General features: G+C 39.0%; 3 protein-coding genes and 1 non-coding gene across 11 annotated transcripts; 1 reads left to right on the top strand and 3 right to left on the bottom strand.

Moving 5' to 3' along the window:
- Positions 1 to 3,945: 3,945 nt before the first annotated feature.
- Positions 3,946 to 8,540, bottom strand: GPHB5 (glycoprotein hormone subunit beta 5). The gene is made up of 2 exons (XM_036841454.1): positions 8,337 to 8,540; positions 3,946 to 4,134 (listed from the first exon to the last, which is right to left on the bottom strand). The coding sequence occupies exons 1-2, from the start codon at positions 8,538 to 8,540 to the stop codon at positions 3,946 to 3,948; spliced, it is 393 nt and encodes a 130-aa protein (XP_036697349.1).
- Positions 8,541 to 66,045: 57,505 nt separating this feature from the next.
- Positions 66,046 to 218,422, bottom strand: PPP2R5E (protein phosphatase 2 regulatory subunit B'epsilon). Of its 3 annotated transcripts, none has more exons than XM_036842384.1 (14): positions 217,798 to 218,422; positions 215,443 to 215,603; positions 140,219 to 140,415; positions 107,404 to 107,505; positions 101,234 to 101,326; positions 86,680 to 86,810; positions 86,459 to 86,518; positions 85,360 to 85,468; positions 83,860 to 83,913; positions 83,706 to 83,756; positions 81,855 to 81,974; positions 77,435 to 77,562; positions 75,210 to 75,311; positions 66,046 to 70,165 (listed from the first exon to the last, which is right to left on the bottom strand). In XM_036842384.1, the coding sequence occupies exons 2-14, from the start codon at positions 215,597 to 215,599 to the stop codon at positions 70,066 to 70,068; spliced, it is 1,404 nt and encodes a 467-aa protein (XP_036698279.1). In that variant the 5' UTR covers positions 215,600 to 215,603; positions 217,798 to 218,422; the 3' UTR covers positions 66,046 to 70,065. The 3 variants fall into 3 exon arrangements, with proteins under 3 accessions (XP_036698279.1, XP_036698278.1, XP_036698280.1); XM_036842383.1 differs by having other exon boundaries at positions 215,443 to 215,606; XM_036842385.1 differs by lacking the exon at positions 101,234 to 101,326 and having other exon boundaries at positions 215,443 to 215,606.
- A 23,717-nt stretch (positions 218,423 to 242,139) lies between these two features.
- On the top strand, positions 242,140 to 242,284 carry LOC118891553. Its single transcript, XR_005019109.1, has one exon. It is a non-coding gene; the product is annotated as a U4 spliceosomal RNA (small nuclear RNA).
- A 2,440-nt stretch (positions 242,285 to 244,724) lies between these two features.
- WDR89 (WD repeat domain 89) lies at positions 244,725 to 279,795 on the bottom strand. 6 transcript variants are annotated; one of them, XM_036845165.1, is made up of 4 exons: positions 279,717 to 279,795; positions 267,987 to 268,115; positions 248,614 to 248,725; positions 244,725 to 246,046 (listed from the first exon to the last, which is right to left on the bottom strand). In XM_036845165.1, the coding sequence occupies exon 4, from the start codon at positions 246,014 to 246,016 to the stop codon at positions 244,856 to 244,858; it is 1,161 nt and encodes a 386-aa protein (XP_036701060.1). In that variant the 5' UTR covers positions 246,017 to 246,046; positions 248,614 to 248,725; positions 267,987 to 268,115; positions 279,717 to 279,795; the 3' UTR covers positions 244,725 to 244,855. The 6 variants fall into 6 exon arrangements, 4 of the variants coding, with proteins under 4 accessions (XP_036701060.1, XP_036701059.1, XP_036701061.1 ...); XM_036845164.1 differs by lacking the exon at positions 248,614 to 248,725; XR_005018941.1 differs by lacking the exons at positions 244,725 to 246,046; positions 248,614 to 248,725 and adding an exon at positions 260,253 to 260,914.
- Between the last annotated feature and the right edge of the window lie 8,563 nt (positions 279,796 to 288,358).

Below are 288,358 nucleotides of genomic sequence, written 5' to 3' on the forward strand. Positions count from 1 at the left end.
TTACCTGACCTCTCTGAGCTTTGGTTTCATCGTCTGTAAAATGGTGTTGGTAAGATGGCAATTACAATGCCTGTGAGCATGGTTGACACAGAATTACAAAGAATTAATATAAAGGGTCCTGCTTATAGTAAGAAATCCATAAATGGTAGCAATATTTATATCTTACTTCCCAAACACAGTGCCTTGCACAAAATTATAGTTCATAAATATTCGTGGAAGTGAGGGAGGGAGAAAAAGAGAATGGCTGAGAAGAAGACGGGAAGAGGGAAGACAGAGATTTGAAAAAGATTCAAGTTTATCAGTGACAGACATTTCCCCCTTTTCATTATGTTTCTGATTGTAATAAATACTTACTGTAGAAGTTGTTTGATACAATGGACTGGGAACACCATGGACTCTTAGCCAGAACCACAGATCCTGCGGATTAGAGCCCTCCAGTTGCTTTTGCAGCTTTTCTGCCTGTTACGGCAACTACGTTCACCTTGCCTCTGACAGCTACATGGTACCACCAGGTCTCTGCTATTCCAGACCCCTCTCACTTCTGCCGATACCAGGAAGCCCGGTCCATGGCAGTTCCTCCTGCCATCAACCCAGTCGACAAAGGACAGCCACTATTGAGCTTCTCTGTGATGCAGAAGTCCCTCGCTTGTGCATTCCTCATGGCTTTAGTGAGGGGAGTATCCAATGAATTCTCCAGGTGAAGATAGCAGGCCCCCTTCTCTGAGCCTTTAGTCCTCAAATACTCTGCCAGGACAGTCTGGCGTCTTCTCTTCGTTCATGTAAGCCACCATTTCCTCCAAGCTTTAGGGAGCCATCCCAACAGCAAACTGGAACGAGATCCAGCTTCCCTCATGAAGATGCTACATCCTGAGTCATGAGAGAATGCCCCAATAAACTCTTCTTCTCCGGGCTTATATTCTGCCACCCTCCCCCTCATCCCATCTGACACCCTTAAGATCCGTTCCCAAGCGCATTCCCCGGATCCATGTCTGCATTAGTCAAGTCCTGAGTTTCCTTCACTGGAAAAATCTCATTCCTCCCACCACAGGGAAAGTCATTCCCCGGCCGAGTCATCCTGAGACTTGACCCTAACTATCCATGTAGAATAAATGAGGGGTTGCAGATGGTATTTGAGGAGGGCAAGTTATCACCATGTAAAGCAGCCTCCTCAGATGGGGCCTCAGCCTGGTCTCCAGGCACCGGAGGCTGGTCTCCTCTAGGAGGAAGGAGCCGGCCCCTTCAGCAAGGGTACCTCAAGCTCATCTAGGGGTTGTCCCCATTGCAGGTCTCTGTGTCCCGCTCCCTCCCTATGAGGACCTTACGTATAGGAGACTGACTGCCAGGGTGATGGATTCAGCCTTTTTGATGATTCACCTGCTCTTGCAATCAGGTCTGAGGCCTGAATTTCAGCACAGTCTGCCCTCCAGCTTCAGGAGAAGAGACTCTTCAAACGAGGCTTTCATTTGAAGCCTCGTTGCCCTTTCACTCAGGGCAATCAAAGCCCTGAGTGCTTTGATTGCACTTAACAACCAATTAATCCACAGTCCTGATAATTACCATTGTTCCCACATCTCTCAAATGTTGTCAATATTGTATTCGCCAGCACATACCTTTCCACGTGTATCCCATCCCAATTCATCACAGAGGAGTCTTAGTGATTGTAATGCTGCAGGATTTACCGCGCTCGCGGCCAACACTACTGCCTATGGCATTCCGGCTAAGCTTCCCAAAAGATACCTATGGGTGATTTTATCCATTGGCCCCCTTAGATCCACTCTTCTCCTACCTGCTTCCCAGGCTGCCAACATTTTTGAGTTGAACCAATGGGCTCCCTTACTCTCTGCCTTCCCATTTGCTTTGGCAGAAGATCAGGGTGTGGGAGCAGAGTGAGGCTGAAGTATTTGCTCCTCACCTCCCTCCTTCCCAGGCCTCCGATTGGTAATGTCTGCACCCTCCTACGAAAAGCCACAGCCCCTGCCAGGCGTTCCTCTCCTACAGCTGTCTGTAGGGCCTGATCATCACTTCTTCCTGGTCCTTCAGCCTAGGTTACCCATTGCTTCAAACAAGTGTTTAGCAGTGTTTCACCACCCCCTTGTTGGTTTCCTTAACTCTGTCTTCACATGTGTAAATAGTCTCTTCATTGAATTCTCCTCAATATGCAACCGCAGTATATCATTTGTTTCCCACCAGGAACCTTAAGGATGCTACAGTCATCTTTTCTCAAATTCTGGAAAGCCCTTCCTGCTTCTGCTTTTTTCCCTAAGTTTCTTTAAGAAGCAGCTTTTTCTCCCAGAAACTCCTGAGGGAAGTTCTTAGGGGTGGGTTGAAAACACCTGAGTGGTGCCATCTGGTATTATCCTTAATCCCCATCCTCCACCCCAGCAGAGACCCCAAGGCACTCAAGTACTTTTCGTGTTAGAGTGACTCTCTTGCCTACCAACAGATCTGCACTGAAGGTTGGGGTGGATTTTGCTCTTGTCCTTTGTTCCTGGTCATCCACCTCAGCACCCCAGTCCTGGACCATCAATCCTAACATTTGCTTTACTGTTTTCATGGGGACTCATTGACTCCTCATTCAAGGAGGACCCCTGGTTCCTAGTGATGAAATGCCAGGGATGTGAATACAGATTGAGCCACCTTTGGGACTCATGGTACCCAGTCATCTGTCAGTGTCCCTTACTAAATATGACATCCTAGATTAATGTGCAAGTAAAAATAACCTCGCAGGTCATTTTAAGTGTGCTTGTTGTTGTTATTCCAAGGGTATTAAAGATGAAAAAGACTGTTTTGAAAGTTTTCATGAATTCAAAAGACAGAAGACATGCTTTATTGGCATTAATACAGATTTTCCTGGCATAATGTGAAAAAGGAACAAGGTTCATTTCAACCCTAAAAATGTCAGAATTAAAGACACCTGTGTAACATTAGAGTGTTTTTTGTAAAAGTCACAGAGAATCAGCTGCTGTAAGATTTTAGCGAGGGCAAGAGCTACACAATCACAGACTTTTTCCTCTGAGTCAGCAGTACAGTTTTACCCCTACAAACATGTAAAACTTTTGAGTTTAAAAAATTACAATTTAAATTTAAAATATTCCCAGTTGGAAAGAATAATTGTGATTGATCATTTGGGGCATGGCTTTGGGAGAGCATCACATGAGTCTAAAAACATGAGTTTAGTTTCATAAGTTTTTTTTTTTAAGTGTATATGATAGCTCTGATTACATATTTTTTCTGAGTTTTTTTATTACAAAAGGGTCTCTTTATAAGGATCTTAAAGGGACTTCGGGAATTTTGCTTGGGAAAAGAATCACTCAAATCCAGACACCTTTCAGTTTGAGCCTCTATCGTCCTCCCTTTTTTAATCTGAGCAGTCTCTATTTCTTGTGTCGGTAATTGCTCAGTTAAAAGGAAAAGAAAGTATTTTCTCTAAGGGAGCTTGCAATTGGATTTTCTTGGAGGCCATGAGGACTAAAGCATGGTTTTATTAATTTCTGGCGCTTTAATCATAAATCCAGTTGGAGACCCGTCATTACATAAGACATGAGAATTTAAAGTCTTTCTAGGCCCATTTCCTAATTACGCCCAATGCATTTAAAATATTGGCTTATTAAAAATCCAAATTGGAAGAGGGTTGTGATATATGAATTATGTTCTGAAATTCAAGGTAAAGAAAAATTAATTTGCAGCGTGTGGACCAGAGAATTTATTTTAGCGAAGGCACAAATGTTGTTTTGCGTTTTTAGCATAAGTATGCTGCCTCGGCCTTGCGCCTGAGGGCGGGTAAGGGAGACAGGTAACCTCCTCCACAAGTAGGGTCGAAATTAAACAGTCCTTGAGTGCGGGGGTGTGGGGGGGGTGGGGGGGGTGTATAGCTGCTTGTGCTGCCCATGCAGGTGGGTCCGTGAGGCTGCAGGCCGCCAGCTGTGTTCTGAGGGTCGCCCAGCTTCAGATGGTCTCACACTCCGTGGTGGCAGTGGAGCAGGCCCCACAGTCACAGCGGACAGCCACGGGGTAGGTGTAGAAGGGATCGACTCCCGGGGCACAGTTGGGCAGCTTGACCGTCACCTGTTTGGTCTCATTGTAGGTACAGACTCGATGATGGGCTTCAATGTAGGGGGGTTCCAGAATGGGCTTCTGTCCCCACAGGTAGAAAACAGAAAACTCATTAGAACACAGCATCGTGTTTCATTTTCTTGGTACCATTTATCACTATCAGAGACTAGCTTGTTATTCATTTCTTTACTCGTTAATATGTTTCCTCCCAGTAGAAAGCAAATTCCTGAAAGCAGGAAGGTGGTTTTGTTCACTCACGTATCCTGAACTGCCAGAAGAGCCCATGGCACAGAGTAGGTACTAAATAAATATTTAGCAAATGAATAGTCTTGATCATTGCAAAAGCCTTCTAACTGGTCCCCTCACTTCTTCTTTTACCCCCTATAGTCTATTTATGACAGGGCAACCCCAAGAGATCCTTTTAAAATGTAAGATCCTATCTCCCCTCTGCTCAAAGCCTCTATGATTTCCTATCTCATTCGGAGCAAAAGTCAAAGATCTTACACTCACCCTCAAGACCCTACATCATCTTCCCTGCACCTTCACCTCTGACATGTCCCCAGTGACCCCGTCTTGCTGGTTTCCTCACTCTGCTCCAGCCGCAATAGTCTCCTGCTTTTTCCCCAAACCCACCAGGAACAGTGCCACCCCAGGACCTTTGCCCGTGCTGGTCCCTCTGCCTGGAACGCTCGTCTCCCTTGTGATTCACTTCTTCTTCAACCTTAGGTTTTTGTTCAAACGTCACCCTCCCAGGAAAGCCTTTCCTGACCGTCCTATTTAAAGTTGCCACGTTTCCCCTTCCACGCTGCCACTTCCTCTCCCTCTTCCTGCTTTATTTTTCTCCGTAGCACTTGTCAACACCCTGTGACATATTATACATTTTATTTATTTGTGTTGTATTTTTCCCACTCTAGAAAGAAAACTGCATTAAGACAGGGATTTTTGCCCGTTTTACTCGCTGCTGTGCCTCTACTCCCTAGAGATACCTGGCACCCTGGAGGTTCTCAACAATTATTTGTTGAATCAGTGAAAGAAAACAGAGCAAGGCAGGTTCCTGAATGCCCTGTGCGCTGGTTCTGATAATCGAGGGATTCACGTTCTTCCTTCACCTTTTAGAAATCGTGCATCCAAAGTTCATTTTGATAAACAGAGCATATAGATCAGGAAACCAGCACGAAGTAGTAGTTAAAATCTCAAACCCTGCAGTCAGAGACACTGAGCTTGAATCCCTGTTCTGCCACTTGCTGGAGACCTTGGAAAATCCACTTAACTTCTTGAAGCCTCAGATTCCTCAACTGTAAAACAAAATACCTACCTCCCAGCCTTGTTGTGGAGATAAGGGAAGATGGTGTATGTAATACCTGCCGAGCACCAAGTAAGTGTTGAGTAAATGTAATCTATTGTTCTTATCAGAGCAATTATAAGAGCAAGGAAGTATTCAATAATAATAAAAATAACAACCAACAAGCTTTCAGAGGACAACAGCTTCACTTGTCCTGGGCAAATGAAATATGTTTAATGGAGGCCCAGGATGAAGTTCTTACATGCATGTCATGGAAATAATGGCTTTGCCTCTGTCAAGGACCATGTAGAAGAGTTGAACTCAATATGCACTTCTTCCTCCTATTTCTCAGGTAACATTTTACCCCTTCTCAGTTCACTTCATGTCCTCTTACCCTCAGTAGTCTGGAATCCCAGGCAACATTGCCAGATAAAATACAGGATGCCCAGTAAAATTTGAATATCAAATAAACAACTATTTTTTTTTTAGCATAAGTATGTCCCAAATATTGCATGGGACAGATTTATATCAAAAAGAAAAAAACAGTTGTTTATGTGACATTCAAATTTAAGTGGCCTCCTGGCTTGGTTTGGTAGGGTTTTTTGCTAACTCTGGTAACCCTAAACCCAGACCAGGAACAAAGGCTATTTTCAGCAATAGTTCCACCTTCAAAGTAAATCCAGCCACTTTGTCGTCATGAACACCCTTATTTTCAGACAGGCTTCCCAAATTACCAAAAATAAGTGCTTTGTATCTCGGAAACTTTCAGATGGTGGGGAAACTAAATCTCATTCTTTTATTTATTTTCTAGATGTAACCTCCCTTTTCAGAGCACAGTAAAGGCATAAATAAAAGCTGGCTGACATTAAGGAGAATCTGGCTCTTTCATAGTCTCAGTGCTTCCATTTCTCCAGTGAGAGCAGAGTCCCTAACCTCCTGAGGGTGACCATTACCCAATTAAAGCCGTTCACTGATTTATAAGGGCAAGAGAAGATGGGTTGAATTAAGGGGAAATGGTAACTTGAGATTCTGGCCCACAGAGAGCTCCAAATAGCCTGACACAGCTGTGAGCAGGGGAAGGCACTGCCAGACCACGCCCTGAATACAAGAAAGTTTCCCGCATAAGTTTGATGTCATGTGACAGCCACAGTATCTGCAACAACCGAATTTTCATCTCACTGTTAGGTCTCAAGCCCCCAGATGATGGGAAAAAAATGAAGCGAACTTGGTGGGGTCATTTCATTTAAGTTAGAGGTTTCATCACCATAATCCAATTCCAATCACGGGGCCATAATTTTATCCAAGTGACAGCAGGTTGCTCTCTGAGTCCCTGAATAGAAGGATACTTTTCCTAATGGCAGTGTCTTCTCATGGTGCTTGTGGACTTCTAAGTTGGCTCAGTTAGGCGAGAGGATGTATGACTCCAGGAGGGGATCCATCCCTTATAGTTCAACATTTATCGAATGCCTTGTTTGTACACGTCATTTGACAAGAGCTGTGAAAGGCACAAGAATGAACCTCTACCGGCAAAAAACTTAAAACCTACTGTGGGGAGTGGGGAGGAAGTAAGACAAAAAGTAGATGATGGCCATAGATTGAGCAGAGAGTCAGAAAAGGCTTAGAGGAGTGGGCACTGGAGACAGGCACTGAGGAATAAACACGAGCAGGAATATGAGAAAAGGACCAAAAGTATGATTTCATGAGGAGCATCGAATAAAACCTTTAAAATCCAGTCTCTTCGCAGACGTAGAGAATGGACTTGAGGACACGGGGAGGGGGAAGGGTAAGCTGGGACGAAGTGAGAGAGTAGCATGGACATATATACACTACCAAATGAAAAATAGATAGCTAGTGGGAAGCAGCCGCATAGCACAGGGAGGTGAGCTCAGCGCTTTGTGACCACCTAGAGGCGTGGGATAGGGAAGGTGGCAGGGAGACGCAAGAGGGAGGGGATATAGGGGTATACATTTGCATATAGCTGATTCACTTTGTTATACAGCAGAAACTAACACACCATTGTAAAGCTCCAATACTCCAATAAAGATGTTTAAAAAAAAAAGAATCCAATCTCTTAGGCAGAACTAAGAATATGTGTAGTCACTGGGGAAATAGGCAGATGCCATATTGCTGAGGACCTTAAAAGTTGGTTATTGAATTTGCAGTACTTGGTGGTCATTAACAGTTTTTGGAGTCAGGGTGACAAAATCAGATCTAGTGCTTCATTAGGAGCCGACTCCAGCCCTAGTGGGAAGAGGCAGCAGTCACTGTATGGTGTGATCTGATGGGATGCTGAAAGGCCCTGTTTCTCCTCACACCTCAAACATCTCCTCTCAGCCCAGCAGGGTTCTAATTTTGAGATTTTTATCCCATGTTAAATGTATTGTCTCTTTAAAAGCTGGATATAATAGTATATGAAGGGCCTTAACGGATCTGTCAGTGATAATCCCTGAGGGGCCCCAGGAACTACTCTAGGGGGTGGGAAGAGAGTAGGGCTGTGGATGAGGCGCTGAAGGAGGGGCTGAGGACCCGCCCTCGCCTGCTATTTAGCTTAGGGCCTCTCGGTAACTGGCTGGCTTTTTCACTGGTGGAGGAATACAGGGAAGAGTTTGGGTTACAAGCTTGCACCAAGAATTTACTCCGAACTTTCCACTGACTCCCTACATGACTCTGCAGTCAGCCACCAATTGAATTCTTCCATGTCATCTATAAAATGGGTAGAAAGATAGCACATCTTGACCTCCCAGAGATGATTCCCCAATAGACAACCCTGTGTCAATCAAATTATTAATTTTATCAATGCTTTGTTAGAAGGGCAGTATCTTGTTTCTTTCAGATTATTTTTGGAGGATACCATGTAGTTGTTTTTTGTTTCTTTGTTTGATCCACAGGAAAATGTAGATACCCCAGCTCTATCTCATTTGATTAAAAAGTGAATACTTAAGAATCAGGCCAAGGGGCTGGCCCTGAAGGCATTGCCACCTAGGCCTGTCTTGGGACTCACCTCCCAGGTTTCACAGCGGCCCCAGCAGGCATCCGTGGTGATCCGAAGTCCCCTGCAGCCTGGCTTCTTGGCCAGGAAAGTAAACTCTCTCACCGCACAGCCCACAAACGTGCGCAGGTTCCCGCCGGAGGTGCTGAGGACACAGCCACAGCCAGCCAGGAGGAGGAGGGCCGCGGGGCCAAGGAAGAAGTATGCCAGCCTCATACTGTTCCCCGAGAGGGAGAGGAAAGAGAGTTTATTAACAGATCCAGCTGCCTCCATGGGACTGCCATCAATGTGTTGGTCGCTATCAAAGGGACATCGCTCTTAGCATTTCAGGAGAAATGAGCCAAGAAATTGTAAATGCCCACAAACTCCAACACAAATGCCCAAAGTTTCCTCCAAGTGGCTCCAGTATGGATTCCATGGACCCACTGAGCTCACTAGACATCCAACCCTCCAAGGGCATCCTCAGGCTTTTCCTTATGGTATTCCACCTGCTGGACTTGACTTGTGGGTGAAAGAAGTTTGTCCCAATTGTCTCTTCAAAATGAACACAGAATATGAGTAACACCAAAAGTAATGCATATCCTAACATAATACAGGAATATACACAAATTCTTTTCATTCAGATCAGGGTATTTGGAATTATGTTACATGCCTTGCTCACAATTATATTTCCAATGTCATGGATGGGGAATGGAGGGGGGAGGTAAATAAACAATAATTGTTATGCCCCATACATATTGCTACTAACCCAGCCCACCACAAAACTTGGATATGCAGATGTGAACCCTCACACCTGACTTGGTGGCCATTCATAAGAATGTGTCCTACTTGCTACAAATTCCCTCTGGTCTAACCTCCACTCTAATAGGCACCTCGTAGTGAGTGAATTTAAATCCAAATGATGGAAAGCATCACGGGTATTTAAAACATAACCCCAGTCAACTACCAATCTACTGTCTATCCTCTCTGGGTCTTGGTCATTTCCTGTGCTTTTTCAGGAGCCAGAATCACTCCTTTCATGCTTGGCCCACCAGACGGAACATACCTGGATGTTGAAATGAGGGTGGCCACTACACTTATAGAACACCCCCAATTCATTATGACTTAAAACTGGCTGCAAAGTTATTTATTCCCAAACTGATCTCCCAGTTCTTACTTCTGATCTGTCACCTTAGCAAGGCTATCTGGACTTACCCTCAAGTAGAATGAAGTTACAAGTATGGAGAAGCACTTACCTGATTTTACTGGAGCTACCTCTTCTTTAAAGCTGAAACTTGCACCCAAGACTTTGGAAAGTCACAATGAGCGGTACAAGTTTGCTCTGGGTAAATGCCTCTACCCTCTGTTACTGGGCTGCTTGATTGCTCAAATATATAGGAAAGGTCTCGTCAATCAAAACAAAAGGGAGGCAGAGCCTCACAGGAACCACTAAACACATCAAAGCCTTGGGATATAAAGCCATTCTCTATTTTCCAAAAGTGATTAACTTAAAGGGTGTTGTTCTGTTTCTTAACATCGCCTACTGAAACAGAAAGTTACCTTGGTGGGTGACATAATCCTAGGGAAACAGTCAAAGGTAGTTCACCTGGCTCTGGGAGAGCAAGTGCACTGGGGCAAGTTGGATTAGATTTTCCTTCGCGGTAACCACAGCTTTCCTTCGAAACAGGAGGCAGTCACCAGCAGCTCATGGCAAACTCTTTCCTTTAACTCACAACACATTTCAATACATTGAAAGATAACAAAACAATAATTCTTCCTGGAGAGAACATGGGATCACTAACTGAAAGGATGGAAATCACAGTGAGAAGAAACATTTGAATGTCCTAAAATGAGTTAAGGATTAGATCATATTAATAACACTTTAAAATGAATCACACAGGAAAAAAATATTAAGGTGTTCAACATGATTATCTTCCAGCATGGTACTTAAAAATGACTTTTTTTCTAAGTAGTTTTCAGCATTTTTCACATTTTCTACTTGGGGCAGGCTTTTGTAATAGAAATTCAATTAATATTGATACTTTAAAAATTAAAAGAAACCAATAAGTATCCATTTGTGCTGCATGTAAGAATATTCAATGCTGTTGTAATGGAACTGTTTCATTTGATTCCAGGTTCTTAAAAGTCTAAACTAAGAATGAAATGGTATTCTTTATGAGTGTGAGATACAGTTTATATTCCAGTCTGCAACTGTAGCATGTAAATGGATGAAAAAAATTCATTGTTCATGGAATTATTCGAGGTGCTCTAAAAAATAAATGAAGCAAACATCATTCTTGCCTTTAGGAGTTTACATATCATAGCTAATAATGACAGAGCCCAAGACATTTAAGATGCACATTAAATAAATAAATGATACAAAATAAAGAAGTTAAAACATTTCTATTTTCTGCAAAGAAAAGTGTTCTTTAAATAAACATGCTACTCATTAAGGGTTTGATTTTTTTTCACAACATATAATAACCCTTAGTGAATCTATTACTATACCATCAATACACCCATCTCTAGGGTCAGATTATTATATGTATTTTATAGAAATTGAACTAGGCTTGGAATAAAAGACTTTCTTCAGCCCTTCAGCCTGTGAGTAGCATAACCAGACCTGGGGTACTATAGGGACAGACTGCTTACCTGGCGTGAGAGTCCTAACTTGCTGGACCAAGAGCTAGCCAATCAGCGGTGAGCTGCCATCCTGACCTGAGACTGTTCAACCCTTTTAGATGAGACCTGAAACTTTCATGCCTGTGTCTGTAATGTCACAAGATAAAGAAAGACAACAAAGGGAGGCCAAGAGTACCATTCTTTCACAATCCCCAACTTCCTTATAATGCAGAGCTGTGGCATCCTGACTACTCCCCATCAGCATGAACTTCATAAGAATGACAACTTATGGTCACTGAGCACCTACTATGTACCAGACTCCATGGTATCTGCTGTGCTCTTACATATGTTATCTCTAAATCTTATAACAATTCTGTAAATCAAAGATTAATATCTCCTTTTATCCACTGGGAGAAATGGAGGCTCAGTTATTTTGTAAGCTACCTGCCTTCAAAGCCTTTGACAACACTGAGGATGGCAAATACGTTTGTTTCATCCCCGTAATCAACTGCGGTCAATTGAAGGTGCCGCCTGGAACACTGTGTTAAGAAAGGCCCTTGAATCCATTCCCAGTGCAGAAGGCTGTGGCCCATCAACTTCATCATGAGTGTAGGAGAGGGGAATGGTATACGGATGCCACCTTTTTGCAATCCGTGCACTGTGCCATGCCACCTGCCTCTCTAGAGGCAGTGAGAGGTTGCTGTGCGATTTCTAAGGCTACTTAAGGCCCTGATACCTGCAGAATATCTCAGGATCTCTATCTGCCACCTTCCCTTCCATTTAGCCTGTATCTGCCACCTTCCCTTCCATTCCTGTTGATGTTCCCACCACTAAAGTCCCTCTCTTGTTGTAGCAAAGATGTGCGCAACGTCTCCAAGCACAGGCTCTAGGGAATCTTCTCTCATCTTGCTCCATTATCTTCACATGGATTCATTGTCACCTTGGAGGATGAGTGACAAGATACAAGTTCACTAGGGGTAAGGAGAGGGGAGAAGGGGCGTCGGAGAGCAATCATCTTGAGGTCTAGGGGAGTGTGAAAACAGAGGAATGAGCTGAGTGTCAGTGCCTTGAAAGGTTGAGGCCTGGTCCAGGGCGGGCAGCCCCAGACAGGGAGGACCAGGGAGTGTACAATCTGTGCAGGAGACGGAGATATTGCAAGAGCCTGGTAGCTCCCTTCCCTGGCCTAGCCATGCTGATTCTCAGTGGCACAGCTTCTTTTGTGACTGCCTTGGGCAAGTTACTTCTCTCAGCCTCAGTTTCCTCTTCTGCAACATGATGGGGTTGGATCCTATGACTCATAAGGTCCTTCCTAGCACCAGAATTTAAAGGTTTGCGAAACTATTTATGAAGATAACAAGCTGAGGGCAAGTCAGATGGAGAATCCAAAGGTTCATATCATCATAAAGTCATCTAGATTTGTGTTTGTCTGACTCTGGCACCCGCCAGCTTGTGATCTTGGAGTCTCATAACACACTGAGTTTGTTTTCTACAAAACTGAAAATGCCTCCTTCATAGGGTTCATGTGAGCCTCCTACAAATTAATGTCTATAAATTTCTTATCTCAGTGCTTGATATCCGATAAGCAGGCAATAAATGCTTTACTTTTTTCCCCATCATCATTGTGTGTACCTCTAAGAAATAAAAATCTGCCAATAAAAAATTATGTCCATTAATTATTAGGCATATCCTAATTTCAAAGGTATTAAATGTGAAAAAAAAAATACGAGCCAGAAAATAGAGGAAGCAAAGTCTTTGGAGGCTAGGAGAACTTCTCAGCATTCTGAAACCAGGAGACATGGGTAGGTACCAACCATGCTTCCCCACAGCCTGTGGTGCTTTGAGCTGACACTAAAATTGACACATTTTTAAGTAGGAAAAAAGGTCTGACATATTAGATTTAATTATTAAGGTCCAAATCTCACACTTCGTGGATGCAAGCTTTACCACAGTACCAAGTTTTAATATATTAATAATCGTCATGAATACTCCCAAACAATTTCAGTTCTGACCAAGGATGGAGTCAAACTAACTGAGCCAACCTCTGTCCCACAGGTACTAAGTGAGGGCCCACAAGAACTCTGCTGTCTGCTGCATCACTTACAATGATCTCTTAAGAGCTGAGAAAAGACATGCGGGCTCTGATACATTTCTCCACGTTGTCCTCTCAGAATTCACAATGTTCTGTCCAAGGGCCAAATTAATTAGCATGATGCCTCCTGTGGATGAATAAAAAAGCCACAAATGAAGCTATGTGTTTCAAGGAAGTAAGAGAATTAATGATTTTCTGCAAACAGATACAAGAAAGGTCAGCCTTGGATTCTACAAAGTTGAATTTTGCTTTTAATATCCCTTATTTAGATGGGAAAAAAAACTCTGGGATTACAAACGAAGATGAATGGTGAAGTCTTGAAAGAAATTAATTTTATTGAAAAGTCATTTCTTCCTTTGGAAGCACTGGGCATTTGTGGGATAGCTCTTCATTTTATTGATTTAAAGGGATAACATTTGCCCTAGATGATGGTGCAGTTGCCATGGTAACGTTTTTTCTAACGAGACTAAAAATAATGAAGCCTGTGTCTGATTTACTAGGGCAAGTCAAGCCTTTCTCCACAACTTTCTGAAAGAAGTATCTGTCAGTTGTCACAGATTTATTTCAGATTAAGGGGAACATGGTTTAGGAGCTGAAGTGGAATGTTTTTATTTCCGCCTGACTCTTCCACTTTTGAATGTCATAGATTTGCAGGGCATGGCAGACACATGCCCAATAGAGAGGAACAGAGAGGAGCTTAATGAGTCACAAAGAATCATTCTTTATTTCAAGTGCGTCCTGTATTCCCATTGGAATGAGTCCACAAAGCTGCTGGGTCCCCAAATCCTTCATTTGTAATTCCCTAGGCGGTCGCACAGACAAGGCCAAGGTTGTTGTTAGCTAAGCTTTGAAGCAACAGCACCTCATTTGTTAGTTATTGGCTTTGTTCCAGAAAAAGGTTCCTAGGATCATGGCCCCAGAGTGCGTGCGTGTGCCTGTGTGCGCCAATGCTTATGCTTGAGAGATGGAGCAGGGTGATGGGAGAGTGGAGACAGAGAAGAGGAGAGCTGTTCTACTCTCCAGTGTTCTCATTATATAACTTAACACATATTTATTAAGCTACTACTATGTGCCAGGCATTGTCTAGCACTGAAGTCACTGGGTTCATTAAAAATAAATAAATAAAAAGATGTTGTTGAGAAGCATGAAGGTGGAATAGCTAACAACTGAGGGTAATGATAGATTTCCTTCCTCCTTCCCTTTCTTTATCCCCTCTTCCTTCCTTCTTTCTGTCCTTCCATATTTTATTGAATGTTACCGTGTGTCAGACACATGCTAAGTACATGTGATGCAAATATGAACAGAGCTAAGAACCTGCCCCCAAAGAGTCAAAAGTCTAGCGAGGGTGATAAATAAACCAACATACATATGGCCCAGATATTGTACTCTTGGGCATTTATCCCAGAGATACGGAAATTTATGTTCACATAAAAACCTGTACACATGTTCATGGCAGCTTTATTCATAATAGCCCCAAACTGGAAACAACTCAAGTGTCCTTCAACAGGTGAATGGTTAAACAAACTGTGGTCCATCCATAATATGGAATCCTACACAGCAATAATAGGGAACGAACACACAACAACTCATGAATCTCTGGAGAATCGTGGGGAGTGAAAAAGCCAATCTTAAAAAGTTATATACTGTATGATTCCATTTATATAACATTCTTGAAATGACAAGATTCTAGAGATGGAGAACAGACTAGTGGTTGCCAGTGGTCAAGGAGACCCAGAGATAGGAAGGAAGTGGGTGTGGTTACAAGGGGCAAATGTAGGATTTTTGTGATGATAGAAATGTTCTGCTCTTGACCGTGGTGGCAAATAAATGAACAAAACATGTAATAAAATTGCATAGAATTAAATATACACACATACACAGATATAAGTAAACTGAGTAAATGTAAACAAGATGGGTGATTATATCAATGTCAATACCCTGATAATATAATATTGTACTACAGTTTTAAGTATAAAAAACACTGAGGGAAACTGGATGAATGGGACACAGGATGTCTCTGTATGAATAAATGAGTCCTGTGGATGTAATGTTCATAATGATGACTATAGTTAGCAACACTGTATTGTATATTTGAAAGTTGAAGAGAGAGTAGATCTTCAAAGTTCTCGTCACAAGAAAAAAAATTTTGTAACTATGTGTAGTGAGGGATGTTAACTAAACTTAATGTAGTAACCATTTTATATATCAGATCATCATGTTGTACCACTAAAACTAATACAATGTTAATGTCAAATATATCTCAATTTTTTAATGGGAAAAGTATTCTTCATAAAAAAAAATTTTAAGTATTACTGTTAAGAAATAAAAAGAATTAGAAGCTTAAAAAAATAAATCAATATAACATTAAGTGGGATAAGTGCAGTGGTAAAAATGGAGATAGGGTGCTAGGAGACCTTAGATTATTTCCTATCGAGGTGACTCTAGCAAGTTGGGAGAGAATTCATTTCAGGCAGAGGAAACCACATGACTCCACCATTAGAGTTAAGAGCAGACTCTTTTGACATGATACTATATAGAGAAAACCCTAAACACTCCACACAAAAACTACTAGAACTGATCAAACAAATTCAGCAAGGTAACAGGATACAAGATTAACATACAGAAATCAGTTGCACTTCTTTACACTAACAATGAAATATCAGAAAGGGAATGTAAAAACACAAATCGCATCAAAAAAAGTAAAATACTTAGGAATAAACCTGACCAAGGAGGTAAAAGACTTTTATGCTGAGAACTATAAAACATTTATAAAGGAAATTTAAGATGATTCAAAGAAATGGAAAGATATCCCATGCTCTTGGATTGGAAGACTTAATATTGCTAAAATGGCCATACTACCCAAAGCAATCTACAGATTTAATGTGATCCCTATCAAATTACCCATGACATTTTTCACAGAACTAGAACAAGTAAGTCTAAAATTTATATGGAACCATAAAAGACACAGAATTGCCAAAGCAATCCTGAGGAAAAGGAACAAAGCAGGAGGCATAACCCTTCCAGGCTTCAGACTATACTACAAAGCTACAGTAATCAAAACAGCATGATATTGGCACAAAAACTGACATATGAATCAATGGAACAGAATAGAGAGCCCAGAAATAAACCCACACATCTACAGTCAATTAACCTTCAACAAAGGAGGCAAGAATTTACAACGGGAAAAAGACAGTCTCTTCAGCAAGTGGTGTTGGGAAAGTTGGACAGCCGCATGTAAATCAATGAAGTTAGAACACTCCCCCATACCATACACAAAAATAAACTCAAAATGGCTTAAAGACTTAAATATAAGACATGACACCATAAAACTCCTAGAAGAGAACATAGGCAAACATTCTCTGACATAAATCTTACCAATGTTTTCTTAGGTCAGTCTCCCAAAGCAATCGAAATAAAAGCAAAAATAAACAAATGGGACCTAATTAAACTTATAAGCTTTTGCACAGCAAAGGAAACCATAAACAAAATGAAAAGACAACCTACAGAATGGGAGAAAATATTTGCAAACGATGAGACCAACAATTTCCAAAATATACAAACAGCTCATACAACTCAACAATAACAACAAAAAAAAAACAACCCAATAGAAAAATGGGCAGAAGACCTAAATAGACATTTCTCCAAATAAGACATACAGGTGGCCAAAGGGCACATGAAAAGATTCTCAACATCACTAGTTATTAGAGAATTGCAAATCAAAACTACACCTCACACCAATCTGAATGGCCATCATTAAAAAGTCTACAAATAACAAATGCTGGGGAGGGTGTGGAGAAAAGGGAACCCTCCTATACTGTTGGGAATGTAAGCTGGTACAGCCACTATGGAAAACAGCATAGAGGTTCCTCAAAAAACTAAAAATAGAGTTGCAATATGATCCAGCAATCCCACTCCGGGGCAGATATCTGGACAAAACTATAATTCAAAAAGACACATGCACCCCTATGTTCATAGCAGCACTATTCAGAATAGCCAAGACATGGAAACAACCTAAATGTCCATCAACAGGGGAATGGATAAAGGAGTTGTGGTACATACATACAATGGAATACTACTCAGCCATAAAAAAGAATGAAATATTGCCATTTGCAGCAACATGGATGCAACTAGAGATTACCATACTAAGTGAAGTCATTCAGAAAGAGAAAGACAAATACCATATTATATCACTTATATGTGGAATCTAAAATATGACACAAATGAACTTATCTATGAAACAGAAACAGACTCACAGACATAGAGAACAGACTTGTGGTTGCCAAGGGGAGGGGGAAGAGATGGAGTGGGAATTTGGGGTCAGCAGATACAAAGTAGTATACATAGAATGGATAAACAACAAGGTCCTACTCTACAGCACAGGGAACTGTATTTACTATTCTGTGACAAACCATAATGGAAAAAGAATATTAAAAAGAATGTATGTATAGGTATAACTGAATCACTTTGCTATACAGCAATTAACAAAACACAACATTACTGTGTATAGTAAATCAAATATATTCCAAAAAAATTATTTTAAAAGAGCAGACTCTTCATCTGTCTTGCTCACTGCTATTTCTCCAAGGCCTAAAACACTGCCTGGTTCACAGTTAATTATCAAAAACTGTTCACTGAATGAATAATAAAGATGTGGAAGAGGATGTGGTGAGTTTGGGAAGCTACAAGGAGTCATCATGGTTGAGCATAGAGTGTGTTTAGGGGGATAGACAGGGATGAGAATGGTAGCAGAAGATGGGCTACGGGTCAGGTACTCTGAAGTGTTCAACCTTTATTCCAACATAAAGTAGGAGCCAAGAAAGATCCTGTGAGCATAGTGAGGAGACAGACTGGAACAAAGACACCAGCTGGGGAGGTTGCTGTGGCGATCCAGGTGAGTCCTTTGCTTACAGTCTCGTATGTTAGAAGTCCTTCAGTATAAGTCCTATGTCCAAAACGGAGGTGTCCAATAGCAATAGAATTCAAGCCACATATGCAATTTTAAATTTCTAGTAGCCATATTAAGAAAATCAAAGGAAAAGGTGAAATTAATTGTAATAATTAATTCCAGTGTGTTAAACTCCAGAAATAAGATTGTACCCAATATTATCATATAATCAACATGTAATCAATATAAAACATTATTCATGAAATTCTGTATACTCTTTTTACATCCTTTTCTTATACTAAGTCTTTGGAGTCTAATCTGTATTGATATGTATCATTGACAACATATCTCAGTTCAAAGCAGCCACATTTCAAGTGCTTAAGAGCTACACGCCCTAGCTACCATATTGAACAGCATAGGTCTAATGCATAGATGGTGCTACCCAGTGGCAAGGAATAATTATTTGAACTTCTTCTAGACCTTTTCCATGTGGCATGACTATTAATTCTCACAACAACAGCAACGACAATCCTATGAAGTATTATTATCTACCTTTATGATGAGGAAACTGAGCCCCAAAGAAGTTAAACAAATCGACCATGGCCTTCCAACTAATCAGTGATGGAGCTAGTATTCAAATTCAGCTCTGACTGACTGCGTTTTCCTCTATGCGGCTGCTTTAGCCACTTTATTATGCTGTTCCAGTGAGAAACCTTGGCCTGCAGTGAGGGATCGTAAGATCAATCTTATGGAAGCATCTGAGCCCTCGCCAACTGAGCTCGTGCAGCTGATGCATGTGAAATTCAAAACTTGAAGCAGCAAGGAGTCCATAAAAGAGATGATTTTTTTTCAGAATTTATCAAAATGCTTATTTTTCTAGAACCTGATTTCTGATCTGCTGAGCCTAATTACTTGATTTGAGAGTCTCAGTCTTTAGAAATGTGCTGGTCTGCCTAACTGAATCACTGCTTCTTATCTTAACCTCACTGAGGAGCTCACACCAAAATAAATTATGGGGAGAAATTTCTCCTAAGTAGAGATGGCCCTGACATTTAGTGAATGATGAAGCCAGAATGGTATTCAGGTCCAGAGACGGGACACTAATATAATCAAGGGAATGGAAGAACTTCACAATAAAGGATAGGCTTTGAAAAAAATCACCAGCCTAAAGGATAAGCTGGACAGGCAAAGGCTGAGGGGAAGGAAAATACAGTATAAGATCTTGAAGCCATGATGGCTGTGGATATAGTGAACAGCAGTATTTCTAAGGCTGACCTAAGACCCATTTCTCTCTGTAGCTGTGGTCCCTGGGCCCTGGGTGTCTCTTGGAACAAGTGACCCACATTTGCAAAATGCTGGCCAAGGATTAGAGATGTAGTTTGAGATGTTTAAGGGCTGAATAAAGTAAAAGTCTCAAACCCATGAATCTGAGTTAACAAGCCATGGATAGAATGCCAGCTAAGGTCGAGAACATGAAGCTGAAACAGTCTGAATATTAAGTACACAAATGTCTAATACCATTTGTTGACTTCCTCACTATCTACATGACCTCTCTATTTGGATGTCACAGAAACATCCCAAACTCATTATGTCCCAAACAAAGTTCTTTATCTTTCTCTCCAGGGTCTTTCCCACCCCTTTCATCTGGCATTTTCCATCTCTGTAAATGAAACCCTTTGAGATTCATTCTAAGCACCTCCCTGCCTCCCTCCCCCCCCACATACAATTCTATCAGTTTTATCTCCTAAATACCTTGTGACTCAGTTTCCTAATTCAAAACCCTTGAAGACCCTTCTTACTTATGCCTCTGACTCCTTCCTCTCTCTTCATTGTACCTAGAAAGATCTTTTGTCAATGTCAGTCTAAACACGATTTGTACATTCTGGTTTAAACTCATCACTGCTCCCCATGCCACCCAAGACAAAAACAAACTCTTTAACAAAGCTCTCTCCTTAGCCCCTCCCCATTCTCACTCCAAGTTCAGGTCTCTCTGCCTGAGCCAAGGACCACCCTCTCTCCCATCTGGCCTTCACACTTGCCCTTTCCTCTCCCCAGTCCCTACCTCTGCTTCACCCCCTATTCATCCTTTAGGACTTGGCTTAGCTGCTTGCTTCCTTCAAGAAGCCTTCCCTGATCCTCAAAGTCTGAGATGGATGCCCAAGACATGAGCTCTCATCATGCCTCATGCCTCCCCTATTGCAGCTCCTTTCATATGGGACCATCATCAGCGGTTCACTTGTCTCCAAACCCTACTAGATTGTAAGCTCCAAGTAGCTGCCCTGTCACTCTCCTGTTCACCCTTCCATCCTCAGCGCTTGTACAGAATAGGCAATAAACAAGTAATTGAGGAAAACTGAATGCTTGTGGAGAACACCAAATATCACTTATTCCCATTTTCCCCCAACTCAAAACTTTGTGAACCTCCATTAAAGTTTGGCAAATATTTCTGGAAAAGCAAATAGTCAATCCAACAAGATCTGCCTTCCCATATCTGAATGAGAACTCAGTGGGACAGTGCAGGGTCATCGTGAAATGCCACGAGGTTTGAGTTAGTGCAATGTGGGGCCCACGTGTAGGGGTGTGGACTCACCCAGACAACAAGCAGTTCTGGAAGCATTAGGCCCAGGGAGCAGGGTCAGCACCCACTTCCCCGTTATCTTCTTTCCCATCACAGGACACTAAACCTGATGGCTTCCACCCCCTACCAATGTGAACAGGTTCCCCCATGTGAGTGGTCAGGCAGGGCACATATCTGCTTCTTGGAACTCCTCGGCGCCTTGGTCTGTTTGGCTGAGTTTTATGACTAACTTCAATTACTTGGAAAGGAAAAAACATTTTCCTTCTTTGCAGCTTGAAATATCTCATCAAAGAAATGTGGAGACTATGGAAATCAGATTTGACTGGCTGCCAGCTCTTCGCTTCGATCACTTCTGCTATTCTGTAGCTCTCTTTGGAAAAAGGAGTTTGGGCTTTTCTGACAGCCTGATGGGCAATGACATAATTTTAATAATCCTCTCCCCTCAGGGGCAAAAGTAAAGAAGGAAACTTCATAATGAAATTACTGTGCCTCAAATATGTGGTCGCTAGGTTCATCCTTTCTGCATTGTTCATGTCCAGGACTCTGGAAACGAGATGCGTATTTCAGGCATGCCTGACGCTGCTGTTGATGCTCTGTTTTCTACACTGCCTTGAAGACCGGTGAGGCCTGCAAAAGACTGAGCCTGTGAAGCTTTAGAAGTACTATCAGAACACACACACCACAATTCAACTCTGTTCATCACGTAAAGATCATGGATCTAACTCTTCAAAAAATTACAAGGCCCTTGTATTTTTAGACTCCAATTTCCAATGTTATGATTGGGGTTAGTTGGGAGGAAGGGATGCTTATCTCCCATTCTCACTTGTCTTTAGTGGGCAAGAGGAGAGAATGGATAGAACAATTCAGCCCTCTGTCTCTCTACTCCACACTTCCACCCTCTGTCTCTTTTCTGATCCAATGATGAGATTGGGAAATAAACAAGGTGACTCAGCATCCTGGAGGTTTAGAGTTCAGGTAGATTTATCACTTGGGATGGTTTTGGCTGCAAATAACAAGCCACTGAAGGTGCCATAAGCATACTTGAGCTTAAGTAACAAGAAACCCAGAGTCAGGACGATCCGGCGTTGGTGTGGTTGCTCAACAGTGTCATCAAGGACCCAGGTGCTGCTCATTTGTCTCGTCTGCGATCCCCAGCGTGTTGACATGCCTCCCTTCATGACCTGCCGCAGCTCCAAACTTAGTGTCCTTAAGCAACAGTGTCCGAAAGCAAAAAGGAAGGAAGGAGGGAAGGAAGGGAGGAAGGGAGGGAGAGGGAGAGGGGGAGTGAGGGAAACAGGAAGGAAGGAAAGAAAGGGACTAAAGAGAGGAAAGTACGACACCTTGTCACAGCACTTCTCTTTTAAGAGAGAAAACATCTTCCAGAAGTTTCCTCCGATTTCCTCTTTAATCACGTTGGCCAGAATCAGGACACACAATCACGCGCTAGCTGTAAGGAAGACTGGGAATGGGAGTACCTTGTCTGCAGCTGGAAGACCAGCTTTGGTCACAAGGGAGAAAGGCACCTACTGGTGTGTCAGGTAGACAACCACCAGTGCCTGTCACATGTGTTGGTTTGAGTCAGAGCAAAGGCCATGTCAAGTTGTGCTCTCTAATTTAACCTCATTCAGTAGGAAAGCCAATATTTGTACCTCCTCCTGTCAGATTCCTGTGTCCTATCTTTCTATTAGTTCCAAGCTCAGAGCAAGGAGAGAGTCATGATAACTTATTACCCTCAAACACTAACAGTTACTGCCAGGAGCACAGCTGACCATAGAAAAATAAAGCACCACCCTCAGTTTCTTTATCTGCAAAGCGAGAGGTTTGGATGAGAGCATCTCCGAAGCCCCTTCCAGCCCTGACAGTCTGTGGTTCTATGACTGTGCATTCAAATGTCTCCAAGCAGTGAATCAAATCACAATCAGCCTAAGAAATGCTATGAAAGGAAACAATTTTACTCACATTGACTTACATTGGCCTTAAGGAATCAAAACTAGTAAATAATGATGAAGTTTGAAGCCAGTGTCAGCTTAATACAAATAGGAACTTGTGAATTGCCCCAAGCCTGTTGTTCAGAGTAGCCATGTAATGGGCTTAAGAGAGTTTAGGAAAATTGTTATTCCCTTGAAACTGAGTTTTGTTAAGACAAGCAGAATGACAAGGCACTAAAAATGGATCTCTCCTTCATCTCTGCATTGAAACGATCTCTAATGTCTACAGGCTACAGCCCAAATGCCTTGACACAGCTTATAAAAGGTCCTAGCGTCAGCTTCCATTCACAGCTAATGTTTTTAGTCTTACTCTGTGCTCAATACATATGAAGCACTTTACGTGTCATTGTCTCTTTTAACCCTCACAACAAGAATATTGTTATAATGTTGTTATCTCCATTTTACATATGAAAAAAACTGGAGTTAAGTAACTTGCCCAAGGTCACACAAGCTAAAAGTAATAGAGTCAGGATTTGAATTTAGGCAGTCTGTATCCAAAGCCCATGCCCTTGACCACTATGTTATATTCCTCTACAGTATTTAAATATTTTTTTTAATTTTGTTTGCATTTCTATTTCTACCACTAATCCATAAGGGCCATTGTCTTCCCACCCCTTAGTATTGTATCTGACAGTAAACAGACAGTCAATGAAGATTTAAAGAATGAATGAATGACTTCCTGCGCAGACTTTTCACTGTTCTTCAAACGTTCTTACTCTATTATACAACCAAGCTGCTGTGCTCTACCTTACACAGCTCCTTCTTCCCAGCAGACTCCAACTCCTCCTTCAGGCATGTTCTCAGATGTCATATCCATGCTGTGCTCTTCCCATCCGTCTTCCAAAGAGAAAAATAGGTCACATGGAAAACAAGTCACATAAGAAGGCATTAGAATCAGAATGGCATAGGATTTACTTATTAATCAGGATCAGCTAAGAAAAGTGCCCAAACTCAATGGCTTACCAAATAAAATCACTTACAGTCAGCAGAAGCAGAGGGCAGGGCTCTGCCATCATTAAGGGACAGAGGGTCCATCTTACGATAACACCATCTTCAAGGTGTGGCCTGGAGGACCACCATGGAAGGGGAAGAGAGAGCCTGGAGGATAGTGCAGCCTGAAGTGGGCACATCACGTCCACCCACATCCCACTGGCCATAACTCAATCTTATGGCTCTGACCTAACTGCAAATAAGGCTGAGGAACAAGGCCGTCCTGCACGCCCAAGAAGAAAATGAAATAAATTGGGTGAACACATAATATTGTTTTCACCAGAGCTTCTTCACAGTAATATGGAAAAAATGCCTTCAAAATTCTAATGAAAAGTATTTTCATCTTAGGAAATTCTACACCTAGACAAATTTTCAATCAAGCATTAAAGTAGAATAAAGAAATATTCAGGTATGCAACATCTCAAAAAGTATACACCCCATGTACCCTTTCTCAGGAAGCTAGCAAAGAACGTAAACAAGGAAGTAAATAAAGGAAGAAGAAAACATAAAATCCAGGAATCAGGGATCCAAGGCAGGAGAGAGTTGAAGAGAAGTCCAGAAATAATAGCCATACAGAAGGCCCAGAGAACAACAAACTCAAACTGGAAAAGGGTGTATAGTGACCCCATTTGAAGGTGGGGAAAGGGAAAGGGGGCTGGTGATATAAGTGTGCTCTATTATACCACCCTGCTCCTTCATCTTCATTATATGAAGTCAACAAAATAACATCTAAAATTTATAAATCTAGAAATTACAGTATAGGCATATTATTTAGAAATGGAGAAGTAAGTTACAAAAGAAACAGTTAAAAAGGGTTGAAAAGTGTTGCTCTAGGGTAGCTGAACTTGGAAGTGGGGTGAGGTAGAGCAAGGGAATGCCATTTTTCATTCTAACTCTTGGTATAGTATTTGAGTTTTTAACCATATAATGTATTTCTTGGCTAAAACTTACATATTTTTTAAACAAAGAGGAAAGAGAGATAAAGAAGTTTTCATAATCTTTTCCTTCATCCTACCCAAAGGTCCCCCCAAGGACCTTATGATGGCCTCAAAATGTCAAGAAGGGAAGAATGGGACAGGGCAAATGTGCATTAATATGACAACTTCTTTGAACCCCCTAGCAGAGTATTTTCCCTTTCATCCAATTCTTTTTTAAAATACTGGTCAGTGGTCCCATCTGCCTGAGTAGGTTCAAGGGAAGAGGAGAAAACAGATGAGGCCATGAACAGAAGCCCTGTAATAGCACTAGTGACCACCACCCATATTGGACCTCTCCTCTATCTTGCCAAAAAAGGAAAAATAACACATTCTAGGCATTTTTCTGAAATCATTATGCTCTATATCCTCCTTATCTAGTTTGACATGACTGTTTGGTGAGCTCATGATGGTCACCCATAAGTATTGCCTTCAAAAGTGCTGGTACACCTGTCAGTCTTACCTGTCTAATTTCAATAATTCACCTTTTGATTTTTTTCAGGCAACATTTGTTCATTTCTTGGCTCTCTTGCTGGAAGGCAGCAAGAGAGCCAAGAAACTTCTAAACGTTCTCTAGCAATGGTTCTGCTGTTAGTTCTGTAAGATCTATTAGAATGTCATTTACTTGGTCCTAAATATTTGACCACGTTTTTTGGATGTGGGAGTTTCAGTTGTCTCTTCAACAACATTCATCCTGTTGTCATCTATTGGGCACCATTAGGTATGGGGGGCGGGGACAGACATGAAGAACGTATTAACAGTTCTTGCCATTGAGGAGCTCTTAGTCTAGAGGAATAGAATGAAAAATAAGTCAGTAATTTCAACAGTGATAAGGGCTATGATATGCATAGGGGGCTACAGGTTTGGAGGGACACTTAAGTCATCCTGGAGGAAGGAGGATAGGCTTCCTGGGAAGAGGCATCCTTTGATCATGTGAAGGACACAGGAGTGAACATGTTAAGGGAAAGGAAACGGCATTCTGGGTAGAAGAAAGAGCATGAAAAAGCTCAGAAGTGAAAGAGAACGCAGAAGGGTCAGGGAATCGAAAGTCATTTGGGCATAGGGAGGAGTGACAGGAGATGGGGACACAGTCAGAGGGGAGCAAGGGCCAGGTTCTGCTGGGCAGACACTGGAGGATTTTATTCAGAGGAGTGATATGATCAGATATGAGTTTCAAATAGATCCCTCTGACCCAGGGAATTAAAGTGTGTGTGGTAGGGGAGGGAGGGTGAGATTGGAGAAAGAAGACTCTGACCAGACATGAGACCATTGAGGTAATGAGGGGAGAATCCCGAGTGTGGACTAAGACAATGAAAGTATAGATAAAAAAGGAGAGCAACTGAAATCTATTTGAGAGGTTAATTCAACAGGATTTAGGTATAAAGGATGAAGGAGGGGAAGCATCTCAGATGGCCCAAGTGTCTGCCTTGTGACTCGGTAGATGGTGGTAGCATTGGCTAGCAGGGTACTGTGTTGGAATAGGTTTGGGGGCAGGTGAGTTCACTTTGGGTTGACTTTGAAATATCTGCCAGACACTTGTATGGAGACATCTACTCACAGGTAGACACATAGGTCTGCAATCTAGAGAAAGATCAGGGCAAGAGAGAAAACAATTGAATCATCTGCACACAAGTGGTGGTGGAAGCACTTGGGGGTGAACAAGATCTTCCAGAAAAGATATGTAGCAAAGATAAGGGACAAGATTGGGATTAACATACAAGCACTACTATATATGAAATAGCTAACCAATGAGGACCTACTGTATAACACAGAGAACCCTACTCAATATTCTGTAATAACTTATATGAGAAAAGAATCTGAAAAAGAATGAATATATGTATATGTATAACTGAATCACTAGGCTGTACACCTGAAACTAACACAACATTGTAAATCACCTATACTCCAATAAAATTAAAAAAAAAAAAAACATAAGGGGCAAGAAGTCAAATAAGGAGCCTCAGAGCTTAATACTTGGCTCATTTGAACCAAAGTATTTATCTCCTCATGGTTCCCACAGCACCTTGACCTAACATCCATCATTGCTATGACTGTGTACTTTTTTTTTTTTTTTTTTTAGGGAAGTCTTTTATTTATTTATTTAATATTTATTTTTGGCTGTGTTGGGTCTTCGCTTCTGTGCGAGGGCTTCCTCTAGTTGGGGCAAGCGGGGACCACTCTTCATCGCGGTGTGCAGGCCTCTTCACTATCGTGGCCTCTCTTGTTGCGGAACACAGGCTCCAGAGGCGCAGGCTCAGTAGTTGTGGCTCACAGGCCTAGTTGCTCCGCAGCATGTGGGATCTTCCCAGACCAGGGCTCGAACCCATGTCCCCTGCATTAGCAGGCAGATTCTCAACCACTGCGCCACCAGGGAAGCCCGACTGTGTACTTTTTTCCCCTGTGCTAGATACAATCAGCTTGAAGGTAAGGACAAAATCTTATTTGATTTCATATCCCTAGGATTAAATACATACATAATTAAGAATATTCTACATGTTCAATAAGTGTTTATTAAACAATGATTGTATACTCATAGTTTATGGAAGAGGCAAAAAATAGCCAGTGTGATGTGCTTCAAATTCAGGAAAGCACCAGGCTTTAGCATGTCACTCAAGAAGAATTTTAATCTAAGAGCACACCTCTTCTCTCTGCCCCCTCATTCTCTTTACTCACTTAAGAGCAGAAATCTGGTTTCTAGATTCTACCACTTGCTTTTCTCCAATCATCATGAAAACAGGAGTATTCTCTTTTTCTGAATTGCCTGGGCTCACTTTTAAAACTAAATTTAAATACAATAGAAATGGTCTTAATTGGTTTCTGCTCTTCAGTTAATCCTTCTCTAAGGCTCTGGCAGGTACGGTGAGATCAGACTCCTTCCTGGGGCCAGCACCCGTGTGACAATTCCAGCAGCATGGTTATTATATGTGAGGCTTTTGTAATCAGAACCTCTCTCTGGGGACAGTTTACTGACATCGGAAGTTCGTCATGGTTACAAAGTACTTTGATTTCACAAAAATAAGAGGTCTTCTCTGCTGAGGTGGCAAGTGGTGTTTTGTTTTATACAGAGTAACTGGGGAAGAACCTCAAGTTCAGTGTCAAAGAGCCAAGATTTTTCTCCCTTCCCTGAGCCAGCTACCAGCCTGCTCAGAAGACAGCGATTTGTGTTTATAGTCACTAAATTGAGTTTGAGGGAAAGTAAAGCTGGAAGGCATTTTGTCTTTGAAAAGAGGCCACCAGAGGCAGCTGCTGCTCCATCTGCCCGCAGAAGTCCTCATGTTTAACACATGGACACCAAGGCGGGAAAGTGGTGGGGGAGGGGTGGTGGTGGGGGGATGAATTGGGAGATTGGGATTGACATGTATACACTAATATGTAGAAAATGGATAACTAATAAGAACCTGCTGTATAAAAAATAAATAAAATAAAATTCAAAAAATAAATAATAATTTAAAATATGAAAAAAAAAAAAAGAAGTCCTCATGTTCTCCAGCCATGTGTCCTGGTTGGTAATAAGAAAACGCAGTTAAGACTTTGTGCTTGGCATAGTAAGAGCTCAATCAATGTTAACTAAAAAGCAAAACAAATAAAAACAAAAAGGTGACCAGGTCTGAATACTGGACCTTGGCTTCAGTCAGTACAATGCAGCCAAGAGCTGGGGTCCCGGTCTCAGACAAAGCTAAGGACTAACTCTTATCACACCCAAGAAACGACAGCAACTAAATCAACCCTGGAATCTCAGTGGGAAGGTCAGCATTTAATGGAAAGTACTCTCCTCATTCTCCTGCCCCTGAGACTGGAGACTAGATTTTTATGATGCTATTTCATACCTGACAACAGAAAAAGTATATATAAATAACATCCAAAGCTGACAAAAATGTTGTGCAAATAACGCATCAAAATTCTGGAGACCTTGTAAATTTGTACAATATTTTTGGAAAATAATTTGCCCAGAGGTCTTAAAAGTCATAGAAAGTTTTCTACCTTCTCATTCCTGGGAATTTATCCTAATGGGGAAAAAAATCTAAAATTAGAATACAACTTTGCAAAGTGCCTTTATTGCAGCATTATTTTACAAAAATAGCAATGTGAGATATCTTAATCATGCAAGAATAGGAAAGTGTTAAATTATGGTCCATCCACACAATGGAATAATATTTATCAATTAAAATTATTATAAAGACTGTAGCATGTGGAAAAGCATTTGAAACAAAGTTAAGGGGAAAAAATCAGAATGCAAAATTGTACAAAATAAATATTAGTATAACTGTATCTGTTTAACAATTATGCCAGCCTGTGGACAAAAACTGGAAAGTCATATTAAGAATAATTTTTAAGTTGAGTAGATTGTGTTCACCATAAAAGTCAAATTATTTCAAATCTTCAAGGAAAGAAAATTCTGAAACTATTTAAATAATCCAAGAGAGAGAAGAAAAACAAAGTGCCTTTACAAAGGCCCTAATACAAAAACCAGGATAAGAGAGCACCAGAAAAGAAAGCGATAATCTTATTTTTCTTATGAATACTGATATGAAAATGATAAACAAAATATCAACAAATTGAATCCAGCAACATATTAAACAAATAATATACCATGGCCAAGATGGCTTTATTCCAGAAATGCAAGGATGATTCAGTAACAGGAAATCTGTTCATATAATTCTCCATATTAATAGATCAAAAGAGGAAAAACACATGATGTCATCTCAACAGAGGCTGCCTGTAACAAAACAAATACAACAGTTATTCCTAATTTAAACTAATATTTAAATTCTAAGTAAAATAGGAAAGATAGGTATTTTCTCAATGTCATCTGTATATCTACACATATGTGCATAGTTATATTGAATTTTGGTTATTAGACCTATAAAAATGCAACAACAGTTAGTTGATCTGATGAATTCCTTGAAGACTAAATGGGTGCAATGACTATTCAAAGGTTCAAAGGCAATCCTGCTATCAGTGTGCCCTGATCTTTGCAGACTGTATATTCAGGTCCAAGTTACTTTACCTCTATACCCATTAGGATGCTTTGGGCTACAAATTACTCCCATTCTCAATATTTTCCAATAGCTTTGCTTCACGTAGACAGGCAGTTCCAAGTCTATCAACCACATGTTCTCACCACTGCTTCCTTCTTACCACCAATCTCCATCTCATTCAGCTGTACCAATGCTTTGGGTTTTTCCTAAAACATACCAAGCACATTCCTGCCTTGGGACCTTTGAACTTACTGTTCCCCCTGCCTAGAAAGTTCTTTCCTCAAATGTTTTAATGGCTCACTCCCTCACTTTATTCACTTCCCTGACCAAATATCATACCTCTCAGATATATGACCCCCAATCAACACTCCCTACCTCCTTACCCTGCTTGATTACCTGATATCATATTATGTATAAATGTGTGTATTGTTTTTTCTGTTAACAGAAGGCATGTTTCATGAAGGTAGCCACTTTGACCATACTTTTCACCAGTACCTGGGACAGCGCCTGGCTAGCAGTAGCTGCTAAGTAGGTAATATGTTAAATACATTGTTGAAAAAAATAGGAAAATCTGACTCACACAGATTTAAACAATTAAGGAATTTATTTTCTCACAAAGCTAAATCCCCAAGGTAGGACAAGCTCCAGGAAAAAGTAAGGCTTTTTTTCTCTTTCTCTGCAGTTCTCTATGGTCTTCCCTCTTTAGCAAGCCTGCTTTATCCTCAGAAGGAGCCTGCCCTCGTGGTCACAAGATGGCTGCAGCAGCACCTGGAGCAATGTGCTTTCTCTTTCATGTCCATTTGAAAAAGAGCAAGACTCTCCCCCTCTACTAGTCAGAGTTCTCTCAAGTTGACACATAAAATTAACTACGATCCCTCCCCCCCATCATGAAATAAGTCATTCCCTTCAGTCTGATTGAGCCCCCTTAGTTCACATGCCCACCCCTGAACCAGTCACTGAAAAGGAGGACTGAATTCCAATTTTGGCTCACATGAATTAGGACCCACCCCTGGAGAAGGGCTGGAGTCAGCCTCCACTGCCTCACATGGGTTGCAGGAGGAAGGAGTGGGTGGATCTTTGTCTTAGACAACCAGCCATGAGCACTACAATCTCTGACTTCAGAGAACTCCTCAAGCCCAGGGAACCCTTTCTGATAGAGTAACTAGCCTCTTGGGGTCTTAAAACACAATCATTTGGGGGGGGGGTGCTGCGTCTTGAATAAAGTACCACTCTTAGGGGAGCTGCCTCAAAAATTTTCCTCCTGGGAGAGACTGAGCACTGGGAGAAAGAGAGCCAAATACACCCCTTTCTTGGGAGGGAGAAGGAGATGGAAACTGCAGTGCAAAACACATTTCACCAGAGAGCATTTTTTGCAAATCAGTATCAAAACATGAAGCATCTACAAAATACAATATTCTCCCACAGAAATTAAAGGTCATTTAATTCATATTCAGGCAACGTGAAGAACGGCAGCAATTCAACACAGGAGAAAATATTTTGTCAGCAAAATGAGCCCGGCTGTAAGTCACGGAGAACACATCACCAGCCAGATACCCTAAACTGGTAAACCAATAGTTTGATTAAAAGTTGCTCCAGGTACAACTCTTGCATTAGGGTGATCTCCTAGGAAAGAGAGCCTCAAAGAGACATTGAAAACCATCTGAAGTATTGCCTACCATTTGAACAGTGTCACAATATCCTATTTAACCTGAGGCAAAAGCACAAACCAACTTCTAATGTATCCTTCCTGAAAAATATTTGATCATTTTTTTACATTGTGACTCCTTCACTGAGATACTTTAAATCCCATATAATTATTTTCTTTTTAATTAGCTGTTGAGCTGTCACTAACTATATTAAGACATTTTGGGGTGACTATTTCACATGTCTTGAAAATGCTGTTTTTCTCAACATCAGGTATGTCCAAACTATTGTAAGTTGGCCTCCTTCTTGACCCCCAGTGCTGGGGGCTGCAGACAACCATAGCAAAGGCAAGCCTTTTGTTTCTAACACAGAAAAGGTAAGACTTTGAGTAAAACTTTCTTGCTTCTTTCTAATTGTCTTGCAAGGGTGTCTTCTTCAAAAGGGCTATTGTTTACTCACATGACATGAGCCTGAAGATTATCCAGCATCTATAAGCTGTTTCATGAAAAACATCCAAAACTGATTTTGTAATGAATGAGAGGGAAGAGTAGAAGATTTGAAGATGCACAATATTGCATTACTAGCCAGGAAATTTGATACGAGTTGCCGCAGAACACAACCAGCAAGGGACAGAACTGGACCACCCTCTAGGGTGCCTACTCCCAGCCCAGGGCTCCTTCCGCTATAACGCTCCTGCCGTGGGAAGGTTCTCCCCTCAGCCAGGCAGCCGAGTCCCTTTCCAGTGTGTCTCTCTGTACACACGGTGAGCTCCTGCTCGTGTGCTACAGTAAAGCACAAATTCAGCTCTAAGTTTTCTTTCATCCAAAGCAAAGGTGTAAGGAAGATTTAAACATCCATAAGGACATACTTGTATATATCCCTAAGGATCTATATAGATATATCCGAACTAAAGTTGCTCCAAAGAATCACAGCTATTCCTAGTTCAGATAGGACTGAAAATACACATTAGTAGAGACACTAATCCCTAGGTCTGCATGATCTTATTCAGCAGAAATCAGTGACCAAGGTCAGCCAAACTGCAGAAAGCAGAGAGTCAAATTGAGGCAAGATTGGGAGGTTTCCAGGACTGCTAAAAGGCAGGGGCTTGAGAGGTTGTCAACAAATTGGATGAGGAAGTGAAGCAGGAGTCTGAACTGGGTGAGTGAGTAGGGACAAGGGAGAGCTGACAGGCCATGGAGTCCTTGCATCAAGGGCTGTTTCATATTTGTCTCTGAATCCCAGCAAACAGCATAGTCAATGCTCAGTACATATTGAATTTATGTATGAATGAAAGAAACGGATGAATGAATTCATACACACCCATGAGTGTACACACAAACAGATGCACACAGAGAATGAGAAAGAGAGAGAGTCTTATACACTAGAAGACCAGGGCCATCATTAGACAAAATTCACCATTATTATTCATCCTTGTTAATTCTTGTTGCCTCAGATGGGTACTTCTTTGCTTCCCTTGCTCTCCCCTTTAAGATCGAATACTTTGATGCTCAGACTCTGCATTCTGGGGAACACAAGCAAAGGCAAGTAAGTCTCCTGGGAGGCTTCTAGGGAAGAATTTCCCCTCTAAAGAAAAGAGACCTATACGGAGAAATTGTTCTTCCTTCTTCTGGGTGCAGTAACATGAGGACACAATGCCTGGAGCTGAGGCAGCCCTCTAGTAAACAGGAGGAGACAAGCTTGTGAACAAAAGCCAGTGTGATGAGGACAGCAGTGTGATGATGGAAGTCCCTGCCTCCCATTGTTCCACTAAAGTAACCAATCTTCAGACTTCTTATTATGTGAATTTATAAGTATTTTCATTATTTAAGCCACTGTTAATCCAATTTTCTGTTCTTTGCAGCCCCATCTCACCTGATACAATGAAACCAACAGAGTAGAATCACTCAACTGTAGGCTGTAACTCACATGACACTGCTGTAACAAGGAGGTAGCACTGAATTCACTTAAATTGAAATATTCATTTATTTAAGTCAGAAAGTTCAGAAGCACAATAACTTAGGTGAGTTCATAAGTATACTGTTGATAATATTTCTGACCAGCTAATTCACGAGAAACTGATGGAAACATAGATAAAATCTAAGCCTCATTTCAGCCAATAATTTGACCCCCTCTTCCCCTCAATCTATAAAACTAATTCACATGAAATGATTTGCAATTCATATGTGTTGATCTTCCTTGTACCAGCCGCTATGTTAGCACTCTACACATATTAACTCTTTAATCTTTAGAACAACACTATGAGGTAGGGAATATTATCATTCTCATTTTATAAATGAGGAAAGGCAAGCTGAAAGTAACCATCAGACTTCCATCTTGCTGTAAATTTCTTCTTTGTTATAATCTCATCCTTTGGTGTAAATGTTTATGAGTAATGAAATACACAAATATCAGAAAGTAAGAGAAAGACAGAAAAGCAAGAGACTTCAATAATCCAATGTTAGAATAAATTAGTCAGTGCTTAGGCAAACAAAGCCAACGTATTCAGAACTTATAATAAGCTAATATGGAAAAATATTAGCTTATTTTAAGCTAATATTTACTTAAACTTTACGTAAGTTTCTTCCAATTCTGTTATCCAGTTTCTCTCCAGCAGGCTCTGAGTGGGTTTCTATCTCACCTCTCCCATGACTAGATACTGAGAAGGTTTCCTTCAGAAAGGATGCCTACCTGTTAACAAAATACTCTCAAGTCATTTCCAAAATTTCCCCTAGAGAATTAATCTTCTTCCAACTCATGTTCGTAAGCTGCCAATCAGATGTCATCAATGGTAATGAAATCCATACCATTAAAATATAAAACTTTTTAAAATCCATCTGTAAAAAGACAACAAAAGACACATTTGTTTACTTTAGAATAACATAGTAACTCTGTGCTATTTAGTCAACTTTCCAACTAAACCAGGATTTCTATTATTCATGACTATGACATTTGATCAAAGGAAAATACTAGAAGGACTACATATGGCTTATTTCTCCATGCTCTTTTCCCTGGTAGTTAAGCCAAACATAAATTTCATTATCTGGTTTCCAGCCACAATAATGAGCCAGACTGTTCTGAAATCTCAGGCATCACAGCCAAGGATTTTTGAGAGGGGTTGTAGGTGAATCAGAAAATAGTAGTAATGGCAATGGTTTTTAGGAATAATTTGTCAAGTGGAAGGAAAAAGAAAAGGTTATGAGTAGGGATTTTTCAATGCAATAATAGAATTGCATAATCTCTCCTCTTAAGAACTCGTCACTCAAATTCACGAAGGTTCCAAGATGGCTTTAGAATAAGGTGGTGTCTTAGCAGGTTTTCCAGTTCTCCATAAGGAATATTCTGTAGCAGGCTTCATCACTTTTTCTGTTTAGAAAAGCAACAATTGTTGCTCAGAGGTTACCACTTGGACTCATTTTCCTTATAGGGCATGAAGAAAAATATCTAGAGTTTTCCTTATATGGAATTTTCATTTGATGATGAGGGGAGAGCTGCAGGACAACAGATACCACACAGGAATGTGCCAGCAAAGCCATCGAAGTGGAATATAATACCCAGATAAAGTCAACATACTTAAGCATATTTAGACATCTACTTGAAAAATGATAATCAAGAACACTGAGAGGCAAGTGGAATCATGCCAAGCATTTTACATACAACAACCTAACAACAACCCCATAAAATTGGTGATGTTAACCCCATTTTACAGGAAGAGAGAATAATAAACTACCAAGAGTGATATTTAAAATTTTAAATATCTCAATTATTGTCTATTCTATGTACATATTAGTTTGTGCTTCACTTCAACTGAGAATATTGAAATTAAAGACTTTCTCACTTGAAATCATTGAGCACAAGAGTAATATTGGATATGCACATGAAGGAACATAGGCTTTTTCTAGACCACAAATTCTCAAACTCTTTGATCTCGGGATCCCTTTATTCTCTTAAAAATATTGAAGACTCTCAAGAGCTTTTGTTTATTTAAGCTCTATCCATTAAATCCTTAGTTTCATTTCTACCATGGTAAATATCCATAGATTTTTTGTAATATCTAGCTACTAATTCATTTTAAAATAACAATTGTAAGCTCATTACAGGTTAACATAAATAACACATTTTGTGGAAAAAAAATATATTTTCCAAAAAAAAGTAGTAACAGAAACTGCTCTGTTTCACACATTTACAAATTGCTATAATAGCTGGAATATAGAAACATCTGGATTCTCATAAGTATTTTTACATTCAATCTGTTGTGATACGTTGTTTCTGTTGATGTATGTGAAGACAGTCTAGTCTCATAATGATACATAGTTGGGAATGAGAGGAATATTTTATTACTCTTTTCAAATAATGTGTATTTTTTAAACTTTTTTATTGAAGTATAGTTAATTTACAATATTGTGTTAATTTCAGGTGTACACCCAAATGATTCAGTTATACAGATGTGCATATAGCTATCTTTTTTCAGATTCTTTTCCATTATGTTATTACAAGATATTGACTATAGTTCCCTGTGCTATACAGTAGGTCCTTGATTATCTATTCCCTATATAGCAGTGTGTATATGTTAATCCCAAACTCCTAATTTATCCTTCCCCTCCCCCACGCCCCACCCCTGCTATCCCTTTTGATAACTATAAGTTTGTTTTCTATGTCTGTGAGTCTATTTCTGTTTTGTAAATAAGTTCATTTGTATTGTTTTTTAAGATTCCACATATAAGTGATATCATATGATATTTGTCTTTCTCTGTCTGACTTACTTCACTTAATATGATAATCCCTAGGTCCACCCATGTTGTTGCAAATGGCATTATTTCATTCTTTTTCATGGCTGAGTAATATTCCATTGTGTGTGTGCACGCATGTGTGTGTGTGTGTGTTTGTGTGTTAGCCATTCATCTGTCAATGGACATTTAGGTTGTTTCCATGTCTTGCCAGTCTTGGCTATTATAAATAGAACTGCTATGAACATTGGGGTGCACATATATTTTCAAGTTAGAGTTTTCTTCAGATATATGCCCAGGAGTGGGATTGCAGGATCATATGGTAGCTCTACCTTCAGTTTTTAAGAAACCTCCATACTGTTCTCCATAGTGGCTACACCAATTTACATTCCCACCAACAGTGTAGGAGGGTTCCTTTTTCTCCACACCCTGTTCAGCAGTTATTATTTGTAGACCTTTTAATGATGGCCATTCTGACTGGTGTGTGGTGATACCTCACTGTAGTTTTGATTTGCATTTCTCTAATAATTAGCAAAAGCTTTTATGTTTAATTAGGTCCCACTTGCTTATTTTTGTTTTTACTTCCATTACTCTAGAAGACGGATCCAAAAACATATTGCTGTGATGATAATGTGTATTCTTTGATACGAAACCAAAACTCAACAAGTGGTAGTTCCTTAAGGGCTGGTTATAATGTAGAATCTGAAATGACATCAATGAACTTTCCATAATGAGTTACATTAAAATCCACTTGTCTCTCTTGCACTTTAAATGGATCGTTTACCCAGGCATGATATTGTCACATACTGCACTGGTCATGTAGAAAACATTAGTTGACTAAATTGTGCAAATGTTTCAAGTGTTCATACATTTCATCATACAATATCGAAATATCACATTCATTAATTTCACCAGCACTCTCATCAGAAAAGTCTTTACATTTTTTTTTTGGAAACTGACAAGCTCACAGTGATAGATACAAGTTTTTCAAAATTCTAATTTTCCCTTAAAATCTCAAATTTCATTTTGCCAACAAATACTGTCAGTTATTTTCCTTGAAGTGACAGGTTCACTTGAAATTTTTGGCAGAAAATATCTGTCACGTACCCAATTCTAAATAAGCACAGACTGAACTGCCCAGGAGCCCGAGGGGAGGGCAGCCTCACTGAGGCTGCCGGCTCTGGAGCGGACCCACCAGCCGAAGCCGCGACAGTCCTTGGGACCGCGGGCCAGATTCTTACTAGAGAGGAGCTTCAAGATGGCGGAAGAGTAAGACATGGAGATCACCTTCTTCCCCACAAATACATCATAAATACATCTACATGTGGAACAACTCCTACAGAACACCTACTGAACGCTGGCAGAAGACCTCAGACCTCCCAAAAGGCAAGAAACTCCCCACGTACCTGGATAGGGTATGTTTTTGGGGTGGGGGGAGCTTCGGAGCCACGGAGGAGAGTGCAGCAACAGGGGTGCGGAGGGCAAAGCGGAGAGATTCCCTCACAGAGGAGCGGTGCCGAGCAGCACTCACCAGCCGGAGAGGCTTGTCTGCTCCCCCGCCGGGGCGGGCGGGGCTGGGAGCTGAGGCTCGGGCTTCAGTCGGATCGCAGGGAGAGGACTGGGGTTGGCGGCATGAACACAGCCTGAAGGGGTTAGCGCACCACAGCTAGCCGGGAGGGAGTCCGGGAAAAAGTCTGCAGCTGCCGAAGAGGCAAGAGACTTTTTCTTGCCTCTTTGTTTCCTGGTGCGCGAGGAGAGGGGATTCAGAGCGCCGCCTAAACGAGCTCCAGAGACAGGCGCGAGCCACGGCTATCAGCGTGGACCCCAGAGACGGGCATGAGACGCTAAGGTTGCTGCTGCCGCCACCAAGAAGCCTGTGTGCGAGCACAGGTCACTCTCCACACCGCCCCTCCCGGGAGCCTGTGCAGCCCGCCACGGCCAGGGTCCCGTGATCCAGGGACAACTTCCCCGGGAGAACGCACGGCGCGCCTCAGGCTGCTGCAACGTCACGCCGGCCTCTGACGCCGCAGGCTCGCCCCGCCTCCTCTGTACCCCTCCCTCCCCCCAGCCTGAGTGAGCCAGAGCCCCCGAAGCAGCTGCTCCTTTAACCCCGTCCTGTCTGAGCGGAGAACAGACGCCCTCGGGCGACCTACACGCAGAGGTGGGGCCAAATCCAAAGCAGAACCCCAGGAGCTGTGCGAACAGAGAAGAGAAAGGGAAATCTCCCAGCAGCCTCAGGCGCAGCGGAATAAATCTCCACAATCAACTTGATGTACCCTGCATCTGTGGAATACCTGATTAGGCAACGAATCATCCCAAATTGAGGAGGTGAACTTTGGGAGGAACAATATATTTTTTTCCCCTTTTTCTCTTTTTGTGAGTGTGTATGTGTATGCTTCAGTGTGTGATTTTGTCTCTATAGCTTTGCTTTTACCATTTGTCCTAGGGTTCTGTCTATCTGCTTTTTTTTTTTTTTTTTTTGCTTAAAAAAATTTTTTTCTTAATAATTATTTTTTATTTTAATAACTTTATTTTATTTTACTTTATTTTATTTTATCTTCTTTTTTCTTTCTTTCTTTTTCTCCCTTTTATTCTGAGCCGTGTGGAGGACAGACTCTTGGTGCTCCAGCCAGCATCAGGGCTGTGCCACTGAGGTGGGAGAGACAAGTTCAGGACACTGGTCCACAAGAGACGTCCCATCTCCATGTAATATCAAATGGTGAAAATCTCCCAGAGATCTCCATCTCAACACTATGACCCAGCTCCACTCAATGACCAGCAAGCTACAATGCTGGACACCCTATGCCAAACAACTAGCAAGACAGGAACACAACCCCATCCATTAGCACAGAGGCTGCCTAAAATCATAATAAGGCCACAGACACCACAAAACACACCACCAGATGTGGACCTGCCCACCAGAAACACAAGATCCAGACTCATCCACCAGAACACAGGCACTACTCCCCTCCACCAGGAAGCCTACACAACACACTGAACCAACCTTAGCCACTGGGGAGAGACACCAAAAACAACGGAAACTATGAACCTGCAGCCTGCAAAAAGGGGACCCCCAAACACAGTAAGTTAAGCAAAATGAAAAGACAGAGAAACACATAACAGATGAAGGAGCAAGGCAAAAACCCATCAGACCTAACAAATGAAGAGGAAATAGGCAGTCTACCTGAAAAAGAATTCAGAATAATGATAGTAAACATGATCCAAACTCTTGGAAACAGAATGGAGAAAATACAAGAAACGTTTAACAAGGACCTAGAAGAACTAAAGAGCAAACAAACACTAATGAACAACACAATAAATGAAATTAAAAATTCTCTTGAAGGGATCAATAGCAGAATAACTGAGGCAGAAAAACGGATAAGTGACCTGGAAGATAAAATAGTGGAAATAACTACTGCAGAGCAGACTAAAGAAAAAAGAATGAAAAAAATTGAGGACAGTCTCAGATACCTCTGGGACAACATTAAACGCACCAACATTCGAATGATAAGGGTCCCAGAAGACGAAGAGAAAAAGACAGGGACTGAGAAAATATTTGAAGAGATTATACTTGAAAACTTCCCTAATATGGGAAAGGAAATAGTTAATCAAGTCCAGGAAGCGCAGAGAGTCCCATACAGGATAAATCCAAGGAGAAACACACCAAGACACATATTAATCAAACTATCAAAAATTAAATACAAAGAAAAGATATTAAAAGCAACAAGGGAAAAACAACAAATAACACACAAAGGAATCCCCATGAGGTTAACAGCTGATTTCTCAGCAGAAACTCTGCAAGCCAGAAGGGAGTGGCAGGACATATTTAAAGTGATGAAAGAGAAAAACCTACAACCAAGAGTACTCTACCCAGCAAGGATCTCATTCAGATTTGATGGAGAAATTAAAAGCTTTAGAGACAAGCAAAAGCTAAGAGAATTCAGCACCACCAAAGCAGCTTTACAACAAATGCTAAAGGAACTTCTCTACGCAGGAAACACAAGAGAAGGAAAAGACCTACAATAATAAACCCAAAACAATTAAGAAAATGGTAATAGGAACATACATATCGATAATTACCTTAAATGTAAATGGATTAAATGGGCTAACCAAAAGACATAGACTGGCTGAATGGATGCAAAAACAAGACCCGTATATATGCTGTCTACAAGAGACCCACTTCAGACCTAGGGACACATACAGACTGAAAGTCAAGGGATGGAAAAAGATATTCCATGCGAATGGAAATCAAAAGAAAACTGGAGTAGCAATTCTCATATCAGAAAAAATAGACTTTAAAACAAAGACTATTACAAGAGACAAAGAAGGACACTACATAATGATCAAGGGATCAATCCAAGAAGAAGATATAACAATTGTAAATATGTATGCACCCAACATAGGAGCACCTCAGTACATAAGGCAAATACTAACAGCCATAAAAGGAGAAATCGACAGTAACACAATCATAGTAGGGGACTGTAACACCCCACTTTCACCAATGGACAGATCATCCAAAATGAAAATAAGTAAGGAAACACAAGCTTTAAATGATACATTAAACAAGATGGACTTAATTTATATTTATAGGACATTCCATCCAAAAACAAAAGAATACACATTCCTCTCAAGTGCTCATGGAACATTCTCCAGGATAGATCATATCTTGGGTCACAAATCAAGCCTTGGTAAAGTTAAGAAAATTGAAATCGTATCAAATATCTTTTCTGACCACAACGCTATGAGACTAGATATCAATTAGAGGAAAAAAATCTGTAAGAAGTACAAACACATGGAGGCTAAACAACACATTACTTAATAACCGAGAGATCACTGAAGAAATCAAAGAGGAAATCAAAAATACCTAGAAACAAATGACAGTGAAAAACACAGCAACCCAAAACCTATGGGAGGCAGTAAAAGCAGTTCTAAGAGGAAAGTTTATAGCAATACAATCCTACCTCAAACAACAAGAAACATCTCAAATAAACAACCTAAACTTACATCTAAGCAATTAGAGAAAGAAGAACAAAAAAAACCCCAAAGTTAGCAAGAAGGAAAGAAACCATAAAGATCAGATCAGAAATAAATGAAAAAGAAATGAAGGACACGATAGCAAGGTTCAATAAAACTAAAAGCTGGTTCTTTGAGAAGATAAACAAAATTGATAAACCATTAGCCAGACTTATCAAGAAAAAAAGGAAGAAGACTCAAATCAATACAATTAGAAATGAAAAAGGAGAAGTAACAACTGACACTGCAGAAATACAAAGGATCGTGAGAGATTACTACAAGCAACTATATGCCAATAAAATGGACAACCTGGAAGAAATGGACAAATTCTTAGAAAAGCACAACCTTCCGAGACTGAACCAGGAAGAAATAGAAAATATGAACAGACCAATCACAAGCACTGAAATTGAAACTGTGATTAAAAATCTTCCAACAAACAAAAGGCCAGGACCATAAGGCTTCACAGGCGAATTCTATCAAACATTTAGAGAACAGCTAACACCTATCCTTCTCAAACTCTTCCAAAATATAGCAGAGGGAGGAACACTCCCAAACTCATTCTACGAGGCCACCATCACTCTGATACCAAAACCAGACAAAGATGTCACAAAGAAAGAAAACTACAGACCAATATCACTGATGAACATAGATGCAAAAATCCTCAACAAAATACTAGCAAACAGAATCTGACAGCACATTAAAAGGATCATACACCATGATCAAGTGGGGTTTATCCCAGGAATGCAAGGATTCTTCAATATATGCAAATCAATCAACGTGATACACCATATTAACAAATTGAAGGAGAAAAACCATATGATCATCTCAATAGATGCAGAGAAAGCTTTCCACAAAATTCAACACCAATTTATGATAAAAACCCTCCAGAAAGTAGGCATAGAGTGAAGTTTCCTCAACATAATAAAGACCATATATGACAAACCCACAGCCAACATCATCCTCAATGGTGAAAAACCAAAACCATTTCCACTAAGATCAGGAATAAGACAAGTTTGCCCACTCTCACCACTATAATTCAACATAGTTTTGGAAGTTTTAGCCACAGCAATCAGAGAAGAAAAAGAAATAAAAGGAATCCAAATCAGAAAAGAAGAAGTAAAGCTGTCACTGTTTGCAGATGACATGATACTATACATAGAGAATCCTAAAGATGCTACCAGAAAACTACTAGAGCTAATCAATGAATTTGGTAAAGTAGCAGGATACAAAATTAATGCACAGAAATCTCTTGCATTCCTATAAACTAATGATGAAAAATCTGAAAGTGAAATTAAAAAAACACTCCCATTTACCACTGCAACAAAAAGAATAAAATATCTAGGAATAAACCTACCTAAGGAGACAGAAGACCTGTATGCAGAAAATTATAAGACACTGATGAAAGAAATTAAAGATGATACAAATATTTGGAGAGATATACCATGTTCTTGGATTGGAAGAATCAACATTGTGAAAATGATTCTACTACCCAAAGCAATCTACAGATTCAATGCAATCCCTATCAAACTACCACTAGCATTTTTCACAGAACTAGAACAAAAAATTTCACAATTTTTGTGGAAACACAAAAGACACTGAATAGCCAAAGCAATCTTCAGAAAGAAACAATGGAGCTGGAGGAATCAGGCTCCCTGACTTCCGACTATACTACAAAGCTACAGTAATCAAGACAGTATGGTACTGGCACAAAAACAGAAATATAGATCAACAGAACAGGATAGAAAGCCCAGAGATAAACCCACACACATATGGTCACCTTATCTTTGATAAAGGAGGCAAGAATATACAGTGGAGAAAAGACAGCCTCTTCAATAAGTGGTGCTGGGAAAACTGGACAGCTACATGTAAAAGAATGAAATTAGAACACTCCCTAACACCGTACACAAAACTAAACTCAAAATGGATTAAAGACCTAAATGTAAGGCCAGACACAGTCAAACTCTTAGAGGAAAACATAGGCAGAACACTCTATGACATAAATCACAGCAAGATCCTTTTTGATCCAGCTCCTAGAGAAATGGAAATAAAAACAAAAATAAACAAATGGGAACTAATGAAACTTAAAAGCTTTTGCACAGCAAAGGAACCATAAACAAGACGAAAAGACAACCCTCAGAATGGGAGAAAATATTTGCAAATGAAGCAACTGACAAAGGATTAATCTCCAAAACATACAGGCAACTCACGCAGCTCAATATCAAAAAAACAAACAACCCAATCCAAAAATGGGCAGAAGACCTAAATAGACATTTCTCCAAAGAAGATATACAGATTGCCAACAAACACATGAAAGAATGCTCAACATCACTAATCATTAGAGAAATGCAAATCAAAACTACAATGAGATATCACCTCACACCAGTCAGAATGGCCATCATCAAAAAATCTAGAAACAATAAATGCTGGAGAGGGTGTGGAGAAAAGGGAACCCTCTTGCACTGTAGGTGGGAATGTAAATTGATACAGCCACTATGGAGAACAGTATGGAGGTTCCTTAAAAAACTAGAAATAGAACTACTATTCGACCCAGCAATCCCACTGCTGTGCATATACCCTGAGAAAAACCATAATTCAAAAAGAGTCATGTACCAAAATGTTCATTGCAGCTCTATTTACAATAGCCAGGACATGGAAGCAACCTAAGTGTCCATCAACAGATGAATGAATAAAGAAGATGTGGCACATATATACAATGGAATATTACTCAGCCATAAAAGGGAACAGAACTGAGTTATTTGTAGTGAGGTGGATGGACCTAGAGACTGTCGTACAGAGTGAAGTAAGTCAGAAAGAGGAAAAAACAAATACAGTATGCTAACACATATATATGGAATCTAAAAAGAAAAAAAAAAAAGAAAAGAAAATGGTCAGAAAAACCAGGGGCAAGATGGCAATAAAGATGCAGACCTACTAGAGAATGAACCTGAGGATACAGGGAGGGGGAATGGTAAGCTGGGACAAAGTGAGAGAGTGGCATGGACATATATACACTACCAAACGTAAAATAGATAGCTAGTGGGAAGCAGCCGCATAGCAGCAGGATATCAGCTCAGTGTTTTGTGACCATCTAGAGGGGTGGGATAGGGAGGGTGGGAAGGCGGGAGATGCAAGAGGGAAGAGTTATGGGGACATATGTATATGTATAACTGATTCACTTTGTTATAAAGCAGAAACTAACACACCATTGTAAAGCAATTATACTCTAATAAAATGTTAAATAAATAAATAAATAAATAAATAACCACAGTTTGTCTGTCATTCTTTCAAGTACAAATGGTGCACCATGAAAAACAATCAGCTAATTCAGCTCCCATCCCAGTCACACAAGTGCTTTTCCTCAGAATAACCATCATATTTCAATATGCAGCAGAAGTGTTTTATGCACACTTTCCATATCATCATCACACAAACATTAAATTCATTCAAGGACTGAGATTTAGTAAAATTAATAATTTTTACAGCTTTATTAAGGACATTCTTAATTGAAACTAGCATCATTTTTTTAAGTGAGAATGTGTGGTAATGAAAATTTCAATTACTTTTATTATGGTTTGGTGTCCACTACCTTAATTCAGCACTCTTATCTGCCAGCACTTTTATCTTTCATTGATTTTACACTACCAGTGGAAATATCTACACAGTGAAAAGAGCAAATGACATCTTAATATTGTTCTGAAATAGTTTTAACCTTTCAGATTCCTAAAGGGTCTCAGTGTCCAAAGGCCACACTTTGAGAAGCACTGCCCTACCTAAAGATAGACTAAACTTAGACTAGAAAGCTGGGTTGAGGGAGAAAGAGAGAGAGAGAAATTTGATTTTGGTTAATTCTTTCTGGAAATCACTATCATTTTTTACCTAAACTTATTCATGGTAGAACTAAAATAAATCTCAATACATTTTCAATGAGGTGATCACCAACTTTCATTAATGTTTATGAAGTCAGTAACATATTGACTGGCACCAACTACCAAGATTTCTTCCTGAATCTCAAAATCAAATTCCTATAGTTTTTAGGCAAAGCTGTTTTAATTGAAAGAATTGTCTGTATATTCAATGATTAATCTGTTAATGGCACTGAATTTTATTTAAGTTTCAAAAGTGTTTTGCCCTGCAATATGGTCAATTCATAATGATTTGTGAGATGGTATTGGGAGTTGCCAAGAACTTCAATTTACTCTATCAGTGAAATGGCCAAAAAATTGAGCAGCCAAGGTGATACATAGAAATTGTATTCAGCACTACCAAATGTAAAATAGCTAGCTAGTGGGAAGCAGCCGCATAGCACAGGGAGATCAGCTCGGTGCTTTGTGTCCACCTAGAGGGGTGGGATAGGGAGGGTGGAGGGAGACGCAAGAGGGAGGAGATATGGGGATATATGTATACGTATAGCTGATTCACTTTGTGATGCAGCAGAAACTAACACACCATTGTAAAGCAATTATACTCCAATAAAGATGTTTTTAAAAAAAAGAAACTGTATTCAGTCCCTTCCCGGTCTTAAACCCCTTCAGTAGCTTTGGATAGCTTTGGGGATAAAATCCAAATGCTTTAATACAACTTGCAAAGCTGTGTGTGATCTAGCCCTCACCTCCCTCACCAGCCTTGCTCCTTGCTCTCTCTTCACTCTGGACACCCATCTTCTCAAGGCCTTTACTCTAAGTGAAAGACTAAATTGTCAGGATAAATTTTTAAATTCTGGATGGATAAATGATAGGCTATATATATATGTGTATATATACACATTTATATAGTTTTATATATAATATATTATCATATATTATTATTATATATCATAGATTTTATATGTTATATTTGAAGAAAGAGAACCTAAATCTTATTAATCCTTCCTTTTCTTGAGAAAAGTAACATATTTACATTATTTTAAAAGCAAATCAATGTTAGAAGTCTAACTCCCACACTGTCCCCATCCACCGAGTTCTGCCCTCACCCCCTGCAGGTGATCATTTATATTAATGTCTTACATAACCGTCCAGTATTTCATTAGGCAAATACAGAGAAATCCTCCCGAAATCTTATACCCCCCCCTTTTTTTAAGAATACAGGTTTTTTTTTTAAAATTAATTTATTTATTTATTTATTTTTGGCTGCGTTAGGTCTTCGTTGCTGCATGCAGGCTTTCTCTAGTTGCGGTGAGCAGGGACTACTCTTCGTTGCCGTGTGTGGATTTCTCATTGAGGTGGCTTCTCTTGTTGCCGAGCATGGGCTCTAGGCACGCAGGCTTCAGTAGTTGTGGCTCATGAGTTCTAGAGCACAGGTTCAGTAGTTGTGGCTCACGGGCTTAGTTGCTCCATGGCATGTGTGATCTTCCTGGACCAGGGCTTGAACTTGTGTCCCCTACATTAGCAGGCGGATTCTTAACCACTGTGCCACCAGGGAAGCCCTCCCCTCTTTTTTAAAAAGTGTAAGCATACTGTGTAAACTCTTCTCAATACTGCTTTTTTAACCCAATGGTATATCTTGGAGATCTCACCTTATCAGTTCATAGAGATCTCCCTCATCCTTTATTACTAGCTGCATGGTATGCCATAGTATAGTCCTTCAGTCCCCTATTGCTTCATTGTCTCCAATCTTCTGCTACCACAAACCATGCTCTAATGAATAACTGAGCACATATATGACTGCTTCTTTTTTTTTTTTTTAAGGTTTTCACACGTGGTTTATTTCACTTGTATTTCAACAGTGTGGTTAGCATTTAAATTTTGCTTTTAGTACTTATTTACATTCACGTACACTGAACCTAAGAATACCATCTTTTTGTGTTATGTGTGATTTCTTTTTTTTTTAACTAATTTTCATTAGAGTATAGTTGCTTTACAATGTTGTGTTAGTTTCTGCTGTACAGCAAAGTGAATCAGCCATATGTATACATATATTCCCTCTTTTTTGGATTTCCTTCCCATTTAGGTCACCACAGATCACTGAGTAGAGTTCCCCATGCTATACAGTAGGTTCTCATTAGTTATCTATTTTATACATAGTAGGGCATATATGTCAATCCCAATCTCCCAGTTCGCCCCCCACTTCCCCCCTTGGTAACCATAAATTTGTTCTCTACATCTGTGACTCTATTTCTGCTTTGCAAATAAGTTCATCTGTACCATTTTTTCTAGATTCCACATATAAGCAATATTATATGATATTTGTTTTTCTCCTTCTGACTTACTTCACTCTGTATGACAATCTCTAGGTCCATCCACGTCTCTGCAAATGGCACTATTTCTTTTCATTTTATGGCTGAGTAATATACCATTGTATATATGTACCACATCTTCTTTACCCATTCCTCTGTTGATGGACAATAGCTTCCATGTCCTGGCTGTTGTAAATAGTGCTGCAATAAACATCGTGGTGCATGCATCCTTTCGAATTATGGTTTTCTCCAGATATATGCCTAGGATTGGGATTGCTGGGTCATACGGTAGCTCTATTTTTAGTTTTTTAAGGAACCTCCATACTGTTCTCTATAGTGGCTGCTTCTTAAACCTAGCTTTTCACCTCCTGATCAGGAGGAAAGTATAAGCATACTTGTATTCTAACCCCATGGCTAACAACTTGATCCCTTTAGCTTCCAGTCTTTCACCCTAGAACTCCAAGGAGCTTAATTTGTGTCTCTATCTCCCTTTGCCTTTCTCTTCTAAGGGCATTGGTTTCAGAACCCACCCTAAATCCAGGATGATCTCACTGAAGATCCTTAACTTAATTACCTCTGCGAAGATCCATTCCATGTAGGGTCACATTCACAGGTTCTGGTTGGACATATCTTTGAGGGGGGGCATAATACAACTCACTACACGCTAGGAAAGAGAAGCGAGAAGGGCTAACTTCTCTTGAAGGGAGGCGGGCAGGGATGAAGAAATGGTACACTTGCCTCTGCTTAAAACAGCTTATCCTTTGCTTCTGGACAAGTGACACTCCAAGCTTGATGATCAAAAATAATGTGATATAACTTGACCTGAATAGGAACTTACGCCAACAGAGATAATAAAACAAAAAGTACCTTTGTCTTATTTTTTTTTTTTTAAGAATTGGCATTTTCTACTTAGCAAGAGACTCTAAGACTGCTTGTTTCCCACATCAGCTGAAATTATTGTAAACCATACAACCCTGTCCCTGGGAACCCTGCCTCCCATCCACCCAGAAAAGTAAAACAGACAATGAGTTTTAATTAAAGTTTATCAGAAAGTTGGACAAAGGCTCTTAGGAATAATTACAAGGCAGGACCACCCATGATTGAGGGCACTTTCCTAATAGAGAAGAAGTAAAAATGAATCTTTCAAAAGAGAAAGAATATATTTACACGACAGTGGAGAATAGGATCCTGGCTGGAACTGAGGAATATATTGACCTAGATGAAATGGAAACATGTGTACGGATGGATGCTGCACATGCAGTAGCAATTTCCCATGCAGAAGAATGAGTCACTCGGTCAACTGAAATGTTAAGACACTATGATATAAGGCATGCCCATGGCATTCATGAGATCATGCTGAATTAAGCTCATGTGATACGTAACAAGTTAGACAGGCATGATCCTTAAGGCACTCAAATGTCTATATATTTGTCATCCTGGTATTTGCTATAGAGAAACATTCCAGATTAGTAGGGACCAAGCATGAATGCCAAGCAGCACTCTTGAGCTGTGGGAGACCCCCAGCTGGGATCCCAAGGCTCATCTTCAAGGTGTATCCCCAGAAGTGGACAAAGTCATGGAGTCCCACTGCCAGCTTGGCTTGTTAGCAGCAGAACAGGGTTGCCAGTAGGGTCTTCTAGCCTGAAGCATCTTTATCATGTGTCAGGATGCTGGGGTACCCTGGCTGCCACCCCTGGGGACAGCCATCATAGGAAGTGTTCATCCTCGCAAAGGTCAGACTGCTGGAGGAAACATGCAGGCAGGGGCCCAATAGCCTGCTGGGGAATCCACGTTTTCAAATGGGTTGAAGATCACAAAGTACAAACCCACCACCAAACGGTCCATCCCTAATAACCCTCTAAGCCACTCTCACCTAGCTGTGTCCTCCTTGCTGCTAATATTTCCCAGAAACCCCAAGCCCATATCTACACCCAGTGGTTTGGCTTCAATTTGCTCTACTCACTCAGCAGAGGGAGACAGACTGAACCCCACAGGCATATAAAAGTGCAGAGAAATCTATCCACGATGATGGAATAACAGAGTCAGGACAACAGTATCAACCTTGCCCAAAAAGGTAACTGCCACCAAGTAGTTTTTCTTGCACCTCACATGCTGCTGGGAGTATGGTAGGTTTTCCTCAGCTCTTGGGAAATCAAAGTGAGTCAACTGTCATCTTCCATTAACTCAGGTTGGTGAGAGTCATACACAAAACTTATCAATATAGATTTTGGTCTTTGGAAGTGGGGTGCTGTTGTGACAAATACCTGACAATATGAGCATGCCTTTGGAGCTGTGTGGAGCCTGGAAGAATTTTGAGGCACATGAGAGAGAAAACCTAAACTGACTTGGCTTTTATTCCATGCCACATTTTCCTGACAGTGCAAGGAAAACATTTCTAATTTTAGCATCTTTTGACATATAAGAAGTCTAATAATTTTCAAAATCATTAAGTCTTATTTCTTGGTTTAACAGTTTCCACCCAATTCACCTGTCTCCTCATACATTTTACTACAGGAGTAAAAAAAAGAAGGATCATTCCGAGGATGAAAGCAAGAACCCAAAGGACAGAGCCAATGAGGATTATTCCCAGCACTCCTTTCTACCTCCCGTTTCCCTCTTTTTGAACAGGAATATCTGTAGCTATTATTCTATGCCTATATTCCACCGCTGTAGGGGGTAGGGGCAAGAGGTGGATAAAGTTATCTCTCTCATTTTTTTAATTAATTTTTATTGGGTATAGTTAATTTATAATGTTGTGTTAGTTTCTGCTGTACAGCAAAGTGAATCAGTTACATGTATACATGTATCCACTCTTTTTTAGATTCTATTCCCATATTGTCTCTTTAGTTTTAAAAATTGATAAATGTAGAGGAATTTTACCCAGAGTGCAGTTTCTGATTTGGATAATGAGATGCTGGACTTTGAACAGATGCTGTAATGGGTGAGACTCGTGGCTCTTCTTGGAAGGAGGTGAATGTATTTTTTGTGGGGGAGGGATGCGCGGGAGGGTGTGAACCCTTGGGAGCCAGAAGTTGGAGAGTGACAAGCAGATTCTAAGATGGCCCAGGGATCCCTGCTTCCTGGCATTCACATTCTGGGTCATCTCCTCCCCTAGCATGCAGCCTGGACCTGTGACTTGCTTTAGACTAGAATATGGCAACAGAAAAGAGCTGTCATTTCTGCGATTACATGACGTAAGATCGTAATGTCCATCTTGTAGCAGACTCTCTCTCCCTCACTGTCTTCGCCGTGGCGAGCAGCCAGGTTGGGGAGGCCCTCATAACAAGGAACCGAGGAGAGTCTCTGGCCAACAACCAACTAGAAACTGAGGACAGCACCAGCTGATGGCCAGCCAGAAACTGAGGTTCTCAGCCTTACAATTGCAAGGAACTGAATTCTGCCAACAACCGCGTGAGCCTGGAAGCAGTTCCTTTCCCAGTCAGTCCCTGAGAACAGACCACAACCCAGGCCCACACCCTGATCGCAGCCTGATGAGAAATCCCGAGCAGCAGACCCAGTTAAGCCATGCCCAGACTCCTAATCCAAAGGAACTATGAGCTAATAAATGTGATTCAAGTTTCTAAAGTTTCTAAGTTTGTGGTAAATTGTTACACAGCAATAGATAACTAATACAGAGTTTAGTAACCTAGCCTGGGTTTTCCAGAATTCTACATGTAGAGCACAGCACTCAGACCTCTATGCTCAGCACCCCGGGGGGCAGCTTCCAAAGATAAGAAGAGCATTGGCTCATTCCTTGCAAATACCTTAGCCTAATATGTTTATTACGCATATTGTTCACTATTCATTTACTCATTCATTCAATACAGGCTTAGCACCAGCTACGTGCCAGGCACTATTATTCTAGGGGCTAGTTTATAGCCATGGGTGAAGCAGGTAAAGCCTGCCCTTATGGAACTGACATTCTAGAAAGGGGCAATAAAAATAAGAAGCAAGTGAAAAAATAAACAAATAAATAAAAGGTAGTTTCAAGCTGTGGTAAGCTATTCAGTAAATAAAGAGGATGATGAGATGGGAGTGATTCGGAAGAAGGGACTCCTTCATTTACGTAGACCATCAGGGGAGTCCACTGATGAGGTAACATCTAAGCAAAGAACTAAAAAGTGAGAAGCAGCCAACAACACAAAGTTCCTAGGGCAGAGGAAACAGCAAGTACAAAGGCCCTGAGGCAGAACCAAGGAACAGGATGGCAACCAGTGGAGTTAGGATCAGTGAGTAAAGACGGGGAGTAGCAGGTGAGAAGGTCAGAGAGTTGGGTAGTGCCAGATAACTTGGCACCTTTTAGACCACTCTTGGGAGTCTAGATTTTATTCCTAATGTATCAAGCAGTCATGGAAAGGTTTTTTTGGAAGGGGATCGACATGATCTGATATTCAGAGCAATCCACTGCCTTTTCGTCAGCTTCCACTGCCTTTTCTTCCACTGCCTTTTCTTTCATTTATCTGAATCAGTGATGTGTCATGGGATGGAAACAAACCATGAGGCTCCTGGAAAAACCATAGCAGGGACTTTGTATTTATTCCCTTAATCACTCATAGTCCTATTTCTTTTATAGCCTATACATGAAGACTTACTGTCTTCCCAGGTGTTGCTGGGTGCAGCCACGAAGTTGGCAGGACTACCATTGCTGTGGGTATCCTCACAGGGGGTCATGCCTGAGGCAATCCTGATTGGTCCTTAGAGGAGTGGAGACAATTCCAGGGAGATGAAGCCACACCTGGCCATCAGGTATACATCAGAGCATCAAGCCACTTGTCCCTACACGGTGACAGCAGAATATAGTCTCTCCCAACCTGTCTTCTACTTCTCACTTTGGTTTCTTGTTTTTAATCTCTAAAAAGAAATCAGTAAAAATGCAGTGAGTTGTTCATGTGTGACAAGTACACTTTTCTGCAAGGATATTATACCTCAATAAATAGTAAAAATGAAAGGGTACATAAAATTTCATAATGAAAATAAAGCCTGCAAAATTGATATGCTTTTTATTTGTGAGTTTTTGAAATGATTCTTCCTAGCACTTCCCTTCCCTCTCCCACTGCTGTAATTTAGCTAAACTGTTCATGTGGTGTTTCATGGATCTTCAGATGTTTCTCCCTGTGATGATTCCACATCAAATTACCAATAAGAAGAGTACAGGACTCCACTCCCACAAGGATGCCTCATGACCTTTGCACCCTCAGATTTTCAGAGTCTGCAGAAGCAATAATGAAAGTTCTTCTCCCTCTCCTGACTGGCCCCTCTCAGGCCCCTCCAGGTGGCCCCCTCCTGGATTGCTGGAGCTTCTGGAACCAGAAGTAGGCTTTCTAAAGTGACAGTGCTATTCCAGAGTTCTAACAAGGAAATGAACCTGCCTTTGAGATTCCACAAGCCCAATTTTTCAATCATAATCATTTACCATTTCAGATTGCTCGTTATGTGAATTCACTATTGTCTGAGACAATCCAGGTGCTGAAGTGCAAGGGGGGAACAGCGATAATATCCTTTTTGTGTCAGTGAAATAGCCCGTAAACGCCTAACTAATTAACACCATCTGATGTTCACATTTCCTCATTCAAGCAAACTAGAAGTCTATCTGTGCCAGGTTTTTTTCTAATCTGGGATAGAGTAAACAGTGGCAGAGGTCAATTCCTGACCCCTGCATTCTCAAAAGCTCAAAAAAATAATTATGTGTCTTGGGGGATATCAGCTCGGCCTGTTACTTCCTAATGCTTGACCTGGACCTGCTTTATCTATACATATGTAATCATCCTGGCCTGAAGAAAGCCCCTTTTATACCAACAGGCATGTCTCAATCTGCTGGGGAGGTTTTCTAAGGTCTGCTCCACTGAGCTTTTGAAAAAAGAATGCACACTATTTATTTGGCCTATTTCTCAGGCATTGAGACTCTGGTAAAAGACAGTTATGCCTCTTCTTCATGATGTCTCTTCTCTCTCTCCCCTTGACTACTTTTAGCCAGTTTTACCTCTGTAAGCTATCAGTAAAATAGCTTCCACATTTCCAATTGCTTATGCTGCCTATTTCTTGATTTGGAAATTCTATAGACATTGTCAAGGATTTAGCTCAGTTTGCACAACCTGTGTCTCCCCTCTCCCATCCTCCCAATATATCACTATTTTAATCAATAATCAAAAATCAATCAATCAATAATCAGGGACTGCATTAATATGAGTAGGTAAATATTCTCTGTAGTCTAATAATAAACAGTGACATCATGTGCTCCCTGATCTCATGCACTGAGGGAGGAGCATCATCTCCGAATCATCCTATCAATATCCTGAAATCATACATATAACTTCAACCTTGCCATAAGAAAACATCAGAAACCCCAACTGAGGGACATTCTAAGAAACAACTGACCAGTGCTGTTCAAAACTGTCGGTAATGAGAGATCAGGAAAGACTGGGAAGTGTCACAGGGTTTGAAGAGACTAAGGAGACGTAACAACTAAATATAATATGGAGTCCTGGATGGATGCTAGAAGAGAAAAGGGACATTAATGGGAAAACTGGTGAAAAATCTGAATAATAATTCTGTATTTTAGTTGATAGTGTTATACCTAGGATACTTGTACCAAGGATAAATGTTTTATGGTTATAGAAGATGTTCACATAAGGGGAAGCTGCGAGAAGGGTATCCAGGAATTCACGGTAATATTTTGCAACTCTTGTATACAAGTCTACAGTTATGTCAAAAATAAAAAATTTAAAAAGCAAATAAATAAATAAAATTGAATGAAAATATGATTCATTTAAAAATAGCTGACAAATCACAAGGGTAGGGAGTTCCCTGGTTGCCTAGTGGTTAGGATGCCAGGCTTTCACTGCCATGGCCCAGGTTCAATCCCTGGTCAGGGAGCTGAGATCCCACAAGCCACACGGCATGGTAAAAAAAAAAAAAATTGCAAGTGTAATGTTACAAGTGGCAAAATTCATGGCAGTGATATATAAATCACTGATGTGTGGGAAATACTAATCTTGGCTTAGTACACTGCCTGATATGCAGAATATGTTGGGGTGGGGGAGGAAGGGAATCATGTGTCCCCATATGATCGACCTTGAGTGAAGATCTGCTTTAAGAATATCTGATATTAAAATTCTGCTAGACCTCCTCATGCAGATTAAATGGGAAAATGTAGCCAAAATACAGAGAGAGCGAGAGCAAGAGGAAAACAATTGGAAGCACTAAAAGGCATATTCTGGAGGAAAGTCAACACTTGGGAAAAAGGATGACACTGGGTAAATCTTCCTTTTAATGTGTTTTAGCCTGAGAGTCAATACTAGGTGAAGCAGGAGAAACAAATTAAAAAACTGTTTTTCTTCCCTGAAGAACAAGAGGACAGAGTTCAGGGCAACCACAGCCATTGGAAAGTGAGGGTAATATCACAGAAAGGAGAGCACTAGACAGTAGGAGCCCAAATCTTGTGTATAACACAACCCAAATCTATGACTAATGCCTGACCCTCACATGCATGGGACAAACTCCGGAGAAGGAAAAAAGAATTGAACTAAGATTTGAGCTACTGCCCAAGAGTTGGAGTTTGTAGTTTGAGTCCTTTCAAATTAGTCTTTGCTAAAATAAAATAATTAATACTCTTCAGAGAAATATTACATAATCCAGAGTTCCCATAACATAATATTCAAAATATCCAGGACAAAAATTCAAATTTACTCAACATATGAAGAATCAGAAAACTGTGACAGATTCTCCAGAAAAGACCATTAAAAGAGACAGGTACTGAGATGGCCCAGATATTAGAATTAGCAAACAAGAATTTTATGATGGCTCCTATAATTATGCTCAATGATATAATAAAAACATACTCATTGGGACTTCCCTGGTGGCTCAGTGGTTAAGAATCCATCTGCTAATGCAGGGGACATGGGTTTGATCCCTGGTCCAGGAAGATCCCACATGCCACTGAGCAACAAAGCCCATGAGCCACAAACTACTGAGCCCACATGCCACAACTACTGAGCCTGTGCACCTAGAGCCTGTGCTCCACAAGAGAAAGCACCACAATGAGAAGCCTGTGCACTGCAAAAGAAGAGTAGCCCCTGCTCACCGCAACTAGAGAAAGCCTGTGCACAACAATGAAGGACCCAACACAGCCATAAATAATAAATAAATAAATAAAATTTTTTAAAAAAGAAAAACATATTCACAATGAATGAAAAGATAGAAATCTCAACAGAGGAATAGAATCTAATAGAAAAATGAACTAAGAGAAAATTCTAAAACTAAAGAATACAGTATCTAAAAGGAAAATATTTGTTATAGGAGGCATAACAGTTAATAGAGATGACAGAGGAAAAAGCCAGTGAACCTGAAGTAGATCAATAAGTCATTCAATTTAAAGAACATTGAAAAAAGATATTTTTAAGAGATGAACAGACCATCCACTAGGGTCACTATAATAAAGAATAATAACAGAAAATAACTAGCATTAGCAAGGACGTGAAGAAATCAGAACCCCCATACACTGCTGGCAGGAATGTAAAACAGTGCAGCTGCTGTGGAAAACAGCTTGACAGTTCCTCAAAAAGTTAAACATAGTGTTACCATATGACCCCAGCAATTCCACTCCTACCTACTTACCAAAAGAATTGAAAACACATATTTAAACAAAACTCATAATGTTCATCACAGCAGTATACCCATTAGCCATAAGGTGGAAACAACCTAAATGTCCAATCAACTGACGATGGAATAAACAAAATGTGGTATATCATACAATGAAATATTATTCAGCAATAAAAAGGAATGAAGTACTGATACATGTAACAAACATGAACTTCAAAAAGAATATGCTAAGTGAAAGAAGCCAGACACCAAAGGTTACGTATTATATGATCTCATTTATATGAAATATCTAGAATAGGTAAATACATAAAGACAGAAAGCTAATTTGTGGTTGTGGGATTGGGAGGGAGGAATGGGAAAGTGGTTGCTTATGAGTACAGAGTTTCCTTTTTGGGGTGGTGAAAACAATTTGGAACGAAATAGAAATGAAGGTTGTACGTATTTTTAATGTAACAAATGTCAGTAAAACGTATACTTTAAAATGGTTAATTTTATGTGAATTCTATCTTAATAAAATATAATTTAAAAACTGAACAGTACCACTGTGACTTATAATATAATAACAAAGATTTAAGTACATATTAATTAGCGTCACAGAAGAAAAAAAATAGAGAGAATGGGACAGAAAAAATATCTGAAAAATAACGACCAAAATATTTACCAAATCTGATGACAGATATAAATGTAGAGATTTAAGCAACTCAGTGATCTCCAAGCATGATAATTATGAAGCAAACCATTAGGCACATCAGAAGCAAACAGAGAACAAAAGATAAAGGAAATCCTTGAAAATAGCCAGAAGAAATGACACATTATATTTAGAGAAATATCAAGTTGAATAAACACTGCATTGTCATCAGAAATTAACATGTATACATATAACTACAGTCATCCCTCAGTATCCACAGGGGGTTGGTTCCAGGACCCACCATGGATACCCAAATCCACTAGTCCTATAGTCAGCCCTCCATATCTGCAGATCATATAGTATTGTATTTTTTATTGAAAAAAAAAATCTGTTTATAAGTGGACCTGTGCAGTTCAAACCCAGGTTGTTCAAGGGTCACTATATAGATGTATAAACTATATATATATCTTTAATCCCAGAAATGCAACGCAATTCACCATGTTAATAGAATAAAGGAAAAAATTATAGGATCATTTCAATAGATGCAGGAAAACCATATGACAAATTTCAGCACTCATTCATGATTAAAACTCTCAGTAATGTAGAAATAGAAGAGAACTTTCTCAATCTGATAAAGGGCATCTACAAAAAACCTACAGTGAACACTATATTTAATGGAGAAATAATGAACACTTTCCCTCTAAGATCAGGTAAGGATGCCCAGTCTCAACACTTCTATTCAATATTATACTAGAAGTCTGAACCATTGCAACAAGGCAAGAAAAAGGAAATAAAACAAATAGAAATTTAGTGACCATTAATAAAGAAGTAAACTTGCTATTTGCAGATAACATGATTGTTTACATAGAGATTCTAAACAATCTATAAAAACTAATTGACTAATAACTGCTTTTTAGCAAAGTTAAATGATGGCAGTTAATCTACAAAAACCAACTGTGTTTTTATATACTAACAGCAAACATTGAAAAATGAATTTAAAAAACAATTCAATTCATAACAGCTTCAAAAAACATAAAATACTTAGTAGTAAATTTAACAAAAGATGTACAGGATATCTGTGCTGAAATAATTTAAAAAGTGCTGAGAGAAATTAAAGACTAAATAAATGAAGAATAATACCATGTTCCTGGATTATAATACTCATATTATGAAGATGTCAATTCTTCCCAAAATTATCTAGAGATACAATGCAACTTTAATCATAATCTCACAAGGTTTTTTTTTTTCTTTTGTAGAAATTGACGTGTTTCTTCTAAATTTTATATGAAAATACAAAGGATCTATAATAGGCAATCTTTGAAAATGAAATAAAAAATTGAAGTACTTAGACACTTGATTCAAGACTATTTTAAAGCTACAGTAATCATGACTGTGGTACTGGTATAAAAATCAATAAGTCAACCATTGAAATAGAATAGAGAACCTAAATTAGATCCACACTTTTATGGTAGCCTTTTTTTTTTTTTTTTTTTTTTTTTTTACAAAGGCACCAAAGCAATTATTTGGGGAGAATTTTCATAATTGATGCTGCAATAATATGCTATCCATACAGAAAAAAAGAATCTAGATTTTTTATATTAAAACCTATGCACAAAAAAATAATTCAAGGTGAATCATGAACCTACACATAAAAGTAAAAACTATAAAGTTCTTAAAGGGAATACGTAAGAGAGTATAATTTGGTCTGGCAGGTAGGGAGGAAAGGAAGGAGGGGAAGAGAAAGATTTCATACGTCACAAAAAACAATAATCATAAAAGAAAAAAATGTTAAGTTGGGTTCTCATCAAAATTTAAACCCTTTTGCTCATCAGGTAGGGAGTAAATTTCACAAAACATTGTGATATATTCACAAAACATTCTATCTGAAAAGAATTATTATCCAGGCTATATAAAGATCCCCTACAATTCAATAATAAAAGATCAACAACACAATAAAGCAAAATGGGCAAAAGATTTTGAGCAGACACTTCACAAAGGAGATACACAAATTGCCAAAAACACATGAAAAAATAGTGTTCATATAATTAGTCATCAGAATACAAATTAGAACCACAATAAGGCATCTCTATATGCATACACCAGAATGTCTAAAATAATAAAAAGTGACACCACCAAATGTTGGCAAGAATGTGAAGCAACTGGAATTCACATACATTGTTGGTGAGAGTGTGAAATGTCATGTCCACTGTAGAAAATGGTTTGGTAGTATTTTTTTTAATTATTGAGGTAAAACACACATAAAATTAAGTTACCATTTTGACCATTTTTAAGTGTACAGGTCATTTGTATTAAATACATTCACATTGTTGGGCAACCATCACCACCATCTATCCTCATAACTCTTTTCATCTTATAATACTGAAACTCTATACCTATTAAAATATGACTCCCCATTCTCTCTTACTCTCAGCCCCTGGCAACCACCATTACACTTTCTGTAATTTTTGACTTGTTTAAGTACCTCATGTAAGTGGAATCAAACAGTATTTGCCTTTTTAAGACTGGCTTATTTCATTTAGCATAAAGTCCTCAAGGTTCATCCATGTTGTAGCATATCTCAGAATTTCCTTCCTTTTTGAAGCTGAATACTATTCCATTTTATGTATATACCACATTTTGCTCATCCATTCATCTGTTGATGGACACTTGGGTTTCTTCCACATTTTAGCTATTGTGAATAATGATGCTATGAACATGAGTGTACAAATATCTCATTGAGACCTTGATTTCTCTTCTTTTGGGTATATATTCAGAAGTGCAATTGCCAGATCATATGGTATTTCTATTTTTAATCTTTTGAGGAACTGCCATACTGTTTTCCACAGCAGCTGCATCACTTTACATTCCCACCAACAGTGCACAGAAGTTCCAGTTTCTCCACATCCTCGCCAACTCTTGTTGTTTTCTGATTTTGATAGTAGCCATCCTAATGGGTGTGAGGAGTTTCTCACTGAAGTTTTGATTTGCATTTTCCTAATGATTAGTGATGTTGAGCATTTTTTCAGTGCTTATTGGTCATTCATTTATCTTCTTTGGAGGAATATCTATTTAAATCCTTCTCCATTTTTGAATTGGGTTGTTTGGTATTTATATCATTGAGTTTTTGAAAATTCTCTATATATTCTCGATATTAACACTTTATCAGATATATAATGTACAAATATTGTCTGCCTTTCTGTGGGGTTGCTTTTTTACTGTGGATAGTGTCCTAGGATGCACAAGTTTTTTAAAATTTCCATGAAGTCTAATTTGTCTATTTTTTTTTCTTTTGTTACCTGTGTTTTTGATGTTATATCCAAGAAGTCATTGCCAAATACAATGTTGTGAAGCTTTTGTCCTATGTTTCTAAGAGTTTTTATTGTTTTAGATCATACATTTAGGTCCTTTATTATTTGGTGTTAATTTTTGTATATGGTGTTAGATAAGGGTCCAACATCATTCTTTGGCATGTGGATATCCAGTTTTCACAGCACTATTTTTTGAATATGCTATCCTTTTTCAAAAGGTCTTGGAAAACCTTATAAAAGTATTTTGACCATATATATGAGTTTCTTTCTGGACTCTCTATTTTATTCCGTTGGTCTATATATCTATCTTTATGCCAAAACCATCACACTGTTTTGATTAATGTAGCTTTATAGTAATTTGAAATCAAGAAGTGTGTATCCTCCAGTTTTGTTCTTTTTCAAGATTGTTTTGGCTATTCAGGCTCCCTTGAGATTCCATATGAATTTTAGAATGGATTTTTTTAATTCCTGCAAAAAAAACTTCATGGGGATTTTGATAGTGATTGCATTCTATCTGTAGATCATGTTGGGTAGTACTGACATTTTAACAATAATAAGTATTCCAATCCATAAACATGGAATATGTTCCCATTTATTTATGTCTCAATTTCTTTCAGCAATGTTTTATAGTTTTCATTGTACAAGTCTTTCACCTCTTTGGTTAATTACTAAGGAGTTTATTCTTTTTGATGCTATTGGTATGTGAAATTGTTTTTGTAATTTCCTTTTCAAATTATTCATTGTGTATAGAGATGAAACTGATTTTTTTCTTTAAATATTGCTGAATTTTATTTGCAAATATTTTATTAAGCATTTTTGTATTAACATTTATGAGAGTTAACGGTTTGTAGTATTCTGTACTATTAGTGTTCTAATACATTTGACTAGTTTTAGTATCAGGGTAATGATACCTTCATCAAATAAGTTGGGAATAATTTTTTAAAAATCTATTTTCTGAAAAAAACTTGCTTAAGATTCCAAAACATTTTTTTGAGATGAAACTGATTCTTGTGTGTTGACTTAGTATTCTACTACTTTGCTGAATTCATTATTAGTTCTAACTACTTTTTGTGGAGTCCTTAGGATTTCTATACCATCATACCATCTGCAAACAAATAATTTTACTTCTTCCTTTCCAATCTGGATGCTTTTTATTTCTTTCCTTGCCTAATTGCTCAGGATAGAACTTCCACTATGTTGGAATACAAGTAGTTAAAGTGGGCATCCTCACCTTCTTCCTGATCTTAGAGGAAAAGCTTTCAGTCTTTCACCATTGAATATGATGTTTGTTGTGGATTTTCACACCATGGCTTTTATTGGGTGGGCCCAATAATTGCCTTCGGTTTTTTAAGTAAAAATAAAAGACACATTTTTCATTTTCACCAAGAATTTTATTGAACAACATATTCACCCTTTTGTTCCACTACCTTCTGCCATTTTTCAGGCAACTTCATAATTCCATCTTCCCAAAACTTTTATCTTTTTGAGCAAAGAACTGTTCCAGGTGCCTTTTACAGTCTTCCAGGAATTAAAATTTTTTCCATTAAGCAAAATTTTGTAAAGACCTAAATAACTGGAAATCCTAAGGTGCAATGTCTGGTGAATACAGCGGATAAATCAGAACTTCCCAGCCAAGCTGTAACAGTTTTGCCCTGGTCATCAAAGAAATATGCGGTCTTGTGTTATCCTGAAGGAAGATTATGTGTTTTCTGTTGACAAAGCCTGTATGCTTTTCATCGAGTGCCACTTTCAGTTGGTCTAACTGAGAGCAAGTTACTTGTTGGACTTAATCATTTGGTTTTCGGAAGGAGCTCATAATAGAGGACTCCCTTCCAATCCCACCATATACACAACATCACCTTTTTTGGATGAAAACCAGCCTTGGTGTGGTTGGTGGTGGTTCATTTCGCTTGCCCCACGATCTCTTCCATTCCACATTGTTGTACACTGTCCACTTTTCATCTCCCATCACAATTTGTTTTAAAAACGCAACGTTTTCCTTTCGTTTCAGTAGAGAACTGCAGGCGAAAAAATAGGTCCAAGAAGGTTTTTTTCGCTTAACGTGAAACACAAACATCAAAGTGATTCACATAACCAAGATGGTGCAAATGATTTTCAACACTTGATTTGGATATTTTGAGTATGTCAGCTATCTCCCACATGGTATAAAGCTGACTGTTCTCAATTAATGTCTCAATTTGATCGCTATCAACTTCAAGGGGTCTACCCAACCATGGAGCATCGTCCAGCGAGAAATCTCCAGCACGAAATTTCACAAACCACTTTTGACATGTTTGATCAGTCACAGCACCTTCTCCATATACTGCACAAATCTTTTTGTATGTTTCAGTTGCATTTTTACCTTTCTTTGAAATAATAAAGCATAATATGTCGAAAATGTTGCTTTTTCTTCCATCTTCAATGACTAAAATGGCTACACACAAATTCACCAATATTATGTCTTTTTTTAAATGCACACTGATATGATAGCTGTCACACACAATCTAACAAATTGTTTTGAATGAAGCTAAAGAGCACTAAGTGCTACTGGAGCCATCTTACGGGGGAAAAAAAAAGGAATGAAACTTTTGGCCCACCCAATATTCTGTTGAGGTAGTTTCCTTCTATTCCTGTTTTGTTGAGTGTTTTTATCATGAAAAGGTTGTTGAATTTTTCAAATGCTTTTGCTGCATAAATTGAGATGATTGTGTGGGTTGTTTTTCATTTTCCCCCTTCATTTTGTTGATGTGGTGTATTACATTGATTTTTGTAGGTTGTACCACCCTTGCATTCCAGGAATAAATCCCAGTTGCTCATGGTGCATAATCCTTTTAAATATGCTGCTGAATTCTGTTTGCTAGTAATTTGCTGAAGATTTTGCATCGATGTTTATAAGGTATATGGCCTTTAGTTTTCTTTTCTTGTAGTATCTTTTTCTATTTTTGGTGTCAGGGTTATGCTTATCTGACAGAATGAGTTAGGAAGTGTCCCCTCCTCTTCAATTTTTGGAAACATTTGAGAGGGATTGGTATAATTCTTTTTTAAATGTTTGTTTGGTAGAATTTACCAGTGAAGCTGTCAGGACCAGGACTTTTCTTTATTGGGAGATTTTTGATTACTGACTCAATCCCCTTACTACCTACATGTCTATCAGATTTTCTATTTCACTGTTGATTTAATCATTTCATCTAGGCTATCCAATTTTTTTTTGCGATACAATCATTCATAGTACTTTTTTTTGTTTAATTAATTAATTAATTTATTTATGGCTGCGTGGGTCTTCGTTTCTGTTGCAAGGTCTTTCTCTAGTTGGGGAAGCGAGGCCACGCTCATCGCGGTGCGCGGCCTCTCACTATCGCTGGCCCTCTCTTGTTGCGGAGCACAGGATCCCAGATGCGCAGGCTCAGTAATTGTGGCTCACGGGCCCAGTGCTCTACGGCATGTGGGATTCCCCAGACCAGGGCCCAACCCATGTCCCCTGCCTTGGCAGGCAGATTCTCAACCACTGCACCACCCAGGGAAGCCCCATAGTACTCTCTTATACTCTTTTTTCTTTCTGTCGAAACAGCAGGAGCAGTGATTACCTCCACTTTCCATTTCTGGATTTTTAGAACTGAGTCATCTTTTTTTTTTTAATTTTATTTGTTTATTTATGGCTGTGTTGGGTCTTCGTTTTCTGTGCGAGGGCTTTCTCCAGTTGCGGCAAGCGGGGGCCCACTCTTCATCGCGGTGCACGGCCTCTATCGCGGCCTCTCTTGTTGCGGAGCACAGGCTCCAGATGCGCAGGCTCAGTAAATTGTGGCTCACGGGCCCAGGTTGCTCTACGGCATGTGGATCTTCCCAGACCAGGGCCCGAACCCGTGTCCCCTTCATTGGCAGGCAGATTCTCAACCACTGCGCCACCAGGGAAGCCCCATAGTACTCTCTTATACTCTTTTTTATTTCTGTAGAACAGCAGTGATACCTCCACTTTCATTTATGATTTTAGTAACTTGAGTCATCTTTTACTTAGCCCATCTAGCTAAAGCCTTGTTCATTTTGCTGATCTTTTCAAAGAGTACCAACTTTTGGTATCATTGATTCTATTCTCTATTTTGTTTATCTCTGCTCTAATCTTTATTACTTCTATCCTTTTGTTAACTTTGGGTTTAACTTTTGGATTAATAAAATAAGCATTTATTAAAAGGTAATAATTAGTATTTTTTCAGGTTACCATGTGCCAAAGCATTCTGCTAACTACTTTACATATAATACTAATGGAATATAACAACACTATAAGTACCATTTTACCTGCATTTTACAAAGGAAACTGAGGCTTAGATCAAGTGATTTCCCCAAAGTCACACAGCTGATAAATGTCAGAAGCCAAATGATTCCAAGAATCTCTGATTCCCAAGTCCACGGCCGTCACCTTGGGTGACTCTAGACAGAGACATCTCGCCTGAAGAGCTTTGGGGAGGACAAAGGGGGCCGTGGCTGATATCCATCCTGGTTCTGAGGCCTCATATCATCTGGTAGCAGCAAAATGTGACTCACATTGTACGACTAATTCAGACTTTGATTGCAAGAGGTGAAATAAATTAAATGAGACATTAAAGAGGCAGGAAATCTGCACATCAGAGAATGGGCAAGACTATGGACAGAGGTAATCAATAAATACTGCTCCAATCAATCAATGAATGCACATGACTTGCAGTGGACTTTTAGGTATGGGGCACAGCCATGTAGCTATTAAACTTGGTTTTTAAAATCTTCCTTTTCAAGAATAAATTATACATTGAACATGTATCATAATCAGAAAAACATCTAATTTTAATTCCCCTTATCCTATAGTTAGTCTTGGTTAACTATCCCATAGTTAGTCTCTGTTAAAAAAAAAAAAATCTAATGTGAATTTGATCTAAGAGAAACCACCAGGACACACTATTATATAGAACTCCAGGAAATAGGAATTGGACTGTACATTAACTTTGCCTCCATTATAATATAGTGTTTACAGGCAGGAGGCAATGTTATAGAAAGGATTAGATATTCCATGAAAATCAACTCTTAAATTTCTTTGAACCCTAAATTTCTTTGAACCCTTCTTTGTACAAGTCTCTTCTTGGTAAATAACTTACAACCTTCAGATGTTAAAATGGTCATGCTTGAAATACAAAACTGCTAAATTTACCAAGATTTTTCCCTCCCCAAGTCAGAGTTTAACTGAACATGAAACAGTAATTGGTTAACTCTACATGGTTCCAAATCTGATATGATTTAATTAGGCCAAGAGAGGAAAGCACACCTAAATCAAATGCTTTACAAAGAAAGTATCCCATGGTTGGCTACAGATGACACTCCTCTCATCACATCATGATGAGGCCTACGTCCCTTCACTGTCTCTGAGCAGACCTTGTGTCATTGTTTGACCAAGAAAATATTACAGAAGTGATGCCATGACAGTTTCTGGCCCAGGCCTTAAAGTATTGGCAGTGTCCACTTCCTGTCTCTTAAAACACTCATTCCTAGTTGTCATGCTGTGAGGAAGCCCAAGAAGGCATCCCCATAAGGAGGCCCATGTCAAGAAGAACTGAGGCCTCTGGCTGAACACCAAGCCAACAGCCAGCACCAACTTGCTAACAGCCATATGAGTGAGCCATGTCGGAAATGAATTCTCCTATCCCACTTGATAAACCCAAGTTGATACTTGAATAGCAGAAACAAGACATTATTGCCAACTCCTGCCCACACCATACATTTGTGAACAAATGTTTTGTCACCAAGTTTTGGGGGTAGTTTGTTATCCAGCAATAGACATTGGACCACTCCCTAATCACAAACTGATTTTCTCAAGTTGAAAGCCTGAACATACCAACCCCACTGCCTCGCAGCTACATTGATCAAATCTACCATTAGTATGGTTCAAAAAGGCCATGGACGTCAGAAACAGACAAACAAACAAATACACACAGCCAGGCACCTGAAAACTCTTCACTGCTTCTTTATTAGGATGCACCCACAGTACAGAACCTCTCACACACCTGTGAAAGGGGAAGGTTACTTTCCCTTTGGGAGCACCTTCATTTTTGTTTCTGTTACCACTTTGAAGAAAGTAAATCATTTTCAAAGAAAGACATTTTAAAACTCCAAATGTTTTAAGACTCGGCTTGCATTTTGTTTGTGTTTGAAAAGGAAGTAGCACATTTTAGCCAGCACTGGAAGATTGCTTTGTGGCATTTTAACTTTAATGTGGATCAGAAGTCTCACTGTCTGGTTGACCCAGTCTATAATTTTCATATGCAACTTCTCATAGCAAAAATGTTTCATTTTTACCTCTACCCACAAACAGATGCTGTTTAAAAAACACACACACGACTAATTTAAAACCAATCATGAACCACAGCATTTCTAACAGGGAAAATGAACTTTTGCTGCCCTCTCCTGCTAAAACAATGAAATACTAAAATACCAAAAGATTTATGAAGCTAAAGCGAAATCCTCAAACCAAAAGCAATGGACATGTCATTCTCATTATACCTCAATCAAAAATCAGACAACAACCAGAAAATGTATTGGTAATATTTATATTTGAAAGTTCCCCATTGATACATGAGGTCTGGATTACAACTTATATACAATAAGTGATTTCCAAAAAAGTAAAGAAAGAGAAGGGAAGGAAGGAAGGAAGGAAAGGAGGGAGGGAGGGAAGGAAGGAGGGAGGGAGGGAGGGTAGAAAAGGAAACCTATATTCATAGACATCATAATATGGGATGTTCATTTCCAAGAGAGATACTACTGCTGCTATCGTGCACAAGAAGCAGCACAAATTAACACTAGATTAAAATTTGCTCAACTTTCTCTCAAGATGCACAATCCTTTTAGAGTTTCAAAATTAAATACTGAGAAATATAAAATGCGTTGCCAATATAGCTACTACAAAAATCCTTTGTGGCTCATTCCTTAACTCCACTCAGAGAAGCAGCTGAGCCAGAGTATAAAAATAAAAATACTGATGTGCAAATAAAATATCACTGATCATGTCTGGTGCCACCTTTTTGCTACAGGTGACTGTCACTTGTTATAACATTGGTAATAGCATCAAAAGAGAGAATCTCTTCATTTTTTGGGCCAGGTCAGTGCATCCAATTAAAGGGAAGAAAAAACAAAACAGAAGAAACAAAACAAACAAACAAACAAACAAAAACCTCTGAACATTTAAACAATGCCAATAACATCCATACATCTTCCCTTTCCCACCCCCCGATCCCCACAAAAAAATAAAAAAGCTTTAAAGCTCTAAATATACTTTTTTTTTTTCTTTCCATAGTGTGATTGAGCCTAGGGCTATACATTTAAGTATAGCAGGTGCAATTATAAGCAATTCCTAGCTCTGCACCCTGGACTGTCCCACGCATAGAAGGAGGTACAAAATAAATTAAACCCTTCCATCTAGGCAAGCAAGCCCAAGACGAGGAGCGTAACCCTGCTTGTGAGTATCAGAGGCATTGAGGGTATTATCTATGTCTTACTTTTTTATTTTTTATTTTATAAAAAACCGATGTCAGGGAGAGCAAAATATAATAAAATTTAAAAGGACGAAACACTGAAGGAAAACAACTGGAGACACCTGCACAATGAGAAAGGAATGCATGCTTGATTCAAAGTATGAGATGGGTCAATTCACTCACATGGTTGTTCTAGGCCCACAGCCTAAGGCCTCAGCATCCTTCTAAACCACAGGGTTCTGTTTTTGTTTTTTGTTTTTTCTTCCAAAGACACGCTTAATCCTACCCTGAAACCAATATGGCAGGGATAAGGTTGGAGCGATCATCACTCACTAACTACAATATTTGCTATTTAAAAAATATATTTATATATAGTTCTGGAAATTAGGAAGCAGACAAATATAACACAAAGATGCATTTGTCACATTAACTCAAGTTGCGGCAACAGCAGAAATGTGGGAAAGGACAAAGAGAGGCTGCTGCAAATGCAGCAAGTACGTCCTTAAATACGTCACATAGCGCAACAGTCAGATTACCTCAGTTACTGTGCATCAACTGGACACAACATGACAACTGCCACGTTGTCACTTTCAGTTAAAAAGAAAAGACAGTGTTTCTTCTCAGAAGTTGCTCTATGAATTTTAGACATATATCTATAATAACTTCTTTAAAATACGTCTAAAATTTGGCTTTATTCTTCTCAGTTTGGAATGATCAACATATGAAATTGACATCAAGGATATCGGTGTAGCTCTCACCTTAACTCTGAGGACAGGGTGAGGTGCAAAAAAGGATCCTGGTCTTTCTCATTTCAGATGACTGCATTTCATTCTAATGGGCAGAGATATTTCATAAACCTGTGATTGTAATGTCCTCAATCTAAAAAGATGAATTAACGGCAAACAAACGTTTATATTGTCAAAATTAAATGTAAAGCAGAGTTAAAACTAACAGGCTAAAATCAAAGGGCTAAAGGAGATGATTTGTTACAAATTTATTTTTATCTTTAGCATTTGAACTTGCACCTTTGCTCCAGTACTTTTAAAGTAAGTTGTTTTCATCTTTGGCAGCCTCTGCCAGCTTTACATTGAATTCCCATTAATGTTCTATAAAAAAAAAAAAAAAGTCTATTAATTCCATTAAACCATGTTGTGTTTGGTATTGCATATGACTCTTTTACTGCTGTTTCTTTTTCAGAATTAACAATGCCAAATTTGTTTTTGTTTTACAAAGTTATTGAGATGACAATATCCATAATCAGCTGACTTTACGCACAAACTGTGACCTGATAATCCTGAAACACTTAATAGGGGAGAAAGGTCAGTGGCTTCTTTTTTTTCCTTTTTTCTTGTAAAGAATAAAATTGCATATTCTACCTTATATTTTAAATGGAAGGAAGAAAATATACAAGCCCATATTGATACCATATTTCTATTAAGAGCAACAACAGTTCATATGTTCCTGTTTGCTACTATCACAATTCAACACAGGAACGCAGAATCAGCTCTATACCACGAATACTGCTGGAAGGGATTGTTTAGGATTATCAACTCACTGCTGCCAAGTCCATAACAAGCAAAAGCATCCTGGAAATAAATCCCAAAACACATATCTTTCAGTACACAATAATGCAACTGCTTTAGGTAAGTACATAATGTACACAAGTTTTATCAGCATTTTAACTCCCCAAGATGTAAGCTTCCTCTTTTAAATACAAAGCAGAGAGCCAATAAGATAGATCTATAATACAGCCTTAGATTTTGTTTTTTGTTTTTCTTAAACAATTTGGTCACAATGCACCTTTGATATAAAAGCATTTTTAAACTTTATTATTAATACTCAGGACATTAGGAATTTCCAGATTTTTTCAGTAGCATTTGTAGAACCACTTTTGGTAACAAATACAGTAGTTAGGAATACGCATTCAATTTAGAATGCATAATAATGTTTATCCTGAATCCTTTCTGGCTAAAAACAGGGCCGGCGCTGTGTGATGGGATATAGAATGAGAATCTACAAAAAACACTGTAATACGTTGTTTTTTTCCCAGAGGCTTCATCCTCTTTTGCTGGAATACTTTATAAATACATATTAAAAAGTAAGGCAACAACTCCAAACAGTCCAAGCTGTTTGCTCAACTCTATTCCCAATTAGGTTCACAATCCTGGTGATCAATTTCATGGTTGTACTGTTTAGTGTTTGTCTTTCTTATTTCAAAATGGTCCAAAAGGATGTCTTCTGACATTTCTAAAACATCTCTGGTTTGTGTGTTCAATGACGTACATAACTAATACTGGTCAGGTACTGAACCCTATGATGTCCCAGTGCCTGTTTTCAAAGGATTCAAGACATTGATTTGGAGTCACCATAAACTGATGCGTGAATCCAAAATTCCCTTCCCTACTATGTTTATCACCTGCTCTCTTTTACTCCTAATTTTAAAACTAAAGGAGTACCAGGACTACCTGCTTACTGGAAAGATGTTCGCTCCAGTGAACAAAACTTTTATCAGGGACCTTTATAATTCACGGCCCCATTCCACGTGGACATTCAACTCATGAAGATGTGCAAAAGGAAAAGATGTCAAATTACAGTCAAGTTACCCAGAGGAGGATGTTATACAAACTTATAAGGAAATGACAGTCTTTTTTTTCCCTTCCTTTACTATAAATACACTTAACAGCTTAGCAGAAAGACAAGCTAAATTTAAGATTGTTCACATTTGAAAATTGTTTCATACTCTCTGCTAATGATAAATAAGGAACTCCCAATAATGGAATTTTAATATACAAATTTCATTGACAGATCTTCGAAGACTGCTTTTTTTTTTTTTTTTTTAAAGAGGGTTAGAACAATGATTATGTTTGCCAAGTTCTGAGAAGTCCATCTACTGTCCAAACTTTGGACTGAAGTCCTTTTTTTTTTTTCCTTTACTTAGAGACAGGTATATACAGTGCTGTTGTAATAATGAAACAAATGTGAAATCTACTGTAAAGTTGCACAATACAGAAAACTGCTGCTCCATCTTCTACTACATAAATGTGTGACTCCACAGGTTAGTAAGGTTGTTGTCATTATTTTTGTTAAGTTGGAATTATCCCATCACGTCTAAGACCTCTCTTTAACTCCAGATCCTCCAGTTTTTTCCACAATTCTTCACGCTCCTTTTCTTTCTTTTTCTCACTGGGGAAAAAATAGAATACAAGGTAAACAACTGAGAAAGTGTAAAGAGATTATCCAACAATAACTGCCCCTTTGACATACTTTTCCCCAGACTTTTTAAAAGGTCTCTGAAAAGTTTGGCATTTTTGGTTTTTCTCTCTCTTGCTTTTTATTTTTTCTTGACACATATATAGACATAAAATAGAGTAGGAGATGACAAGAATATTTTACTATTTCACATTAATATCCCTTTATACTTAGCTTAATAAAGAAAATTAACTTCAAAATTACCAAGAAAGAAAAATGATGATCATTTTTATGTATCTGTTAGCCTAAAACCAATGGTACATTATTCATTTTTACTTTGGGTCTAGTTCAAATCTGATTTTCTTTTTGTCTCCAAATAGTTTCTCAAAAGGGTTGCTAGAGATGACACTGATACAAAGAATGTAGTAGGTCAAGAAAATATACTTCCTCTTTATTATTACTCATTTTTCTTACATTATGTATATGTAAACTCTTTAGCAGAATCTTGTTCTTACAAGTATTAAACCACAAAATCCACATTACTAACTTATTTTATACCTATATATATGGACAAATTAAACATTCTTCTGTGATTTCAGTTTTAATTCTGGACAGAACTTTGTTGATATTATTGGGTATTAAATTTTTAATGTTCCAAGCCTTCAAATTTGGCTCAATATCAATTTGACTAATGACTTCCAGACTTTTCAGATTTCACTGTTTGGAAAAATTTACCAAAAAACTAGATGTTCAAAATAGGGTAGGGACTCCCCTGGTGGCACAGTGGTTAAGAATCCACCTGCCAATGCAGGGGACACAGGTTCGAGCCCTGGTCCAGGAAGATCCCACATGCCGTGGAGCAACTAAGCCTGAGTGCCACAACTACTGAGCCTGCGCTCTAGAGCCACAGAAGCCCGTGTGCCCAGAGCCCGTGCTCTGCAACAAGAGAAATCACCGCAATGAGAAGCCTGGGTGCCTCAACGAAGAGTAGCCCCCACTCACCGCAACTAGAGAAAGCCTGTACACAGCAACGAAGACCCAACACAGCCAAAAATAGATAGATAGATAGATAGATAGATAGATAGATAGATAGATAGATAGATAGATAGATAGATAGATAGGGTAAACAAATTTTATTTTGCCAAGGACATTTTTAGATTACCATATTTTTATAAAATAAAGAATGTTAACTTTAACATCAATGAAGTAGTAAGTCCACAAACCAGGAATACATGGCTATACTATACATTAAATAATTTCATATTTATTAAAAATAATTCACTACACTGTCCCTAGTTTCTTCATGTTGTGATGAACCAGTAAACAGCAGACCCAGATAACATTTGTGAATCCATAAATTCAGATAAATCCTGAAAACAGGGGCTCTGCCACCCCAGGCATGGCAGATTATGGTCCTTGTGCAACTTCACTTGGTAAGAATTTAACTTCACTTAAGTAAGAATTTTGTACTTCACTACAGTACAATATGTACTCAGGGAAGGAAATCCACATAGGTTGAGTGAAATGTGTATATAATTCCATTGCCTCATATTTTTTATGTCACCAATTTTTTAAAGTTATATTGATATCTACAGCAACAGAAATTAATCTTCATCCCCCCCGCCAAAATGTCTCTAGAAATATCTAAGGAATTTTATAACCTCATTCCACTAGAGTATTGAGGGAACATTTAATTATATAATATGGTAATTAATATTATCATTTTATAATTATTATTTCGGTAATTTAAGCCTTGTTTACTACAACTAGTTCCAACCAGCTCAAATACAATCTGCACAATATGAATTTCAATGAGTGTAATAGTTTTTCAAACAATTACCTATTTGGTAATTTTGATCCTGAAAATTTTTATTTATAGGGTAACAAGGGCAAGATTAGATAATTCTCCAACCATTATGGATACTAGATTCTTAACTGTAAAGCAAGCTGTTTGGTAAATTACCACTTTTGGTTTCTCAGTACAGTCCGGGGATAATATTAGGTCTAAATAAATGTTATCACAGAACACTGATTTAAAAGTAAATTCTACAGATCCTGCTGAGTTTCAATGCATATTGATCTTCCTATTTGGAGGAGGAAGAAGATGGTAAGCAAGGGCTTAGAGACCTTATCCAACTAAAAAACAGCTTAAACATATGTTAGGTTCTCACTGCCCTAATCTGCAGTTGAAATTAAGTGCTGACATGATTAAAACACTCATCTTGTTACTGAAGCATTTCACGAGCCTTTGATCAAGAGTTGCATGGCAATCATCGCAGTCTATCCTGTGGGGCTTTTCTTCCAGATGAACTTCTTGCTGAGTTATCATACATCTTTTACACTGACAACTTTATCTTCAAAAATCCTAAATATTTCTGAGATAGCTTCTGTCACCCCCATTCTTTCCCACTTTTCTCTCTCCCTGTAGGTGGCAATTTAAAACTCCACCAAGTTGTCATACTAGGGATAATGTCAAACTCTCTTCCAATTTCAATTTCACAGAGCACTAATGTTGGCATATGTATCAATATCTATCAGTGTTACTTACTCCACCCACCTGTTTTCAGATTTGTAATACTTAAAAAATTTTGATCTGAACTGAAACAGTTAGTTACTTCTTGCCTTCCGGAAGTGAAATCCTCCTTTCATTTCTTGTCTAACAATACCAAATAAATCTCTTTAGTCTCTTTTTCTCTTCCCACATCCATGGAAAAACCAGTATTTCCAACTATTCAGTACAACCTTCTATTGCTCACTTGACAAAATATTACCCTGGCTTTAAAAAAACCCTTCTGGGCTTCCCTGGTGGCGCAGTGGTTGAGAGTCTGCCTGCTAATGCAGGGGACACGGGTTCGAGCCCTGGTCTGGGAGGATCCCACATGCCGCGGAGCACCTAGGCCCGTGAGCCACAACTACTGAGCCTGCGCGTCTGGAGCCTGTGCTCCGCAACAAGAGAGGCCGCGATAGTGAGAGGCCCGCGCACCGCGATGAAGAGTGGCCCCCGCTTGCCGCAACTAGAGAAAGCCCTCGCACAGAAACAAAGACCCAACACAGCCAAAAATAAATAAATAAAATAAAAAATTAAAAAAAAAAAACAAAAAACCCTTCTGTCATTAAGAAAGTCCACTCACTATAAGTCGCTTTAATATACCAGATTATCAGAATCAGCTTCATAGTGTCTATTCCTGGTCCCCTTGGTTCATTCCTATCCTTTTCAAGAGTTTGGCCTATTTAGTTTAAATGATAAATGATCAGAAAACAGTTCTGAAATTCAACAGAAATGAATGAATTTAATTCAATCGATTTGAATATTTTAGAAATAAGGTCTTTAATAGTCTTAATGGAATTCTACAGATTTAATCCTTATTCAACTAGGACAATAAAAATGGGTTTTTACTTACCATAAAAGAAAGGATATTATGTACAATGCACTCCTTAATTGTATGTCACAATATAAAAATGTGTCCTGTATCTCCTTTACTTAAATAACATTTTTTTAAAGATTTTAATTTAAGTTTGGAACATGGAGGGTTACTATAAATTTAATGATTTGCAGCAACTATAAATACTGTATAGTAAATTAAAAGTTCTTTAGGTATGGTACAACATATCCAATAACTGGTATTTATTTCAATGTGGCATAAAAAACCTCAGTCTCTTCTCTCTACCATTAAACACTTGCCATATTCCATAATTAAGTCGCTTTTCTATACTGCATCCTGGTAATTAAAAAAAAAATCACTGTGAAGGTCCTTTGTCCCTGCCACCAAACCTTTCCTTTCATTGCTCTTTTTATCTAAAATCCAAGTAACACATTAAAAATTGGACAAAGATGCAAGGGAACCACAGAAAGTTTTGCTCAGGAGGTTCAGCCAGGTCTTGAGTATGAAAACTCTGGGATCCTTGCAGGTCCGTGGTTTTATGATATACACAAAGCTGACATTTTCTTCTGGATGAGAAAAGCCAACCCAGAGGCTCAACTACTAACAAGCTCTCCAGACTTTCCTCAATCTCTCCAAGTATATCAAACCAGGGTCTGAATATCTGTGTGCCCCCAAAATTCATATGCTGAAATCCTAACCCACAGAGGTGACGGTATTAGTAGGTGGGGCTTTGGGGAAGTGATTAGGTCATGAGGGTGGAGCCCTCATGGATGGGATTAGTGCTCTTTTATAAAAGAGATCCCACAGAGATCCCTCGTCCCTTGCACCATGTGAAGACATAGTGAGACCAGCTATGAACCAGAAAGAGGTCCCTCATCCAACCATGCTGGTGCCATGCTCTTGGACTTCTAGACTCCAGAACTGTAAGCAATACATTTTTGTTCTTTATAAGCTACCCATAAAATACCCATAATGTGGTCTTTTGTCATAGCAGCCCAAACGGACTAAGACAACATCTTTTGGAAAGTGAACACATTGAACAAGAAATAACAAAATTGAAGAATCATGTAAACGAACTCAAGGAAGGCCTACTAAACCAGAGCATTTACTATAAAGAGTTCAACTGGTTTCTGCTCCCCTTTGATCTTAAACATTTCAAGATTTGTATAATACACTTTACCTCCTTGTTCTTTTCACTGCTCTCTAAATCGTAAGGAGTTTGTTGGCTTCTAGTATAGAAAGTAAGTTCTGGGCCAAAGAGCTAAACAAAAACGGTGCCTCATCTCTCCTGCTGCTGGAGTGAAGTACAAATCAGCCCCATTCTAGTTCAGAATGGGAGCGACTCCAGATGGCAAACTACCTGATGGTCCCCTTAAGTGGACCTGAAATACCAGTTATGTGCCAGGCTCTTAACCCTGAGGCAGAAGAGAAACATTATGGAAGGGAAGAAGGAAAGCAGCCTTTTTCAAAATGACACTTTGTTACCCAGTGGCAGACTAATAAAGTCGCAGCTAATGAGCATGCGAAAATGAATATGGAAATAAATAAAATTTGCTGCTTAGGATTTCAGGTACAATTAGGCAACTTCAGCAAAGAGCCAAAAAAAGAACTCAATAGTATTATGCACGGCTGACAAAAAAGCTTTAAAAAGTTACCGCTGACGATCTGACTTGTATGTGGCTGTCAGCTCATCAAACATGGTGCTGTTCATTTCCATAAACGCCTTCAACACATTGTACACTAACGCCACGATAGCCCTGGAAGCACAGAGAGGAGGGAATGTATTGGTTAGTCCCACATAATGGGATGCTGAATGAAGAAAGTGGGTGTACAGCCTTTACCTGAATGAGCGCCTCACACTGCATAGTCTCCATCCCTTTTTAGTTGGAACAACTAGAAATGACCTACAATTCACTTCCACATCAAGAGAGCTACATTCTTTAGGTAAGATATCTTTCTGAGGGGTTGGCAGGATTAGAAAAACAAAATCTAATTTTGCCCTCCTAATTATGGGTACCCAGAATAGACTTGCCTGTGGGCACTTGTTAATTTCATTTAATAAAAAGGCAAGCATAAAAATAAAGCAACTTCACCCTAAAAATGAGCACCTGTGGTAGGACCAACCTTTGAGACCTGAATTTGCATAGAATTTTATTTTTAAAGTGATAATATACATAATTCATCAAAATCAAAGGCTGTTCCCATGGTAACAAATTTTATATATCTATAATTCATATTCAAAGATGATACCAAGCCTCTGTAAGCTGGGCAGTTTACCACGAGTTATGTCTCTAGTTGGGATTTGCATCAGTCCATCCACTCCTTAGTCCCCTTGCTGACCCAATACACAGGCTGGTAAGGTAACTGGCAAGCTGGTGATGGCTGCTACTAGCTGTGCAATACTAAACAGCTAAAGAGCCAAACGGCTGCCTATGCTTATCCAGTGGAAGAATAAGCTCTTGGCAATGTGAGGACTCTGCCATGACGGGCTTGGTATCTTCAGACTAGAGTCTAAATAACATTGCCCTTTGCAAAACTACACGACATTACTTCCCTTTAATGTGTTTCGAATACCACTGAAAAAGGCATTGGTAAAAGTTAGGCCATATAATAAACCCTGGGTTTGATGTTTCTAAAACATTCATAAGAAAGTGGACTTGCTGTGTTGCTTCTGCCCTGTGTCCATTAAAAGGGAAACTTATGGGGAACGACCTTCTCAAATAGGATGGGCAGTGATGGAGAAGAGCCAAATACAATCTACTGAGCAGTTACAGACACTTGCTAGAAGCACTCTCTAGGTTCTCCAGAGGCTATCTACATAATGAGATTTGTCTGCTAGCTCTTTATTTTTATAAGTTTTAGTCATAAAATTTGACAAATGTGAAAAGTAAGAAATATGGTATTTTATAGCTGTATGTAAAACTTTTAGACAAACATACTACGAATATACTAAATTATCTCTAATTTTTAATGCCACATTAAATTTTCTTTCTATTCCACAGAGAAATATGTAAAGCTCTTCAAATACAGAATGCTTTAACTTCCATAAGACTAGATGATAAAATCCTCTTTGGACATTTTAAAATGTTTCTCCCCCTAGAGAACCCATATAGTGACTGAACTGGTTTTTAAGAAATGGATCTTGTTAAAATGCAAATCAGTTCAGAGCACTTCCCTTCTTACAACTCTTTAGTGTTTCCTTATCATCCACTTGGTGAAGACTCACATGGGCACCACTCCACTTTCTAACCCTATCTTCCAGCAACCTCCCCAAAATCCCTTGTGCTTCAGCCCTCCCAAATTCACAGGTCTCAGAACATGACAGGTGCTTCTTACCGTTTTGTGACTTTTTTCTGTGATGGGTAGACCCACTATCTGAATGGACTTCTCCATCCCATCCACCTGCCAAATTCTTTTAAGATTCAGTTTGAGCATCATCACCCTATCAATATCCACAAACTTCTCCTCTTGACCCAGAGCATCCCCAAAATACCTCTGCTACATTCACAGACAGGTCAAGAAGCCCTCAAGTAAACAGATATCTGAATATAACGGCACTTAAAACACTGTTTTATAAAATATCTGTTTATTTGTGGGTCTCCCCAACCAGTCAGTGAATGTCTAAAATGTAGGGATTTTATCTTTTCACATATCTATCTTCAGCATCAAGCACAACATCTGACACATAGCATACATACAAGACATTTTATTAATAAGCAAAAGAGAAGGAGGGAGGAAGAGAGGCCAAAGGAGGGGGAGAGAGAGAAAGAGGGAAGAAGGGATGGAGGGTGGGGGGAGGGAAGAAGGAAGGAAGCAAGGAAGGAAGGAAGGAAGGAAGGGGAGGAGGGAGGGACGGAGGGGGAAAACTGTGAAAACCTACGGATTCCAATGTTCTTTTGAAATCCTATAAAGACTGGAAAACATGATGGGAAGGATGACATTAGAGTTTTCTTCTATCAAACTCATGATGTATTCATTATTCCAATAATAGAGTGCCCTTTCCGCCACCTTTGAGAAAAGAAAAATAAAATGTTAAGAGAGAGAGAAAGACAAAGATAAAACAAAATTATAATCTCTTTAAACAAAAGTATTTTAAGACTATCTTAATATCATTCAATCAAGTATAAAATTAAATATTAATCACACTTTACATTTTTGGGGGTTTAAAATCTTTCAGAAAGTTCCAAAGTGGTTCATCAATTTGGGGAAGAAAAAGAAGTTTTTCCTACCTACTTATTTATATTCTCCTTTAACAATGCCCATTTCATCTGATTCCACATTTTCCCTACACAGCTCGCAAGCTCCAGACACCCTCACCCTACTTCTAAATGCTACACTGTTTTCCCCATCACTTTAATCCCCTTCCTGGCTCACCTCTTTCATCCCGCACACTGTAGATCAACCACAAGGCGCAGCGCGTGGCTGGCCTTCAGTCAGTAGCTGCTGAAGAAAACCCAGCTGCCCATCCCTGCAGAGCAGGCGCATTTGCTAAGCACCTCCTATGGCCAGGCACTGTGCCCACCCTGCAGGCAGAATGTGTCATCCTTACCACCATGCAAGGAGTGGGAACCACTGTACAGAAGAGGGCACTGAGGGTCAGAGAGATCGGGAACCTGGCCACAGTCACACTGCTAGTCAATGATAAACTGGGATGTGAGTCTAGTGCCCAGACTCTTTCCAGAGTTCATTTCTGGTCCCTTCCTTTGAACTGGGTAAGCCAGGAGGAAGTCACTCAGTTTAGGACTCAGGGATACTGGCTGTACGTACATTCGCTTGCTACCTCAGACCCCTCTTTTCTGACTGCCACATTTATCAACTGACTCTCTGAATTCAGAGGAAGGCCTCAAAAAAAAAATCTAAAAAGTAATCTAAAATAACAATAATAATTCCAATAAACCAAAGTCTCAAAAAAAAAAATCTAAAAGCCTCTAAAAAGAGTAGTTATATGGGGAAAGGGAAAAAAGAGTGGCTTCTTTTATTCATACAGATTAAGAAATTATGTTTTAATTAAATAAATTTAAATTTAACTTAAATGTAATCATTTAATTTAATAAAATGGTACAACCTGTGCCCACCAATAGACTCTGAGAAATTAGAACCTTTCCATTTACATTATTCAATTTGGTTCACAAAAAAATCCTGGGTCTCATAAGGCACTAGACACTGAGAGTACAAAGAAAATAATTCACAAATATTGAATGTTTACTATATGCCAGGCACTGTGGTAAGTGTTTCACTTACATATTTTCTCATTTAATCCTCACAACCAACACACAGAGTAGATACCATTATTTCTATTTTGCAAATGAGGAAACTGAGGCTCCGAGGAGATAAGCCATAGCCTCAAGGTCACACGGCTAGCAAGTGACAGACCCCTAAGTCCCTCCTTCACCTCTTCACTCCATTATCCCTATGGAGCTCGTGTGCTGGTAGGGAAAGGGGGTTCCACGATCCCCAATCCAACATGAACTGTGATAGATGCTGTATCAGATCTAGAAATAAAGTGCCAGAGGAAAGAGCAGAAAGAACAATCCAGATGACTAGGGGGAGAGGAAGAGTGGCAGAAGTGTACCGTAGGCCACAGCATCTAAGCTGGGCTTTGAAGGATGAAGGAAAGAAGCAAAGGGCATTCCAGGCCAAAGGAATTACAGGAAAGGGGGGCAGAGGCACCAACATGGACAACGTGTCTCGAAACACGAAGCATACGTGTGGCTGAGGCAGGCAGAGCACAAGGCAAGGGAAGGGCGGGGCGAAGAGGAGGAACGAGGATGAGGCTGCTCTGAAAACAGCCCACAGGAGAAGCTTCTAAAGAGGCCACAGGGGGGTGCTGGTAAAGGAAGAGAGACCTAGGCTTCTCCTGTATCCAACTAGGAGTCTAGTATTTACCTGCTACTTAATGCTAATAAGTATCCTAAGTTCTATGTATCTATTTATCAATATGTAAAATCACTTAAAGAAAGAAAGTCAGTATCCAGCAAAGCCCTTTAAAGAGGAAAGGTACTGTTTATGCAAAGTGAAAATTAGCATGTCTGACAGCAGGACAGAACCACTACTTTCCTGGGACCCACTGTCCTCCCGCGCACACACACAGTGCAGTGTCTCTAGCTCAGAGCCTTCTAACCCCAGTGCCACACCTGGGCAAGTAGTGAGCGGCATCTGACTACACAGAGTGACACTCGATAAATGTTTGCTGGATGAACCAATGAACACTCAATGAATGAACAAAGAACTTCTTTACTCTCCTTCTTTCTTTTGTTCTCAGTTTTACTTCTGTCAAGGAATTTAAAATTCTTTTTCCTTCTGCTATGGACTGAATTGTGTCCCCACCCCCCCTACCTCCATCCCCGTCTCCCCCTCCTGCAGGAAATCCAAATGCTGAAGCCCTAACCCCTAGTGTGAGTGCATTTGGAGACAGGAGTTAATTAAGGTTAAATGAGGTCATATGGGTGGGGCCCTAATACGATAGGCTTGGTGGCCTTATACGGAGAGGAAGAGAGAGATTTCCTTCTCTTTCCTGAAGCATGCAGGAGGGAAAGGCCATGTGAGGACACAGTGAGAAGATGTGCAAGCCAGAAAGAGCCCTCACAGAGGCATACCACGCTGGCACTCGGATCTCAGACTTCCAGCCTACAGAACTATGAGAAATCAATTCCTGTTGTTTAGGCCACACAGTGTGGGGTGTTTTGTTATGGAAGCCTGCTGCAGTCTAAATGTTTGTGTTCCCCCAAAACTCCTATGTTGAGACCCTAACCTCCAAAGATGATGAGATTGGTGCCTTTTAAAAGAGGCTCCCAAGAGCTCCCTAGCCCCTTCCACCATGTGAGGATACAGCGAGAAGTCTGTGACCCAGAAGAGAGCCCTCACCCAACTGTGTTGCCACCCTGATTTCAGACTGCCAGCCTCCAGGACTGTGAGAAAAAATTTCTGTTGTTTATAAGCCACCAGAGTCTGTGGTATTTCGTTAGAGTAGCCCTAAGACACAGCCCTAGCTAATTACGACACTCTGTCTCCTTTCTAAGCTTCTGAGCTTCATTTAAGGCTCCCTGGTGGTTCTCATCTGAAAAGAGAGTCCTGCTCTTTGCCCTCCATTACCACAAACACATGATACAAACTGAAAAATAAGGTAAACAATCCAGATATTTGAGCACCACAGGCCATGTGTAACATGTAAAACATCTACATAGTGTCCCGCATTTTTAAAAAAATCTAGACGTGTCATATCATCTGAAGGTAATGGTTCATGTAATGGTTTCTACTCTTTTTTTGTTTGTTTGTTTTGGCTTTGTGGTACAATTGCAAGGTTGTCATAAGATCACTGACTTGACATACTAAGATGTCTTTAGGTCAAAAATTAAAACAACAACTACAGCCAGTGTCTCTAACTATGCAGGATAATGACAGCTCAGAGAAAAGTCCACCATCAAGTCCCCCATGTTAGTAATGGGGTTCTGTGCTGCCAACTACAATCTGAACAGTGTCTTCAAATCAACAGGCAGTATATAAAGAGTCAATTCTCTAGGTCTGTGACTTGGACCTTTAGTGAGACAGCCAAAGTATAAAACCTAACGTGTTTCACCCAAGATCACCTTCTTCTCTCCAGTGTGGGTCCCACAGCACTGCTAAAATGTCCCCAGTCGAGAAAAGGGTTGCCCAGGCTCACCCTCCCTGTGTTCTCCCAGAGCGGCCACAAGGAGGCAGAGTGGTGCCACAGGAAGGGCACGGGGCTTTCACCAGAAGCTACGCCTATGGGACTCCCCACTCCCTGTTAACTGGGGAACTTGAGCAAATCATTCTCTGAGCCTCATTTTTCTCATCTAGAAAGTTGGGGGGGGGGGAAGCCTCAGAGGATAATCTGAAGTTTAGGAGTAACGTATGTAAAACATCTGGCACCGTATAGAATGTCAGCATTCTCTTTTTCTTTTAAGCTTTATTCAGCATTCTCTCCTACACACTATAGGAGCCCTAACAGTTCACCTCTTATTCAGCCCTTTTACTTGAGACATGTTATTTTACCACTTTGAGGGTCAGTGTTTACATCTGTAAAAATCATAATGCCCTCCTTGCAGAGTGGTCCTGAGAATTCAAGTTACTGGGCAGAAAGCACCATCACAGTGGCTGTCATGTAGCAAGTGTTAAGATGAAGGTGGTGATTACCAAAAGCATTGTCATCGTGTGAAAAAACAGCCAATAAAAACAACAGGTAGCTAGTGTCCATTACACTTCTTTCAACACCAATGAAACTTTACCAAAATAATAGGTGTTGTATAAGCCCCTCTGGTTCATGCCCTCTTATTACTAACCTGAAAATGGGGGCTAGAGACACACTTGGCAATTTGTTTAAACAAAGGTTCTTGGATTTTAACAAATTGTGAAGGTTCAATCACATCCAATATTTCTTCCAGCTCCCCAAGGAACATGACCTGGAAGTACATGCAAAACACAAAGTGTCAGGTGTTTGATTAAAAAATCCATATGGACAATGAGGATTAATGAGGGTTTTGCACAGTTTTAATATAATGAAAATTTATACATAAAACCAAACATGAACAAAACAAATCAGGGTTTAACTTATGTTAGATGTTCATTTCACAAGGAATTCACCAGAGAGTACTTGTTAAGAACAAATTCCCTATGGCACTGAAAATGTGATTCTATTTACTTTGGAAAAAATACTCTATGTGCTACATCTATTATACAGAATGAGGGGTACTTACACACTGCCACAGGGCCCTGGGAAATGGGACTATCCCTTTGGGGCTCTCCTCCTCTCCTCCATATTTTTAAAACAGTGGGCAAGTGGCCCTCCTGCACGATGGACAAAGCTCACGGCAGCAGCACATGCAGATATTTGCCAAACATTTACAGCCCCTGCTATGTGTTAGGCGCTCCTCTAAGAGACACCAGTTCGCAGAACACACAAAGTCGGAGAGACACAAATGAGGAGGTTCAGCCACACACACACGCCACTCTAAAGCCCTCAGCACACACGGACCCAATCTCCACACTTACACACATATACATACGAACGCACTCACTCGCTACAGAGCACAATGAATCTTGTGACCTCAGTACCATCTGCCTCCAAAACCAGAGCTTTTAGATCACAAAATGGAGTCAAATCAATAGTAGGGTCACTTGTTTTAAATAAAATGGAAAACTGACAGAAATAAAAACCACTTTCCTATTTAGGTATGAAGAAATAACTGCCTAGAAAAAAAATTAAGCCTGCAATTAAAGTACGAAAAATGACGTTTTCATATCTTGAGATGCATCTGGGTAGCAATGCATAGTTTAATCTTACCTAACAGGTATTAAGAAATTAGATGATTTTCTGAAAATGTGTAAAGTAGGGTTCTGGAGAATCGTAGCTGATTTGAGAAGGAGGGTGTTTCCGTTAAAAGCGAAATAGAGTCGAGCCTTGCCATTTGTTAAGAAACATTCTGAAGTTCTTCCAAAATACTCTCCAAATGAAAAACTAACAGCTGACTTTTGTTTCTGGGCCATTTTCCATATGGTTTCTAACCTTTCAGAAAAGTGGGTGCAGATCTGGGGCCCAGCTAGGCTCACCGCGAAGCTAAGAGCCTCACTTTCTCCACAGCAACCTCACACAGCACATGCCCACTTAGGTCTTGGCAAAAGTACAAATGATTGTAGATCAGAGATTTCCAGGGCCACCTGTGAACAGCTGAAACTAAAGGTCTGTAATATATTTTAAGATTGTACATAGTAAGATCCCACCTACATGATGCTTTAAAGTAGGTATTGGGGCAGCTTGCTGTAGCATCTATCAACAGTGACAGCAAAACCTTCATATTATGTAGGTGGTCACTAGGAAGGGGACATCACTAGAGCTAGACAGTTGGACACATGACTGGGGTCTGCCTTGGGCTTACCCAGGGCTGAGCAGCCCAGGGTGAAAGCCCAGGGTTCAGGAATCAGGGAGGCAGGTTGTGGCCTAATCACCTGTACTTAGCACACCCAGGCAGGCTACTTAACCTCTAAATAGCAATTTCATAACTAGTAAAATGAGAATATTTACAGTCCTGCCTTGCTGAGTTACAATGAGGATTAGAGGAGATAATGCATTTTTACACATGCTTATTATCTCAGTGCTCGAGTAAGCTATTAACACACTGACATTGAACACTTACCTCTTTTTGACTACATGTTTTGGGCCAAAATTTCATTAATCCCCTAATAACCTAAAATGAAAAGGAGAAAAAACAAATTGCAGTTAATTTTCTTATATACGCCATGAAAAGTGGTCTTTCTGAAGTTTTTTGAAATTATGGAAAAAATACTTACTGGTTCTGTGAGTGAAGGATCTTTCTCCAGAAACTGTACTATGCAATATGCCAGCTGGAGAAAGAAACAGACAAAAGACAAAATTGGAAATTCTATATACTCAGGGCTCAAAGATGTATTATTAAAAAGCCCTAAAAAGTTTCCAGAGTCTGGTTTTAATAACTTCACATTCAATTCATTTTTAAAATAAAGTATATATAAAGCAAAATATGAAGCTACTTTTTCAAGCCAAAGATTGACACTAACAAGGCTCCAGGGAAATTTTTTTAAAAAGAATATTGGGACATGAAATATTCAGCTAATGAAAAGCAGAGGTGAAACAGCACATCCAGTATATTCTGAAAGTATCTCATCTACATATAGTTTGAGCTACATCTCATGGGCTTCTTTTCTCTTTGCTGGAACATCAACAGTATTGGGTCTTACTGTGGTTCCAGAAGAGTCCTACATGAGAAGCAGGCACTTACTAAAAACATTGCTGGTGGCATGAAATGGCACGCGCAAACTGAAGCAGCTTCATGGAAAGATAAAAGGTTGTACCTGCCACAGGTAGAGCCCTGGACAAACACGAAGAGTTCTACATCTGATGCTAACTCATCGAGGTAAGAATTTGTAAATGATCGTAAAGTGTGATATCCTATTTCAAAAACTAGAGACAAGATCTGCAAAAGGGCTCGTAAAGATTCTTGGACAAGAAATCCACTCTTGCGAAACAACATTTTGATGGTGTTCTAAATTAGAAGCATATGGACTAATTTTTCCTCGAAACACAGCATTTCACATTTAAAGAGGAACACCACTCTGAAAAATGTGTTACATTTTTACGCAAACTCAAAACATTCCCATTGCAAGGAGGAGGGCGTCAGAGGTTTGAACTGGTAAAATTAAAATGCCACTAGATCATTTATCTACCTCCTAGTGACATGCTTACCATTCAAGGCAGTGTTAGCAGGGAAATTAGAGTGGGGACTAGACAGGGTATGCTTTTTAAAGTAATGGAGGCTAAAAATAAAAGTAAGTGAAAACACTGATTGATTTGTTTACTTGTGAGAGTGTTATTTGTATATAGAAAGTGAGAAAGGAATGGTGAATGAACTAGAAGAGGGGGCAAAGGGCAAGGAGACTAATGCAAAATGAGGATGAGCTAAAAGATTCAAGAACATCCCAAAATGATTACACATGTACAAAGGTCCAAATCTGAAAAGCCCATTACATTTTATTATATGCAACCTGTTCAGTATATAATTGTGTGAACTTGGGCAAGTATCTAAGTTCTCTCTGTAAAATGATATGATTAAACAAATGCTCCTCCCACTTGAAAAATATTCCCATGACACTCCTATACATAGGAAAATATATACACATTTTTATTTGCCTTGGGGAATATTTTAAACTTTAAGAAGCGTTTTGTTTGTGTAAATTAAGTAAATAACAATATCAACGAAACACTGGGTTTGCAAACTTTATTTTGCTTCCAAAAGTAGTTGTACAAAATTCTACCTGGGCATGGAAGAGTGATAAGCTCCTGACAGTGTGTAAAGGGATCAACACTTTCACCAGAAACTGTTTGTGTTCGGCCTTAAGAGGTAAAGCAAAGCCATTGATAATACTAGGAAAAAGAAAAGAGACATGAATTAGCAATGTTACCACAACAAGCTAAATTGAGACACTGTTCTTGTGAGATTAGGTTAAATCTTAATCAGTTTATGTTGAGTCCAGAACAACCCAAAACCCACCCCAGTGGCATTCAAGACTTCTTAGTTGCTTTAAAGAATATCTTTAAGTAGGAAGGAAATTTAAAAGAAGGAAATTTGCTTCTGATCTCCCAGCAAAGGCTCCTGAGCTCTTACACCTAGTTGGATAGTTCCCAAAAGCTTTTGTATCAACAACTCTTTATTTTTCCTTCCCTCTTTTCCTTCCCCAAATAATCGCCTGCCTTGCTCACTGATGACCCTTTCCATTTCCAGACATCATTCCTTCCCGTTCCTGAAATTGGCTCAGGCCAAGAATACCCCTGGGTAAAGAGCCCAACTATGGGAAGTCCCAGAGAGAACCGTGTGACTCCACCTTCCCTCTCTCCTCATATTAGGAGGAGAGACTAAGTAATCACATCATCCAGTTACATTAGCTCTCTTGTGTGTAGAAACCCACACAACAGCTGTCTCTTTCCAATTCATGCCACTACTCCAGGCAGCAGCTGTTCAAGAACTTCACCTGGGTACATGGACCCTTTGAAAATGGCAATCTTTCTAACTTATTATAAACTTAACTTTCAAAAATTATGGCAGCGGATAGGTAGCCTAGAAATGAAACTGACAAGAATAAGATGCTTTGGAGTAACTGGCCTGACTGCAATTAGATGAATAATGAATAAACTGTTAGCTCTTTCAGTCATTCCAAAAAAATAGCAATTCATAATTATGGAACAAGGGAAACACAAAACTGTGTCTTGTAGAGTCAGCTGGGAAACATGCTATAAGCACAGATGAGACCCGATGTACATACAAGCAAGGGATTTGGGGTAGCATTTCCCTGTGCCACCTGAACCTGTCACAACGACATTCACCTGAGATTAGCAATTAGATAAAAATGTGCTTACCTTCCTAATATTTCCAGCAGTTCAGCTACACCATTGAAGTGTTCTGTTTCATAAACAAACCTAAAAAGAGAGAGAAAAGAAGAGGGGATGGGGAGGGGAGGAGAGGAGAGAAAAGAAAAAGAGAAAAAGTCAGTACACTATGGTCAAATATTTGAGGTTTACTTAATACTTCTATAAAACCACCAACTTTGCTTCTCCTTCTCCCCCCACCCTCCACTTACCTTAGAAAAATATTGTTAATCTGTTTTCGGATAAATGCTCTAAGACCAAGAAACTTGCCATAAATTCTGTGTAAGACTGTTTTTAAGTAGTCCCGTTCCCGAGGGTCTTCGCTGTCAAACAGCTCCAAAAGCTGTTGTAAATAAAAGACAGTGTAGCTGTCAAAAGCAGTTTCAGAAAAGGATTTAGGAATTCTGCCACTCATTATTTAAAATCCCTTCCTTCCTTCCTTCCCTCCTCCCTCCCTCCCTCTCTTCCTTTCTCCCTCCCTCCCTTCCTTCCTTCCTCAAAAAATGACTGAAAATCTATTATGTGCCAGGCACAGTGCTAGTCTTTGGGAATACAGTGATAAATAAGTCAGACAAGCGTAGCTTATACTCTAGAGAAGATATACACAATAATAACAATCATAACAATAATCATAATAATGGGTAACACATATACAGCACTTAGTATGATCATCAGGCAACTTTCTAAGCAATCTACTTATATTAATACTCCCTATGAGGTAGTCTTATTCCCATTTTTCAGAAGAGGAAATTGGGGCACAGAGATGCTAAGTAACTTGCCCATGGTCTCAAGTGGTAGAGCTGGGATTTGAACCCAAGCAGTTGAGACCCTAGAGTCCATTACCTCAATCACTGCAATTCTATACAATAAGCCATCTACTGAGCTTATGTTCCAAATATATAGTTAAGCTTTCAGCTCTGCCAGAGCATTCAAGTAAATTTAGATAACCCACACCAAAGCAAACATCAAAGTTCCCAACAATACTGGCAATGTTCTCTTTCTAGATCCTGGCTCTTATCGCATGGGTGTGTTCACCACTGAGGTAAACACTTACGATTTCCGTATGTATGTTATACATGAATAACATTATTTTTAAGTTCCCAATCATTTGTAATCTAAAGGCAATAACTGAATCCTGATAAGATCACATCTTATCAGAATTGAAAACATATGTCAACACAAAAACTTGTACATGAATGTTCACTGCAGCACGATTCATAATAGCCAAAAAGTGGAAATAACCCAAATGCCCATTGACTGCTGCAAAGTGTGCTTACAGTGGAATATTATTCAGCCATAAAAAGGAATGAAGTACAAAAATATGTTACCACATGGATGAACCTGTCAAACATCATGCCAAGCGAAAGAAGCCAGACACAAAAAGGCCACATATTGTATGATGACATTTATATGAAATATCCAGAATAGGCAAATCCATAGAGACAGAAAGCAGAATGAGGAGTGGCTGCTAACGAGTATGGTGTGTCTTTGGGAAATGATAAGTGTTCTGCAATTATATACCAGTGATGGTTACACAACTCTGTGGAATATATTAAAAAACATCAAATTGTAAACTTTAAAAGGCTGAATTTTATGGTATATGAATTATATCTCAATAAGGCTGCTATTTTTTTTTTTTAAACAATAGTGGGCAGGTTCCTCTAGCTGAAGAACAAACTTGGAGACTGGTTTGAATTTTACTGAGTTCTTCATACCTTCATTATCATTGCAATAAAACAAAACTCATAGTTCTAATGTTGACTTTATAGCGAAACATTTCAAGAGCATATAGACAGCATACAAATGAATAGACTACCCTAATTACCAAAAAAAGCTATCATGACAGACTAAAGCATGATTTCAGGTGATTAAGACTGAGGCTGAGACCGACAGCAGAAGAACTCAGTGGGCAGTAATCAAATAAATCATCTACTTTGGTGCTTTTCTTTGAACAAAAGACAGAGTTACAGACAATGATGAGCAACACTGCTTTTACAGAGCCTAACACGATGAGGGATACAGGGAAGCAGCATGGTAAGTGGCTCAGGGTACTATATAAATACATGGCAGACACATCTACTCTATTTGGGAGAAGTGGAGTGATCAGGGAAGGCTCCTATGGGAAGTGACATCCACGAAGAAATTAGGAGTTAGAGGTGAAGGAAGTGTTCATGGCAGATTCAATAACACATACTTTCACCAGCAGCCTATCTAAACAGAAGATGTGGTTAAAATACCTGCCATCTCTCTGCCTACTTAGTCATGCAATCAATCAACCAGTCAATCAGTCAATCTCTGCACGCACCAGGGATTGTCCTCTTTGCTGCGCGCATGCACACGCGCACACACACACACGAACAAACTTGGAGTCCACAGGAAAGCAATGAGCAAGTCAACTACACATTTCCACAAGAAACGGTCTAAGAAAGAAAGATGTGAACCCTATGGGCAAAAAAGGCCCCACCGGCTCGGTATCTCTTACTTAATGCCTGCATAAAATGACAGAAAAGTTCTAACCTTCTCATTCCATTCCTTGTTAATAGAAATAATTAACCTTTGAGTTCTATTTTTTTAGTTGGTTTCTATTTTCAAGTGTTGTAAAAGGGCTTAATGAGTAATTTGCAACTAATGTAGGAGAAGGTTTGAGGGGGTGTACTTTAAGCAAAACTTGAATCAACCATGCTTATGTACTGTTAATCTTTAAGAGTTTAATGAACACATAATAATTATACAAAAATTATTTAACTAATGTTTCCATTAGGCCCTCAAAGAAAATGTATTATCAGGCACCTAACCTGAATGAGTTTTAAAGCCACAAATATTATATATTCTATGTTCTTTGAGAAAGATGAATTGCAGTACATAAACTACTTTTCTGCTGCTCTACAGAACACACTCTTGATGATTTCATGATGTATGAGACAAAAGAAAAGGTAGAACAGTGCACAGGCCCAAAAAGAGGAGAGAGTGGGATGAGCTCTAATTTCCGAAACAAAGTAATATTTGTGTGCTTAGTCATAGATACACTTCAAACACTCCCCATAAAAAAAAAGCAATGAAAAATATAATCCAGTATCTGTAAATGCCTAGGTAGACTATGCTCCCTACAATGTAACAGGCAACTTGTTGTCAAAGAAGTGAAGCTGGAGAGTTTCCAGGGTGATTACAGAGCAAAGACAGACCTGTCAACATGCTGTCTCCTAGTTTACAAAATCGGCCTTCCTGAAGCTAACAGACAGAGGTGAACTGCCTAGTGATTTAGCCAAAGAACCTCCCCTGAACCTCATAATAAATCTACAGTGAAATTAAAAGGGCAAAATGAAAAAGGTAGTTAGGGTCTTTCAGTAGACTTGGGGGATTGAACCTCTCTCCTCTTGAACACTCCCTGAAGTGAGAGTAAAAAGAATAAAAATGGAAGAAATCCATGGGGCAGAAAGGATTGGAGAGCAGATTAGACGCACATCTCTCAAAGATGGAAAGTAGATGGCAAGGGGTAACTATCTTAGGTTTCCTCTTTCTCCACTCTGCTAAATGTTTTTCAATTCTGCCAGCAGGGAGGGACGCCAAGAAGAAGCAAGCCAATTCACACCAGAGAACCCTTAACAGGCATAAGAACTGAAGGTACCAGATATATTTGATGTCAAGGGAGTGAAGAGCTAGAAACAGGAGAACTGGTTGAAAGCTTGGAGAAAGAGTAACAAGACCTCCCAGATCCTCTGTCCCAGGCAGTGTACTGAAGATCTAAAATCAAGGTCTGGAGGGAATAAATGAGTAAGTCTCTAGTCTTGGGGACATCAGATATAGCTAAAGTAAAACAGTTATTGAAAATAATGGGATTTAATAAAATTCTGCATGCTGAAGAACATGACCTTTGCCAGGCCCTTCCCTGACTAAGCTCTCAATTCTGACTGAGGCAGGAGATTAGACGGTCCCTTTTTGGGGAAATTGACAGCCTCAAGAGGAAAACACCTGCAGATACACTAATATTTGAAGGTTTCTCAATGAAATGGCAAGGCCTCTGCCTAATGTGCCACGTGTCTCCCACTTATGCGTACACACACACATACACACACACATATACTCATACTCACACACACACACACACATACTCATACTCACACACACACACACACACTCACACACACACACACTCACACTCACAGACACAGGTTCTAGGAGGCTTTTTTTGGACTAACGTATAACTACGAATATTGTCAAAGATCACCAAACACTCTAACATAAAAGATAGAGACCAAAACAAACAATCATAAAGAACTCAGAGGTAACAGCCATACTGCAAGGAGCAGAAAAAACTGCAAAAAAAGAACCTATAACATCCCCAGAAATAAACAAATCTACTAGATACTTGAAACAAAATCAGAATGCTATTACAGATGAATATTCAGAAAATAAAATAGAGCTTTTGGAAATTCAAGATGTAACAGAAATAAAAGTTTCAGAAAGACTGGAGCATTAAAATGAGCAACTCTACACTGAAAGTATAACCAAACGATGAAGATTGTAACAGAAGAAAGAAGATAAGAAAACTAAAGGATCAATTCAAAAGGTCCAACACATGACTAACATTTTAAATGGGTACAGAGACAGAAAATGGGTACAGAGACAGAAAAACAGAGAAAATAAAGAGAAGGAAATTATCTGAGAAATAATTCAATGTAATTTTCCAGGAAAAAAGGACATGAGTACACGAGTTTCAATATAGATGAGGGCCATTATGTCCTCTGCACAATAAATGAACAAAGACTCACAACAAAGCACAACACTTTGAAGTTTCCGGACATTGTGGACAAAGAGTAGATCACAAAAGCTTACAGAGAAAACAGGTCACTATAAAGGATAAGGAATTCAGCTGGCACAGGCCTTCTCAACACCAACACTGAAAGCTAGAAGACAATAGAGCAATTCCTTAAAACTGCTGAGGGAGGATGGGCTCCAACCTAGAAATCTAAACCTAGCCAAAACATCAATCAAGTATGTGGGTAGAATAAAGCCATTTTCAGAGAAGCAGGGCTCAAAAAATTTACATCCCATTCATGCTTTCTTAGGAAGCATTTAGAGTATATATCCCACCAAAACGAAAGAGAGGAAACCAAGGAAATAAAGACATAGTCCAGGAAAGGTAAGTCCTAGGATGGCCACTGCAGATACAGCCTAGAGAAAGCAACCAGTGCCAACTAGAGCAGGATGACTGGAGCTCCAGAAAAAAGGCCTCCAAGAGAAAAAAAGAAGACTAGTTATCAGCGTGGGCCAGACTGGGAAGAGTTGTATGGTGCTCTCAGAGAACTAAGGGATGAACTAATGACGACTACATAAGAAAGCAAGCAAGTGAAAAATAAGGCAACTACTAATTCTAGGGGTTAAAAAAAAAAAAAGCCCTACAAGAAAAGAAATGTAATTATAGCATAATGTGTGCCTTGGCTCTGAACAACATATACACAGTCATACTAATGCAAACACTACAATTTGATTGAATTAAATATTGTGACATAACTGCATTGGAAAGACATAAAGGAGGGAGATATAGAGGGAGACATGTAATGGCTTATAGTAGGAACAGATGAAAAAAATCAACAAACGGCAGTAAGAGTGCTATTTAGAAGTATGGAGATACATATGAGGAAACAGCTAGAAGATTTGAATGTGGTTACCTATAGGGAATGAGACTCTGGGTTGGGGAAGGATCAGGCAGGGCTTGCTATTTTTCTTTATAAACCGTATGAGCAAAAGACTTGAAACAAAAAGCCCATTGTCCTCCTCTACATAAAGAAGCAACTGCCCAGCGCTACTTCATGTAAAGAAAGAGTAAATAATCAATGAAATTAGTATTCTCAATGTTTTAAACCAAACTAAAATCAGATCTCTACATGTCTGGCTTTGTTTTTCACTTAAGCTACTCTGCTAGCTGAAAAAAAAAATATCTTCCTAATACCTTCACCTCGATCAAGTAATAAAGCACCTGGAGAAAATAGCCCAGAACCAAGAAAGAAGAGCCAGTGGCAGCCTGACTCCCGTGAATCATAACAACTCAAGAGGACCAACATATGAAATGAACTGACCTATGGGCAACCACTGAGCAAGCACAGCATGGACAAGGGATCAAAAGGTTGCACATTATAAGCTTCTAGCAATTCTGACTTCAGGACCCCTATAACTCAGTATAAAAATTTCAAAGGTGTCAGTCATACAAACGTGAACAACTCTGCCAAGTCACAAGCTTTTATTTCTCTCCTAATTTCAGCATTTTTCCTACAAAGTAGAGAAGTCCATTCTATTCTCCTTCAAGCATTTATTCCAACTGATTCAAGAAAACCCTGCGATTTAAAATTTTAAGACAACCAATTCGGTCAGCATTCCAAGAAAGAGTTGCTATGGTACATAATGATGCACTTAGTGGGATACAGGCAGGGACTAGCTACATAATTTGTGGGCCCAGCACAAAACGAAAACGTACTGCTCCTTGTTCAAAAAGTACTAAGAATTTCAAGACAGCAACAGCAAAGCATTAAACTATGAACAAGGTCCTTCTAAGCACAGGGCCCTCCGCCCCTGCACAAGTTGCTTGCCTACCAAGCTGGCTCTGGATGCAGAAGTCAGAGCAGTACAGACCTTTTTTAAGGTTTCTGAGTTATAGGTTGGACAGGATGGGATGGGGCGGTTTATTGTTAACTGGTAATGGCTATCTGATAAAATTCCTGGTAGAAATAAACTCTCTAAAGTTTTATTTGCTATAGACTCTGAGAGAGAAATGTAAGCATTTTGACATATTCAAGGAACTTGTTTGGAAAATAGTTCTTTGTATTAGAGCTGAGATTCAAGGCCTCGTGAATTTTATTTCAGTTAAGAACCTAACATTTTTTCACGGGTTGGTTTTGTGTCATGTCCAATTTGTCTTCAGTTTTTAAAACACAATAACAAAAGGTCACTTTTAAGGACAGGCTGGATGACTTGCATAATTTGCATGATAATTACAGTACCTTTCAGCTAAATATAACCGCAAATGTGAAGTACAAATTACTAACTAGCTATCTCCAGCAGTACATATGTTTATGGAGATACTTGAACAGTACATCTCTTAGCAACCACTGACTACTTTTCAGACTTGCAGAATGGTTGAAAGCAGTCTTTAGAGATATGCTACTAAACTCTTACTACGACAATTCACCCATTGACATAATTCAAGGTTTGGCAATTCATTTTTGGTCTTGGGGGAGGGAAGTGTCATAAAGAAACCGTTTTCCCAACCACCCTAATGCAGATGAAAATTATCTTTACTGGGAATAGACAAGGTTGTTTCCAAAGCCTAGGCAAGCCAACACACTTATAGCTAAGTTACCTAAGTCTAAAATCAACAACATTACCATGGACACAAGGGCACTATTTAATCAATCGACTATCTTTGATAAGTCTCTGACAGCTTCCTTATGTAAAGACTTAGATTAAGTACATAAGAAATGCTAAAGGTTATGTAAATCTAGATTTAACAAAAATTACTACGAAATTTAAACAAACTAGTCCATTCTGAAATAAAAAAGAGCAAACCCTTCAAAGGTACAAGTCACTGACGATTTTGACTGGCCCATACAAAAATCTAGATTTCCAGGTTCTCTTAAAAAATCAGAAGAATCTAGCAACACTTGGCCCACTTAGCAATCAGCCAACAGTTAACAGAAATAGATTGGCAGCAGGGTCCGAGCTCTCTAGGTCACCACTGTTTCCATCAACTCCTTTCTGTTACACCCAGACTACTTCATTATGTATCACTTGTCTGGCCTCTGTAAAGATTTGAATGTGCTTTCCCTGGTTCTTACACACTAAAAAGTACATGCTCCTGGCACTAAGTAAACATTTACTTCTAACACTGATTGGAAGAAATCAGTTGGTGAAGTGGAACTGATGAGAATTCAAGGACAAGAGACCACATTTAACATCTTTAAAAATCCCAACAGCCCACGAAGAACCATATAAGCAGAGTCCAAAGGGCTTTTTGATTTTTTAGAATGGTAAAAGTTAGATTTCAAAAAATTAATAACATGCTAGGTAAGACATGACAGACTAACATCATGTAACTTCCTGGATTGAGGCTGTTCTAGAAAATAATGGTAAAGAAAGTTTTAAAAACAAGAACTGATCCTAATAAAAATAGTAGTGACAGCAGCAGTGTAACATTTACTGAACAGTTACTATCATCAGGAATTGTTCTTAGTGTTTATATATGTATACACTTATTAAATCTGCACAAGAACCTTACAACATAATTACTATCATATAATGGATATTTTGCATCTACTTTCCATAAGAGGAAACTGAGGCATACAGCAGTTATATAACTTGCCCAAGGTCATGCACTAAAAAATGGTAGAGTCTGAATCCAAACCAGTCTATACACTTAACCACTAATCTATATTGCTTCCTGCTGAGGAATTAAAACGAGAGGTATTGAAAGAGGCCCTTGAGGCAACACAGGAAGCTTGCCACCGAGCTTCAGACTTTAAAAGGACATGCACAAATGATAAAAGGAAGGAAATACAAAGAAATGTTAAGTATAAAAGAATGGCATAGTCTTATAAAAAATAGTCTTAGGAAGATTAATGCACAGAATCAGCTGAGTTTTATAAAAAATGCAAGGCAACAAAATGATAATGTAGCTGTAATTGAAATATTTTGACTATTCTTATTGATTATAACATACATGTTCACTATTTTTTAAATGCAAAAAACAGAAATTAGAAAGTAAAGATCATCACACATAATCTTACACCCTACCAGACAATTAATAAAAACGTGGTGTATCTCCTTCCAAAATTTTTAGTGCAGAGACAAACATTCCTTTTCCCTAAAATAACAGACTCAGGTTCAAAATATCATACTGTTCCATAATGTGCATGTTTCACTTAAAAACACATCACGTGTAGCTCTATCTCATTCCTTTTATAGACTGATGAATATTTCATTAAATGAATGTCCACAGTTTATTCAACCAACCCCTACTGAAGAACTTTTAAATTGTTTCCAATTTTCTAATAATCATTAACAATGATACATTCAATATCCTTGTACATATTGCTTGGTGTACACATCTACTTCTCATGGAATTGCTCAGTCACAATCTGAGTCAATAGAATTCTATCAGATCTCCTCTTCAGAGCATTATACCAATTTAATATATATGTATGTAGGTAGGTATCTATCTTATCTATTTATTCATATATTTTTTATGAGTTTTATAGCATACTAAAAAGGGTCTTTTCCACCCAAGCCTCTACTATGTTCCAGTCTCCTGTACCCATACCATGCTGTTTTAATTAATGTACCTTTACAGTATGTTTTAATGTCTAAGTATCACTAGTTTTCTTTTTCAAAAACTTTTTATTTCATGAACTCTGAAATTTTCAAATAGAGAAACTACTGAAATTTTAATTAGAATTGCACTAAATGTACAGATTAATTTGGAGAGTCTATGGGCATTTTTATGATGGCAAGTCTTCCCACCTAGGATTATGTTACATTTCTGTATTTATTCAAGCCTTCTTTGCAAAATTTTTATTGTAAGTTTCACATAAATTTTAAAATTTTGTTTCAAAAGGTAGAAGTTTTAAAACTAATATTGGAATCAAGAAAAATAAGACATCCTACCAATGTGGACAGGTAATATAATATGAGGATGTGAAAAGAGGAATTGATATTTAATGAGCAACTATTAGGCCCCATATATGCTACCAGCAGACATTTATACAAGTCATATTATTTTATCATAACAGCCTATTTTTTTGTAACTTATAAGAAAGATGACTGTTATTGTCATTTTACAGAAGAAAACACTGAGCCTCAAAATAGTCAATTATCTGCCCAAGTTTTCAGTACCTGTTTAAGACTGAAGGTAGGGAGCCTGTGTTTGTATCCATAGTGCCAATTCAATTAAGAAGATTTAACAGTTGTCAGTTTGGGGGTATATCTTATTTTACTGAACAGTATCTCACTTATTCTGTTATCTACATGTCATGAATGAGGAAACTCGTGCTTGGTAGCACGTGTATTAACTTGCTGAAAGTCACATTGCAAGTAAGCAGAAAAGCCAGGGTTTGAATGCAGTTTCTTCTTATCCCACAGCTCATATTCTTAGCTCCTAAAATATACTTACAGTACATAGGGGAGTAAGGATTCCAATCCAGAGCCTTCTAAGTTTCTCTCCACTACATCCTGTTAAAATAGCCCAATTCTTATTTTGCTTTTGGGGATGCAGGAATCAGAGTCAGAACAGACTGTAAAGAATACAGCTAGCTGCTACAGAAAGTAAGTGTAAATCTTGTGGCTAGAATAAATTATGTCTTACTAAATAAAAGAGTTCTGAGTTGAAAACTCTTTTTGAGATCTTTGAGAATCCACAGAGAATAAGAAATCTGCTCAAAGAAAAGGAATAAGGTGAATGTCATCCTGATTTGCAAAAGGGAAAAGTATGAGGGTTCCCATGGCACAAGAAAACCAGGCTAGGACCAGGTAGCACCCTGGGAGTCCATGGGGTAGAGAAAAAAGAGGGAAAACTGAGGGTGTGCAAAATGAATGAGCTGACTAGGCGGTACAGACATACGAAGGACCTGCCAGCTCAAGGACAGTTAAGGCATGGTGGTCAGAGGAAGAGGACGGTAGGGTGGGATGGGGGATAACAGAATAGAATCTCAGCAATAACGCTCAAGCTCCAAAAGGCTCACCCATTGCCATCAGGTCTCAAGTTGGGACCAAAGCTCTTGAGGAAGGAAGCTTAGGAGAAGCAGGCAGGGGATTGAGTCTCCACTCCTAGAAGGTGTTGGGGCAAACTTAGGGAAGGAAAAGGAATAGGAGGCCAACTTTACAGGTTACGAACATGAATGAACAGGGTAATTTGGAAGATGGCAGCTGATAGGCAACCAGAGCTTATCCCCAACATGAAAATTGGTGCACTGGTTAGTCACATGATTACATTCAAGTACCACTCAGTGGTGACATTAATTCCACCAATACCCTGACTGACCCCTTCATAACTGATGCAGGCGCTGAGGTGAGCCCTGGTCTAAAGGCTGAGTTCATCAACAGATCCAGCAGAGGGAAGATAAAGAAGGCAAAAAAGTTGAAAAAATGAGGCAGGGACTGAAAACATAAAGCATAAGTAGATGAGCTTCACTATTTACACTTTATTACTTGTCTCTCACAAAACTTGGAGACAGATGATCAATGCCATGATTTGCAAGTACTTAGGGCAACATTACCAGCAAAACCAACAGTAGCCGCCAGAAGTTCACTAATGCCCCGTGGCAGACGAATGGCGTTCCTTTTTATTTCTTTTTCTTTTTATTTATTATTATTATTCTTTTTGGCCGTGCCCACAGCTTGAGGGATCTTAGTTCCCTGACCAGGGATCAAACTCGGGCCCTTGGCAGTGAGAGTGCAGAGTCCTAACCACTGGAAAGCCAGGGAATTCTGGCATTCCTTTTATGATAAAGTTCCAAGGTCCACAGAGGAGGGGAATGCTGTAAACATGAAGTCCTGGCTTCTACCATCACATCTGACGAAGTATCTACACTCTCCTTATAAACAAAATTTTTAAATGTGAGGATGAGGACATCCTAGGGTAAATTTCTTTTTCTTTTTTTTTTAAGATACTTCTTTTAAAAAGTAAATTTATTTATTTAATTTTTGGCTGTGTTGGGTCTTCGTTGCTGCACACAGGCTTTCTCTAGTTGCTGTGAGTGGGGGGCTACTCTTCACTGTGCTGCACGGGCTTCTCACTGCGGTGGCTTCTCTTGTTGCGGAGCAAGGGCTCTAGGTGCGCGGGCTTCAGTAGTTGTGGCACGTGGGCTCAGCAGTTGTGGCTAGTGGGCTCCAGAGTGCAGGCTCAGTAGTTGTGGTGCATGGGCTTAGTTGCTCCGCAGCATGTGAGATCCTCCTGGACCAGGGCTCGAACCCGTGTCCCCTGCATTGGCAGGTGGATTCTTAACCACTGTGCCACCAGGGAAGCCCCCATCCTAGGGTAAATTTCTAACCGGCTTAAGGAGGGAATCCAAACACTGTTATTAGTGAATCTGTGCTAAAATAAAGGGAAGTTGCTAAAGGCATGCCACAGGCCTCTATCCTGAGTCCTGGCTAGTTTAACAATTTTAATCAATGAGACCAATCGCTAGTAATCACAGATGTGATTGGAAGGCACAGTGAGTAAGGTGGATGACAGAATCAAGATCCAGAAAGATTTCAGAAGGCTGGGGAGATAAGATATTCCATAGGAATACATGTCAGATCCTACACCTAGATAAAAAAGCAAACTGTAAAATGAACAAGGAAAAACGAAAACGGGTTTATGACAACATGCATAAAACTAAATTAGAAGTCAGTTAAGACCACAAGCTTATTAACCTAAGTTAGCAGTGTCATGGAACAGCAAGAAGAGCTAATGAGACTTCCCCTTTAAGAACCCTAGCATCCAGACAAGGGAATGGAGACCCTCAACTCTAAGCTGCATTGGATTGACCAGGCTCAGGGCACCATGTTCAGACATGTCATAGATGTCATCCTTGAAGACAAACTGGACACATGTCGAAGACCAAAAACTGACAAATGAGACAGGGTTGACAGAACTAAGGACTCAGTCGAGAGCAGAGAACACACACTGACAGCTGGTAGGCTAGATCCAGAAGACAGATGGCTTTAATTCATTCTGAACAGGATTTTAAAACTATCAGAAAATTTCACAAAAAAACTGAATTTGGGAGAAAAAAATTTCTCTTGGAAAAAAAAAAAATGTCTGGCAATAACTGAAGAAAGAGGTATAGTCAAAGCTCCCTTCAGTAGGAGCTGGTCTGCCTCCTATTGGCTGACATCTGGCCACCAGACTATTATAAATGAGCCTATAGGCATCTGAGTTGTAACTGCTGTTTTAGAGAAAAAGAGGCAAGAGGTAAATACAAAAGCTGTGTTCTAAGACCTGAAAGGTTATGCCTGGGCTAGTGATATACTAAGGGACTCTTCTCAAGAAATAAGGCCAAAAGGTATCAGGTATAGGGAGATTCAACATAAAAAATAACTTTCTAACAAAAACGGAACAATCTACCTGAGTATGTGGCCCTTCCTCACTGAAAAAGGGCAAGGAGAGGTCACGCCTCATCAGGGTCTCAAAGAAAACTGATTCACGGCGTAAAGAACTAGAAGAGACAACCCAGAATGTCCCTTCCAAGTCTGGGTTTCTCTGTTGTTTTAATTTTAGGAGCTTTATCGGTACCCATCGACCACGGAGAGCACACTGACTGGGCCCTTTGCAGGATTTCCTGTTTCCATGTCAACTAAACACAGTGTCTACTGTTGAATCATTATCTGATCCTCTCGGGCACTTTAATTTACCATAAATGTAAGAGAACCTTGTTTTTCATCAGTGTTGAGAGACGGGGGCTACTCCTGTGTTGAAGTCATTCCAAGTTATGGTAAAGGGAATCACAAGGAGGCATCATGGTTTAATGGACAGAAAACCAGAATAGGAAATGTGCTGGGGAAACCTGGATAACTTTTCTAGACCTCAGATTTATTCATCTATAAAATGGGCACAAAACTTAGCCATGTCTCCTCTAGATCGCTGTATAAATCAAATTAAATAATGCATGTAAAGGTGCTCTGACAACTATACAGTGCTACAGAAATGCAAGGACTTTCCAATACAAACACAGACCTGTTATGTCTTGCTTTTGTTTTGCCTGAAATGCATTTTACCTACTTGGGATAAGGGTCTGGATCAATCTATTTCCAAGTGATCCATGAATCTACCTATTTATCTACTACCTCTCTAGCTATATATCAAATCTCACTTTTCCAAGGCTTCTCAACCTAGTATGTCCAGAATTCTGAATGTATCAATTTAAGGAGGGGGAATGAGGTCATCACTGAGGTTATCAACCTTTATCCAAGTAAGGCATAGGAGATCAATTCTCTCCAAAGTAATGCTTTAAATTTGAAGTTCTGCATATTGGCTCACTAGGAGATATTTATTCTTTTCCACATAAGGCGTCTCATTAATCACTTAGAAAGGAGTTACAACAATCCATACGTCAGTTGGCTCAAGTACGCATTTTTATAGATGAATGTTAACAAGAGCAAGGAGATACTACCTAAATATTCAGGGCCATGAAAATACCCAATTCCAGGGTAAAAATATATGATTTACAGTTATAAAATGTAAAATGACAAATCAAGAAAAGTACGTAGGTACCCTGAAAAGTTCCAAACAGATAGGTGAGAGTTAATCTCTTCAAGGGAATCTTAAGGTGTTAAGCTGTGCTACTTCCTAGTTGTGAAAGCTCACCAGTGCCCTGACTTTGATTATTTATTAAAGCTTACCTATGCTCTAGACCATGCCTACTCACTTTTAACAGATGTATGAAATAGTTTAAAATCCTTATGCAAATAGAAGTTTTCAAGCTTACATAAAGATTCACACAAACTAGGGTTATACAAATGAAATTCCTTTATAATTAAACTTTAAGAAAGGAAACTGCAGGGATTTAGGCATTAGCATTCCTTGTTGTTTAAAATGTAATTAATTTCCAACACAATAAATTAAAGAGGTACCTATTACTTTTAATGGGCAATAATGAAAACTAACTTATGTGTATATATTTGTTTACAGGGTGATATAACTGTCACTGTAAGATTTTGTAACAAACATCAAGAGAAAATGAGATAAATTGTTATCAACTGAAAAACAAATACATGCAACCACAATAATGTGCTTACCTGTAATACAAATTTCTGATCTATGTATTTTTTGGCAATGCTGGGTTGGAATTCTTGGCTTTCCAAAAATCGTATGAAAAACTCATATACAAGCTGCAACAAATAGGTTATTGTTAATTTCAAAATATAATTCACTGAGAATAGTATCAAAAACCTTAAAAAGCTCTAATACTAAAACTGACAAGGGGTTTAGTAGGTTTTAATATCATTCAACTAGCAGTGCTAGCCTTTCTTGTAGCCCACAGCTGCTGTTACGATTTTTAACTTGTTAAATTTAAAATCTGGAAACACAGCCAAAGAGAGCAAATAAAAATCTCCCATAATCTCACCATTAAGAGTTAACCACTGTTAACACTTTAATGTATAAAACTCCCAATTTTTCTCTATACTTCTACAATATACCAATGTACTATAAATATATATATATATATATAAATAATATAGTTTTAAAACTACTTTTACAATCTAAACAATATATTGTGGACAATCTATGCCAACAATATCTAAGCCATCATTCTTAAACTACAAGCAGTCCATTATACATATTTATAATGAATAATTCCAATACTCATAATTAATTTAACCAATATCCTATGCTTAGACACTTAAGTAGTTTTTAAATTACTTCTCTATTAAATTATGCCAGAATGTACATTATATAACATGCATCAGTGTGCACGTGTTCAATTATTTCATGAGGAAATATTTCTAAAAGTAGAATTGTTAGATCAAAAGATATCCAAACATGTCAGGATTTTCAACATTCATTACCAATTTCCTTTTAGAGAGTTTATGGCAATTTTCACTCCTCTAAGCAATATATGATGGTGTATCAGGATATTCTCATCTGCAAAGAGTAAGAATAGTCTCATCTGCAGAGTCAACCTCAAATAACCGTTTTGATAAACCGTGGGGGATCACTGTTTACGCTCTTTGCAAAATAAATCTATGTTAAAGTATACATTAAATCCTGGTGTAGTATACAACAGTATATCAAAACCAGGACTTTCAGGAGACAGGTAGACACTGCGTTGAAAGCCTAGCTCTACCCCTTACTAACTGTGTGACCCTAGGCAAGTTAATTTCTCTAAAAGTCTGTTGTTTCAACTGTATAATGGGGATGATAATCCCTGAGATTAAATGTGATTTTATATATATATATATTGCCCTCTGCACAGTGATTAACACATATCACCACTGTCATTACTGTCATTATTGCCTAAAACAGCATTCTCAAACTTTTTAGTCTCACTCCTTTACACTGAAAAATTATTGAAGACTCAAAAAAGCTTTCTGTTTACGTGAGATATATATATGAAAGTAGAAATAAAAATTGAGAAAATTTAATATATTTATTATTTTAGAACAATAAAATATATCACATGTTAACATAACTAACATATTTTTGTGAAAAACAAATTTATTTTCCAAAAAAGTTACTAGGGAGAGAAGCACTGTTTTTTATTTTTGTAAATCTCTTTAACAGCATATGAAAAGACAGAATCTTATCTGCCTCCATATTCAAGCTGTTGTAATATACTGTTTTGGTTAAAGTATATAAAGAAAATCGAGCTTCACACAAATCTACTAGCATGAAAAAGGGAAAGTATGTTCATAGTTTTTTCACGTAATTGTGGATACTTTTCTTTGATACTACACCAGAACTCGACAGTCATTTCTTGAAGAAAAGTTGCAGTTGTAGAATCTGAAACTGTATCAATGAATTTTTCATACCATTAAACTAAATTCCAATCATCTATCTTGCACTTTGGATGATCTTTACCCATGCATGACTGCCTGACATCATTCATTGGCCAACTGGAAAATATTGGTTCACTGAGTTATGGAGATTTTTCAAATGTTGACACATTTCATTACATAGTATCAATAAAAGTCACATTCCTTAATATCTCCAACTTTATCAAAAAAAAAAGTCTTTAAGCTTTGGGGAGCTGTAAAGCTCAAGGTAACAGATAAAGGAAAGATACAGTTTTTCCAAAATTCTAATTCTATATTTTTCTTCAATGCTTTAATTTTATCAGTAGTAAAACAATTGTTCATTTGTTTTAGAGAAAACATCCACCAAATACCCAAGTCAGAACAACCATAGTTTGTCAGGTATTCTTTCAAGTAAAAATGACACTTCATGAAAAAACAGCTAGTTTAGCTTGCAGCTCAAACAATCACAGAAATGGTTTAGCACAAGATAACTATTCAGTATGCAGCAGATGTGCTTTATGCATACTTCCCATTTCATCATGAAGAATATTATCTTTAATGTGTACTCAAAGGTCAAGATTTAATAAAATTAATAATTTTTGCTGCTTCTTCAAGGACATTCTTGATTGAAATTGGCTTTTTTTTTTAATTGTAAGTGCATGGCAGTGAAGAATATGACTACTGGACCAGTTGGGCGCAACTGCCTTATTTGTGTTAGTACAACACCATTGCTTTTACAAATATTAGTGCAAATGTCAACACAGTGAAAGGAGCAAATAATACAGTATTATTATAAAACTACTTTTGACCTTGCAGGCCACTGACAATTAGATCTCAGGCCCCCCTTAAGGGTTTACAGATACCACTAACCTAAATGTGTCACATGGTGACCTTGTGACTTCAGACTCTAACATTTATATTAGGTATTCACGTTAGGATTTTACTTCTTTATAAAACTATGTTTTTCTCTCTGGAACTCTGAATTCAGAAGAAACTTCTTTCCCAGTGATCTGAACATTGCCAAATTGTACTTCTAGTCATAATAATGCCTGAGTTCAAACACCCCCTAGAAGAATTGTTCTTTTTTCAATACACTAATCTTTCAACTCTTGGTTTTACAAACAGAACATCAGCCTTGTTCAAATAACCCATAAAAAGGGGTTTCATCTCTCTTTTGATTCCCACAAAGTGGAGAGATTCTCATCTTCCAGGCCTGACTTGTGGGCAAGCAGGGCTTTCCGGTGGGATTGGCAAAATGTCCTCTCCCCTCTGGTCCCTTGAAAGCAGTTATGGTTTAAAAAAGTTTGATGGAAACACTTCAGACATATTAATTAATAAGCATAAATGTTCTCTACTTTAACAGACAGATTTTACCTCAGAATCAAAAATCTCCCTTGAGTTTCTAAAGGGAAAGACTAGGGACTGGGGAGGATAAATTACTTTTCAAGGTCACATAAGTGAATTCTTCAAGGAACATGAGTAAAAAGACTTTAGCATTCTGGTTTTTCAGTCCCCAGTGTAAAGCATTAAAAACAATCCCTTAAGTGTAAATGGAAGTCCGACAAAATCGTATTCTACTAGAAAAACAGACCCAATTTCAAAAAATACGCAAAAAATAACCATGGTAACCATGGGATACCAGTTTAAAAGATACCAATGCAGATAATAGAAAAGATCAAATGACACACATACAGTAGACCTTTTGACATGTCAACTAAAAATTTGTAGATTTAATACTTTTTCTTATTTTTAAATATCCTCAAAGACCCGATTTGTCGTAATGAGTAATTCTATATGAGCCACAATTAAAATCAGAGTGTGCAGGAGCAGACAACTAGTGAGGCAATGAGCCTAGCCAACCACCCAACAACCATAATGTGATTCTGTTGTTCTCTACTATTGTCAGAGATTTGGTAATAAACACTGTGCTTCCTTGCAAAATGTGGGCCAGAATCAGCAGCACACTGCTAATTCTGGAGTTAAGAAAAAGTGAAAAGGCTGAAGAAAGTGCTGTTTGGGTCTGGAAAAATCGATTGTTGGATCAATCATAAAGTAAAATGTTGAATTTAGTGATGGGTCACCACGACATGAATGACCTATCACGAACAGAAAAGAAGTTTTCTTAAACATTCAACAAGGGCTCTTGTCAGTACTAAAACCACTTATTAGTGAAAATGGAAAGGTGACTGATTTGTGGAGTCAGAATATACAAAGAAAACACAGAATTCGTGAGATAAGTCAGGAGCCAGTACAAACACTTCCATAAAGCAAAAGATAGTGCCTTCTGACTTGGCCTTTGCTATGAATGAAGGTTGATTCGTGAATTTTAAGAGTAGATTTCTTTTTTTTTTAATTTATTTTGATTTTATTGGAGTATAGTTGATTTATAATGTTATGTTAGTTTCAGGTGTACAGCAAAGTGATTGTTATACATATACATATATTCATTCTTTTCTCATACAGGCTTCTTTACCTGATCCAGCCTATGTCATGTTTCCCCCTGAGCTAAAGAAGGGGAGAGAGGACTACAGGCTGAAACAAGATGTCAACACAGATGAAACCAGCCTGTTTTGGAATACAGTTTGTGACTTTAGATCCATTAAGGGTACAGGTCTCAGCATCACTCCTCACTGTTGTTTTGGTTTGAAGCGTTGCAGATGACTAATGGTTAATGTTCCTGTAGTAAAGACAGTGTAAGCTCAAGATTTTTGGTGGCAGAATTCTGCTTAATAGCTTTAGAAATTAATTTAGACCCATATTTTATAGAGTCATTAAGCTTAGGAAGGATTAACTGAAATATTGAGTTAAATATTGAGTATGATAAAGTTTATCATACTTTAGGAGAAATTTATATCTATGGCAATCATGATTTAGAGTATTCAAAAAGCTCCTGCAAATGGCAAGAATGGTCTACTCTCTCTTCTTTGGGATGTAGACAAGACAACAAGTTGAAGCTTTGAAGACATCTCCTTCCCTGTCTTTTCAACCACAAGATGCAGGACTTTTCTGAGAAAAGTATCTTTTTTGTTTGCTTTGTTTTTTAAATTTCTTCCAGACTATACTGCACTTCTGTGAACTGGTGCCAAGCATCAAGAATAAGACATGACAAAAAGTCCATCCATTCAAAACAGTAATTCCATTTTTTGGGTTTTTTTTTTTGGATTTTTTGTCACAATCTGGGATACACCATGAAAAGCACAAGTAGTTTTGCAAATTTCTTAGATTACAGATAGTATGTCTGGCACCTTATTAAAAAAATCAAGCATCTAAGATAGTAAATCAACTACAATGTTTTAACTAATTTACTCTGTATTTTGGCATTGGTAGCAGGAATACATATGTATAACATGCCTAGGTAAGAGTTGAGAAAACACAGCCCCTGAAAGCTCTCCACATAACTAGGGGAAAGAGCATTACATGTACATCTGCAGCAACCCTGAGCTGCCAAAGCAGGACAGGGAAAGCTGCAAATTTATGTCAAAAATTCTGAAGTAGGGAAAAAAATAAACCCTTAGAATATCTCTAGGCCTTATCTCCCTGCTGCATAGTTTTCTGCCCTTCAGAAAGTCAACTAATAACCATGAGCACACTTCTACCAAGATGCAGTGACTTCTGCCTTAGGGTGAAAATGGACAAGGTCATATTCCTTCTCTACCACCCCTTCCCTCCTCACTAGTTGTCACCCAGCCTCTGAGGACATTCTAACTGAATGGAAAAATGGCTTTGAGGTTCATTACACTCACATTTCCTTGTTCTACTCATTTGAGAAATGCTGGCCTTGAAAGAAGGCAGCCAGGAAAGGAGGATGGAAAAGGGCTGGTATGGATAAGTAAATACAATACAAATGGGCCTGGTGCTGGAAAAGGAGATGCAGGGGCGGTCCTAATCTGTCCTGGCACATGAGGATGATTGGAAAACATGGCCTTCTCAGTGCAAGAGTGCAAAATTGGCCTTTGCACAAGATTTTTCTCAGCTATTGCTCTTCCTTACAACACTGTGAAATAGCTATTGCAATTTGATTTTGCCCTTCCAGGATAAAGAAACACATTCGTGGTTATCATGAAGACAGGCATTCAAAGTCCCCCGGGTACCTAACTGCTGAAAATGAGGTAGGTACTCTGTGACCTAATCACATCTAACTAATATTAATGTGAAAATAGTTCTGTTCTTGTTTGAGCCTCCAGCAGGAAGGGTCACATAGAAGCTCTAATAAAACTGCTGGCTGAGCATGCAACCCAGGAGGGCCCACCCTAAAGCCTTATAATGCTTATCATTTTATTCTTTTGGCATCCTAATTATCAACAGTAAGAAACATAAAAAGCATTCTCTAGCTTTCCAGTAATGTACTCTAACCTGATTTCTTGGTGAATAAGGCCTTCAAGGGATTCCCATGCTAATCAGCTAATGAGTTAATGGATCTTTCTTTTATAACAAATGGTAGTTCAAAGTACCTGTAAGTGTGGCCACGATGCCTCAAGGGTAGGTTCATCTTCTTCTGGATCAAATTCATTGCTGTCACTAGGAGGGAGAGTTCTGAATATATTGCAAGACACCTAAAAATAAACAAGCAGCAGAGTTAGCTGGAATGGAATCACCTCCTCAGCAGCCTTACACAAGGTCTTTGCGGCCAGCAGAAGGGAACCCAGACGACAGATGACAGGAACACCACCAGACTGGAAGGAGAACTCTTTCTATAGGCTTTGAGGCCAGAACCACCTCCAGGAAAAGACGGAAGATAGCAGAGCAGCACCCTCTTGAACAGTACTTGTAGCCCTTATAATGCCTTCCCCACCCCAGGTCCCTGTGATCTTATGCCTTCTATCAAAGCTTGTGCTTCGTTACGTACCAGTCAAGCGTGCTCCTAATTAATCAGCTTACACTAAAACATAAATAACTGCTAATGGGCTTCATGTATTTCCCTTCTCAGGCTTATTCACGATTTGCAAATTTACAGTTATACTAATAGAAAAATTTCAGGCATCTACAAAAAGCAAATCAGAAAAGATATTTCAGAACCTGAAGTTCTTTTTTAATTTTATTTATTTATTTATCTAGTTGCGGCAAGTGGGGGCCACTCTTCATCAAGGTGCACGGGCCTCTCACTATCGCGGCCTCTCTTGTTGCGGAGCACAGGCTCCAGACGCGCAGGCTCAGCAATTGTGGCTCACGGGCCTAGTCGCTCTGCGGCATGTGGGATCGTCCCAGACCAGGGCTCGAACCCGTGTCCCCTGCATTGGCAGGCAGATTCTCAACCACTGCGCCACCAGGGAAGCCAGAACCTGAAGTTCTTAAAATCGTATCTAATCTGTTCTCAGTTGGTTTACAAAATAGTAACAATGTCCAGGGTAAGATACATCTGTAATACAAATGTCTATAGACCAGGTATTCCTTTACCATGGGAAATTTCCAGATTAAATCCTGGATGCTCAAAGAATGGCCATGAGTTGATAACTGTTGAAACTGGGCTATGAAGAGATGAGGATTCATTTTACTATTCTACTATTTCTGCATATATTCCAAGATTTCTATGGTAAAATGCTTATTTTTAAAATGCTGTTGCTACTATTTTGCAGTAACCTACCCAGGGTTCCTTCCAATTTCTATTCTGTTTCTTGTTCTATTACTTATCTATCCTCTCCTAATGACCTAAATGTATTCTCAGATCTAAAAAATAAAACAGGGGGCTTCCCTGGTGGCGCAGTGGTTGAGAATCCGCCTGCCAATGCAGGGGACACGGGTTCGAGCCCTGGTCTGGGAAGATCCCACATGCCGCGGAGCGGCTGGGCCCGTGAGCCACAATTACTGAGCCTGTGCGTCTGGAGCCTGTGCTCCGCAACAAGAGAAGCCGCGACAGTGAGAGGCCCGCGCACCGCGATGAAGAGTGGCCCCCGCTTGCCACAACTAGAGAAAGCCCTCGCGCAGAAACGAAGACCCAACACAGCCATAAAAATTAATTAATTAATAAATTTAAAAAAAAATAAAATAAAATAAAACAGGGGTGGGGAGGGAATTCCCTGGTGGTCCAGTGGTTAGGACTCCGAGCTTTCACTGCGGAGGGCCCGGGTTCAATCCCTGGTTGGGGAACTAAGATCCTGCAAGCCTCCGCTGCGGCCCAGAAAAAAAAAGGAGGGGGCGGGGGGGGAGAGATTGCACCAGAAGCCTTTGCTAGACTTTCTGTATAAAGTAGAAAATACGAAGCTATAATATGTTGCTCTGGAAGAGGGAAAAAGAAAGGCTTCTGGAGGCCCATATAATCTGAATGTGTTTACTCATTCAACAAATAATTATTAAGTGCCCATTATGTGCACACACTGTTCTGGGCACTGGGACAATAGCAATGAACAAAGCAGATAAAAATCTGTGCCTTCCAGGAGTTCATATTCTAGTTAAAGTCATGATTATCCCTATTTTCTAGATATGGAAACTGAACCCAGATGTGTAAGCTATGGAAAGAAGATTTGATTTTATTCTAAGCGCAATGGGAAGCCACCAGTGGATCTAAACAGAGAAGTGACGTGGTTTGATTTTTACTTAAAAAAAAAATCACTCTGGCAGCTATGTATAGAACAGACAGGAAGGGGACAAGTTAGAAGTCTGTGGAAGTGGCAAGACATGATGATGGCTAGCAGAGAAGACAGAAATAGACTGATTCAAAATATATTCTGGAGGTAGTATTTGCTGCTGGCTTGGATGTATGGGGTGAACGAAAGGAAAGATTCAAGGATGAGTCACAGATATAAGGTCGTTTACCAAAGATGGAGATGACTGGGAAAGGGAAGTTTTCTTTGTTTCCTTGCCTTGGTGGGGAGATCCAGAGATCCAGTTAGAAATATGTTAAAGGAGCAATATCCAGGAGCCAATCAGGCACATGAATCTGTACCTCAGAGCTGGATAGGTCAGGACTGGAGACATACAGGGATTCATCAGCATGTAGGTGATATTTAAAGCCATGGGACTAAGGGATCTCCTTGGAAAGGAATGAATAGAAAGAAGGGAAAGGACCCTGAGGTATCCAACATTTAGAAACCAGACAGGAAAAAAAAAAAAAAAAAAAGGCCAAGAAAGGCAAATGAAAAGGAGTAGGAGGTAGGAGAAAAAAACAGTAGAGTTTGGGGGTCTTAGGAGCTAGGAGAGAAGAGTGTCTTAAGAAGGAAAAAGAGGACATCAGCAGCAAATGTTGCTCTGAGGTGGGCAAAGATGAGCATAGAGCAGCAATGAAGTGGGTACTATCACTCCCCAATTTACCACTGCGGAACTAGCAGCATGGATGCTGAGATCTGAGGTTGCCATTAGGAACCAGCAGTTATGACTGAACCCAAGCTGTCAGGCTCCACTATAGTGTTCTAGAAAAGTGGGCAGACTACCTCTTTTGCTCTCCTTTAGCTTAGATGACTGAAAAAAAAAAAATTATCATATTAGAATATTTTTGCTATGGCTAATTACAGCATGCACAGTTATATTATTTTACTTTTGTCCCTTCCAATGATTATTAAAAATTATGTTTACAAAGAAACTGGTGACTTTTCAAATAACCATCAACCAATGACTTCTCTTCAACCAGCCAGTCATACTGTAATCAAAAGAGCGAAAATCTTTTAATTACTTGTTTTTGAATATTCATTAAACTATACGTGTATTTCAGAAACTGAGTTGAGTTTTCATCCCAAGCGCGTCATTTATATTTACTGTACTCTGTAACAAGTTTTATTTTCCTCTCCCAAGATGTGAAAGTAAATCAAGGAAGGAAGGGAGGCAGGGAGGGAGGGAGGAAGGACAACTATACTCCAATAAAAATTAATAAAAAAAAAAGAGAGAGAGAGAGAGAGAGAAAAGAGGAGAGGAGAGGGAGAGGGTGAGGGGAAGAGAGGAGAGGAGGGGAAGGGAGGGGAGGGGAGGGGAGGAGAGGAGAAGAGAGGGGAGGAGAGGAGAAGAGAGGGGAGGAGAGGAGAAGAATGTTTTCTGTAATAAAAAATCTGGGTAAAAGGACACAAACTTCTGTTCCTCTGAACTCTCTGACACATAAACACTCTTATGGTGCCCACCATGGGCTGCAGCAAGTATTTGTTTACATATTTGTCTCTTCCCACTAATTACTAATATGCAATGTCATATTCACATTTGTTTTCTTGGCACATATGGGGCATCCAATAAATGTTCACAAAATAAAGGTTTGGATATATAATAAAACTGTATGTTTTGGTTTTGTTTTAACCAAATTTAAATTTAAATTTTTGAGTGATTTAAATAAACCTAGGTTATTTAACCTAAGATGTTTAACTCTGCACAGTGTTCTAAAACCTCTCTTTTGGTCAAAGCTTCATCTCTCAATTATCATCCCATCAAAAGAATGTTGAATTGTGTAAATAATCCAAACAGCAAATAGTTCTAAAGGCATGTACATCTCACTTAGCCACACACTGCCATTTCTTCAGATCTGCCTTCCTTACAACGCTTTAGTATACTTCTAAACATTTAGTGTACTTCTAAACATTCACCATGAGTAATGAGGAAGCAAGGATCTATTAGGCTGGACAATTAATAGTCAACTCAACTGGTTAAGTAGTTCTCTAGCACGAATGGAAAGAATGTCAAAGCAAATCAAGTGTCATGGAAAAGGCCAAGCCTTTGACCCTGCCTAGCACATAACAGGTGCTTAATAAAAATGTCATGAATGAATGAACCATTGCTCTCATCCTTGAGAATCTATCCTAAGAAACTAACCTAAGACAAGACTGAAAAAACTACTTAAAGCAGTCATTTGCAACATTCTCCAAAGAGTGTAAAATTGGAAATAAACTTTATGTCCAACATTAGAGACATACATCTATTTAGTAGAACACTGTGTAGCACTGAAGATGATTGCTATATTGAAGCACAAAGAAATGTTAGAAATAAAGATTTAGGGGGAAAGATGATGTGACTATAATGGTGTGACTATAATTATAAAGATAAGAATGAAAACGGATAACTAAAGGGAAATTAAGAAAAGCTGTATTAAAGCAAGAGAAATATGGATGAAACTCAGTAGTTGCTGTTTATCCCCTTGGGACACACCAAATTAGTCCTAAATCCATAAAAACATAAGTTATCGACATGCAGTATGTGAGTTATGCTTTTAATTTCAAGATGAAAATGCACTCTTGAATTTGAACAAGATTATTACCATCAGGAGAGTTAAAAATCAGTGCCTCTCACAATGCCTAGAGTCTAGCTCATGAATGAATGGTTGAAGGACTGAATGACTGGACCACTTTAACTATACATTTGAGCTCCAGAATCATGAGTTTAAATTTGGGTCATCCTTGAATGGGCTGGGGGAAAGGGGCAGGGGAGAGGGGAGTCCTCTAAATCCCCTGAATTTTCTGCAACACTTTGTATGTGTGAGCCCAATTGGGGAAAAGAGCCAGTTGACTTAACAAGATTTTCAAAAGACTTCCAAGATCTAAAATTGGTTAAAAACCACTGTGCAAAATAATAAATTTGCTTCCATTAAATCTTCCTTTATCATGGCAGCCACTTCTGATTTATAGCCCAGGTTTTAAATGGATTATTAAGTAGATAACATTATTAAATAGGTAATGGCAGTTGCATGCTATGCAAATGTGTCATGACCACAAGTAACCACCAGCATCACTCCTCACCACAGAGCAGTATTGTAAAGAGTCTATGTAGCTAGAAGAAAATGCATCCAGGTACTTATAAAGTCACAAACTACCTCTATTAATATATTTAAATATATGAGGCTCTAGCCCTAAGCCTTCTACTTTATTCCTTCAAAAACAAACTATCGAAAATGAACAATAGAAACAACCCAATTGAAAAAGGGCAGAAGACCTAAATAGACATTTCTCCAAAGAAGATATAAAGATTGCCAACAAACACATGAAAAGATGCTCAACATCACTAATCATTAGAGAAATGCAAATCAAAACTACAGTGAGGTATCATCTCACACCAGTCAGAATGGCCACCATCAAAAAATCTATTAACGATAAATGCTGGAGAGGGTGTGGAGAAAAGGGAACCCTCCTACACTGTTGGTGGGAATGTAAATTGCTATAGCCACTATGGAGAACAGTATGGAGGTTCCTTAAAAAACTAAAAATAGAACTACCATATGACCCAGCAATCCCACTACTGGGCATATACCCAGAGAAAACCATAATTCAAAAAGAAACATGTGAGGGAGACCTTCAAGATGGCATTAGAGTAAGACGTGGAGATCACCTTCCTCCCCACAAATACATCAGAAATACATCTACATGTGGAACAGCTCCTACAGAATACCTACTGAACGCTACCAGAAGACCTCAGACTTCCCAAAAGGCAAGAAACTCCTCACGTACCTGGGTAGGGCAAGAGAAAAAAGAAAAAACAGAGACAAGAGAATAGGGACAGGACCTGCACCTCTGGGAGGGAGCTGTGAAGGAGGAAAGGTTTCCACACACTAGGAAGCCCCTTCACTGGCAGAGACGGAGGGGGAAGCTTCGGAGCCATGGAGGAGAGCGCAGCAACCGGGGTGCGGAGGGCAAAGCGGAGAGATTCCCACACAGAGGACCGGTGCCGGCCAGCACGCACCAGCCCAAGAAGCTTGTCTGCTCACCTGCCGGGGCAGGCGGGGGTTGGCAGCGTGAACACAGCCTGAAGGGGGCTAATGCGCCACAGCTAGACGGGAGGGAGTCTGGGAAAAAGTCTGGAGCTGCCGAAGAGGCAAGAGACTTTTTCTTGCCTCTTTGTTTCCTGGTGCGTGAGGAGAGGGGATTCAGGGGCTGCTTAAAGGAGCTACAGAGACGGGCACGAGCCGCGGCTACCAGCGCGGACCCCAGAGACGGGCATGAGACGCTAAGGCTGCTGCTGCCGCCACCAAGAAGCCTGTGTGCGAGCACAGGTCACTCTCCTCCCCTCCCCTCCCGGGAGTCTGTGCAGCCCGCCACTGCCAGGGTCCCATGATCCAGGGACAACTTCCCCAGGAGAACACATGGCACGCCTCAGGCTGTTGCAACATCATGTCAGCCTCTGCCGCCGCAGGCTCGCCCCGCATTCCGTACCCCTCCCTCCCCCCGGCCTGAGTGAGCCAGAGCCCCCGAATCAGCTGCTCCTTTAACCCCGTCCTGTCTGGGTGAAGAATAGATGCCCTCAGGCGACCTACATGCAGAGGCGGAGCCAAATCCAAAGCTGAACGCCGGGAGCTGTGCAAACAAAGAAGAGAAAGGGAAATCTCTCCCAGCAGCATCAGGAGCAGCGGATTGAATCTCCACAATCAATTTGATGTACCCTGAATCTGTGGAATACCTGAATAGACAACGAATCATCCCAAAATTGAAGCGGTGGACTTCAGGAGCAACAATATTTTTTTTTTTCCTTTTTCTCTTTTTGTGCGTGTGTATGTGTATGCTTCTTTGTGTGATTTTCTCTGTACAGCTTTGCTTTTTCCATTTGTCCTAGGGTTCTGTCTGTCCGTTTGTTTTTTTGTTTGTTTTTTTTAGTACAGTTTTTAGCACTTGCTATCATTGGTGGATTTGTTTTTTGGTTTGGTTGCTCTCTCCTTTCTTATTTTTTTCTTTTTTTTAATTACTTTTAAACTTTTTAATAATTTTTTTTATTTTTTATTTTAATTATTTTATTTATTTTTTCTTTCTTTCTTTCTTTCTTTTTTTTCTCCCTTTTCTTCCAAGCCGTGTGGCTGACAGGGTCTTGGTGCTCCAGCTGGGTGTCAGGCCTGTCCCTCTGAGGTGGCAGAGCCGAGTCCAGGACATTGGTCTGCCAGAGAACTCCCAGCTCCACATAATATCAAACGGCGAAAGTTCCCCCAGAGATCTCCATCTCAACGCTATGACCCAGCTCCACTCAATGACCAGCAAGCTACAGTGCTGGACACCCCATGCCAAACAACTAGCAGGACAGGAACACAACCCCAACCATTAGCAGAAAGGCTGTCTAAAATCATAATAAGGTCACAGACACCCCCAAAACACACCACCGGATGCAGTGCTGCCCAGCAGAAAGAAAAGATCCAGCCTCATCCACCAGAACACAGGCACTAGTCCCCTCCACCAGGGAGCCTACACAACCCACTGAACCAACACTGGGGGCAGACACCAAAAACAATGGGAACTATGAACCTGCAGTCTGCAGAAAGGAGACCCAAAACATAGTAAGTTAAGCAAAATGAGAAGACAGAGAAACACACAGCAGATGAAGGAGCAAGGTAAAAACCCACCAGACCAAACAAATGAAGAGGAAACAGGCAGTCTACCTGAGAAACAATTCAGAGTAACGATAGTACAGATGATGCAAAATCTTGGAAATAGAATGGAGAAAATACAGGAAACGTTTAACAAGGACCTAGAAGAACTAAAGAGCAAACAAACAATGATGAAGAACACAATAAATGAAATTAAAAATTCTCTAGAAGCAATCAATAGCAGAATAACTGAGGCATAAGAACGGATAAGTGACCTGGAAGATAAAGTAGTGGAATAAACTGCTGCAGAGCAGAATAAAGAAAAAAGAACGAAAAGAATTGAGGACAGTCTCAGAGACCTGTGGGATGACATTAAACACACCAACATTCGAAATATAGGGGTCCCAGAAGATGAGAAAAAGAAAGGGATGGAGAAAATATTTGAAGAGATTATAGTTGAAAACTTCCCTAATATGGGAAAGGAAATAGTTAATCAAGTCCAGGAAGCACAGAGAGTCCCATACAGGATAAATCCAAGGAGAAACACACCAAGACACATATTAATCAAACTATCAAAAATTAAATACAAAGAAAACATATTAAAAGCAGCAAGGGAAAAACAACAAATAACATACAAGGGAATCTCCATAAGGTTAACAGCTGATCTTTCAGCAGAAACTCTGCAAGACAGAAGGGAGTGGCAGGAATATTTAGTGATGAAAGGGAAAAACCTACAACCAAGATTACTCTACCTAGAAAAGATCTCATTCAGATTCGACAGAGACATTAAAACCCTTACAGACAAGCAAAAGCTAAGAGAATTCATCATCACCACACCAGCGTTACAACAAATGCTAAAGGAACTTCTCTAGGCAGGAAACGCAAGAGAAGGAAAAGACCTACAATAACAAACCCAAAACAATTAAGAAAATGGTAATAGGAACATATATATCAATAATTACCTTAAATGTAAATGGATTAAATGCTTCCACCAAAAGACACAGACTGGCTGAATGGATACAAAAACAAGACCCATATATATGCTGTCTACAAGAGACCCACTTAAGACCTAGGGACACCTACAGACAGAAAGTGAGGGGATGGAAAAAGATATTCCATGAAAACAGAAATCAAAAGAAAGCTGGAGTAGCAATTCTCATATCAGACAAAATAGACTTTAAAATAAAGACTATAACAAGAGACAAAGAAGGACACTAAATAATGATCAAGGGATCAATCCAAGAAGAAGATATAACAATTGTAAATATTTATGCACCCAACATAGGAGCACCTCAATACATAAGGCAAATGCTAACAGCCATAAAAGGGGAAATAAACACTAACACAATCATAGTAGGGGACCTTAGCACCCCACTTTCACCAATGGGCAGATCATCCAAAATGAAAATAAATAAGGAAGCACAAGCTTTAAATGATACATTAAACAAGATGGATTTAATTGATATTTATATGACTTTCCATCCAAAAACAACAGAATACACTTTCTTATCAAGTGCTCATGGAACATTCTCCAGGATAGATCATATCTTGGCTCACAAATCAAGCCTTGGTAAATTTACGAAAATTGAAATCGTACCAAGTATCTTTTCTGACCAAAACACTATGAGACTAGGTTTCAATTACAGGAAAAAATCTGTAAATAATACAAACACATGGAGGCTAAACAACACACTACTTAATAACCAAGAGATCACTGAAGAAATCAAAGAGGAAATCAAAAAATACCTAGAAACAAATGACAATGAAAACACGACGACCCAAAACCTATGGGATGCAGTAAAAGCAGTTCTAAGAGGGAAGTTTATAGCAATACAATCCTACCTCAAGAAACAAGAAACATCTCAAACAACCTAACCTTACACCTAAAGCAATTAGAGAAAGAAGAACAAAAAAACCCCAAAGTTAGCAGAAGGAAAGAAATCATAAAGATCAGATCAGAAATAAAAGAAATGAAGGAAACGATAGCAAAGATCAATAAAACTAAAAGCTGGTTCTTTGAGAAGATAAACAAAATTGATAAACCATTAGCCAGACTCATCAAGAAAAAAAGGGAGAAGACTCAAATCAATAGAATTAGAAATGAAAAAGTAACAACTGACACTGCAGAAATACAAAGGATCATGAGAGATTACTACAAGCAACTATATGCCAATAAAATGGACAACCTGGAAAAAATGGACAAATTCTTAGAAATGCACAACCTTCCGAGACTGAACCAGGAAGAAATAGAAAATATGAACAGACCAATCACAAGTAATGAAATTGAAACTGTGATTAAAAATCTTCCAACAAACAAAAGTCCAGGACCAGATGGCTTCACAGGCAAATTCTATGAAACATTTAGAGAAGAGCTAACACCTATCCTTCTCAAACTCTTCCAAAATATAGCAGAGGGAGGAACACCCCCAAACTCATTCTATGAGGCCACTATCACCCTGACACCAAAACCAGACAAAGATGTCACAGAAAAAGAAAACTACAGGCCAATATCACTGATGAACATAGATGCAAAAATCCTCAACAAGATACTAGCAAACAGAATCCAACAGCAAATTAAAAGGATCACACACCATGATCAAGTGGGGTTTATCCCAGGAATGCAAGGATTCTTCAATATACGCAAATCAATCAATGTGATAAACCATATTAACAAATTGAAGGAGAAAAACCATATGATCATCTCAGTAGATGCAGAAGAAGCTTTCGACAAAATTCAACACCCATTTATGATAAAAACCCTCCAGAAAGTAGGCATAGAGGGAACTTACCTCAACATAATAAAGGCCATATATGACAAACCCACAGCCAACATCATTCTCAATGGTGAAAAACTGAAACCATTTCCTCTAAGATCAGAAACAAGACAAGGTTGCCCACTCTCACCACTATTATTCAACATAGTTTTGAAAGTTTTAGCCACAGCAATCAGAGAAGAAAAAGAAATAAAAGGAATCCAAATCAGAAAAGAAGAAGTAAAGCTGTCACTGTTTGCAGATGACACAATACTATACATAGAGCATCCTAAAGACTCTACCAGAAAACTCCTAGAGCTAATCAATGAATGTGGTAAAGTAGCAGGATACAAAATTAATGCACAGAAATCTCTTGCATTCCTATGCACTAATGATGAAAAACCTGGAAGAGAAATTAAGAAAACACTCCCATTTACCATTGCAACCAAAAGAATAAAATACTTAGGAATAAACCTACCTAAGGAGACAAAAGACCTGTATGCAGAAAACTATAAGACACTGATGAAAGAAATTAAAGAGGATACAAACAAATGCAGAGATATACCATATTCTTGGATTGGAAGAATCAACATTGTGAAAATGACTATACTACCTAAAGCAATCTACAGATTCAATGCAACCCTTATCAAACCACCACTGGCATTTTTCACAGAACTAGAACAAAAAATTTCACAATTTCTATGGAAACACAAAAGACCCCGAATAACCAAAGCAATCTTGAGAAAGAAAAACGGAGCTGGAGGAATCAGGCTTCCGGACTTCAGACAATACTACAAGGCTACAGTAATCAAGACAGTATGGTACTGGCACAAGAACAGAAATATAGGTCAATGGAACAGGATAGAAAGCCCAGAGATAAACCTACACACATATGGTCACCTTATTTTTGATAAAGGAGGCAAGAGTATACAATGGAGAAAAGACAGCCTCTTCAATAAGTGGTGCTGGGAAAACTAGATAGCTACATGTAAAAGAATGAAATTAGAACACTCCCTAACACCATACACAAAACTAAACTCAAAATGGGTTACAGACCTAAATGTAAGGCCAGAAACTATAAAACTCTTAGAGGAAAACATAGGCAGAACACTCTGTGTCATAAATCACAGCAAGATCATTTTTGACCCACCTCCTAGAGAAATGGAAATAAAAACAAAAATAAACAAATGGGACCTAATGAAACTTAAAAGCTTTTGCACAGCAAAGGAAACCATAAACAAGACAAAAGACAACCCTCAGAATGGGAGAAAATATTTGCAAATGAAGCAACTGACAAAGGATTAATCTCCAAAATTTACAAGCAGCTCATGTAGCTCAATATCAAAAAAACAAACAACCCAATCCAAAAATGGGCAGAAGACCTAAATAGACATTTCTCCAAAGAAGATATACAGATTGCCAAGAGACACATGAAAGAATGCTCAACATCATTAATCATTAGAGAAATGCAAATCAAAACTACAATGAGGTATCACCTCACACCAGTCAGAATGGCCATCATCAAAAAATCTACAAACAATAAATGCTGGAGAGGGTGTGGAGAAAAGGGAACCCTCTTGCACTGTTGGTGGGAATGTAAACTGATACAGCCACTATGGAAAACAGTATGGAGGTTCCCTAAAAAACTACAAATAGAACTACCATTCGACCCAGTAATCCCACTACTGGGCATATACCCTGGGAAAACCATAATTCAAAAGGAGTCATGTACCACAATGTTCACTGCAGCACTATTTACAATAGCCAGGACATGGAAGCAACCTAAGTGTCCATCAACAGATGAATGGATAAAGAAGATGTGGCACATATATACAATGGAATATTACTCAGCCATAAAAAGAAACGAAATTGAGTTATTTGTAGTGAGGTGGGTGGACCTAGAGTCTGTCATACTGAGTGAAGTAAGTCAGAAAGAGAAAAACAAATACCGTATCCAAACACATATATATGGAATCAAAAAAAAAAAAAGGGGTTATGAAGAACGTAGGGGCAGGACAGGAATAAAGACACAGACGTAGAGAATGGACTTGAGGACATGGGGAGGGGGAAGGATAAGCTGAGACGAAGTGAGAGAGTGTCATGGACTTACATATATTACCAAATGTAAAATAGATAGCTAGTGGGAACAGCCGCATAGCACAGGGAGATCAGCTCAGTGCTTTGTGACTACCTAGAGGGGTAGGATAGGGAGGGTGGGAGGGAGACGCAAGAGGGATGAGATATGGGGATATATGTATATGTATAGCTGATTCACTTTGTTATAAAGCAGAAACTAACAGCCCATTGGAAAGCAATTATACTCCAATAAAGATGTTTAAAAAAAAAAGACACATGCACCCCAATGTTCACCGCAGCACTATTTACAATAGCCAGGACATGGAAGCAACCTAAATGTCCATCAACAGAGGAATGGATAAAGATGTGGTACATATATACAATGGAATATTACTCAGCCATTAAAAGGAATGAAATTGGGTCATTTGCAGAGATGTGGATGCACCCAGAGACTATCATACAGAGTGAAGCAAGTCAGAAAGAGAAAAACAAGTATCATATACTAACACGTGTATGTGGAATCTAAAAAAATGGTATAGATGATCTTATTTGCAAAGCAGACACAGACGAAGAGAACAAATGTATGGATACAAAGGGGGAAGGGGGGGTGGGATGAATTGGGAGATGGGGATTGACATATAAAGACTACTGATATACTATGTATAAAATAGATAACTAATGAGAACCTACTGTATAGCACAGGGAACTCTACTCAATGCTCTGCAGTGACCTAAATGGGAAGGAAATCCAAAAAAGAGGGGATATATGTATACTATAGCTGATTCACTTGGCTGTACAGTAGAAAGTAAAAACACAACACTGTAAAGAAACTATATTCCAATTTTTAAAAAAATGAACAAAATAAGTTGTTAAAGTATGTTAGAAGAATTTATTTTTCAACTATTTTATTTTAATCTACACTGGGGTCAACGCAAAGAAAAAAAAAATTAAGAAATAAGTGTCCCTTCCCCGTGGTTCCCAGTTCACACATATGGGCACATAGTTCACAGTGTAAAATGATATATTGGTCTTCCAAATGATTATTTAAGAACCATCCATTTAAACTTGAACCGTTTAAATTTTTTTCCTTCACATTCAACAACAATAAAAAGTAATAAAAATCTTTCTGTGATGCCAGAAAAAACAAACAAAAAAAAGAATGAAAGAAGTGTCCTTGAGGTAGTCTAATTCATTTTCATTTCAACGATATTCCAATAAACACTGAATGCTGGAATCAAACTAAAGGCTTGAAGGCACTGGCCTGGCCTCCAGAAAGTGACGATGAGGACAGAAAGCAAAGCTGGGGGAATGGGAGGAATGGGTATTAAAATCTGGAATGTTAAAAGCCCTCCTCAAAGACAGCAAACCTAGGATTAAGGATTCCACTGAGTTGCTTTTAGAATCAGATCATGTTAGAGACTATCTAATCCAGCTCCATTTGTATGAAATAAGAAAAGTGACGTCCAAAGAGCTTGTGAGTTTTTCAAGGTAACACAGCGCCGTGATCTGCACAGAGAGTTCTTGGGGTTCTTTCCTTGACACATCACCTCCACCCCAACCCCTGAAGACCATGTATGGACCCGACTTCTTTATATCTCTCTCTCTTTTTCCTCTGATTCCCCCCACCATTTCTTTTTATCATTTTTATTACTCTCTCATTTTCCCATCCCTCCTTTCCCATCACCCCCTTCTTAGGTTTTTGGCCTGCCAGTGGCCCTCAGTGGCATCCATGGGCACTGTTTACCTGAGAGCATTCAGGCCTAAGCTGATGACCTTGCCCGGCACTAACAGAGAAGCAAAACAAGCTCTGCACCCCTGTTGTCTGGTTCAGCTCCCCATCATCAAACACTGTGATGACCGCAATGGTTTCCTCTCTGGTGTTCTGCTCCTCCCATCTCTTCTTCTCACCTTGCGCAATTAGATTTTGAGCCCCTCAAGGGCTCTTTACTAATTTCTGAATGCCTAGAGCCTGATATACAATGAATGGAAATAAATAGGGTTTCCAGATAAAATACAGTGTACCAGTTGAGTCTAAGTTTCACATAAACAAATAGTTTTTCGCTCAAGTATGTCCCACATACTGCAAGGGGACTGAAAAAAAAATTATTCATTGTTTATCTGAAATTCAAATTTAACTAGGCGCCCTATATTTTTATTTCCTAAATCCGACAACCCTAAAATAACACCAATATTAATTAAGAACCTCTACTTGTTACAACTCAGTTGTGACTCAGAACTGGCGCTGTAACACACGAGGGAAGAGGAGGAGAGGGGGACATTGCTGCGGGCAAGGCCTAGGACCTAACAGCTGCTTGCTTTGAAGGACTGGCTGCTCTCTTATTTTTCAGTTCTTTAGTTTCCTGCTGATTACTGTTAACTATGGCGTAAAAAAATAAATTACGAAGTCTTGGCCAAACGTGAAAGAGAAGATTAAAAGGTTCCTAAGTGCATGGCCCGAGAAGCAAAAGAAGAAGGCATACGTTTAGGCATACTTTCATCAGTTTTTGATTAAACAACTTATTACTTTTTAACTTGCAATATTAAAATACAACTACTAGGGCTTCCCTGGTGGCGCAGTGGTTGAGAGTCTGCCTGCCAATGCAGGGGACACGGGTTCGAGCCCTGGTCTGGGAAGATCCCACATGCCGCGGAGCAACTAGGCCCGTGAGCCACAGTTGCTGAGCCTGCGCGTCTGGAGCCTGTGCTCCACAACAAGAGAGGCCGCCATAGTGAGAGGCCCGCGCACCACGATGAAGAGTGGCCCCCGCTCGCCACAACTAGAGAAAGCCCTCGCACAGAAACAGAGACCCAACACAGCCATAAATAAATAAATAAACAAATACTTAAAAAAAAAAAAAACTAATATTTTAGTTATTTAACACACTGCAGAAAAATAAATAAATAAATAAAAACTCACTGTCCTCAGTCCCTTCCTCTCCATAGAAACTACTAACTTTACACCATGATTTTGGTCAACATCTTGCTGTTGTTATTGCTTAAGGAAAATAACTAGCACATTATAAAAGAACAGAATGTGTTAGCACCTAGTAGCTACTCACTAAGTATCTGCCAGGATTAATAAAGAACAAAACAGAAGGTAAGGACAATAGAATGAGTATTACTTTAAAAAAAAAACACAACAACTATTTAACTTAAAGGACTATTAAAAAGTATTTTTAAAAGGTATTAAAGGAATACTTTTTATTTCCTTTAGTTATATATTTGTTAGCACTATTAATACTTAAGGCTTGGGAAAACCAGGCATGTAATGTAATCAGGGACCACTTTCACCACAGCATAACAAGGCAACTTAAATCATCTTCCTTGTGCTTTAAAAAATTTTCTAGATGATTAAGTATCGTCTTTCTTTGATAAAAGCAGGTGAACTTGTTGATATCAAAAAGATTTCTCCCTCTTTCATCTGTGAAACTATAATTTCATACACTTATGCAATACTGCAAGTATACCAACTGTAAATATAAAAATGACATCATAGCTATAAAATACATTTTCTTGGGATTACATCTAAGACGCAAATTTTCTAACAAAAAAGAACTATATGAAGAATGTTAAATAGAGAACCTTCAAGCAAAATTCAAAGTGCCATTATTCCTCTAGCACTATTTGTATTAAGACCTCATGCAAGTAACTATTTCAATGATATCCTTGAGTTTTTCACCCAGTTCTTCATTCATTCATTCCATAATCCATCATCTATTGAAAAGAAACAAATGACTTAATCCAGCATTTATAATCAGAGGGAGGACCCAGTAAATGCAATGTTGAAGCTAGGTCATCGTGCATTATTTTCATAGTATTTTGTGTTAGCCCAATAGATGCATCTAAATAGATATAGTAAAACTAAATCTTGAAAGAAAATAGGAAAATCTCATAAGTAGTTCATCAACATTTACCATGGATGCAATTTTCAAAAACAATTACATCTAAAACAAAAGTGTGAACATAAACAAAACTTACTTTAAATCTCTAACTCAGACGTTTGAACAGAGAAGACTATTTCCAAACATACTAGGATTTGTATTAAATATTCAAACTCTAAGAATAAGAACTAAAATTCCAATAAAATTTGCCTAGATACCCTGCTATGTTATGTATGTTTTATAACATCAAAGTAATAAATAGCATATACACATAATGTCAAGTTACTTTTGGTAGCACCAAATTTAAGAATTCTTAATGGTCCCAATGATAAAGAACCTTTCAAACCTGACTCTCAACCTCTTTAAAGTAATTATAGGTAAATAATTATTCATAAATAAAAACAAGGGGAAAAATCCCAAAGCACTTGTAATTACGCTCAAGGAGTTTAGAGCAGATAAATATCTTTTAAGCTGATGCTCTGATTAGGAAACAAATGGGAACATTTTCAAACTTTCAATTAGCACTTAATTTAATTCACTGGCAATTTGTTCAATCAATAATTTGTTTCTGAAGCCAAACTATGTCTTTTAACTACCGCAATAAATCTACCGTAGTCTTCACTTCAGACTAGGTATAAATTCTCTTTTTAAACCTCACTGTCTACGTGAATGGCTGAAGCTGTTTAAAAGTTGTGGAACCATTAAAATCCCGTATTCTAGCATAAAGACAAGTCCTTAGCACTAACTCTAAAAAGCAGAAATTTAATTAAATCAGTATGACAACTTCCTAGACTATAAGCCATCCACTGCAGGTGTCACTTTATTCTCTAATATATTAAATATGTAACTGTCATCGCCATGTAATATTATCAATACAATTAAAATGTTCAGACAGGCGTTTCCACAAGTTATTATTCAAACATGCTCACTTGAGTTAAATATGATTCCTTGAACCAAAACCACCTCGGCAATGCTGGTGTGTGCCACAAGCACAGGTCCTCGCGACACAATAAGCACTAAAATATTGTGATACATAGGTGTGTCAAGCTACTGCAGCAAGGTTGTTCACGTTTTTATCATAAAACCACTTTTGTGGACAAAGCTCTATACCTTTCAGAAAACATTCACCGAACCAGAACCAAAGACAGAGAGCACTGTTTCCACGTGACTAAGAAACATGTACTTGTGACAGTTGTGAGGTTTGTTTTACAACTCGGAAATTTAGACGAGGATTTAAAAGATTTCTAAAGTCAGTGATTACAACCTAATTATTGTTACCCCATTCATTGTCATACCTTAAATCTGTATTAACAGGGCTTTCTAGGACATAGCAGCCATTCTATTAAACCTGATTTCTGAAATGAGGCAGAAAAAACATCTTAAAATGATGAAAAGCTTAGCAGTCAGTTGAAGAAAGAGAGGAACAAACAACAAAAAAGGAAGTTTAAAAATTTATGTTGCCCAATTAGAATTTTTAAATACATAGCCAAATTCAAAAGACAAGATTAAAGTAATAGAAATTTTGGTCATGTACTATTTTCCTAACTCACAAGGATACCATCATTTTTACTTATATTTCCTTCATTAAGTATTTCTTTCAAAAAAAAAAACCAAAAACCTGTTTTCATTGATGTTATTACTGTTGCTGTTGGTGGTAGCAGTATTTAGTTGATAATTGTTATGATCAATTGGTGTAACTGGATTTTTCTGAAAATAATTTGATCCCTTTAGACAATCAGTTTCTAGAAGGATCAGAGCACTGACCACTGCGTGGGAAGAAAGGGATCTGTCCATGAGAGATTAAGACCAGAGAATCAATAGAATTTGAACACAGATCAAATGTAAATACTAGGTACACTTTTGAGGAATAACATCAACATTTAGTTACAAGGAGACAAAAGGGAGAAAGTGCGTGAAGGAAAGGTCTCTGTCTTTTGTTCCATTCTGTCTGACCTACCACATGCCCATCAGAAGACAGCAACGCGCCAATAGCAGGAAAAGAGATCGGGAGGGTAGGGGGATGCAAGGGAAAGAGGAGAATGTCTGAGCAGAGCCCCCTCCATGTGCACTTACATAAAATTCAAAATCTCACAAAGCTAACTAATAGCATTAATGCCAGTACAGAGCAAGGAGAGAGGACTCAAACCCACAAAATCAGTGCTCTTACTCACAGTGCCACATCCGGGCAGATTAAAATGGGAGCCCTGTATGAGAGGGTGGCATTGAGACCGGCTGGGCCATTTCCTTACCACAACCCCCCTTTCGTCCTCCCAGGAACTCTCCTCTTATTGGTGCCGTTGGGTCTTTTCTCTTGGGCTTGTCTGATTCTCCAGAAAAGAATCATCCATCTCCAGAGTAGCGGCAAAAGGGATCTGGGAGCTGGGATGGGGAAGAGCGTTAAGGATCTTTCCACTCAACATGATTCCCTGCTTTCAGAAAGGTACCATTGTTCTGAACTGTGCCTAATATCCCTGAGTCTAGATTCCCTCCAGTTTAGCCTCTCCAGAGAGCAGCCCTTCAGTCTTCTGCTGGGAGTTGGGAGGCACAGTCATCTGGCTGCCTGGTTTGGGGGGAGTGGGTAGGATCAGGAGTTCCAGCTACTTCTTACACAGACCTTCCACCAAGTCTCCTATTTTTGCCCCCATGCACCCTTACTTTGAAAAGCATCTTTCTGCACCTTCCAGGGGTTAATATGGTATGAGTTGGCTATTTCTGAACTGTCCTTGCTGTTGCTTAGGGTTCAACTGTCTCTTTTCAGCCAGGGTGAAATGACCACCAGTTCATTTGCTTTCTGGTTTCCAAAATGTTGAGTCTGAGATGTCCTCTCCATTTTGCTTTGTTCCTGTGGGCTTTATTTCCTTTCAGTAATTTTTGTGTGGGTTCGGAGATAAAGGAAGTAAACATACGCATGTATGTGTTCAATTCCCACTATTTACTCAAAAGTTAGCAATTGTTTCCTATTAAATTATTTCTTCCATTCTCCAGTAACTTCTGCTAATTCAGGCAATTTAATTTTCTTATGCAAAAATGTCAATCCCCCATAAGTGGGAAAGAATCCAGTAGAACGACAAGAAAACTAAATGGCAGCTGCTCTAACCTCAGCCAAGGTAAAGTGAGAGATGCCCACATCAAGTTTTCTTTCTCAGAATTAGCACCAACCACAGTAAAAGCAAAATAGAAAGCAAAGCACGTTCTGGATCTTGGAATACTGAATAAAGAAGTCAAATGAACGCCTCAAAGTCATCAATTTCACCCAATGAACAAGTACACAAATCTCAAAAGAAAAATCAGCACTACAACTCAAGGTCGAGCAAAGCTGAATCCTTGGCATGATGCTCTTGTCTCAATACTCAGTTCTCTGTCATCTCTTCTACTATAACTTCTGTTTCCAGGGCACTAGGATGTCCTTAACTCCATTATTTCAAGTTATGTACAGAGCAATCCTGACATCTCACTAGATCTCAAATTCATTCTAGTCAAAACCAATCACATCCTCTACTTCCCCCTGAAAGAGAATTCTCTTCTCACCTTTCTCATCTGTCTAACCCTTTGGAATTTTCTTTAACTCTTCCTCTCCGCTACCTGCTTTATGCAACTTATCAACAAGTCATTTTATTTATTCCTTCACAATGTCTCTTGGGGCTAATGGTGGTGTTACTTTTATTTTTTTTTTAATTTTTTTTGACGTGGACCATTTTTAAAGTCTTTACTGAATTTCTTACAATATTGCTTCTGTTTTTTGTTTTGGTTTTTCGGCCACGAGGCATGTGGGATCTTAGCTCCCAGACCAGGGATGGAACCCGCACCCCTTGCAATGGAAGGCGAAGTCTTAACCACTGGACCACCAGGGAAGTCCCGGTGTTACTTTTAATAGTGGAACTTGAGAACAGTTTAAATGTCCCCAAATGGGAAAACCGTTAAGTAAACAATGGTATATCCACATGATGGAGTATAAGGCAGACACTAGAACGATGTTTTTAAAATATATTTAATTACATGAAAGCATGTCTACGTCATAATTCTAAAGAAATTTTTAATGCAAAATTAAATATATAGTAAGATTAGAAAAAAAAATTTAACAAGGGAAAACAGGAAAGGGAACAAGGAAATTTTCTTAAGTGACGGCAATGTTCTAGATCTGGCGTTATGGTTACATGAGTGTATAGAATTGCTAAATTCATTGAACATTCACTGCCTAAGCCCTGTTCTTAAAATTGTATTCCATGTAAGCATATCTAAAAATTTTTTATTTAAGGGAAAAATCTCATTTTAAAACAGTGACTAGGAGGAAACTGGCCAAAATGTGGACAATGATTGAATTTAAATAATGAAACTATGGATCATTTTTTTCTCTGGCTTCCAAACTTTCTTTGATGAGCACATGAAAAAAGAGAGAAGATGGGGAAGTTCCTTTACATATTCTTTTCCAATTCCTCTTCCTTTGCTACCATCTGACAAGATTAGGACAACAGCCTTCTGCCATCGGCCATCCTGGGTTAAATCTGCCAGCCAAAAATCTCTGTAAAGGAGCTGGCAGGAAGCTTTTTTTTGTGGGGCAGGAGAAAGAAAAATAAGAATATCGTTTACATTTCACCTCCTATTCAAAACCTTAGCAACTCCCTGCTTGCTGTCCACAAGATTAAGTCTAACCTCTTCTACTTAGCTTGCCAAGACCTCTGTAATCTAGACCCATCCCTGCCACTCCATCTTATTACCCACAAATTCCAACCACGAACCCTCCACTCCCGTTCATCTTCTATTTCAAGACTAAACTTTGCTCAAAGTAAGAGGCAACTTTTTACCTGCTGAAATGCTGACAGTAACGTTAAATTAATTCTCTCTAGAGTCTATTATCCCCACACGAACCATCACCGGGAAATGTTTCCCACAGAGAGACAACTATATTGCACTGTCTCCAAAATTGGAAATGTAGCAGTGAATCCAAAAGTGAAGATTGTTGATATTAAATCTTGGAATCCAAAAATAGAGGTGTAAACACTGCAATAGTCATAGTGCTTAACTGTGTATAAATACGGAGCAGGCCTTCTTGCTGCTGGCAGTCAAGCACTCACGTCCCACACACAGGCTAGCCCTGTGATACCAGGTTTTTCCTACATATCATAATGCATGGACTGCGGATCCTACATCCCAGAAAGGTACAAAACTAGTAAATTAAGTCATTTTGGTAAGAGCCAAAGCGCACAAGTTGATAAAACAATAACAACACGGGGCTTTTTTGAGAACACGTATAGTCCTTTAACATCTGCTTTGAACACTTTATGGTTCAAAATCAGCTAATGCTAAAACAAAATTTAAACCTCTTGAATTTTGAATTTAAAAAACGCACACAACACTTGAGGCTCCTGAGGCAGAGTTTCCGGCTATTGAGTATGTGTTCTTATATGAAATCACTGAAAATAAACAGGAAACTGTCAAAACTGTCACTGCCCCTTACTCTGTGTCTGTGTGTAAGTCTCTGTCTCTGTGACCCTTCATTAGTAAAATAAAGCCCTGAGCTAAAGGGTGAGCAGTGAAAACAAAACACACCTGACCTACATTTGACCAGAGATTAACATCACCCTTTACCAGATACTACTGCTTCATAATAAATTGAGTAAGATACGCCCCTCCAGACAGACAGCTCTCCCTCGCCAGCCTCACTGAGGCACACTGGCCTCATCTTGGAGGGGGAGACAGGAGAGTGGGTGTAAGTTCCTGGGAAAGAAACCAAGACAGGGTTCTAGGGGCAAGTACTGCCCACCAACCCTTTTAGCTTCCTTTTTCTGGGGGGGCCACACCGCGAGGCATGCGGGATCTTAGTTCCCCATGCCCTCTGCAGTGGAAGCATAGTCTTAACCACTGCACCGCCGGGGAAGTCCCTAGTTTCCATTTTCAATGTGCTTTTAAAGACCATTGCCTTCCAATTATTTCACCCTTCAAATAACTACACTTACTTTCCAGAATAGGGCATGACAAACTCCCCACTTTATACCTGATGGCAGCACAAATACAAAACTCAATTTTCTAGCACCTTATCTACTAAGCTTAACAAATTTTTCCAACTTCTAAGAGAAAAAGCCAAATGTCCCGCAAAAGGAAGAGGCCTGCATTATTCCAGAATGTTCTACCCTATTCTCATAAACGCCTTAACTTCTTCAGGAAGGGAAATTCCATGGTATTTCAAGGTAGCCCATGGAGCACCTGCCCAGCCCCCGCTCTCTGTTTGTAACTCACCTTTCTGTAGGGCCAGGAAACATTATACTCTCCAGAATACCTTGCTTATCAATTTTATTAAAAAATAAACTCACTCTCCAACCTACCAAATAGTTATAACAGGTCTTATTTTTATTCAGAAACATCCTCTCTTCTGTATGTCACCCTCTGCCCTCCTGGCACTGCTCCTCCTGCCCGGGACCTGCACGCTGCCTTAGGCTCTGGTCTTTCCCGTTCTCCCTCTTCCACTGCCACGTTAACCCGCACCTTTGTCTATTCATCATTGTAACTGCATTTTTACTCTAAAGTCCCTCATCTTACCCTCACTCTCCAGAGGCAACTTCCTCTGCAGAAGTCACCAGAGAGCATATTTCTTCTTGTTTTCATCTACAGATCAAGTTTGGCTTTTAATATTGGTCAGAAGCCACCTACCTCCTGGAAATGACCTGCATTGTTTTCTTGCCAAATTCTTGCCTCAAGCATTACTGTCTCTGAGAATGCCACATGGAGGACACTCATTTTCTCTGTTTCTTCCTGCTAATAATGCACCACTGTGGTGTAACCGGCTTTCCCCTTAGAGAATCAACCAATAAATACCTCTCTCTCATTTCTGTCTCTCCTCAGTAAAGAGAAGACTAAGCCATATAAACTAACATCAATTCCTATGCTAGAGGTTAAGACCCACTTATATATACCACAGGCAGTATTTCCCAATCATTATATCATCCATTTTCTTGGCAGATTTTTCCAGAAGTATTGCTTACAGCGCTAACCATATTTTCAGTTTCAAGGTTAAATTAAAAGGTGGGATAAAAGAGGAATCAAAACTTGAATGCAATACTCTAACTTATCCTGCAAAACTCTGCTGCCAGCTTGGGGGCGTGGGGGGAGGAGAAAGAGGGGGAATATTCTCATCTCAGTGAAATGATAGTATTGGATAGATCAGTGCTAGACAAGTCACAGCTGTCAAACCATTTTAAGTATATTGAAAACTCTGAACAATCTGTAAAGCAGTTAAGCCAGAGGGACTACAGCTTGTAAATGAAGCAAACAGCAATCATGAGTAGCTCATTGCTTCCTGAGTAAAAATCTGCTCCTTAAAATGTTTAAATTAAAACTAAACCCGTTAAAATCCCTATCTGATATTTTAAGAGAGAATGTTTGCAGGAGAGAAGTGGTAAATTATTAATACAGTGTAGACATTACTATGCAAGTAATATCAGGAGAAATTTTATGTAGGTGAACTAAGGGCAGCATATATACACATGTATATATAGTTATACACACACGGGCACCTGCAGATTTACAGGGCTCTTCCCACACCCTCAAAAAAAGACTTGAAAATAAAATTTCTCAGAGAGAATTAAAGTTTAAAATCAACAGTCAAAGATATGGAAAGTCATCTTAAAGAGACAAAAAAGCTTCCAGGCTAGCAAGACTTCTAGAAAAACTAGAAGTTTTTCCAGAAAAACTGATTAATCCATCCAAACAAAAAAGGTTAAGTCTATCAGAGGTGGCAAAGGTGGTACTACGAATAATGATAACAGTAACAACATCACAACAACCTTTATAAAGTTACAGTGGGTAACAACTTTAAGAGGATTAAGACTCATCTAAGATCACACAGCTAGGTAAGTGGCCCAGGTCATTCCGTCTATATCACAGACCCAGAGAGGACCACAAAAAGGAAAAGCAGGCTGTACAAATGTTAAGTGCTTCCAAGGATTAGGGGCCATCATAGAGGTGGAGGGACATTTAAATCATCTAACTCCCTTGCTCCAAATCCAAGCTAACCAAGCAATTTAGGGATCCCTTGGCTGCTGACATAGCTTGCCTGCTTCTAACGGTGGGGCAGAGAGAGAAGTAGCATGGCGGGAGCACATGAACTTAAGGGATACAACCATCTCGAGGATGGAACAGAGGAGAGTTCTGAACTACACAGCTTTCCTCCTGGGCTGCTCCTTACCCCCAATCACCATGTACTCCTGCCTACTGGGAAGGAGTGGTAGGGCAGAGAAAAAATGTTAGTTTGAGAATAACGCAAAGGCAATGTAGTTATTATATATAGGGTAGTGAGGTGGTGGGGGGAGAGGGAGTGAAAGGGAAGCTGTTTCTTAAGCAAAAACAAACATTTAACCCCAGAGCCTATTATTTGATAAAATAGACAAGCAAGGAAAAGGTAGAGGGAAAGCATCAAGGCCTTATGACCTATTTAGAGGGACTCAAGGAAGAGAACATAGCACTGAGGCAAGAGTCCAAATTTAGAGATTTTAGTCTTCATTCCTATTAGAAAGACTGATCCCAGGAGAGGATTATGGCACAGCAGTTAAGAGGATGGGCCCTGTAGCCAGACAGACTGGGTTCAAACCTCAGTTCTGCCAGTTACCCAGGTGAGTAGCTTTGGGCAAGTTTCTTAACCTCTCTCTACTTCCTTTACATCATCTATAAAATAATATATAATAATACTATAACAAAATATAATATAAAATAAAATAATATAATTATATAATATATAATACAAAACAAGGTTGTTGTTAAGACTGAATTCATCCACACAGTAGGTGCTGCAGATTATTATGCTGCTAACAATGGAAGGTCTACAGGTGCTGGTGACCGTCTTTTGTTAGTGCACACCTTTATGAAGAACCTCGAAGGATTAAGTATTCAACCACAATTCTAAACTGTATAACCATTATAAAAACCTACAAAAACTGACACAAGGTAAAACAAAAAATCTGAATAGTCAGACATGTATTTTAGAAATTGAGGGGGTCTGGGAGGGATGGATTGGGAGCTTGGGATTGGCAGATGCAAACTATTATATATAGAATGGATAAACAACAAGGTCCTACTGTATAGCACAGGGAACTATATTCAATATCCTGTGATAAACCGTAATGGAGAAGAATATAGAAAAGAATGTATATATATATAGATGTATAACTGAATCACTTTGCTGTACAGCAGAAATTAACAGAACATTGTAAATCAACTATACTGCAATAAAATAAATTTAAAAAATAAAAAAAAAAAGAATTCACTGCCAGAAACCTTCCCATAAAGAAAACTCCAGGCCCGGATGGTTTCATTGGTGAAATCGTTCTTACAACTTCATTTTTCATCTTCAGTTACTGCCATAAATGGGAAGACCCTGCTCCTTTCCAATCTCATCCTATATTTTCCAACAGAGCAGCATCAAGCAGAGCACTGCATATGTAAAAATCGAGCTTAAACCATTTTGGAGTCAGATTATATCTTTGAAAATTTAATAATCAAAAGCTACAGATCTTCTCCCACAAAAATAGGCAAAACACACAAAATTTTGCACTCAACATCAGGAGGTCCACTGACCCCCATGAAACCAACTGATGGACACCCAAAGATGCTAAATGAATACTGTTAAATGAGCATTAACTGAAGTAGCACAGAGTGATAGTTTAAGGAAAGGACAGAGCACCTGACAGTTTCTCTACCCTCTGATAAATTACAAATGGTAACAATCTGTTCCTAACCTTGAGCAGCAATTCTTCCTGACCTCATTCTAAAAATATCTTTTGGTAATCTTCATCATCATAACCTTAAAGTCTTTTCAAAGCACCAAGGAATTCTTTTTCTAATTTAATTCTTAGGTCCTATCTTTTAGATTTATCCTATCCTTAAAAACTCCCCAATAAGTTCATCACTTCCTAAATGACTTTCCCAGATGTCACTCAACTCTTTCCCATTACTTATATTTCCAATCTTGTAAGCAGCCCACCTTCCCCCATCCCACATCCAATGGCTCACACCAAAAGATCTTATCTCCTTTGGGCCTAAAGAATTGCCTCCAAGGCAAATTCTGGCCAGGATGTATAGCTATATTCCTTATCAGATGCAGGAGGATGAAAAATGGAAACTTCATATTCCCCCCTGGTAGTTATCATTCCCAAGGCTACCTTTAGATAGATGTTATTTTATGAAAAGAAATCCTCCATCCTTTAGCCAAGAGAGGATGCAATGAAATTAACAAAGCATTCCTAAGAGTCTGTGTAGGTAGACTCTGAGACCTTTAATTGCGACTTCATATTTTTCTACAAAACCATATTGTCCTATTAAGAGGCTAACCAGAGCTGTGATTTTCAGTTAAGTCACAGAATGTATAAAAGATAAAGCACTTAGATAACCAAGTGACAGGATATAATTTGAGAGTGGGAAAAAAACGAAGCTAATGTGTGGCCAAGAAACAATATAAAGGACTCAAGGAAAGATTTCAATAGAAAAAAGAAGAAAAAGTTGTACAACATATTTTATCTTAAAACTACATTCGCTTTGGAAAATCATATATTCTACAGTTTGAGATATACAGAGATTTAACCACAGATGAGGTAGGAGTAGGGCAAACTCTGAAATCAAGAAAAGCCAAGATATAAAGAGAAAATATGAAAATAATAACAGCAAATGACCAATGCAACAAGATATACTTTGTGCAGGAAAGAAGTGATAGGGTTTTACTCTAATGAGGACAGTACACCCAAGATTCCACCACTGTACATGCAATCATTATCTACAGCCGTCATTTCAACTTCCTCATATTTACATACAACCCACTACCTCCCCCGAAACACTGCACTGAAGCACAACGATTCTCTGCATCACCTGGGGTCCCAGTATTGTTCTCTTTCTCCCCTGCTCTACTCTCATGCTGATAATTACCAATCTCAGTCTCCAACTTTCCCATCTAGGACTCCTGTAACCTCAAAGTTAACACATCAAAAATCAACTCAGCTTCCACCCAAAAAACCTGCCCCCCCTCCTGCTGTACCTTTCTCAAATAGGAGCACCATGACTACCTAATCCCCAAAGCTATCCTAGACTCCTTCCTCTCTCTCTCACTCCAAACATCAATGCAAATGCTAAGTGCCTTCAATTTTACCTCCTAGTGAGTCTTAAATGCCATCCTTTCCTCATCTTCTCTACTTTCACCCCGTGCTTGGTTTAGGCCCTCTACAACTTCTCTAATACAACAGGCCCCTAATCAATTCCTCTCTGCCTTCAAGTTCAGCCCCCTCCAATCTACCTGGCTCACTGCCATTACAGTACAAATCTGACTGTGTCACTCCCCTGCTTACAACTTTTCAATGATTATCCACTGTCTGTGAGGTTCTTTCAGGATCTTCTGGTCCACATCTGAATCTTCAACTGCCATCATTCACCTCCTCTCACTCCCCAACACACACACGTGCACTTAATGCTGTAACAACACAGCACTGCTTGTGTTCCTCTGAATACATCATGCGGTTTGGGAATTCCTTTGCATCATGTAATTCTCTTTTTCATTTCAACACTATTTCAGCCCCTGGAAAACATGTTTTCACCTTTTAATACTTGGGCTTTCCTCACTTTGTAAAGCCTTCCTTGACCACCCCTACCTTCCTCGGATTAACCCCCCTTTTGCTCTACTCCTTCCCTGCCTTCTACATACTTCTATTAATGCACATATGACATATTTTATTATTTGTTCACATGAGTGCCCTCTCTACCAGACTGTGAGTTTGTTGACAGAGCAGGGCCCTGTCTTTTTTTAATTATCAAAATGTAAAAACATGGCTCTAAATCACTCAATAAAAATTACTTATTAATTAAAATGATGTCTTCACCCGTTAAGATTTCCTCTCACGTTTGAACTGTCCCCCAAAGAGATGGCTTTGAAAAGGAAGATGTGTGAATATAAAGAGTATAAAATACAGTTTAAGTCTGAGTAAAAAAAAAAAAAAAAAAAATTAACCCAAGATTACTTGGAGAGCTAGAAATTCTAAGAAATCTTTTAAATGGATGCATGGCAACAGAACCAGAAGCAAAACATGAGCATAATGTGGTAAAAATACTGCCGCAAGGAAAGAAGCCTGACACTTGAGATGATACACGGCAACATGTGCCAAAGCCTAAGGAACTAACAGTCCTGGTTCTCATTTTTCCATCAGATGTGACCCCATGAGAAAGAAACACATGGAAGAAACCACTTACGGAGTAGAAGCAACTACTTTGGACAGTGTTCTGTAAACTTTAAGAATGGCAGAATCCAGGGACTTCCCTGGCGGTCCAGTGGTTAAGACACCATGCTTCCACCGCAGGGGGCATGGGTTCGATCCCTGGTCGGAGAACTAAGATCCCGCATGCCATGCAGCACGGCCAAAAGTAATAATAATAATAGAAAAGAAAAGAAAAAAAAAAAAGAATGGCAGAATTCATTCTAAATTTCTTACACTGTGTTGACGAAGGAGCTGGTATTTTTCAGAGCTGGAAGGATGTGAGAGACCACCACCAACTCCCTCCATTTACAAGAGGAGACTTGGGGCTTAGAGAGGAACCCAAGTCTCACCACTAGTTAAGTGGAAGATGAGAAATGAGGACAGTGGCTTCTACTTTCTCTATCTGGGGCTCTTTCCACTACCCCACACTACCCTTCTGCAGGTGAGTTAGGTGCTATATTGTTTTTTTTACTTTGTTTACACTAAAGAGTTATTTGTCTTTCTTAATTCTAAGAGTCTGTAGGTGGTATCCAGACTTTATTTAAATGCTAAAAATGGTTTCCACACTCATAGATTACTTTCATCTTCTACTCTTTTCTTACCCTAACAGGCATAGCAACTCTCAAAGTACAGTCCCATCAGGGTTTGGTAATAATACTGACATCAGAACATGCCATCTTAAGTCATCACTCATCCTGGTTTGCAAAACCTAGCTATCGCTTCATTGATATTTCATTAAAAGCACTACCATTTCCCTCACTAATCCTAGTGAAGCAGTTTCATTTTACAGTAATAAGAAAGAGGAATAGGTGGGGACGGTGACTGTTCAACAGGCAGGATTGGAATTACAGAATTTGAGGACCACTGAGGCAATGGGATATAGCATATCGAGCCAACAGAGCATTTCAAGTCCACAAACAGGAACTCTGGGTTCCCCCAATGATTATAAAGTCAAGTATCTAATAATGAAATCACAAAATATAGTACCAGTATCATTGATTAAATGCTTGCCATGTGTTAGGGACTGTTCTAAGAGCTTTACACGCATCATCGCCAATCCTCATAAAATACCCGAAAGGTAGGTGCGTTACAGATGAGGAAAGTGAGCAGTAATAGCACGAGGGTTTCTACACGCAGGGGGCTCACAGGTGGCAAAACAGAAGGGAGTAGAGGGCAAGTAGGGACTTGGCGCCATCCCTTCTTAAAGAGACATAAACCCCCGTTTCCTAGGTTGTATGTGTATCTGAGGTGGTGAGAACCTTGATGTACAAGCAAAGCACGAGTTTCCTCAGGTGGACTATTCATGGAGCAGGGCAGGAGGGACAGTGGCTGCCCTTCCCCCAATGCCACATGCCTCTTAGCACCTCAAGGAAACTGAGGACTCCAAAGATGGAGGGCTCTGTCCGGAGTGATGAAGCAGGTAAGTATGGCCGGAGTTGGCATCTGAACCCAGGTTTGTGTGGTTTCAAAGCCCTTTCTCTTCCTACTCTGCCAGGCTACTTCCTTCTCTATAAATGCCAGATTGTCTAAGAACCATGCAAAATTAGTAGGTAGCAAATTCACAAACCACAAAATATGAAAAATAAATTACACCTCTGAGAACCCTAAACTATCATCCAGAAAGTCAATTATCTAATGCCCTAGAGTAGCATGCATGCCACAGATTCAATACTTCCTAAAGTAGGGCTTAAGTACATTTTAAAGTACACATTCACACACGAATGACAGGAGTCTTTTTTTAAAAGTTTTTTTGTTGGGGTAGAGGGGCATGGGGGGAGGTGGTAAGAAGAGAAAATGGTCTCCTTTGAGAGACTCAAGCTGGTTTAGGACCAAGTTGGTTCACAGGAATGAATGGGTTTTTGGATTATGCCAACTACTGGGTTTAAAGCTGAATATAATCCAATGACATCCAATATCTTCATCCTAATTTGAGAGCCTAAAATGCCCCTATTTTAAGAGGGAATTCATCTATTCATTCAACAATCTCCAGGTAGGCCCGGGCTAGGAGGTATTACAGAGGCCACAGAGATGTGCAGGACAACTCCGAAACAGTTCCTGCTTAGGAGTACTTACAGCCTAATTAGAAAAATCAGATAAACGTGTGCAAGGATTAAATACCAGCAAATGAACAAATTCTAAAAGGGTGAGTTGCCAAGAAGTGGTAGAAGTGAAGGAAGGAGAAAACTCTGGGCTTTTCAGGAACCAGTGGTATCACTGTAAGCCAGATCTTGAAAGGAAGGGCGGAATCAGAATTAAAGGCAGGAGGGCAGGGAGTTCACAAAGGTCCAGGAACAGGGAAAAGGGCTATTACAAAACAAATCCACAAATACCCAGAAGTTCTCGCACAAGGGCAAACTGAGGTGTGTACAAGGATATCCATGGGGTCGTGGTTAAATAAATTATGGCACATCCACACAACGAAATGCAGCTATAAAAATGAATGAGGCAGCTTTATATGTACTGATGTACATTATATACTGCTAAGTAAAAAAAGCAAGGTACAGAGAGTGAGTATACTCTGCTACCATTTGTGTTTACAAAAAACAATATTTATACATATATGCTTGTATATGCTTCAATATTCATGGACTATCCATGGAAAGATATAGAAGAAATTTATAAACGGTGGATACCTCTGTCAGCTGAGGACATGGGTAGGTTAAAACCAAGGAACTGTGCTCTGCAGAAGGCAGGTGGGCTAGAGAAGATCCTAAGTGTCAGGGTAAGAGGTTTAGAGAACACGCAAACTCTAGAGCATGGTTTCTCAACAGTGGCATCATTGACATTTGGGGCCAGATAATTCTTTGTTGTAGAATTATCTACAATTCTTTGCTGTAGAACAATCTACAAAATTGTTGTACAGTGCTGTCCTGTGCATTGTAAGATGCTTAACAGCATTCCTGGCCTCTACCCACTAGATGCTGGTAGCACCCCACCTCCCACCCCTGGTTGTGACTCCCAAAAATGTCTCCAGACAATGCCAAGGAGCCCTGGCAGGGAAAATCGCCCCTGGTTGAGAACCACTGCTCAAGAACCACAATATAAACAGTTAACATACAAAACCCTGTTTTACGTTCCTATAAATTAACAAATGCAACATACACTCCCATATGGATCTGAGGAATATATTGGACATTGTTTTGAAATGACCTTCATATATCTGTCATAGTTTCTCAAGTTGTGATAATTCAGGTCCCTTCCCAAATCTGAACTATTCATTTTTAACCATAACTACCCCATCACAGATGTCTCTTTTCTGCATTTGTTGAATACAAGTGATAAAAGTGAAAAAGAAAGGCTAAGTACATTTTCAGCAGTACACAGAGGGTGGGCGAGATTCCCCAGTGGGCTTCCCATGATGCACTGACCCCCTTGGATCTCTTCAGCATAACTTCTCGAGTTAGTAGACCAGCCCCACCCCCTCCAGATATCATGTGCTCTCTAGATCCAAGATCCTCTAGGATGTCAAGGAAGGCAACCCTCCCACAGAAATCTAACAGAAAACTACATTTTGGCTCAGCTTCTGAAAAACTAATATAATTATTGACACAATAAGAACATAATTACTCGTATTATGCTAATAATGTTTCTTCTCATAACTCTTAATGACCACACAAATTACAAGACGCTGTTCAAAAATAATGAAAGACATCACTCCTGTTTTTAAGATTATAAAGAGAATGATTAGTTTATAAAGCCAAGAGAGGCTTTACCTAGATTCTACATATCATGATTTCATTAAGCTTAAAGCCATTTCTAACATACCACAATGAATAGGGAGAAAAAAAAAAAATCAAGACATCCAACAGGCTTGAATATTTTTCAAACACAGATCTAAAACTTTTGTTGATTCTCCTGTGTCTTTTCTTTTCCCAATGCCAGAAATCCAGTAACACCCTGGCAATCTTTGCTTTGTACTTTGAAGTCACTGATTCCTCCAATACTGTTGCAGGTGAAAAGTTCTGGATTTCATTCTCATGAAATCATGCTCTTCAAATTTTAGTATTGTGCCGACTACTTGTGCTTAGCTCTCAGAAGGTTGGCTCTCATTTGTGGAGGTGACCTCCAGTGACCTGACCCTGCAGTAAATACACCTGTGAGTCCCTATGGAAGGTGCTTAAATGTGTCCGCGGCGAAAAAAAGAAACTCACCATTCTAACTACTTCAGGGTAAGTCTGCTCTGTCAAACAGCCTCTGCTTATTGTAATGTAGTCCACCAGTTCATTAAGAGTGGAGCGCTTGTATTCTTTCATTTTAAGATCAGATAGCGTGTCCATGAAGTCAAAAATGACACAGCACTGCTGAAGTTTCTTTAGGAACAGTTCAGGCTGCTCTGAGGATGGAACGTCTAAGAAAAAAAAAGGAAATGGTGTAAGTCTGTCATCAATTTCTAGGTAACAGGAATTCTCTGTGAAAGTTAACTTCAAAAGCAAGCTCAAAAAAATAAGAATTCACATGACAACAGTGTTCTTTTAAACAGTTACACATGGGCAGGAGGGGATACCATATCCACTACTTCAGAGACCTTGTCTTTGGAAACTACATGGTACCAACACAATTGACAGCATTTGCTATTCAGCCACCAAAGATTGACCAAAATCCCAAGAGCTGTTAGAGTTGAAGCAAATTTTAACCAAAAACACCCCAATGTCAACACCCTTAAGCCAAAAACACTGAAAAAGGTCAAACTTTCCATTATAAGGTAGACACAGAAGTTTTCACTGTTGGTTTAAATTAATTTCACTAAAAAAATTTCAAAGCAGAAATGTCAGTTGATTCATTTTAATTTCATGCTGACATCCTTGGTATTTAAAGCAACTGTTGGGTGTGTGAGTTTATATTTCTTGTTTTGTTTTGGCTTGATATCTATGAAGCTTCTTTGTCAAAGAAACTCGAAAAATCAACAAAATCGAGCAATACCAACTGTCTCAAAAAGGGCACATCAGTAATGGGACAATGCGAGCAAACTCTATTAAAATCTAGGCTCTCCCTTTTGACCCATCTTCTTCCTTTATGGTGGGAGAAAACCACTAACATTTTTATTAATATGTTCTCAGAATAAACATCTGTTCTTTTCCTACAGGCAGCAGGTCAGACATTTGGTTTGGTGTCGTTTCTAAAAAATATGTAGAAATTTTACACTAAAATTCCCCAGCGAGAATGGAAACCTGACCTACAGTTAGACTTGAAAGACACCAACTAAGTTGTCGATACCTCTTTCCACTCCTATCTTCTTTCCACTACTTTATTCCACCAAACTGGAGCTTCTCTGGAAAGGCGATGAAATTATAACAAGAGAACCTCTGCTGCCTTCATCCAAGGCGATTAACTCATTAATCCTCAGAACACTCTTTGAGGTAAGCAGGTGGCATCACATTATTATTCTCTATTTTTCACAAAGAAAATTAGAGACAATCATGGAGGTCCCACAATGAATGAGTTATGAAGCTGGGCTCAGCACCTGGGTCTCTAACCACACTCCCCCATTCCTTCTGTACGACTCAAGAAGGACTTGAACAATGTTTGGCCTGTCACTTGCTACCATCCTCAGTTGCCAGCCTCCCAGTAAATGCTTTACAGTGGCCTCACAGCGTGGGCCACCTGCTCCCTGGAGGTAAGTGCAACGGCTAACAGCACCCGTCTTACAGCCACCAGCAGCAGGGAGAGAAGGCTAGATTCCTAGTCACAGGATCCACATGACTCCTCTCCACAACCCCCTTGCCTCCTCACAGCCCACAACCCAAGTGCCAGCCCATGTACCCAGGACCTCATGGATAATTCCCCCCAAACACCACCTACTGACATCAACTTTGGGGTAAGCCTAGATGAGGTGCATTGGGCATCTGAAAGTATAGGATTTCCCTACCAGATATAAGGAAACAAGAAGTAGTCAATGTTTTTAAAGGTATATAGCACCACTGCTACTCTCAGCAAAAACAAGTTACATATTTAGAAATTATTCTCAACCAATGAGTTGCCCCTTCCATCACCACCCCATAAATCCCCAAAGGCCTAATGTATCTTATAGTCAAAGAATTGGGGATTTGAGTTCAGCCATGACATATGTCTTATTCTGTGACCCTAGACTTAATCACTTCCGAAATATTTAAGCTTTATAAGAAATAAATTTAGACAAACCAAGCTTTCCCTTTAATTGCTATTTGCTTCAGGTATTTATATAAACAAACAAAAACTAAACCAGGCTGCTTATCAACATGACTGTATATCGTTAACCAATGGCTAATTATATGTACACGACCATCATGGTTAATTACTGAAGTCTTCTAAGTTCTAAATCAGATTCCATACCTCAAATCTGAAGGGGAGTTTTGACACTGCACAGGGAACAAGAAAAGGCTTATAAATGTAACATTAAAGTCTTCAGGACAAATTTTAATTAATCCTATTTTTGATACAGTAACTTTAATAATGCTTAAAAAATCAGACCATGTACATGGAGAACTCCTTAACTCAGCATACATAAAAGCATCTATAAATGATAGCTTTTCCTCCAAAAAGCAAACCGTCATTTAAGCAGTGACAACAATGATTACTCTTTGTGGTCACTGCAATGATACTCAAGAGATTCACATTTGGCTACTTAAAAAAATTCAGGCAGTTAACATTTAGTTCTTTTTCTTAATGCTAGACAGTTGAAATTTATTCTTTATTTATCCAAATTGATATAATGTCATAGACAAATGTGAGGCAGGCTATCTACCTAACCAATGGAATAATGATAATAGCTTACATTTACTGAGCACTATTACTGGGTACTATTCTAAGCACTTTACATATATTATATCTTATTTAGTCCCGACAACAACCCTGTGCAATAGGTACTATTTTCAATTTAACAGATGAGAAAACCAAGACACAGAGAGAGTCAGTGACCTGCGCAGAGTCTTAGAACTAATAAGCAGTGGAGGCAGGATTCCAACTCAGGCAAACTGGCTCCAGAGCCTGAACTCTTCACCACTGTGCAACAATCAAACTCAGTGAAACACAGGAGTAATACCATATTCCATAAAAACAGGGTATGTACAAAGAGAAAAGAGGAAGAACACAGAAAGAAATCAGCCAATTAATTTCCAACATGCCCTCATTATAAAGTATCATGCTGAACCCCTCTAGCCCATTCCCCAGAAATTAACACATACAGCAACAAGCTATGCTTTATCCTTTATCACAGACTAAATTCCTCTAAAAAACTTCCTTCACCTAAATTAAAGAATTTAAGTAATCAAGACTGACCAAAAAAAAAAGGGGAATGGTGTCCTCAAAGAGCCAATTCCATTATAACAACTTTTTTAAATTGTGTTTTCATTCGTACTGAAAGATGACCTAATTCACAACAGTCCAAGCATAGGGCTCTTCCTATAATGTTTGGCCCTCAGACTGCCCCACATAGCTGTGCTGCTCCCACCCTCCTTGCCCTCATTTCCCTAGACCCAGTGGGATACAAAAAAAGTAGAATGTGAAAAGGTAGGACCAGCCAGGATCAGAGAAGGAACACTCTGAGTAGTGCAGAAGGTTCCAGTGATACAAGTTTAATGTCTATGGAACCAGTCCCAGTAGCAATACAAATATTCTTTTTAAAGAAACATTTGTGTATAGCTGATTCACTCTGTTATAAAGCGGAAACTAACACATCATTGTAAAGCAATTATACTCCAATAAAGATGTTAAAAAAAAAAAAAGAAACATTTGTAAAACGTATCAGGTACTAGGCCATAAAGAAAATCTCATAAATGACAAAAAGAAATCAGACAAGCAGTACATTTTGACCACATGCAGTAACACTAGATTTTAACAACTCAAAGCTACCCACCTCCCAAATCCAAGCCACCTGAAAATCTAAATGTTTAGTAACTTAGATGAAGGAAAAAAATATATAGACATTCAAAATAAATGTAAACTAGAAAAATTAAGGGTCATCGCAGAATCCCAAAGCAAACCAGGCAATGGATGCTTGTGTCATCTCTCTTCCAATGGAAACCTCTGTCCTGCACAGGCCCTCCCTAACAGCAGGAGAGGGATCCCACAGAATCATAACCATAAATAATGAGGAATCAGTAAGTGGTTATATAATACCATGCAGGTCATTAGCACAACAACCCATCCATCCAATGTTAGTATTCATTTAAAGGGGAGAGTAACTGATCTAATGATCACAGCTTGATAAGATTCCATAAGGTCAGATTCCACTGCTCTGGAAAAACTCTGAGAATTAATTTAATTTCCAGAATATGTTTCTCACCCGAGGAAATAAGGTACTGACCAGCTAAATGGTCAATGCTCTTGGCAGTTGCAGCTCTCACTGTATTGTCCTTCTCTTTCCTTTTCAGCATTAGTCATTTTCTCACACGTGCTTTTCTATCACCATCTCTCAACAGCCTCCTATCAATTTTCATTAGTAAGTTGGGGAAATGATTACTCTCACCTCCAAGGTGTTCATACCCAAATAATTTTAAAATTTACAAGTGCAAAAGGTAATGGAAAAATGGGCACAGAATTCAACAGTAGAGGGAGGATTAAGGGACAAAGATTCTCCTGTGTCTAAAGAACAGTCAACAGGCGTTATACACATTTAGTTACACAAGCACGCATGTGTGCACACGTGCACACGCACACACACACACACACACCCCCGTCCCCTCACCCTCATTATGATTTTAAGGGCTGGTTGTTTATTTATTATTTATTTGTTTATAACTGGCAGAAGCTCCTTCCTCCCTAATCAAGAGCTTTCATTGTTCCATCCCATCTAAAGTTTGGGGCATATAGTCATGGATCCAATATCAGCCCATCTTCCCTTGGGGACTGACTCAGTCAAGACTTTGCAAAGCAGAAAGTAGCAAAGGTACAAGAAATAAAACATGAGCCCAATGTCCTTTGGGTTTCGTGCTCTGGGACTCCAGTCAAATGAAATTGTTGAAAATCATTGCAACCTGCAAATGTGCCAACCGAGGAAATAAAGAAGGCCCACAACATTAAATTGATTAGCCACAATATCACAGGAAGCAAGCAGATTGGTTTAAAAAAAAAAAAAATGTGGGCTGATAACTTATTTACACATAAGCTGTTTAAATGTATATAGATAAATATTTCCATAAAATGGTCATGTTTGCATTGGAAGCTAAGCAGTAACCTTGAGCTCCTGATGAACAATATTTGTAGCTGGTTATTCCCATTCAAAAGAAATGGAAAAAATATTCTTCTAAATTAACAATGCTTTTCACCTGAAAATGTCCTAAGATATTACACACTTAGCCCTTCTACATCCATTTCCCCTACTCTCACAAAAAATAAAGGTACCTGCAGAGATTGAGCATGTAAATGTAGTCTTTGATCCCTTCCACCTCATCCTTTAGAACTTCCCTTAAGGTGAACACATCCCCATCCAAGTATGCGATCAGTCCCTCACAAACGACCCTCCAAAACTTCAACAAAGTCAATGAAAATTGTACCTGCATATGCATATGAGAATATATTTACAGAAAATTAGTCTCACAGCACTGAGAAGAGCTTAGCACTAAAATATTAAGTTGACTTAGCCTTGAAGGACTAAAGTGTGGTATGTTAGCACATGTGGTAAAATGCCTAATAGCCTGTCCATGTGGTCTGTCTAAACCCTTGCCACCAACTTTACTTCTAAACATAGATACAACAAGTAGCATTCCCTTTTTGTCATACCTATTTCAAAAAACCTAAAAAGAATCCTATTTTATTCACGGAACTATGCTTCCATTAGGAATTGCTTTTGACACTTGAGAAAAAAAATCACAGACATAGCCAACAATATTTGATTAAAACAAGAAGACCACTATAAATCCTTACAATGAATCAGATAAGAAAATTAGGCTTCATGTACTATGAACTGAACCCAAGTATACCATGTTGGTTACACAAGATAGTTCCATGTTAATAAGCAAATAAGAAACTGACATGTGAGCTAAAATAAGTATTTTAGCTGACCATTCCAATTACTTTATTACTGTATTCAAAATAGGGGTTCCAAAAAAGTTTGTTGTTGATGATAGTGGTGGTAGTGGTGGTGTGTTTCCACTACAAGGTATTTGTATTTTATAGAAGCGGCTCATGTGATTTCAATGTGTGACCACAGCTGAAAACCACTGTTTTTAAAGTAATAACTTTTAAAATCCTTCTTTCATCTCCTTCACCTTTGAAATTCTCTTTCTCAGTTTATTTAAAGCTAACAGTGAAAATTTTTGGTTTTCAAGCAAAGGCAGGTCCCTGGCAACACCTACAACAGTGAAAGCATTCCTTCTTTGCCTTGGCTATAAATATGTGAATGTAGAATTGGCTGCTTTTAGAACTCTTCACAGTCTATTAGGAAGATCGAAAAACACTTTGCTGATTATTAGCATACACCTTCTTTTTTTCGGGCCAAAACATGTCTCATAGAACTACTACACCAATAAAAATAGTATCAAAAGAAGGAAACCAAGGTGTATTAATTAAACAACAAACCGTAAAGCAGATAAGGCCAGTACTGATATTTCAAGGTAAAAAGAATGATAACAATGTTAACGAACATTTACTATTGCAAAGCACTGTGCTAAGCTCCTGACACACATTATCCCTTTTAATCCTCAGAAGACCTTATGAGTGGCCACTATTAATATCCCAGTTTTTCAGATGAAAAACAAGGGGCCCAGACGGCTAAGTCACTTACCCAACATCACCCACTACTAAGGACCGCAGCTAGAATCTGAACCCAGGTAGTCTAACTCCAGTGCCCTCACCAATAACAATAATGATGATGATGATGATAATGACTGTGATAAATAGTAGCAGCTAACAACCACCACCACCACTGGAGCAGTGGGTAAACTGTCATGGCTGGTTATTTGTTTAAGAAAAGATGTAATCTGAAACTACAGGAAAATTTGATTGACTTTTCTGCCAAGTATTTACACATTTTAAAACTTAAACAGAACAAAATTAGCCTTAAATGAGTGAACAATAGTAGGTGGGTAAATTAAAGTTTTAAATAATAATAATATATTAATGATTCCTCCCAGCTTGGACAATCAACATGTATTATTATTCTTTCATGGATCTCTCCAGTTATCCTTTCCCAAAAGCTGACAAATATGTACACTCCAGTTTATAAGCAAAACCCAAAGGTGACCACTAACGCAGAATAGTGGCCTCAGCGTCAAAATCACAGGATTCAGAGCTTTCACATTGTTTTGACACTATGTTCTAATCAGAATAAATAGGAAACACACACATGCACACACACATACACATTTCTAATAAATATTTCTGTTTCCAACCTTTCATAATTATCCCTCGTGCTTTACCTTCTAATGCCAAGGTGGTCATTGAAACTTGTCAGGACAAGAAAAACAAAACATTTAAAAATTGATCAATGCCTAGGGGCTTCCCTGGTGGCGCAGTGATTAAGAATCTGCCTGCCGGGCTTCCCTGGTGGCGCAGTGGTTGAGAATCTGCCTGCTAATGCAGGGGACACGGGTTCGAGCCCTGGTCTGGGAAGATCCCACATGCCGCGGAGCGGCTGGGCCCGTGAGCCACAACTGCTGAGCATGCGCGTCTGGAGCCTGTGCCCCGCGACGGGGGGGTCCGCGATGGTGAGAGGCCCGCGCACCGCGATGAAGAGCGGTCCCCGCACCGCGATGAACAGTGGTCCCCACTTGCCGCAACTAGAGAAAGCCCTCGCGCGAACCGAAGACCCAACACAGCCATAAATAAATAAATAAATAAATAAAATAAAAAAAAGAATCTGCCTGCCAATGCAGCGGACACGGGTTCGAGCCCTGGCCCAGGAAGATCTCACATGCCGCGGAGCAACTAAGCCCATGCGCCACAACTACTGAGTCTGAGCTCTAGAGCCCGCGAGCAACAACTACTGAGCCCACGTGCCACAACTACTGAAGACTGTGCGCCTAGAGCCCGTGCTCCGCAACAAGAGAAGCCACCACAATGAGAAGCCCGTGCACCGCAACAAAGAGTAGCTCCCGCTCACCATGGCTAGAGAAAGCCCGTGCACAGCAACGAAGACCCAACACAGCCAAAAATTCTTTTTAAAATAAATAAATAAATTTATTTTTAAAAATTGATCAATTCCTAATTATAGGTATGGATTACTTTCCTGCCACCAAACTTATCAACAGGATAGAAGCCACCACAGCTTCTGACTACCACGGTCAATCTCTCTACTATCAATTCATTACCTACGGGCTTCTTTGCAGAGGTGAGACACCAGGAGGATAGGGACCAGGGCCTTTTGAATATAAGGAATTCCTGAAGCACGCTGGGCTATACCAAAATAAATAAATAAATAAGGGCTGCAAGAATTAATTATACAGTGCTCTAAAGTATCCCTGACAGTGGCGCCCTCTGAGGATTTTACCAGTAAAATTATTAAAAAGAGCAGGTTGACTTTTTTTTATTTCAGGAAAAGGAATTAAAATAATAACTAGCCACCACCTATTTCCACTATAATTTCATAAAACAAAAGGACCTTTAGGATAGTAAAAGAAGAGAAAGGAGAAACCTAGAAATCCTTCCTTAAAAAGGAGGGTGGCAATCCTCCACACATAGGTACACACGCGTGCGCGCCTGCACACATGCGAGCACATACACACACAGAGATGTGTTTTCTCTCGATCTTGCTTCCCTTCTACTTCTTTTTCACTTTGCCCAGTACCAGTAACAACTTTTCCACTAGTCTGTATTTGGGAATCTCTGAGCCACATCACTCCTTTGTTCCAACATTTCTAGCATGGATAACAGACGTCCAGCTGTAATGACAGTACTAATTTCCATTGTATTTAGACGACCGTAAAAGCTGAGAAGATAATCATATACCCTGCATTAGTATAGGAGTACCTCACTCTATGGCAGCCATGGAGCCTTTAGAAATCCTGTAACATAAAAATCCTCATAAAACTTTATACATAACTCCATTCAAGGACTTGCCACATTACATTGGGACCTTTTTTTTTTTTTAACCGATGAATCATGTGTCTTGTTCTTCTTTTAATACCCAGCCCCTAAAAGAAGTTTCTAGAATATGGTAGGCACATAATAAATGCAGGTTGAGTCAATAAATTCTACATATTGAATCTTATTTCCCCATATTTTTAACTGTAAATTAGAACTTTATACCTCTAGAAATAAAATTATACTGAAGAATAGAGAAAAAGGTTTAATATAGCATATTTAATAGAATAAATTATTTCCTAATATTTTAATAATACCAAGTCATGAAATGCAAATTTTAAAACTAAGATGGACTAAGTGTAAGTCAGACAGAGAAAGATGGATATTGTAGGATACCGCTTATATGTGAAATCTAAAAAAGTCAAACTCAGAGAAAGAGAGACTAGAATGGTGGTTACCAGGGGTGGAAGGGTAGAGGAAATGGAGAGATGTTGGTCAAAGAGTATTAACTTCTAGTTATAAGATGAATAGGTTTTGAGGATCTGATGTACAGCATGATGATTATAGTTAAGAGGGCTATATTATATACTTGAAAGTTGCTAAAAGAGTAGATCTCAGATGTTCTCACCACAAACAAGAAATCATAATTATGTGACCAGATGGAGGTGTTACCTAACACCATGCTGGTAATCATTTTGCAATATATGAGTGTATCAAATCAACATACTGTACACCTTAAACTTACACAATGTTATATGTCAATTATATCTCAAAGAAACTAGAAATAAATAAATAAAATTTTAAAATAGGATGGTTTTTAATGATACATTTATGAAAGTAAAAAGAAAAAAAAAAGTCCAGCTGACTTGACAAAAATCTAACTTAAAAATGCACGATTCCTTAGTTCTTTGAACTATCTGCCCCTATTAATATCCAAAAAGATAATGTCTTACTTTCTAACACTTTCTAAAAAAAAAATCTGGCTGACTTTTAAAAACAAACAGAGTGGTTTATATTCACAGATGAGAGGAAAATGCAACAGAAAAAAAATTCAAAATGAAGGTGAATGCACAAAACTAATGAAATAGTATTACTTGGAATGCCCTTCATAGCAAAAATATCCTAATAATTTTGTCAAGTGTATCATTAATAAATGAAAAGTGGGAGATCTGGTGCAAACAGCACAGGCTTTGCATTCATTCACCAAATATTCACTGAACACTCACTGAGGTCTAAGCACTGCAGGGATATCACAACGAAGAAAAGAGACAAAAACCCCCTCTCTCACAGAGCTTTACATTCCAACAGCAGGAGACAAATAACTGCAACTAAAAATAATAAATACATTGTATGGTATATGCTCTGGGCAAAAATATACAGGGCAAGGGGGATGAGGCATATTGCGTTGGAGGGTATGATTTTAAGTGGAATATTAACCTGAAATATGGCATTTGAGCAAACACTTGAAGGAGGTGAGGTAGTCAGCCAAGGGGGTATCTGGGGGGAAAGTGCCTGAGCAGAGGGATAGTAAATGCAAAGGTACCCTGGCAGCAGGGAGTGTGCAGGTGAATCTGAGGATCAGCAAAGAAGCGAACATGGCTGGAGCCTGAGTGGAAAGCAGGGAGATGGGTCAGAAGAGTAAGGGACGAGGAGTGCAGGAGATCATGTTGGGCCTTGGGAAACACTGTAAGGACTTTGGCCTTGACTCCAGTTCTGAAATGGAATCACACCTTTATGCTTTACTAGGAGATACTGGACAAACCACTTACTTCTCTGAGCATTAGTTTCCTTATCTGTAAAATTGAGAAAATGTACTGCACAGGGTTGAATGAGAAGTAAATGAATAAGTGTTTTGTAGGCTGTAGAGTGCTTTCCAAAAGTACTTCCAAAAAGTTATCCTTTATTTGACAAACATCTATCAAGTACCTACAACATACAGTATGGAATCAATTCCCTATTTTATAACTCCTGTTAAAACTATTTTCTGTATAGAAAGACTTACATTTACTTTTTTGGCACATCTTCAAAATTACTTTAAAAGCATTTACAAAATAAATTCTAAAATAAAGTTTTAGAAATATTAATTTTTGAAATTTTATCGAATAATACCAAAGTTCAATTAAACAAAGCCCATCTATTTAAAACCCTCAGATAGGGACTTCCCTGGTGGCGCAGTGCTTAAGAATCAGCCTGCCAGTGCAGGGGACATGGGTTCGATCCCTGATCCAGGAAGATCCCACACGCTGAAGAGCAACTCAGCCCCTGCGCCACGACTACTGAGCCTGCGCTCTAGAGCCCGCAAGCCACAACTACTGAGCCCGTGTACCACAACTACTGAAGCCTGCGAGCCACAGCTACTGTAGCCCGGACGCCTAGAGCCCGTGCTCCGCAACAAGAGAAGCCACCGCAATGAGAAGGCTGAGCACCGCAACGAAGAGCAGCCCCCGCTCGCCGCAACTAGAGAAAGCCTGTGCAGAGCAACAAAGATACAACACAGCCAAAAATAAATAAAATAAAAAATAAATAAATTTTTAAAAAATTCTGTGAATTCAGAACACAATGATAAAAATAATTTATTAAAAAAAAACCCTCAGATAACCACAATTTGTCTTCTCTCCCACATTTGGCTTTTAAGATAAGGAGTAAATCATAAAATCATAATCTGATTAAAAAGTAATTAATAGAACAAACTTCTGGGATGTGCCCAAGAGTCAGCACTATTAAAGCCCAATTTTCAGCCAGGTTCAAAAGTATGAGCAACAAAAATCTTCAAAAAGACTACTTTCACTTGTGCCATGATTATAAGGTAAGAAATAAATTAATGGGATTACAGATTTTTCAGCAAGCACTTACCCTTCAGTTGACCCTCCCCCACCAAAAAAAAAAAAAACTGCAATAAAAGAACACATTATTTTCGAGTATTCAGCTAGTTGACCCGCCTCCACCCAAACCCCTTCCCAAGGGATTACTTCTACAAGGGATAAAAATGGCCTATCTACTTTCCATTTGTTTTGAGGATTAACATCAGGAGGAATCAGTTCAGAAAGAGATGAACCTCAGCTATTTTAACAGTATGATATGAGGTTTAAAAACAAATTAAATAGATATATATCACATTAACATCAATTAAGCCCATGTCTGGTATTTCACAACTTATAGCTGACACCAAAGATATTAAACTTTTTTTAAAAAAAGATTTAAAGTACAAAAAAGAGTCAATCCAATGTTGCAATGCCAGCTTAGAGATGCTATTTCTGAACCTCAGCTGGGAGTTTTAAACATGAGACCTTAAGCTCCTGAGAGTGACACAGGACTGAGTGAGTACATTGGAATGGCCTCTAATCCCAAGAGTAAGAAAGAGTGTATATGTACAATTAAAGTCATAATCTGGGCAATAAAATCCAGTGATGGCATGTAGTACACCATACTAATTGTGGAATATGCCTATGCTTCATACAAATTAACAGAAATTAAATATAAATGTAAAGCCCATATATAAGATTTGAGGAAATCCAAAATTCAGATTTGAAATACCATACTAAGAAAAATGAAATCTATTTTGAAACCTTATTTCTTATTATGTATAAAAACAGTACTGTCAAGTATAAAACAACAGAGAGACAGGAACTTACATGTATGTACTCATGTATTATTTACATATGTATGCAAAATTGTGGGTGCCTGACTCCAAAATGGAAACTTAGAGAAAAGTAGTACAGAAATTTTGTGAAAGACAAAGAATGTACCTGGAAAGCTTAACACCTTCAGAGCAGAGAAGCATTTTAAAACACTAAATAGTAAGATATGATACCAGTTAGAACCAGAATATTTATGACAGAAGTCCCTTCTTTGCTACTGACTTCCTGGCTACAAATATCTGTCACCAAAGGTAGGAAGAGTCATTGAAACCTGAAGATAAGCATGCAAATGAGGCAATTCTAAGCACAAGCCTCTTTACTGAATCTAGATATAGTTCAGCATTCTATACCCAATGTGGTATCCCACGGCTTAGCTAAACATGCCACTGGGTAGTACAAACATTTTTTCTTCAGTTATACTAAAAATGACTTTTAGGAAACATATTCTACAACTGTATCTTCCACTTAAGGAGCCAGACCAAATATGAAAAATAAGATCTGGCGTTAATAATTAGAGTAATAAAATTAACACTAAGCAGGGCACCTAAGTCTACTATCTCGAAAGTTTGTCAGTTGTAATTCTGGAGGAACATCACAGAAATGTTTACAATGCCAAATTAAGTTGATTTCTTTCAGCACAATTTCTTTCACAATTAAAAATCGGAAACTTGAAAAAAATATAAACTCATTCTGAATTCTTCCAAATGGCTGAGATTATTCTTCAGGTCCCACACTTTGAAGTCGGGGGCCTGGGTTCTAATCAGGCTCCACCGTGTACCACCTTGGCAATTTGGGAAGTAGGATGGCAGTTAAGACAATGGGCTACAAAATCAGACTGCCAGAATGCTGGATTCCAAGCCTGGCTTTGCCACTTCCTAGGTGGAAAACCAGAGGTGAGACTGAGCACATTCGTTTCCTCATGTAAATGAAGGCATAAGAGTAGTACCTACCTCATATGATTGACTTAAGGATTAAGTGAGTGAATAAAAATAGGACAATGTCTGGAACACTTTAGGTGCTTAATAAACTTTAGCTGCTACATTGTTGTTAAAAAGCACTGCTGAGCCTATCCTTTGCAAAATGAATCTAAGAAGAGTAGCTCTGTCACAGTGACAGCTCAAGCATTTCATAAGATAATACATAAAATGCTTCACACAATGCCTGGCACATGGAAAATGTTCCATAAATGTCAGCTTTCTAAAAAATACCTAACAAATGAACAACATAAATTGATGACACATGTAGGGTTTCCTTCCTCCCCTTTTGTGTGTGTGTGTCCAATTGTGTAAGCCATAGTTGAAGAAAATAATATTGAGCTTTTGACCTACTAATATCCAGTGAGATTACTTTGAAATAAAATTGTAATTTGATTAGAGGAAAGGTGAAGATGCTGACTCAATTCAATACGTGAAATGATTCCGCCGTCAGGACATGCATCAGCAATGTGTCAAAATCCTGAAGGGTGAAGAGAGTCAGCATTTGGATGAACGAATGATGGCCTAACAGAGCATGGGGAACAGAAAAGCAAGAATTTATGAGAAGTACAACAAACTGGAGGAGCACTGCCAAGACCGGGACACACCAGGTTCTCACACATTCTCAAAGATCCCTTCAGATACAATCAGGTTTATGCAAAGTTCGCAAAGGAAAGAAAAATAAACAGTGTTTCACAGCTTTGCCCTTCAAGCCTAAATTTTAAAATAATATTAGTATTCACAGATGTTAATACTTACAAATTTTAGCTAAAAGTAATAACAGTAATTTACACTTAAAGCATTCTTTACAATAACATATTTATAACAAACATTACTGACCTCCCACTAAAATAACATCAAGTACTGAACCACTTCAAAGTATTTTGTAAACGTTTTTTCTTTTCCACACACTCTGTTATTTAAAGATCTAAAGTATTAGTTAAAATTCTGCAAACTTTTTATAGCCTCCTACAAGGCTTCAGGCTAAGTCTGGAAGGAATATGATAGGTAGTTTCAGCCTTCCCAGAACAAGTATTCACTTAGAATCTACTATGTTTAACTTAATAATCAATCATTCATTCATTCATTCCACAAATATTTACAGAACACTTTTTACATGCCAGGCACTAGTTTAGGCCTTAAGTACACATTTCTGAGCAAGATCAAACAAGATTCTAGCCTTCATGAAGCTTACAGACTGAAAAGGAAGAAAACCTAATTAAATGGTCATATACATAAATATAAAACAGGCTGCACTATGAAGAAAAGGTACAAGGTACTATAAGAGCATATACTGCAGAGAATAAAAAAAGAAATGATGCTTATCCTCAAAAAAATTCAGTCTGGTGGGAAGCAAGATTAACATATGTAAATAAGAGCAAAAAATAAAGAAAAATACAATTAAGTACCTAAATTTCATGGACTAAAAGACAGGAAAGTAAAAGTATTTAGCGAGGACCTAAAATATTCCAGTCAGGGTCCTTCCATGTGTTCTCTCATTGAGGTCTTGCAAAAATCCTGAAAGGTAGGCATTAATATTCCCATTTTACAGATAAGAAAACTGAGGCTGCAAGATATTCAGTTTTATTAGTATGGGCCAATAACCATGGTGTAGAAGCAGTTTCATTATACAGAACCAGAAGGTATGATAACTTTACATCAAAATGGAATCTTTCTTTGACATTAATTTGGACAGATATATGTGGCAACAGGAATGTGGAGACCAGAGCAATGAATCTGTCCTCCTCATCCTCTACTTCCCTTATTACAGCCCACCTCCACCTCTCCAAGGCACACGGTATTTTCACAATCATACCCTGTGCTCATGACCTTTCCACACTTACAAATATCTGCCTTGTCCTCTGAAAATATGGTTGATTACCCTGAATGCTAAAGGGCTAATGGGTTTAACCCCACAAAGAAACATATTTATACTATTGCAAAGACTTCATAAACAATAACAAAATGGCTTCATCCAATGGTCTAATTTGGACAATGGAAATTTCAAACAAAATGGGCAAGTTACTTGGAGCCCCTCCAGCGACATCTGTATTACTTTCACGTCATCATAAGGCAAGCCTTATCAACAGATCTTGGGCAGGAATAAAAGAGCACATCTTGATAAAAAGAGAAAATATCTTTCTTTTCTTCCAGTTTTATTGAGATATAATTGACATACAGCACTGTACGTGTGTAAGGTGTACAGCATAATGATTTGATTTACACACATCATGAAGTGATCATCATAATAAGTTTAGTGAACATCCATCATCTAATATAGATACAAAGTTAAAGAAATAGAAAAAAAATTTCTTTTCTTGTGATGAGAACTCTTAGGATTTACTCTCTTAACAACTTTCACATATAACACACAGCAGGGCTAATTATATTTATCATGTTGTACATGACATCCCTAGTACTTATTTATCTTATAACTGGAAGTTTGCACCTTTTGGCTGCCTTCACCCAATTCCCCCTTCCCTCACCCTCACTCACCTCAGCCTTAAAAAGATGAAATATCTATTCTGAAGTTTAAAAAATTTACATTGTTCGTTCATACCATTAGTGCACACTGAGTTCACAAAGTTAACTAAGCAATAGCTTCTGAGCCATTGCCCCTCCCTGAAGTCCAAAGTCTTGAGAGTTACCAAGCACTGCATGCAAACGACAACGTCTCTTTGAAAGGGTAAAGTGCAGCAAGCTCAGCAGAGTTTTGAATGACATTCATCCAGAGCTCGGAAATTCTTATACTACCTAAACTGGAAAAAAAAAAAAAAATATGCACCAGATTCTCTGTGGGAATAGAAAGCACATGCTAAAATGTGTATGTTTCCAACTTCCAATAAAACCAGATGCTTTATCTATATAGATTGTTCATAGATCCAGATGGGCCAGGAGAACCTCATTCACACAACTCTCATTAGAGTATTTTTCAAAATCCATCCTCTATTGAAAATACCATGATCTCCTACAGACAATCTGCTCTTTTAGGATCTGCAACACTATAAACAATGTCAAAATATATTAGTTCATGAATGAATAAATCAAAATAAACAAGAGTCACCAAGGACAGATCAGGTATGAAAAAAAAGAAACACATTTTCAAGAGCCATTTCCTGTTTCACAATAAATAGTTCTTTCTGAAAATCTTGAATGAGTCACCCTTTCCCAGCCATATCATGTATACATAATAATAGTAATAACTTAGTAAGCACTTACTCTGAGACAGTCACTATTCTAAGCAGTTTACATGTATTAACTCATGTAATTCTTTCTACAGTATTGTGCAGGAGGCATTATTATCCTTATTTTACATACAGGAAATTGAGTCCCAGAGAGATTTAGTAACTTGCTCTCGGTCACACAGCTGGAAAGGAGCCCTGCTGAGCCTCAGACTCAGGCCATCTGGCACCTATACACTGTATCACTTCTGCTAGATAGTAACATGAGTTGGCTTATCAATAACTACTTTTGTTTTTTCATCTCATACCTACAACATACACTAGAGGGACTATCTGAAAAGGTTAATCCTCTTAATAGATTCTTTAATATAGACTGAGGCAGGCATGAGCTCAGTGATCTATCTCCACTTTGACCAAACAAAATGCAAGTACCAGGGGTTATACAGATTCTCTAGCTGGCCTGTTATTTCTGTTAATATTTAAAGGACCTCTTTATGTTGGTGTTAAGTCTCTCAAATGATGATTACAAGTCTTCTCTGGCCTTCCAACATTCTCCTTTGCGCCTAAGCTGCCTTACCTTAAAGACTTCAGCATTCTTTCTGTTTGGCTTTAATTTACTTTTCAGGGAAATGTAATGACACAGAGGTTTAGCTGTTGCATTTTGTTCTGGAACACCTGACATTTGTTGATCCTTCATATGTTTTCATAAGATGAGTCAAACTGAGTGTTCAACCCTTTGTTATCACTGGCAGGGCCTAAGGTCAAGAAGACATCCAGCAGGTAGATGGCAATGCGACTTAAGGGAAGCACGAATAGGACAAGGAATAAACAAAGGAAAGGTAAGAAGACATTTTAGGCAGGAAGAAAATGGAGGTTAAGAGTGAGCACACTGGGGCTTCCCTGGTGGCACAGTGGTTAAGAGTCTGCCTGCCAATGCAGGGGACACGGGTTCGAGCCCTGGTCCAGGAAGATCCCACATGCCGCAGAGCAACTAAGCCCGTGAGCCACAGCTACTGAGCCCACATGCCACAACTACTGAAGCCCGCGCACCTAGAGCCCGTGCTCCGCAACAAGAGAAGCCACTGCAATAAGAAGCCTACACACCGCAAGGAAGAGTAGCCTCCACTCGCTGCAACTAGAGAAAGCCAGCGTGCAGCAGCAAAGACCCAACGGAGCCAAAATAAATAAATTTTCTTTTAAAAAAAGAAAAGAGTGAGCACATTATATGGGAAATATGAGAAGATATGCAAGACTGACTGGATAGAGGAGATAGTTGATTGAGAAGAGTAGGAAACCAGAATGAAGAATTAGAACAGATCTGGCCTCGAAGGATAGTAATCTACATGGTAATCTGGGTTTCATGCAGCTGACAACAGAGATCTGTTGGGCAGGAGCAAACACGATAAGTGTTTTAGAGAGGTTTGGACAGAGGCAATTAAATTAGCCAAAACTCTGTCACCAAAACCAAGCATGAAGAGTTATGATGGCCTACACTACACTGATGGCAATGGAGGAATGGAAGAAAAGGAAGTCTGAGATACATTTAAAAGATGGGAACAAAGGGATTTTTTTTTTTTTTTGGTCATACTAGATATAATGAAAAGGAAAGCCAGTCAAAGCTTACTAATGTTTCCAGGTTGAGAGAATGATGATACTGTTGATAAAAATGGAATCACCAGAGAGGGTTTATAAAGGAAGCTCATGTATTTCAGTGTTGGGGACAATGGAGTGTGAGGTTAACTCCAGGGCATGCAAGGGAGGAGAAATTCATGACAGTATTGGAAACATGGGGCTAAACTAGAGAATAGAGATTCCAGAATTTTCGCATAAAGGTGAAAGTTAGAGAAACAGATAAGCTCAATGACAAAGCAAATGAAGAACTAAGAACAGAAGGTTAAAAATAGAACCATAATGGAGAGATATACCATGTTCTTGGATTGGAAGAATCAACATTGTGAAAATGACTATACTACCCAAAGCAATCTACAGATTCAATGTAATCCCTATCAAACTACCACTGGCATTTTTCACAGAACTAGAACAAAAAATTTCACAATTTGTATGGAAACACAAAAGACCCCGAATAGCCAAAGCAATCTTGAGAACGAAAAATGGAGCTGGAGGAATCAGGCTCCCTGACTTCAGACTATATTACAAAGCTACAGTAATCAAGACAGTTTGGTACTGGCACAAAAACAGAAATATAGATCAATGGAACAGGATAGAAAGCCCAGAGATAAACCCACGCACATATGGTCACTTTATCTTTGATAAAGGAGGCAAGCATATACAGTGGAGAAAAGACAGCCTCTTCAATAAGTGGTGCTGGGAAAATTGGACAGGTACATGTAAAAGTATGAAATTAGAACACTCCCTGACACCATACACAAAAATAAACTCAAAATGGATTAAAGACCTAAGTGTAAGGCCAGACACTATCAAACTCTTAGAGGAAAACATAGGCAGAACACTCTATGACATAAATCACAGCAAGATCATTTTTGACCCACCTCATAGAGAAATGGAAATAAAAACAAAAATAAACAAATGGGACCTAATGAAACTTAAAAGCTTTTGCACAGCAAAGGAAACCATAAACAAGACGAAAAGACAACCCTCAGAATGGGAGAAAATATTTGCAAATGAAGCAACTGACAAAGGATTAATCTCCAAGATTTACAAGAAGCTCATGCAGCTCAATAACAAAAAAACAAACAACCCAATCCAAAAATGGGCAGAAGACCTAAATAGACATTTCTCCAAAGAAGATATACAGATTGCCAACAGACACATGAAAGAATGCTCAACATCATTAATCATTAGAGAAATGCAAATCAAAACTACAATGAGGTATCATCTCATACCGGTCAGAATGGCCATCATCAAAAAATCTACAAACAGGGCTTCCCTGGTGGCGCAGTGGTTGAGAATCCGCCTGCCAATGCAGGAGACACGGGTTCGAGCCCTGGTCCGGGAAGATCCCACATGCCGCGGAGCAACTAAGCCCATGCGCCACAACTACGGAGCCTGCGCTCTAGAGCCCGTGAGCCACAACTACTGAGCCTGTGTGCCACAACTACTGAAGCCCGCGCGCCTAGAGCCCGTGCTGCGCAACAAGAGAAGCCACCGCAATAAGAAGCCTGCGCACCGCAACGAAGAGTAGCCCCCGCTCGCCACAACTAGAGGAAGCCCACGTGCAGCAACGAGGACCCAACGCAGCCAAAAATAAATAAATAAATAAATTTATAAAAAAAAAAAAAAAAAAATCTACAAACAATAAATGCTGGAGAGGGTGTGGAGAAAAGGGAACCCTCTTGCACTGTTGGTGGGACTGTAAACTGATACAGCCACTATGGAAAACAGTATGGAGGTTCCTTAAAAAACTACAAATAGAACTACCATACGACCCAGCAATCCCACTACTGGGCATATACCCTGAGAAAACCATAATTCAAAAAGAGTCATGTACCAAAATGTTCATTGCAGCTCTATTTACAATAGCCAGGACATGGAAGCAACCTAAGTGTCCATCATCGGATGAATGGATAAAGAAGATGTGGCACATATATACAATGGAATATTACTCAGCCATAAAAAGAAATGAAATGGAGGTATTTGTAATGAGGTGGATGGAGTTAGAGTCTGTCATAAGAGTGAAGTAAGTCAGAAAGAGAAAAACAAATACAGTATGCTAACACATATATATGGAATCTAAGGAAAAAAAAAAAAAAGGTCATGAAGAACCTAGTGGCAAGACGGGAATAAAGACACAGACCTACTAGAGAATGGACTTGAGCATATGGGGAGGGGGAGGGGTGAGATGTGACAGGGTGAGAGAGTGTCATGGACATATATACACTACCAAATGTAAAATAGATAGCTAGTGAGAAGCAGCCGCATAGCACAGGGAGATCAGCTCAGTGCTTTGTGACCACCTAGAGGGGTGGGATAGGGAGGGTGGGAGGGAGGGAGATGCAAGAGGGAAGAGATATGGGAACATAGGTATATGTATAACTGATTCACTTTGTTATAAAGCAGAAACTAACACACCATTGTAAAGCAATTATACTTCAATAAAGATGTTTAAAAAAAAAAATAGAACCATAAAGTGGCTAGAAACAAGATAAAGAAAACTTAACAACGAGGCAGAAAGCTCAGTGTGGGATGGGACAGAGAACCAAGAAGATGAAGTGTCAACCAAAAACAGTAAGTAGAGCTTCTAATCCACATCCAATGCTAACAGTGTATGACAGACATACAAGTGGAAAAAACGTCCTCTGTAGTCTTAAAGAAATTCTCCTGATGCTAATGAAACAAACAAAACAAGTTCCCAAAGAGGTCTGAGAGATACCCAATGAAATCAAAGACTTGGGAGACTGGGACAGGGCTAGTTGTAATTTGGCTTTGATGTGGTTTTTATCAAATTAAGAGAAGAAACAAGAGGGAAATGAGAAGATGAAAGAGGAAAAAAATCAAGTCCATTCAAGCTCTTAGACACTCAGGAGTTTTAACCTACATGCTTTTGATTTCAATATTAAATTTTAATTCGTAATGTCAAAAAAAATTGCATGAAAAAAGCCAAGGTGAAGAGAGAAGAGCAAAAGGTGAAGGTAAGGAATTTGGATTTAATTCCAGATGCAGTGAAAACCCATGGCAATGTTAAAGCCTGAGGGAGAGACATAGCATACGATTTCTACTTTTAAAAAGATTACTCTGGTCACTATGAGCTGAATGAATGGAAAAGGGGCAAGAGAAGAAGTAGGAAAACCAATTAGACCACTGGTATATAAGAGGCTACTGCTATGAGTCGCTATAATGACTGGAGACAAAGTGGACAAATTAGAGATATATATTGGACGTGGCATCAAAAGTACTTGCTGATAGTAACCGTTCTGGGGGGAGGGTATGAAGGTGACTTGAAAGTTAGAAACAGAGAGGAATCAAAGATGACTAGTGGTTGTCTGCTTGGAATAGCTAGGTGAACAGAGGAGTCGTTAAGTAAAAAAGAAATAGTTTGGTGGGGGAAATCAAGTGTTCCACTGAGACTGCGTTAAGTTAGAGATGTTTAGGAGACACATAGCTGAAGATGTCCAGTCAGTAACTGTATATACAAGACCAAAGTTTGAAGTAAAGTCAGAGCTGGAGATAGAAATGTGGAAGCCAACAGTACATAAATGGTCTTAAAGCCAATGGCATAGATGATATCACCTATGGTAAGAGTGCAGAAAGTGAAGTACAAGGAGCCCTGAGAAATATAACACATACAAGTGGAGTAGAGAAGGAAGAACCAGCAAAGAAAATGAGAAAAAACAGAGAGAGGTAGGAAGAAAATGTGAGGAGTGTCACAGAAGCCAAAGAAGAGTATGTTTCCCCAAGGAGGATGTGGACAAGTGTCAGGTGTTGCGGATAGACATATGTTCATCAGGATTTGGAGGTGGCCTTGACAAGAAATTTCAATAAAGCAACAATAAAGGCAGAACCACACAACAGCAAGAATTTATGGAATCCTACCCTATGGCCCCACTGTAAACATAACTGTTTTTTCTTGTGTTTTCAGCTTCTATTCCTGCCTTCAACTGCTCTGTGCCAAGTTCAAACTTAGGGGTTCTGATTGGTACAACATGTCACTCTCATCTGTTGGGTAGAGACTTTGGGTAGGATTACTGCCTGGGTCAAAGGCCTGCCTATCCATTGGATGGTCTTGGGTCAGGTGGCCACTGATCCAATCATCTGAGACCAGACCACAAGGTTCTACATGACATCCTTTAGAAGAGGGTCTGTGGACATAATGGGTATTCTAAGTCTTGGCCTGTCTCTAATATACTTTACTCAAATTTAAAACAAAGATCAATGAATATTTTTACTGATGAAGGTCTAAGAAAGTTTATATATTATAAGCAGTTTACTTTTTCTTAACTTGAGATAAGTATCCAGGTGTTCAAGATATCATTGTTTTTAGATCTTATCATAAGTTTATAAAAACGATTTACATTCCTTTACCTTGGATAATACATTGAAGACAGTGATCATTTTAAGTGGAAAAACTACGACAGCAAAGAAAAACTATTTATGAATATGGAGTGAAATTATCTAATACATTTTTTAATCATTAAAGAAAAAATATGTACATGTGTTTTTAAAACTTTTACGATAAAATGTTATAAAGTGCAAGAAAAAGTTTTTTAATAGCATGCATTCATTCCCTATTTTAAAAAGGAAAAAAAAAAAGTTTCCAACCAAAAACATTCGGGCCCTATAATTTCATCCCACAGGAAAGCTAAGCTAAAATGAAGGAAAAAAAGGAAAAAAAAACATCTAAAGGGAAGTTTACAGTGGAAACTCTGACAAATGCTTAACTATAGTGTCATGAAGAGCACTGCTGTCATGTACTTATGTCTGTCTATATAGCCAGACACAAATGCGTACATCCTTCATTTCAATTAGTGGTCAAAAAAATAGAGGATCATGATACTTGAAGCTTACACTTCCCACTGATGAACCTAAACAAAAAATTAAAACCATAAACACAAGCTGGAGCCAGAACACTCCTCAAACAATGCCTTTGCATTTGAAAGTAGAGCTGATATTAATTTACATTTGTATAGTACTCAAAAGATTTTCAAGGCATCCTTAGAATATATTACTTCATTTAGTGATCCTAACAAATCTATGAGTTAGACTGGCTAGGTTTGATACTAATTTTGCAATTTAGGAACCTGAGTTGCACCAAAGATGCACAATTTGCTCAGAATTATACACATAGGAGGTAACAGGGACCACATTCAAATCTATGTCTTGTAGGCTTCAAGAGGTCCACTTCTCCCTATACCAAAATTTACATTAATATAGCCTTTAATTAAAGGGTTTCAAATCCCTGCTGGAATTGGTTCAAATATCACATAAAATACTGTGACTTCTAAAACAGACTCAACTATTCACCCAAGTAATAATATTAACCAGGCTTTGATTATCAGTTCTGAGGTATTAGATGCCCTCCTATACCGGTATATTACCAGAAAGCCAATTTTGACAGTTCATTCATTATGCTATTATTTTTCCTAATGAACTCATTATAAGACTGCTGGTGGTCACTGTGTTTCCATCCTTTCTTAGAAGTTCCACTGATTCAAACCCATTAACAATCAGTAGTCATAAAGTAATCTATAAATTACTCATTCATGACATTCATGCATAAGATCACATCAATATATTTAACACAAACTTAACTAAGAGTCCAATAATAGCTGAAAATTAAAGAATGAGGTGAATCATTTAGATTGTAAAGTATTAGAGGGTCTGTTTTGTGACTTATACATACACCAAAAAGAAAAAAAATCAAATAGATCTCTACTTTTTAAAATGCTTATTTACAAGTATCAAATCTTTTTCTTAAATTTTAATAGGACATTTTATTTAACCCAATATATCTAAATATTATCATTCACCATGTAATCAATATAAAAATATTAATGAGATATTTTGCATTCTTTTTTCATATTAAGTCTGCAAAATCCAGTGTGCATTTTATACTTCCCAGCACATCTCAATCTGTATTAGCCTCATTTCAAGTGCTCAATAGTACCATGCATGCAGTGGCTACCATAATAGACAGAGCATATCTAAAGGAATCAAGGAAGGCTCCAGGCAAAATGAGCAGGTGCCAGAACTTTGTCCTTAATGCTCCTCTTCTCCCTTTCTCCACTGAGACACCTTCCTGCTTCCCCTTTCAGGACCCCAGTGTTTTGCTATTCACACTCTTGCTCTAGGAAAATAAGACAGCACAGGGCATGGAAATACATTATGATTCAAATTGCCCTAGATTTGCAACCTAAAGTGCCATTTTACCAGTATCAAATCTTCTCCCTATTTCTCATTTAGTTTAATGGCTGTTCTCAGGAGTATCCTTTATGAAGTCCACAATATCTACTAAACATGTTTGGATCATAGCCATGATCCGGCATCTGCATCACTTCCTAAGAAAAAAAAAAAATCTCATTTAGAAATTAAGACAGCATATAAAACTACTACTACTTCATATCTGCCTCAGCCAAACTCGATGCACCATCTAAAAGCAAATATGCAATGCAATAATATTAAATAATATGAATAACTACTATTTACTGAGCACTTGATACACTCCAGGAACTGTCAATCTGCTTTAACAATAACAAAAAAATAATAGCAGCTAACATTTACTGAGCCTTTAAAGAGAGCCAAGCAATGTTCTCTGTGGTTTACAGAAATGACCTCCTTACACCACACTTTACAAGCGGAGAAACTAAGATCCCCAGAGACTAAGCATTTTGCCCAAGGTCACACTGGCAGTCAGGGAGAAACCCATCACCAGAGCCTCTGTTCCTTCTTCATCATGTGCAGGTGAAATGGGCTAATTTAAGTAAAGTGCTCAGAACAATGTCTGGCACATGATAAACACTCCATAAATGCTAATAATTGTTACCAATATTACTCAATCTTCATAACAATCAAGTAAAATAAAAATAGTAGAAGAAAAGAATAAGGAAAGCAAAAGGAAACTGGGAAGAGAGAAGGAAATAGATCCATAGGTAACACCTCCAGAAGAAACAAGTCAAAGCTTTCAGAAAGAATGGCCAAGTTCAATGATGACTGTCCAAAGGTTTATCTCTTTGTAATAAAATGTGTTTTTCTTTCATTTTACTGATTTGTTTATGTAAAAAAAAAAAATTCAGTAATAGAAAAAGGAAATGGAAAGGGGAGAAGAAGGAATAAGGAAAATGAGGGAAAGAGAAGTTAGGTACATTATCTGTAAAAATTAACTGCCAAATAAATACAAATCCTCATTTTAAGGCAGGCACTTTCAAAGAAAGTGTAAGTGTAGAATAGCCGTAAGGTTAAGTATCTAATCTATCCACTACTGGATCCTACAGAAAAAGCACTTAATTAACGTGTATAATAGAGTTAAAAGCCCAAAAATCTACATGAGAGAAACAATGAATTCCAACTGGTACTGCTCTTAAGCAAAACATGGGCAAATGAATCAATCTGATTTAGCTTTGAGATTCTTCCAATACTCACTTGAGGCTGCTTTCCCGCCTCAAATGTGGAAATTATAACAACAAAAAAAGACATAGCTCAATTTCATTTGATACGTGGTTCATTTAATACTTGGTCATCTGTTGAAACAATAATAAGGAAACCAAAGAAGGGAAAATCAAATAAAGATTTTTATGATGTGGACACCGACCCTGTATAATTGAACACTGAGACTACTGTTTTCAACTGCTAAACATCAAATGACAACTTCTGGTCTTCAGCAACCTAATATCCAACATCCAACCCTTTTAAAAAAAAAAAAAAAAAAAAAGAATAAGGAAATTGAAACCCAGAGCAGTTAAGTCTCACAAAAAAGCCAAACAGTCCAGTGGAAAGCAAGTACATACTGGAATAAGACATACTTGGGGTAGAATCCTGGTTCCCTCACTGACTAAATGTTGCCTCACTTTCCTCATCCAACGGGAGAATTATACCACTCTCCCAGCAAGCTGTGATGAGAAATAAAGAAAACAGAATGTACAACATTTAGCAAGTAATAGGCACTCAGTAAGTGGTAGCTATTGGTTTTAATGTTACTCCAATCTCCTTGCAGGTGGCTCAGAAGATGGCAGTTATCCTTGTTATCATTATGAATACAATCTTCTAGGGGGAGAGGACTGTATCTGCCTTAGACAGTTGGTATTGTACAGGGCCTGGAATAGAGTAGCCATTAACTACTGGAGGCAGGGAGGAAAGAAAGAAAGATTACACAAATAATGAACAGAAGAATTGATATTCAATACAGTTCTTCAAAACTCCTTCTAGAAGGCACTTATACCATATGTACAGTAACAATATGTACCATTTCATTGTTTTTTTCAAAATCAACTTAGGGAATTGCAACACCATGTATTTTTAAATGAAGTGGAACAGAAACAACATAATATAAACAAATGCATCTAACATAGTAAGTATAAGTTCTATTTCATTTAACTTTTATATTGGTTACATGTACACTGTTGCATTAATTGGGGGGGGGAATGTGCATATATTGCGGTCAAACTGTAAAACGAATTCTTTACTGCAGGTAGCAAAAAATCAGAAAAACACCATCTTAGATTTTCTAGGATAGTTCCACTTTTATGTGATCTTGTATTTTTCAGTAAAGGTGAAATGAAGTATATTAACTAAATAGAATCTGAGTTTTATACATATGTGTATCAAAAATCATGAAGAAAAATTAAATCTTTGCCAGACCCTAAGCTCCAACTATTGGTTTTGAAAATACAAACATGGTACCTACATGAAACCTAGAACTTGAAACATACATCCAAAACTGCACCAAGGAAGTCACCCTACAAAACTCAGGTGACACTAAAATCATACGGCTTAGCAGTTCTAAACCATAGTAACTTTTTTTTCCCGTCCAAAACACAAAAGTACTTTACTATAAACTCAAGATAATTTCTGAGCATTATTATTTTTTTGTGAGATAACACAAAATCATCATATGATATGCCTGAGATTCTCTACAGTGAGGCTAAAGTATCGAAGCAAATTGTACTGTGGGCAAAGCTCTCTGCTGAGCTTTCTAAAAAGAAAACTCAGGGAACTTCCCTGGTGGTCCAGTGGTTAAGACTCCGTGCTTCCAATGCAGGGTGTTTGGGTTCGATCCCTGGTTGGGGAAATAGGATCCCACATGCCGTGCAGTGTGGCCAAAAAGAAAAAAAATAAATAAAAGAAAATAAAAAGAAAATTCAGAGTCTAAATCTATATATCACAAAAGCCAGAGTTTTGTTGTAATTTATGCCATATGATACCTAACTAGGCAAAAAAAAAAAAAAAATGCATTAAATGCTTAATATTTATCCTCTATTAAGTTAAAAAGTATAAAAGTAACACATTTAACTAGAGAGCCAGGAAACTCTTGGGTGACAACGACCAAGCTGGCTAACGCAGCATACTCTGAGTACAACTAGTCTAGGGTATGGAGCATACAACCCTGCGAGTCCATGCGAAGCTGACTCTATCCCTGATTTACCATGACAGCACACTAAATCACTTACCTTCTCCAGATACCAATCTCCTTCTGGCTAAAGAAAACATTAAGAATGGTATCTATCTCCAGTCTGTTATTCCCATACTTCACAACAAAGACAAAAACACAGAGACACACACTCTGAGCTCTTTAGGAGATTAATTTCTCTCTAAAGTCAACTTGTCAGGTACTATTCAGGTGACAGCTCCATCTGTCTGGCCCCAAACATTCTCTTCTGTTTACTTAACACCTCACTAAATGAACTGATCCATTTGTTTGCCCACACTTAGGAATAAAGACCTGAACAAAACGTAACTTAAGTATTTGGTACATAGAGGTAAGACAAGGCTACATGTTTAACTCAAGCTATATAGTACCTAGCACCATACTGACAGCAAATTAAGAATCTTTTTGACAAATTTTAACTAAAAAAATTGTCTATAAGGATTAAAGACACTGAAAAAAAATTCTCCCTGAGCCATCAAGCTCTGTTCCAATTAGTGAAATGAAAGTGGTATGGAGAGAAAACCAATACATACGATCAAATATTGTTATGTCGAAATATATAAAACTATCATTTTTATAAGTCAAAAGTGGTCCTAGGCCTGTATGAAATATAGGCAATTTCATTTGGTTCAACCTAAGAGAACGCCTTACTTTGTTAACAGCACTAAGACTAATGGTGTTAGTAGCATCAAAGGACAGTGGTCTCACACCAGAATACACATGCTTTGTCTTGTTTTACTTTTTGTTCTGTATTAAAATATACTCAAAAGGAAAAACAATATAATAAACCCCCACGTACCCATCATCCAGCTTCTCTTTCTGACATTCTCTAAATGTCAATATTTACAATATCCTGGAAATTACACACTATGTAATTATCTAAACATACAAGATAAACTTGTCAGAATCAATTCAAAAATTCAACGTTCTACAAAATTCTATCAGGTTTATATGACTAAAAATGTTTGAAAACTGTCTCCATGGGGTATGTGTGATTTTGGACTCTATATAGATGGTATTCTGAAAGTATGAGTTTTGGTGAAATATTTTCTTAGTTGTTGAGTTCTGGCTTATATAAGAAAGGGGGGTAAATATAAGTTGGCATGAAACACATCTCAACAACTAGGACATCTGAAACTAACAGAGAGTAAGCCAGCTTTTTACAAAAGAGCAAATTTATTTGAACGCATAAAAATCCTAAAAAGTATTTAATTATAGTTACTTCTACGTACCAGACAAGGGCACAGGCATACACCTCTTGACAAGCATAACAGAATAAACTATTCATCAACAGTTTAACGTATCCAATGCCTGTTGTGAGCTGGGCCGCGACATATTTCCTTCAACACATATTTCTTGAGTATTTTCTGTGTATCAGACACTGCTCTATGCACTGATGATACAGCAGTGAACAAAAGAGATGAAGAGCCCCGCCCTGGTGGGGTTTATGTTCTAGCATCGGGCACAGATACTATTATAAATAAGAACGTTAGCTAGTATGTTAAAACGGGATAAGTGCAATAAGAAAAAGAAAAAGAAAGCAAGGAAAGAGCAATGGGGAGGGCGGCGTGGTTACAATTTTAAGTAGGGTGAGCTCACAGACTTGTGGCCAAGACAGACATTTACCTAATTATGACATCAATGTGATAGATAACACATGAGATTTGATCAAGGCTCAGAGGGAAGGAGGAGGAGGAGGCACTTAATTCTGCCTCCCAGAGGAAGGAACATCCGAGCCAATTTTTGAGAGAGCAAGAGAAGTTGGCCAGAAGCACAAAAGGACAACAGGCTCCCCTTGCCCAGAGAACAGCATGTGCCACGGCCCAGAGAGAAGCAACAGCCCAGGGCGCTGGGAGCAGGCAGCCTCCCGGGGACGAAGCCTAGTGTACATGATGGGGAAGAGGCAGCCCAGAGAGGCAGGCAGGGGTCAGAGCAGGGGGGGTTCCATCTTCTGGGGCAGGGGGGCTTTCTACCACCAAGCTGTGCTACAGAAAGCTCATACAGGCAGCTCTGAAAGGTAGCTTCACATGGGACCAGGCAAGAAATGAAAGAGCAGAGGCAGTGATGGGGAAAGGAGAGGACAGGACAGACTCAAACATCTACTGAGCAGCTAGAAGTAGAAGAGTCGGAGCCCAAATAGATGCAGCGAGGCCCACAATGGAGATGAAGGTGCCACTTCCTAAAATGGGGAAACTCAGAAGAGACCCTAGAGAGATTTGGGGCACGCTCAATGTGAGGTACCTGTGAAAGGGACCACAGAGTAGCTAGAAATGAAGATCTGGATTAGGGAAAATTCTAGCCTGGGAGGGGCAGCTGAAGGTATCAGAATGGACCTCTCTCTCTCTTTCTCCGCCTCCCTCCTTCTTCCCCTCCCTCCCTTCCTTTCTCTCCCTCCCTCCCTCCCTCTCCCTCTCTCTCTCTCTCTCTCTCTCACACACACACACACACACACACACACACACGATTATATCAATTATAAAGACAGCACCAACGACTTCTAATCGTTTCCTTTTTCAGAAGGAAGTAGCCTGCAACAACACTACTCTTAATATTTTTTTCATTTGTCCTAAGCATGCACTGTCTCAAACACCCACAATTACCCCAAAGCAAAAAGCAACTTCTTAAGAATGAGGCAATAACAAGAATGAGGCTATTACAGACAGTTTTCAGAACCACAAGAAACAATGTTATAATTCAAACCAAAGAAAAGTATTCAGAACCCACTCAAAAGATCAGGAAAGCCAGACACAACAAGATTCTAAATCTAGGCCAAGTATATTTGCTGAGTCCTTCACAGTATTCTCAGGCTAGTCAAAGACACAAGAAGTTTAAAAACACTACCAGGGCACCGTGAAGTTCAACTTCTATGGCCTAATATCTCAATAATTCACAATGAAAACAGATAAGCCAACAAATTATTTTACATTTGCAGGCGACCAAGGAAGCAAAGAAGAGCTGCCTGCAGCAAACTGGGCAAGTTTGCTCATCTCTCCTCAGAGGGTGCACTCCTGACAACACTCCTGTAGGAAGGGACAATGGAACCCCACCTCTTATTTTAAAAACTACTTATCAGCACTTCAAGAGAAGGGGGGAAAAAATCTTTCTCTTAAAGCCATTATTATATCCAAACTCAACCATTCATGTCTTTAAATAGCCTTTTCACATGCTTTGTTTTCACAAAAGTAAATGTTCTATCCAAAAGAAGCATCAATTCCTTTTGTAGGGTTTTGGCCTGCTATCTCTCTGACTCACAGAAGAGCTGGTGCTGCTACGGTATTCAAGTAAAAACATACTTTTTACATACATAGTTCAACAACAGGAACTATGAAATATGAATGCTCTCTTCCATGTTTCTCTTACCTTTTTTTTAAGGTAGTTAAAAAAAGGCTACAGTTGTTTCCATTTTTAGTAACATATAACTTGTAATTAATTTGCAATCTGTGTGTATACTGACAAACTTTTGTGGTAGAGAAGCCTCCCAAAGGCATTTCCTCTAAAAAAATGTGTCCTCGTTACATTTAGTACTAGCTACACTCCCCAACCGCTCTTTTCACTTCTCTCCTCTCCTCCTCACCTTTCTCCCCCTCACCCTCTCCTAACTTCCGACTCCTCCAATCTCTTTCTCACACACACACACACACACACACACACACACACACACATTCTTTAACATTTTCACCATGAAGCAATATTTTTTCCATGATGCTTATAAGTGGAAACATTTGCACAAATGAGAGGTTCTCTAACAAATCCAAAGGACACACTTTTCCGCAAGTTTCCCTCTCTCTCTCTCCTCTCTCTCTCTCAAACAGAAAGATCTATTATATATATATGCCAGTATTTTACATTTTGCCAATATTATTTTGAGATGTACATACTAAGTTACACACTGTAAATTCTCATCACAAACTGTTTACCAACACCATCATTTGGGATATAACAGAATATAAAACTGGAAAAATCATGAGATCCACCATGCTCCACCATTTCCTTCCCCTCCCATTTTCTTTCCTATCCCTCCTCTGCTTTCCCGCCTCCTCCTTCCCCATCATCCCATATAAACTCCAAGCCCCATTCAAATTGTTATCTGTGTTTCAGTTAAAAGACCCCCAGCAAGTCTTCACTCTCCCTGTTCTGGCCCCTTCCCCCTCCAGGCTCTATCTCCATGCATCTGCAAATGTCACTTGCACAATGTTCTGTCATGAAGCCATTCCTGGTGATTCCCTCAACCTGATGTGATCTTTCCCCTCCTTTGAACTGCAGGGACCCCTTGCTTGTACCTCTCTTATTGCACTCAACTAGATTACAGGACGAAATAATATCTGCCCTCTTGGAATTATATTTAATTATATTTGTACCCTGTAGCCCCTATGAGACTAACACATAACATGAATAGAGCTGACCTGTCTGAAACCCATGTGTTTCTGTAGCAAATAATTTATTTTAAATACAGCTACCCATAAAGCTGCACGGGTACCCCGGCTCTTTGAGAAGCAAGTTATTCGTTCAGAAAAGTAATACAAAACCAGTATCCTAAGTACTTTAACATATTGCCTCAGTTTCCATAATGCCACCAACTAAATATATGACTTGAAAGTGAAAATAAATATTAGCTCAAGTCGTTAAGACATTTTAAAATAAAAGTTATATATTCCACTAGGAAATCAGTCTTGGAATTAAAATAATTAAACAATTAAAACCATTTATCCTGCCTCTCTCAAATGTTTGGTCTTTCTCCAGAGCAACAGATGATTTTCTTCTTCAGTTTAGCCATTTGGAGAAGAAAAGGGGCTTGAAAATGGTTAAAAAGCAGAAGGGGGACTTCCCTGGTGGCACAGTGGTAAAGAATCCACCTGCCAATGCAGGGGACGCGGGTTCGAGCCCTGGTCCGGGAAGATCCCACAGACCGCAGAGCAACTAAGCCCATGCGCCACAACTACTGAGCCTGTGCTCTAGAGCCTGTGAGCCACAACTACTGAGCCCGTGTGCCACAACTACTGAAGCCCGCGCACCTAGAGCCCGTGTTCCACAACGAGAAACCACCATAATGAGAAGCCCACGCACCGCAATGAAGAGTAGCCCCTGCTCGCCACAACTAGAGAAAGCCCGCTCACAGCAACGAAGACCCAACACAGCCATAAATAAATAAATAAATAAATAAACAAACTTTAAAAAATTAATTAATTTGAAAAAAAAAAGCAGAAGGGAAGCACAGTGGTTAAACGTGTATAAGTGGACAGGGTCGGTGCCAAGGATATGGGCATTTAGAAATCAATCCAGTGGTTTCTGAAAAGCATTTCAGAGACTACTATATGAACCTGGGAGGAATATGTTTTGAGGTTCTTAACAAACTTGTAATTTTAATCCTTTCTACTTCACCAGTTGGTCATTCAGCTTTCAAAACTCTTTAAACTCAGTAATAGACTCAACTGTGTACTCTCTCTATATTTACTATCCCGAAGAACCCTTCCTGTTATTTCTAAAACTCAACAACACTTAATTTCAGGGTTCCATCCTCACACTTGTCAGCTCAACACAATCATTTTTTCTTAATTTTTCTCTCATATTCATTCAAAATACTCTTTTCTCAGATTATTCCAAATACTGCTTTATTATAGTACTCAAGGTTTTCTTAATAATTTCCTCTTATTTATTTACCTTTTACACGGTCCCAACTACTTCCGTATATTCTCCCACATCTCCAAAACATTAAATGGTGTTAAATGAGATACTAAACAAAAAAGTACTTTTTAATTTATACAATACTATGTACATACTCACTTTTTTTCTATTATTTGTTCTCATTTTTGTGCTTCATTCCTCCTTTCTACCCCCATCTCAACCATCACCACTACTACTTAGGACAATGTTTTCCAAATTCTTTAGAGCTAAAGGACACTGCATGGCACTTAGGAGGCACTTAATAAATATTCATTCAGTGTATGACTTCAGAAGGAGTTCTCAAGACTCTCTTCAGGCTACATATTCCTTCTAAAAATGTTCTCAAAAGTCTTACGTGAAAACTGCCATGGAATTATATTACTCTATGACCAAAGACCTAAAGAACCTAATCAACTCAATTTCTGGTTTTACAGGTGAAGAAATAGAGACTCAAAGACGTTAACCGACTTGCCCCAAATGATACAGATGATTAACAACAAAACCAGGATTAGAACCAGGTCTTCAAACCTCCTCACTTTTGTGTACAACTGGTGGTTTTGGTTTTTTGTTTTTGTGCTGCTTTTCCCTTCTAGGTTTTTTTCCCCTTTTTTGGCAGGGAGGGTGTTTCTGATTATAAAAATAGTAAAAGCTCACTGTAGAATATTCGGAAAGTAAAAGATGAGCATAAAATATTGTTGATTCACTTTTAAAGTGTCACTGCCTTTCACATACCCTTATCCAGGACAAATTATATGTCTCAAAACTCAGAGTTTCATTTACAGAAGTGTAAGTTTAAATCCAACTGAGTCCTATCTTCAATTTGTAAAGTCTTAATGAAGGCAGAATCCATTATCTTTTTATGGATTTGTACTACAGTACCACACTCAATGCTGGTTACCAAATACCAAAATTCTTAATTTTAATTATCAACAAGTTCCTGAGGACACTGAGGTTTAGAATGTTTCTATCACAGTACATTAAAATTTAATTCAGGCTTCCCTGGTGGCGCAGTGGTTGAGAATCTGCCTGCTAATGCAGGGGACACGGGTTCGAGCCCTGGTCTGGGAAGATCCCACATGCCGCGGAGCAACTAGGCCCGTGAGCCACAACTACTGAGCCTGCGCGTCTGGAGCCCGTCCTCCGCAACAAGAGAGGCCGCGATAGTGAGAGGCCCGCACACCGCGATGAAGAGTGGCCCAGGCTTGCCGCAACTAGAGAAAGCCCTTGCACAGAAATGAAGACCCAACACAGCCAAAAATAAATAAATAAATAAATTTAAAATTTAATTCAAGGGCTTCCCCGGTGGCGCAGTGGTTGAGAATCCGCCTGCCAATGCAGGGGACACGGGTTCGATCCCTGGTCCGGGAAGATCCCACATGCCGTGGAGCAACTAAGCTCGTGTGCCACAACTACTGAGCCTGTGCTCTAGAGCCCGTGAGCCACAACTACTGAGCCTGCGTGCCGCAACTACTGAAGCCCACGCGCCTAGAGCCCGTGCTCCACAATGAGAGAAGCCACTGCAATGAGAAGCCCGCGCACCGCAATGAAAAGTAGCCCCCGCTCGCCGCAGCTAGAGAAAGCCCGCGCGCAGCAACGAAGACCCAACACAGCCAAAAATAAATAAATAAATAAATAAATAAAATTTAAAAAAAAAAAAAAAAAATTTAATTCAAGTAGAAGTCATTTTTTCCTTAGATGACGCTTTTCTCAGCTTTACAACTGGTTTTAAAGACTACCCGTCACAGGAAAACTGCACAGCCACAAACACAGTGAAATCCAGGCCAATTCATGCCATCAACTACAATGCTGAAACGTGACAGACACATTTGGAGTATCCTAAACAAGAACGGTTAAGTTTTTTTTTCCTTAAATTATATGTGTTAGTATATGACTGCCTTTGTCTGAATGCCCTGTAACTAATAAATAATAAAAATTCTTACAGAGTTGAAACAGATAAACTAAAACTGCGCTGTCCAGGGGGTGGAAGAAATGGCGAGATGTTGGTCAAAGAGAACAAACTTCCAGCTATAAGATGAATAAGTTCTTGAAAGCCTAATATATGTAATATAGTGACTACAGTTAATAACAATGTATGCCTGAAATTTTCTAAAAGAATAGATCTCAAGTGTTCTCATCTCTCTCTCTCTCTCACACACACACACACACACACACACTCACACATACACACAAAACCAGTAACTATGTGAGGTGATGAATATGTTAATTAGCCTGACTGGTAATTCCACAATGCATACATGTATCAAAATAGCACACTGTACACTTTAATGATGCATATAACTTTTATTTGTCAATCATACTTCAGTTAAAAAAAAAAAAAACTGTTCAGTCCAATCCAGTAGCCCACATGTAGCTATTGAGCATTTGAAATATGACTAGTCCTAAGTGAGGTGTGCTATAAATATAAAATACACGTGAGATTTCAAAGACTGAGTATGAAGAAAGAAATAACTCATTTTTATATCAGCTACATATTAAAATGATAATATTTTAGATAACTTGAGTTAAAAACATTATTAAAATTGATTTCACCTGTCTCTTTTTCCTTTTTTTAAAATCTGGCTACTAGAAAATTTTAAATTATGTATGTGGCTCACTTTGAGGTTTGTCCTATTTTGGGGGGGAAGCACTAAACTAAAGCAACAGAAGAAAAAAAGGAGACAAATTGATACAACAAAAAACAAAGGGGAAAACATCCCCCATTCCCTTGGACCTGGAATAGCCCAGAACCTTTCTACTCTGTGGTCACAAAAGAAACCCAACCATTCTGTTCTTCAATAACCTGACTTACAGCTTACTACCTCTGGACAAGAATTGCAGGCAAACCTTAAATAAACAGCACACTGAATTTTTACACCTTGATAGACACTTCATACACTTAGCCTAAACCTAAACTGTCAGGGAAAAGGAATAAAGAAGAATATACCTTATTTTCCAATGGGAGAGCTTCCTTCTTATTCAAAAGGAAATGTACTTCATGAGAATCTCTACCCTAAGCAACTGTTCTTTCCTGTTAAGGACCCCAAAATTCCTATCTGTTTTTCTCTTACGTGATGGTTAATAATGTAAGAAATGTGGCCAAATATAAAGGTGCCCTTTAGAAAGACTTCCACTAAACAAGCAGTATTCCATGTTGTTACAACTCTGAGGCCTCTTGTGAAGATTTTTAAAGGGTCACAACAGGTTTAAATTAACCCCACAGAAAGAATCTGGCATTTTAAAAGGATCTGATGACTCAAAACATTCTTTTGGACTCTCCCAGCCTCTTCACCGGAAATGTACTCAGGACAGTCATACCAGTTAGTTTTCTTTTATGCTAGCCCAGGTCAAGTACAAACTTGAAACGTGAGATAAAGATAATTACTTTAGGCTCTCCTTGTTCACCAGGTGTTTTGTTTTTGTTTGCTGGGAGTTTTTTGTTTGGTTGGGTTTTTGGGTTTTGTTCTTCTGTTCTTCTGTTGGGGGAGGGGGAGTATTTGTTTTACTTCTCCATTTGAGTGGAAAATAATAGCAAAATAATAATAGCCAATTCCAAGGCAGAAATTACCAGAGTCCTCACTGGAACTCAGAAGTCGACTCTTTATACCAGGCTTTACTTTGTCAAGCTCTACTTGACTCTGCCTGTCTCTACGTCTGAGCAAAACATGAAGAAGCTAGAAATTCTAACAAAGTCCCCAAAGGTAGCTAAGGGTAGCCCTAGAGTCACCCGCCAGCCAGTCACTCTAAGTAAGGAATCCTGACATATTAAAGACAGACCTGGCATGAAGCTGCAAGAAACAGGGGTACAGTTTAAGAAAAGGAATCCAATGGTTGTTAAGGCTAAACATCCTAACTTCTTTGTGTAGAGCTGGGTTTCTCAATCTCACACTATTGGTATTTGGGGCCAGAAAATTCTTTATTGAGGGCGAAGTTCTGTGAATTGTAGGATACGTAGCAGCATCCATGGCCTCTCCCCCCACTAGATACCAGTAGTAATCTCCTTCCCACACACCCCCACCACGAGTTGTGACAACCAAAAAGGTCTCCAGACATTGTCAAACATCCCCTGGGAGACAAAAATGCCCCTGGCCAAGAATCATTGGTAGAGAGCAAAAGCACCTGGAAAAAGCTGCAGTAGCCGCCAAATCAAAGGCAGCTTTCTCTGTACGTAGGGTTTTAAGTTGTACTCAAACAGCTGGTCTTGCGTACCTGGTAAGAAATACTTCTGACGAAGTTTCTGATATGACCAAACATGAAGGATAACAATTTAATGAAGTACTCTAGGGATCGGAACCAGCCGAGCTTCACATGACACAAGGTTCTTCAGCTACAGTGGAAGTGAAGCTTCCTGCCTCAGTAACTAATTCAGTTTGTAAACATTGTTCTTTATTAGATTAACCAACAATAATTATTCAGAAGACATGATGTTCCAACCCCTAAAGACAGATTGTTATTTTTTTTAATACAGTTTTAATAAAAATAAGGTACCATGGACTTCCCTGGTGGTGCAGTGGTTAAGAATCTGCCTGCGGGTTCCAGCCCTGGTCTGGGAAGATCCCACATGCCACGGAGCAACTAAGCCCGTGAGCCACAACTACTGAGCCCGCACTCTAGAGTCTGCGAGCCACAACTACTGAGCCCGCGTGCCACAACTACTGAAGCCTGTGCACCTAGAGCCCATGCTCCACAACAAGAGAAGCCACTGCAATGAGAAGCCCACACACTGCAACAAAGAGTAGCCCCCGCTCACCACAACTAGAGAAAGCCCGTGCACAGCAATGAAGACCCAACGCAGCCAAAAATAAATAAATAAATAGATAGATAAATAGATAAATAAATAAATAGATAAATAAAAGAAATAAGAGGGAAAAAAAGTCTCCAAGTATTTTTAAAAATAAATAAATAAATAAGGTACCACTTTGTGACCCATATAATTAGCAAAACATTAACAGGACTGAGAACATCCAGGAACTGTAGGAAAACAGGTATTCTCAGATACCCTTCTAGGAATGTAAATTGCTACTTACAAAGCAATTTGGCAGCATCTACCAAACTTTATTTTTTACTCAAAATTCCACTTCTAGGAATCTATCCTACAGATGTGCTCACCTCTGCACGAGGAGAGGTATGCATTAAGCAGTTCCCACAGCACTGTTTACAATAGCAACAAATTGGAAATACTTCAAATGTCAATAAGAAAATAGTTTTAAATAAATTACTGTATATTCACACCTTGGAAGACTGTACAGCTATTTTTCTTTAAAAAAGCAACAATAAGACAAACTGTTAAGTGGAAAATAAATGTACAAAGAAATACATATATAGAGAGAGAGAAAGAGTATGGTCTCATGTTTGTAAAAATAAACATGTATATATCTGTGTAGATACAGACAAAGAAAAAAGTCTGAAAGAATATACACCAACTTGTTTTCAGTTTTTCAACAAGTATGTGCTTTTTTAAGCCATTAACAGTAATTTTCAAGACACAAACTTAAAATTAGACTTGGGCTATCTTCATTTTTCAAATTTAAGGCCTAAAAACTTTTTTTCTGTGTGTCACTTCTTCGATAAATCAAGCTTTGTGGATAATTCTATATCACACACTGGGATGTATTGGTGTCCACTGTTTGTTCACCAACATTATGCTGACATTGTTATGCCTTCAAAGCAAGTCACATAAGGCTTAATTCAATTTGCCAAACCAGCTTCAAAGAGGTAAGAAACCTCACCAAGCTGCCCTCCTGAACCATAACCAGCTGACAGCTAAGAACATATCCGGAAAGAAGTAGTTTAATTTAGAAGATCTTTTTTTAGTTTTTATGAAATGTTTAATAAATGTTTCAGTGTTTAATTTAGCAGACTCTGATCTCAGGCAGTGAAATTTAAATTTGATTCTAATTTTCTTTTCAAGTTATTGATCTAAATGATCAATACCTAATGATGCGGCTTTTCCTTTCCTACTTAAATCTCCAATGAATAACCAAAGTCAAACGTGTGAAGGACTGACAGACCTGATGATTAATAAAAATTAAAACCTCAATTCTAGACTTAGAATAACAAACTATTTTATCTGGGTGCACAGTAGAAAAGGTAGTTTTCCAAAACAAAAATTTCTGGTTCTACAATAAACGAGAAGACACAGTTCAAAACAAAATGTCAGGCACTCACCGTAATAGCTATGGCCTTTAAACCATCCTAGCACCCCTCCCTCTACCCTCAGCTCTAACCAGTTTAACTGCTTTTAAATGGAACATTCTAAATTATAAAAATAAACTGTATTTCCTCCTGCTTAAGCTTTCCCATTTTTCCAAGACATTTTAACCTTTATTCGGGCATTTATCACAAATATACTACATCCATACAATACCATTTCTAAATATTTTATACAGAGATGCATTAATATGAGTGTGATACTATTTCCCTTCCATTTAAAGAACAATATGACAAAAGAACCTTGAAGGTCTTTATTCAATTAGAACCCTGGATCTGAAGACTGGCTCCATGGGATTTCATAAAACTTGAGTTCACATCGAAAGGTCACAATCCTTTTCTTTCTTGACAAGCACCATCTCTAGATAAACCATAGCCCTTCACTCTCCAAAGGCAACTAACAGAGTACAGGGTAAGTAACTGGGTAGAAACACATGAGGCTGCTCAAAGTCTACCCAGAAACTGGAAAGTAACTCAGTGCTTGCTGCAAACTGTCATAGAACACTGCTCCTTTCATGGCCAGAAACACACTCATTTTAGTGGCAACACCTGGTATCACATCTCTATTGTTCATATTTCTTTTGTCACAAATATCAATAAATCTCATTTCCTTATTCACCTAGGAGAAGATAATACATTTAGTGAAACTTTGGCAATAATAATATTGCCAAATATTACTGGCAATTATTACTGATATTGCCAATATCAGTTTCTATAGCTTATGTCTTATTTTAAGCATGATACCAATTCAGTCAACAAAATAATCATCTTAGAAATGAAGTTAATATCTTTCCCTTATAAGTTAGATAGCTTTTTTTAGTTAGGATCAACCAAGTCTTGAGGGCCTATTTGAATGTCTGTCTTTTTGTCTTGAGACCAAATGCCCTAAATCCATTAAAGAGACAAATAATGTGGGTTTTATTAAGTGAAAAGGCAAAGCTTGCTTAAATTAAGTTTTACTTAAAACAGAAACTACTTAATATATACATGTTTCTAAACAAATCTATATCAGGTGGGTTCAGCTGACCATTTCACTACCGTCTTGACATGGTTTTAGAGAAGAATGTTTTTCAAGCTTCACGTACATGAACCTTTGGAAGGCTTTTAAGTGTCTGTGGATCTTTACATGCTAGTAATTGTATCATTAATATCACTAAAGAAAATACAAGGACAAAAGATTTTTCTGAATTCAGTACATGTTTTTTAAAACATTTGTGCTTTATTAATCACAAGCACCTATATATATCTGAAAAACACTAGTACATTTATGCCCAAGGCCTATTTATTTAGTTGGCAGCTTAGGGGTTTGCATAGATGACTGAACCCCTTACAATAACTACATATCGCTCATCTTTTAAAGCCCACAGTTGGGAACCACTGGCAGAGAATATGAAATACAAAACTGCCTAGTTACAAACAGTATAGCTCTCTACAGTAAGTATGTGGAATCTGAAGTGACAACTTATTGTGTGTTAGGTATGAATATGCTTTTCCCCTCTAAAACTACAATTCCAAATTTAAAATCAAAATTAGTCACAAAAATCATTTACATACAAGCATTTACTTCACAGGCAATTTTTAAGAAATGCAATTACTCATAAAAAGGCTTCAGGACACCCTGGAACACAGGACAAGGCAGCTTCTATTTCTACCACCACCGAGGGAAGGTTGATTTTAGTCCTGAGCTACACTGCCCGGCCAGACCATCTGTAACTACAATCTTAATAAGATTTTGAAGGTATCACAAGGCAGAGCTGCTTGTGAAAGAGACAAACACACATGGCAGAAATGCATAAATACAAATCAGAAAACAGCCACCTCACCATGAAACTCGAACAGCTGTGGGAGTAATGATAAGAATGGGGAAAAGAGCAATAAAAACACAGATATAGTGACTTCTCTGCCCTATCCTTCCCTTACTAATGCACAGAGAATTGATCGATGTTTGGTAGTATCTTGTTTATTGCAAATGAGAAATAAACCAAAGCATTTTTGCTCTGGATGAGTCCCAAGAGACCATCCTGGACCCACTGTCTCATTTTACAGATGAGAAAACTCAAGTGCATAAGTGGCATGCTCCAGGTTGCTCAGCTGACGACTGATAGCAAGTCATAGTCCCAGAACTTCTGGTTCCTAGCCCAGCATTTCTAGTGTCTTATCTGGTATTTCACAATCCCTCTCACATGTCCTAATCTAGATCTGATTCGCATTTATGTTGAAAACTATTTTGACAACGATAACTATTTTAAACAGACTTTCTCACACTTCACTTTACTATCCTGCAGATCATTTAAATTGAGCCTCAGAGTTTACCCATCTATGGAAGTGGTGGTGGTGGATATGTTTTTTGGGCACTGTGAGTTTTTCTTATAAGAACATATGAAAAACAAATGTGTCCAAAAAACCAGTTTCAAATGCAACTTTTCAAGAAACAAACTTACTTTAATGAAGTCCAATTTGGTTTTCAGAAACCAATGACCTAGATTTACTTTACTTTAACTAAATCAGATGGGTGCATCATCTCTCATTCAAATAAACACATCAAGGTGCCAAATGAAGATGCATAATTATACTGCCAAATGCTGCAGGCTTTTTTTCTTTTTTTTTTAAACCAACTAAGTCTCTGTGACAGGAAACAGTTTACAATGACTAAATTCTAAACCCTGGAGTTAGGACACAATACTAAAACTGACCTGAAAAATTTGTATACACTTTAAGGTTAGCTGTTAACAACACAGAAACAATAAATACTAATAAAGAAAACTTCAAAACGAATTAATCAGAAATATGACAGGTCATAGCACAATAACAATGGCTAAAATTTACAGAGTACTTATTGGGGACAGATACAATTTTAAGTGCCTTCCACATGTTAACTCATTTTATTTTTAAAACCCCACATGTACGGGGGACTTCCCTGGTGGCACAGTGGTTAAGACTCCACGCTCCCAATGCAGGCAGCCCGGGTTCGATCCCTGATCAGGGAACTAGATCCCACATGCATGCCACAACTAAGAGTTCACATGCCACAACTAAGGAGCCCACCTGCCACAACTAAGGAGCCCACGTGCTGCAACTAATGAGCCCACATGCCACAACTAAGGAGCCCACCTGCCACAACTAAGAGCCCGCCTGCCACAACTAAGACCCGGCAGAACCAAATAAATAAATAAATATCAAAAACCCCATACGTAGGTACTATCATTATCTTCTACTTTACAAACTAAAAAAACAAGGCACAGACAAATTAAATGATGAGTTCACGGTCAGATTCTAGTAAGGGATTTAAACTCAGAAAGTGTAGCTCTAGAGTCTGTATAGGAAATGCTAACAAGACACAAAGATGGTGGAAAATGTACATGAAATGCCCAGAATATCTAGACAAATCTAGAGAGACAAGAAGTAGATTAGTGGTTGCCTGGGGCTGGGGGAAGGGGTAGAGGAAGGAATGGACAGTGACTGCTAATGGGTATAGGGTTATTTTTTGAGGTGATAAAAATGTTCTAGGGACTTCCCTGGTGGCACAGTGGTTAAGAATCTGCCTGCCAATGCAGGGACACAGGTTCGAGCCCTGGTCCGGGAAGATCCCACATGCCGCGGAGCAACTAAGCCCATGCACCACAGCTACTGAGCCTGCGCTCTAGAGCCCGTGTGTCACAACTACTGAAGCCCGCCCGCCTAGAGCCCGTGCTCTGCCACAAGAGAAGCCACCACAATGAGAAGCCTGTGCATCGCAACAAAGAGTAGCCCCTGCTCTCAGCAACTAGAGAAAGCCCGCGCTCAGCAACAAAGATCCAACACAGCCCAAAATAAATAAATAAATTAATTTTTTAAAAAAATGTTCTAAAATTATTCTGTGGTGATAGTTATACAAATCTGTGAATATACTAAATAACTAGTGAACTGTATACTTTAAATGGGTAAACTGTATGGTATGCATATAATAGTCATCCCACGGTATCCTCATGGAATTGGTTTTAGGACACATACCCCACCCACATACCAAAATCCTAAGGTGCTTAAGTCCCTTATGTAAAATGGCATAGTATTTGCATATATGGCACAGTATTTGCATATAACCTATGCACATTGTCCCTTATAACTTCAAATCATTTCTAGATTACTTATAATATGTAATGTAAATGGCTATGTAAATAGTTGTAAATACAATGTAAATGCTATGTAAATAGTTGCTAGCATGAAGTAAATTCAAATTGTGCATTTTGGAGCATTCTGAAATTTTTGTTTCCTGAATATTTTCAATCCATGGTTGGTTGAATCCGCAGATTTGGAACCTGAGGGTAGGGAGGGCCAACTGTTTATCTCAATAAAGCTGTTTAAAAAAGAAAAGATGGTGGTGAAATATATTCAAAACTGAACCATATTCAGTAGAAAAAAATGGAGATGACAGTTATGTAAATTGCTACTATTAGGGAAGCAATTTGAATTCTCTGTTTTTGCAACTTCAAATCTAAAATTATTTTAAGTTCTGTTTTGTTGTTGTTGTTGTTGTTGTTGTTGTCTTTAATGGAAGCATCAACACAGCATAAAGTAGAAGGTACCAGAGCTAGAGGCATGAGGTGCTGGGCCTGCCTCCTACCACCTGTAACTTCCCTTATCTAAATAATCACGATGATAATACCCATCCTCCTCACTCCCTCACCTGCCATGAGAACCAAATGAAACGTAAACGTGACGAAAGACAGTCAGGATAACAGCAGAGATGACCACTGGATGAGTTAACTATGACTCAAAAGGGTTAAGTTCTTGCCAAGGGTCATACACAGGTAGAAAGCAGCAAATCACCAAGGCCCGTTCTCTTCCACTCCCCCATACTCCCTCTATGAATACAAGAAATCTTTGTATTGGCATTAGTCAGCAGTTATCTGGATTCCTTCTGCCAGGAAGATGGAAGGGTGAGAAGGGAACTGGAGAAATGTACACATTATGTCATGAATCATCATTCTCCAAAATGCAGAGAAGCTGAGCGTGAGTACTCTCCTTCCTCAAACTACAAGCAAAAATGTTTTGGCTCAGTTTCCAATATTAAAAAAAAGTCAGTGGTTCCCAAAATGGGTAGTCGAATGAAGCAGAGGACACATGACCTAATATTCTAGTGGCACTGCTTTATGTTCTTTATATTTCAGTTTTGTTGCTCAACAAGCACTGATCTAACCAATAGATATACTACTATTTGGCTAAGTCAATTACTTGATGTAACTTGATAAAAAAGGCAAATTAATATAAATTACTCACAGTCGTGGATAAGATAGAATTAGCCCTTCCCAAAAAAATGTGGGGTTAATTTAAAAATAAATTCAGGGGCTTCCCTGGTGGCGCAGTGGTTAAGAATCCGCCTGCCAATGCAGGGGACACGGGTTCGAGCCCTGGTCCAGGAAGATCCCACATGCCGTGGAGCAACAAAGCCCATTCGCCACAACTACTGAGCCTGCGCTCTAGAGCCCGTGAGCCACAACTACTGAGCCCACGTGCCACAACTACTCAAGCCCATGCACCTAGAGCCCGTGCTCCGCAACAGGAGAAGCCACCGCAATGAGAAGCCCACGCACTGCAACGAAGAGTAGCCCCCACTCATCACAACTAGAGAAAGCTTGTGCACAGTAACGAAGACCCAACACAGCCAAAAATAAATAAGTAAAAATAAATAAATTTTAAAATAAGTAAATAAATAAATTCAGAATTATTTTCAAGACCATGAGCCCATACACAGAGTCACCCCCTCCCCTCCAAAAAGCCTGAAGAACATACAACAAAATGTTTGAAATGGTAATCATCTCTGGAGCTGAGAATAGGTGATTATTTTTATGTCCTTCTATAATGTTCATCTGTATTTTCTATAATGATATATGCATGACTTTTATAACTTTGAAAAAGTTTCCTTTTTTCTTTTTCAGAAGAAGACCAAAAAACACATTCAACTATTCACAGAGGAACAATTTGTACATTTGGAGGGTGGTGGGGGGAGGTTCAGAAAAACTTAGCTCAAGGCTTCTAACTGGAATTGTTATGTCAAAATTTCCTTTAGCAACTGTATATTCCATAAGACAATATTCAATCAACAGTACTTTAATTTTAATGGTTATTAAAACATTACTCATCACATACTAAGTTATAATGGAAATGAAGCACTGGTGGCAAAAGAACTCTAAAAATTAAAAAAGAACTTTCATCAAATTTAAGACTCTGTGACTAATCTTAAATCATTTCTGTTAGTACAGTTCTTTCCTAAATAAAAGATAAAATAGTACCACCATATTTTTGTTATATGAAATTGATAAAAATATTAGAAGAAATAAGCTGAATATAAACAATTAACTGGGTGCTATGGAGAACATAAAAATCTAAGATTATTCCTAGTTTCAAGGAACTGAAAATCTTAATGAGAGAATGGACAATTTTTTATATTAAAAGGTTGTACATTATGCAGTGAGTGTAAAATCTGCGAAGCTGTACGTGGGAGCCCTGAAAGGTATGCTAGTAAGGCAGTCCAATATATGGGAATGGTCCAATAAGCAGTACACCCCATACATCAAGAATTACATAGTCAAGGAGCTTGGGCAAGATGGCAGAGCAGGAAGATCCTGAGCCCACCTCCTCCCACCGGTACACCAAAATGACAACTACTTACAGAGCAACTATTGATAAGAAAGACCAGAATCTAGCAGAAAAGATCTTCTACAACTGAAGATACAAAGAAAGAACCACAATGAGATGGGTAGGAGGGGCAGGGTTGCGGTATAGTCAGAACCCATATAGTCAGAACCCATACCCTTGAGTGGGCAATTCACAAGCAGGAGGATAATTACAATTGCAGAGGTTCTCCACAAGGAGCAACAGGTCTGAGCCCCACATTGGGCTCCCCAGCTCCGGGGATCCTGCACCAGACATGCCCCCAGAACATCCGGCTTTGAATACCAGTGGGACTGACTTTCACAAGACCCAGAGGGCTGTGGGAAATAAGAGACTTCACTCTTAAAAGGCACATACAAAATCTCACATGCTCTGGGACCCAGGGCAGAGGCAGTCATTTGAAAGGAGCCTGGGTCAAACCCACCTGCTGATCTTGGAGAGTCTCCCAGAGAGGCAGGAGGCAACGGGAGCTCCCCCTGGGGACATCAAACACTGGCAGCAACCATTATTGGGAGCTTGTTCAACCATGTGGACACTGGTGTGGGCAAGCGACATTTTGGAATCCTCCCTCTAGCTTATTAGCACTGGGGACCTGGACCCGCCGATCAGACTGTCAGCACCAGTACTGGGAAGTCTCAGGCCAAGCAACTAATTGGGCAAGGACACAGCCCCACCCACCAGCAGGCAGGCTGTCTTAAAACCCCCTGAAACCACAGCTATGCCAGGACAGGGCCCTGTTCACCAGAGGGCTCAGGATGCAGCCCCACCCACCAGTGAGCAGGCATCAGCCCCAGGAACCCCTGGGCTTGGCCCCACCCACCAGTGGGCAGGCACCAACCCCAAGACTCACTGGGTCTCAGCCCCGCCCACCAGCAACACACCAATTCCGGGACCCCCAGGCTTATAGTCAGAGACTCTGGGACCTGGCTCCACCTACTAGAAGGTCAGCACTAGACTGGGACCAACCTCACGTACCAGTGGGCAGGCACCAGCCCCAGGACCACCGCAGCCCCACAGACTGACATATCAGGACCCATGCAACATGCCAGCAGGCTGGCAAAAGTCCTAGGATCCCCAGGGCCCTGGTCCTGTCCACCAGCAGACCAACACCAGCTCTGGGACACCTTGGGCCCATCAGCCAGCAGCCACACCCACTAGTGGGCTGATACCAGCTTCAGAACCCCCAAAGCCCTGCAGCCAGAGACCCCAGAACCCGGCCCCACCCAGCAGCAGGTAAACACCAGCTCTGAAATACCTTAAACTCCTCAGCCAGTCACCCCAGGATCCAGCCCCACTCACCAGCAGGCCAGCACCAGCTTTGGAACACCCTGAAACCCACAAGCAGCCATGACAAGAACTGGCCCCACCCACCAGCAGGCCAACACTAGATCCAGGAACACTGGTCCTGTAACCACTCACTCCAGAACCCTGTTCTGCCTACCAGTGAGCCAGCATTAGCTGTAGGACCCACCCTGGGGTTCCGCAGACAGCTATCTCATGACCTGGCCTTGCCAACCAGTGGCCAGCAGCCTCCACACAAGGCAAGGTCTGGCAACCAACTGGGCTGGGGGCCAGCCACACCTACCAGATTGCCCATAGCAGTCAGCCCACCACAACAGAAGGACCCATGCAGCCTACACAGGGGGCACTCCCAGAGCATACAGCCCTGGTGACCAGAGGGAAGTGGGGTGCTGGCACGCATAGGACGTCTCCTACAAAAGACCACTTCTCTAAGGTCAAGAAACATAATCAGGGGCTTCCCTGGTGGCGCAGTGGTTGAGAATCTGCCTGCCAATGCAGGGGACACGGGTTCGAGCCCTGGTCTGGGAAGATTCCACATGCCGCGGAGCAACTAGGCCCGTGAGCCACAACTACTGAGCCTGCGCGTCTGGAGCCTGTGCTCCGCAACAAGAGAGGTCACGATAGTGAGAGGCCCGCGCACCACGATGAAGAGTGGCCCCCGCTTGCCACAACTAGAGAAAGCCCTCGCACAGAAACGAAGACCCAACACAGCCAAAAATAAATAAATTAATTAATTAATTAATTAAAAAAAAAAAAAGAAACATAATCAACCTACCAGACACACAGAAATAAAAACAGCAAATTGGGCAAAATGAGGTGACAGAGGAATATGCTGCAAATGAAGGAACAAGATAAAACCCCAAAAGAAGAGCTAATTGAAGTGGAGATAGGCAATCTACCCAGTAAAGAGTTCAAGGTAATGATGGTAAAGATAATCAAAGAACTTGGGAGAAGAATGGATGAGCAGAGTGAAAAGTTAGAAGTTTTTAACAAAGAGTTAGAAAATATAAAGAAGAACCAGAGGTGAAGCATACAGTAACAGAAAATTTTTTTAAAAAACTAGAAGGAATCAACAGTAGATTAAATGATACAGAGGAATGAATCAGCAAGCTGGAAGACAGAGCAGTGGAAATCACTGAAGCTGAACAGAAAAAAGAATAAAAAGAAACGAGGACAGTTTAAGAGACCTCTGAGATAACATCAAGTGTACTAACACTCGCATTACGGGGTCCCAGAAGGAGAAGAGAGAGAGAAAGGGGCAGAGAACATATTTGAAGACACAATAACTGAAAACTTCCCTAACCTGGGAAAGGAAACAGACATTCAGGCTCCGGAAGCACAGAGAGTCACAAAAAATGGATCAATCCAAAGAGGACCACACCAAGACACACTGTAATTAAAATGGCAAAAATTAAAGATAAAGAGAATATTAAAAGCAGCAAGGGAAAAGCAACAGGTTACGTACAAGGGAACTCCCAGAAGGCTATCAGCTGACTTTTCAGCAGAAACTCTGCAGGCCAGAAGGGAGTGGCATGATATATGTAAAATGATGAAAGGTAAAAATTTACAACCAAAAAATTTCATTCAGATTTGATGGAGAGATCAAAAGTTTTACATACAAGCAAAAGCTGAAAGAGTTCAGCACCACCAAACCAGCTTTACAAGAAATGTTAAAGGGACTTCTCTAAGCAAAAAAGAAAAGGCCACAACTAGAACATGAAGATTACAAAAGGAAAAAGCTCACTGGTAAAGGCAAAAACACAGTAAAGGTAGTAAATCAATCACATACAAAGCTAGTAGTAAGGTGAAAATACGAAAGTAGTATGGAAACACAAAAGACCCCAACTAGCCAAAGCAATCTTGAGAAAGAACAGAGCTGAAGGTATCACACTCCTTGACTTCAGACTATACTACAAAGCTACAGTAATCAAAACATTATGGTACTGGCACAAAAACAGACACATAGATCAAGGGAACAGAACAGAGGGCCCAGAGATAAACCCACACATTTTATGGTCAATCTATGACAAAGGAGGCAAGAATATACAATGGGGAAAAGACAGTCTCTTCAATAACCAGTGCTGGGAAAACTGAACAGCTACATGTAAAAAAATTAAATTAGAATATTTTCTCATACCATATACAAAAATAAACTCAAAATAGATTAAACACCTAAATGTAAGACTGGAATTCATAAAACTCCTAGAAGAAAACATAGGCAGAACACTCTTTAACATAAAACATAGCAATATTTTTTTGGATCTGTCTCCTAAGGCAAAGGAAACAAAAGCCAAAATAAACAAATGGGACCTAATTAAACTTAAGAGATTTTGCAAAGCAAAGGAAACCATCAACAAATCAAAAAGACAACCTACGGAATAGGAGAAAATGTTTGAAAATGATATGACAATCATAAATAGTCTATCTCCTCTTAGGTATAATGAAACTGTGAGAATTGTATGAGGGCCTTGAAAGCCCTTATTAATAGCAGATTGCAACGGAAAACATTTGGAAAAACCCCAATCAACACAAACAAACAAATTCTGCTTTACTAGGAAGGGCATGGCCCTGTTTTTAAAAACAAAACAAAACAGAAAAACTCTTTGAAGTTCTGATTTAGCATGCAGCACCAAAATCACATGCCAGGGTCCTGAGTCCCAAATTTGAAAACATAAGTTCATTACTCAGAAGTGAAATCTGGGTAAACAGCCAGGGAGTATGAGCTACTTCCAAATTTTTTTTTTTTCTTCCAAATGAAAAATCAGCTACAGGTATGGATTATTCCTATCACACTAACTGGGTAGCCACTTGGGAGACCCAGACACATTGTATACATTATAAACTTCAAAGTTCTGATTTCACCAAACAGCCCTCATGTTTTCTTGGCAAGCAGAATTTTTCCTGGCAATCAAAAGAACCCCATCCAAGAAGTCAATCAGGTAATTCTTGAGAACTACTTATTCAGGGTATTAAGATAACTGCAGGAATGAAATACAAAACACACAACTTACAGTCTAATTAGGGAGAGCAAACCAACACCCATGAAAAGTAACAGCCTGTACCGTGTAAGAGCCTTGCCTGTATTATTCACACTTTGTGAATATGTTCAACAAATGCTGTTAAATAGATGCTGCTTTAGTCATCTCGGTCACTCCAACATCTAGCACATTTCCAGTACAATGTCTCCTGAATGAATGAATGATACGCTGCAGTACACATAAATATGTCTTGCATGACTTAGGATAAGAAGACAGAGATCATTGAGGACTAAACAAGAAATATTTCATGGGTAAGACAAAGTCTTGAACCATGAAATCTTAGAGCTGGAAAAGATCTTATTATAGCATTAGCAGGATCACGTAATCTGGTTACTCCCAAGGAAGTTTCCAAAGATGCCAAAAACAGCTTTACATCCCTAAGGTTAAAAAGATAATTAAACTCAGTAGTAACTACTTTAAAATTGAGGAAATCCACATAAACAGTGGGGACTATGGAACCGTAATAATAACCACCTCCTCACACACTCTTTCCATTCACTCTCCCCCCAACTCCTTCCCCACTCTCAAAAGACCAGGCAAGGGAGGCTGTGTCCGTGGAGCCAGCCTGTCTCCAAACAGTCTCTGTCAAAGTTTGAAGGAATATCTTTTGCTGAGGATTTAACTCCTCACATCCTTTTACATCCGCTTTATAATCTTTCTCTAACCTGGTTTCTGAAAGCTGAGAATCAACAATCTATATCCCCTCTTTAATTTACAGAGTTCCCCAGAGAAACTCATCCATTCACAGGCAACATTTACTGACCACCTTATACTATCCTGCTGCACATGCCAGAAACTTAGCTGGGAACATAATGGACATATCACCTGCTTCCCAAAGTATCACTGGGTGGAAGAGAAAAATATTACAAACAAATTACAAAACTGTGTGGGAGTATTATCACAGACGTAAAAAAGCATATACTCTAGAAATCCAAAATAGGAACTAACAATTTTGTATAAAAAGCCTGGCAAGGCTTTCAAGAAAATATAGTGGTTCATTCATTCATTCAACAATTACTTATTAAGCATGTACTATGTACTAGGCACTGCATGGGCACAACAATGAATATTTGCCCTAGATCTTGAAAGACTAAGTAGGGAGTTTACTAAATAAAGAGGAACAGGAGATGGGGAAAGATCTCTTAGTCAAGAAAAAAAGCACAAGCAGAGTCATGAAGTAGGAAAAGAGTATGACATAGGTGAGATATTCAGCATAGGTTTAAACATTGGTGAGATACTCAGCATGTCTAGAAAGGATGTGCTAAAGAAATAGAGGGCCAGCTTTAAATGTCAAACTTAAGTATTTAGATTTTATCCTTTATGGACAATAAGAAACATAGACATTTCTGAAGAGCGAAGTGACATGATCAGCATGGAGTTTTTAGAAAAAGATCTCTTTTGTGGAGGACAGACTGGTGTAAGCAGGGCAAACAGACAGTGACTTGCCCACTGTCAATCAGTTCATTAGTGGTAAAATTGACTAAAACCCAGGTTCTCTTGTTCTTATCCCAACATTCCACAGAATAGCTTGGGATTACAAAGCAGGAAGAGGGACTTCCCTGGTGGCACAGTGGTTAAGACTCCGTGCTCTCAATGCAGGCGGCCCGGGTTCCATCCCCGGTCAGGGAACTAGATCCCACATGCATGCCACAACTAAGAGTTCACATGTCACAACTAAGAGTTTGCATGCCACAACTAAGGAGCCCGCCTGCCACAACTAAGACCTAGTACAACCAAATAAATAAATATTTTTTAAAAAGAAGAGGAAATTAAAAAAAAAAAAAAAAGCAGGAAGAAAAGCACAAACAATAAAAGAAAAAAATAGATAAATGGGACTTCATCAAGATGAAAAACTGTTCTGCTTCAAAAGACACTATCAAAAAAGTGAAAGACAACCCACAGTATGGGAGAAAATATTTACAAAGCATGTATCTGATAAGAAACTTGCGCTCAGAATATTAAAGGAACTCTCGCAACTCGATAACAAAAAGACAAACCAAAAATGGGCAAATGATTTGAACAAAAATTTCTCCAAAGAAGATACACAAATGACCAATAAGCACATGAAAAGGTGCTAAACATCATGAGCCATCAGGAAAGTACAAATCACACCCAATAGGATGGCGCTAATCAAAAAGACAAAAGAATAACAAGTGTTGCCAAGGATGTAGAAAAATCAGATCCCTTATACATTGTTAATGGAAATGCAAAATGGCACACCACTGTGAAAAACAGTTTGGCAACTCCTCAAAAAGTTAAACACAGAATTACAATATGACCCAGTAATTCTATGCCTAAAGTATCTACCCAAGAAAACTGAGAACATGTCCACACAAAAACATAGCATTACTCGTAATAGCCAAAAAATGGAAACAATCCAAATGTTCATCAACTGACAAATGGATAAGTAAAATGTGTTACGATGGAATATGATCAACCATAGAAAGGAATGAAGCAGATACATGTCACAACATTAGGAACCTTGGAAACACGCTAAATGAAAGAAGTCAGTCACAAAGGACCACATAACGTACGATTCCATTTATGTGAATAGAATAGGCAAACCTACACACAGAAAGTAGATTATGGTTGCCAAGGACTAGGGGTGGCAGGGGTGGGGGCAGGAGAATGAGGAGTAACTGATAATGGGTACAGTTTCTTTTAGGAGGAACAAAAATGTTCCAAAATTAGACAGCGGTAATGGTTGCACAACTCTGTGAACACACTAAACGCTGAACTGAACACTTTAAATGGGAGAACTGTACAGTATGTAAGTTATATCTCAATAAAATTTCTTGAAAAAAGCAGTAAGAAAGAGGCTGGGTATTTTAGGCCATGGGAAGAGAAGAAAAAAAAAAAAGGTGGGGAAGCAGTAAGCACTAAAGCACTGTTAGTGGGCTTTCAAAAACTCTCTAGATGCCTTACAGAAAGGATTTGGGGCCTACAAGGCCTGGAAGAAGAATAATGAGGGACCCCGCCTGCCTGCCTGCAGGCTGTTGAGCGTGAAGCCCTCCTAAAGGCCCTTGGCCCTCGCATTCCAAATACCGTACTTACTAATTACCTTGCTCCTGGACTGATCCAAGGAGGGCAGTGCGAGTGTCTTCCAGAAGCCATAGGATGAACGTGGCACATCTCCCTGGAGCCATAAACTTTACCAAAAACACCAATTTTTAGAATGAAAAGAAGCTAATATACTATGGAATGCAAAAATCTCTGAATTTGTAAAGTAAAAAACAAGACTTCAAAGAAATTGCAGGATTGTGGCAAGGGCAATTCTCTGCTGCCTAGAGGCACCTGAGTGGATAAATTTGAGCATTACCCTACTGATCTGTCTTATACCAACAGGAGAGCCTTAGTTTGTCTCATCCTTCCTTGTAGAGGCCTCGCTTGAATGGCTCCTAAATGCCTCCGCCATCAAATATAATTGCCAGATTGAAGCCTGCAAGTCCTCACTCCACCCCCTGCCCTCCCACCCGGTGCCCAACACACTCCTATCCACACCAGTGCTCTCCTCCTGCCCCTGTAGCTCTGCCCCCGCTACCACACACATGCTTTTCTCTCCTCACTCAACCGCGCGCTCCTCTCTATGGAGCCACTTTGCACACGTCAAAGGCCCTGCCCATTCCTTGCTAAATCACGGGCTACCCACCCCAGCTGCAGGCCTTGTGAATGCTATGACAGCCCCTTCCCTCTCCCTGTCACCGCTCGCCCTGTCCCTCTCACAAACTAATGCACATATTCAATATTTTCATAGGGGCCAAAACGTCACAAAAGACTGTGTCCTCGTGCCCATTTTTTAAGCCCTTCTGGTACCATCATTTTCCTGAATTCTTGAAAAAGTATGCCTTCTCTATATATTAGCTAACATTTCCTGAGTATATATTATGTGCCTTTTCTAGTACTAAGCCTTTTGCATACATTAACTTCACTTATTCCTTACAAAAAATCCAAAATATAGGTTCTATCAGCACCCCCGCTACGACAAAGGAAACTGAGATGTAGAGAGGTTCAGTAATTTAAGATCACTCGAACAGTAAATGGCAAAATCTGGACTAAAACCTCAGCCTGCCTCCAAAGTGCACGTTCTTAACCCTGTCCACGCCATCGTGAGAAGCCAGAGACCAGAACAGTCCCCCAGTCCCTGCTGCCATTTATGACCACTCTTTTCCACTAAATTATTTTAAAATTCCTCTTGTTTTGCTTTCCAACTTCCTAACTCAACCAGCTTTGGGGCAACAGAAATTAATACGTATCCACCCACTTTCTAGGATGGGAGAAGATGTTTCCACAGAGGATTAGCTGAACGTCCAGAAGGAAGGAAGGTGAGGCAGTGACACCTCCTGTCACAGCTCCTCCTCTTCCATATTTCCACTTTAAACATGAAGAATGTGATTATGATCAAGTACAAGTCCATCTGTACCTGCATACTTTCAGGTCTTCACTAATGGGGAACGCTCTATACAAAAATCAGTAACTTTTTCAAATCAAAGCTTTCAGGAAATTTATGATTCTTCAGGTTTTTTGGATTAGCCTTCAAATTCTGAGTCAAATAACCCTCACAAAGACTTTGCTGCTTACCATTCTTAGTTTATTCTGTAGGCTTGTTGTGAATTGTGAATATTTCCATACTGCTGCTCGCACGGCTCATTATGTCTCAGTTAACATATTAGTCTATAATATGCACTATAATTTAAAAGTCATATAATTGTCTTTACTTTTAAGTATTCTGTGATTTGGAGGCTTCACTAAGCCAGACTGCCCTTCCTCCTACTCATTCCCGTCCCATCTCGTTATTCCAAATTAGAGGTTTGACTCTATGTTACGAACACATACCTGCAGATGGTAAACTCCTGTGGACTAACAATTCAGATTCAAGGCCTGAGAGGCAGCTACAGGAAAGCCATTTGAGAGACAAATTGCACTTGAAGGACAGCAACCCTATGCCTGGGTTAGCTAAAGCTCAGGGGAAGCCTAGCCCAGTAGGACCTGAATTTGGTACACAGGCCTAAGAAAAAGGGGCTTGGGGACTGAAGGAATTTCAAGAGTACAAGAAGAAGGTATTAACACCACAACAACTGAGCCTCCACGTCTAGCCCAGAGAGTTTGCTGTGTGCCACCCTCTGCAAAAAAAAACATAAGTATTTATCTATTTACCTAAGCCATCAGGATAAAATAGAATAATTATATTTCTGAGTCCATGAAGATAGACATTTATAAAGAAAAATGATCCGAAAACCATTAAATCTAAATTGTTTAAAATTTTCTAAGGGAAATAGAATAAAAACTTCATTAAATATCATTACACCAGTCCAGCTGAGCACTGGGCAAGGGGAGGAGAGACGCTGCCTCTAGCCCAGCAACGATAGGACACAGGTATCACCAGCTCTAGGGAAGAGCCACCACTGAGACCAGGTGATGAATTTCACTTAACAGTCATTCCACTGAGGCTCAGGGAGCATATACCCTGCACCAGGCACTGTTCTAGTCACTGTGGATAAACACTCAGTTGCGGCCCTCAAGGAGCTTACGTTCTAACTGGAGGAGAGAGAAAACAAACACGTCAGGTGGTGATAAGTGCTAGGGAGTAAAATAAAGCCAGCCAGAGATTGGTAGGAAAGACTGTTATTTTACGTAGGGATATCAGTGAAGGCCTCTCTGAGAAGGTGACACATACATGGAAACCTAAAAGAAGTGAAGGAGGGAGCCATGCAGAATATCTGGCAGAGAAAACGGCAAACGCAAAGCCTTGAGACAAGTGCACATTTAGTGTATCTGAGAAACAGCCAGAAGGGAAGTGTAGCTGCATAGGATGAGTGAGGAGAAGAGTGATGTGAGATGAGGTCAGAGAAAGAGCTGTATCATGTAGTATTGCAGCCTTAGTAAGGAATTTAAATTTTATTCTGAAAGAGATAGGAAGCGAATGGAAGGTTTTGAACATGATCTGACTTTTATTCGAAAAGTTTGCTCTGGCTGCTGTGTAGAGCACAGGGGGCAAGGGTGGAAGCAAGGGACCTGTAAGGAGGCAAAAGGTGATCATGGTCTGGACTCGGAGGTAGCACCAGCAATGGTGAGGAGTGGCGGTAGATTCTACGTGTATTTCAAAAGGGAGACAATATCCACTGAACCAAGATCTGAAGTCCTCGGAATATCTGTGGCAGACTGCAAAAATGGCCACCAATTCTTTTCCTCCTTGTATTCATGACATCGCAGTATAATTTTACAGCTCCTCCCACAAAGGGGTGGAGTCTTTCTCCAGCCTTGGGATTTCAGCTCGCTTGTAACCTGCTGTGGCCAGTGGGATAACAGCAAACCTAATGCAAGAGATCTGAAAAGTACTTAAGCCTTAAAGCTTGTCCTCCCTCACTGCTTCACAGAACCCCGCAACTTACCACGTAAAGAAAACCAGGCTAACCTGCCAAATGTTGAGACTCACACAGCCCAGACACCCCTGTAGCCACAGCCAATCAACGGTCAGTCAACCATCAGATATGTGAATGAGACCATTATGCACCAGCTGACTGCAGGTGCAAGAGTGAGCCCAGCAGAGGCCAGGACCATCACGTCGCTGAACCCAGCCCCAGCGGCCAAACCACAGAATGGTGAGCTAAATAACGGGCTGTGTTTTGAGCCACCAAGTTTTGGAATGGTTTATTAAACAGCAAAAGCTGATTCAATATCTTTTTACCCCCCCGCAAATCGAAAACAAACCACTAAGCTCTCTTGGTTTCTCTAATGGCATTACACAAAAAGAAAATTTCAATTCTAAGGTAAATTGATACAGAATGGGTATGATGTTGATCAGCTGATAAGCTGATTAGAAAAGGAGAGAGCACAAGTCACAAATTACTGTGTAGCTCATTAAAGTGTGGTGTATGACAGCCAGGGAGCTGAGTTCTTTGTGAAATAAAATCACCAAGATAAGAATCTCAGAAAACTGTGAGAATAAAAGATTTCACACCTATAGAATTTATCTTTTGAATGTCCTACACACCATTTCTGAAAATTACCAAGTACTTTACCCTCCTTCTAAACGTTAAAAATAATGCTTTTTCAAGGTTATCCAGATAGATGAGCAATTAAAGCTCTTTCCTTATAGAAAAGAAACCAATTATATTAAAGAGATCACAAGTTGAGGTCACAGTTCCTTGACTGATACAGACAGATGGGTAGATGGATGATGGGTGGATGGAGGATGGAAGGATGGAAGGACAGACATACATACATCGATAATACTTCGATTATTAATTACCTTCAGTATAAACATTTACACTGTATGGAAAGACTCCTGTATATATTTTCTCACGTTACAACTGAGGCTTAATCTAATGATCACCAATGTTAAATGGATCACTTTATTCCCACTAGTTTGCTTACTTTCACTAGTTTGGAAAACAGACACAGGACTACCGTTCTGTTTTTTAATTAATTTTTTTAAAAGTCAAGGTAGAAAGTGAAACCCTCCATTCCTATTTCCCCAAAGATAATCACTCTTAGTGCACTCTCCCTCACAAAATATTTTTTTAAAAATTTGAAACCGAAGTATTTAATGGGTGAGGGTAAATCACCTTTTTTGGAACTGAAACAGAAACTGTTTAGATGGTTAAATGAAAGAGCTTGCCAGAGTTTAGGGGCTTAGTTTATGTTTGACGTTTGGAATGGGTCTTCGGGAAGAAAGGAAATCTGTCTGGTGACAGATCTTGATTACCTCCGTTTCTGAAGCTATGCTCACCAAAGAAAGGCCTCCCAGGGTCACAGACTGGTCTATTCAGAATATACACTGCATCTCCTTTCAAGTACAAAGGACAAGGACAGATAGATTGAGTCTTATCAAAGTATGCATGGCAAAATGAAGAGCCCAGAAAATGAGGTTTCTAGTAAAAGAAAATCTTCCCAAATACTGTACGGATTTTCAAAAATATGAACCATGAAGTGTGCTTCTCATGTTACTTAAAACTTTAGCAAGCCACATCAAATCCTTGCACCTCTTAATTATACTCACTAATGAAGGGACAGAAACATGAATAACCTAACATTCAGTTCTTCCTGAGTATTAAAAAAATATATAGGGGGTAGGAGGCAGGGGGTAGAAGCAGGGAGGGCTTCCTGCAACAGCCAACAGAAACTTTTCCTTTTTAATTATGTTTGCTTAAGGCTAGAATTAAAATAAGCTTTTTAGATTTCCTGAACACACACCAAACAACAGTAAAGACAGACTGGGTGAAGAAAAAAGTCCACCTAAGAGGAAAGAGAAACTACACAGAGGACCAGGGTAGTAACTTTTACAGCACTTCTCTCTCATTAATCATGGTGAGCCAGAACCGGTGTGTCTGAGCTGACATAAATCCCTACAAGGCAAGAGGGGCCAAAGTGAGAGAAAAGACTAGAACATCCACATTCTCTCCCGCAGTTCACTCTTTCACTCAAACATCCCCCATCCAGAGGAGACTATACAAACGTGATGCTTTTCAGGTCCTAGGTTCTAGCCCAGGGGAAACTTCTCTATGGTGTATTTTAAGGAGAGCAGCAAAGTGCCAGGTTAGTGTCAGCAGCAATTACTGTGAACCGGCAAATCTCTGTTTGGTCCAAACCCAAGATGTGACAGGAAACTGAGTTGGTTTTACTGTCAAGAAGGTACTAAAATTCATTTAATCTTTGCATACTATTTCTGCTTTTCAAAGCTGATCAAATAAAAATCACCCAGTGAAGACCCCACTAAATTTTGATATCTTAACGACCACCATATTCATTCATTCTATAAACACTCACTCCATGTCACAGCCAGCTCTCAATCACAGCTGCAGAGACTAAAGATAAAACCAGAAGAGGAAGCCTTTCAAAGCACTTGGCAACATTTTTTTTTTAATATAAATTTATTTATTTATTTATTTACGGCTGTGTTGGGTCTTCATTGCTGCGCGCGGGCTTTCTCTAGTTGCGGCCAGAGGGGGCTACTCTTCGTTGCGGTGCGCGGGCTTCTCATTGCGGTGGCTTCTCCTGTTGCGGAGCACGGGATCTAGGCACACGGGCTTCAGTAGTTGTGGCACGCGGGCTCTAGAGCGCAGGCTCAGTAGCTGTGGCGCACAGGCTTAGTTGCTCCACGGCATGTGGGATCTTCCCAGACCAGGGCTCAAACCTGTGTCCCCTGCATTGGCAGGCGGATTCTTAACCACTGCGCCACCAGGGAAGTCCAGCACTTAGCAACTTTTGATAATCCTTTCAGAGACTGTGCTCTGTCCAAAGCAGCACCATTTCAGCTAACCAGAGTGGGCCATAACCATAAACATTTGTCTTTTTTGTTTGTTTGGTTTTTTTATTGTGGTAAAAGTCACATAATACAAAACATACGATTTTAAACCATATTTAACTCTACAGTTCAGTGGCACTAAGTACATTTACATTGTTGTGCAACTCTCACCATCATCCATCTCCCAAATTTTTTACCTTCCTAAACTGAAACTCTGTCCCCATTAAACACTAACTCCCCATTCCCTCTTCCTACCCCCTCACCCCCACCTCTGCCCCTGGCATCTACCAATGTACTTTCTGACTCTGTGAATTTGACTATTCTAGGTACCTCGTATACGTGGAATCAAACAGGATTTGTTTGCACCTAATGTATACTGGAATGCATTTTTAAGGTTAACTTACATAAACATTTGTCTTTAAAGTTATGCTCAGTTTATTAGACAACTACATTACACATTAAAATATATACTGATATAAACATTTGTTAAAAGAATATTGAAGATACAAATCAGAAAACAAAAAGGAATGAGTCAGCACTACTTTACATACATAAAGAATTCGTTTTCTACCTGAAGGATGGCTTCACTCAACAGGTACTCAATGAGCAGGGAAGATGTGGGGGGGGGGTGGGGCACTATCCTAGACAATGGGAATACAATCATAAATCGACATGGTCCTGACCCCAAGGATGGGAAATATCATGACGAGTGTCAATTACCAAGTGTCTACCATGTATGAGGTACTGGTCTAGACACATCACAGACATGGCCTCTCAAACTAATCCTGCAAGGCAGATATTATCACTTTACAGATGAGTAAACTGAGGCTCTGAGAAGGTCGTCTGTCCAAAGTCACCCAGTTTGCAAGGAAAACTGACTGGAATTCCAAGACCTTTGGCTGCTGGCTCACAAATCTATCCTCTTTCCATTAACTCTACCTTGCTAGACATGCAACATCTTTGTGTCTTAATCATCAGTCTCCCTAGCTTCCCATGCTACCTCTGTACTGCTGACCTGGTCACAGCTCAATACGGCCTGAAGTAAACCCACCTGAAAAAAAAAAAACTAAGCAAGAGAAACAGAGAACGAAAAACAAATGTTGAAATTTCGTTTTAAAAAATTTTCTAAACAGACGGGAAAAAAAAGTCTGGGAACTGTCTCAAGCTTCAATAAAGCTGAAGTCAAGCAGTATGGTATACACATAAAGTGCCTTGCCTTGACTGAAGCTTTCTTTTTTTCAGTCTTTGAGTCTTTATTTTAAATCTTTAAGATAAAAAGTAAAAATTCAAAGTAGAACAGAAACATCAGCATCTACCAGCTCAAGGAGACAGGTAACTTGGAAGAGAGAGTTCTTTTCTGATTAACATTCCAATTCAACTTTGAACTGCCAGTGATTTCTTGGAGCCTTGGTTTCCCTCATTATATACCTACTTCAAATGTATGTACACTTTGCTTTTATGAATATTTTCAATTCACGGTCACTTATTTTATTTGAATTCATTATTTCTCAACAGAAACTGAAGACATATCAATGAGAATACTCATTATCTTGAGTTAAGTTTGAGAAAAGAGTGCTTTGGACATTGTAATAACCATAACTTCCCATGGGGGAAAAAGAAAACTTTCTAGGTCTAGGCCTGAATAAAGACTAAACACAGGTTTCACTGCTAATCAAAATTACACATGCACAACAAATCCATAATCTCAGTTCATAAAAATAGCTTTAGGTAAAAACTCACAGGTGAAGAAAAACTTCTAATACACATGAAACTCATATTTTAAGCCACTTGTTCCAAAGATACTTTTGCAAAACTCCTAGTAAACTCTTTAGATTGGGAAGGGGTTGGGGGGGGGATTGGTGTTTTGTCTTGTTTTGTTTTACAATTTTTCAGTGTTCCCACTAAATGAAAGATGTTAGGTTGATAGCTATTTCCTATCCGTCCAGGTAGCATCCAACAACATCTTAACTCCATTTAGCAACCACCTACGGTCCCTCCTAATGTTTCACAGTGACAATGTTCATTCAGTGTCATCACACACATGCAACTCCCCAACCCACCCTCCCCACAAAGCACCAAATGCACCAGCTGGGGAAGACAGGTGAACACAATGCTCTAGGTGAACATAATGCAATGCAGCTCACTCTTGGCTAGACTAGCCCTTGGGTTCAGTAATTTTTTTTTGACAGCTTCCAAATGTTACTTCACTCAAAAATTCATTTTAAATGTTCTCTAAAGTCCATTAGCAAATGTAATACATAGTGCTATACTGTTTTACTTAAACAATTTTGTCTATGTATAGACTAAATAGATTTTAAAAAACAAAACACCCACTTCCCAAACATAGTATACAAAAATAGATCATCTTTACAGGATCCACTTGAAACCCAAGCCTTAAGATAACAGACAATTAAGTAGTATTTATAAATAAATGATAATAACAGTAACGACAATGACAAAGATAGCTAACATTTATATAATACTTGCCATATCTGGGCCCTGCTCTGAGCATTAGCTATATTAACTCATTCAATCCTCAAAACCACCCTGTGGAGAAGTTCTTGATCTCTCATCATTTCCAAATGAGTCAAGCAAAACATCACAACTTTCTCATCAAGAAAGAGGCAAATAACTACTTAATTATCCTTGCATTTATGGAGAAATGAGTATAAATCATTAACTATGATGCTATGATGTAAAATTATTCTCTTAAAAGACAGTACAAAATAAAAAAAGGACATCTTTCTAGCCAGGAAATGTATGTGGGTGAAGTGTCCTACCTACTTTAACACATAAAAGAAAATATTCCATTAAGTAAAACTGTAAAAAAATATAATAATTTTACCAAGAGTATATTAATATTAAATATAGATTTGCACTTAGAGGTGTGCACATGGACTCTAAAATCATTTTGAAATTCATTAACCACTAAGGTACAAGAGTGGTTCTTTAAGCCCTGACTGTCAAAAACTCCAGACTCTACAGTTTTTACTTATTTTGTTAGATTTCCCCACAAGTCACAGTCTGAGATAATCACAGATGATGCTTTTTCCTTATGTAAACCATCACAAATTCAGTTCTGCTTCAAGCACTGGTACTGAAAAGCACTCACTCCACTCAATTTTCACCACCTACAGAATGCAGCACAGATAACACTCAATAATTTAAATCATAATAGCTCAGGAAAATTTAAAATTAGCAAATGACAAGGGGGTGGATTCGATTTTTAACTTCATTCAATTTGTCAAATTTAAAATACTTTCAATTATTTATTTTTCTCAATCTTTACAGTAACCATAACACTTACTAATGTTAATTGCTTTGCCTAACTGGTTTTACTGTTGCCTGCATTCTCATTTAATGAACTTTAAGTGGTGCTGACAATAATTCTAGCTCTGATCTTTCTACACCTTTCTTCTGTTAATGAATTAAATCTAATGTATTATGTTCCCCACTACTCCAAGCAGCAGTTCATAAAACAGTGAATTAAACACAGGAAAACTTAAGATCATGCAATTTAATAACACAGTGCCATCTACAGAGTATGTAGCTGGACCTACAGATGGATTTTATTTAGTTTTTAAAGGACTTGATATCTTTTTTTTTTTACAGTTTGTACATTTCATGTTTATAGTGTGAAAGTACATTGGTAATAATTTTCAAAAAGCAAGCAATGATTAAGCAATTTGTTTTCAAAGAAACCTCAGTATCATAAGATGACAAGCATGATGCTACCACAACAAGAGAAAAGAACTTTTTAAAATTCCAACTCCAATAATAAGACTATCTCAAAGTAATTAAAATGGTATTAATCATCACATATAACAAAAATTTTTTGAAGCATAACACAAGAATATATAAACATGAGGGAAAAATACTCATGACTAGGTAGGAGGTTTGTGGGTGATTTATATACTCTGTCGTTGTATATTTACGGCTATGTACAAATGCCCTCAGGGTCAAGGACAAACTTTAACCCAGCCTGGATGATTTGGCCCAACGACCTAAATAGCTCCATCAGTCTCTGACCCCCAGCTACAATGGCCTTTTCAGAAGAAGTACCTCATCAATCTTCTTGTTTTGCTCATCACTGTGTTCCCAGGACAGTGCCTAGTACATCACACCACACAGCAGAAATCTGATGAATGAATGAATGAACTGAATTACAGAGCCCACAGAAAAATTTCAAAAATGAGAATTTGAGGTCTTTGGATGTGACTGATTTAGCCAGGTCATATGCAGACTCCTTTCATAGCTATTTGCTTCATATATACTTTGAAAAATACCTGCACACCATTTATTTCATTCGAGTCTCACCATAATTTCAAGAGTAGTACAGGGCCTACCACTCCTAAGCCAAGGGTATTTAAAGTATATACCATTTCTAGAACATACCACTAAACCAGAAATGCCTAAACAAATTCCACCATTAGTTGAAATGTCTTTTACATGTCAAAATATAAATCTAAACACAATAAAATATAGCTCTATCCCAAATCTTAGGAAATAACTAACTCTAGATAGTAAAGCACAAGGTTTTCTCAGCAGCCAAAGGTTACATCAAGGTTCCTCAATAGCTAAAAACTTATATAAACCTCCAAGACCAGCCACACCCCAAACTGAAGCAACTAAGTTTTAGAACTTCATTCTTAACTGTTATTGATTAAAATATCTTTAAGCTTTCTTAAAGTGAAATGAACTTTATTTATTTCTAAATGACTAGGTATCGTTAAAAACACCAGTTAGTTATACCACTTGCAGATGTAGTTGAAGAGGCAAGCACAGATAAATGCATGGAAGACAAGGCAGAACAGAGAGCACTGAAACATCCTTTTACTTTTTAGAAAGTCCCTTGTATCAAACTGCTTTCAAGTCATTTTGACTTTTGCTCACAAATTAGGGAAAAACACCAATCCTTCTGATTCATCACTATATCTTTCCAAAAAATTAACTTGATGAGTCAAAGGTTGAAATAGCCTTCTGACCCACAAAAGAAGCTTCATTTTTGCTACAAATGTCCTTGAATTCAAAATACTCATTCAAAAAGAAAAGTGGTACATGCCTATAATGTGGAAGGTACAATCTAGCTGTGATTTCCAAACTGCTAATGTAAGAATGTATGAGCGGTCCTCGGGAGCCTGAAACCGCTCTGCACTCTCACTGTGTATCCTTATTAGGTATGGCGAAGGCGCAACCCCTCCATTCCCAGATATTGTCTTCTGGGCTTGCTTTGGTGAAAGGCTAATTCCAAAGCCTGTATCTTCCTTGTTAGAAGACAGTACTTTCCCTGAAATGGTGGCAAGTCCCCATTTTCTCCACGTTCTTTTAATGTTTAACGTTTTACTTTGAACAGTGTTCCAGGCACTAGCAACGGCGAGTTAATTACATAAAATGTAACCTCACCTTAAGATGAAAGTCCTTCATGGTGCCTACATAAATGGATGAACTTTTGCCAGACCCCTTCCCTCACAACACTGTGAATTCTGAAACACGATGCAGGCCCACAGGAGTGACTCAAAGAAAGATCAATGGCAAACAGACAGACAAGGGAAGGAATATTTATTAGGCCACCGACCACACATTAGCAGTTTACCCACATCATCTCATTCCTCACAACCACCTTGGGATGTATGAGTCCCATTTTACAAAAGTGGAAACTGAGGCTCCAAAGAGGTTAAATACCTGATCTCAAATCACAGAGGTAGAATTATCACCCAGGCTTGAACCCATACCCTTTCCTACAATATGCTAGTTCCCAAAGATGGGAAGATGATGGTAAAAAAATACCACTGCCAGAACGCTACCTGTTTACCAAACTCTAACTCTCCCGCCTTTATGGTGACAGCATTTGTGTCCCACAGGGGTCCAGAGGGGCATCTCCCCCTCCCTGCCAACGTGCGGTGCCGGCGACCCTTCCTGTCTGCCTCTTGGTGGCACTGCCTTGGCCTCTCCACGGAGCTGAGTCTGTGCGGCCCGCCGCTCTTCCTCACCTCTTCCCTGTCACCATCCACCACCCAGTGCTACAGCCAGCCCCGCCGCTCCCCCCTCTGCTATTCTCCACTTCTCTTTCTCATCACCTCAGTCTCCTCACAGTTTTCAGGGTTCTTACAAGAGGTCGGAAGATGATTCACTTAATAAATCATCCCAGCACGGCATGAGCAAGAAGGCTGTTAGCTCCAGTGCTCACCTGTGTTCATCCACCACTAACGCACATAATGGAAAAGGCCCTGGCTTTGGAACCAGAGGGAACTGGGGTCCCAACTCAGGCTCTCTCCACCCGCAGTCAACAGCAAACATCCCTTGTTCTTGGTGTTGTTGGGAAGCTTCAATGAGACACCATGTGGTACCTCACCTGGCACATAGCAGGACCAAGAGATACTGCTTCTCTTCTCCTTCACTGGTTACTAAATTATTTCTTCACCAGCAAAGATAACCTGAGTTTCTCCTCCAGACTTCTTCCAGGTCCACAGCTGTTCCAGAGAGAAAGCTATTTTACAGGCACTCTCAATTTTACCAATGGTAGTTCTATTCACCCAGCTTAATTTTTCAAATGACACTGATCAAAAATTTCCAAACAACCACACTGGAGTCATGTAGTAACTTCTACCCTCAAATACCTTTTAAAATTCTGTTTGGTATCAAAAAGAATTAAAAATCAAAAAAAAAAAAGAATTAAAAATCAGAAAACACATGCAGGAGAAACCTCTTGACATGAGATCTCCCTTCTGCAGAAAGGAATTATATGACAAATTCTCTCTCTCGGCTCTGAGTGAGGAAACTGACACCTACCACCCAAGGCAATGGTTGCTAGCCTTTAGGGAAACTCCTTTGAGAATCTGATGAAAGCTCTAAACCCTCTGCCCCAAAAAAATGTCAATCTGCACAGAGACACAAAAACTGCCTGGAATTTCAAGAAGGTTAAGGACACTCTGAAACCCACTCATCAACAGCAAAATAAGAGCCCTCGACAAAGAACCTTCTATGATACTCCTTAAACTGGCAAAATCCTCAACTCAGATTTTAAGGTGCAATAAATTCAAAAGCCTAGACAAAAACCTCAAGAAGATAAAGAAAGAAGTTTTCTCATTCACTCTCCACATCTGGCTCCAATGTCAACTCTTTCTGGCTCAAAACAGAATGCTACAAAATTAATGGGGCTCAAAACCTGAAGAGAAGGTTCTCTCTATGAAGCAAAATGTCAAAACAAAGATGTGTTCAGGGTTAGTGAATGTGCTGGGAGGGTGGGCAAAGGAAAAGGAGGTAAAAAAAATTAAGTATTAAGAACATCTACGCATTTTATTTTCCAGTATCATCCTTTTTAACTTTCTATGTCTGTGTATATTCTTAAAGTGCATTATATATTCATATAATAGCACATGTGTACAACATATAAACAGAAATATACATTATTTTTACTGATAGGAGTAAGCAATCACAAAAAAAGTTTGCAGATCCTGTCCTACTAGACAACTGCCAAAATGAGTTTACCTAACAATAATTTCTCCTGGTTAACTCTCCACAAATGGAATTTCCCTTGAAAATAATCACATTAGCCACCTTAAGTTCTTATTCCTGAAATGAGAAGTCAGTTTCAAACTGATGTTGACTAAACAGTAATGCTGAGATTGTTCCACAAGAACCAGTTCTCCTTTTTGCTTTAAAAGTCTAATTCTCACAGCTCCACATACTCCATATTTTTCTTCCTTAAGTGTAAATAATTCATGTAATGTATTAAAGAAATAATCAACTGAAAAACACTGGTATACATTTTCCACTACACAGTTCTTCCTATAATTATAATAGTTAATATTCTTCAACTCCTACAACATCGCCAGCACTGAGCTAAATGTTTTACCTGCTTAATGGCACTTAATCTGACTTTATGAAGTGGGTTCCTCTCCCAATTTTGGAGATAAAAAAACCAATGCTTGGAAGTCACATGGCTGTGAGTGGACCTAGAATTCGAACCTACGTGTGTGTGACCCCAGAGCCTCCATTCTTACCTCAGAGAGGCCACCTGCCTCCCTCAGGTAATATGTTACATATATTAGGTATATACTGTTATATATTAGGTAATAATATAATAATATTATACTGTTTAATTAATAAGTTCCTTTATGCATAATTCTACTATAATATAAAAATAAGATCCCTGTCTTGTTTTTATAAAATCTTACAAAAGGTAGAAAAATATTTTTAAGTGGTAAAAGAGAATGTCATTGCTGGCAAACAAACCAAAGAACTACTTTAGTTAGCCTTTTTGTAATATCTAGAAACTTTACTGTTTTTTTTCAAGCACTACAAAATCTAGTTAATATTAAGAGCTTACATTATTATAAAAGTTTTAAAGACAAGAGAAAATTTGACCATAAAACACTGCTCTGAAAGTCCATTATAACATCAGATGTGCTATTCTCTCTTAAACTATATAAAGAAAGAAAGCCTGGTGATCTGATCAGCCCATAATTCAGTCCCCAAACACCAGCAGAAAAAAGAAATTTCACTGTACTTAACATCTTAACTTCTACAAAATGAAAGTGATGAATCCCCTAAGTAAAAGGAATGACTCTTAGTCTGTCATACATAAAATCCACTCCATCCTCTCCTCCACAAGATATCACTTCTGTTTTTAACCTGAAACATGCAGAATTACCAGAGAAGAAAACCACTCTCAGCTTTTTAAGTGAACACTCAGCAATTTGATCCTTTAAAAATAAAGTCTTCATTAAACAAGTTTATAATTTTGTGTAAATTACTAGTTAAAATAAAATCTGCATGGCCTGGGTTTGGGGGGCAAAATTTAATATTTAGAAAGGAAAAATAAATGTCTATAGTGCTATTACTAATAACCTAGATGTTTTCAACTAACAGTGTTCATTCATTTACTAACAAATACTTATTGAATACCAACTATGTATAAGGCACTGATCTAGCCCCTAGAGATTAGAGAAACAAGGTTTCTACACCAAAGATTATATTCTCATGGGGGAGGAAAAACAGATAACATACAAGTGAACAAAGATAAAGTAATTTCAGATTATAAATATGATGTAAAAGACAACAGAGTGATAGAAATGTCAAAGAAGACTATTTTTAAAAGTGATAAAGGATGGTCCCTAAGAAGGTCCCATTTGTGCTGAAACTTGAAGAATGATACAAAGTCAAGAGAAGAAAGTTCTAAGTAGAAAAGGACCACCTCACCTTAGGAGAGGTTTCATTTGGCACCTTAATATTTTTATGCCCTGGATGGGTTATATCCTGGAGAGACCCATTTTATGATGAATTCTGTTTAAAGCTTACAATATTTATTGGTAAGTATCCAATGCATCTGCGCACACATAAAGCTAACATGATACTCAGGAAAAACAATAATAATAATAATTCCCAATCTTTTGGTCTAAGCCAAAAGCTCTTAACTCTGGGGAAAGAGCAGGAATGGTAGAGCTAAATCTTTGAAAAGTTGATGAAAGCAATGGACTCTATCCTCCAAAAAAAAAAAAAAAAAAAATGCACCTACATAGAAACTTTACATATAATTTTAGGAGGTTCTTAGAAACTTGAAGCCCATCCACGATGCACACACCCTATCCCCAACGAGAAATCCATGAACCCTAGGTTAAGAACTAAGCAGTAATTATCACACTCAGATGGGACGGATATGAATGCAAGCTGCTTACCCTACTTTTAAATGATTCACAAATCAGGAACGCTTACTCTCAATTTATTTTGGCCCACATAAGACATTGTATGGGAATTTTCTCTATGCTACAGAAACAAACTATTAGGAGGTATAGATATAGATACAGATATATAAAATTCTCACCTAAAAGTGAATGAAATGCCTCTTCACTACAACTAGTATAATCTTTCGCACATGATAACAGTGTCATTTGATACTGGTTTTGTGCAAGATCTTATAATTTCTTCCCCCAAAGAAATATATTACCACACTGCTTCAAGGGCTGTAAAGCTGAATGTTAACACCTATTAACTTACAGATGTTCTTCTGGTTCAAAAGCAAAGCTCATGATTATTTTTTTAAAACCATTCACACATACACACACACTCACACTACAATTTAGTTGCCTAAGGAATATACATCAATTACAAATGAACTTATTTACAAAACAGAGACAGACTCACAGACATAAAAGACAAACTTATGGTTCCCAAAGAGGAAGATGGGTGGGGGGAGGGGGGATAAAGCAGGAATTGGGGATTAGCAGACGCAAACTACTATATATAAGATAGATAAACGACAACAAGGTCCTACAAAGAATTATATTCAACATCTTGTAATAAACTATAATGGGAAAGAAAAAAAAAGGACATACATCGTTAATCTAAGGTACAAACTAGATCAATGGTTCTTAACTTTTTTGATTCAGACACCCCTTTGAGAATTTGAAAAATGCTATGGAATTATCCCATTTAAAAAATGAACAAATGCATACAAAATGTGCATATAATTTCAGCCTGCTCAATGCATTTCAAATTCATTCAAGGGTTTAAGAATACCTACAATACAAGTATATTATGACTGGCTGTTTCTGGGAAGGGGAGCTAATTAGGAAAACCGACTTGGGAGGAGGATTTTCCATTATACATCCTTTTGTATCTTTCGGAATTTGAACCATATAACTGTATTATCTATTCAAAAAACGAGTAAGTCAAAAAGCACTACACTAAAAAATGTGGCAGGATACCAATGCAGAAGGTGAAAAACCGCCACGTAAAGATGTTTAAAATAACTAGTCTACTAAATTCAACACATTTGCACACTGTTTCTTCGTATTTGGGGGTTGAAAAAGGTTCATGACCTCAAAACTATGCTCTTGTTTCATAATTTTCAGAGAAATCTCCAGTTTCAACTTTTTTGCTAGGAAAATACAAAAAGTCAAATAATAACTTCACATTATTCATATTGTAACTTCTGAAATCCCAGTTAAACGACAACAGCTAGTAATGTATTGAATGTGGTACTGCTGCATCTCGATTTTTATTATCATCCCCATTTGACAGACAAGAAAACCAAGCTTTCCAAAGCTAACTCGCTTGCCCCAGGCAACACAGCTAGTGAGCTAGGCAGGACTCTTGCAGGCAACAAAGCCCGTGTACTTCCTCCCATGCGACACCGTGGCATAACCTACAAGGAAGACAGTGAACACCAAAATCGAGGACATTATTTCTTAGGAGATCATTCGCATTATAAATACAGTTTAGAGCACTAGTCCATTATAAAACTGGGAATTCTATCTGTATGCTCCTTTACACTACACAAAGCAGATACAGATGAAAGAGACGAATTATCCCATCCAATAATTTTAAAAGCACACAAACTAGTTTTAACTTGGAATTTTTCAAGTCCTTACAAACTGTCCCCCTATAAAATAAAAATGTAAGCTGAATCATAAGCATAGAGTTAAAAAAAATCAGAGAATTAGTGTTATAGAAATACGTTACCAATCTAAAGGTTTCAACACCAAGGGGCAAAGAGTTTCTTTCTGCTGAACAGCACCTCCAGCCATCAAAGTTTTTGGAATGTTTGATACTGACTGTCCAAACTATGAGCAAAATGCTTTAGAAACATATGATGAATTGTGAGGCTAGCAACAATGATGCCACTTTCATTATAATCCCATTTTCAAAGAGGTGGTAGCTTTCAAAAACATCTCACTCATATCTAAACATATATAATCGTTTAAAGTTAAAAAGAGAAGGAAATATGGCGTGGGTAGAAAACATAAACCACCTAACCAGATACGACTACTCCTAGTAGTTATTATTATTTATTATTATTGCTATTATTATTAATGTGTGTGTGTCTATTTGCCTAAGTGTTTATTTTGTCCTTATTCAGCGACTTACCTAGGTAACTGTCAAAGCTTGCTTTATGTCCTGCTGTGCAGGCACCCAGAAAGCATCCAAGTCTTTACTTTCTTATCAAGCACATAAGGCACTCAACCTCTACTGAATTTCCCTTATCAGGAAAATGAGTAAAAGTCCTTCAAGCTCAAAAACTTTAGGACCTTCTGAAAATATTTTCAGAAGTACTTTATGGAGAAAACTCAAATGTCTACATGTCAAGGTCTATCCTGCAATTTCACAATTGCAGGAAAAGCCAGGTCACTCTGATATATTTACACAGAACTACATGCTGGTGTTGCTGTCTACAGAAAAATAACATCATGGATACAAATTTCAAAACCCCACCTAATAGGAAAAGAGCAAAAGAGATGAAACTTTCCTTTCACTTTGTTACAGTTCTGCAAGTGAAGAGACTTTTAAAATGCTAAGAAATAATGGCAGTGTTACTTATAAGTCAGTCAAATATTACGATGCATATAATAAGCATTCTTATAAAGCAAACACACAAAACAAGTGATCATTAATGAATACCTAATTTTTGAGCTTTCAAAAATTATATATTAAAAAGATGAGCTACATAATTACTATGTTTACACAATTTCCGTTTTCAAACTCCCCTAAAATTAAAGACCTTAAGGACATGTTTTTTCTTTACTCTTTAAAGCAACCCCCAAAATTCAACTACAGTTTATATTGTACCCCCAAATAAAATTAACTTAAACCTTCCAATTCAGTCAAAACAATTCTATAGAAAATTAAATCAATAACTACCCTTTGGCATGCATATATAATTTATTCTGGTTTTTCCTAAGGAAATGGCAAAAAAAAAAAATTCCTTTTATGTTTTCCTTATATTTCATAAACTACCTCCTAAAGTTGTGAGAAGGCACACAAATAAAACTCAATCCATTGTAAGGAAAACAAATGTCATTCAACAAACTCTTTACATTCACTATAATAATCAAGAACAAATACACATTTCTAAAGTCTATACATGATTGTACTTCTTTGTTATTCTACAGATATGGAAATCTAATTTATGGAATGCTTCCCGGAATATTTTCCCAGAACGTGCTTATTACACAAGAATCACTTTTAGTCTGTCTGGAAATTAAGCTTGTGGATGTATCTAGTGTTATATGATCTTGTTGCTCTCCAATGCTCCTATGCTGGCAAAATATACAAGTTCACAAAAATCATATTCTTGGAGAGCAGAATTCTTGGAAATTTTACAATACTATCAGACTCCACTTAAAATATGAGAAAAGGATATACAAATGGCCAAAAAGCACATGAAAAGATACTCAATGTCACTAATCATTAGGGAAATGCAAATAAAAATCACAATGAAATACTACTTCATACACATTATGATGGCTATTATCAAAAAGAAAAAAAAAAGGAAAAGAAAATAACAAGTGTCAGTGAGAATGTGGAGAAATTGGAAGAAGCCTTGGGTACTGCTGGTCGGGATGTAAAATGGTACAGCTGCTATGGAAAACAGTATGGCAATTCCTCAAAAAATTAAACATATGCTCCAGCAATTCTTCTGAGTATATACCCAAAAGAAGTGAAAGCAGGGACTCAAAAAGATATTTGTACACCCATGTTCTCAGAGCAGCGTTATTCACAATCACTGAAAGGTGGAAGGAACTCATGTATCCATTGACAGATGGATAAACAATATGTGGCATATATATACATACACACACGCACACACGATGGAATATTAGTCAGCCTTAAAAAGGAAAGAAATTCTGACACGTGCTACAACATGGATGAATCTTGAGGACATTACGCTAAGTGAAATAAGCCAACCACAAAAGAGACAAACATTGTAGGATTCCCCGTATAGGAGATACCTAGAGTAGTCAAATTCACAGAGACAGTGGTGGTTGCAAAGAGGTTAGGGGGAGGGGTAATGGGGAGTTAGTGTTTAATGGATACAGAGTTTCAGCTAGGAAAGATCAAAAGTCCAGAGATGAGTGGTGGTGATGGACGTACAACAATGTGACTGTACCTAATGCCATGCTTCATGCACACTTAAAAATAGGTAAAATGGTCAATTTTATGTTATATATATATTACAATTTTTTTAAATGAGATAAGAAACAACAAAATATTAAAACATGTGCCAAATTCTTCTCACACATGCTTCTTTCACTACCCACGAAACCAACACCATGGCTCTGAGTGGTCAGTTAAGTTCTAATTTAAATGTTTACCATGGGCCCCAAGAAATTAATATAACAAAGTTTAAATCTGTTCTAACCCTAAGAAAGTTTAAACTGCTTCCTCAGAATAAAGTCCTTTGCCAGATATAGACACTAACAGCTATTACATGTCTATTTCAGATTAAATAAACTACTAAAGAATCCAATATACCTCCCAACTTTGTATTTCAAGTACAGTTACTTTTATCCCTAGCGAGTTTTTCCTTCGTTTTTCTTCCAAAGCCTCATAAAGATTATTTTCATTTTTACCAGCAAAAACTTTAGCCAAAATTTTCTCCCCCCAGACTCATACGAGCTCATCTTCATTAACCGTAGATATATCATCTTTACAGTAATAGTATTCATTTCATGTTTACCAATTTCAAGTATAAACATGGAAATCTCATTTATGAATCTCCCTCCCTTAAAAAAAAATGTTCATACGGGAAAAACAGAAGTTTGAAATATCCTAGGCTACATTTTGAGGATCTTTTCTAGTCACACTACAGTTTTTCTTTTAATACCTTCTGATTTCACAAATTGTTACAGAAATATATGTTCACTAACTAACTAGCAACCAAGTTTTTTGATTTCCTCTGCGCCACTAAAGTGCATTGTATTGTTCACGTCCCCTTTCTCCTCACTCTTAAGTGTTCAGCAGACAAAAATCTACCTTCAACAGTAGATTCTAATAGCGCCATGCTATAAATGCTATGTTCGGATACATTTCAAACAATGCTTGTTCATAAACATAAAGCAAACTGATAAAAATTAAATGGAACAAAAAGTACCCACATACTCAAACAAAAGGTAAAAGGTTTAATTTAGAAAGAAAAGTTCTCATATTAATTCCATAAACAATACGATCATCAAATATTTTTTCTATTTGTACTATCTGAAAACAAAAATGCATGTAATCACTTACTGACCATTTTTTCTCAATTTTAAAAAATGAATTATTTCAAACATCATTTTCTATATGTAAGTTAATGGCACCATCTCCTCTACTAGGTCTACCTCCTGTGATTAAAACTGTACAATTTGTAGTTGTCACTGCATACAATGTATACATATAAATGTCAACAGAAGACAATAAGAAAAACACAGACCCAGACCTCATAAAGTTTCTGTGGCATTCAGTTTTTCTACTTATCAGTGTGAGAGATTCTCTGATAATAAGTTTCTTTTCATTTGTCCATGGCTATTTATATTAAATTGAACCCTTTAAAAGGGGGAGTGGGTGTATCTGGTCACACACCAATAATTTCAACATATCAGAAACCTCCATCCCTTCAATTTGCAACAGGGAATTTTAACAAATATGGAACTCTACAAAAAAGAAAATTATATACAGATACAAAAAGATCAATTGAAAAGGAATCCATCACCTGGTCATGAGCCTTACCTTTTAGCAGCGGCAGAGGTGTTAACTCAATAGGCTTGCCTTGAGACCTAAACTGTGAGGAACTTTGCGACCTCTTCTGTCTGGCTTTTCTGACGGACTTCCGAGAAAATCCGTCTACTTTATCCACTGATGGAGGAGTAGTTGGTGCTGAGGACATATCCCTACTGAAAAGAAAGAAGTATCATCAACACATTCCCGAGGAAGAAGCATACAAGTGAGTTACTCAAATTCTAAAATTCCCATACACTATTTTTGAAAATGGGAATATGTTTAAAAGAAAGCAAATAAAATCAATTAAGAGCAGTCATATGTTCAATGGGAAAACAGAAAGACTTGGTGGAAAATAGAATATAAGTACTATATAAGCAATATTGTAATGTTAATACATTGTGCTACTCCCACTACAATATGCATTAAAGATGTTCATTTATACTTGAACATGTACTCATTTTCTAACTGCACAGCTCTTCTCATCTTGAGATCCTGAAGTAATTGAGGAACTATTCTGCAGCTACAAAATTTCCATCCAAACATTTTCCCAAGATAGTTAATATTATGAATGGGCTCCAGAGTTGAAACTCTTATGGTACTTCAAGAATCTACACCAATGTATCACAGCAAGGTGAAATTTACAATTTCGCAACTACCAAGACATGACTTTTAATGCAATGTGCTGTGTTAGCTATGATAAACTACACCACACCACAAAGGAGGACAAGCTAGGCTACTTTAAACAGAACACATAAAAGGCATAATCAAAATCATTTCGAAGAAGCCTTCTTTTTGAATGAAGCCATCTGAAGTTACTAAAGCTTAATAAACAAAACTATGATGAAATGGTACACCAAAGTTGAAATAAAAACAAATTCACAGCCTACTTAGACAACCAAGTTGAGTTCCCTTGAAGTTCATCATCAAATATTAATTTTCATTCTATCAAACTAATGGAACTGAACAGTTCTTTGGGATTTTTTTTAACATTCTCAAATCATTAAAATGAAGGCTATTTCCTAAAAGTAACAAGGATTAAGCTCAGTTTCATTCACCAATTTAAACAGATGCCATCATTTCTATGGCACTGAGGCTCCATGCTACACGCAAGATTAATGGCAGACTTGAATAGAAATAACGCACATGGGGGAAATGCTGAAATGCAGTTACTCACCTGGCATTCCAATACATAACATAAGTGTTTTTTAACCTCTAAATAAAAGAGTAAGGGAGTTTCTTCCTGAACGTGTGAGAATAAAAAGTTACCTGGATTAGCTGGATTCTGACAAAGTAAAAATAACAAAAACATAAACAAAAAACAAAAACCATATGATGTCGAGGTTTGGAATTTTGAAGTCCTGTTTGGTACTCCTTTTTAAAAAAAGTTTTTAGCAATCTACTTTAGCCTTAAATAAAATGTGATAGATAAAAAGGAATTGCAAACCATGAATGATTATAGAAGAAGTAAGATGATTTAAAAATTCATAATGACTGCATCTGCAAGAAGCTCCACATCAATTTGTATGTTGTAAATTTAGGGGCTGCTTTTCCAATCTGGTATGTGAATTATTTAGACTACATTTAACCCTCACAACACAAGATTTCCGTAAATCCTGTTCCTCCTCCACTCTTTTTGTCTCTCCTTTATTCTTTATCTCCCATCTCTAAAGATGATTTACTGGTAGCAAAAAACAAATTTTTTTTAATCATTTGCCCCTTTTGCCCGCGGCCCAGGATAAACGTCAAGGATCTCAACCCTAAAGCGCTGCAGAATTGAACGTGCAGTAGCAGCGGGTCCGTACAAAGCCCGGGGAAACAGGTTTCGCCCTGGGCTAGGACGCCCGAAGCTTTATCATCCTCTAAGCATTGGGCACGGGGCATTTCCAAGGCACAGGATAACCTAAAGGGGGTACTGGGTGGAGGAGAAAGACAGACAAGAGGTTGGTCTGTAGGGATGCTCACGTACTCCGTTTGCTCCCACCCCCTCCCCCCCCCCACGCCACCCCAAGCCCTGGAGAAGATAAGCTGCTACAAAATCCTTCTCACTACACCAATCCCCCTTTCCTCCCCCCCGCCCCCGTCAGTGGATAAAGGGGGACAAGAATACGCCTCCAATGCCGGAAGGTGGAGAAAAAGGGGGGTGGAGGGCAGAGTGAATGAAAGGCATCATCAGAAGCATCTGCAGGTAAATCAGACAAGTGGGACCGGCGCTCCCTCTCCCGCACCTCACCCCATCGCACCCCTCGCCGGCCCAGGCCAGGCCTTCCCAGGCCGGTGCCCTGCAGGTTCCCCAGGAGGTCGGGTAAGAGGCAGGAAAGGAGGAAAGGAAGCAGACGAGCCGCGGTGCTGGAGGGACTAAGTTACCTTGAAGCTTCTGGAGAAGAATCCGAAGATGATCTGTGGTTTCGGAGGGGCGGGAGACGGGAGAGAGGGCCGCAGCGGGGGCGGGTGGCGGGACCGGGGCGTGCGGGGGGAGGTCCGGACAGCGGCAGGGAGCCCGGGGCGACGGCTGTCCGGAGCGGCGTCCCTCCGGTTCCGCGGCAGCGGCGCCTCTAGGCCTCACGGCCGGACCTGAACCTCAGCGCTCCGGCGGCGGCGGCGGCCTCACGATCCTCCCCCGCGGGCCCGTCCCATCAAATCGGCACCGACCCCGCTGCGGCTCCGCCGGTGGCTCCTCGCTCACATTCCCGGCGGGCGGCGCCTCTGCTCGTTGCCCCGGACCCGGCGGCTGCAGCGACGACGAGGGGAGGGGGGAAGGGAGGGAAGAAGAGTGGATCCGCAGCGGCAGCAGGAGGAGAAGGAAGGAGAAGAAGGAGCCGCTGGGGCTGGAGCCGCCGCTGCCAGAGCCGCCGTTCGGTGCCCGCGGTGGGTCCCCGTCAATGCCCCTTTCTCTCTCCTATTGTCAATATCACCGGGCAGCTGAGTCCATGGCACACGCGCAACCGAACCTTCTGGCCAGCAGCGCCCGCCTCCAGCGCCCACTCACTGGAGGCTTCAAACGGGAAGCGAGGCCTCATTGGCCGGCGTCCGCCTTCACTCCCTTGTCAGCATGTTGGGCTGAGACCCGATCAGGGATTGGCGGCGGGGGGGCGGAGAAACAGGAGGGTGGGAAGAGAGGAGGACGAGGATTGGGCTGAGGGGAGAGGGACCCGGATGCAACCGCGATCTCCGGCCGCGCTGCCGCCGCTTCCGCCAGGCGGTGGGGTAGGCTGAAGAGGGGAGTCGGCGCCGCCGCCAGGCCTGAGAGGAGCTCCTTAAACCCGGAGGGGTGCGCCTGACACCAGTGCGATGGGTTTCCGCGCTGTGCGGATCCTCTGGGCGGCGGTCGTCTGCAACCTGAGGATTCCAAGGGCAAGGGTCGGCTAAGGTTGGGGGCGTCCCTGGCCTTTGATTCCTCCCCTTTCAGCGGCGAGGCTGGCCCTTCTGGACTCGAGGAATCCCATTCGGACGAGAACCAAAGCCGCATAGAACGAAAGAAAGGCAGCCTGGGCGCCGCTGCCTTTGTAGATGGGCCCCTCGCAGCCCGGGGCTGTAAAACCCCCAGCAGTCGCTCTCCGCTCCACCTTGTGGGAGGCCTGGCACGGAAATCTGAACCCCTGGGGCCCGGCCAAGGGTTGGGTATCGCTTCGAATTCTCTCTCGCCTAGTCTCCTTTTCCCTAAACCTCTGTTTTGAATATCAGCTCCCTGGAGCTCCTGCAAGCCTGGTTGGGGCCAGTTCAGTGTAACTTGTGCAGGTGGGAACGCGGTCTCTACGCTCTGTGATCATTTATTGAGATCAACCTCTTGGGCCCACCCGCTGTACAGAGCTCAGGGAAACCCAGCTTCAAACTGCGGGAGATTGGGAGCTCTTCAAGTGGCAAGTTGGATCCGAAAGAGTTTATGGAGAAGGCTTCACTTAACTCTAGCTAGAACAAGTAATAAAATATTTAGAGATATGTTTGCATCCTTGATGAGTCCTAGGCCAAGTGGTGCATTTCCAGAGAATATTCTTGGACTCTTGCTCTATTTGAGAGGATTCTGCGTATGTCTTTTGAGAGGGTTAAAAAAAAAAAAAAAGGAAGGAAGGAAGAAAGAAATTCTTAATGCTAAGTACAAATGTCAGGGTACCAAATGTTCAAAACTTGGAAAATGAAAAATAATAACGTTTATAATCCTTCAACCCAGAGATAACCACTGTTAGCATTTTGGTGTACTTCTGTCCAGTATTTTTTTTCTTTAAAATTGTGTATTCCGTTCTGTAGTTTTTCCCCTTCGCATTATATCATGTTTTCTATACAGTTAGGAAATAGAACTATATATAAATAAAACTGTAACATATTATACAACTGACAATAACAAAAAAATGCATTGTATTTCTCTTGTTTGTGTTATTTAGCACTCAAGTGTTGCAGATTTCTATGCACATCCCCAGAAATGGGTCTTGAATGGAAGAAGTTTTTTGTGCCATTAAAATTTTTTTTAATTCCTGTTTTGAACTGAAATGGGAAACAGGAAAAGATGGTGCTCTTATATGGAAGCAGGCTTCCTCTACTGACTCCAGGTGATTGGTCACTGTATAGATAGTGTCTGTGTTTGCTCTGAAAAGTTCACCTCCCCTAGGCCTTACAAAACTGGCTAGAATACCAGTCTCCTTGCCACCTGCAAGAAACTTACATTTCCACATCTCAGTTTCCCATACCAGTCTTCATGAAAAGTTCAGTGCCCCAGCCATGCAGAACTTGTTTGCTCAATTTCTCATTAAGGGTAAATGCAGAATTCAAACCAAGGAAGATTTTAAAGCCAACTCAATTTCCCTTGGCAACAATTGAATTGTCAAAGAGTAGTGCACGTTTGAAATGCTCACAGCTGTTGCTTAGAACATTTCACATTTTGTAGAGTGGGGATTTTGCTTGCAAATTATGAATCTCTGTAAAGATGATTCATTTCAAAACTCTTTCACTTTCTGTAAAATGGCTGAGTAACTGAAATGAGTAGGTCTTTTTTAAATGGAAACATCCTTGCCTATGTGAGAGATTTTTCCTTGGACAAATAGTTTCTAAAGGAGGTCCATGCATCCCAGGAGTATGTATATTCCAGGAAGAATGCAAGGCAGTCCATTTGGGATGCAGGAGAAGAAAATATGAGGACATCTATTTATGCTTAGTTCTAATCGAAAAAGAAAGCAAATATTTTATATAATATTTTATATACATAATGAGGGACCCAGCCCATGGAATGGTCTCTTGGCCCAGAACATCGTAGGAGATGTCCTCAAGGAAAAGTGGGAGTTACCCATTTCCAGGGGTTGGCAGTGGTGGTCCCACCCAGTCAGTCCTTGTCAACATGTATTGACTTATTGTGGTTTGCTAGGTTAAGTGGACTTACTGATTATAGTATCTAGGTTTAATTAAACTAACCCATAGAAAATAGGCAAGTTAGTTTACCAGAGTCCTTTGCAAACAAACCACAGGAAAACAAGCAAATGGCGGAACTGACCTTTCTCCCAGTATCAGGTTTTTTGACAGCACATTTCAAAATTAAAATAACGATCTAATAAATCCAACCAAATTTTGGCTTAAAAAATATCAAATTCATCAAGATTATTTGAATGTGGATTTATATCCACTGTCATTAACAACGAACTTCACCCTGAGCATATATTATAATTGAGATAAGCTAATGATGATATATACTTTACAAATAAATATACATATATTTGGTTAAGAATTGCTCCCAAAAAATACACTGATTGGAATGAATGATCAGAAAAGTTTGGAGACTGCTACTCTAGATAATACAAAAAGAAATACGTTATAGCTGTCTGGGAAGCCATTATCAAGTGACAAAACACTGTCCATTGCTATCAGATGAAAGCATTCACTTCCCAGACATCAAGGCTGAGCTTATCATGAACCTACTGGCAGACTGGCCATGTGATGAGACTGGAAGATGTAGTAGTCTATCAAATGGTAGCTGACCGGTGAACTAAAGAAGGGATAAGATAAGCAGCAGTATCATCAAAACAATTATCAACCAGTATAGGAGGAAAAGACCTTATGCTGATAAGACGACATCATCAAAGGTAGACTAGCCCAGTTGTGAGTGCGGGTGGAGGGTACATTAAACTGGTTGTGAGCTGAGAGGAAAGAATAGTGAAAAAGCCTGAGACAAGAGCTGCTCTCTTAGGAAAAACAATAAAAGATTACATACACAGCTAGTGTAGACAAGGGACTTTGGTGTTATATTTCTTCGAGCCACATTTATCTACACAGGTAACACCCTCAGCAGTGACATTTTCTTGGGTCACAATTTTAAAGAGTACAGTTGCATTTTCAGATGTGCCTCAAAAGTCACAGGTCATGCATGGCTTTCCATGTGATTAATGTGTATAATTATAGCTTGAGATTTAAAATGTTTAGGTGCTCCAGTTCCATTCCTAGCAGTGAGAGATCCTCGGTCACTAGTGGATCAAGGCCAGAACAGGGACCCTATGTCACTGATGGGGAAGGAAAATGGACCCAAAAAAAAAGGGGGGGTGGGAGGGAGAAAGCCGGCTTCAAGTGCACTTTATTTCACACAGGATAAAACACAAAATAATGCACCACAAGCAATAATTTTGCTGGTAAAATAGTCAACGTACACAATTAAATGAATTAAAGTTATAACTAATTATAAGCATAATGATGAGAACACAGACTCTGGAATTAGATATACCCAAGGTGGAATCCCAGCTCTGAGAGCCAGGAGCTGGGGCAAACTTCTCACTCCTCACAGCCTGGGATTCCTGGCCTCTAAATGAGCAGAATAACACTTCCTAACTCATAGGATGGTCATCAGATTTAAATGAGGTTATGCACTTACTATAGTGCCTGGCATATGTTAACTGCTAAGTAAATACTAGTTATTACCATAATCATCCACTTTCTTCACATTTTAATACTTTTTATTCACTTAAAGAAATTTTTCTTTAAGTTAAGTTTTGTCTTTTTTTTTTCCCCTCAAAATTATATTCCGGAATACCCCTCTGTGACAGGAAGAAAACAAGGAGCAAGGAAATGAGAGGCATGCCTTTCAATCCACTTCCACACTAATTATCAAGTGCGTGTAGGAGCATTCATTAGCAATAACAGGGATTTGCATTTTACAATATCCATATATTTTTGAAAGTAAAAGAAAAAAAAATGGTCATTTGACTTAACATCATTTCAGAGCTTTATCTTCACTTCTAATTTATACACCTTCAAGAGAGGCTTAAACTATTTTGCTCTAAGCTTACCTATTTCTCTTTCGCACTGCAACCTTCAGAACGGCACTAGGACTGAGTCCTAGCCCCACCTTAATAATGCCCTAGCCTTGGCGTGGTGGATATCTGCTTCCCATGCATCCCCACTTTCCCTTTGAGGACCACACTCCTCACTTCATGTGATCCTGGTGGGACTGTTAACCAAGAGTGATGGGTTATCTCTCTTGGATCCAAGGGGATCACTTTGATCTTCCACAAAATTTGCTCTGTGAAAGCTGGGAGAGATATGCCTCTCTTCCTTTTGGATCATAAACCATAGAAATGATGTAAGCTGGAGCTACTTATGACCATCTCCCTCCCTCTCCTCCATCCTGGAGGAAGCCAATACTGTGGGAAAAACGTTGGCAAATGCTGAGTTTTAAGAACATGATTGGAGCTGCTGGATTCAGCTATGTTGGAAGCTAGTTTCTGTTGTGTGACCCAGTGAATTCCGTTTTTTGTTTAAGCCACTTTGGAGTCGAATGTGTATAACCTACACCCAAAAAAATCCTGACTAATAATGCATGGCCAAGTCACTAAACCTCTCCAAACCTCAGTTTACTCTTAGGCCCTGAATCTGGGGTTTTCTACTGGTTGAACTAAATGAAATCTTTAGGTGAAATCTAATCCTAAGCATGAAAGAAAACCATTTAAAGTGATCCTGCTAGAAATTCTTTCCTAATGTAATTTATCAAGGCGAATTTATTTGTTGGGTTTTATTTTAAGACACAAGGCAGATATTCTTAAGAATTGCACCTATAGAGTTAAGTTCCCCTAGAATACACTTACATGAGGAGAGACGGTGAAGTGACCTACCAAACACGAAAATAAGCTTTATTCTTAGCAAACTGCTGCTTTTCACTAGGTTATTTTTACTGTGTCACTTAAACACCAAGGCCATATTTTAGAAAGTGCAGCCTATGATTGAATATTGCATCTAAGGTTCTTATCTATCTATCATAGAGAGCAAACATTGCTTTTAACATATCAATAAAATTGGGTAAAGCCTATGAACATAAGGTAAATCACTGCTAAAATGTTCTCAAGGGGTAAGACAACCAAAAGAGGGTGAGAACTTAAATCTGAATACACTTATTAAACCGGCAAGCAAGCAACAACAACAACAAAAAAAACAATAAGGACAATATATCCAATCGTGTATGGTGCTGGTAATAACTGCAAACACGTGCATAGCAATTTAGCTCACTTTCCTATGCAATACTTAATTTGAACCTTAATTCTGCAGATACATGTTATTTCCATTTTATTTTTTATTTATTTTCTTATTTATATAAGAAAAGTGAGTATCAGGGAAGTTTTCCAGAGCCACACAGCTAGTAACTAGTAGAACCACAATTTGTATCCAGTTCTTCCAAGGGCCAGTCCTCTTCACACTGTACCAAGTTACCTCTATTTTTAAATCCTTGTTTGCTAATGATATGGCCAAGTAATTGAATATGAGGCTACTCTTTTCTCCATCTTACAGAAGGAAAGACTAATAAGATACAGAGGTTAAATGTCCTATACAATGTCATAAAGAAAAAAACAAAAGCATAAACGATGGGCCAAGTCTTCCATCATCATCAACATGAACTCCCACTCTATAAGCCAGGAACAATGGCAGACATTTTACATGTATTCTCTTAATTCTTAAAATAACCTGCTAATGTAAGTAATTTTATCCCATTTTACAGGTGCAGAAATTAAGATACAGAAAGCTTATTTTCTTTTCAAAGGTCATACAGCTAGTAAGTGGCAGAATTTCGGCAGGAGTCAAGAGTAGAAGACAGGCACTGAAATTCAAAACTGTTTTACTGCCTGTCCACCCTGGGAAATGGTCTATACAATCTGGTTTGTATATAGTGCTGTGTAGAATATGTAGAAAACATGAAACCTTTCTAGCTCATTTCCCTTGATATTTAAGCCTTTTTCCAAAATAACAAAGAAGCCCCATTATGTCTTTGGTGAGAAGCACACTTTGCTGGTGGAGTTAGGTTGCAGTGTGGATCCAAATCAACCTTCTTGTTATTGAAGAGATTTGTTTTGGAAAACTTAGTCTTAAAGAGCTTTGAAACAGGGATAATGGCAGAAGTCACCTGTAGTATTTGAAAATGTTCTGTCTGGTGGGTTTCAAAGTCAATAAAGCTTATATTCTTGGGACTTCCCTAGAGGTTCAGTGGTTAAGACTCTGCACTTCCACTGCAGGGAGTGCAGGTTTGATCCCTGGTCAGGGAACTAGGATCCTGCATGCCATGCAGTGCGGCCAAACAAAACAAAACAAAACAAAACAAACTTCTATTCTCAGATTTGGATGGTGAGTGACCTGGTTAACAAACCAGTTGGCAACTGGAACAAACTATTTATGAAGAAGTATTTTTGAAGAACAAGCGTTGGAAGAGACTCATTCAAAGTATAAAATTCCAGCTGTCTTGACCTTTAGAGGAAAAAAGTTATAATTAACTAAAAGTCACTGGCTTCAGAGGCAAATGGGAGCAAGTGCTCAGCTTCAAGAGAAATCATCATGATCATGATGGTGAGTACATTTCAATAAGCCTTTCAAACACTTAATATCGGAGAACTTTCCTAACCAAATTTCCATTATTTCACTTAATCATTCCCTCATGCATTCATTCCAAACATTTAAGTAACTACTCTGTGCTCTGGGAAAATTCAAATATGAATAAGACATAATAAGTACTATCACTCTAGTGTATTACAAGATGTCATGATCAAGAGCTAATTATTATGGGAGCCCAGAGCCCAGTGTAATACCTTGTGACCAGGAGGGGGAAATGGAAAAAAAAATTTTAAAGGAAAAAGAGGGCTGGATATATAAGCTGAACCTTGTGACACTCAGAGCTCTCATTCACTCCTGGCTTGACATCTTATTTGTTCATTTGTTTATTCTTTACTATAGGCCAGGAACTATCCAAATGAGTCGCATAGATTATTTTCATTTTATTAATAAGTGCTCAACTGGGGTTGAATTCTTCCTTCCATTCCTTCACATCTTCCCTAGGCCACCTTCAGAATTAAGAATTAGGATACTCATTACCCTTCACTCTCTGTGTGCTGGGATATTGAGAGGTAAGGCAGAATCTAGAGGTCTCTCTCTTGAGTCAGAGCAGCAGAAGCCTTACCAGGGACTTAGCTGGTGTAAGCAAAGGGGAGGAATTGTTAGAATTCTGGGCAGGGACACACAGCCTCAGTAAGCAGGGACTAACGGCAGGACAGGAAAGTCCTGAGGTCTTTTTTTGTCTCTGTCCCTTGCTGTGATTGTACTCTATTTTTTTCTCTCATTAAAGAGGGGTTTTCTCTGAGGACAAGGCTACATGGTGCAAAATGGCAGATCAAGCTCTCACATTTTCATTGGCTCCTTTTAAGAGAGCATCCAGAAGTTAGGCTAGAATCCCTGGATAGGGGGCTTTGGTCCAGCCTAGGTCAGGTACCCATGTCTGGTCCAATCAACTATGGTCAGGACATCAGAGGCGTGTTGCACAAAATGAGTGATTGGGGCTCTCTGCTGTTTCGATGTGTGCTAGGAAAGAAAAAGAAGAAAAGGAGCCATTGCCCCAGAACACATGTGATGATTGTCTACTTACGACATCTTTGATTTTTTTCCTCAAATTAAATTTATAATAGTGGAATTAATGGTCTAGGGATAAGAATATTCCTTAAGTGCTTGATTAAGTTCCGCCACATTGCCAACACTATCACTCCCTTTCTCATCTTGTCTAAGTTGATAGGCCCCAAATTTGAAACTAATCATAACTTTGATCTCTTTAATTACAGAGCTAAAATAGTTAAAATATTTCCCACATATTTAGTAGTCATTTATATTTCTTTTCCTGCAAATTGTCTATTAGCATTCATAGCTTATTTTTCTATTACAGTTTTAATGCTTTTGTGATTTACTTACATGAGCTTTCTACACATTGATTTTTACATACAGGAGTATACCAGATTTCCTTTGGGATTTCTTTCATTGCTAAGCATAAATTCTTAGAAAGTCTTTGCCTTAAAAATTCCTCCCTCTGGAAATATTTCAAACAAAAATACTCCTAAGGTTTACCAGGGATATTCACTGAAGAATTTTAATAACAATAAATATAAACAACTTAAATATGTATCAGTTGAGGAATAGTAAAATAAATTATGGTACATTCATACTATGGAATATTATGTAGCCGTTAAATATACGGGAGATGTATATGTACTCATATGGAAAGGTATCTATGGCATTAAGTGAAAAAAGCAAGAATTACAAAATTTTAGGTTAAGTAGTACTCTACTTATATTAGGAGAAACCTGATGTATAGTTAGATATATAGATATCTAGAAAAGGTAAATATCTAGAAAAAGTCTGGAAGAATATACTTGGAACTGTTAACAGTGAATATTTTGGGGCATGGGTCAGAGGTAGGTAGTAGAGATTAAATTATATACTGAGATACTGTTTCAGTTTGTATAAGGAATATGCATCATCCTAAATCTTATTTAACAAAACATTTTAGACTTACAAAGAGCCATAATGAGTAATATAACAATAGTATAACCACACGACTCTAGAAATAAATACCAACGTGGTGGAAGTCTCCTATGTAACAGTCTCCCATCACATCCCTTCTATCTCAGAGGTTACCATGACCCTGAATCTGGAGCTTATTTTTCCCATGATGTCATACTTTACTAAATAAGTACATGTTCCTAAACAGCATGTAGTACTTTTTTCATATTTTATGATTGTATACAATTGGTGTTATACTGTACATTATCTTCTGTAACATAATTATTCACTCAACATGATGTGTTTTTAATTTAACCATGTTGATAGAGGTACTTGGATCATTCACTTTCCCTGCTATAGCATTCTACTTACAAATGTTCTGCAGTTTATTCATCCTCTTATTTTGTGATGTTTGGGTTGTTTCCAGAATTTTACTATCTTGAACAGTGGTGCTGTGAACATCTCCTTGTGTACTGTAGTTTCTCCAGTGTGTGTATCTAGAAGTGGCATTAGGTCTTAGGGTATGTGCTCTTCAACTTCACAAGATAGGGGCATATTGCTTTCCTAAATGTTTGTACAAATTTACAATCTCACCAGCAGTATATAGGAGATTCTGATGTCCAAAAAATTCCTTCCTCATCCAGAATGTGGACATTTATCTACATTATCTTCTAATTTTTTTCTATTTTTCTCTTACACTATACTGTTTAATTGAGCTTGAATTAATTTTGGTATATGGTGTAAAATGAGAACCTAAATTGATTTTTTATAAATAATCAATTTTCCCACCATCATTTATTGTCACGACAAGTCCTTCTTCATTACACTTTTAAGTCTTTTTCTTCCTTATTCTCACCTGATGACACGTGTAGTTGAATTTTGGTATCATGTTGTAGAGCTCTCCTAAATATTATAATTCACTGAGATTTGATTGCAATTGCATTAGGCCCAAGAATTATTTTAGCTTAAAACCCACACTGAACAGATCATTCTTCCACTCTCAAACTGAAATGACTAAACTCCTCACTGCACAAAATCCAGTATCCTCAGCCACTACTGAAGTCCCCCCAATATCTGTATCCTTTTCTCAACTTTCAGGCTCATCATTTCAAGCAGGCCTGTGTCCTCTTTGTCCCCTAAGCTTTCATCATCTATTTTTATCTCCAAACTTTGCTCATGAGGTTCCCTCCCTCCAGAAATGCTAACCCTTCCTTCCGTTCCCCTGCTTTGTTTATTCAAGACTTTTCCTTCCTTCAAAGAAGAAGGAAGGGGTCCTAGCTACTCTAAGAGTCCTAGTCAGGAGTTATCCCACTATCTTGCATTGCAATTCAATTTTCTCATGTGTTTGTATTTAATCTCTCCAATTCTATGATTGCGTTAACTAAAATAAGAAAAGGGAGGCAAGTAGAACTTGCCTGGAGAGAAGTTGGTAAGAACAGTCGCTGGTAAGAGGATCAGCAACCAGGTTAGGCATTCCACTTTTAAAATCTGTAACCTGGAAGTGGAGAAAATAGCAGGACAAATGGAAGACAGAAGCTCAACATCTCTCATGGTGCTTCAACATCCCACCATGCCTGGGCATGGCCAGATGCAACAGTGGGGAAGCCAGATAATAGAGAAATCCACATCATCACCATAAAACAGTGCTTTAGGGTCTGCCAACTTGCACACACATCATCTCATTTAACCCTGAAAAACTCTTTGAAGTAGTGACATGATCTCCATTTTACCAGGGAGGACACTGAGATTTAGAGGTTAAATGCAATTCCAAGGTCACAGTCAAACAGCTAGAAATTGGCAGTGCTAGGTCTACAACTCCAGCCTTCTAACTGACAGCTACTCACCACTCATTTTATCACACCCACGGTTGTTTCCATGATAACTGTGTTAACTTTTTAAAGTATCTTTATTTATTTATTTATTTGCCGAGCCCCGAGGCATGCAGGATCTTAGTTCCCCAACCAGGGATCGAACCCATGCCCCCTGCAGTGGAAGCATGGAGTCTTAACCACTGGACAGCCAGGGAAGTCCCCTAAAATTATTTTTTAAAAATTTTAATTGTGGCAAAAAACCCACATAATATAAAATTTTCCCTCTTTATTTTTAAGGGTATAGTTCAATAGTATTAACTATATTCACTTTGTTCTGTAATAGATGTCTAGAATCTTTTCATCTTGCAAAACTGAAACTCTTTAGCCATCAAACAACTCCCCATTCCTCCCCGCCCTCAGCTCCTGGCAACCACCATTCTACTTTCTGTTTCCATGATTTTTGACTGTTCTAGATATCTCATATAAAAGGAATCATACAGTATTTGTCCTTTTGTGACTGGCTTATTTCACTCAGTATAATGTCCTCAAAGTTCATCCATGTTGTAGCATATGATGGGATTTTCTTCTTTTTTAAGGCTGAATAATATTCTATTGTGTGTTTATACCACATTTTCTTTATGCATTCATCTGTCCATGGACACTTGTGCTGCTTCCACCTCTTGGCAATTGTGTAATGCTGCAATGAACATAGAGGTGCAAATATCTCTTCAAAATCGTGCTTTCAATTCTTTTGGAATAATACCCCAAAGTGGACCACATGGTAATTCTACATTTAGTTTTTTAAGGAACCAGTTATCTTTTAAGCAAATAGCCCCATTCTCATGGACTCTCCTGCAACATGTTAAGAGGCGGCATATTGCCTTCCCTCTAATTAAATTGAAAATAGCAATCATGCTCATATACAAACATTACAGTATGTTTAAACTTCTTACTTAAGATGCATCAATTACAATGTTGGCAACTGTAGACACTTCCATTTCCTCCCATTCTCAGTTGACAAGCTGCTCTTCACTTTTAATACCCCCCCCCACCAATTATCAGGGTCACTAGATCAGAAGATACATGATGGAAGGACCTATCTGTTTTGTCCAATACTGTGCCTGAAGTAACTAATCCAGTCGCTGAAATAGAATAAGCACTCAAAAAAATGGATAAATGAATAAGTACATGAACAAAAGACCATGTTTCTGGGTATAGTTTGAAAAATTGAACTTAACCCCAGAAGTGGGTGTTGTCATTGATGAGAGAGAATAGTTTAGCACTTCTTGTTCCAGCAAGCAGGAAGTAGAACACAGATGGCAAAGAAACACTCAATGACATGAATTTTGCCAGAATGATGATAACATCCCTAGGATGAATTCAGACTAAATCTCTGCTGATAACGTAGGATCATACTAACCACAAGGATTTGGGGGGCTCAGAGAACCCTTGGAATTCTAAGGTCCTGCCAGATTGATGGGACAGTGCTCTAGGTAGGAAAAGCCAAGAGAGGGCGCTAATAGTGCAGGATTGTATTTCCCTTCTCTTCTGCCAGACAGCATGAGCCCTGGGTAGAGAGCATCAGAAGCAAAAGCATTGTCACCCCAAGTGGAAGATTCTCTGCTGGCCAGCTTGCTGTGCATTAGGCTGACTGATGCCCTCTATTGGGGACAGGGGTGTAGAAGCAAAGAGAGGATTAAACACACTGAGGGTAGTTATTATCTCAATGAGAAAGCAAGCTCTCCTGTTAAAGGCTGCTGTCCACATGTCTTTGGACTTAATATATAATCTTATGAAAGGAGAAATGGGATTACACTGTATCAATGAAAATTAAATTTAGACTTAAAAAATTACATGAATTTATAAAGGATATAGGCACTAGAACAAATTGCTCAGTGGAATCTGTGCTCTGCACATATCTGAAGAATGAATGAATTGTAGCTCTCTTCCATTTTAATGAGGAGATGGAATTCAAGAGAAAAGTATTTTCTAATAGGCATGTCTTTCCAAAGAGAGGAAAGACAAGGTTAAGTTGTTCAGTGATTTTGTGAAATTCTTTCCCATTCTCTTAGTTAAGAATTTAAATTCACACTAGCAAATCAATACAGTAAATAGTGGGACGTTTTATACACTGCTCTATAGAGGGGTCAGCATGGTTTAATGCAAAATCTGCTAAACTTGGGTCAAAAAGGCTTGAGTTCTAATATTGGTATTGATTTGACCACTTTAGCCTTTCAGAGAATTATCAGTCCCCCTTGTCTACACTGCCAACAGAATGATACAAATCTCATCATTGTCACTCCCTAACATAAAATTCTTCATGGGCTCCCATCACCTATAGGGCAAATTCTGAACACCTCTGACTAGTACATCCCTTCATTATCTGACTCCTGCTTACCTAACCCACGTTAACTTACATCATTTGCCCCTCACTTCGTGACAGGCAACACTGAATGGTCCGTAGTTTCCTCAAGATACACCATAGTCGTTCAAGCTTCCTCTGCTTGAATACCTTCCTCTCTTCATTTACTTGGCAAACTTCTCAACATTCCTGTCCCTGCTTAAATGCCACTTTCCTCTGACTTTCCTCCTGGAATTCCTATATGTCCGCTGACCCTTATCTGTACCTCCACAATGACAATTGTATTATAATTAGTAATTTGCATCCCTGCCTCACCATTAGACTCTTCTCTTGCACCACACCTTTTACTTTTCTGACTGTAAGATTAATATACTTTTATCATATAAATTCAAACAAAGTGTAGAAAGTAAAATGGCCTCTCAAAACCCACTCCCAATGATAGCTCTTGATAACCAAAGAGCAGGAACCATACGTTTCCATCTTTGAATTTTCAGAACATAACAGTGCCTGGCACATAAGAGGCCTCTCTAAGTAGTGTTGAATGAATCCATAAAATGAAGATGGCATAACTGGCTATACCAGCCAATAGAGTGAGGGAATCAGGTGGGATAATAAATGTGAAAGTTCTTCGAAGACTGTAAAACATTGTGCAAGCACAAATTTTTGTGATCAGTGACTAATGGCCGTGGGCCTCACTTTGTCTGACTTCTGCTACCTGACAAATTCGGTTCTAGTGATGACGACGATGATGATGTTGACGGCTAACACTTATCGAGGACTTTTCTTGTCCCAAGTACTATGCTAAGTGCTTCACCCATATTAATTCATTTAATTCTTATAACAACCCAAAAGGTAAAGGCTATTAATTGCTCCATTTTTTTCAGATGAGGAAGCCAAGGCACAGGAGGTTATGTAACTTGCCCCCCAAATCCACAGAAGCAATAATTAACACAGCCAGGACTTAAACGCAGGCAATCTGACATCTGAGTCCACACTCTTAACCACACAGATCACATTACTGCCTCCTACAGACAACCGTGAGGATGTCACCAGTTTTCAGAACAGAAGCCACTTCGTAAATACGGTCTAGTTTAATCAATGAGGAGGCTACTGGAACCAAAAAACAAATAAACAAGAAGACTGAAGCTAAATGAATGCAGCATTGCCCCTAGGCTAGGGACTAAAGACAGAGGGTAGAAAACTCACAAACCTGCTGTTAAATAGAAACGAAAAGCTAAAAACTAAGCAGGAAGTTTTTACAAAGCAATCTTGCAAATGTTCTGAATGTCAGAGATGAGCATGAGCCTTTAGAAGGAAGAGCTTCTGAACGTGCACAATTGCAGGATGAGTCAACAGCGAGGCCCTGAACTGGCACTGAGGAACACTTCTCCAGAAGAGTAATATTAACAACTTCACTTACTATCTACCGGTGTTGAGGCTAGGAAACAGGCTCAGGGAAACACAGTCCTCAGAATTAAAACAGTGACAAATCAAGACATAAGAGATGCGATGAGCCATCTGTGGAGGTAACTCACCCTAAGAAATGTTTTGTGAATGTGTTTGCAGAGAAACTCAGGAAGACCGGAGTCCGATGCTCATGACTAAAATTAACCACATATTTTATGCTTCTGCGTCTGTCCACATGTTGTTCCTTCTGCCCATTTTATCTTCTGTTGCTCTTTTCTCCCCTTTCTCCAGTCTATCGGGTAAACTATTTTTCTTTCAAAATACAGTCCAGGCATCATCTATTCTCAACCTGCGCCTGAGAACAGAATGAATCATATTCCCATCCCTCCTACTTGTGCACTGTGTACATCGTATTATTATTATTAGAGACTCTATATCATCTAGCACCTTGCAGGCCCTGTGAGGACAGAGACCAAATCTCTTTCTCCAGCATCATCTACTACAGTGCCCAGTCCAATAGATATTTATCCTAACTGATCAACTGAATTGGCCAGGAGAGGGGAGGAGGGTTATGTCTCCTCTAAGGGTGGTGCATCAGGATCTTTTGGCAGGGGTCTGGGGGCGGGGAGTGAGGAGGGGTTTGCAGGATTGGCATATTAATATTGTAATAGGTTTAGGGGCAGTATCAGAATCTACATGAGCCATGAGATTTTTATGTTTACTGAGAGAGAATCCCAGTTGTTTTTGTTTGTTTTGTTTTGAATGAGAAAGAGTGGTTTAATAGGGAGACAAATGTGTAAACTGAAATATCAAGTTGCTATAAAAGTATACACAAGATTAAGAACCAGTATAAAGCAAAGGAAGATTAACTCCCCAAGTGGGGATCAGAAAAAGTTTCAGAGAGAAGGAAATGATTAATCTGGGGCTTAAGGACAAATACAAGTTTGCCAAATAAACCTCTAGGCAGAGGGAACAACCTTACCAAAGCATGGAAATAGTATAACATTATAAATATTACTTTGCACTCACTCTAAGAGCTGATAGTGCTCTAAGAGCTTTGACATATATCAGTTCACATAATGTTTTGAACAATCTTAAAAACTTTATACAATGTTATCAGTTAGGTTCCACTGCTTACAACAGAGACCTAAAATAACAGTGGCTTAAGCAGTAGTTTAATGGTTCCTTTCTCCACAAAACCTCAGGGTCCCAGGCTCCTTTTAGCCAACTACTCTAGAAGCTAGTTGTGGCCTTCATCCTCCTGGTCCAAGATGTTGGCTAGAGCTCCAGCCATCACATCCACATTCCAGATGGCAGGAGAGAGCACAGGGAACTCAACGGTCATTTTATGGAGGGTCTACATACATCTCATTAACCCAAAATAGTCTTTTTTTTTTTTGGCCATACCATGTGGTTTATGGGATCTCAGTTCCCTAACCAGGGATTGAACCCAGGCCATGGCAGTGAAAGCCCAGAATCCTAACTACTAGGCTACCAGGGAACTCCCACCCCCACATAGTCTTATAACCACAAACAGTTGCAGAATACTCTGGAGAATATAATCTTTATTCTGGGCATTACATCCCCACCTGAAATGTGGAGGTTCCATAAGTATGGAAAGGGAGAACAGATAATGGGAGACAATTAGCAGGTTCTGTCACATACTCATCTTTATTTTTCAGATAACAAAACTGATGCAAAGTGTGGTTGCATTATTTTCATGGTGTATTCAGGGATTTCAAGTAATTTCTTTTGGTTTATGCATAAGGTGTTAAGAGTGGGAAGAATGAAGGGTGATAAGGCTGCAAAGTCGTATGATTTTAATTCTGACACTTCACGTGATCAAAAAGATAATGGGCAGTGAAAAGCACAAAACCCAGGCAGCACTAAAGTGCAGAAGACATAATGTGTGAGTAATCTCAAAGCCAGACAATTGAGAGCTGGTTTGTGGATCTGAGAGATGGATTTACTAATGAGTCAGTAATTGAATAATAAATTAATTCAATATAATATTACTGATTGCAGTGGCAGAAGATTACATAAACTTTGCGAAAAAGACAACAAAAATCATCTGGCACATTTTTCAATTTTTCTTTTAATTTTTTTTTTGAAGTATAGTTGATTGACAATGTTGTGTCAGTTTCTGGTGTACATCAAAGTGATTCAGTTATACATATATATTCTTTTTCATATTCTCTTCCATTATAGTTTATTAGAGTATTGATTATAGTTCCCTGTGCTATACAGTTGGACTTTATCTATTTTATTTTTTTACTTTAATATTTTTAAAATATTTACTTTATTTATTTTTAGCTGCGGCACGCAGGATCTTTGTTGAGGCATGCGGGATCTTTCCTTGCGGCATGCGGGCTCTTCATTGTGGTGCGCAGACTTCTCTCTAGTTGTGGCGTGCGGGTTTTCTCTTCTCTAGTTGTGGTGTGCAGGCTCCAGGGTGCGTGGGCTCTGTAGTTGTGGCGCGCGGGTTCCAGAGCACGTGGGCTCTGTAGTTTGCAGAATGTGGGCTCTGGTTGAGGCGCAGGAGCTCAGTAGTCGTGGCACACACACTTAGTTGCCCTGCGGCATGTAGGCTCTTAGTTCTCTGACCAGGGATCAAACTCGCGTCCCCTGCATTGCAAGGTGGATTCTTTATCACTGGACCACCAGGGAAGTCCCTGTTTATCTATTTTATGTACAGTAGTTTTCGTTTCAATTTTTTAAATGTCTACCTCTCTTCTAAATAATAGTCCAATAAAGATATAATAGATATATAGATATAATAGTTTGCATTTAATGCATGTTGATCATTACAACAGTGCAAGTTAATCATCTCACAAATATCTTTTTTTTTTAACATCTTTACTGGAGTATAATTGTTTTACAATGGTGTGTTACTTTCTGCTTTATAACAAAGTGAATCAGCTATATATATACATATATCCCCATATCTCCTCCCTCCCACCCTCCCTATCCCACCTCTCTAGGTGGTCACAAAGCACTGAGCTGATCTCCCTGTGCTATGCGGCTGCTTCCCACTAGCTATCTATTTTATATTTGGTAGTGTATATATCTACATGCCACTCTCTCACTTCGTCCCAGCTTACCCTTCCTCCTCCCCATGTCCTCAAGTCCATTCTCTACGTCTGCGTCTTTATTCCTGTCCTGCCCCTAGGTTCTTCAGAACCATTTGTTTTCCCTCACAAATATCTTACATTTATTTATTTGATTCAATGATAAAATGAAAAATATTCTGAAGTAACACATACACATAACTGAAGTAATCAGTACCTGTAGAAGAACTATTCATCAACCCCAACCTACTTTTCCATACCCTTCTCTGAACCTCTGTGCTTCAGAGGAGCATATGTTATCTCCAAAACCATAGGCAGTGAATCATAATTGGGCCAGTTGGTGGTGATTGTATTTCTCTGGCTAGTGACTATTTTTAGCTTGGGCACATAATGAAATTTCAGCCAATGACACTTGTTGCACGGCTTCTCAGAAAGTGTGTGTAATCGTTAATAAAAAGAATCAGGGCTTCCCTGGTGGCGCAGTGGTTGAGAATCTGCCTGCCAATGCAGGGAACACGGGTTCGAGCCCTGGTCTGGGAAGATCCCACATGGCGCGGAGCAACTAGGCCCGTGAGCCACAATTACTGAGCCTGCGCGTCTGGAGCCCGTGCTCCGCAACAAAAGAGGCCACGATAGTGAGAGGCCCGCGCACGGCGATGAAGAGTGGCCCCCACTTGCTGCAACTAGAGAAAGCCCTCGCACAGAAACGAAGACCCAACACAGCCATAAATAAATAAATAAACAAACAAACCAATAAATAAATAAACCCAAAGTTCAAAAAAAAAAAAGAATCACAAGCAAATGTCTCCATTAAACATTGTTGAGGGGACTTCCCTGGTGGTGCACTGGTTAAGAATCCGCCTGCCAATGCAGAGGACACGGGTTCGAGCCCTGGTCCAGGAAGATCCCACATGCCGTGGAGCAACTAAGCCCATGCGCCACAACTACTGAGACTGCGCTCTAGAGCCCATGAGCCACAACTACTGAAGCCTGCCCGACTAGAGCCCGTGCTCCGCAACAAGAGAAGCCACTGTAATGAAGCCCGCACGCTGCAACAAAGAGTAGCCCCCGCTCGCCGCAACTAGATAAAGCCCGCGTGCAGCAACGAAGACCCAATGCAGCCAAAAAGAAAGAAAGAAATTTATATATTAAAAAAAAAAAAAAACTTTTGTTGAGTATGGATGTGCTTATTGGCTGATTGTAGTCATCTTGTGAACTTGAACCTGACAAGATGAAAACTGGCAGAGCAGAAAAATGGAAAGAATTTGAATTCTTGCTAACAACCAGCCCTGGGAATGCTTCACTTCTGAACTTATGCAAGGTAATATGTTCCTTATTTGGTTAATTTGAATTGAGCTGTTATTTGCAGCCAAAAGTATCCTGATATTCTACCAGAAGGTATGCATATAACAAAAATCAAAGAACAACAAATACAGCAGTCTCCTATCCTTTCTTTTCTGCCTTTCTTCTCCAGAGGGAACCACTTTCAACTCTTCTGTTTTGGCAGGTGATTTACTTACATACTTCTAAAAAATATGCTTATATGGCTATTTTCTTGATTTATCCGTAGAAAGAATGCTGACTTTTTACTATGGAAAAGGAAAGCTAAGCATTTGCACACCCCTTTCACTTTCCTTCCTTGCTCTTAATATAGTTTTACAACTTTTGATTAAATCAATATTGTCCTTACACTATGACTACATAAATATTATTCGCCCCTGGGTCAAGCAGTATACTACAATTCCATTTCTTTTCTCATACAATTTTTTCCCCCCTGGAGTTAAAAATTATCCCCCGCCTCTTCATTTGCATGGTTTTCCACGTGCCTATGATTAGTTCTCAAACTCTCCAGTGGGGTTGTAATATCCCTTCAAAGTGATTTTCTTTTCTTTCCTATTAAAATTATTGTCTTATCTCTCTTTCCTTCCTCTCTCAGTCTCCCTTCCTCTTTTATTTCTAAACCCACTTCCATTACCTTCTCTCCCCATACCAGGCAACCACCCTAAGGTGATTAACATGTATAACTGTCTGTATATTCTTGCAAAATGTGAATTGCTTTTTGTATATTTTAAACGTATATAAATGGTTTTCCCCACACATGTATTCAATTTCTTACTATTTTCATTTGGTACTATATTTTTATGATCAAGCCATATGGCTAAAGTATATCTAGTCTGTGGTTTGTAAGTATTGCAGAGTACTTCATTATGTACATCCACCACATTTTTACCTGTCTCTCAGGGATGGATATCCAGGTTGTCTCCAACCCCATGACATCACAAATAATGACCGACAATGGACCTGTATGCAAATATCTTTGGAATATCACACCAAGCAGTGTCATTCCTAGGTCAGAGGGTAGATGAACACATATGTTTTTGCTCTCCAGAATAGCTGTATCTGTGTGTCTACACTGCTATCAGCAGTGCATGAGGGTTCCTATATGCCCACATGTCTCCAATATCTTGGTATCATTTAATTTCCTAACTTTTGTAATTCTAAAAGATACAAGGTGATTATTTTGTTTTCATTTTTCTAATTACTACGGAGTTTGATGATTTCTTTGGTTTCTTCTGAAGTTTGCCTTTTCATATTCGTTGCTCATTTTTCCATTGGTATTGTTTTCCCTTATTGATTTGCAGAATTCCTTCTATAGTCTACATTTAATCACTCATTGATTTCAAGTATCTTTTCTCCCATTCTGTCATTTATCTGTAGATGTTCTGTGACCAGAAATGCTTAATTTTGATACAATCAAATTTCTTTTTTGTCTTATACTTTATACTTTTGAAGTTTAAGAAGCCAGTTGCCACCCTCTAGGTTAGAGAGATTCTCCCATGCGTCCTTGTAAATTTATAGTTATAACCTTTTATCATTTAATTCTATCATTTAAGGAATCTAGTTTTATTTTTCTCTATATAGTGAGCTAGTATCCTCAAAACCACTTAATAAAAAACTCTCCTTTTCTATTATGTCACCTTTACAAATATTAAGTTGCCATATATCCATGCTGTCTCTGAGCTCTATTCATTTACATTGTTCTATGGCCATATCAGTTCTTACTGCTATGAGTTTGTGGAATATCTTAATACCTGATAGGGAAAATCCCCCTTTCTAAAGTTTACTTAGTTATTTGTGGACCTCATTCTTCCATACAAATTTTAAAGTAAGTTTGGATTCCTCAAAAAATTCAACTGGAATTTGGTTGGGATTAATTTTTAAGATTAAATTTAGAATGTTCACTTTTTTAATATTATCATCTCACTGGAAGCATGGAATGTTTCTTAGATCATTTTCTATGTTTTTATTGGAATTTTAGAGTTTTCTCCAAATAGATCTCTTATATTCTTGGTTAATTCCTTGATAGTTTTTAACTTTTGCTATTGTGAAGTGATGTTTGGATTTTTATAGGCTTTCTTCTGGCAACTTTGCTGAACCTCTTTATAGTTCAAATAATTTGTTGATTGTTGGATTTTTTCAGGTATTTATCTTTTGCAAAGGAGAGTTTTTTTTCCCCTCTTCTCTTACAATCCTTACATATTATAGTTTTTTTTAAATCTTTCCTTATGGTATTAGACAAAATCCATGCTATGATAGGCTTACCCATTGTCTTGGTCTTGAAGGAAATGCATTTAATCTAATAACATTTCTCCACTAAGAATAACATTTAGTTTAGATTTTTTATATATAAACCTTAACCAAGTTAAAAAATTATTCCATTGCTGGCTTGATGCTGTATTTTTCATAAATAGGTGTGAAACCTTACCATATGCTTTTCTATACCAATTAAGATAATCACGCTTTTTTTCCTTTTTTGTCCATTATTCTGATAGATTTTCTGATGTGGAGTCATCCTGGTATTCCTGAGATAAATCCTATTTGGTCACGTATTTTAAAATACACCATTGGATTTTGTACCTAGTATTTTTAACTGTGAATATATATTCATAAACAAAATGGGCCCTTTTTCTTCATTTTCATCTGGTTTTGAAATCAACATTAGCCTTAAATTCTATTTTGTCAATAATTAAGATTGCAATCTGGGCTTTTGGGTTCACATTTTTCTGGTATATACTTTTTTCTTTTTTTGGCAAGAGCTTTATTCAGATATGGTTCACATACCATATAATTCATCTATTTAAAGTGTACAATTCAATGGTTTTTAATATGCTCAGAGTTGTGCAACCGTAACCACAATTTTAGTATATTTTCATCACCCCCAAAAGAAATCCTATACACTTTAGCTATCATTCACACCCTCTCATTTCCCCGCCACCTCCCAGCCCTAGGCAACCACTATATATATATATATGTTCTCTTTATAGATTTGACTATTCTGAACATTTGATGTAGATGGACTCATACAACATGTGGTCTTCTGTGGCTATTTTTAGTTAGCATGTTTTCAAGATTCATCTAAGCTGTAGCTTGTATTAGTACTTCATGCCTTTTTATGGATGAATAATATTCCATTGTACGTATATACTTTTACCCATTCATCAGTTGATGGGACATTTGGATTTCCACCTTTTGGTTATTATGAATACTGTTATGAACATTCATGTACAAGTTTCTGTGTGGACTGTTTTCAACACTCTTCAGCATATACATAGGAGTGGAACTGCTGTTACCAAATAGCAACTGCTTAATCGTTTGAGGAATTGCCAGACTGCAACTATACGATTTTACATTCCTAACAGCAGTATATGAAGCTTTCTATTTCTCTACACCCTCACCAATATTTTTTTATTATACCCACCCTAGTGGGTGTGAAATGGTATCTCATTGTGGTTTCAATTTGCATTTCCCTAATGACTAATGATGTTAAACATCTTTTTTTGTGTTTACTGACCATTTGTATATCTTCTTTGGAGAGATGTCTATTCAGATACTTTGACCAGTCAAAAAATTGGTGTCTTACTATTTTTTTAACAGATTTGTTTTTTCTTTTCCTTTTTTTTTTTTTTTTCTGGTGGCGCCACATGTGTCTTAGTTCCCTGACCAGGGAATGAACTTGCACACCCCGCAGTGGAAGCATGGAGTCCCAACCACTGGACCGCCAGGGAAGTCCCTGGGTGGTCTTATTACTGAGTGGCAAGTTTTTTTTTATTTTTTTAAAATAAGTTCTGGATACAAGTTCTTATCTATTATTTGCAAATATTTTCTACCATTCTGTGGGTTGGTATGCCTTTCCTCATCCTTTTATTTTTTAACTTATGCCTTTAAGTGAATCTTATTTATTGCTTTTCTTTTCTTTTTTAATCTTTTAAAAACTTTTATTTCTAAAGGTTTTCACTTAAAAATTTTCAATATAGGATCTCCTGTAATTGGTGAGCTTAATCCGCTTATACCATTTTCCCCATGGTCAAATGCATTGGGTAACCTGTCAGTTCATTTTTCTCCCTGGACATCTCCCTCCCCATAGCTCATCCTCCTCCAATCTGGACTGAATATTGTGGGCCTGCTGCAAATGTTATCCTGCCACTATACTGGGTTGGGGCACTGATTTCTGATATCTCTTGCCTCCCTTGACTTACTCCCGTATTTTTTGTGGACTACATCCTCCAATAGACTTTTATTTTATTTATTTTTTCCTAGATGAGCCTTTTTTTTTTTGCCATAATTAACAACAATTTATTTTGCAAGTGTTCCTATTTAAGTTTTGGTTTTTTCCATTTCTTTTTAACATCTTTATTGGATTTTAATTGCTTTACAATGGTGTGTTAGTTTCTGCTTTATAACAAAGTGAATCAGTTATACATATATCCCCATATCTCCTCTCTCTTGCAACTCTCTCCCACCCTCCCTATCCCACCCCTCTAGGTGGTCACAAAGCACTGAGCTGATCTCCCTGTGCTATGCAGCTGCTTCCCACTAGCTATCTATTTTACATTTGGTAGTGTATATATCTACATGCCACTCTCTCACTTTGTCCCAGCTTACCCTTCTTCCTCCCCGTGTCCTCAAGTCCATTCTCTAGTAGGTCTGCGTCTTTATTCCCAATTTTTTTTTAAGATTCCATATATATGTGTTAGCATACGGTATTTGTTTTTCTCTTTCTGACTTACTTCACTCTGTATGACAGACTCTACGTCCATCCACCTCACTACAAATAACTCAATTTCGTTTCTTCTTATGGCTGAGTAATATTCCATTGTATATATGTGCCACATTTTCTTTATCCATTCATCTGTCGATGGACACTTAGGTTGCTTCCATGTCCTGGCTATTGTAAATAGAGCTGCAATGAACATTGTGGTACATGACTCTTTTTGAATTATGGATTTCAAGCTTTGCGCAGTGGCAGTATCGTAGCCAATGAGGTTTATCCGAGGCGCGATTATTGCTAATTGTATTATGGATTTCTCAGGGTATATGCCCAGTAGTGGGATTGCTAGGTCGGATGGTAGTTCTATTTTTAGTTTTTTAAGGAACCTCCATACTGTTCTCCATAGTGGCTGTATCAATTTACATTCCCACCAACAGCACAAGAGGGTTCCCTCTTCTCCACACCCTCTCCAGCATTTATTGTTTGTAGATTTTTTGATGATGGCCATTCTGACTGGTGTGAGGTGATACCTCATTGTAGTTTTGATTTGCATTTCTCTAACGATTAATGATGTTGAGCATTCTTTCATGTGTTTGTTGGCAATCTGTATATCTTCTTTGGAAAAATGCTGCATAGAAACTAAAGTTTAAAATTTTGTATGTCTTAAATGTTTTAAACTTCTCTTCATGTTTTAAACTTGAAGTTTAAAACATGAGGGTAGTTTGGTCACAGAATTATAGGTTGGAAAAGCAAGTATCTCCTGAAATCCAAATCTGTTTTATTTCCTAGGTTCAGCCATTGAGTTTGGCTAGCAACGAATACTGTTAGCTAAATAAATTTGGTTCCTGAGTTTCAGAGAGCAAGAAGGAAGTGTTCACTTAGCAAGGGATGTGTCAAAAAAATTTATTGTAATCCGAGTTTAGATTGAATAGTTTGAATCTACTGTAATCTTCATGAATTTGGAGAGCATAAGTTCAGATAGCAGGAATTTGTCCTCAGAACTTTGAAGGCATTGATCTACCATTTTTTGTTATCCAGATTTGCTGAGTCTAATGCGGATGTTATTCTTGTTCCTAAGTGATTGTTTTTTACCCTCTCTTTGAAAACTTTTAAGATTTTCCCTTTATTCTTAGAGTTCTAAAACTTCACAGTGCTATGCCTTGGTGTGGGTCTTTTTCATTCATTACACTTGACACCCTTGTTGGGCCTTTCAACCTAAAGACTGAAGTTCTGGGATAGCCTCCTATGTTATTTCATTTTAATAATCCCTTCCCATCCCTTAAAAAAAATTTTTTTTTTCACTTTCTAACACCATCAGTCTGATATTAGACCCCTCCTGCGGCCTTTATCTTTTCTCTCACTTTCTGTCTCTTTCAGAGGTATTTCCTCACTTGCATCTTACAGCTCTAATAATTACTTCTGAATTTGGAATATTTTTAAGAGCCCTGCTGTTTTATAACTCCTGTTGCATTTCCTGTTATTGCATAAATGCAGTGTCTCTGAAAGTCTTTTTTTCCCAGCTTTTCCCACTTACAACATAGTCAGCATTGTCTCATATCCTAAATATCTTGAAAACATGGTTTTTCATTTTAAACAGTCCTCTATCAAAAGTTCAAAATGTATCAAAGATTTTAAGCAGCATGAGGCATTATCAAATCTGTGTTTTCGATGTTCAGTCTAGAAGTAGTAGGGAGAATGAACTGGAGCAGATTAGAGACAGAGTCTGTAATCTCGCAGAGAAATGATGAAAGTCTTATCTAAGGCAGTAGTGGCGGGGGGTAAAGGCAAAAGAACAGGCTGACAGATTTTAGGAGGTGGAATGGCACAGGACTTGGTGATTGACTGGTTAAGGGAAAAAGGAAAAGTACTATATTACCCTCAGGTTTATGGTTTGGACAATACCAAGAATAGCTGAATTTCTCCAAATAAGAAACATGTATTTTTAATATATTTAATATAACAACAACTTACCTGTTGTTCAGTCTCATTTGAGTTAAGCTAAATCATATCTAAATATAAGTTACAAATGTTCTATAGAAAAATAAAAATTTCCCCCAGTGCTACAGTCTCAGAGATAAGATACCAAACCTTTAGAGGGATCAACTTTTTAATTAAGATTCTTTAGAGAAATATTTAAAAGGAAGGATGGATAAATTAGCAGTAAACAAAAATTCAAGTTTAAAATTATGGATGGATAAAACACTATAGAAGAAAATTTTATCACAAAATATTGGAATATTTTGAAATAAAAAGTCATTCTACTATTATAAATACTTTTGTTTTTGTATATTCACTTTGAGTCTCAAAAAGAATTCTGCAAGGTAATTTCCTTTTCATCAGTGAAACACCTGTTTACTGTTTAACCAACAATATTAAAGTGTGGATGCAAATATTTACTAAATATACTTTTCTCAAATAAATGCAAATTACTATTTCTGAAAAGGTTTAATTCTATTTAAACTCATTAGAATATTTATATTTAAATATGCCAGTGTAATCTATACGTATTAAGCAAGTAGGAGCTTCTCGAATGAAGAAACAGTCTGACTTGGTTTTATAAATAATGAAGATGATTTAAAATGTAAAAAATTGAGCTTAAAAAACACAGTCCAAACCACCTGTTTTTTAAAGTCACACCAGCCATCTACTTCTAAAAAGCCCTTATCAAAGCTATTTCTTCAAACTCAACATTTACTAATTCAACAGATGGGTTTTTAAAATGAGGAATGTAATTTTACTTTCAACTCACTGATTATATACTCAAATGGTGGCTTAAAAAAATAATTTTAGAATACACAAAGACCTGAATTAAACCATTCTCAACATTTTTTCAGGACTGTTTGCTAACTGGCTTGCTTTTATTTACATATGAGTTTTAAACACGTCTACAACAGGTAGTACATAGAAATAATTATTTGCAACTATAAAACCCGTCAAGTAAACTCCCAATGTAACATCACTGCTTTTTCCTTCTCTTGTAAGAATCATTACTATGAACTCGAACTCGCTGGTACACAGAGGATGCTATTTTCATGCTGTCTTTCTTTGTAAGTGTCTTCTCTACTGCTCCAGGTTTCCAAAGTAACAACTGTGCATCTTCTCCTCCAGTTAGCAAAGAATCATCCTGCATATTCCAACAGAAAGAACGGACTGTAGCAGCATGCCCTCCCTGAAGGCTGGTCACATGGACCAATCCTGATGTAGTACAGCTCATTATGTGAATAATTCCTGTGTTTGTTCCTCCAACTACAAACAATTTGTCCGTCTTTTCATGATATAGGCCGCCAATCAAATAGTCCAAAATCCCTTCTTTCACATTAATTACTTCTCTGACATCCGGAATGTTCAAACATGTAATTGGTTCATCAGTATCCAGATGATTAAGATCCCACCAACAAAATCCTTCATCATGTGTCATGCAGTAAATCTGTTTATAATCTTTCCCAGACCAACCAATATAGCTTACTGATGAAACTGAGTTACAGGTTGTAACCAGTGCATCTTCTTCGTTATCAACAGTAATATCAAATACATTTACCAGGCCGTCAGTTGAACCTGAGACTACCATGTTGGGATTGCTGGGATGGAAACATACTTGAGTGATATCATCACTATGTGTCTCTGAATATGCACCAAGTGGGTCTTTAGTAGTAGACAAATCCTGAGAATTAATTCTTGCATCCCAAAATACCAACAATGCATCATCATCAACTTTTTCTGTACCAGCACAAATGACATGATCATTACAGCTGATATCAAAACTGATAAAAATATTGGAAGGGTAACCCTTGAACAGCTGGACAGGTTTTTCACTGGCTAATCGAGCATCCCAACATTTTACAGTGCCATCAGTGCATGAGGAATACACGCTCTCACAGGAATTTGCAAACTTGACTCCATTAAGTCCAGGATATCCTCTAAATTCTCGTAGTACATTTAATCTTTCTTTATCATATATTCTGATTGATCCATTAGAACATAAGACAGCAACCAAGCTTCCTTTTTCTGCTTGTACAGTCTTTGATGTGTCTATGCCAAGCAGATAAGTAGGCTCTTTAGTTTCTGAGGAACGTTTAACAATGTTCAAATTAGCAAATTGTTCCTCAATCTTCTCCATATCAGGAGTGCATCCAAGGGTAGCAAAAATCTGTAATAAAAACAAAAATTAAAATTAAACCCAAAGCGTCTCTACATTGTGATTAAATCAAAAACATTTCCCTCTGAGAGCTGGCACAAAACAACAGAATTAAAATCTAATATTTTAATCATTTCCCTACCATGATGTAACTAAAACTCAGTTGCCTACTTCTAATTCAATCACTTTTTATATACTGAATCTACTGCCAGTAAGAGAATTTTAAAACATGTACATACCTTGCTTAGTAATTCCTTTCAGCTCAAACCTAATAATTGGTCCTATGCACAGTCCTCAGCATTAGCCAGGATCTCCACTTTGAGATCATCACCTGGTCCCAGCTGCCTTAACAACTATAGAATCTAAACATAGATGTGTTAGCACAAAAATAGTCCCTCAAAGATGTACATGCCATGGGGCTTCCCTGGTGGCACAGTAGTTGAGAATCCGCCTGCCAATGGAGGGGACACAGGTTCGATCCCTGATCCGGGAAGATCCCACATGCCGTGGAGCAACTAAGCCCGTGCACCACAACTACTGAGCCTGTGCTCTAGAGCCTGTGAGCCGCAATTACTGACCCCGCGTTCCGCAACTACTGAAGCCCGCGCACCTAGAGCCCGTGCTCCACAACGAGAGAAGCCACCGCAATGAGAAGCCCACACACTGCAACGAAGAGTAGCCCCCGCTCGCCGCAACTAGAGAAAGCCCACGCACAGCAACAAAGACCCAAAGACCAAAAATAAATAAATTCATAAAAAAAAAAAAGATGTTCATGCCTTAATCCCAGGAACCTATGAATATGTTAGGTCACATGGCAAAGAGGAATTGAGGTTGTAAATGGAATTAAGGTTGCTAATCAGTTGACCTTAAAATAGGGAGATTATTCTAGATTATCTGGGTGGGCCCAAAGTAATCACCAGTGCCCTTACAAGTACTGATAGAAGAAGCAGGCAGAATATGAGAGTCAGAGGGAGATGTTACTATGGAAGAAAGGTTCAGAGAGATACATTGCTGGTTTGGGCAAAGGAGGCCAATAATTGGGTGGCCTCTAGAAAGCGGAAAAGGCAAGGAAACAGCCTCCTTTAGAGCTTCCACGTGAAAGTGCAGCCCTGCTAACCCCCTGATTTTAGCCCATTGAGACCCATTTTGGACTTCTGACCTCTAGAGTTATAATAAATTTATGTTGTTTTGAGCTACCAAGTTTGCAGTAATTTGTTACAGCAGCGATAAAAAACAAATAGAGGTACCCAGTAGGAATTCTGGAGATGTGCTTCTCAGGCAGTAGCAGCTTGTAAATGTTGGAGATGCAATTTGAACTTAGGCATTCTGGCTTCAGGGACTGTGCTCTTAACCACCACGCTAGATTGCCTCTCAATGGTAGGTTGTATACAGAACAAGTTCAAGGCCAGAAAAATATACATGCCTAGTGACTTTATCACAAACTTTTCTACCTTGCTTTCACCAATGAATATTCTAGCCTGCCTCACAAATTCACATTTTCATTAAGATGAACTGCTTTTCTTTCTGTTGCTTTAGTGATAGCTTTTTAACCGCCTGTCTTTTCATCTTTACAAGGAGAAATGAATACTAATTCAAGAGTTGTTAGAAGGATTAACTGAAATAACGTGTCTGGCATACCATGACACACATTCAACAAATGTTATGTAAAAATGACCAGTATTACCATTATCAATACCACTAACACCACATGGGGGAGAATTTGGATCTATCAGAGTGGCTCCAAACAAAACAACTAAACCAAAAGGCAAAAAATATTAAAAAGTTGCAATGGGGTTCAAAAAAAGAATAAGCATCCTCTCCAACTTTAAATTTTGACTATTTAAAAATACAAAAGTTGAAAGAATAGTACAACGCATACACACACACATAGCCTTTCACCTCCGAGGTTCAACAACTTGCTTTCTTCTATCTCTATAAGCACACACACACACATTTTCTGATGAACTATTTGAAAGTTAACTGCAGACAAAATATCACTTCATTTCTAAATACTTTAACACAGAGCACCTCCCCAATCTTTTGTTTTCTTAACACTGAATTTTTTTAAAAGTCCAGGCCAGTTGTTTGATAATATGTCCCATATTCTGGATTTTTCTAATTGTTTCCTCCTCATGATTAGATTCCAGTTTAATATTGTTATCAGGGATAAAATTTAGGTGATGCTGGGTACTTTTTTTTTTGGCTGCATTGGGTCTTCATTGCTGCGTGTGGGCTTTCTCTAGTTGCAGCGAGCGGGGGCTACTCTTCGTTGCGGTGTGTGGGCTTCTCATTGCGGTGGGTTCTCTTGTTGCAGTGCACAGGCTCTAGGCATGTGGGCTTCAGTAGTTGCAGCACGTGGGCTCAGTAGTTGTGGCTCGTGGGTTCTAGAGCGCAGGCTCAAATTGTGGCGCATGGGCTTAGTTGCTCTGCAGCATGTGGGATCTTCCCGGGCCAGGGACTGAACCCGTGTCCCCCGCATTGGCAGGCGGATTCTTTACCACTGTGCCACCAGGGAAGCCCTGGGTACTTCTTATTGCATCACATCATAGAGACTCAGAATAACAAGTTTGATCACTTACTTAAATTCTTCTTGGTGCTCAAACTGTCCCCAACTTGACCACTGAGAAACTCCTCAGGCAGCCAGCTTCTGTGTGCTTTTGATTTGTCATTATCACAATTAGTATGTAAGCCCTAAATGGAACAACTCTGTATAAGAATAAGTCTGAAAACGGTGAGCATCCTTCAAGTATTCAGAGACTAAATGACCATTTATCTCCACAGCATAACTGTTGGTTTTACAACCAGATAGGCTAAAATGGCCTTCTCTCCTTAAACATGTCATGCTTGCTTCTGTCTCAGGACTGTAGCAATAGCTGCTTCTCTGCCTGGAATACTTTCTGTACCTTTTTGTGTGAGTAACTCCTTCCTGTTATTCAGGTCTCAATATGTTACCTCCCCAGAGAGACCTTCCCTGATCAACCAACCTAAAGTAGCCTGTCACCCCCCTATCATACTGCCTATTTTATTAATTAAAAAATTTAAAATGTTTAATTATGAAATATTTCAAATGTACAAAGAAGTGTAGAAAAAAGGAAACAGACACCCAAGTACTGTACATATTACCCACATTTAACATTCTGCCATATTTGCCTCAGTTTTTTTTTAATATTTTACTATTTTTTTTTAAATTGTATTTATTTATTTATTTATTTATTTATGGCTGTGTTGGGTCTTCGTTTCTGTGCGAGGACTTTCTCCAGTTGTGGCAAGTGGGGGCCACTCTTCATCACGGTGCGCAGGCCTCTCATTATCGCGGCCTCTCTTGTTGTGGAGCACAGACTCCAGACGCACAGGCTCAGTAATTGTGGCTCACGGGCCTAGTTGCTCTGCGGCATGTGGGATCGTCCCAGACCAGGACTCGAACCCGTGTCCCCTTCATTGGCAGGCAGATTCTCAACCACTGTGCCACCAGGGAAGCCCAACCTCAGTTTTTTATTTAAAGAAATGAAACCTTATAGACACAACTCCTATGATTAAGAAATTTTTTAAATGGCATCACAATTATATGTATCTTTATTGCAATTTGCTCTTTTCACTCAGTATTTTTTAAAAACCTGATTTTACTGGTGAGGTAAACTTATTACCTGACTCTTTCTTGCTTTTTTGTTATCAATATGATTATTGAATAAATGAGTGAATAATTGATTCAACTTTCATGCATTAAGAGCTGAAGAGTTCCAGGAGAAACAGAATAAATCTAAAATGATACTGCATGTGTCTGTGTGTCTGCAGGGGGAGCTGTGCTTATGGAAATTAGTAAAATAATGGCATTCTTTAGCAGTACTTTAAATAAAGTACAAGAAGGAAATATAGAAAAAGACTTTATATTTGTGAAAAAAAAATTATTTAACTCAATTTTTTTTTACTACAAGCTCTTCAAATACATCCTAAAATGTGTGTTCACTTAAGAGTGTACTGCCTATACACTTCAAGGAAAAATCCTTTTTAATTCCAGATAAAAACAACTGCCCATTCTTGAAATACTAGTCAAAGTGTTAATGAGATTACAAAAGAAACAATTCTTTGCTACGGCTTCATATTGATCTCTGCATATGAAATGTCAGGTTTTAAACAATAAGGAAGTTTAATGTGACTTTTAAGGTAATCGTAAGTTATAGGACTATGACTATGCACTGCTACCCCCAAGCAGGAGAGTAGTGCGGTACTCCTTCCCTCCAGTGTTGCCCGGAGAGTCCGTTTCACAGTGGAACAGTCCCCTGCGAGGATTCTGGGGATTGATGAGGCAGGCAGAGTGGGCCCAGATGGAACGCTACAACAAACTAACACTTTTAAAACAGCAGTAATGGTAATAATCTCAATGGTTGTCCACCTGACACACTGTTTAAATGCAGCATAGTACTTCAAAAAAAAGAAAGATAGATGTTAGAAGGTAGGTAGCTCCTATAACACTCTCATGCTATAGAGTTTATATTCATTTGTCCATAGATACAAATAGTAAAATAGTTTAATCTCTTAGGGAAAAGATGAAAATCTCTGGCTTATGCTTTAACACATTACTATGCAAGTGAATCATATTTGAAATAGAACTTCCAAGGCTACATAGTTAATTTTAATTTTATATACTAATGGATCATTCTAAAATGATGAATAAACCCTTTTACTTCTATGTATGCCCTTCTCTGTGTTTTCTTTGTATGACCCACTTCCCAGTCCTCAAGATAAGCCATAGGCTCTCTTTTCTTCTCACTTGACACTCTCACAAGGCAACCTCATTGACATTCATGTTTTCAAGTGCCACCTAAGTGCCAATGAGCTCATCTATTTACAAGTCCATATTTCCAAGTATCTACTAGCCATTTCTCCTTGAACATGTCCCACTACACCTCAAAGTAAAACTGATTATTTATGCCCCCACCAACCTTCTCCTTAAAAACAAAATGAAAATATGCTTCTCAACGTTCTCCATGTTGGTCAATGGTATTGGCACCATGACAACACTCTGATCCACCCAGTTATCTAAGCCAGAACCTCTGGGGAATATCCAGCTCTCCTACTCAGGGCTCTCTTCCAATCCATTTCTTTTTTCTTTTTTCTTTTTTTTTTAAACATCTTTATTGGAGTATAATTGCTTTACAATGGAGTGTTAGTTTCTGCTTTATAACAAAGTGAATCAGCTATACGTATACATATATCCTCATATCTCCTCCCTCTTGCATCTCCCTCCCACCCTCCCTATCCCACCCCTCTCGGTGGTCACAAAGCACCGAGCTGATCTCCCTTCCAATCCATTTCTAAATCTCACTTTTGCTGAAGGCTACTAAGGGCATACTGAACTATAAGGTTCAATCTATTTCTGTAGATCAAAACAATACTGACAACTTCATATAGTTCAACCTAACAAAAACATATAAAGAGAACAAATAAGATTATCCATAATTTTAATCTTTTCTCTATTTATTTCTGTTAGATGCATAAAAGGAAGCTTAGTTAGCATTCTAGATCTCAACAGGCTAGTGAGAGCTGAGGATGTAGAGTGAGCCTTTCTTATATCAATACACACACACACACACACACACACACACAAATGAAAGAGGGGACAAAAAGAGAGGGACAGAAAAGAGTACTAAAGCAAACAGTAGGGAGGAGAAAAGAAGAGAAATGAAGATAAGCCAAAAGAGAACAGCAGAGAAAAGAGAAAGGAATGGATGGAGTTACCGCCACTACCTGTTGGATCATATTGCAGTTCTTACTTTCCCAACACTGACATGAGACAAGGAGAAGAGGTCCAGATAAAGGAAGTTTAGTAGAGTCTAAAGCTATGTTGGTTCACTTGGTTAAAGAGTTTTCATTAAAAAAAATTCCTTGTCCTTGAGTTAGTAGATGTAGCAAGCAACCATAACCCAATTTAAATACTGGCCTAACTGTTCTGAAAAAATTACTAATATCTCATCTTGACCCACCTGGTACAGATCAGGAAATAGCAGACCCCCAGCAGTGCCCTGGCATTGAGCCACCACTGCTGTTGTTGTCTTTACTGGGATACAGAATTCTCGTGTCTGAATATAATGCAGTAGCTGGAAGATGTTTAGAAAGACACCCTAGGGGCTTCCCTGGTGGCGCAGTGGTTGAGAATCTGCCTGCCAATGCAGGGGACACGGGTTCGAGCCCTGGTCTGGGAAGATACCACATGCCGCGGAGCAACTGGGCCCGTGAGCCACAATTACTGAGCCTGCGCGTCTGGAGCCTGTGCTCCGCAACAAGAGAGGCCGCGATAGTGAGAGGCCCGCGCACCGCGATGAAGAGTGGCCCCCGCTTGCCGCAACTAGAGAAAGCCCTCGCACAGAAACGAAGACACAACACAGCCATAAATTAATTAATTAATTAATTAAAAAAAAAAAAAAAAAAGACACCCTAAAACAAACACCTTAGGGTAAGCTTCAAGGGGGTGAAAATATTAACTTCTTGGTGAACTGCCATCTTGAAACACATTAGAAGGGAAATGCTCACTCATCTCTAATCTGAAGAACTGTCCTTAGGTAATTAAGAGTTAGTTACTTGATAACAAAATCCCTAAACATAAGTATTTCTTCTGTGGCTTTTGCCTTAGTAAAATTTAAGTTATCTTTATCAATCAAAATATTCTTTCATTTTACTTCCTATTAAAATAAACCCAATAAAATGTTATTTCTCTATATAAAGTACATCTTAAATACATCTAGCTGCAACTAGGTGTTGCTCTTATTCCTGAATTGGCCAAGTTTGAATATGAAATCTGAAGGACAGCCTAGGTAGCTTAAATCATTCCACGATGGAAGAGGAAGTAGCTTTCTTTCTCATTTAAACAAGATGAAAAAATGTATTAAACGAAAACACACATTTTATACCTATTTAGAAACTATTGATTACAAAAGGCACTGTACTAAAAGTCTTTGGCATATTACTTTGTAGGAAGTCAGAAATGAGCAGTATCCTTAGAAATATATTTCTATCTTTCAGGTATGAATAAATTTCATCATAATTGAAAGATCTGACAGCATAAGCAACAAACACTATTACATTTTCACTACTAAAGAATAAGAGTTGTATTTGAACTGTATGTTGGATAAAGGACTAGTTTTCTTTCGAAACAATTTATCAGACTTGGGTCAGAAAAACTAATTCCCCACAGCTGAAACTTAATACTGCCCACTGACCGCAAGGAACTAGCTCTGATGATTGCACAATGCAGAGATTCGGCTAATGTCCCCAATGCAGGGAGAAGCTAAATGGGAAAAGTCATTCAGGAATGGGCTCTAATAACTTCACAATACAATAACGCTAACATATCTATCAAACTGGGCTAGGATGATTGAGTCTCACAAAGAAGAAAAACTCATAACTGGAGTTCAACAAATGCTAGGCGGTGTGCTAGAAACTTATTGATACGTCTAATTTTTTTACCCTAATCATTTAACCCTATCAGACAGGTATTATTATCACCATTTTACAGAGGAAATTGAAGTTCAGAGAAACTGAGTAACTTGCCAATGCTCTCATAGGTAATAACAGAGGGAGTTTGATTTGAAACCCAAATTGTAACTTTAAAACCTGTGAACCTATGTTCATTTCAATTCTATGCTATTCCTCTTCCACTTAAGTACTAAAATATTATTGTCAACTTTAATTAAGGAATATGCCTATTAGGCTTTGAGAGGAAGAATTACATATTAATTCTACATATAAGCAGAGGAGAAAGAAAGGGAGCAGGATGGGGGCTTCCCTGGTGGCACAGTGGTTAAGAATCCGCCTGCCAATGCAGGGGACAGAGGTTCGAGCCCTGGTCCAGGAAGATCCCACATGCCGCCGAGTAACTAAGCCTGTGCGCCACAACTACTGAGCCTGCGTGCCACAACTACTGGAGCCCACGTGCCTAGAGCCCATGCTCCGCAACAAGAGAAGCCCCATGCACCGCAACGAAGAGTAGCCCCCGCTCGCCACAACTAGAGAAAGCCCGCGCACAGCAACAAAGACCCAATGCAGCCAAAAATAAATAAATAAATTTATTTTTAAAAAAAAGGGAGCAGGATGATTGAAAAAACACACAAACACAGAAAAAGGTTACAGTAAGCAGCCATCACTTTTAATTTTTTTGTGTCCCATTTTTTATTATGGAGTTTGTATGGAATAAAGAATAGTAAAAGAAACCCCTATGCAACCCATTATCCACCACGAACAATTACATTCCTCAAAAGTTATTATTAGCAGTGGAGGTGTCAAACATGTATCATATTTTATTTGAAGGGTAATTAAGAAACTGTAGAGGACATCTAGTATGATGGAACCCCTCCAACTCACCCCTCCTCCCCCTCCATGTGGCATCAACATTGTTTCAGTTGCCTGTAGCACCAGGGATGGATCCTGATTAACCTAATCATAGTAATGCCATCCTTTTTAACCAGTAATTGGTTCAGAAACCATACATTTTTGCCAGTCCACGCATGTATTCCCCTCCTAACTACAATTTGTTCACATGTAGAATGCTAATTCTAAAGGGTACCCAATCCGACTGATGGAAAGAACTTTAATTCCATGTGTATGAGATTCAACATTTTCTGACTATTTAAGTCAATTTGCAGTGGAGTTTTTGTTAATGCAGCCAGAACCAGCCTAACTAATTAGAGATAATCAAATAAAGTCTTGGGTGTTATCACCAAGTACTGACTTAATGTAAGAGGCTCCTACAAATAAAGATTTAGGGAACATACTTTAAAAAGTCAAATTTCATTCATATTAAAGATGGGGACTTTGATCTTTTGTTCCCTTTAGAACATTCTATCCTCTCCCCTTTCCCACCTATTCCAAACAATAGGATACACAAAGGAATTGTCAGAAGACTATAAAAACCTATGCTCAGTAATAATGGTAGGATCCCTGATTCTAAAGACATCAACAAAACAAAAAAACAAACAAACCTCTGAAATGATACAATATTTTAAAACTTAATATAAAACTCTATCTGGGGCTTCCCTGGTGGTGCAGTGGTTGAGAATCTGCCTGCTAATGCAGAGGACACGGGTTCGAGCCCTGGTCTGGGAAGATCCCGCATGCCACGGAGCGACTAAGCCCGTGAGCCACAATTGCTGAGCCTGTGCGTCTGGAGCCTGTGCTCCGCAACAAGAGAGGCCGCGATTGTGAGAGGCCCGCGCACCGCGATGAAGAGTGGCCCCCGCTTGCCACAACTAGAGAAAGCCCTCGCACAGAAACGAAGACCCAACACAGCCATAAATAAAAAAAAAAAAAAAAAAAAAAAAGTCAATTTTGAAAAAAAAAAAAAAAACTCTATCTGGTAAGTTTCTGTGTGTTTTACAAATTTATCTATATTTTTGAATTTCTAAAATAGTCCCATGGCTCAAAATTCAAAAGGTTCCAAAACTAATGTCTTAGAACATTTCTGTCCTCAAGCCCCTTTCTTCTGCCAGCAGGCGTCAAATGTTACCAGTTTCTTATGAATATTTTCAGAGAGATTGTCAATTTGGAAATAATGCAGTGAAGTAATTTTCAGCTTGTCAATAATCTGTCAGTGTGGTACAATAAAAAAGCAATACGTTTAAGAATAAAACATACTAATTTCAAGCCCTTGTTCTACCACAAACTAGCAGTCATCATTGTACAAATTAACCTAACCTCTGTAAGCCTCAGTTTCTTCATCTTTAAAATGGGGATAGAAATGGACATACTTGATATTGAGCGCCTTTTATAGCCAAGTACAGTGCTAAATGCTGGAGATTCAGATGAGAAACATACTTGCTGTCTTCAAGAAGTTAGGAGAAAGACCAGTAAACAATTACACTATAGGGTGATGGTACAAGGACAGAGATAATCACAGGATGACACAGGAACACAAAGCAGAAGGATGTAGTGGGCATAATTCTTGGCATAAAGAAAATAAGCAAATATTGATTTCCTTTCTTTCTAATAACTTCATTTGATTTGCCTTATTTCATTTCACATTCACATTTTAAAAAATACCATTCTACAGCTTTTAAAAAATGAAAGCATTCTGTTACTTTTATATTAAAACTACTTTAAAAAAATGAACCAATATACAAAATTTCATGAACATGAGTATCAAACCAGCAACTCTCAATTCTGAATAAACCACTGACATATCAAATTGTGTGGGTGCTTTTTAAGATTTCATTTTTCATTTTTTAATGAAAAATACATTTCTAAAGAGCAAATGAACTTCAGTATGTTTTAGAAGATGATATAGTTTCACTGAAGTGAAACAAGTTCTCAGTGAACTTCTCCAAAATTCTTATCTTTTAGTTAGGTACCGATCAGAAAGGCTTAAGATCTACCCTATTAAAAATACCCTTGACACAGGAGCCAAGATCTCCCACTGGTCACTCTAGACCAGTTTGAGCAAAAAAGCAACCAAACAATAAACACCCATGAATCCATACTGATAAAAATAAATGACTGAGTAAGTAAATAAATGAGGGAGAAGGGACATATCTTCCTTACAGAAAAATTCCAACGAATATAAGCAGAAACAACCTCCTCCAGGAGGTGGAGCTCAGTTCTCCTCTTCTGGAGTATAGGCTGGACTTAATTACTTGCTTCCAAAGAACAGAGTATTGAAAGAGTAAAAGATAGTAAATTCAACTAGAGAAAATCAGAAGACACCACCTTAACCAACTGATCAAGATCAGCATCTTTGGTGGTAAGTCACTTGCCCTCTGATGTGATGTGATGAGAAAGATAGTTTACTTCTGTGGCATTCGTCTCAAAAATTCATAACCCCAGCCTAATCTTGAGAAAACGTCAAACAAACTCAATTGAGGGACAATCTACAAATACCTGCCTAGTACTCTTCAAGTTTCAAAGTCATGTTAGCAGAGCATTTGGAAGCAGTAGCTGCTAATGTCTAATGTCATGTGCTAGTGGCAAGGTCAGTGGCAAATGGGAAAAATCTAATGTTAACTACAAAAGTTCTATACTGGACATTAAAGAACAGTCCCTCATATGTACTACCAACATGTCCTAGAGAAATCAATACCTTGGGATTAAAAAGCATGCATTGGTTTAACTTCAGCAGAACATTTCTAAGAAAACTTTTATATCAAAAATTTAGAGAAATTTGTGTGTATATTTTAAACTGACACATAATTGGCCTTAAAATAATCAATCAAAGAACCATTTGTTTTAAACTGGGCAGAAGTGCTGCATATTTAGTGGAAGGTATGCTAAACTGACATCTGCTACAATTTCAATGTAATTTTAAATATCATATTCATTAATGACTGAGACAATGTCTTTGTAAATTAATCCTGGTTAGCGAGCCTGAATATGCTATTCTTGTTCACACGAATGTTCAAGATACTGGTTGCAGCAACATATGGCACTTCATGCATTAAAATACACTAAAATTCTTAGGGAGAGCACGGTTTTTAAAGTGCAGGAATTTGTTACCAAGGAAAAGAGGGAGGGGGTGGGAAGGAATGACACACACACACTCTCTCATGCAGTATGAGATTATCCTTCAGGTTCCAGATATAACATTCAAAGTATCTTTTAAAAAACAAAGACATTTTTCTCAATAACATCTTGAGATATCCAGTTTCTCAAGTAAATCTTTCACCCCAAAGTCACCCTTTATAGTAAGTCTATGAATACCCAGCTTCTTTCAACAAGAACAATGAACTGTCTTTGCCTTTCCAAAACAACCAGCTGGTTAACCAAACAGAGAAGAAACCAAACTTCTTCAGTCACCAGATGTCTTAATTTGGAACAGATAGTAGCAATGTGGAATAATCCAATTCTTGAATTGGTACTCTATGTTTACTACCTTCTTTTTCTAATTCTCAATAGATGCTTTTAAAAATTAAGCAAATGCTCTCTGTAATAACTGCAAAAAAAAGGAAGGGGGAGGGGGAATTAAAAGAGTAATGACCTATAATAGAATGATGTTAACATTATCAAAGAACAATCCACTTGAATATTATGTTATAGTTAGAAACTGATAAGCAATATCATTAAATCCCTGGGACTTCCCTGGTGGTCCAGTGACTAAGACTCCATGCTCCCAATGCAGGGGGCCCAGGTTTGATCCCCGGTCAGGGAACTAGATCCCACATGCAGCAACTAAAGATCTCGCATACCACAACTAACACCTGGCACAGCCAAATAAATAAATATTTTTTAAAATCATTAAATCCCTATTCAATAATTCAGAAACGATTCTCGAATGGCTAACATGACAGGCCTAAAACACACTGGATTTAGCAAAGTCCCTGCTCTCAACAAAGAGCAGTGGGGAGACAGACAGATACATAGACAAATAACTAATTATAATAATGAAAATAGTGATAAGTATTATAAAAAATAATATTGGGTAAGGCAAGAAATGGGGCAGGAATAGCCTTTTAGATTTGGTCATTAAAGGCAAGCCTCTCTCATGAGGTGAGATTTGAGCCGAGACCAGAATAAAGTGAGGGAGCAAAGTATTGGACCGTGTGAACCAAGAGAAAAATAATGAAACGAAAATAAAAACAAAAATAAACAAATGGGAGCTAATTAAACTTAAAAGCTTTTGCACAGCAAAAGAAACCATAAACAAAACAAAAATTCAACCCTTGGAATGGGAGAAAATATTTGCAAACCAAGCAACCGACAAGCGATTAATCTCAAAAATATATAAATGGCTCATGCAGTTCAATATCAAAAAAACAAACAACCCAATCCAAAAATGGGCAGAAGATAATTTTCTCTCCTGGGCAGAGAAAAATAGCAAGTGGGCCAGTGCAGCTAACACTGAGTCAGAGAAAGAAAGTGGTGTAGGAAATAAGGTTGAAGAGGTAGCTGCAGCCAGATAAGAGCTTTGCAGGCCACGGTAAGGACTTCAGACTTTATTCTCAAGTGAGAAAGCAAGCCACTGCAGGTTGACAGCAGGTGAGAAACGTCTGTGAAGAGATTCCTCCAGCTGCTGACTGGAGAACAGACCTAGGGCAAGAATGAAAGTAGTAAAGAGGCTTGTGCACAATTTGGGGCAAGAGATACGAAAGTAGGGAGAAGTGGCTGGATTCAGGCCACAATTATGAAAGAGGAAGAAACAGCATTTTCTCATTAGACTTCAAGAGGGGTATGAGAAGAAGTGTCAAAGATGATTCTTAGGTTTCTGGCCTCAGCCACAAAGTGAATAGACCACTGGCATGTTACTTTTAGGATAATTACAAGCTTTCAGGATAATTACAAGATGATTAATTAGATAATTAGACAATTATCCAATTGTTTAAATAGTCTTTATAAACTGTGGTATATTATTATACACAGCAAAAAACAAAACAAAAACCCACACACCACTGGTACATGCAACAAGGTGGATAAATCTCAGAATTGTTTAGTGACAGAAGCCCGACACAAAAGGTTGCTACAGGATTTCACGTATACAAAGTTTAAGAACAGGTAAAACAAATCTACAATGGTGGCAATCGGAATACTGGTTATCTTTTGGGGGAATCCGGACTGGGGAAGAAAGCAAGAGAACTCTGTGAGTCATGATTATGCACATATGTATACATTTGAAAAAAAAAAAAACAAATCATCACGGAGGAGAATGACCCTCTGCCTCCATCACGATTCTCACACTGAGTGAAAAGCATCAACAGTCTACTGCTGGAGGAGAAACAGCATGGTGAGAAATCCCCTATCTGGCACATGCCAGCAGTGCCTGCTAAAAGTTGCGAGTGGAGAAGGACAATGAGGAAAGCCCTCCAGCATCCCAGGCCCAACACGCAGTGGCTTATTAACATCAGACAAAGGAGAGGTCAGAACAAGCACTATTAATTCACTCAAAATTATCATAGACCTAAATGTGAGGGCAAGAACTACAAAACTTCTAGGAAAGAAGCAGAGAAGTTATGACCCTGGGTTAGGTGAAGATTTCTTAGAATCCAAAAGCACAAACCAGCAAAGAAAAACTTGAATTAATTAAAATTTTAAACTTCTCTGCTTTTTGAAAATCAGTTAGGAAAATAAAACGTCAATCTCTGGGACTTCCCTGGCAGTCCAGTGGTTAAGACTCTGTGCTTCCAATGCAGAGGGCAGGGGTTCAATCCCTGGTCGGGGAACTAAGATCCCACATGCCGCTGCAGTGCAGCCAAAAAAAAAAAAAAAAAAAAAAAGTCAATCTAAAAGAAAAGAGGTGAAGCTTAAGTTACCAGAAATCAAGTTTATTTGGGAACAGCAGAGGAATTGCAATTCGTGACAGCCAAGCTGCAACGAGTTACAGGCAAGTCTGTTGAAGGTTTAGGATGGGCTGCTTTTATGGGCAAGCAGTGCAAAAAAGGAGAGTCCAGTTGGGAGCCATGCAGCAAGTCACTGGTTCGAAGATGGGAAGAGATTCTTGGCGGATGCTCATTAGTCACAGGTTAAGTTTCGATAAATCTGTAAATGTGATAATTCTCTAAATCGGGTATTCATGGGAAATCAGTCTCTCAGTCTTTAAGTTTTGTTTTTCTGAGGGCACATGAATGGGTCTACATTTCATATCCTTTGGTTCCATTTTAGATTAAAATCCTTTCACTCTTCCCTCGCTTGAGCAAGATCTTTCACAGACAGTATCGCCGATCAACGTTATTGCATGGGTGTTTGTTTAGTCAGAGATGTTGTTAGATGTTGGGCTGTGTGTCCCTTGGAGCTGCAGAGGACCATCCTAAGATGTTCTGTTCCACCGAAGAGGGAAATGGCAAGTGGATTTTTGGCTTCATTTGAACAACATGGGGAATCTCAGTCATACTCCTCTAAGGTGGTCAGGTTGGTTTCCACAGTCAATTGAGCCTCATGATAAGCCTCAGGAACTTTACTCTGTACATACATCTGAGAGAAAGACATTTGCCTACTGAAATAAGACAGTAGAAATTTCATTAGGAGGATGACACCCAGGGTCAGAAGTCCAGTTATGGTTACTGAGTGGAACAAACTTCTCAACCAGTTTCCCCAGCTACCTATATTTAATAGGTTGAGAATGTCCCAAGTCCTGGAGCTTGGCCTATTTCAGTTAACAGATTGATACTGTCCATCATTTTTATTTCTTGCATTATTTTTCCCCATTTGTTAACATAAAAACAGCCTTCTTCCCCAAGCAGGACACAGGTTCCTCCCTAGTGTGCAGTGAGGAGATGTAGTGCTCTGTGGTTTTGTGAGACGACTTCTGCTAGGCTGTCTGTTTGGGTTTGTTGATTTGCAAAGGCTCTAAGAGAAGCATTAAGGGTAGCTGCCATGACTATGGAGAGGTTTCAAATTGCTTTTTCAAGTCCGTTACTCCAACCCACGGGGAAAAAGACTCAGGCAAAGGCACGCCCAAACCCCTTTCCATCTACTATGGGGTTATTTGTGGGCATCCATCCAAAATTATATCCGTCCCAGCTTTGACGCGCTCTTTTAAGTTGTTAGGAGAAAGAACCCAGACTGGGTACATAGGCAGTGGAAGGGCAACAACTCCACAACGTCCCTTCCATTTAAGGAGGAGTGTTTCTGCACAGAAAGAAATAACCAGTGTTTTCTAAAGACAGGGTGTAAGTGGGCCCCCTTTTTTTTCCTGGTATAAAAGAAGAGCTCTCAGGATCAAAAACATGGTCATTTACACATAGCACATGACAGTCAGCATGGTGGGAATGGCTATAAGAACATTTTAAATTTCTATACATTTGGAATAATAGGTGAGTTTGATTATTGCGGGTGAGTTTCTCATGGAGGTCTGGGGAATCTCCAGGGAGAAGGTAAGCTGAATTAAGTTCCCACCATTCACCAGATTTTTGGTCAATTCCCCATTAAGTACCATTGAAAGGAAGCACATCCGCTTCCCATTCCCTGGTACCATTATAATTTTCATTATCCCACCACAGAGATACATTAATAGAGGAGACATTTAGTCTTCTTGATTCCAGCAGGGAGTGAATTCACGATCATCTGAATCATATAGAATTGTATAGTTACAAGCATTTAGTGGGAGGGAGGCCAGAGTTTTGCCAGTACCATAAATGTTTTCGAAACACAAAGAAAGAATTTGGGTAAGAGTCCAGACTTGGTTAAGGGGTATTCCTTTATGGGCAGGGGGCACCCAATGGAATGCTGTAATGTCTGGTGCCAATTTGCTGCAAGGAAAAACATGCACCTCTTCAAAGGTACCAAAGAAAAAGCCTACATCTCTGCCAGAAGAGGCGAAGATTTCGCCATCCTTCTAAGGCTAATGGCCAGGTTACCAGTTCAGGTTCATCATGAATGTTATTAGCTCTGGCACAAATCAAACAATCAGTAAGGCTGGCAGAGTCAGGGAGTTTTGGTAAGGTGCGCCAAGGGATGCGCTAAAGCTAAAGAGAGCAGCAAGAAAGCCAAAGAAAGGGCAATTAGAACTTTAGGCAGCATGACACAGGCCTGGTCTGGATATCTTGGGAAAGCTGTCTACTTCTGATGTCATCTGCTTCAGTAGAAAATTTTAGCTTTGAATCACCAGTTAGGTTGCAGATCCACTCAAGTTTGGGGGCCCTTTTATAGAAGAGACGCATGAATCCAGGAGTCCATCCCTTGGAGCTTAGCGACACAGGGGTTAGTCAGCAACAGCTGGTAGGGGCCCTTGCAACAAGGTTGGAGGGAAACTTTATGGATATGCCTTCTCCAACAGACGAAGTCACCAGGCTGCAAAGTGTGGTGTTTGACATCTTTGTCTCCTGGGAGCATGCTGTGGAAAGATTATTCCACCAAAGCATTATTATTGTCAATGGATTTAATTAGACCTTTGCAAAACTGAAATATATCCCCTTTTATTATTTGTAGGTCAAAGGAAGCAGGGACTAAATGCGTTGGCTGTCCTATAATTATTTCAAAGGGTGAGAGCTTATGAATCCTAAATGGAACGGGTCCAAGATTTAGAAGAACCAGCAGAAATATTTTTGGTTGAGGTATTTGGAGATTTTTAACTAATTCAGCCAATGGTTCTTGATAATTCCATTTGTATGTTCAACCAGTCCTGAAGAGTGAGGATGATAAGCAAAATGAAAATGTTGTAGAACTGGCCAGATGGCACAGATTTGTGAAAGTACTTGTCCAGTAAAGTGGGTTCTCCAGTCACTATGGAGTTCCAGGGAGGTTCCTCAAATGGAAGTAATCTTTTCTAAAAGGACTTTAGCTACAGAAGAGGCAGCTGCCTTTCTACATGGAAATGCTTCAGTCCATGTGAAAACATGCACACCATTACTAGCCTAATATATTTATATCCATGAGACAGGAACAATTGTATGAAATCCATCTGCCGGACCTCAAATGGTCTATTGGGTAAATCAAAATGTCCCCAGGCAGTGTAGATAGTCTTCTCTGGGTTGAATTTAGGACAAGATATGTGTTTTTTGTGGCCTTGCCGACGTTTCTCCACCAATATTGATTCATAAATGTTACCATTTTCTCACTGGACCAATGGTTTAAGTCATATATGGTAGTTAAAAAGGGAAATTTTAGATTTTTTTTTGGCAGGACCAATTTATTACTGGGTCCAAACCAGAGTCCCTTTACTTCATGGTACCAACAGCCTTTGACTTTCCAATTCTGTTTTTCTCTTTCAGAGGCCAATTGTTGTACTTCCCTGGCTAGTTCCCTTAGGTCCTCGCCAGGGGGAGTAGCCTTCTGGACCATGACAGAGGTTTGGTTTATAGATCTCAGAAGGGTGGCATTTTTTGCAGGAATACTGGTGAGGTGGTTTCCTTTGGCTTCCAGAAAATCAGACTTGGAATGCCCAGGGACTTTAATGATAGCTAGAGCTGCTGGCAGCAGTACGGCATCCAACAAATTTTGGACATAAGGGCCATTCTTAATTTTAACTCCACTAGAAGTAAGGAAACCCCACTGCTTCCATAACATTCCAAAGTCATGGGCTATCCCAAAGGCATGTCAACTATCTGTACAGACATTTGCCGTCTTGCCTTTGGCTAAAACATATGTTTGAATGAGAGCACGTAACTCCGCTTGTTGGGCTGAAGTGGTCGAAGGCAAGGGTGCAGCCTCAATGACCTTGCATACCTGGCACAGAATTTGCCATTCTCACTTTCTAGGCAAGAACCATCAATTAACCAGATCAGCATTCACCAAGGGGGTTTCTTGTTAAGTCATCATGAGGGGTCAAGAGGTGATCCATCAAAGTCAAACAGACATGGGGAATTTCATCAGTGCAAGAGGGAAGAGGGATAGCAGGGTTGAGACTGTTATAATGAATAAGCGTCATATGAGGGGAGGTTAGTAAGAGGATTTCATAGGTGGTAAGACGTCTCGCTGAAAGGTGTTGAGTGTGGTGCAAAATTTAAGAAAGGCTCAACAGGCTAAGGTACAAAGATGATCAAGGAGGATCCTATAACAATCTCTTCAGTAGCCTTTGCTAAAAGAGTGGAAGCAGGCATAGCTCCAAGGGGTGGGGGTGGAGTATTCTCAGGCCACTGGATCTCACTGTTGGCTGTAGAAACCTAAAGGTCGGTGATAGCCCCCATGTTTTTGGGTAAGTAATCCGAGGGCATTCCCTTCCTTCTCATATACAAAAAGGAAAAAGGGTAGCTGATAATTTAGGTGTCCAAAGGCAGGTGGATTTATTAGGCTTTCCTTCAAGATCTTAAAGGCCAAGCTATATTGATCATCCAAACAGTGGGGTCAGGTTGGTGTTCTTTAGTAAGGCATATAGGGGCTGAACCACTAAGGAGAAATTTGGGATCCAATTATGACAATGACCAGTTAGCCCAAGAAAGCCTCCAGAGAATTTTATGTCATTTAAATCAGCCTTTCAAACTTGTGAGAAGTAAGAAGGCCTCAGTAAAGCCTTGAGGCATGACTGTCCAGATGTACTGTTGTCCTTCTCAGGTAAAGGCAAAGAGACACTGACTACCCCTTTCAACAGGGATACTAAAAGCCCACTGTATAAGCTGACTAGAATGTAAAAGTTGCTTCCAGTATGGATGGATACCAACAGCATATGGGGATTAGAAAAGACAGGACGGCAAAGAATTACAATGTTATTTATTGCCCTACAATCTTGGACAAATCTCCATCCTCATCCTGTTTTTTTAACAGGCAAAATAAGGGTATTACAAGGACTCGCACAAAGGATAATAGGTCCTTGGGCCTTATGGTCCTCTATAATGGGCCTTATGCCCTGTAAACCTTCCTTATTCACAGGATATTTGTTTATTCTTAGGAGGGGTTTTGTGCGGTCAATCTGGATCATAATGGGAGGGGCACCATGAATCGTGCCTTTTTCTGTTAAGAATTTTGTCCAAAGATTAGGGAATACCAGGTTTAATAGGGCGGATGAGTACAAAGTTTGGACTGCCTTGGTTTGTAGAGTGCAAATAATTGCAAAAGGGGTTAAATTTTCCTAAGTGTTGAATTCAAACTCAAGGGATATTTCTGCCTTTTGAGAGAGAAAAAAAAAAAAAAAGGCAGCATTGTATTTCTCCAGAAAATCTCATCCCAGTAAATGTTTGGGAGCAGGCATTTATCTTGCAAAGGTCCAGACAAAAAAATATGGGCTGAGAAATAAGGACACATTGCAGTTTTTTTAAGACTCCCACTATTTGAACATACATATTACTCCAAGAAAGGGACTGTTTAACTGTAGTGGGGTTCAGCACTTGTAAGAGTAGCTCCTGTGTCAATTAATACTGTAAGGAGGGACTTCCCTGGTGGCGCAGTGGTTAAGAATCCGCCTGCCAATGCAGGGGACACGGGTTCGAGCCCTGGTCTGGGAAGTTTCCACATGCCACAGAGCATCTAAGCCCGTGCGCCACAACTACTGAAGCCTGTGTACCTACAGCCCATGGTCCACAACAAGAGAAGCCACCACAATGAAAAGCCCGCGCATGGCAACAAAGAGTAGCCCCAGCTTGCCGCAACTAGAGAAAGCCCGCGCACAGCAATGAAGACCCAACGCAGCATAAATAAATAAACAAACAAATAAATAAATTTATTTTTTTTTTAAAAACTGTAAGGAATCTGTCCCTCATCTGTATGAGTAGTTTCCTCCAGTCTATTTAATGGCAGAACAAGGAACAGTCCCTGTGTGTCCTTGGAGTCCCATCACTGGGGGTGGGTTTGGCCATGGGTTCTTAGAAGGTTGTGACTATTTGGATTTCAATTTGTAGCGATCCTTTTTCCATGGTCAGGTTTTTTATAATAATGACATAGTCCTGTAGGATGGATTTGCTTTGGAGTTTCTATCCATTGGTGTTGTAGATTCAAAATCTTAGTTGTCTTTTTTCTAGAGTCACCTTCTATGATGTGAGCTAATTTATTAGCCAGATTGACAAGGTCAGGGGTGAACACTGTCTCCCATTCTATACAGGTTCTTTTGACCAACAAGGATAAGTTCTTGTGCAGGCCATCTACACACATGGAATTAAAAGCCACCTGAGTGGGGACTTCTCTGGTGGCGCAGTGGTTAAGAATCAGCCTGCCAATGCAGGGGACATGGGTTCGAGCCCTGGTCCGGGAAGATCCCACATGCCGTGGAGCAACTAAGCCCCTGCGCCACAACCACTGAGCCTGCGCTCTAAAGCCCGAGAGCCACAACTACTGAGCCCGTGAGCCACAGCTACTGAAGCCCGCGCGCCTAGAGCCCATGCTCCACAACAAGAGAAGCCACCGCAATGAGAAGCCCGTGCACCGCAACGAAGAGTATCCCCCGCTCGCCGCAACTAGAGAAAGCCTGCGCACAGCAACGAAGACCCAACACAGCCAAAAATAAATAAAATAAATAAATTAGTTAAAAAAAAAAAATACCGTTTTTTTTTAAAAAAAAAAAGCCACCTGAGTGGACTCAACATCTATGGGGAGTCCAGAATTTTCTTTGAAAACAATTTGGAGTTTGTTGTAATAGTCATGGAAGGATTCGGCAGGCTTTTGGATGCATACCTGAGTTTTATTCCAGTCCACAGGTTTGGGGAAGGCTCTAGGGATTGTTCTGTGCAGCCTTTTGGCTATACGATGAGGTTACCATATAAAAGGACTACTGGTTGGTTTAGCTTACACCCTAGAAGTTGTTCAGGGTTTCCCCAAACTGCATTTTTAATCCATTGTGGGGCCTGACATTCTCCAACAAGCAAATGAACTAATTAATAGAGACCAGAGAGACTACATTGGTAGGTTGGGGTTACAATACTGAATTCCTCAGCAAATGTATGGGGATCCTCAGTTACCTTGGGGAAATCCTTAATTACAGCCCTAATTTTGGTCTTTGTCCATGGGGCGTAGGAAATCTAGGGCAGTTTTTAGTAGGATGCTCAGAAGGTCTCATTTTGAAAAAGAAGATCTTAATGGGCTCAGTTTGGTGAGGAACGAAAGTAAATTCAGACAGAGGAGAGACTCAGGAAGGGGCAAGGAGGGATACAGAGGAGGTGGAACAGTGGGATTAGAAAGGACCTCAGTTAGCACTGAGGAAAAGGGCTCTGGAACTTTTTTATCCATCTTTGGTTGTTTATTTGCTTCAGTTAATGTAGAAACAATAAGGAGGCAATTTTAGAATCCTGAATGTTTAGTAGCCTCTAGATACCAATTAAAATAACAATCCCACTCAGATTGCTTAATATTGTAGCCATGGTCTTCTAACTTAGTTCAAAGAAAACAAGTTTGGGGAGATCAAAGGTTCCACAAAATGACAAATGGAGTTCTATGTTATCCTTTGTAAGATTGGTCTATTTAGTCAAACATGCACATGAGGAAGGACCACAATTTTTTTAACATAAAACTGGCTAGGATTCCCCAAGGGGGAGGCCACCTTTAGTACATTCAGATGACTAGATAAAATTATCAGAAACAAAAGAGTACTTACCAGAAAGACAATCTGTCTTTATCTAGATTTTGAATAAAGTAAGACAGCTCAACCAAAAGGAGGTAGCTGGAGATCTGAGAGGAGACTTACCAAACTGAAAGTTACAGCGACTCACAGAAGCAAACAGTGCAAAGGACTCAAGTGCAGGAACCTCACTTGATCCCGGAAGTTCAAGTGGTTGGCGCCTTCAGATCACTTATGACACCATGTAATGTCAACCTAAAAGAAAAGAGGTAAGCTGAGGCAAACTCGAGTTACTGAAAATCGAGTTTATCCTGGAGTAGCAGAGATACTGCAGTTCGGGACACGCATGCTGCAGTAAGCTACAGGTGAGTCCACTGAAGGTTTAGGTTGGGTTGCATTTATGGGCAAGGAGTGCAAAAGGGGAGGGTCCAACTAGGAGCCATGCAGAGGGTTCACTGGCTCAAAGACGGAGAGATTCATTGGTCAGAGGTTAAGTTTCACTCTTTTGTAAATCAGGCATTTATGGGAAATCAGTCTCTCAGTCTTTAAGTTTCATTGTTCTGAGAGGACAAGTGTGAGATTCTCCATTCCATATCCTTCAATTCCATTTTAGATTAAAATCCTTTTACAGTTTTATCCACATCAGGCTGGAGGGACATATGGGGGTAGCCAAGGGAGGATGTAAAATAGACATTTGGATACATCACTTTACAGCTCAGGAGGAAAGTATAAAACTGGGTCATCAGACTATAGGAAATAGGCAGTAGTTAAAAACTAGGGAATTGGATGAAACTCCTGAAGGGGAATTATACAGAATGATATAAAACAACAGGTCAAGAACGGAATCCTGAGGGCTTCCCTGGTGTCGCAGTGGTTAAGAATCCACCTGCCAATGCAGGGGACATGGGTTCGAGCCCTGGTCCGGGAAGATCCCACATGCCGCGGAGCAACTAAGCCCGTGCGCCACAACTACTGAGCCTGCACTCTAGAGCCTGCGAGCCACAACTACTGAAGCCTGCAGGCCCTAGAGCCCATGCTCCACAACAAGAGAGGCCACCGCAATGAGAAGCCCATGCACCGCAGCAAAGAGTAGTCCCCGCTCGCCGCAGCTAGAGAAAGCACACGCGGAGAAATGAAGACCCAATGCCGCCATACATACATACATATATGCATACATAAATAAATAAATATAAATTAGGAAAAAAAAAAGAATAGAACCCTGAAACACCAGTTAAAGGAATGGGCAGAGGAAAAATAAAAACTATAAAGGAGACAAAGAAAAAAAAAGAACCCGAAGAACCTCAGAAAAGTGACCAAACAATAGACAGCTAGTATTAACTGATCATTAATAACTAGGTTCCTGTATCAGTCTCTTCACATGCATTGCTTCATTTAACCCTACCAATAACCCTAAAAGATAATCTTTTTATTACTGCTGTTTAGGTGAGGAAACTGAGGCTTAGAGAAATAGGTATTGCACAGTAGTTAAGAGAATGGGTATACCGCCAGACTGTCAGGGTTCAAATTCTGGCTTCACCAGCTGCATAGCACAGGGAGATCAGCTCTGTGCTTTGTGACCACCTAGAGGGGTGGGATAGGGAGGATGAGAGGGAGACGCAAGAGGGAGGGGATATGGGGATATATGTATATGTATAGCTGATTCACTTTGTTATAAAGCAGAAACTAACACACCATTGTAAAGCAATTATAGTCCAATAAAGATGTTAAAAAAAAAATTCTGGCTTCACTAGCTATGTGTTTCAGCTTCCTATTCTTTAAACAGAGGTTAACAGTTCCAACCTAACAGGGTTGTTATAAGATATAAACTAATTACTACATGTTAAGTGCTCAGAATGATGCCTGGCCCGAAAGACCAAGAAGTGCCAGCACAGAGAACTTCAAAGAAATGCAAGTGTCAAACGATAAACTTGCAGAATAACCTATTAGATTTTACATATATATATACATATCCCCCATGCTGTTAACCATGATAACTGACATCAAACTGAATATATACACTGGGGGCGAGGGGGGCAGGGAGACAAGCAGACTAGATAACTTCTACGGTGAATTCACAGTATGAAATGTTCTCCCCAAAAGTCACCAAACAGAAAGATGCTTTAACACTTTAACATACTAATAATTCTTTTAATTTCCACTGTTAACCAGTGCCTGAAATAAGGTTAAGCCAGAATGAGGCTTCCTAATACTGGAGAGCTTATAATCATGTCCACATATCTCTCATACAAAAGGCAACAGTTTATAAATATTTATAAATTGATAGTTAAAGATATCTTCTTTTACATTTTGAAGTATAGATTCACTATTTATTACTCCAAATTAGATGAGTATCCAAAAGGGATCTATTGAAATAGAAATCAAAACAGTGGTAAAAACCCTTAAACATAAATATTTATAGCTTTATATTCATGTAAAGATTCAATAGGACAGACCAGTTCTCTTAACCACTTTGTGCCATATCACGGGAAGATCAGAATCTAGTTAAGTTCTAAACTCATTTCCTTTCCTCTGAACACAGTGAAAGATCCTGATATTAGAGAAATAACCAACAAAAGGCATAATTCTTGAACCATGCTACAGAAGCCGGATATTAAGAGGAAAAAAAAATTCCATGCTTACTGTACAGATCTGATGTGAAGGATAAAAAGGACTGGAAATAATGTACTGTCAAGTTTAACTTTACTAAACATGAAGACTTAAGCTATCAAATTCTTTTTTAATACTTGCCTTCTTTGTTCATGGCACTGATGACTACTGCCATCAAGCAACAGGTGCAAAAATTAGAGAATGACAAAAAACATCATTCAGGACTTAATTACAAAGTCTCTAAACAGAATAAATTTCCACTGTCACCCAGGATAACTGAGATTTTCTTAAGTTGTTTTTTCCTCTTCACCTGGCAATATAAATTCCTACCTCTATGTGAACTCCTAGATTTTATCCTCAACCCTGATCTCTCTTCAAAATTCCAATCCTATATTTCTAATGTCTGCCTAGACCTCTACCCCTGAACGTGCTGCCAAAACTTCAAAATAAATATACTCAAAATGTAACTCAAACATATATTCTTCATCTCTGTTAACTGCACAATCTTCTCAGTCACCAAGGCTCAAAATCTCAGAATTACCTTTGATTAAAGGGAGGCAAACGACAAGACTCCCCTAGCTAATAAAGCCTACCTTGAAAATCTCCCTTTACATCCATCTCCTCACTGTTTGTCCTGCCACTATCCTCCTGTTTTCCATTACCTCTCGCCTGCAACTGCAATAACCTCCGCTGTGCCTGATACAGAGCATGACAGGAAACACTTGACTTAACATCTGATTCCTGGCCAAAGATGTCAAGAACAGGAAAATTTCTTACTTCCCACACGAGAGATATCATGTGAGAGTTTTATTCTTAGAAGCCAACTTCATGTTGTAAAAAATATTGACAGTATATCAGAAATAAAAGCAAATATAGATTTCACAAACATTTCTTAAGTACATAAAACGAAACACTTAATTTTTATAAAGTCTGACATACATTCTTTTGTTGTTTCTGCATGAACTGCAGATGTTTGAACATGTGAATTACACACTATATTTTATAGCAAGCCCAGACTCATCAATACTTTAATAGGCTAGGCAAAATATTTTCCCCACAATACAACTGCAAAAAGAGTTGCTACTCTCTCCAAGAATCCTACATCATTTTCTTGAGTTATCTAGGTAATACCCATGCTTCAAGATATAGCTCAAATTCTACCAGGACTACAAAATCTTTCTTAACTCAGCCTAAAGTGAGTTTCTACTCCCTCTGAATGCCAAAATATCAACTGTTACTCATTTAGCAATCATATACCAAATATACTAAAGTGTTATTTATCTCTAGTTATATGTTTTATATATTTATATTTGCTTCTTTCTCCAGTATAAAGTATAAACTTCTTAAGGACAGGAACCATACTTTCCAATTCTCTAATATCAATCCTCCACCAGCCTGAGATTAACTCCACAGCTTACCTCACGAAATGCTACTTCCCATGAGAGGAGTATAAAAATATAAACACACACATAACACACTCAATAGAGGCAGGCAGGAGGCAAAGATAAGGAACTACACATAGATGTAAAACAATGACAGTCAAAGACAGGAAACACACACACACACACACACACACACACACACACAGACCAAGCTTTAGAAGCAGCTATCCCTTTTGTGGAGAAATTAAATAGTAATAATATTATCACTATTGATAAACCATCCATAACCACAGTTTAGAGGTAAATTCACTCAACCTCCTAACATCATAGAAAGCACCAGGAAGGCATAACTGAGGAAGCTAAGGAAAGGGCTAGGATTTGGGAACATCACCTTACCATCTTACACAGTACCCTATAGGCAGAAAGTATTCAGCAAACACCTGATGGTTTGAATGCAATTTAATAACTAGATCTACAAACCCAAATTTCAGACCAGTATGTTCAAAATGCAACTCTTCTTTCACAAAATACTTTACGGGATCAAACTAACTCAAAATTCCAGTATAATGCACTAAATACTATGTGCTTTGCTTATATGATATAAACATGCTTTTGATGCCAAAAAGATACATCCACATTATAATCTTTCAAGATTTTAAAAAATAACCCAATGATTCATAAAATTGTATTCTTCCTATTTTTAGAATGGCTCAGGGTATTTGTGTGATTTTCAGGCTCCCTTCTTAGTTCCTAAGAAATAACTTCAATTTGACTTTACAACCTCAGGGTGGGGGGTGGGGGCAGGGGAAGGGGAAGTTTGGAAAGAATAAAATAGCTCTGCAAAAATAATTCAGTGCTACAATAAATACAAATTAATGATAGGCTAATGAAATCACAGTGGCGCAGTTGTTAAGAATCCGCCTTCCAATGCAGGGGACACAGGTTCCAGCCCTGGTCCGGGAAGATCCCACATGCCGCGGAGCAACTAAGTCCGTGCGCTACAACTACTGAGCCTGCGCTCTAGAGCCCGCGCGTCACAACTACTGAAGCCCGCGTGCCTAGAGCCTATGCACCACAACAAGAGAAGCCACCACAATGAGAAGCCCGCGCACCGCAACGAAGAGTAACCCCCGCTCACTGCAACTAGAGAAAGCCCGCGCACAGCAACGAAGACCCAACACAGCCAAAAATTAAATAATTAATTAATTAAAAAACAACAACAAAAACTAACCCTATGGAAAATTTAGCTTCAGTATCTATTCTTTCTTCCTTTCTTGAAAATAGATGCCTGTCATGCATGCTAACAACTTTAGGTCTGAGTAATACAGGGCTGAAGGATTCATGAAGAAAGGGAAGCAGTCTGACAGAATTAGAACCAAGATAAAAATACTCTAACAAGCAGCCAAGAATTGGAAACACAATGGAAAATGAAGAAACGTGTCTCTGAGATGGACCTAGTCAATATGAGTGAGCTGAAAGGTGTTAAAGGTGGAAATGAAGGCAGTATTTTTATGGGAAAAGATCTGCACTAGAAGTAAGGAGGCTTACTTTTTTTTTGCATGTGACCTTCAGTAAATTACAGATCCAATCTGAATCTTGGTTGCCTCACATTTCCACTTGTTCTCTTTACTGATACTTTTGTATGCATCAGTGACATTAACAGCAACTAAGACGTACTGAACTTTTGTTATAATCCAGGCACTGTTCTAAATGCCTTATATGCATTATATCTCATTTAACCTTCCAGACAGCCCTACAAAGTAGGTACACTTACTTCTCCCATTTTATAATTAGGAAGTAAAGCTTAGAAAAGGTAGGTGATATGCCAGAGGTCACTTTGCTCACAAATGCAAAGCAGGGATTGGAATTCAAAACTGGTTTCAGAGCCCACACTCTTAAATACTTTCTTATACTGCCTCTCAAATGATATAAAGGAAATATTTTACAAAGCATTCTTAAATGGCCATTCAAATGTGAAGTCCTGTTATAATTCTTATTTGCACTAATCAAAATGACTTCATACAACCAAGCAACATAAAGTTAAAATATTTAAAGCATAAATATGTGGAAGGCCTTAACAAAGTTTTTTAAGACAGTGGTAGTATCAATGATGTGAAATCCAGTGCAAATTTTAGTTGAATGGATGTGTAAATTTCCAAGTATTTATAGGCTTAGAGACTTAAAATATCAGCTACAAGATATAATTTAAAATATAAGCCATCCCCTAGAGCTTTTTCTCTTTTAGCTATTATTTCACATTAATACTTGATGAATGACATTGAATAAAGTCATTAAGGAAGGAATTTATTTAATAGTGTTTGTCAGGCACTGTTTTAAGCACTTCACAAATATTTACTCATTTAATCCTAACAGCCTACAAAGTAGTTATAATTGGAGCCAGTATTCAACTCAGGTCGTCAGGTTTAAGGATCTGTGCTCTTAACCACTAGCTCCATTGCAATTCAAGGAATGGTGAAATTCTTTTTTTTTTAGGCCAATAAAAAGTACTAATGATCAGGATGAATGTCCACAAAGAGAATGGAGCCATCACTTACCTCAGCATACATACTAATACAAAGGAACATGCAAAAGAAATATATTAACTGATATGGTAAACTAATCTACACTATCAGGAAAAGTTATTAGTCTTTGGAAGAAGAGGTTTCTTTTAATTCTCCTATGAAATTGTACTGTTAGCACACCAAAGGAATGAAATTGGGAAAATAGTATTAATTAACACTAATATTAATTTAAAAGACTTGATAGACAGGATTTTTATCATTTTTTGGTCCAGTCATCTTATGAAGCAGCAAAAAACTTAAAAAAAAAAAATCACTTGAACGAGTGGATTTCACAATAGAATTCATGCTAAACTTGAACCTTTTAAGGTATAACAGATACTTAATATAACCTTATATTTTGTTTATGAAAGAATTACATTTTTCAAAGGACTATAGTATGTTATTTCGTCTGTTTCTCACAACTCCGAGAGTTAAGTAGGAGAAGTACTATTATTCTTATTTTACAAATACGAAACTTAAGCTCAGAAAAGTTAAATATTGTGCATGGTCTAGATATACCTTCTGACTCCAAGTGCTTCTTCTATTACATCATGCTGCCACAATTTTAAGCTTTATAATTTTCAAGTTGTTTCACAGCCAAGAACATTTGGAAAATATACAGTAGAAAACATAATGAAGTTTTATGGTAGTTAAAATGTAAAGAGATTTGCTAAAAAATCTCATTATTGTATGATGTACAAGTTATCTAGCTGAAATGATGAACAAGTTAATTCAGCCAAAATGAACTTGGAACCCAAGAAAAATCTGCATTTAAAGCTAAGTGAAAAAAAAAAAAGCTAAGTGATAGGGAGTTACTTACACACACACACACACACACAAACAAGGTAACTGAATCCAATTTTAAATGCATAAATGTGAAATAACGTAACTCTATAATAATACTATTTTTCAGAAAGTAAAAAAAAAAAAAAATCACTTCTAACTACCATACCTCTCAATCACTTAAATGCTAGCTTCCCAGAGATTATCCGTTTCAAAGATAGTTTTTAAAATTGTTCATTCCGGGACATTCCTGGCGGCGCAGGGGTTAGGAATCCGCCTGCCAATGCAGGGGACATGGGTTCGAGCCCTCGTCCGGGAAGATCTCACATGCCGCAGAGCAACTAAGCTCATGCGCCACAACTACTGAGCCTGCGCTCTAGAGCCCGCAAGCCACAACTACTGAAGCCCGTGCGCCTAGAGCCCGTGCTCTGCAACAAGAGAAGCCACCGCAATGAGAAGCCTGCGCACCACAAAGAAGAGTAGCCCCCACCTGCCACAACTAGAGAAAGCCAGCACGCAGCAATGAAGACCCAACACAGCCAATAAATAAATAAAATAAATGAATAAATAAATAAATAAATAAATAAAATAAAAATGTTCATTCCTCTAGGACTTCCCTGGTGGTGCAGTGGTTAAGAATCCACCTGCCAATGCAGGTGACAGGGGTTCGAGCCCTGGTCCGGGAAGATCCCACATGCCGCGGAGCAACTAAGCCCGTGCACCACAACTACTGAGCCTGCGCTCTAGAGCCCGTGAGCCACAACTACTGAGCCTGCGCTCTAGAGCCCGCGTGCCACAACTACTGAAGCCCGCGCGCCTAGAGCCCGTGCTACACAACAAGAGAAGCCACCACAATGAGAAGCCCACGCACCACAACAAAGAGTAGCCCCCGCTCGCCGCAACTAGAGAAAGCCCGTGTGCAGCAACAAAGACCCAACACAGCCAAAAATAAATAAATAAATTTATTTAAAAAATTTTTTTAAATTTTCATTCCTCTGTATCTATTTCACCTGAATTACTACCCAGCCAAGGAACAGAGAAGGCTGGTGAACCAAATAGGAACATTTAACAAATAAGTGAAATAGCTTAGGTTTGGATTATCAGTTATGTAATTAATTATCGAGAAAACACCCAATAAACTGTACCTTAAGTGCACAAAAATAAAAATGTTGTAGCTATAAACTGTGTACTATACCCTCACAGCCCTAAGTTAGGTGCCGGACCACCCACATTGGACTTGTAAAGAAGACGGCCTAAAACTAGTCTTGTAATCATTAGCTTGACACCACTTTGAGGGAATAAAAGCACTAAAGAAGCTGATAAAGAATTTTTTTGGAATAAGTTATTTGTGGAAAAATATTACAGAATTTTTTCCTTGGGCCCACTTTACCATGCACGACAGTGGTTCAAACTCAGACCTTTTTTTAAAATTTTTTTAAAATTATTATTTTTTATTGGAGTAGAGTTGATTTACAATGTTGTGTTACTTTATGCTGTACAGCAAAGTGAATCTGTTCACATATATCCACTCTTTTTTAGATTCTTTTCCCATATAGGCCATTACAGTCAAACTCAGACCTTGATCTGGTACCCTGTAGGCTGCTGATACAGGAGCCATGCCTGGAAAAGTCCAAGATACTGTGGCTGGATACCTGCTCAAACAGAACAAGGACAAATGGGTGCATCGCACTGCATTGTTATTTATAGAGCAAAGGATGTGAGACTTTTTCTTGTGGACCTGATGATGGCAAAGGTATGGAGCCAGCAAAAAAAGAAATTTGTGTAATAGGTTTGTCTAGAGGCATTTGGACACCAACAGAGTTCACAGGGTGAAGAAACTAAAGGCTGGAAACTAAGGGTTGAGGACAAGTCTTAACAAGTTGGCTACAGGTATTGCCCATTGTAGCAGACTGCTAACTCATCAGCAGATCACTAGCGTAGGCACACAACTAGACTGGTTAGGTGTGGCTATGTGACAGAGTTTTAGCCAAAAGAACCTGAGAAAAAGCAATGTAGGTCACTTCTAGGCCTGGCCCACAGAAATGTCCCACATGTGCTTCTCCTTGCCCTTTACCCTTCCATCTCCATGCAAAAAGCACAGAGACTGTTACAGAGTAGTTCTTATATACTGAATGCCTACTTGAAGCTGGGTTCTTTCGTATTTTATCTTATTCCAACATATCCGTACTGGGTGGGATGGTAACAAACCCAACTCATCAGATTCTGTCTCCTGAGAATTATTAATTCCAGCCAGACATGACAGCAACAGATTATTACCTTCTTCTGAAGATACAACAAAAAACTGAAGTCATCAGAGCTACTATCTCCTTGCTCGGGGGACTAGAGGATATCAATCGTGAGGGACTATCAGTCCAGTTCTCCATGAAGCCTAGTGCATATTCTAGCCTTAGGAGCAATGAGACTCAGCGTATTTAGTTGCATAAATGGCTTCCTTATAATAAATCCCCATCATCTGAGGTCATGCTTCTAAACTAGGGGACACACCTATGACTATAGTAAACTGGCTATTATAAGAAGCCACAAAATAAACTGTCTATCTCCGTAGAACAGCAATGTTATGATGTGGTAATAGTTCAAAATAGTATCAAACACAAATATTATGAAATTGAATGCAATACTCATATGAATTTTTAAGGTAGAAGATTAGAATATAAAGAAATTTCACTCTTCTAAGGGGTTAATTCAGGCTTTGTATCCACATTATCACAGGAATATTCATTTACCTCTTCTGTTTTCCAGGGGAAAAGCTGAAGTACCAACCTATGGTAACTTAGAAGGGTCTTTTCACAGCAATCCAGAAGTCTTTTTTTTTTTTCCTCTTACAGCATATCCTACTAGACTTTAAGCTGCACTAGGATAGGATATGTTTTACCCTTCTTTATACCCTTTGTGGCAAGCTAAATAATGCACCCCCAAAACATCCGAGCTCTAATTCCCGGAACCTATGAATGTTTCCTTATACATCAAAAGGGAATTTGTAATTAAGCTAAGGATCTTGAGATGGAGAGATTATTCTGGATTATCTAGATGGGACCTAAGTATAAACACAAGTGCCCCCACTAAGATGAAAGCAGACGGATTTGACTACGGAAGAGAAGGTGATATGATTACGGAAGCAGGGATTGAAGTGATGTGCTTTTAAAATGAAGGAGCCACAAGCCAAGGAATGTAAGAGGCTACCAGAAGCTGAAAAAGGCAAGGAAATGGGACCTCCCTTCAGAGTCTCCCAAAGTAATCAGAACTCAGAAAAGCAGTTAAATGAGCTGATCTACTTTTGCTTTATGCTATCTACAGCAGTCTGAGGAAAGAATACAAACCAGACAAGTACCACTTCTGCATTCACAGGGAATACTATCCTGAACCCTGGATAAGCAGATAAGTGGGCCACATAAGCTTAAGAGGTATTTCACACTCAAGTGGTACTAGGCTGCATGCTATCCACTGTATGTGTGTATATATATATAATATTTTAATTATAATATATATTGCATATTAATGATAGTTCAGCTTCCACAGGAAAGAATTTGAAAAGCAGAAAACTGTCATATGTAGTTAACATCAGTAATTTATACATATTATATCATTTGATCCTCAAGACTCCAGGAAGTAGACAACTCTGGAACTGATTTCAATTCTGCAGTGGAAGAAGAGGCGGCTGAGAAGGTGACTTGCCCAAAGGTTAGTAAATGGCTCCTACTTTGATGTGTTTCTACTAGATCATTTTACCTCGATAACATCAATTGATTTACTTCTAGGTATGTTGTATTAACTTCTAAAATAACTTCAAGTTATGAAAGAAAACAAGACCAACATTTTACAAGCAATACCATATTTAAATTTTACGTGCATGGAAGCCGAATGTCACACTCAATTAAGTGGTCAGAGAAAAGCTGAAGAGAACACGTGGACGAGTAACAACATATCTGTTTCTTCGCATGAAAATGAGAACCGTAACAGTACCTAACCCTTTAGATGTTGCTGTATGGATTAAATGAGATAATACACGTAAAGTGCTTATCATAGTAGCTAGTCTCAGAGTTCGTACTATACACTCCAGCACGTCTCTTTCCAAAGGAAAATCTGCTTTCTGACCCCGAAAATTAACCAACCCAGGAGGTGCGTAATTTAAGAATGCGAGGGAAGGGAATGAGGGTAGGGGAAAAATAGGTCCTGGCTACCTCTCCTTGAACACTTGACGAATAGGCGCTTTGTTTTTACCCAAAAATAATCCAGAGAAGTGCTGGGGGCGGCTTCGGCGACACCAACCTAACCCTTGGAAGGCCCGCGGGGCAGGGACAGCATGGGCATGACCCAGGGGCTCCGACAACTGCACCAGAAGCCCCAACACGTGGTTCTCTCCTCCCAGCTCCTCCCCATTTCCCTCTGCTCCTCGTGCTACAGGCTCAGCGGCTTCGGCTTTCTACAGTCACCGGCACTGTCGTTGCCCGTCTAGAGAGCTGCCCATCCCAGGAACCTGCCCAACGCAGGTCTTGGAAATATACCTCATCGGAGAGCCCACACCTGCTGCAGGAGAGAACTCGCAGCACAGCCTCTGCGCGGGCCGGTCGACCGGAACTCCACCCTCCACCTCTCTGATTGGATAAACGCACAAAGGAGGATGCAGAGGATTGGTCAGCAGCAGAGAGGCGGGCCATAGCCCAGGGGAAGGGAAAGAGGTTGGGCGGGGGAGCGAAGAAGCGCCAGGGGGTGGTCTCTCTCCGGATTGGACGAATGCAAGATATCTGCGCCTGCGTAGACCCAGCTTCCGTATAGCGCTGCACAGCACTGCCCTTTACGTTACGTTAGCGGAAGTTTTAACGACTTATCGTTTGTGTTGAAAGCTTAGGTCTCCTTGCTGCGTGGCCAATAAAGGGCAAGAATAAAACGAGTTCCGCCTCTTCCTCGGACGAACGGGTCCTTCCGTCGACATAGGGTGACGTGAGTTCCTTTCAGCGTTTAGAGGCCAGAACTCCCGCAGAGCCAGACTCGGGTAGGGAATTGCTATGTTGACCAGATAGTAACTGCGGGTGAGAAATACTTAGTAGTTCGAATCGGGCCCTGAAACACCCACATACGCTCAGAACTCGTATGATTTCAGCGTTGTAATGTGGAAGAATCAGGCCTTCTCGCGGTCTTTTGCTTGGCTGTGTCATTGGCTGAAAAAGCTGTCCATTTGAATGTAACTCCGCCTCCACCCCCAGGGAACCCTGGGATTTGTAGTACCGGGCGCAAAGATCCTATGGCTTTAAATGTGGTTGTCGCTGAGCTCTTCGTTGCTAACAACCGCTGACATTTATTGTGGTTTTCATGTGTTCCGTTGTGCTTTGTTATCCTTTCACTTATCAGCACCATTAAAGCCAAAGGACACTTAGGAAAACTGGAAAGACTTCATGTATGTTTGTAAAGATAAATGCTAGTGTTTCAAACATTCCACTACTGTGCCTGGCTCTCTGCTAGATGTTCGTAATTAACGTACTAAGCGGATACTAAGTCTTGGCTTTTTGCCTTTACAACAAAATGGTCTTTGATTTGCATATTAGTGTCCATTCGAGGATATTTGAAAAGTGCCCTAAACTTAACAGCTATCTATACTGTTTTGTCGCTGCTTAACATAAATCAAGTGTTGATACGACATGAAGCAGAACTGGCTGCTGTCTTGACAAAAATAGTGCTGTAATTAAAATGTCAAACGTGACCAGTTTCAGGAGGCACGCACATTGTATATTATTCGAGATTGTATTATCACGTCCATTTTCAGTCTTATTGGAAACATGTTAGTTTAAGGCAGAATTTCCCTGCCTTTATTGAATCATGAACTCCTTTCACTTCTGTGAGCACATTTAGTAATATTTCATCACTTTGTGTTTAGCAAAAGTAAAAATCAATGTATAAATACCAAAACTTTCTGAGTGGAATTTTTCCTTCCAACAAATTTTTTTCTATTTAATATGTAATACAAACTTTCATATATGTAAGAAAAGGGCTTGTTGCTGGACTAAAAATTAAGTACACTTTTAGAGGATTTAAGCCAAGCAGAAGCCGCTTTTTTGACTGATGGTTGGAATAACTGCTTTTATGTTTAAAAAAATCAAATTATTTTAATAATTTTTTGTGTCTTGTTTGTAGATGATGAGAGAGGGTTTCAGGTTTTATTTGCAAATGAAACATGAGAAACATAACTTTTTTATAATTCTCAATAAATAGCCAAATTGGGTGTAATCACCACTATATTTCTCCTTTAAATATTTGATATGATGTACTAAGCGACATATATGGATACGAAAATCACCCTGAGACAAAAATGCAGATTTATTAGTTTTAATGCTTTCCATTAACTAACATTTTGAAAGAATTTTCCTTTTGACTCCTATTTTAAATCAGTGGTCCATTTGGGATGTTAATTAAATTTGTTTGACTAAGAATAAAAACCATTAAAAACTGCAGGTATCAAGACTGCTACTGTCGTTAGCAGGGTTCAGCAGAGTGATAAATCAACTGAGTGACTGACTCCTAGACACATTTGGCTGATCTGTATTAACTGTCTAAGTGCTCACTTTTGGATGCTCTCAAAGTGTTCCATTTTAAAGAGAAAAAACTTTAGTAGTTATTTTTTGTTTAACTGAGAATTTAAAAGTAGAAATTGCAACAGGCACCATTACTGCTTTTTAAGATGTGAACCCAGGAATCACCTTGGTACACCATCTGTTGGGAAAGTTTAAGGAATGACCTCAAGGTGAGATAAATGCAAGATGACTTTTGAGATACAGGAAGAGAATAGTACAATCCCTGTTTGTAATATTTACTTTTTAATATCAACATTTTTCTTTTTCTTTTTATATCTGTATTTTTAAAAATAGTGAACATGATAATAAAAGTATAAACTTTGAAATCTAACCATATATATGTATATATGTTTATATATATATGAATGGTTAAAAAAATTATTGAGAAATATGTGATCAAAAAAGGTGTGGAGGTGTTAAAGAAAAGATTATTCATGACACTTTTTAAGATGGTTAGGCAGACTTTATTCAACGGGGGCTACTGTGGTAGGGTTTTGTAATAGCGGAGAGAGATTGGACTCAACTCTGAATACAACAGGAAAAGTGGGAATTTATAGCCAAGGAGTAGGGGATAGGGGGTCAGTGGATGGAAAATTACTATGAAGAAACATCAGGCATGGGGGGATTATTGCTACATCACTCAACAGTATTCTTAACTGAAAGTAGGTGGGTGTAATCAGACATCAACTGGGGGATAGTGAAGGATGAGGCACTCAATCAGATATTGAGGGAGGGTGATTCTGGTTAAGCTGCCTTAGCAGGATTCTTGCTACAGGATTCTTAAACACTACAAGGAAGGACATGGGAGCTGAAGGTCAAGCCTAGTCAAAAGAGCACACATATATATACAGCCCACACATACTCTTACTCCTATATATACATAAAAATATTTGTATTTGCTATTGTTAAAATATGAAGTCTGAATTACACATAATAACTGCTTGGAAATACTCAGGCTCAATCACTATACCAGGGCTCAACCAGAGAAACAGAATCAGTAGGAGACATATATTAAGGAATTTTTTGCGAGGAATTGACTTACACAGTTGTAGGGGCTGGCTAGGGGATAAGTCTGAAATCTGTAGAGCAGGGTGTCAGGAGAGGCAGGCTGGAACTCTCAGGCATGAGATGAAGTTGCAATCCACAGGCAGAATTTCTTCTGAGTACCTCAGTTCTGCTCTTAAGGCCCTTCCACTGATTGAATCAGGCCTACCCAGGTTATCCAGGATAATCTTTATTTAAAGTCTACTGATTATGAATATTAATTACATCTACAAAATACCTTCACAGCAACACATAGATGAAGAACTTCAGATCATTCGTTTGAGAGTCCGGTTTCAGGCTTGGAACTCATTCCAAAGAACCATGTTTGACACTGTGTCTTGTATTTGGGGGGAGTGGGTTAGTATAAGCATATAGGATGTACAAACCAATTCCATTTTCCACTCTCTGGTAAAATACATCTAAAAGGAACAGCTCTACCTTCAAACTCTATTCCAGCCTACCTCTCTAACTCCCTATCTCTTTTGGCCGGCTAGTCCTTGAGATCTTGGCCTGACAGCCTACATTTGAAATCTTTGGCTCCATTCTTTAGCACCAGGAATACTTTGCCCAACTCTTCAATCACAGAGGTTTCCCAGTAAATAAGGCCCACTCGTAGGCAAGCCGGCCTCTACTCTATGAGGAGTACTTGCTGGTAAGCTACCAGCTCTAAAGCTTTTGAAAATGTCAGCAACACTGCCCTTGAAGCCAGAAGGTGGAGTGGTGGCTAAAACATCCTGTAACAGGTGCCAGCTGGTTTATACCAGTCACCATGCCAAAATTTTTTCAAGATAGTGGTGGTATTTTAACTACTTCAGTTTTAAGATGGACTTTCCTATTACCCCTTTTAATTTAGACAGCTGAAAGTTGAGGAAGAGGCAGAGCTAGTACTGAAACTGATAATTATGTTGATCGAAAACACTACCTACCTCCAGAAAACCTCTCCATAGGGCTGCTCAAAAGTGGGGAATCAACTGCATTAAGCTGTTTGTTCTCTTCCTGCCACTTTGAAGTTAAAAAGAATGAACAAACAGTAAAATAGCACACTAAATGGAGTCAAGAGGAGAAGAAAGACCAGGCTATCTGACAAACTGGTCTTTGGGTCTTCTATTTAATTAAGAATTAGGACCATAGTTTATTTTAAAGAGAGAGGGGTGGTTAGGATCAATAGGAGCAGCTTAAGATCTTAATAATTGCTATGAAAATTCATTTTTTTCTTTTTTTCTTTTTCGGCGGTGCTGCGTGGCTTGTGGGATCTTAGTTGCCTGACCAGGGATTGAACCCGGGCCCCGGCAGTGAAAGCGCCCAGTCCTAACCACTGTACCACCAGGGAATTCCCATCACTTTTTTATTAAATAAGTTATGAAAGTGCCCATTTACCCATGCATGTGAAATTGATCCAGGGTCCTTCCTCAAGATCAGCTCTAAAAGGATATAGCTGAAAGAGTTATTGAATTGCTAAGATGAACGCTACTACACATTTACACTTTCTTTTTTATCGTAATTCTACTTTCCAGTTTACTTACTTTTAAAATCTGTTCAGTGTGGAAAAGTTCCATCGTATACAAAAGTAGAAAAAAAAATCATGAACGCTTATGTATATGACCCTATCACCCAACTTTAACTGATGGCTAAACTTACTTATATCTATGCTCTTACCCACATTCCCACCACATCTCCTATCTGATTATTTATAAGAAAATCCCAGCATCATTTCATTTGTAAATAGTACTCTTTATAACTCTAAATAAGGACTTTTCCCCCCAAATGTAACTACAATAGGCAGATATTTTAATAAGGACTATTACTCAAAACTAGGTGTGTGATTTTGAGCAAGCTGTTTAATCTCTCTAAACCTCAAATTACTCATCAGGTGACCATATATTCCTCTCAATGGGGTTATGAAGATTAACACAGTGTAAATAAAGTGCCCAGCACAGTGCATGCCACAGTGCAGACGTTCAGGAACTATTGGTTCAGATTCCAACATTTGGTCTACTTTCACCACTTGCTCTGAGAGATTATAGGAAGGATGACCAAAAACAAGATGTTTGCTGAGCCCTTTAGTTGTTGAAAATTATCCTTGAAAAAAGAAAAAAACTTTAATGATAGCACTAGGAGTGTACAACAGCCAGGAAGTGGAATCTGAGAAGTTTAAATGAAGTAGATCAAAGTTATAGGCAAAGTAGAGTAGAGCCCAGTAATAAGATAATTGATACGAACTTATGTGAAATACACTCGTTGACTAATCTCATATCCTTAGGGTTTTTCTTTTTTCATGTGATCTCCAGTTGATCTATATGATGGTATAATACAAAACTATTCATCTGAGCTGTAAAAGAAATGAAACCTTTCTGTTTTCTTTTGTAGGATTTCTGGAACTTTTAGCCCCCAGACTCAAATACCACTGGTATCCCCACTTATTGTCTACATCTTTTTGGATTTACATATTGTTTGATTCTGTCTCACCTCTATTCTAGAAAAATATTTAGTAGGAGGTTGGATTTAATTTTCTAAGCATTATATTAAATAAATTTCCTTGCCAGATGACACAGTATCCTAAGTCGTGCCGAGCATTATGAAGATGAATCTGATCATGATTGCCAGCATCTTGATATCTGAGAAATAATAATATCACATTGCAACAAAACCATGTTTTCTTTCATTTAGAGAAATACATTGTGTATAGAAAAATAAATAAATAAAAGAAAATTTTAAAAAAATACGTTGTGATGGAGATAAAATATAGGGTCACAGTGAGAGTCAGCAGCTTGAATAAGTTTGTAATCAGATGATTATAAATGATTACAGATGATTGCTCTTAGGCTGATGAAGTGAAAGGTTAGAAGAGGAAAGGAACATTAAGTAGATTGTCTCAGTCATGAATATATTAATCTAATTAATTAGCATTTTCTCACCCTTAAATTCCCAAATTGAAAATCTAAACATGGTAGTTGTTTGTTGTACTATAAAACTGACTACTTTTGATAATCATTTCCCACTTAAACTTGTAGCATGTAATAATTTTTCCTATAAAACTTCCACACTAAGAAAATGTATATTTCAAAAAAAAAAACATATTTGAGTACTAGTTAGAGCAGCATGAGCAGTGAAGGAAAGAGAACTGTTTCAAAGAGCGAAGTCATAAATACCAAGTCTAAGTGAGCTAAATTGTAACCTTTGTCCCCCACCCTTGAGAGAATGCTCTGTGCAGGAGAAAACAAATCTCCCTCTTTTCCCTTGTAGATGCCTTGACTACCTATTTGGTGGACTAAGATAAGGGAAAGCAAGGACTTCAAAGTTTTGCCAGGTCTTTGAGTAGATAGATGGTGGAACCAGAGGTAGATGACTGTAACATGAGATGGTTACCATACGGTCATTTCTTATGTACAAGAAGGCCTCTGGGCATGATTAGGAAGCTGGAGAATAAAAAATGAGAAATGGAAACCACTCTGCAAAAATAATATAAAGTACTACATGTATTATGGCCAGTAATTTACATACAATGTGCTTTATTTAGAAAATGTTTCTCCTTAATATGAGTTGATTCATTCATTCAACAAATATTATCTATCACCTGTTATGTACTCAGTATATTTTACATCCTGGAATTACAATGTTAAACAAAACAAAGTTCCTGCCTTCATGCAGCTTACTTTCTAGTGGGAAGACACTAGAAATATAAATATAATGTATATTTAAAAAGTATATAATATAGTTTCAGCTAATGACAAGTACTATGCAGGGTGGACTATTCAAATATTTAACATTGGTATGGCCAGCTTTGTGATACTTGGTATGGGTTCATATTCCCTTGTACTCCTCTGTATTTGCTCCCTTCCTTCCCTGCCTCACTTCCCTTTCCTGCTCACTCCAACTTCCTTGACATTGAACTTCCCAATAACGTGTTAGTATATAAGCTTTCGCTTGTAACTATGTTCCCACATACCCCTTCCTACTCCCACCCTAACCCCTCAGAACATGGGCCGGCCTTAGACTAGTTGTGACTGGTGTTATGCCTTTAGTTGCCAGATCATGGGAAAGTCTGGGAGATGCTAGGATAGCAAGAACAGGGGATGCACTCAGGATGTGGGGCAGCAGCTATCTGCTTGCCAGCATAGAAGTAGCGTATCTCAATATTATAACAATTGATGTAGCCCTGCTAAAGTAAATTGGCTGAAAATCAGCCCTGCTCCTATGAAGAAAAATAAAGCAAGCTAAGAGGGTGGAGAGTTATAAAATAGCTGTGTATTAACTCTGTATTCTTCCTGAGAAGTATAGAGTCTTTGGGAGGTGTGTGTGTGTGGATATTTTATACAAAGTTATCTGTTGGATAACCAGAGAGCATGGGAGATCTGTTTACCACACACTGATGGGGAGACTTCAGTGGGAACAAGAACTAGGAGTGCCAAAGACAACCTTAGACTCTTCTGATAGTGCCTCCTTTGTGTTGTCCTGGACTGAATAATTCATATTTTGGGATATATATTACAACGACAAATTGTTTCCTATAGACTGAACTGGTATGATAGAGACAGATCCGAGTACAAGACAATTTTGTAGGTGGGTGTATTCTGTGTGTGTTTTAAGGGGAGCAGAGGTTGCAAGAAGGAAATCCTAGGAACCTCAGGGGTGCCCTTCTTTCTGAGGCTGATGTCTGCCCATGCACTTAATCACATGTCCTCTGAGGCCTTGAATCATCAATTGTGTCCTCACTTTATTTTCAACCTTTTCCTCAGTTCTACCTTTTCCTTCTTCCTACACATATGTAAGTCTGTTCCATTCTATAAAAACCTTTCCTGTGACCCTGAGAACCCATTGATTTATTCCATTTTCTATATCTTATCTGCTGCCTCTATTTCATCATCTCACCCTCATTCTTCGATTGGCTAGAATATAGCTTTCATCTCTAGGCTTCCATGAAAACTTCTCTCAGAGGTCACAAATCAACTCTTAATTGCCAAATCCAAGGGTTTTCTCTACTTTGTCTGACAGGACCTACCTACATTTGAAAATGTTGACCCCTGCATCTTGTGAAATACCATTGGCTTCTGATTTTCCTTCATCCTAGTCCTCCTTCAGTCCCTCTGCCTCCTCCTAAATGTAATGCCCCCAAAGTCCCACAAAAAATTGTCTGCACCTTCAGTGTTGCCCCTCTCTGTGGCTTCCTTATCCTAGCCAACCACATACACGAAAGCCCTTTACATAATTTTTGACCCTCAGCTTAACCCTTTTCATTCATCCACAAATTATAGCATCTGGAAGAAGAAAAAAACATTCTCACGTACCCCTGCTTTCCCCACTGCTACCTTCCTAACTCAGACCCTCTTTACTGTTTGCTTGGACTTTGCAATAGCTTTAAACCAGCTTTGCCTCTACTTTCTCCCTCCTTCAGCCTCTTCTCCATAAAGTCACCAGTGCTTTACCTTGTAGAGAGCAAATCCTTGACTCTCCTGCTTAAACCTTCTGTGGATTTTTGGTTTTAAAAGGTAGAGTAACAACAGTTTCTCTCTACTTCCTCCTATTTTCTAAAATTATCA

This window comes from Balaenoptera musculus, chromosome 2 (genome assembly GCF_009873245.2).
Source record: "Balaenoptera musculus isolate JJ_BM4_2016_0621 chromosome 2, mBalMus1.pri.v3, whole genome shotgun sequence".
Taxonomy (NCBI): domain Eukaryota; kingdom Metazoa; phylum Chordata; class Mammalia; order Artiodactyla; family Balaenopteridae; genus Balaenoptera; species Balaenoptera musculus.

Bases quoted from the DNA above. Each gene is read 5' to 3' on its own strand.
- GPHB5 (XM_036841454.1), bottom strand. From the start codon at position 8,540: ATGAGGCTGGCATACTTCTTCCTTGGCCCCGCGGCCCTCCTCCTCCTG. The intron at 4,135-8,336 runs GTGAGTCCCAAG...CTGTGGGGACAG, and splicing joins GCCGCTGTGAAACCTGGGAG to AAGCCCATTCTGGAACCCCC.
- PPP2R5E (XM_036842384.1), bottom strand. From the start codon at position 215,599: ATGTCCTCAGCACCAACTACTCCTCCATCAGTGGATAAAGTAGACGGA. The intron at 101,327-107,403 runs GTACTTTGAACT...TATTTGTTGCAG, and splicing joins CATCGTGGCCACACTTACAG to CTTGTATATGAGTTTTTCAT. The intron at 75,312-77,434 runs GTAGGTTTTCAC...CTGTGCTTCCAG, and splicing joins TCAAAAGAACATTGGAATCC to GGCTATCGTGGCGTTAGTGT.
- WDR89 (XM_036845164.1), bottom strand. From the start codon at position 246,016: ATGGAGAAGATTGAGGAACAATTTGCTAATTTGAACATTGTTAAACGT.